The sequence below is a fragment of the Gallinula chloropus genome (assembly GCF_964237585.1).
Source record: "Gallinula chloropus genome assembly, chromosome: 18".
NCBI lineage: Eukaryota > Metazoa > Chordata > Aves > Gruiformes > Rallidae > Gallinula > Gallinula chloropus.
Genome location: NC_140103.1, coordinates 4,361,851 through 4,574,636, shown reverse-complemented (window position 1 = coordinate 4,574,636; position 212,786 = coordinate 4,361,851). Strand labels below are relative to the sequence as shown.

The following is a 212,786-nucleotide window of genomic DNA, read 5'->3' as shown; positions in this document are numbered from 1 at the left end:
GTCTGGGGAGTCCGAGTACCCGGGGGCTGGTGCCTGATGATCACTGGGATGGGGATGTCCGAGCCAGGCAGAAGCTCACTCTGAGTTTTGAATGTGAGGAGTGGAGACTGGGAAATGGCTTTGGACTACGAAGCTGTTCTCCCAGCACAGGGTTCTTGCATTCCTCCTCAGCTGTGCATCTTACATACTGGATGTTAATGGTTTTTCTCACATATAGTGAAAAGGGATGGGTGGCAAAAAGCAGTTTGATTGTGGGATGAGTGGGGTTTTTTATCCTTAGGAGTTTGTTGCAGCTTTTAAAGCAGATCCAATCTTTAAGGCAGACAGCAAGGCCCATGATCCCCGAAGCACGGATGGTTCTCACCTCTTCTAGAGCATCTTCTAGAACTTCCCTGCTCCTGATTCTTCCACGAGGCAAGCGCTGCTGCAGAATCACCCGCAGCCAAGGGGGAGAGAGGGGAAAGGAAACTAATCTGCAGGCAGAAGCACCAACTCTGCTTTTAATAGCTTGGGTTGCACATGTCAGAGCTGCGTTGTCCATAGCACAATGACCTATTAATCCCCCCTAATGCTGCAGGAAAGGTGCGTTGCCTCACCCTGCCTTGGCATCACCCTACTCAGAGCGCGCAGTCCTCCGTTGCATCCCTGATGGGAAGCAATCCCATTTTATTTTCCCATGTGTGAACCCCACCTACTGTGCTCGTGGCGCTTGCAAGTGCTAAAGGTTACAAAATCCATCTTTTTGCTAAGAAAGCAACTTAATTAATGTGAAAGTTTCTCTGGAAGGGAACCCGCAGCAGAGATGCAGTGCGTCTTGCAGCCGTCTCCCCTCTTCCCTCCCAGCACCCCTCCCCAAACCACTTTAATTTCTCTGCCAATATTGGACAAATGTAACAGGCTGACTTTTTAATTTTCTACTCCCAGGTCTCCCTTGTCCCCTCATGCATTTTTCATCACAGCTCGTGGCTCCCTCCCTGCCTGCCCTGTGAACAATATTGATCGACTGATTAAACCATCAAGCCATGGCAAACAACTTTAATTTTCTAACCAGAGCCTTTTAGTTCTCTTCCCTTTCTTGTATATTTGTTACCTCCCTACAAAGTTCTTTACGTCTGCTTGGAAACAAATACATTTTTGGAATTAGTCCCTGGGTTGGTTGGTGTCTACATGCTGCAGAGAGCAATCTGCATTCAAATATTAACGTGAGGAGAGCGTGAGTGGGAAGTGCCAGGCACGGTCCCTGGTTCAAAGCCAGAATCATTCCTGCCCCAGCTTTTGGAGAAGATCCAGGCCTGGAGGTTGGTGGCCCTGCCTGTGGCAGCGGGGTTGGAACTCTTATGATCCTTGGGGTCCCTTCCAACCCAGACCAGTCTATGATTCTATGAAGAGTGAGGGTGTTTCCCTTCTCTCTCCAGTCTCTCCCAGTAGCCGTACTGTAAACTCTACTGAGAGGATGCCCTCCCCAGCAGTGAGCACCCCTGTGCCCCAGGTCATACCTGCCACGCTCTGGGTCCCAGGTTCTGCGGCTGCAAGTTCTCAGACCAGGAATGAAGGTCTTTCTGTGAGTGAACAGGGGAAATGACAGCCTCAGCTGGGTTTCTTCATGTCTGCTGTTTTGCCCATAGTTGTTCACTAGTCAGGAGCTGCTGGGGTATGGATGGAGTTGGCTGGTTTGTGAGCAACAGCCCCAAAACCAAGCTGGCTTGGAGTCACCAGGGTTTGTGTCACCCCTCTTACTTTGAGGGACTCTGATTTCAATATCAGATAATTCTTATAAAGACACCTATGTGTCATAGACTTGTTACGATTTTTGAGGTCGTCTTTTTTCGTTTCCTTCCCTTTTAAAACCAGGTGATCAAAACAAGAGACATCTCCAGATGTGCTCCTGTTAACTCGTGGGGAGCGGGGAGCCCTGTGGGAGGCCAGGGCTTGAATGGCTTTGCAACTACCGGGGGGATTTACCACCCCTACCTGATTTCCAGGTTTGTGTCATAAAAATGAAAGGGGATTAAAGAACATGAAGTACAGTGTAGGAACCTCTAAAGGGTCTTTTATTGTTCTTTGAATTGGGAGAAGCCAAGGGCAGCCGAGCATTCTGCATCTTATTTACTTTTTTATGTTAATAAGGAGGCTAATTTACAATGAAGAGTCCTTGCAGTCGGGAATAGGGGGGTTTGTGCTGAACAAAAAGTTGCTCTGAAAACCAGAGGGATCAAGGACAGAGGCATTTCATTACTGGCAATGCTGGGTGTAAGTGCGTCTGCCCGCATCCTGCTCGGGTCTGTCCGTGGCCAGCACGTCCAACAGGTTTCCTTAAACCAGCTGAGGATCCTTTCCAGAAAACAATGAACACCTGAAAGAATATTCATGGCAAGATAAATCTGAATTTGTGAGAGCAAACTCATGCCTTGAGAACGTGACTGTAAGCGTTACACTGGTGAAGCACCATCGCAGGCCGGGCTTGATGTACCCTGTCACAGCCAACCCACGGGACACACGTTTCAGCTGCTGAGATTTCACATCAAGCTGCTCATCCGGCGGCCAGAGGGGAAGAGTCACCAGCAGGAAACTTCACCGTAGCCTTGGTATAAAAATAAAACTGATGGCAGGGAGAAGCAGCCGGTGCCGGTGCCGCGCTGCCATGCCCTTGTCTCTCACCATCTGCACGCGTTTTGGTTCTATTAAGGTATTTTTAGCCCTTTTCTTTCCTTGGTGCCTGACTACCATTGAAGATCCCTCTTTAAAATGCTGAGGAGAAAGCAGGAGCTGTAGTTTTCTTTTTTTCCTTTTGTTAAAGGTGCTGAAGTCCCACCAGTGTGGGCTCGGGAATGACAATGGGGCCGTGGTGTCCCCTCAGTGCAGGGCAGTCTATAGAGCAGCCACAGGGAGAGGTGACCCGCAGACACTGGTCATTTCTTGCTAGATAAAGGAGTCAGCCGGTCGCCGGTTCCTCGAGCTGAGGAGGCTGGAACCCACCAGGGGACCTGAAGGAAAGTGAAATGTCAGATGAGAATGGCAGCTTGGGACAGCTCTGCTGAGGGGCGGGCACTTGTCTGTGGAATAAAGGGAATAAAGCTGGACACGGCAGGGAGGAACGAGCTGTCCGACCCCTGGGGTCTGGGCGAGCCAGAGGCAGGTGAGGTCCTGAAATCGGAGCAAGAATCACTAAACCAGGACCTCAGCAGAGGGCTTAGCCACGTTTTATTTTCTTTCTTTGAGGTTTTACCCAGCTCTTGTTTAAATCTTGCTCTTGTGATAAATTCCCCCTGAGCCCAGAGGTGACTGTTGGGATGAAATGCTTGCTCGCTTCCAAACCCTTTCTTCCGAATTTCCCAAAGCTGGGTTGTTTGTGCCCCAGCCAAGGGGAGGGAGAGAAACCTCACCAGTCCTTTGCCAAAGGGTCTGTCCCAGTCAGGCACCATGAACCCACCCGAGTCCCGATGCAGATTCCCTCTCTGTTCCTATGGAGAGGGGTGACTGATGCTGACATACAACTTTCTGACGATCTTACCTGGCAATTCAATTCCATTTCCACCCCTGCACATGGTTTGGAGGCAGCAGCCATGGGACATGACAGTCAAATCAGATTTTTTGTATTTAATATTTTTCTCCAGCTGAAAAACACAAGGAAATGACACCCAGAGCATTTAACAAAACACACCAAAAGCAAAGCTGCAAAGCTCTTCAGATTTTGCTTTTACCATGCACCTCACTGTACTCACCTAATTACAGACATCCTTGCAATTAAAACTGCAAATTGCTGATGTAAGAGAAGGGATGAGCTCTGCTGCAGAACGCTAAAGGTTACTGTGATACCATAGATTTCTTTTTTCCTCCATCCTTAAAGGAGCAGTGGGGACAAATGCTGCTCAAGCTCTGCTGACAACTGTGTTAATTGTATTGGGATATCAGAGGCGAGCTCTCGGGGCAGCTGATATGAGAGGAGTTTGGAGGTGTACAGGGGATGCTGCCTTCTGCAAGGAACCAACTCCCACACTTGCTTTAAAACCTCTAATCCTCAGGTCTCAGTCCCACATCGGGCATCTTGGTTTCCAAACCGAGTCATCTGCTGCTGTTAATAATTCTTGTGGTTGATTTTACTGTTAAAGGGCTGTTAGAAAACTCAGCACAAAGGTTCGTGTTTGGTTTTCATCTCAGAACATTTAATTTCTTTAAGGGGTTTTTTGGGGGGGAGATGTAGGAAGGGGGGGTGGTTTCCCCCCTTAAGAAGCAGCCAGGCACAGGCTGTTTCCTAACAGGCTCCAAAGGAGAAAAGAGCTGAGTTCTCTCTTTTTTAACACCAGCCACCTCAGCCCAGGGCAGAGAAATCAATACACCCTCACCCAGGTTATCAGAAGCGCTGAAAATATTTGTCAGTAAGTGGTGGTGATATAAACAAGAAGTAAAAGCCTTCAGCCCTTGGGATGAGAATTGGGCTCACTTCATTCTTTCCCCCCCCCAGGGTGCCCTGCCAGCTCCGTGCGTAAAGCTGCTGGACAGAGACACAGTGTGGGAAACTCAAAGCTTGTAAAGGGAGTTCAGAAAGCAAAGGAAATAAGTGGAGAGGGGAAAAAACACAACCCCACAATGTAAGCCCCAGAAACTAAAGCCCCACCTCTAAGTCTTGGATTTGTAAACTGGTGCTGTCCACCCTCAAAAGCTTCTCCACACAGGAACATGCTCCTGGTCTGGTTTGATGCTGGTTTAGCTCTGTTGGTTTACTGGCTGCAGGTAAAGCTGTTCCTTTTTAGGTTCCTATTCCAAAGAAAGGACTCACACATCCGGATACCTGGCATTTCGTCCTCTTTCTCCAGGATTTCAAGGTAGCTGCAAAAAAACAGGTATATTTGCTGCTCTTTCTCATTGCACTCAAGGCCATTGGTGCTGAAGGGCCTCCTGGTTTGTAGCATTGTCTGACGTGAGCTCAGAAGTGGGTTTTGGCACAAGTCTCTGCTCAGGCTTCAGCAGCTTTCCCCTTGTGCTTGGAGTCTGCAGGACAGGAACAATTTCCTGATTCTCAGACAATGCTGGGTTTTTATTGGCTGTGGAAACTCAGATTTCTTTAAAATGTAAATTTTGGAAATAGTTATGTTTTTATCTTTCATCCCTGAGGCATCACAGGCTTTACAAACCCTTTTTAAATCTTGGATTGATTGATGTCAATGGGAGTTTTCCACTGGCTTCAATAGATCTTGGACCGGTCCCAGGGTGCAGCAATGCAACGATCCCTGGGAGGGAATGCAGCAGCTGTTAAACCTCATGAGGTGATGCTCTAGGACAAGAGGAGATGCTTTATCATGCTGAATAAAATAGAGGTAGCTTGTGAGTAGGCATCTGTGAACCCCTGAAGCAGTACGAGGTCGGAGAAGGGTCTGGGCAAAGAGCCTGGATCCCGCTGCTGGTTTAATAACACCTCTGAGGAATTCATCTGTGGTCTTTCTGAGCATTGGACTTGATGGAGGGGCTCAGCAGAAATGGGGGGTGCCCTGGACCTCTAGGATTGTGCAGGGCATAAGGACACCAGAGAGGTGGTGTGCTCCAAGGAGTGTCCATGGAGTCTGGGATGAGGGGTGCTGGATGAGGAGGGATGAACTCTCTGATGCTTGTCTCACTGTTATGTTGTATGGGAAGAGGAAAGGAAGCCTGGTGTTGCAGGGGATAGAGAGAAGGGCTCCAGACCTTGAGGAGAGGGATGTGGGAGTCACTCCCTGGCTGAAGGTCCTTGTGCAGCACCAGCACAGGGAGGGGTCAGGTCCCTGGTCCAGGCTAGAGGAGCACTGGACTGTCCCCTTTTCCAACCACTGCTGGTAGGAAGGTCTTTCTCCCACCAGGATTTAATTACATCCCATTGAGCATCTCCACCCTGTGTGTGCACAGCTAGTTAAGGAAACGCTGCTGGTGTGTGTGGGGAACATACTGGTATTTGCTTAAGGACTGGATTGTAGGAATCTCCTCATATGTGGGGTGACACAGACATGAATCGCATCGCTTTTTGTGACGTGCTTGGGCAGCCCGTGCTGCGGATCCCCCCGCTCCCCGGTCGTAATGATCTGTCTGTCTGTGGCATGAGATTAATAGGAGCCAGAGGAGAACATCGAGATGATGTTATCTCAAAGAGAGCAAACACAGTGTGAATTAAGGAGCGTAATGGGATTGACATTCCCAGTTACTGTGGGAAAGGGGGACAGACTGCTTGTGCCCCTGGATGAGCCCCCAGTATGCAGGCTGGCATCCACCCCGGCCCACAGCAAAGCGTGGGTGCCTGTGTTTTGCTCAGATTGGGGGGGGTTCAGCCTCAGGGCCAGGATGTCTCCCAAGGGCCCAAACGGTGTCACAACCCCATGAGATGCTGAAGCTTGTCAAGAGCATCACCCGAGTGCTGCTGAACGCTGAGGTGTCAGACGTGTGGGACCAGCGGGCACCTTCCCACGCACAGCCCTGTGTGAAAGGCTGGGGAATTCTCTTTGAAAGATCTGAGAGCCGAGGGGTGAGACCCCAAGAGACGCTTTAAAGCCACCAGCCTCCTCTCAACCCGCTTTCAAGAAGCTCAGCACCAGGAAAAGCCGAACTCGTCGCAACCTCCTCTCCTCAGCCCCCCCTTCGCTTCCCAGCTCTGCTTTGAGGACCTTTGCACAAAGGTAACTCCACAACACAGGGATGTCCTCTACTTGTCCTGCTCTGAACTTTCTAGTTGCAGCTTTTTCTCCCAAGCTCAGTGCTAAAGATACTTTAAAGGTAAACCCTGGGGTGGCTCCTTCCACCCATTTGCTCTCCTCCTGCCTCTTCCTTCCCAGGAAATTTCCCCCCCCACACACACACACACACACACCCTGCAGCTGAGCTGGCTCTTTTATCCCCGTGGAAACTCGGTATTGATCTCACTGCTTTACAGAGGGAGGGGAAACACGGCCCCTTTTCATCTTCTCCTTGCACAGACTGATCCCCTCGTCCCGTTTGCGTTTGACGGTGGGAGGGTTTTAATCCAGAAGGATTGGAAATCTTTACCTGCTCAAAGAATCCCCCAGCATGGTGGGGGCTTCAGACAGGAGCTGCAGCAAGCAGGGGGAGAGGCAGGGAAGCAAAGGGGTGCCTGGCTTGGGAACGGGTCTCGGGTGTTTCTGGGGATGTGATTGTACAGCAAGCTCAGTCGAGCATCGTGTGGCATAAACCCTTGTGTGGGACAGCTCCAGCCAGCTCCTCAAATGAAATCCAAACTTTTGTGTGTTTGTTTTAGCCCCCCCCCCTTCTGCTTCTTCATTAACTCAGTCATTTTTGAGCGCCAACATCCAAGCTGTAAATCTGAGGCCGTTTAGCAGGTGAGGTGAACTGTGAAAAGCAGATTTGCACAATTTGCAGATTGCTTGTTGAGGTGAGAGCTAATGCTGCTGACTCACAAGCTGATCTGATGCTCTTGGCAAATCCCTACCCAGTCTCCAGCTATTTCCATCCAGCCCTTCACCCCTTTCAGGGTTTTGGCAGCGTCGAAAGTTTATTCCAAGAACAGAAGTTTTCTGGATCCAGCAAAGCCACTTGTTCTTTCCTCAAACGGTGCAAACACACCGTTGCCTCTCCCAGCCCCTGGCCCCAACGCTGTGTCTGAGTGGGCTCTGCTCAGATGGGCAATTAGTATTCCAGCAGAGGAGCGGGCTGCCGGCGGGAGCGGGAGGGACGCCTCAGCTCCATCTTTATTCATAATCCAGAAGGCGTGTTTGCTCTCCAGGTTGGGGCTGCTGCAGTGCTGGAGGGAGCCGGCTCTGGATGAGCTGCAGAGGATCCATCAGGCTCTGCTGGTGTTTAGTGCTTTGGGATCCTGTCTGAGCTCAGGCTCCCACCCAGCCCAGGAGGTGCAGGAAGTCCTCCCGGCTCGGGCTCTGCTCACCCAGGTGAAGTGTCTGCTCTGTTTTCTCTCCCCATCACAGCTTCCCCTTGCTGGTCCACATCTACTGACACAAAACTGCCTCCAGGTACGAACTTTGAGGTGGTTTCCATTGATTGCTTTGAATCCATTTTGCCAGTGGGCAGATAGAGGAGAAGGGGTTCCCTGCGCCCCCCCATTGCTCCCACTGACCCTTCGCCTTCCCACACAGGGTAAAACCCCTTGTTCTTCCAACCCAAAGGGCCTTTAGTCTGGATTTTGTGTAGAAATGGGGATTATATTTTTTTAATCCCACTTCTCCCTGGGGTTTTGCATCCTTCTCACGGAGTTTAACAAGCTCGGGAAGTTCAGCAACATCTCCCAGGGAGAAGCCTGCACCCGCTCTGACCAGGGAGGTGGGAGCTGTTGGGAGATGGGGGTGAGGGATGTGCAGAAGGGGGTGAGGGTTGTGATGCTCTTGGGGGGGCCTGTTTAGGCTGGAGACGCCATGGTGCTCTCAGCAGCTGCAGAACAGCTGCCGCAAGACAAACATCTTGCAAGCTCCATCCTCGCACTGCCCGGGGAAAGGCAGTGATAGATTAATCTGAGCAAAGATTAATCAATAATTTATGCTGGTGTTTTCACTCACCTGGGGCTCAGACAGACTTTGATATGATTTGATGGGGTCGGACCCACCTCGCTTTAATTAAACGTGATGCTGAAAATTAAAAGGAAAACCTATTGGCTACTGGAACTGAAATCAATCTGTGATCAGTAACGAGAGACTGATTAAAGAGGTGATGCCCAGGAAGGAAAGGACAGGTTCAGCAGACGCTTTCTGAAGGCCAGATTAGCGGGACATATTGAATGTAAATACCCCTATTGGCGTTTTGTCATGGCGTGGCCTTTAGCGAGCGAGCTGCTTGTTTGTGGTGATAAATGGCTTTGCACAGGGGAAGGTGCTGCGGGGATTCAGGCTGCGCTGGAGCCTCTCCCAGAGCATCGCAGGGCTGGTGGCTGGGGACAGTGTGGAGGGACAGGGAAGGGAGCCAGGGCACCGTAGGGTAGATCCCTGTGTGCCCACCGCCCCTTGCTTGGTGGGGTACAGGCGGCTTGAGGAAGGGGGGAATGGGGTTTGTGCGGGGTTTTGGCAGTGAGCTGCCCACGGGTGGGCTCGTGCAAAGGAAACCTTGTGTAGGACCGTGGGCAGGCTCGGGGCAGGCGCAGGGGGCAGCTGACTCCCGTGGCTCCACTCGCCTTTCCCTCCGGCTGCGGAGCTGCCGTCAGGCTGGGCAGAAGAGGAGCTGCAGCAGCACCGGGAACTCGTCCTGGCTGGGAGCAGGAGGGGGGGTTAACGACGACCCCGGCGCTTTGCAGGGGCTAACGAAGCGGCGTTGCATCCACCCAGGGAAACGGGGATGCTCCAGGAGGAGAGGTGCTGAAGGAAGGGGGTTCAGATCAAAGCTCTGCTAGCACAAGGCTCAGGGTGGGGAAGGGGAGGAGACCAAACCCAGTGCTTTCAGGAGAGGCCTTCCCCTGAGAATGGGGCAGGTCTTGCTGGGGGTCCAAGTGAACTAGGGCTGGTTTGGGGAGCTCACAGGCAAGGGAGTGGTTCTGGGAGCAGATACTGCTCTGGGTTCTTCACTGCTGTCAGTACCAGTGTAAGACGTCCTAAAATTCAGAGATGATGTGGAGGAGGGAGGGATGCTTTCCTCTACCCTATCCCCAAAGTAAGCAGGCAAGGCACTGAGTAGGCACACTGGGGTGTTTTGCTGCAGGGCTGGGCTGTGGGTCACAAGCCACTCAGCCATCCTGGCTGCTGCCCTGGCACCAGCACTGCCTGGCACCTCTCCTGCATGCTTTCCTGAGAGTGCCAGTCTTGGCCTCCACGTGCTGGAAGCATTCCAGGTTGCCATTCAAAGCCTGGAGCATCCCCTTGGGCAGGGCCATTGCCCCCTCTCTTTGCAGGGGGCTGCATTTTACCTCTGAAAAGCAAAGAGCGATTGTAAGTTGAAACGTTTCCTCTCCCTCCACCCCACCCTTGACCCTGTTCTGTACCAGACAGGGTATTTTTGCCCCGTCCTCTGCTCTCCTCCCCGTCCGCAGCTCTGCCAAAGACACGGACAGAGCCCTGAAGTGATGGGGACAGCGGGGACGGGGTTGGTTCCTTCCCTTGGCTGCTGCAATTGCTGTTTTCCCTTCCCTGTTCCTTTGCAGGAGGAATAGCTGGCAGGGAGGCAGGTGCTGGCTGCAGCCAGGGGCATGGGGTTTAAGAGTTTTGGAGGCTGCTGGCAGGAGATCGTGGTCAAAGCAGCATCAGGAATAAAGTGCCCTCGATCACTGCCAGGCAGGGAGGGGGAAATCAGCTGGATTTAGGGATGAGGGGAGCAGCCTCCTTGGGAACAAGGTGGTTTATGTGCCTTAAAATAAGCTTTTGCCATCAATTATTAATACACAGGGTCTTGGCAGGAGCTTGGAAATGGGGAGCATGTGTGGGCTCCATCAGCCTCCCATCAGCACAGGGACCAGAACTGCCCGGGGATGGGGATGGGGATGGGGATGGGGATGGGGATGGGGATGGGGATGGGGATGGGAGGGGGTGAGGTGCAGCACGGAGCCAACGGACCCACCATCCTCTCGAGGCGGGTTGGACGCCGCTTCCTCCCCTGCCTGCCTTGTTGGGGCTTTGATTCCTCCCTGACAGCACGCTGAAGGATTGATCTGAGCAGGGATAAATAATTCATGAGCATTTGATATTTTTTTTTCTTGAGCAGCTGAGAATTTGGAGGCGCGAGCTCTGCACAGCCAGACGCTGTTGGGACTCAAAGAACAGTTTGAGGAGAAAGCTGTATATTTTTGTTGTTGTTGTCTGTTGCCGTTTATAATTTCTAATCGCCTTCTTCTTCTTCTTCTTCTTCTTCTTTATTCCTTGTTTTGTTTTATTTTTTCCCAGCACATGTCATGTTTCTCTGGCTCTCTGCAGGTGACTGTGGCAGAGGCGATGTCCCGCTGTGAGTGGATGGCTCCACCAGCTGAGCTGTGCCAGGACAAGGTCTGATGTCTCAGTGCTGGTCGAAGCCACCCCTCTGCCCAGAGGAAGATGCTTCCCAAGGGCATCGCCCTGCTCTGTGTGCCCGTGGAACACTCCAGACCCACCTCTGATGCCTGGCATCTGCACAGACCATGCTGCTCCAGGCTCTGAGGTTAAAGGGGTTCACTAACACTTGGGTACCTGCCTCTCCTTCCTGGGAAGGGAGGCTGCAGCACAGCTCCTCCACTGCTGTCTGCTCCCATTGGGCAGCACACGGAGCCCCTGGGAAGGGTGGGGTTGGAGTGGCTCTGTGCAGCAACAGGGATGGGAGGAGGGAAGGCTGGGGCTGTTGGCAAGACACGCCTGGGGATGCTCGGTGGGCGCTGAGGACCTTTCCTTGGTGGCAACTGGGCTTGTTGATAGAAGAACCAGGCTGCAAACCCCCTGGGAGCATCCAATTGGGTGCCCAAGGAGGGGACACACACCAGGGGCTCTTGGGCAACAACAGCCTCCTGAACCCCAGCTGCCCAAACCATCTCCTGCAGAAGCCCTGTGGCAGCAGCAGGAGCTGTGACCGGCAGTGAGCGTCTCCCAGGTAATCTCATAGCATCTGTAGCCCTGGCTGGACCTTCCCCAGCTGCTTAAAACAGACCACACAAAGCTGTGAATGTTGTAGGGAGACGAGCTCCAGCTTAACCCTGCTGATCAACCCTCTCCCAGAAGCTGGGGGCTGTAGAATCGCACCCATCGCCCACACACTGACTCCAGGAGAGCCCGGGAAGGGAAAACGTGGTTCAGAGGATTTCATCAGGAAAAACAAGCGTTAAAAACCTTCTGTGGCGAGTCAGCCAGAAGCTGTAGATGTAGATTCCTGTGCTGGTTCACAGCTGGGTTCATGGAGGTGGTGGTGGTGGAGGTAAGTGCTCTGGTGCAGCATCTGAATCTGGGATTCACTAATATCTAATACTAATATCTAATACTAATCTGGGACCCACTAATGTGAGTGCAAAACCAATCCCTGCTGTAGCAAAGCTTATTTGGGGAGATGAGGAGAACAGGCAGCCCCTGTGTTGCTGGGGTGGGTGTAAAGCAACATGAAAGCTCTGGAGGGCAGCAGCTGCTGTCAGCCTGCAGTGCAGAGGAGGAGGAGGAGGAGAGATGGGAGCTTCTTGCCCTCCTGCCCTCCCCCTCCAAAATGACCCTGAGCGCTGCTGTGTGAGCCCGGAGCATCCCTTCCTGGGGAGAGGGGCTTGCAGCTGGGCAAGGCAGAGCTGAGGGCTTCTGTGGCCCTGGGGAGAGAGGAAAGGGAGACTGAAGACTTGTCCATCGCAGCCCCACGTGCTCGGTGCAGCCGTGGTCTTCTCCAGGGTGCAGGGACAGACCCTCTGCCCTGGGAAGGGGCTGGGTTTGGGGCTGGACCCTCAGTGTCTCCCCAGTTTCATAGCTCCAGGCTGGGGATTGTCTCTGTTGCTCCAAACAGCTCTTGTGTGCCAGAACATCAAAACTGGTGCACACTGTTAACTGGGACATTCCCATGTTGCAGGAAAAGGTTCTCAGGGACTTTGGGGGTCACCTTTCCCAGCAAGTCCTACAGGTCCTCAGCTCCCAGGAGCCAATGGGCATCTTGCTGCTGCCTCTTCCAAGCAAGGAGGGGATGACTGCATCGGCACAGGCACTTTGGGCTAAGTCTCATCAGCAAGAAGCAGTTTCAGGCTGATGGGAATTACTCATGAACTTGTACTGAATTAGATGAGGAGCTGATGAATGGGGGGGGTGGGCTTTGTGTCAGAACGTTTCCTCCTAATTCGCTAAAGCAAGGAGTATCTTGACTCTTTGCTTTGAAATTCTCTTAAAACAACTAAATTTGGCCAACACTAATTTCAGGAGGAGGGGGAACACCCGAGCAGTGTGTGGCATTAGGGTTGGCAGCTTAACCTTTTCAGTTGGTTTTTTTTTTTTTTAACTCTCTTGTCTTGACAAGAGAAGGGAAGAGGAAGTTTTGGGGGTAATTCTTGGGGTTTATTGCTTTTTTTTTTACATTCTGAAGGCCAGGGCAGTTTCTCCAGCCTTGCCTTTTGCCAGCAGTGGAAGGGGACAGCGAGACAGCGAAGCAGCTCCTGCTATTTAATTCTTAGTCCTGGTACATAGAGAAGGAAGAGAGTTAAACCACAGTCATTTATCTCCTCTGTGCCAAGCTCACGAGGCCTTTTCTGCCTTCCCCTCTCAAGCACAACGAGCACGTCTGCCATCCCAGCACCATCCTGCAGACCCTGGCAGGAGGACCCTGTGCCCTCGCTGGCAAGTCAAGCAGCGCAGATGCCACCCACGTCGGACCCGCGGATGGTTAATCAGCTAATTAATTCATCAGTCTCTGGGATCCAGCTGCCAGCCCAATTTAGCTGGGTTTCATTTCTCTCTTTGGTGGCTTAATGATGTTCACAGCCACTTTTGCCTTTGGTCCAGGAGATGGACCCGCAGCAGCCAAAAAAAACTTCACGTCAAGAGGTTGATCTGCTCAGTCCCACCCGTCTGCCACGAAGGAGGCTCAGCTGTGCTGAGAGAAGGAGATAAACACTTGAAATGCAGGATGAAGGAGGCTTCAAACATCTCCGCTGCCTGCAAAATAGATTTCTGCTTCCAACTCCCTCTCTGAAAGCCACAGAGATCACAGGGAGACGCTCTGAGCAGGTGGAAATCCGTGGCAAGACATTACTTATTCATAAAATAATGTGTAATCATTCCTGTAAAGCGCTGGGGCTGGAAGGGTCACTGTAATTCAGATGAATCCTACTTGCTCGTTTCCATTTCAGGGGCAGTGGAGCCCGGCGCCGAGCTGGATGAGGCTCCTCTGGCACCTGGGGGGAACGGGGGCACTCGACCTTCTTGCAGTTGGAAAAACACAGGGAAAGATCAGGAAGGTTTTTCTCTTCTTGGAAAAAGCCGCTTGAAACGTGGTCCCTGTTGATCAGGGGAAGAGCTGAACAGCATCCTGCTCCGTCTCGCTGAAGAGAGACACTCGGAGGTGCTTCCTTAGGGCTCAATAGCCCAAAAAGGAGGGGGCTGGGGGCTCTGTCCCACATTTCCTGGGGTGTCTGTAGGAGTGGGGAGATGCTGCAGGGTGTGTGCTGTCCCTGGGTGTGCCTCTCATCCCCCAGCACTACTGCAAGTGCCAGGGTGACCACCCCTGGCTGCTGCATCCATCCCATGAGAAGATGCGGTTCCTGCTCTGGTTCTTCCTCAGTCAAGTGATTCCTCTTCAACAATGGTGGGACACCAGCCAGTGGGAGGGGGAAATCTCTTTCATTAATCGATAGGAAATCAAATGCTCCTCAGCAGAGCACTGCAGTGCAATTACAGTTATGAGATTCGCAGATAGTTAACACATCGCTCCTAATTAATTTGCTGTGTTAGAGGATCCGGCAAAGGGCTGAAGGCAGAGTGCTGGCGAGGAGCCTCCTGTAATCATTCACCTCACACAGAAGATGAACTGTAATGAGAGCTGATGGGCAGCATCCACGTGGAGTTCTTCATCCCATCAGGGGTACCGCCGCATCCGAGGCTGGAGCTGGCAGCTCCACCACAGCAACATTCCCAAGTGGCAGCGAGGGAACCCCTCTTCTGCCAGATCCATGCTGATTGTTTGGGAAAGCAACATTTCTTCCCTGAACAACACCCAGAGGGCTGCTGTCAATCCAACATGGGCACCTCCCTGCAGACAGGAAAGGTGCAGTGTTGGAGGGCAAGGAGCTGTGGGGAACCCCTAAATGATCCTGGTGGTATCCATCCCACACTGGTTCCTGGTGTGGTCACCTCAGATGAGCACGGGGTCTCCATGCCTGACTGTCCCTGTCCCCCTCCTGCGGACAACCGCCCTGCACAAGGTCACTTGCTCGGCGTGTGTGGGTCCTCCAGCATCCCAGCTTCTTGTAGCTTTGCCAGCACATCACCTTTTTAAAACAAAACAAGAAAAGGAGCGAACTGATCCTGGATGTTGAAAGGATGCCTGAGAACAGACTTTCCCAACCATCCCGTTCCTGCATACACAGCCATGACCTCTCCGGGGCTCCTGGACAGCTGCTGGCACTGACTCCTCCTGAACAGCCCTGGACACTTAACCCAGCCTTGGAAAAATGCCCATTCTGCTCCTGCTCAATGCTTGCTGTCAAATATTTGGGCTGGTGTTGCATGTTTGATTGTATTTCTAACACTCCTGCCCTCCCTAGGGCTGGGAATGGCTTCTCCATCTGCAAGTGGAGGATGCAGAAGGGATCCAATGCAAACCAGTCCAGAGAAATGCCCAAAAATTCCAGAAGGGAGCGAGGTGCTTCCAGGGATGGGGTTGGAGCTTGGCTTGGGGTGAATGTCCCCCCAAGCTGTTGGGCAGCAGCTATCCCAGGTCTCTGATGATGATGCTCCTTCCACCCCTTCCCAGAGTCCTTGGTCAGTGATCAAACTGAAATATTTTCTGTCCCCCAGATGCCAGTAGCAGAGCTGTGCTACAGCCCAGGTCCTCAGGACAAACACAGGCTTTCCTGCAAAGCCTGGAGCTGGGAGGGGGTCTCATTCCCACCACCTGTTCGGTACCAGGCTGGGCCAGGCTGTTCCCTGCATGCTGCCTCCTGACCTGGGACAAGCCATGCACGAGGTAGGTCCTGGGGAGCTCCAGGCTGGATGGGACCTTGGGAACACCCCAGGCTCCCATCCCCTTCTTCTGTGTGCAAAGCTTAGGAAGGAAAAAACCCAAACCCCACACCAAAACCCAACCAATCCACCCAACTAGTTCCTCAGCTTTATTTGGACGGAGGCCTAAAACACAGTCTGGCGAGGCGCAGATGGGAACCCTATATGGGGCTACTGACTCACGGCTCTAAAATAAACCCGTTAGTCAGCGCTGGAAGGGCCGGAGCTCCCAAAGAAACCCTCCGTGGTCCCTGTGGGAGATGATCCCCTGGGGACCACACCCCAGGAGCTGCATCCCCCTGCGATGTTCCCTGGGGCTGATGGGTGTCATTACCCTCAGGGGGTAACAAGGTGGATGGTATCGACTGGGGTTTTCACCTCCCCCTCTCCTGTTTACTGATTTTTCCCATCCCTCCTCAGCACACTGGGCTTTTTAATCCATCCTGGTCACGGCCCGTTTGAGCAGGGCCAGCCATGAGGTCAGCACTAACGATATGCTAATGAGGCTGGGGCAATCAATTCCCCCTAATCAGGCAATCAATCCCTACTGCAGGTGTTTCTGATCTTGGGCTGTGCCGGAGCAACATAGGGTTTTAATGTGGAGGGGCTCTTTGAAGCCACTTGTCACAGTGGGATCGGGCTTGGAGGAGACTTATAGGGCTTATAATTTAAAAAATTATTTAAGAAAAATATTTTAAAAGAGAGACTGGAGCATCCTTTTGAATCCAAGTGCTGCTCTCTGGTCTGGTAATGAATAAAAGCTGGTTGGCAGCAGTGGGTGGGGACATAAGGATCTGGTGCAGGTGGAGGGGATGCTACAGCACCCAGACCTCAAGGGAAGACTCCTCCCTGCTTGGCTTCATACCATCAATGAGTTCTTGCAGATGCATTGTTTTGTGCATGCCCACATGCACCCTGGCATCTGCCCCATCTCAGCAGCAGCCTCAGCACCTTTCCAGCAGGAGATGTCCCATGTGCATCTCCATTCCTCCACCACAGCACACATCATCCCTTGGGACATTGGGAAAACAATGCCAGCACTGCCCAAGGAGAGCTTTCTCCAAGGGTGCTAGAAAGGTAAGAGGTCTCTGGGTGTTTCTCTTCTGCTGCTGGTCTGGCAGAGCCTCAAGCATGGAGGTGCTCAGAGGGATGGACACACACTGTCCTGCAGCACCCAGGAGATACACAAGGATAATATTGCTGGGGCAGATCCCAGACCCCATCCTCCACCACTGTTTTTTTTCCTGCAGGAAGAGCAGCATTTGTTTTCCCCTTCCCTCCCCTTTCCTCCATGGATGGTGAAATGGGACCATTTGCTCCCAGCCCTCCCTGCCATGGTGGGACCTTCGCCAGCACGAAGCATTCAGGAGCTCCCACACCGCTGCTGTTGGCACCACCGTGTTTGCAGTGATGGGGAGAGGCTCTTCAGGATGCACTTTTCCACACAGATATGAAGGCAAGTAGCAAAGCCCCTTCTACAATATAATTTCCCCTTATTAATCATGCAGCTTTGGGATGTTTACGTGCGTCTCTGATTTAGTTGAGGCAATTGCTTTTAAGGGCTGATTATTTATGGATCTATAGTACACAGTGCCAGCAGGAATAAATTTCCCCATCTAAATCAGTTATTTTCCCAGCACGATGCACTCACTTTGAAATAGATGCACCCCCCAAACCCCATCACCCAGCCTGAGCGCAGGGCAATGGGCACCCAGCAACATGGCACAGCCCTGGCTGTTCCCACCACTGCTTCCATTCCAGCTGCTCTGCTGCACCAGCTCAGCAGGTAGAGATTTCTTACACTCCTTCACACTGAGATGTGCTGGAGGTGCCTGCCACAAAATAGTGGTTTTCTGGGGGGGGGGTGGGGTGTTAGGTCTCCTGTCTCCCACAGTAGCCATAAGCAGATGCACAAGAGCTAGCAGGGTGTTTGGTTCCCCCATAACATTTTGTGGTTGAGCCCTCTAATAGGTTTTTAATATCAAATGGGTTTGGATCAGGGAATTTCCTGAGCCTGATGTGGTTTGCCCATCTCTCTTTGAGCTCTTCATCCACTCTCTTCTTCAGTCTACATGAGGGTTTTTTTTTTCCATCTGCATCACCCTCAGGCACGGATTTTGGCAGGTGAGCTGATCCCTACATGGGAAGACCCCTTTAACCACCTCTAGCCATTGCAATAGGGAAGCCTCTTGGCCTTGCAAAGGGGAATTAAAATCTACTGTGCTGCTCAAATCCTCCCCTCTGTACCTGGCAAAGGAAGGGGTGATGGGAGGGCAGCTCTGCTGCCTGCAAACTCTACACACACTTGCCATTGTTGGGTTTCTGTGTCTTGCTGCCTCTGGAAAGGCTGGAGTTAAAGTTGCACGTGTGTAATGTCACACAATCCCAGTGAGGGTTTATGGATGTGCATCCACCCAGTCCTCCAGCACATGGCTTCAATGGGAAATGCTCTCACACCGACCCCAAACCGCTCCTCTGTGGCCTCGCAGAGATGCACAGCTCTTGGCGCAGTCCCACTCAGCCCAGCAAAGGAAGGATGGCAGGACTGGACTAGATCCTTGGCCCCAGCCAGGACTGCCTGCATTGCCACCAAGGAGGCTCGTTGGGTTAATTAGAGGTCTTGGGATTTAGACTTTTGCTCTGGGCAAAATCCACTTTGGAAAACAGCCCTGCTCTCTGCAGACCCACACAGATGAGGTAACTGGGGCTCGGACCCGGTATCCTCACTTCACTGTGCCCAGTTACTCCATGGGAAGTAAAATAAGGATCAAAAGAACAAGCAATGCACTTAAAAAATGACCAGCATCTCTGAAGTGACAGCGCCTGGGAGCAGAAGGAGCAAACCAATCTCTGGGAGGGAAAAAGTGCTGGCAGCACCAAAAAGAGATTGGGAGCAGGGGACAGCCGGGGGTCCCACAAACGAGATGATCGAGGAGCCGCTCACTTGAATAACGTGGCCAGTGGCAGAGATGGAGACGGCTCTCAGGGCCCATTAGGAAGTCATCAGTATTGCCCAGAGCGTGGCCGTGCCAGCGCCCGGTGCTCAGGCTCAGCACCGGCATTCACCCCGTGTTTGGGTGGGGGGGGATGTGCACGGGGCAGGGGGTGAATCTTGTTGGACACATTTTCTGGCAGGTCAATTAGTTCTGCGGCCTTTGTTCCCTGGTCATCCTGTCAGTCCCAATAGCATCGTTAATTAGCGTGTATGTCCAGGTCTGTCGTCAGCCACGCTCACGGCAGCACCCAGGGCTGATGTGGTTACATGTGCCGGTGTCCTTCCCAGCACAGCTGGCATCCCGCTGGCATGATGCAGCAGGTCCCACCAGCTCTGTCTCTGTTTAGTCAGCAGGTTCCTCACTCCAGCTGAGTCAGCAAAAAGCACCAGTGCCGGGCTGTGCCCCAGGCAGACTGGGGCTCTCTGAGGGGTTTCCCCCAGGCACCTCCCCAGCCAACAAGGCGGTGGGGACACTATTACACTTCAACCAGCTTGATGCCATCTGCAACCTGACGCTGATGCCAGTGGAATGCCAGTGTGGAGGTGACCAGAGAAGAAGCTGGCCCCAGAGGCAGACAGTAGCAGGTCAGTGATTTGCACAGTGGCACTGCAGGAGCTTTGGTCTCGTAATTGCAGCCCTGGGGCTGGATTTACTTACTGGGCTTCACCAGCCAAAGCCAGTTCCCCAGGTGGGGTGAGGGGTTGCCCAAACACTGGGAGTCACTGCAGCCTTTGAGCTTTCCCAGCCTGCTGGGCTTGCCTGCACAGAGCTGCACCCCTGCCCTGGCCAGAGGGCAATGGGATGTTTTGGATGCTGATCTGGGTACTGTCATCTCCCTTCCAGCAGCCCCTGCACCAACCTTTCCCTGTGTCCATCCCATCCCACTCCCCTCCCAGGACTGGCATGTCCTGGGTCCCAGCTGCAGCCTGTCACTGTCACCACTTACTTACAGCCCAGAGTTGGCATCACCCGTCTCAAGGTCAGGAAGAGCTTTGGGGTTATCTCTGATCTATCCCCAGGCTCTGCTTTCCCACCAGCGCACTCCCTTCATCAGCAAGAAAACTGTCTTTTCTTAACACTTATTAAGCCCTAATTTTCATCTTGTTCATTACTACCAAGTCATTAAGCTGGCGAGGAATTAAATGAGGTGAAATGAAAAGAATTGAAACAAGACCGAAGGGTTTGGGGTGGTTGGGTTATTTTTTAAAAGAGACCAGCAAATAATCTCCCAGGATTAAGCAGGTGAGAGCAACTAAACCTGCGGAAGGGCATGTAAGACTTGGAGACGGGGTTTCTAATTAAGAAGAGGCATCGAAGGACCCTGAGGGGTGTCTGTCTGCTCGTCCCTCCCTGCCCGCTGAGGTGATGGTGAGGACAGCCGGGCTCCGGCAGCTCCCGGATGGTGAAGCGGCTCGTTGTTAACGTCTCTGCTCAAATGAAAGATGCTGCAGTGAGAAAGGAGAGGGGGTTGGGGGGGGGTGTGTGCGTGTCCAGTGGACATTTGTGAGCCTTCCAAAAATAGTCTTTGCTAAAGTTGCTACTGTCAGTGCCAGACTAAGGTCCAAGCTTATACATATATATGTACATGCACACAGGGGGTGTATTTAGGGGTGTTAATATGGTAACTATAAACATACTAAGATATTAACATGTTTAGGGTATATATTTAAATATGTGTCCATGTGTACAAAGCCTTTGCTTTCAGAAACCTGTCTTCAGCCTCTGCAGGGTTATCGACCAGCCCTGGCTGGGTGTTTTCTCCAAGGATGGCTCACTGCCAGCCACGCTGAGTGTGCCTATGGCATTTATGAAATGCTTTGAAATTGAATGTGGTAAGTGTCTGTCTGTCTGTCCATCCCTGCCCTCCTCTCCATGTGTTTGATGTCCCACCACTCGTATACCCCCAGGGCTTCTGGCACAGCTTCTCCCCCAAGGAGATCTGAGCTTCTCCATGGGTGACCTGAGCATCCCCAAACCCAGTGCCTACCCGGGCAAATGGAGGGGGGACCAGCTGCCGTGTGTCTCTGACTTTTATTGTTGTTTCCTCAGACTGAGTTAAACCAGCGGTTATACGGAGCGATGTCAGGCCTGCCAAAGGAATCCCAACTCTCTGGTGACTTCATTAGCACGAGTGCCTCCAGTCAGCAAAGTCACGGGGCTTTATTAGCACACGGTGGGTTTTCTTCTCTCGCCCTGGCGCGTGCAGAACCCTCATTAGTGGGGAAGAGGAGCGCTTACAAGTCCCGTTAAGGTTCCATCCCGACTTGTTTCATCTCCTCCTTTCCTGACACGCTGCCCCGCCACCTCCAGTTTCCCTGGCACAGCGAGCAAGGTCCTGCCGCAGCCTCGGGGATTTGGGGCTCAGCACCCCCCAGCACCGTGGTGTTTGTGTCCTGTGGGGGATGCGGGTCACCCCCTGCTCCCCCCTACCCAGCCACAGGGTCCTCATCAACATCTCTGCCCCACATCAGGGCTGTGCTTGCATCTCTCACCAGCAGACATTCACCGAGCTGGCCAGGCTCCGATGGTGCCATCCCTGCCAGGAACATCCCACTTCTCCAGCAACAGGAGACAGGGAGACCACAAGACCAAGGTTCATGCAGCACCGCTCTCTTCCTGGCTTGAACTGGTGTTACTGCTTTTAAACCCACCTGGGCAGGAAAGCCTGACTTCCCAGAGCCCTGATTTACCCAGCACCCATCAGGCTGGGGTTTGCTTCCACCCCGGTGCTCGCAGCCCTGCTTCACATTCAGCACGTCCCTGGTTGCATTGCGACCCTGCCGATCTCCCGTTCGTTTTGATGCATTCAGGATCGTAAGAGGCTGTTATTTTATGATGGATTAACGATGCTGTATTTGCTTTTAGCCTGTTTTATGGTGCCCCAAGTGCCTTAGCTATAACTCTTCTGTTTATTTGTTTTATTATCCCAACAAACTGCTCAGGGAGATGACTGTGAAAACACCCACTTTCCCCTCCACGTGCTCCCCTGGCCAGACTGCAGGATGATATCCCACCCCAGGTGAGGCAAAGGGCATGACTCAACCCGCCCGTGCCGTGGGAGCGCTGCTGTGATGCTGGGCTCTGCCAGTCAGGTGAGCTGGATGTGAGGGAGGGGGCTCAGGAAGCCAAAATTGCTTTAATTCAGTGTCTTTCCCAATGTACCCACTCGCATTCAGGGCAGGGGCAACGCTGGAGTGAGAGCCAAGGGCTCAGGAGAGGACGTGTGAAGCTGCAGCGGGAGATCACATCCATCTCTCCTCCATCCTCACTGCTGGGACCCTTCCCCATCCTCATGTGTGTCACTAGAACTGTGCTGCTCCTGGGACAAGTTGTGCATGCAGGTAAGGTCTGGCTGGAAGGTGACATGGGCTTGAGGCTCTCCCCACCTTTGGGGTGACCATGAGGTTCTCCTCCCACCTCCCCAGTAGCTCCAGCAGTATCTCACCTCCCCTTTCCTCTCCTTCCCAGGGGTCAGTACACTTGCAGTGAAGTATCCAAGTGCTAATAACTCACATTAGCACCTTCAGCTGACGGATGTCAGCGCCAAGGGCCCGATTCTGTTTCAGCTGAGAGCCCTGGCTGCTCCCTTCCAGCAGCAAAGATCAAGCAGGAGCTTTGGGGATTGGAGCAGTGGGTAGAGGGGAAAACGTGAAATGAAAGAGGAAGATAAACATGAAAGTCACACAAAACAAATAGCTGGCAGTCACTCCATTAAATCAGACGTTTTTAAAAGGAAATATTAAAATATTAACTAGGTAATTAAGTATTTATTCATTAGAAAGGAAGCCAAGCCGCATTAAGCCAAGCAAAGCCCTAATCATGTGCAAATGCTCATTTAGCTCGGCAGCCAGTTCAGCAGACCCTGCATCCCTCTGGCCTCCCAGGGCCTCGGGCTCAGGTCTGCTGAAGGGATGGGGAAGCAGATTCCCCCTGCAGTTAGAAAGAACAATATCCCCTCAGCGTTCCCATCTTCCCTGCCCTCCCAAGGTCAGAGCTGCCCACGTTGACTCTCCCAGTGGCGGCTCCTTGCAGAGCCCCGCAGCTGCCCAGGGAGCTGGGATGGCAGGTTAGGGCAGGAATGACACTTTCCCTGGCTGTGCATCACTGCCATCGCCCCAACTTCTTGGATATCATCAAAGTAGGAGTTTCCCAGTGTGCCAGGACTTGTGTGCCATTGTCCTTCACCTCCGGAACCACGGGACTGGGTGCAGAGGTGAATCACTAAGTCATGGAGCGGGATGTCTTCGCCACTGGTCTGAGGGACACCTCAGAATCCCCTTGCAAGGAAGCAGGTGCCACCAGAGCTGTGACTTGTGTGGTGACACCGGAGCCAGCACTGGGGTCACATTGAGCTCTGCCAGCCCCGTCCCGGGCAGCACGAGCTGTCTGGTGCCTCTGACAAACTCATCTGTCACGGAGCGAGGGCCATCGGCTGCGAGACGCCGCAGAAGAGAGAGAATTAAAAGAGGGAGAGAGAAAGAGCAATCAATACATTATTTAACAGTGGGAATGCAAATGACAAAAAATTAATGAGGCCTTCCCCCCCCACCCCCCCAACTCTGCACCCCTCCCCCAGCCCTCCTTTGCTGTAAGATTGCTGACAAATTCTCTGGAAAATATCAAAACAGCCGGAGGGTGTAACCTGCCAGAGTGATGCACCATTATCTATTATTGATGGAAACCTTGACAAGTTCCCTTTAAAAAAGGAGAGAGAAAGGGAAAGGGGAAGGGAGGGGGGGGGGGAGAGGAATGCATCTAATCTTTGTTTTAAAGCTACAGTGGCTCATCTTCTCTTCCCTGAGGGCGGCCAAGCACAGAAGTTGTGTGACCGTGGTGTGATGCTCCCTGAGCCCCAGCACAGCCCAGTGCCTCCAGGCTGGGCTGGGGCTGGTGGGACTCGCCCGTGGTGGGATGTGCCGGCGTGTGTATGGAGGAAGAATATTTGTTTCTCCCCCTGGTACCCGTGTAAAGAGTCTTTTAAGCATCATTTAAAGATGAAATAGGGCTGAGCTGGCAGAGACAGCGCTGGGAATTTTGTCTGGGGAGGAGAGAAGTTGGGGGCCTGGGGTAGAAGGGAAGGAGCAGATGATCAAAGCAAGCCATGCAGAAAATCCAGGAGGAGAGATCAGCCATGGGACAGGAGGAGCAGGAGGAATTCCTGGTAGAAAAAGTGTGTGTGTGTGTGTGGGGGGGAATATCCAGCGAGTCCCTGAAGCATATCAAAACTGCTCCTGAGTGGCAAAGAGGCGAGAGACCGCGGGAGCCAGCACAGAGCCGCTATCAAACGCGCTGGCGAGTGACACACTGCAGGGATTAATACTTTATAAATGTCACTGGCCTCCTGACAGGCTCCTGTATAATCCTCCTCTTTGGCCTCCCACAGCAAAACCCTCCAAACAAACCAGGTGGAGCAGTTGGTCCCCACTGCTCCTGTTACCCCATTGCCCTGACCTGTCCCCCTCACTTTGCAGGAGGCATCTGAGCAGCTTTGGCTGTGGACCCCACCATCCCTACAGCACCCTGAGGATGCCGCTTCCTTCAGGGCACTGGGACAAGCCAATGCCATAGGAGCCCCCCGGCACACCAGCATCCTTCCCTCCATCCCTGAGCCCTCCTCGAGCAGCCACCTGACCCTGATTTTATAATCTGCTTTTCTCCTTCTGCAGTGCTCATATTTACACCCCACGCTGCCAACTAGGAGTGCAGCTCTGGAGAGGGAAAGCTGTCAGTGCATTGCACGTGCACGCAGGAGCTGGGGGCTCTCAGCTGAGCTACCGTGCCTCAGTTTCTCAAGGAGCCGGTCACAGACACTCACTTTGAGATCCAGGGATGAAGGGCACACCGAGTATTATTATTCACTGTTGCTTTTTTTATAGGTCCTCAAATGTTTTTCTCTCATCTCACGGCCAAGTCCCTCAAGGACGCTTACGGGATCTATTCCAGGCAGATGCTGAAATCCAGCTCCTGTTTCCCCAGCAGCAGCCCTGGGCCTGTCCTCGGGCTATTTAACGTGAGGCTGTTGGAGGTTTAGGAATTACACCCAGAGGTTTGTTTCCCCACCCTGTTGCCCCATCTTCAGCAGAGACCGTGTACCTCAAGGGTACCAAACGTGGACAGGGCAGCTCGTGTCCTACTCTGCTTAACCCTGGTGCTCTGGTTTATGCCCACTGGCATTGCAGATGTTAAACTCCATGTTCCTGCACAAACCTCGTGGCAGTCCTGTGGTTCTGCCTGCTGGCATTCCCTGCTCTTGGTTGGAAAGGTCTTGTCCTCTACTTGCAATGGATGCCTCCATGTCAGTGCCACAGGGGCAAATCTGTGCTCCCAGGCACCTTCCCTACACCAGCCAATGCTTTGTATGCCTCTGCCATTCCCTCCTTATCTTCACCTCTATCCCATCCCCTCTTCTTCTTAAACTAAATAGTCCTAAATCTTTTTAATCCGTTCTCATGGATTATTGATACTATTTGTTGCACTCCTTTGGATCTCTTCCATTTCTGCTCTGTCTTTGCTGAGATGATGGGGTGATGAGAGCAGACTCCCACTGAAGGTGAAGTTTATAAAGTCACAACAACATTTGCAGGTTTGCTGCCTCTCCCTGCATTGCCCAAAGCTGCTGGCTTCAGGGAAGGGGCTGCTTTTGCCCATCACCTTGCACGTTCCTGAACCTGCTCACAGCAATCCCCAGGCTGCTTCCTGAGAGCTTATTTCTCAGCAAGACCCCATCCACCAGCAGTAGGATGGGTTTTTTTTCTCCCTGTTTGCGTTGGAGTTGTCACAGTAGGTGAGATCTGCAGTCGTGTTGCCCAGCCCCTGCTCTTTTTTCAGTTCTCCTTAGCATTGCTCAGCCATTGCTGGGACTCAGCTATTTTTGAGGCTCCTTCAGGTCTTACTGCTGCACGGTCCAGAGCCTCTCTGGACCCTCTGGACACAGAAGTGATGCTGCTGCTCTGCATGGTGCCTTAGCAGCATCCCTGCATGATGGAGAGTGACTGTGTTCCTCTTCCTCAGCTCACTCCTGCCTGGCCTCTGCCAAGCTCCATCTCTATCCCAGCACATCCACAGCTGCTTGAGTTTGCAAACCCACCCTGGGGGGTGCAGGCAGTGCTCAGGCTCCTGTTTAACTGGGGAGGTAGCCCGATTTCTGTGAAATTGTTTGGGCCCTTGGGAGATCTTGTAAGCTGGGGGTGGCAGGCAGCACTCCCACTGCCTATGATGGGGTGTCTCAGGTAGGGGGGACAAGCCCCTTTTGCCAAGGGGTTTCCCCACTAATCATTCTCACCTGGATACTTCATTAGTTATCAATTAATTCTCTAGTTATCAGAAAGTGACTGGCCTAGGACTCCCTGATTTTACCCCTCAAGTGTCTCCTTTTACTTGGGGTTTGGTTTTCACAGCTTCTCCAGCTTTTGTGGGGGGCAGGGCTGATAAAAGGGGTTTTTTCTTCCTGTCACAGCCACAAGGAAATGGGTCTCAATGTTCATCTGAAATGTGCTGTGCACTGGGTTTCCTGCCACCCAGACCGCAGCTCTGTCATCCGTATCAAACACAAGCTAACCATGGGCACCTTTAAGCTGTGAGACCACAGGTTTTGGCCCTGTGGTAATAGTAAGGAGGGCTGGATGATCTGCAGAAGCACAGGGGCTGCTCTTGCTGCAGAGCTCATCTGTGCTGCTTCTTCCACCCATCACCTCCCCACACAGGGCTCCAGCCTGGGAACATGGGCCAGCCTGGAGAGCTGGGAGCCTGGGCTGATTGCAGCTCCCCAGGCAGGACTGGCTGCTCCAAGTTGCTCCAGTAAGCTGTACAGAGATAGATGGGGGGAATTCAGGGCTTGTGAGCTTTGTGCCTCCTCCCTGACACCCTGGAACTTCCTTGGTTAATGGAGACAGGACTCTGACTGAGATATCAACCCCTCCATCTCACCATGCTTTTTTCTTTCTCATTCCTTTATTAAATCCAGCCTCTCCTAACCACCCAGGAAACATACCTCAAATGTCTCAGCCCACAGGGAAACGCTGAAGACCACAAGAAGCCAACTAAGATAACGAAGCTGGTAACAGTAATTGGAGAGGCAGCCACCAAGGTGGGGGCTGCAAAGAATTGAGAGGCTCCAGCTCCTGTGGTGGGACCCCTCAGCCCAGGTAAGCAGGCACAAAGTTAACAATGAAATCAGCTTTTCACTGAGCTGAAGGTCACCCCTGGGCTGGCTGGGAGGGGGGTGGGGACGGACAGAGAGCAGCTGCCACGGTCACCATGGTGCTGGAAATGTCATGTCCAGTCAGAGGGGGAGTTTTGCTTTTTTTTTTTTTCCATTGTCTGTTCTGCTAAAGAAAGCTTTGTGGGCAAATGGACTTCATGGGAAGTTTCTCTCCCTGCTGCTAACTTTGTGCAAAGAAAAATAAAATTTAAAAAAATGAAAGCAATAATAGAAAGAATCCAACTTAAATTCCCAGGCAGAAGCAGGAGGTCAAGTTAAAAAAAAAAAAAAAAGAAAGAAAAAGGAAAGAGGATAAAAACTACACTAAACAACCCATTGGTGCTGGCTTGACGACAAAGAGAAGCGCTCTGGGCTGAGAAATAATGGTTTGAAGTTTGCATCATTATCAGGACTACGTGCCCCACATTTCCAATGCTCCTGAAATGTTGGCAGGCTGGGGCCTGTGGGGCATAGTGGAAGCAGCACAGGGTGGAGGGGTGAGATGTCCCTCCTTCAGGGACAGAGCAGCCCAAATAGAGCCATCGTGGCCCATCACCCTGCACACTTCTGAGAGGCAGCTCAGAGGGCTGGGTGAGAATTGCTGGCTTGTCTTTGTACTGGCTGCTGTGCCCACAGATGAGGTCTGGAGGAGTCTGTGCCTTTCTTGTTGAATTGCAAGGTGAAAAGGCTCTGTTGTAAATGGGGAAACTGAGGCACTGTAAGGCCTGTCTGCCCCAAGCTAGCTTTCTGTGCTGAAGGAGATACCCTTCCATGTGCAAACGTGTCTCCTCTCTCCTGCAGACATCCCATGAGTGGTACACTTGCTGTTCCAAGGGAGCACTGCGTTTCCCCAGCCTTGATCCTTTGCTCTCACGCAATCTTCAGGACTCAGCACATCTCCATCCTCACCTGCCACTGCCTCTTTTATTCAGTCCTGGGCTCCCCAGTCAGCTTTGCCTACACAGCTCGTTCCTGCCCTGCAAGACCTCTGCTATCTCAAACTACGACCCTTTGCATCTCACTCAGCTCCCTCAGGTCTCTCTCCCCCATCCTTCCAGGTTTGTGCATCTGCTGTCAGCTGTATGAACCGTATGGTGCTTCAGAAACATGGGCAGGTGACACTTTGGCTTGGGCACAAGGTCTTCCCACCCGGGATTGGCAGGGAGAGGAAATCAGAGCCTGGCTGTCACGTCCAATTACATTTTTCTCTGGGTGACCTCTGTTTCCATAACACAATTTTTATTATTTGACTTTGGAATATTGATTTTGATTTCCTTTTCTGATTCATTTTGGTTTCACTCTTTCCTGCAGGGAGTGATGTGGGTCACCTTCAACCTCTGCGTGAGGCAGGAAGGGTCACTTGTCCATGGAAATCACCTGGAAGACAATAAACATTTAAAAGTGTTTTCATATAGGCTGGGTTTGCATCTGATACCGGGAATTGGGTCCCTCCATCCCATCCCTCCCAAATGCTCCCAGCCTATGTAGTGACTTGTCTCCCTCTCCAGGAGCTCCTTCATGCAGGTGGACATGAACCACACTGTGATGCAGCAGGACTGGATGTGGAGCTCCTCTGACCTTTGTGGGCAGCAGGACCGGCTTCTGATGGAAAGGGAGGGTTTGCCACTGAGCTCTGTCCCTCACCCAGTATCCCATCTGCAGCAGAGAGCTGTGATGATGCTTCAGATGGAGGAAAAATTCTGATGTACCAGGCAGCCTAAGGTAAATCTCCCACAGACCCAGCACACCCTGTGTCGTGACGCAACAAACTTCCCTCTCTGCTTGCTCAGTGCACAGAGGTTGGTCAAGGTCCATAGGAGCTGGTGGCCACTGGCTGTGGGCAAACACACAGGTGCTGTTTGCAGTGGGTTGAGTTACTTCTCTTTTGGGTTTGCTGCCAGTGGACCACTAAGACACAGGGAAATGCCACCCAGCCCATCCCCTTTGCAACAGCAGCAGCTGGTGGTCTAGGAAAAACTTCCACATTTTATTTCCCTATTTTGTTTTGGGTTAAATTTTGTTTTCATTAAATTCCATAGCTGCAGCTACAGTGCCTACCTGGGACCTCTGTGATGCAGAGTGGCAGAGCTTGTGTGCAGGCACCCTATGGGGATGGACTTGGGACCACCCATGTTGCTGGGAAAAAGATGCCCTCAGAATCTGCAAGAAGGCCCAGGATATATTGTCCCCTGGGCTCTGAAAGCAGAGAGGGATCTTCCCACCTTTCTTGTCCTCCAGAATGAGAAGGTTACCCACAGCACACAGGTCAGGAGAGGCTCCTGAGTCCCTTCCTGGAGCTGCTTTTGTTCTTGAGGTGCAGCAAGGACAGACCCATGATTTGGTCAGTGAAGTCCAGAGCCGAGCCCCAGCCATGCACACAGCAGAGATCTTTATTGAATCACCTGCCACTATCTCAATAAACCCCAAGAAGATGAGTTATTGATGTGAACCTCTGCGCGTGGGGAGGTGAAGGGGCAGCCAGACGTCTGACCACTAAGGAACTGCTGACAGAAACACCTTGGGATACCAGATGGCTTGTTAGCCTCTCCCTTCAGTATCAGCCAGTGTATATTTTGTGGTGATTCACATGCTTATTTTTCCACTGTGAAATACAGTCCCCAGTAGAGGGATAAGATTAAGCCAGAGAAAGAACCTTTATAGCTTTTTCCTCCTTCCACCCTCACCTTCCTAATTACTTTAAACGTACAAGGGACCTGTCAGAAGTTGTTAATCTCTCTCTCTCAGTGTTTCTTTTCAGTAAACCCAGGGCCTGAAGTTCTTCTCAGCCTTCCTCCCCAGGTCCACCTCATCCTCTGCTGGCAGCGCAAGGCCAAAACATCCCTTCCTATTTGCTCCCTTTCACAAAAGGAGCAGAGAAGGTCCATCAAAAAGCCTCACTCAACAGATCCAAAAGCACATTTTTTTAACTTATTTTTGTTTAAGCTACCTAGCCCCAGTGATCTCAGCATCGTTGGGTCTCTGCTCTCCAGCTCGTGTGGCTCGTTGTGTTTAACAGATGAGGATCCCTGAAGCAGTGAGCAACACATCTCAGGCAGCCCAAGGATCTGGTGGCATTGGACTCCTGAAGCCAGCCACGAGCTGTGGGGGCACAGCCTGAGGCTGGGGGCTGCAGCTTGTCCCCGAGGGTTAAGGGATTTGCACTGAGCTTTTCCCTGTTTTTTCACTTTATCTCTTACAGAGACTTGTTTGGGGAACAAGAAACCAAACCAAAAGCATGTGATCGAGCAGGGAAGGGAGCGTGGTGTTTTGGGGGTTGGGATGTCCCACCTGCACCCCACAGTGGAGTCTCCCAGCATGCAGGTCCCCCTTCTCTGTGCTCAGATGCAGGAGGGACTCGGGGGGCGGTGCGGGTCTTTGATGAGCATCCTCACGGCTTCCTCGGGATTTTCGCTTCTCCTTACACAGGAAAGTTTGCAGGGGGGTGCCAACGCCCCCCCCCCCCCCCCCCCCCCCCCGCATCCCCATGTGCCGGCATATGCTGCCCTCTAGAGTCAGCCCCAAAACTTCCCTTTTGTTTTTTCAGGACAAGCATGTGGAGAGCAGGTCCTGTCAATCATGTGTCAGCCTGGCTCAACCAAAGAAAATCTGCCCCCCGGGACCCGGCAGCGTGCGGGTGCAGGGTGAGACCCCCGCGGGGGACCATCCCGAGGTGTGGGGGGAACCACATCTCCGTCTGCCCCACCTGCTGAGATCACCAGCTTTCCCCAACCAAGCCTGTGTCTCACGCCAGCACGCTGGTCACTGGGGGCTGTCCCACAGCTGGGACCACCAGCCAGGTACTGTTAGCTGCTGCACCTAAAAAATCCACAGAAAGCTGAAAGCAGGGGGTGTACCCAAAAACAAGGCCTCTCACTTGTGCTTTTTCGCTCATATGAAGTCTGATGCAGCCTACATTATGTATAGATTTTTCCTGAAGACTGATACAGCATCTCCATCCTTGCCTACTCCAGCTCCCAGCTCCAGCCCTTTCTGCCTCACTCCTCTGAGTCTCTCACCCAGAGCCTGTCGCCCACAATCATGCTCCTTCCCTGAACAATTCCTCTCCTCCCCCATATACTGGCATCTCGCTACTATTTTTTTCTACTACTGAAGACCTCAGAGGAGTTGCATCCACTAACAGGCAGTGAGAATCTTGGCCTTTTTGCTTTAGTTCTTCCACTCTTTTATTTTTATTATTATTATTTTTACACCTCTTCCCAGGTGCAAAGCTTTCCACCCAGAGGGCTGAGCGTGGGTGGTGGCAGGGGCACATCAAGCCACAGTGTATCTGTCACTTGGGGATGCTCGTGCACAGAACCACAGAGTGCTTTGGGTTGGAAAGGACCTCTAAGATCACCTAATTCCACCCCCCTGCCATGGGCAGGGACACCTTCACTAGATCAGGTTGCCCAAAGCCCCATCCAACCTGACCTTGAACACTGCCAGGGATGGAGCTTCCATAGCCTCTCTGGGCAGCTGGTTCCAGCACCTCCCCACCCTCAGAGTAACGAGTTTCTTCCTGGTGTCTAAACTAACCCTGTCCTCCTTCAGCTTGAAGCCATTCCCCTTGTCTTGTCACCGCATCCCTGGTGACCAGCCCCTTTTCCACTTTCCTGTAGTGAGTAAGGGTGTTTTTACAAGGAGCTGGTTGTGTCTCACCAACCTGCAACCCCACTGACCAACATTACCCGAGCTCGTGCTGGGCTGGGAGCCACTGTGCAAGAGGGTAGTTGGCTAAATTGCATTTCCCTATGTGATCCCAGTTATTCCCTTCTACTGAACCCCACCTGGACAGCTGTATTTGGGGGCAAGCAGACACAGTGTCCTGGCATTTCTGCAGGGACAGACCCCGCACCGCCCAGACCCCCGGCCCCATCAGCCCAGGGAAAAGCCGAAGAGCAAAGCCGGGGGTGGGAGGAAGCCGCCGGGAGAGGGAAGGGCACTAGAGGGCAGGAGCGCTCTTCTCTAACCGCACGTCTCCCGGCTCTGCTGGCATCCCTTGCACAATTTCCCCTGTTCAGTGGGTCAGTTGTAAAGCGATGTGACTCACTGCAGGAAATGACCCTGTGGGGCCGCGGTTTATGTCTGCTGGCCTTCCCTAGCTGCTGCCAGCACAGGGGACAAGGCTGAAGCAGACTCGCTTTGCACGCAGAGACCCAACGCTTGCTGAGTGTTGGGGGCAGGTTTGCTGCCTGGTAGTTTTCTTCCTGCAAAGAAATATTTGGGGTAGCAGGCTCCAGCCTCTTGCTGTAAGGTGAACTTTAGCACTGCATTCCCATCTGAGTAAAGCTGGTATCCACATTTGCACCAAGACCCAACATATTCTTCTCCTTTTCCTCCTGATGGAGCATTGGCAGGTGAAAAATCACCTCTTCTTGGGGTGCTTTGGTATTGCTCTCTCCTGAAGCTAACCAGCTACCATCACACCCTTTCCTCTCTTTCCCCAGCTGAGGCAAGAAACATCCCCACAGGCTCTCACACTGCTCTGTAGCAGCATGGAAAGTCACGTCTCTCTTCACAGCTCTCCTCCCTCTCTCCTGATCCAGGCTCTGTCCATACCAGCACATGCACACTGATGCAGTCAGCTCTGGGATGTCTTTTTTTCCCCAGTTGGCTCAATGGGATATTTAGAAGCATCAGGTTTTCCGGCCTTCTGAGTTATATCTTAATGCAGAAAGCACAGGAGACATTCCAGCATCCCCCAAAGGCAATCATGGGCAGAACGGGGCTTTTTATATCAGAGACTATGAAAAGACCTTCCGATTTAGTAGCTGTGCTGTTCATATTGCACATTATTGCACACACTCTGCTTCTTCCTTACCCAGATCTGAAAACGGGGGGGGGGGGGTGGGGGGTGGGGTGTAAGAATAGCAGCTTCTTACTTCATCTGTCTGTGTACTCACAGCCAGCTCTGCTCACATTAGCATCACCCGCTGTGGCTCCTAGTTACTATCGCTCGTTAATACGAGTGAGTCAGCACCGCTCAGCTCAGCGTGGCTCCACGACAGCCACATCCGTGCAAGAGAGAGGATAAGTCCCCAAACCTTCTTGTGTTTGGTTTTGTTTAGATTTTTTTTTTTTTTTTAAGCAAATGCACTGGAGAACTCTCCAAAAATGCTCTCAAAAACCCCCCATGTAATAATTAAGGAATGGAAAAATGCATACCCTTCCTCTTAGACATCTCCTCCTGTAGGCTGTGACCAGCCCCAGGTGTGGGAGATGTTTAAACGAGCTGACCAAGTCGCTTTAGAAGTTGTGTGTAAGGCTTATAAATATAGCGACTTCGTGGCTCTGCCGGAGAGGGAAGCAAACAGCCTCCCGAGGCTCACCAGCCAGGGCACTGCGAGTCACGGGGCTGCCGTGGCGCTTGGCCCTAATTAAGCCTTAGAAACGAGTTAATTTTCAAATAGGCCCATAACCCTTTTCTCTCTGCCTCCCGACATTCCTACCGGCTCCGCTTGTCGCTTCCCGGCCGAGGGAACCCCCCGGCTCTGCCCGGGAGCGGATCAGGCACCGGACACGAAGCGGGGGGGGGGGGGGGGGGGGGGGGCGCGGCAGTCGGGGCTGAGCGCTGCTCGGCGGCTCCCGCGGGGGCTCCCAGCAGCGCCGGGGGTCGCGCAAAGCCCACCCCTCCCCTCGCTCCCCTTTGGGTGACTGTAACGTTGCTGCCGGCTCCTCGGAGAACGATTCTGCCGCAGGCCCAGCCAGGTGCCGGGCGCGTTGGCGGGACGTGCTCCGACCAGCGCGGGTCCCCTCTCCTCCCGGGCTGCGCCTCGTCTCTCTCCCCGGGGCTCCATGTGGAGGCCCGGGCAGAGGAGCAGGGGCTGCAGCAACCCTCTGGCACCCGGCGTCCCCTCCACGCCGCTCGGGGCTCCGCGGCCTCCCGAGTCCCGCTCCTCGCCACGCTGACAGCCCCAGGCGTCTCCGAGAACGCCGCTCGCCGCCGCCAGCACCGGACGCGGCCCCGCCTGTGCCCTGCCAGCGCTCCCGAGGGCGCCGCCCGTCCCCCAGTTCCGCCGTCCCCGAGGCGCCGCTGCTCCCCCGCGCCGGAGGCCGCGGCACGCCCGGCGGTTCGGGGAGAACGCCCGGCCCGCCGCCGGCCCCGCCCGGCGGGCCGAGGCAGCAGTTCCTCGGCGTGGTCGGCAGGCGGCGCTGCGGCCCGGGGCGGCGCGTTGTATGCGCGGCGGGAGCCCCCGGGCCGCCTCTTCCCCTCGCGGCCCGGCGGGGGGGGGGCGGGCGCTGCCTGCGCCGCCGCCGCCGAGCTCCGCAAGGCCGCCGCCGCAGCGCCTGCTCCCGGATCGCGGCCGGCCGGCCGGCAGCAAGCGGGAGGCGGCGGCGGCTGGCAGCCCCGCGCCGCAGCCGCCTGGCCGGCTACCTGCGCGGCCGGGCCTGAGCGCCGAGCCCGGCTCCGACATGTCCGGCAAGATCGAGAAAGCAGGTGAGCGGGCCGGGCGCCGCGGGAGGCCCGGGGGGAGCCCGCCGGGGTGGCCGCGCTGGCTTCCCTCCCCTTAGCGCCGCCCCGCCGCCGCTGCGGCCCGCCGGAGCCACTGGAGCTGCCGGCCGCGGGCCTGGCGCGGCCCGGCGGGGCTGGGGGGGCGGAGGGCGGGCAGGGCCCCCCACTCCGGGTGGGTTTCGGCGTCCCGGACCGGCGGGAGGCTCCTGTCAGGGCGGCCTGGGGCCCGGGGCTGTGGCTAGGCTTGGGGTGGTGGGGGGATGCTCTGCCCGGCGCCCCGCGCTGCCAGAGGCAGGTCCTGGGCTACCTGGGGGCCGTTTGAGTCAGGCTTTTTGTCTCCTCCTCCGCTTCCTCCCCTCCATCCCTCCTTCCTTCCGCCCCCCCTTTTTTATTTTCTCTTTCTACCCTTTTTTCCCCTGTGTTTGCCCTTTTCCCGCACCCCTGCCGTCCTCTCCGTGTAGCAAAGCATCAGCAAAGCCTGGGCGCTGCAACGCTTTGGGGCCTACGTGCAATGATTAATTGCAACTTCTCCAACTTTCCTCTTCTGGCGTTTGTGCAAGATCAGAAAAGACGAGAGTCCGTGGGCAAATGTCAGAGGGAACTTGCTAATTTTTTCCTCTTTTGCAAAGCTCTCCCCTAAGGCTGGGGTGCTCGCCTACAGCCAGAGCCAGGGGAGGCTGCTGAGATCTCTTCTGCTCTCACAAGGAAACACTGGAGCATGGATCATATTGTCTCTCTGTGCTTCTGGAGTCGTGTCTGGTTCTCAGTTGTCACTTTAGATGGTTGAATGCCCCTGTTTTCCTGTGTAGCGGGAGTAGTATGTTTAAAGATTCAATTAGCGTTTTGCAAATCAAGCAGTGAAGTTATTTAGTTTAATTATGTTGCATTTAATTAGCAGAGGAAAAAAAAAAATCAATGCTGTTTTGTATTTTTTATTGTAAGGAATAGCTAGGCAGATTCCTACTGGGGAATGTAAGGTAGCTGTCTGAGTCGGGATGTGCGAAGTGCAGCCTTCAGGCTTTCCAGGGCAGCAGCCTCAGATTTAGGGAAGATTCCTGTTTTTAAAGGAGTAAAGTCGGTAGCAGTGCTTTCAGGGGGTTTTTTGATCCCGGTTCTGGCTTCTGCACTGCACTGTAGGTGAATATGTTCTCCTGCGATACGGTTCTGGAGCGGCCTCACCGGGATGATGAGCAGACTGGCTGCCTGGCAGCCGGCTTTTAAGTGCAGTCCATAGGCATGTTTCCAGCTCTTAGCGCTAAGTTACTGTCTTAACAAGTGTGCATCGCATCACGGGACAAATGTTGCTCCAGAAATACCACCAGGTTAACCATGATGCACGATCCCGTACATAGAATCGCAACGTAACGCTTTGCTTGGGGATTCTGGCTATGTCTGTGCTTACTGGTATATCGCTGCAATTGTTTGTCTGGGAAGCGGGTGACCGAGTGAGGAAGGTGGTGTTAGTGGCATAAATAGACCTGGGGCCAACTCGAAAATGATTGCCACTTGTTTGTGCTAGGGGTGAGTTTGGCTGGGGCTTTTAGTTAACTGCTGATAGCGCTATAGACAGTAATTACAGATGTATAAATAAGTGATCACGTTTTGTTTATTCGCGTGCAGTAAATAACCCTGTGAGAATAGTAAATATAACTCCACACCAGCGAAGCAGCGGGAAGAGTTCAAACGCGGGAAGATGACTCTGTAGACACACACAAACGCAGCGCGGTTCCATAAACAGTAGGACAGAAAGGCCAAAAATACCATACCAAAAAAAAAAAAACCCCATACGCTGCGCAACCTAGAGACCCGACCTTGCGACTCCCATTGAAGAACTCAAGACATCATGCGGGATCCATCCCCAGGTCAGTGCTGTAAATGTACAGTTTTGAAGATGCAATGGGGGAAGCCTTGACGCGGAGGCGTTCTCTCTAGCGGGGTGTGTGTCGTAGTGATGATTTGCTGAACAAGAGAAACTGTAAATCTGGGGAACTGTAACTCTTTCAACTGCTTGTACGTTCGTTTCTTTTAAGAAGGGTATTTAAAGAGAAAAAAAAAATGAAAAATTAAGTCCAGTCCACATATAAACTGGAGGTGAAGAGATGGGAAAGGGGAGGGAAGGAGGGCTGGAAGCCAGCTGTTTTAGCGCAGTACCAGTCTCCATCGCAGTTCCTGAGTGTTTGAACTTCTGATTGACACAAACAGTTCGGTTCATAGCGTCACCAAATAAACAGTCTGCAACACTGCAGCAATTCTGGGATAATATTTGTCGGAAAGTATACAGTAGCAGAACAAAGGATACATAGTCGTGAACCAAACTCTACGAGGTCTAAGGTCTGTGTATTTGTGTATATTTGAATTTGTGTTTTTTCTTATGGGAACGGAAATACACGCAAAACCCATTATGTTGTAAATAGAATAGGCTGTTGTGTGATAACAAGCCATCTTGACAAGCTTTGGAATTGGCTTGGGCTCTGGTTTGACTCTTGTGTTCATCTAGTCAGGCTGCTGGGAAAAGAAGTGTTACCTTACAGGGTTATGTCCCTTGAGATCTTGCATACATCTGCTCCCCGGGTCCTTAAATGAAACACCTTGTCAGCACTTAATAAAAACCAATAAATTATTAGCGATAACAGCTACCATCCTGAAGAAGAGGAGTCCTACCATCCAAGAAGAGCGGACAGGGCTCCCTCTGAAGCCTCTCTGTACTGGTCTTTAATGGGCAGAAGGGTCACTTCATTCAGAGCGCTGCTGTGGAGCGAAGGGGAGCCGTCTGCTCATGCAGAATAAGATGGTATATTTTGTTTCACTCGTATTCGACTGCCTGTTCCGTTGGGCTCCAGCCAAGAGACTTCCAAATACTTTTTGGAAGCAGGACCCCCATTGACTTGAAGATAAGCAAGGGTGTCCAGTGTTGGTTTTCCCTTACTGAAGAATGGTGACTTTCTTCACTTTAAGGAGATATTTGCTGTCTCCCAAGGTACCTTTATAGTTTTGATCTGGAAGCTAAAAGGAGGATGCCAGGAGGGAATGGAGGATGTTGCGGATTCTACTTGGGTGTTCTGTTACCATGGCAATACATGAATTCCTGTATTTATTTACCTGATGGATTTATGTGCTCCAGGGGGCTGAACTATTTTGCATGAATTCAGGGAGAAGGGGGGAGCAGTCAAACACCATCAGGTCTAAACCAAAAGCTCTTCCACGAAGCAGGTCAATTCAAAAATGCCCTCAATTAAAGACAGAGAACATGGGGGTGCCAGGCTGGGAAGGTTAAGTCTCCTTGGTGTTTTAGATCTTAATTTTGTAATTTCTTGCAGGGTTTTCATATCCCATATAAGCTTGCTTTTCCAACAGCTGTCTGCTAAAGGTTGGGTGAAATAACTGTTTCAAGCCGTACCTACCTGGAGTGCAGTCAGTTATCTCTGTTGTCTTCAGCACTCAACTGACATACTTATTCCCAACAGACTGAAAATGCTGTTGTCTTCACCTTCTACTCATAAGCATTTGCCTGATAAGAAAATTCATCTCTGAAGTCTCTCCTCTGTTAGTATTGGTGGTTTAAACATCTGGGGTAATCCCAGGAGAACTCGGTTCTTAATGGCAAAGCAGAAGAAACAATTCAGGAAGCCAGGTTACTCCCATCTTTAGGAACTGAATGTTTTTCTCCATGACCAGTTTGCATGATTCTGAATTGGGCATCTGTGAATGTTTCCCCATTAATGTGAAGTTTCCCAGAGATCTTACTTTTGGGGAGGATATTTTTTGAACTATAATCACCTCTTGGATCATTCTATGGATGTTACCCTGGGTGTTTTCTACACCTGTATGCTCTTCCACAGTTTCTCTTTGTCTCAGGTATGCTGAGGTGAGTTACCTGGCTGAATTCTCTCTGGGTTTGGTTGTGCATTCACCACTGTAGCATGTTCTTCAGTGTAAGTGAGGGCTGGCAAGTCAGAAGGTTTGCACTTGACCAGTGTAAGTGTTGCTCTTCTGGTGGTTTCCAAATGAAGTAAAAATTTTCTGTGAAATGTTCTGTCCTGGAATCTGAAAATTAAACTGTTCTAAAGACTCACTTCACATCCCTAAAGGCAATGCAATTCCAATTCTTCCTTACTGGGGCTTTCAGCACCTGCTGCATTTCCTACTACGTGCTGCACAATAGTGACATCGCATGTCTATTGTAGTGTAACTTGTTTAAAAATCATCAATAACACGGTCTGGTTTTGCATAGAGGCAAAATAGAGGCACAAGATGATCACTATTTAGTGTTTCCTACAAAATGGCACAAATTCTGCTGGTTTTTGGAGTCGGTGTAGGCTTGACAGGTGTTGTGTTGCATAGCTTTAAGATTGGAGTGTAAGAAATGTAGCCTGCGGGATGAACTGCTGCGAGACGGGGATGGTCACAGCAGTTGTAAGAAGGAAGAGGACAAGGAGTGGAGAAAAAAAGACAGCTGAAGTCTGCTGGAATGTGAGGCAGCTGGGCTGAGCCTTAGTGGAAAAGCAGAAACTGGAAGCAATTGCTGAATTTATTTTCAGTGCAAGCAAACGTTTTCCTTAAACCGCAAGACCTAAATATATCTATTGGTGTTAATTATTCATCTATTTATTTCCTTTAATGTGGTGCTCTAACTGGCTCTTGCTAACCTGCTGGCAAGCAGAGATATGAGTGGAAGTTCATTCAAGATCATCACACAAATGTCCCTCACCTAGGTCTTTGCTTCATGTGCAGAGAACGTTCCATGTTTGTAAGGGACCTGAAGGCTGTACTTGCTGCAGTCTGTTGCATGAGTGGAAGAAACCTGTCACTGCTTTTTCAGGTTTTCTTGGGTCTTTATTCATCTTTTTTTTAAGTTTTGAATTGCAGTTGATGCCTCAGCTGATATTCTAATAACTGTATCTGTAGGTGCATCTGTGCTGTATTTGAAAGACGATGGTGAGGGGAAAGGTGCAGGTCTTATCCTTTTTTAAAAGAAAAGATGCATTGAGCCTCTATTCATTTGAAAGCTGAAAGCCTGTGGGCAGAATTGGCAAAATGAGGTTTGCTGTTGACTTACAAATCCTTTGAAAGGACACTATTTGATTTAGAAGTTCACAGCATCTTATCTGCAAGTGGAAGAGCGTGAAGTGTCAACTTTCTAGACCTTATTTTAAAGAAACTAGAGAGATGGTATGCCTGCCTTTGCAGAGGCATTTGATGGCTAATCAGATTTAATTCAAGCACTCGATCATTCTCTGCATTCCAGGAGAAGTCTAGGTAGTTCTCAGTTGGGCTGCTGAGAGGTGACAGCTGGAATTGTTTGTTATCATAGCATCTAATTGGGAAGATCCTTGTAACCCAGCAAAGGTAAGACAATAGAGAATGTCTCCTGTATTTGTGCCAGATAAAACTCCAGAAACTATGTAGTATATTAAAAACAACAAATTACATGTCAGAGCTGCAGGTAAGGTGATTTAATAGCACCTTCCTCTCTCCTGCTCCTCACCACACCCATCATTTTGTGTAGATTGGATACATGTAGTGGATATAACTTGCTTGGTCTTCCAAGACAAATCATCCCAACGTTTTTCTGCTGAAACTAGAGCTCTGGAGTTTTGGGGTTTTTTGTCAGTTTGCAAAGCTGTTGACCTCTATGTACTGTTGCTTAGCAGTGAAATGTATCCTTCCAGTCTGTATTCTTCCTGTGGAAACTTTGTATCTGGAGGAAAACTTGTGCATGGACAGGGAGCCTCCAGCTTCTCAAAATTGTAACAGAATAGATTTGTATCTCTGAAAACAATTGAAAATATGTTGTTCTGTTAGTGCCTGAATATTTGGGCAATTCTGCTTTGGTGTTACATCTGTATTTCTTTGTTAACATTAGCAAACTATAGGATTCAGGCATTGTCATGGCAACAGTATGGACAGAGTATTAAAATCAAGTTGCTATTGCAAAAATATTAGCTTAGTTAATAGTATATTAGTTATTTGTCAGTTTTGTCTAAATAACCAAAACATGGCTTTCATGGTGTGCTGTTGAGAAGTGTTGGGGAACACAGTGTGATGAGGGGATGGTAGTGGAGAGCAGCGTGTCATTCTTGGTGCTTTAGTAGAGATTACAGCAAAAGAGAGAGCTGGTTGGAGAAAAACTAAGTGTATTCACCTTTGCAAGTTTGAATTTGCAGCCCCAGAACTTCAAGGAGGCCAGAGAAGGAAAAAGGGACATCATAAGTGGGGATGTTGATGGAATAGTTGGAAAGACCAGAAAAGGAGCCAGAGGATGCCCAACCCACAGATGTCGGAAGAGAAGGAAGTGGTGGGCTGAGTTGTGTGCGAGTAGAGCAGATAGGGAAAGACAGACGGATGACAAAAAGGGAAAGCAGGCAAGGAGGAGGCTCCCAGCAGCTTTCACAGGAGCCTGTTCCAAGGCAAAGAGACAGAAGATGAATTTCAGCAATCCGGAAAAGCTGCAGGAATCCTGCAGGTTGGGGCGTGCTGCCAAAGGAATGTTCTCAGTTACTGCAGCCTGACAAATCTGCAGCTACGTTACCTAACCCAGAGCATCCACTCTGAAAAATCCCTGATCTCTTCTTGTGGTGTGTGACATTGATCCTGATGGAGGAAACAATTTCATACATGTGAGAGAGGAATGGTGTCCCCATGTGTTACGTGAAGCAGCCTGAGAAAGTTGATGGTCTCCTTGTATCTGCATTGCATACTTCAGCCAGTTAAAGCTCTTCAGCTTTGAAACAGTTTCTTGGTGTTAAATCTGTTTGCTGGTTTAGTCAATACCAGAACTCATCTTCTCTGGAATTGGTAAGGTAACATTTTGATGTTGAGAGCAAGAAAGAAATGAAGAGAAACAAATACATGAAAGAGATGGGTCTGTATCAGAGCCTTCACTTAGCATTGTTGGAGATCTGGTATCGATGGCATTTGGGAGAACTGGTTCTCCTGTACTTGCTTTTCTGTTCATCATATTTAGGAAAGCAATTTAAGAGATTTGAGAATTGACAAGAGCTGTGTGGAGATTCTACACCTTGGCTAGCATTTTGTTTTCACATTTCCTTCATTTTTTTCATTCCCCTTTCATACCCCTGAGGGGGTTTGAATGAGCATGGGTGGCAGCTGATGAAGACTGACCATATTTTGACTTCTTAATTATGGGGCTGAGGCTCTTTGAATTAATCAAACACAAGCTTTGCATCATCTTACTTTACCTGGGTGATGTTCTCTGCTGCTTTGTGTAGAGGTGTTCAGGTGTTGTGGAAGTGCTGTGCATTTTGTGGTTCAAGTTAACATCTCAGAGTGGCCAGCAGTGCCTCTAAGGACATACTGATTCATTGTTCTGCTGAGGGAGAAAGGTTAAAGCCTGCTTGCACTCTCATGCTCTCATTCTTTCTCTTCAAAGGCCTCATGTGGGGATGTCCTTTTCTTGCATACTTAACATACTCACTGAACCAGTCCCATTTATATTCTAAACCAGACCTTTAATTTTATCCCTCACATGTACAAAAATCATGGGTTTTGAAAGAAAATAGATGAGAATTTTCTTTTTAGGCTCCTGGAAAGAAAGTTAAAATCAGTGCAGATTAAAATCAAAGAGGAGTTACCCATAGCTGGTAAAGTTAGAGGAAGGAGATGCTTACCAAGAGACAGACTGTGTAATTCTACATCTGTTAAGCTGTCATTTGCAGGTAGTTTTTAATAATTAAATGGGAGCAAAAGGAGTGTATTCACAATGTACAGTGTGCGTTGATGTATCCCCTTTTTGATGATTTTTATTGTGCATTTCAGTCTGCCAGTCTGTCCTGTCCATACTGCCCAAGAGGTGGTAAAATAGCCTCAGGATTTGATTCCATATTTAGAAAGTTTCCTTTACGAACCAAACATCATGTAATGAAGGGCACCCAGGGAAATCAATATTTTAGTTCTGGTTGTATAGTGCATTCCTACCAACTCAGATAGCAGATCTCAGTGAATCCATCCAAGGGTGGGCTTCAATTAGCAGGACAGCACAGTTTCAAACACAGTTTTCCTTGGGTGATTATTTTATCCTTTCATTCCGTGCTCTCACTATACCAAGTTTGTCAGTTAGAGTATGGGGAGGTAAAGTCCAGGTGGTTCCCATCCACGTTTTGCTTAACAAAGTGACCTTGCATTTCACTGTGGGGAGTGATCTGTCCAAGGAAATCAAATATTTCTATCTGGATTTATTTTTTTTTCATCTTAATTTTTTTAAAGTGTATAATTTCTGCTTTTCTAATAAAAAGAATCTTTTAAATGAATTATATAAAAGAATAATACGCTTGAGGGAGTAGGGGGGTCTACTGACAGGTTTAGTCAGAGCTCATCTATGAATTTGCAGGGTCTTCCAGGAAATGTAGAGCACTGGTTTGTGGAGGACATGGTTTATCTGTACAAATACCCTTGCCAATGTCAGGTGAAACCATAAGCTAAATCTCATGCGAGATTTTTGGTGGCGCATGGTCTAAGAGTGGTACAGGGGTTGAATTTACTCCTTTACAGCTCGGAATTGCACCTTCAGGGAGATGTGTGGGAGAAATTAGCAGTACCCCAAAATGTGCATCTGAGATTCACATGACCTTTTGTAAAGTTTGGGGGTTTTTATGAATCTTTTACCGTTATGAGAATACGTTGGGGAACATAGCTGACAGAGATTGAGGTCAGGGGTTTCTGTGTTTTCAGCTTGGTTCTTCTGTTTGCTCTGTGAATAGCTGTTTGCTCTTCGTCACTGGGAGCAGCGGCACTTCTGTCTCCTGCTCTATCAGGCTGGTCTGTTGTAGTTCATGGGAGAGACGCTTCAGGAAGTTGTAGAGCCACCCTGTTAAAATACCATTTCTTATTTTCATTGGAAGATCTTAAGTGCACTGTTTACAGTGAGTTTACAGCCAGTTTTGTGGTGGTCGGGTGTAGAGCATCCCTTTAAAGAAGAACCCCCAAGTCTTGACCCATAACTTGGCACGTCTGCTCAGAGGAAAGCTTGCTTTTTACATCTCTACCTCTCTACCACTGTAGTGTCTTTTAATGAGGAAATAGCAATGGCTTATCCATCCTCTGTTAGAATTCTTGGACCAATTGGCCAATTTTGGGCAAGCTTTGCAGCAGGATCAATATTACAGTGTTTTAAAAGAATTTCTGCGTGTTTTCTGAAGCAGACAGAGTAAAATGAAGAGACCACAAACAAGAGACCACAAATGAAGAGATCCTTTATGGCAGAAGGGGAGATGTAGCTGTCTCATACTCTGTTTGGCCATCACATCCAGTGGCAACTGGTACACGTGTCATTTCCAAACACTCGTAGTGCTTGTTTAGGGAGTGCCAAGGGAGATGGGAGGGAGCTGGGTTTGACCTTGATGATGCAGTTTGATGATGCTTGATGATTTAACTAAGGTTATGATCTCATGCTCATTCAGTTCTGTAAGCATTTTGTCAGTCTAACTTGTCTCTTATTTATGCTGCACTGTATAATTCATAGGTATGGGGTAAAACTGACTGTATTTTGAATTAAAAAAAAAGCAAATTGTGCAGAGAGGTACTCTAGTTTAACCTCAGCTGGATTTATTGATGCAACTTTGATGTATAGCCAAGGCCTAAGAATGAGTGGATGTGAGTTCTTTATTACTTAGAAGCTTCTCATTTTCTCACCAAACGGCTGGCACCAGCACACTTGTGTTAATTAAAAGCTGACTGTGCCGTTCAAGCTTTTGCTTCTTCATTTATGACAGTATGGTGAATCCATAACAGAGAGGTTTATGGGGATTTGAGAATATCCTGCTCAGAATTAGTCAGTTTTGCAAATCTGGCTTGAAATTGCACCTGCATGGAAATAGATACAAAGTGTAAAACATATTTTTCTTGATGTATAATGTTTGTTTTAATAATTCCTAGTCCCTCGTGGATTCCAGCAGCCATCAGAAGGACCCAACAGTGGTTACACTGGTTTGGAAATGCCCGTCTTTCACCAGAAACCATAGGAGAAGCCTCTGGTGACTGTGACTAGTGTAGACCCTAATGCCTAGCATTTATCCAGCTAAGCTTGAGGGAGATGAAGCCCGTCCCCAGGCAGATTTCTGTCCTGTTGTGAAGGTGTTCAAAGAGATTTTAGGTATTGCTTAATGCTGTAGCTACAGGAAGCTGAATGCATTGATTTAGCCAGCTGGTCAGTGCATCTTTGGTTGAGGCAGAGGTGAGGAAGGCATTTCTTCACTGCCACTGTTGCTTTGGCATGCCTGTTCCTTGCAGCACTAAAGCAAACCTGCTTTTAAAGTTGAATTTCTTCGCTTTCCTTTGTGAGGCTCAGCCTAGGGAGATGCCAGGTACTGCATTCCATGAGCTGATGATTTGGCATCAGGCTGGAAGGTAAAAACACTGATAAAAAAAAATGTTTTTCTTTGCTGCTAGAACAAAGGCTACTTGAATTGTGAACTGGTTGGCCTGGAGTGGAGAATGGCAGGGGAAAGCAAAATCCTTTCGTGTCTTCTGGGGCCAGCTCAGAGGAGCCAGTTGAGGGGAGTGAAGGGTGGGTGAGCTGCTGTCAACAGCCAGAGATCCTGGTAAAAATGGCAGGACAAACAAACCCTTAAAAACCATGCAGAGAGAGAATTTGCTTCTCATTCCTGTCTGTATACTTCCAGATAATCTTGAAGCAAGGATGGTTTTGCTCCTGTCTGTTCTGGGTGAAAGCACCTGTTTAAATTCTGTAAATAGGCATTGGCAGCTCTTACTCACAGGCTTTATCCTGAATTACAGCCTTGTTCATTAGACCTCAAGTCTGAGGTGTACGTTTCACTGTAATGCTTCTAGGGCTCCCTGGAGACATCAGGTACACCGCAAGTGATACTCAGGAGAACTTCTCTAAGCTTCCATTTGGCTGGCAGCCTGGAGAGCAGCAAGGTCCAAGGGATGAAAACCATCGTTTGGGCCAGACCCTGCTGTAACCCACGGTTGTTGCCCGGGGTTGTCAGGATTGTTGTGGCTTTTTAATATGTGCCTAAGGTAAAAAAATGCTTACCTGGCAGCTGACCACAATTACCTGTGTTCAGGATATCCAGCCAAATGTGTATCTCACACTTTTTGTTCTGGCTGAAGTTTACACGATAAAGAAGGGAAAACTAAGGAAAGATCAGAAGGATTATTTCTGACAGCTGGGCAGATCAGTCTGTCTATAAATCCTGAGTGTCTCTGGCAACAAGGTGTGTAATAGTAACAACAAAAACAGTGTGGGAGGGTTGCTAATCACTTATGTTATTGTTTAACTAATTCTTGAGCTTCTTAAATAGTCAGGGCTGGTACCAGTAATTCCGTCTGAGGTTACAGCCATTGGTCATCCAGGCTGCTAGAGCTCCACTGGCAATTTGAAAAAGATAATAAATAATCCCTGCATGAAATGAAAATATAGCTGACTCTGAAATCACTCCCAGTGTGCACGGGTTGTTAACACCAGTGTTGATCAAGGTCCTGATCAGAGTCTGGGCTCCAGAGTTGACACCACCATTATCTGCGGTGTTACCAGTGCTGTGGGGAGAGCTAACAGGCTGTGTGGTGGTGGTGGTATTAGTATTAGGATTCCCCTCCCTCCCTTCCTTCCCTTCCTTCCCTTCCTTCCCTTCCTTCCCTTCCTTCCCTTCCTTCCCTTCCTTCCCTTCCTTCCCTTCCTTCCCTTCCTTCCCTTCCTTCCCTTCCTTCCCTTCCTTCCCTTCCTTCCCTTCCTTCCCTTCCTTCCCTTCCTTCCCTTCCTTCCTTTCCTTCCTTTCCTTCCTTATTTCCTTCCTCTTTGACAACAATACTATGCAAACTATCAGATATCATCGGGGGGGGGGGGGGGGAACCCCATGCTGGCAATATTAGTAGCACACATTTGATGAAATTGTTATTCTAAGCTCTCATATCCAGAAAAATAACCCTGGCCTGTGTTGATGCTGCATGTTGTGATCTTAACCTTTGGGACAACCACAGAGTACAAAACCTGGCTCCTCCTGCAATCCTGTGCCCTTGAAGGAGTCATTTAGTTAAACTCCTTAATACTTCTGCAGCTGTGGTTTATTAACTGATGCTGCCTTGAAGAAGCGCCTGTGTCTGCAGCTGAGTTTTCATTACTCATCTGTCAATACTTTAGAGTAAAACAAATGGATCTGGGTTGAGAGGTTTCTGCTCTTCTGTGTAAATAGTTTCTTCTTCTCCATCCCTGCTATTTTACCCAGGGAGAGGATGCAAAACAGCTTTGATGTGGTACGTGGTGGTGCTGTATTGGATAGGAAGGTCTGGCCTGCTTTGTCTGTCAGGATTATTTTAAGCTATGCTGGTTAGATTTTATTAAATGAATGAGAGGGAATGAAAAACTTCTCTCCCAAAAATATTCTCAGTTGAACAGCTGTAAAATGCCCTTTATCCTGAATCATCCAAGCCAAAGAATGTCCAGAATTCCTCCTGTGCAGTGGGTAAAATATGTCTTTGGCCAGTTCAACAATTTGCTTGTCAGGAGATACTCAGTTGAGTTTTATTTGGGTTTTGTTTCATTTTTACATAGTCTTCAAAATTGAAAATTAGGGAAACCAAAATTACTACGCTGCTGTGTCTATTGATGCAGACTGCAAGTTCTGCAGTACTTGCCTTGGCTTCTGGGTGAGATGCAGGAGGCAGCTTACCTGCCTGGATTTGGAGGGGTGGCATGGTAGCTGCACATGAAGGGCACAGCTTATTTGACAGCCCCTGCAGAAGTGGGGCAAACCACTTCTGCAGAAAACCAGCAGTTGATGCGAAACGCTTTGCAGGAACAGGGCAGGGCTGCAGTAGAAGGGTGAGTGGTATTAAGTAGGGGAGAAGACCTTGCAGAACCCAAACTGTTGACTCACTTGACCACATAACTCCCCGAGTTTCACACTTGGCTATGACAAGTATTGAACAGAACTAGGTTAGTGAGCAGATGTGCGTAGGAGCCAAAAGTCATGTGTATTTTGGGGAAAATACTGGATTCCTTTCCCCCTTTTCCTATTGTACATTCTATTTTGCTTAGGCTTTATCCTCTTTCAAAAATTCATGGTGGGGCAAAACCACGTTGCAGCAGTTCCCTGTGCAGGAGGATGTGAAGGGCCAAAGCCCAGCCCAGCCAAGGAGATTCATAACTTGAAGCCTTGCTTTGTGCCTCTGTATCTTGGCTACTTGAGGTGTTGGCTGGTAAACTGGTGCCAGTTTCCTTAGTGCAGACCTGCCTATGTATTTTAAAACATGTTTTAAAGCCTGCCCTCTGGGAGACTGTTCTGTGTTACTGAGGCCTCTGGTTGAGAGCAGAGGGAACCAAAACCTCTGCCAGGCTGAGCTCTTGACTAGCTGCAAGTGTGAGGCCCCAGCTTGGAGATAAAAACTGATTAGTGGATAATTCCCCCAGAATGAATAATCTCAGCTTTAGAAGATGAATTGCAGATGGCTTCGGATGAGAGGGACACCCGGTTCAAAATGTCATTCTTCTAGTAACCTGAATCTACTGACCTTACGTGGCATCACAGAAACTGTCAGCTGAGTGAGAAGGGAAGAGGAGACTCGCCTGTGGCGTGTGGCCAGTGCTTCCCATGCTGGTCCTACCCCTGAGCCCCCAGCGTTTTATTCACCTCTTGGTTTGAAAGGTCTTTCACTCCACAAGGTCAAGGAAAGCTTCCAAAATACAGAGGAGAGCCATTGTGAACTCCCTGAGTGAGAAGGATTTGTATCTAATATGACTTTTTAAACTGTTTTCAGCTTGCTTACACATCTCTACCCATCTTTCACCTTTGTAAAGGTAACAGTACATGTGTACTTGCCCAGCTTTGACTGGAAAGCTTGCAAAAAACAAGACTGAAACTTAAAACCAAGGTAAGGACTATATGAGTATGCTGTCAGTAAAGACCCCTCATCTTGTGTAGCTGAGCAGTTTATCAAATTACTCCAGCAAGAGTCCTTACAAATGCTTTTGTGTTTTATCATCTGACATCTCAACACTTAGAGTAACATTTCAGTACTCTCTTATAAAGCCTGTGATTGAAACAAGGCTGTTCTTGGGCTGGTTAAACAACAGATGCAATTAACACAATGTTTGTCTTGTCACCCTGGCCCCATTGCTACCAAGGACATCTCTTGTGGTTGAGGTCTCGGCATCTGTGTTCAGTGTCAAGTCAGCATCGAAAGAGTTTCAGACCTCTCCTTAGCTGGCAAGCAGTCTCACTGGTGCTACAAGGCATGCTAACAGGGTAAATCATAAGCTGCAGCCCTTCTAATTTATTTTACACTTTTATAAAACGCTGGGATTCTGTTCTGTTACAGAGCACCATGAGTGTAAAAGGAAAGCTCAGATGGATTTTCTTCATGTGAGAGTCTGGGAAGGTGGTGAGGGAAATACGGTTTGGACTCAGATATTTATTCTTTTAGTAGAACAATGTGGGTCCCAGACCAGTGCTTCTCAGATGTGTGTTTACCCTGGGAACTTGTATAAAATGTCTTCCCTTTCAGCTATTTCAGTTTTAGCTGTATAGAGGGTGTAGCCATTGTTTAAGGGAGTGTCAGTGGCACGTAGCCATATCTAAACCCTGTCGTGAATTGTTTGAGAGTATCATTTTCTGTGCTGAGATATGTAGATGACTCTTTATTCCAAGGCAGGAAGTCCATGCTGGCTCCAGCAGTTGCCAGAGCAGCTGTTCATTATGAGTAAGGCACACGAAAAATCTTGTGGAAAACCTTGATATCGGTAGGAAGCAATGTGAGCTTAAACCATCAGCACCAAAGTGTGGTTAAGCTGCATCAGGAACTGCTTTCATATTTTCACTTGCATGGAGTTTTATATTGGAAAACATTTCTGGTTCTTACAGTATCAAAGTCTGTTGGATAGTTTACAGAGAGGCAGTTAACTTCAGGCTAGTTAATATTTGTAAAGGCTTGTCTGCACACTCCCCAGACTCTTGCCCCAGGGCACACATTTATTTGATTTATCCCTTGTTGAGTTGATGGAGCAGTTTCTGTCTCTCTGCATCGGCATCTCAACTGGCTCCATGGGTTTTAGCATTTCCTAGCACTGCAGCACCAGAGCCACTTAGACTGGGTTTCTCCTGTATTAGGCAGGCCATGGGCTTGAAATGAAGTTTTCTCCCTGTCCCGTGTTTCCTAAGCAGCAGCCTTGGGGCTTTTTTGATATTGGCTTTTAATTACAGAGTTGAGAGTGATGCATGGATTTTCATAGCTTTCCAGCAAAAAGTTTATTCTTATTAAATGAACATTTCACTTCATTTCTGTAGTTGAAATTTCCTGGGAAAAGAAATTATTCTTTTGGTCCCAGACTCCCTGGTTGATGCCAGGTGTGGCACTGGGTTCCAGTGGGTTCTTCCTGGGTATGGGTGGCTGTAGCAGATCTACTGACCTTTGACTATTAAAAAAGGGTAAGCAAGAAGTCCTGTGCCTCAGGCGTGAACCTGTCTGGAAGCTGAATGTGCAAAGATAACCCACACAGGGGGAAAACCCTGTCACATATAGCTGATGCATTTTTCAGGTGAACCCCATGTCGTGGTTTCCTACCTCAGCTTCTAAAGTACTTCCAGCCCAAGCTCAGCACTTCCTTTCACATTTGAGCTCTGTGCTTCAATTGCTTTTTATTTTATATTGTTCCTTATTCTCTTTGATACCAGGATATGATTTCTTCTTTGTCACCTCTCACTGCCCTTGATTCCTCTTAGCTTACAGTTTTTTGAGGCATACATCGATGTTGCTTGTAGCACATCCTGTCTGAGAGCCTGTGTCACAAGGTTTTGATTCAGCAGGGATGTCCTGGAGATGTAGAGGGATGTGCCAGCAAATAGTGGTATGTAATGGCTTAGCAACGGGTCACACATACACATTGTGACCAAACAGTAGAGCTTTTCTTGCTGTTCTCAGGTCCGTGGCTCATGAGGGTGGGAGCAATGGGAAACGTGTGATGTTCTGGCTTATTTTGAGAACCAGATTCAATTTCCCTTGATTGAATAATTTCATGAATCAAAAAGGAAAATGTGTAATGTTAGTGTTTACATACACCTTTGCTTTTGTAGAGCGTTGTACAAGTGTTTACTCTGTGCTTTTGACTTCATAAAGGGTGGTGATGGGAAGTGCTGACTGGTGACGTGAGAAGTACTTTCTGACCTTGTTTTATTTACTGGTATGGTTGAACTTGTTACTTTGATCAGATGATATCAACTTCTTCATAAGCTTCTACGGGCTTCTCAGACTTACTTACCCTGCGAATGGGCTGTTAGTTGGAGTATTTAAGGCAGTTGAGGTCTCAGCGGGTTGTGAGAGTGGAAGACAGTGCTGTGTGGTGGTGGCATCTCTCCTTGTGTGGGAAGCTGCAGGTGATATTGTGTGCACAGAGCATGCCACCTAGAGGAACGGAGCGGGCTGGCTGGTCAATTTGCTGGTGAAATTTAGGTGGCTGTGTGAATTCTGAGACCTTCTCCAAGAGATGCCTTTTGTGACCCTGTCTCCAGTACATTCCCCACGGTAAGTGTGAGAAGGTCCATGGACAGCTAGCTTTCCATCAGCTCTTCTCACCAAATACTTCTCAACGTTTTACATGAGATTACTGTTGGTGATTTAGCCTCCTGGTTATGTTGATCCCGATCACTCACAGAGGCTCAAGAATCTGAAATTAAGTTGGGGATCTCACTTTATATTCTCCAGGAATTAGGGTGAGGTATCTAGTACAACGTGTGATTTGATGGGCTAATGCTCTCCATGCTCTGTGCTTTTTTTGGCTTGTATGTTGCAATTTCTTTTGTGGGAGACCAATAAATTTCCCAGAAGATTATCCTAATTTCCAGAGTCTCAAAGTCTGAGTTGTAATTAAGCACTTAATTTGATGAGGGTTTTTAAATGTGTTGCTAGTCTACTGGCAGCTTGGGGAAACGCTTCCATCTTAAGCCCAGCTTCCCTTGTGTAGGTTCAAGCTCAGAAAGCTGGTATATATTTAGAACTACAGCCTGCCAGACAGGCCTGAGAAAATTGCTTCAAATCTGTGCTTTCTGAGGAGGTTAAAGCCAAATTTCAAAGAAGCCTGGCTTTTTTCAAGAACTTGAAGTTAGGGTGATGTCAATTTTTCATTAACAAATGGGCAGTGGGAAATTTTAGTAACACTTTTTAATGCTTACAGTTGCATTGAGTGCTTCCACTGCCACAAATGTCAGTAATGAGGACATGCAAGAGGGAAGCAATTATTTTATTTCTTGATCATCCAGAGACTCATGATCATCCAGAGAGTCAGGCAGTTGTGTTGTCAGGTAAGCACATGGCCTGACCAGAGGGTATCGCTTCTGTAGGACAGATTTGTTCTAATTAGTGTAGTATGTGGCACAATAAGGTCATACACAAATGACTCATAGTTTTTAACACACAAATGATAATAACCAAGTTGAGTTGTTTTCTCTCACCCTATTTGAGGTCACAGTTTCTACTTGTCTCTGATTAAGTTTGTATTTTCTGCTATAGTTTTTCTCTGCTGATTCAAGTAAAACATCTTTTCACCCCTCTCTCTCTCTCCTGTACTTCTAACTTTTATGCTTAAAACCTCAGGAACAGCCTTAAAGACTTTATTAAAGCCGTGCCTTTGAACTAACCCCCATCTATTTCCATCCAGACATTAGGATGACCTTCCCATTTCCTTCTATTCTCAGTTTAAATCTTCCTGTTATGGGAATACTAAAAAAAAAAATATATTAAAAAATAAAAATTGAATTGCAGTTAGTCATATGTTAAAGCAACCAGACTAAAGCCAGCAGGAAGAGCATCCTCTGTGTCAGGCTGTGTGTTAGCATGCCGCTGAGGCTGCGGCTGGATCTCTGGCGTGTATGGACCACTCATGCCTTTAACAGACGGGTTCTGTGGCTGCCCCGTGTCTCTCTCCTTAACACGAGCCCCTTTTTGCTGATAACTTGCTGGCCTCCAGGCTACTGACAGCTGTTGTCCACTTGCTGCTAATTAAGAAAGCAGCATGAGCGATGGGAATGTGGATGGGAGAGATTGAATCCCCCTCTCTGGAGCAAAGCATTTCAGCCTGATTTAAAAGGGTCTGACTGATGTCTGATCGGCCTCTTTTTTCCTTCAGGTCTGTTGGGCCCCTCTGTAGATAGCCTGTTTGCTATCAAAACTCCCATGGTAGACACGCTCTGGGTCTCTGTATTTTTTTAGATCCTGCAACAAAACGCAATGTCAGAACAGATTTACCATTGAAATAATGGGCACGTGTGAAATTCAAGCCCCTATATAAAGCCACATATTTAACATGCAAAGCATTGTGTGCATCTGTGCTCTTACTCAGAAATTTAAATGTAGGCCATATTTTTTTTTACATAAAACGACACATACTTTGAGGAAAATTCAGAACTAGCTGTAACACTCAAGATCTTTATGAATTAACAAAGTGGATGGACTCGTGATTTCAGAGATTTTCCTTCTTTATTTTAAGGATTTGCCTTGTTTGGTTTCCTTGTTTTGTTTTTCCTTGTTTTGCATCAGGTCCCAGTGGGTGACCTTTCGTATGGTAAGATTTATAGTATGTTTTTTTATGATCCAGGAAGAGAATGAGCCTGAACTCTGGAATTCCTTTTCAGTCCTGCACTTTGTAGAGGTAAAATGATAGACTGAGGTTAAGGTAGTACAAGGTTGGTGTGTTAACATGCAATCACAAGATGTGATTTCAAGTAAGAGTGATGGTAATTTGGTAGAAGCAGCGTCCTCCTGCAACGCTGATGCTCTCTGGTGCTGTTTACCCTCAGGAATATTATGAGACTGTATTTCAGATTAAACCTCCAAAATTCAATCTGAAGCCTTATCTGCAATAAGTGGGCTCTGTATAGCCCCTGGCGTGCTTTCAAAGCGGTCTCGTTCGCTCTCATATCTGGAATATAATTTCTCTTCTTCCTGTTGTGATTTTTCTCATGCTTGGCTGTTACCTTTTACCTTGGAGATGATTGTTTCTTGATACAGTAATTCAGCACAATCAGAGCTATATATACCCAGGAGTCAAATGTTTATATAAAAAAATAAAATCACTGCTAAACTTGGATCCTTGAGCATGTGAAAATCCTTTCTCAAGCCATGTCTACCATGGTGTAGCTGATCAGTGGGAACATGTCTAGACAGAGGAGGACATACCTTTGACTGTCTTTGCTGGTGTTTACCTTGTATGCCCATCGTTTTGCTGCACATTTGCTTTCTGAAGTAAGCCTTGGAGCATTTAACTTAAAGCATTTCAAACAAAGAAGTGGTTCATATTTGTTTGAAGTTGGACAAGAGCTCTACCAGTCAGTGTTACCATATATTCAGCTAAACACTTTCAATAGTAACATGGTAGGAAATGCAAGAAGTAGAGTGCTTGTAACTAACTGAACTAGGCAGCCTTTGGGATATAAGTGGTTCAGGCTGTGAGGTTCTGTTGTGCTCGAGCAGCTCTTTCTTTTCACATGAAGAGAGCAGATGCTGACATGGTGCAAATAGAAGAGAAATCCTATCACTAGATTGGCCCTGAGTCCCCAAGCTGTAATCTCTAAATAAAGTGATTTATGGGTATTATGGATGAAAACTGTATTTTTTTCTTTTTTTTTTTCCCTCCAAGCAAAAACAGATCATCACATTATTGGGCTCTGGTTTGGCTATTAGTTTTATAAAGTAAGCCTGGTAGACTTAATGTTAGAAAATTAATGGGAGGATTACTAGTTCAGGGTTGGAGACTCCAAATCCCTCTCTATCTTGATGTGGTAGGCAATTAACAATATGAGGGAGTGGTTTCTTACTTTGAAAGCGACTGTACACGTTCATCCTGTTACATCTGGAGAGCTTCCTAGGGGTGGTGAGATTGGCTGTGCTGGGTCATTTGCTGTGAATATTAGTAATTTCTTTCACAGTAACCTGATAATTGCTTGGACAGCTTTGCCAGAGTGTTTACTATCTGCTGGCTGGTGACTGGCAGTGCATTTCAAGCCGATTATAGGAATATTGTGTGGCTTCAGGATCACAGTTAGTCCGTTTTGTCCTTTAATGCCACTCACAGTGACATCAAGAATTGAGCTGCCGTCATCCAGGTAGGTCCTCTGCCAATATTGACATGTTTTTGTGTCTGTTGTGCATTAATTTTTCATGTGACTGATGGCAAGTGTCACTTGCTCTGAATCCCCACCTCTTATCCATTTGTGCCATGAATTTCAGGCTGTGTAAAATGAAAACCCATCACACAGACATTTCAGAGGCACAGGGGTGGCAGTTTTGACATTAAAGGGGCAGAAGAAGCATTCTGCATATTCCTGTGTTAAAACTAGAGGCATGTTTGGTGCTAGGTTAGGCTTTGTTTAGACTATTGTCTAAATTTAAGCCTAGAGCTGTGCTGCTGGGTCAAAAGTTGACTTTCCTTCCACTGGGTTCATGAATGACAAAGTGTTTCAGTGGAGCTGGTTCCTTTGTTGGGTTGTTTTGCAAATGCAGACCCCATTCCTAACAGGAGAGCACAAAACAGGAATGCAGTTTGACAGTGGAAAAGTTTGGGGTTATGTTGTTGGAGGACCACGTTTAGTTCCTCTGCTTTCCTGATTCCTTATAGAACCACAGAATTATCCATTAAAGAAAGAAAAATTACAAAACAAAACCACTCCTGTCAACTGGGAAAGATGTGCAAACAATTTTGAGAACAGGCCACTAGATTGTAGGGAGAGTGACTGAGAAAAATCTCCTCTATGGAGGTTTGTCATCCACCTCTGCTCAACAAAGCTGGCTTTTGTCTAAGAAACAGATACATGAGAATTGTCACTAAATATTTCTCTTTATTGCCAATTTGGCTTCTAATCAGCTAAATCTGTTTTACAAGTGGACAGGCTTACTCCAAAGTAAAACCATGTAGGTAGTTAATTGGGAATATTGCGTGTGAGTTTCCATCCTTCACCTTGATTTCAATTAACTTTCCTGTATGGAAAAGCCCTCTTTTATTGTATGTAGCCTGAGCTATAAGGTTCCTGTGGCTTTGAATTTTGCTACATTTTATCATGATAAATTACTGGAATATTATAGTTCCAAGTGATCATCCTGAAAGTATAGATACATAAAGCTGCCAGAACACCAGCTCAGCTCTTCACCCGCTCAGTTCTCTGCCAACAAATGGCAAACTACCTTGACTGTGCTTGAAGTATTGAAGTTTTTTCTATGGATATTTTTAATTCTCTTTTATGTGATTTGTTGAAAATATCTTCCATTATGCATGTTTTGGACCTACGGCTTGTTTGCAGTATCAGGATGATCATGGAAATGCTTCATGTTTAAAGTTATATAGACTGTGGGAACCTTCTGCAGAGGAATTCAGGGCTCTGGATACATTTTAATGAAGTTGGTTTTCCAAAGCCAAATGCGTTTTCCAAGATTTGTTTGAGGCATCTTAAAGTTTTACTCTTATTGTAATAGATCCACAGCTGGTTTTCAGGTTAATGAGGAATGGTGGCATGTTTAGTGTATTCAGACTTCCCTGGGTTGCCAAAAATGAAGCAAGAACAGTATCTTCCATCTGTCAGTCTTCTACAGAAATCAGCAGTAGATGTAGCTGAGAGTTTATTTGGTGAGTTTCAGAGTGGAGTCCATGAGCACACAGGAGGAGAGAAATGTGTATGAGTTTGGGGAGGGGGGCAAATTGGGTTTGTTGTGTAAATTTGGCAAAAGGGTAGAAAGGAAAGGGATGTTTCCCCAAAACATGTGCTAAAATAAATGATTGGATAATTATATGGTTGGAAATCTCCTTGTGAATTCGTGGAGGGCGAGTGCTCCTTGTGGGAAGCAGATGTTTGCAGAGGTCCATCCTGCAGTCAGTGGCTGCAGTGTTCAGCTCCTGACCCCCTCCCACAACACGCAGTTGTTTCTATCCAGCAGCACCCTATCCAACATCTCCTCTTCTTCCTCCTTTTTCTTTCTTCCTCCCCCCATGAGCTTTCAGATAAGAGTGGGGAAAATAAAAAGGTCTGTGGGGCCACCAGTCTGCCCACCCTTTTTGTGGTCTCAGACACATACTCTCCTAGGCATAAGTGGTTTTTTTCTTGTGATATGAGATAGCAATTACAAAGCTGTGGTTTTTAACTAGGCTGCCACAAAGCTTAGCACTACATGCTTCATACACTGTAAAACAATATTAATAATATTAATAAACATGGATCAGATGTACAAAGTCAGTTCTGTGTTAGCAGTGTTAGAGGTGGGGGGTTATTAGTTGAAAGCTGGCTTACAGTGGTTCTTGTTGCTTTACTTGCAGCATAATCTTTTTGAGACATTGGCTGAATCTGAAGATTCAGAATCCAACAAGGATGAAGCTTGTGCAGTGGGGTGGGGTGTGCATTACCAGTTGATAATTAAGCACAGAAGGTCTGGGAGGTATTTATCTGTGTAATAATGGCACCAAAGGTATTCTTATAAACATGTCTTTACATCTTTCTGAACCCAACTGCCATGACATACTAAATCCGCTGCAGAAATCAGTAGGTTATTGAATGGTTTTTGCAGTGAAAGACCATAAAGTTAATCACCCTGAAGCTCTGACAAAGCACTGGGCTTAGCCTGACAGAGCAGGCAGTGCTCCCTGGATGTGATGGAGCGTAGCCTGACCCGACCCACAGCCCTCCCAGGGCTGCCAGACCCCGCACCGCATGTCTTGAGACCTCATGGAGCTGAAGTTTCTCCTTACAGAGGAGTTTCTGTTTTCCAGACAGACTTCCTGAGCTCCCAAAGTATTGCTTAACATACCACAAACTAAAATTACTATTGATTCACCTATCAGGGCTGGATGGCAGGATGGCCACACAGACACACACTGTTTTGCAGAGACTTCAGTAGCTTTTGGCAGTTGTGGTTTTGCTGCTTTGTCAAAACCAAATTAAATATAAATACTGTACCAAATTATTTATAGAACCTTAAGGCCTGGCTGCCACAGAATCTGGGCACAGGGTTTTGAAACATGCTTTTTCCAACTGAGTGGGTTGTGGTCGTTGGATGCATCCCTGTGCCTCCTTGGCAGGTATGGATGGCTCTTGGGCAAGGTTTTGCTTCTGCAAAAGGTGCCATGCTTGGCATGGGATGTGGTACAGTAAGAAAATGGGCTGCTTGTAAAACCTTGCTCACAGTAGCTGTTAATTCACCAAGATTTATTTGCTGATAAACTGAATCATTTCAGCAGAATTATAAAGAGATGCTGAGATAAGTAACTTTTTTCTTTTTTTAAGTAAAATACAGTCTCAGCTTAGCTTCCTTTAGCTATCCTGATGTTAAATTTGTTTGTTCTTGCATTGTAAGCCAGCTCCTTGTATCAATAAACTGGTAGCTCATTAAAAAGCAGAAACTGATTCTTAGTAGTGCTCACTTTTGGTATTTTCCATAAAAATAACAGTAACTGTTTCAATACAGATAGCCAGGGTGATAGAAGAAATAATGTGGTGTGCCAGCAGAGAAACAAGCTCCACAGAAATCAGGCTCAGCTATCCCCTTAAGTGGGTTTCCAAGCTTCTCATTGCATTAGGCTACATAATATTCTGAAATAGCTGGGGAATAGCAGATTTTTCTTCAGGATTACATTAGCAGGTAAAATTTTAGTGACTGTTTCCATGCTCCCAAAGCCTTGAGTCTTCAGTAGGCTCAGCTGTGTTAGCATGGATCTCTTTGGATTACTGCTGTGTTTCTGGCAATGCCTCTACAGATCTGCTAGGGTTTCTTTCTGTAGAAGTTTATTGTCCTATATATATATTTATTTTTTTAAAGACTTTTTTGTTTATTTTAAAGTTAGAATTTGCTGAGAAGATGGCTGTTTGTAGCAGTGTGCCTGCAGGAGCAATGTAACCAGAAGGTTTTAATTCAGGCATGAAGAGACATGATAAAATAGAGAGTTATCACAGATCATTGTTTACTGCTAAAGTAACTTTCAGTGTTTATGTGCAGTGGAGTAAAAGATGTCTCACAGACTCTGTGAACTCCCTGTTTCCTACCATGATGGTATAGCGATGTGCTAATCCTCAGCTAACAAAGACAAGGGCTAGTGTTTCCTCTCCCTCCTGGGTTGTTCAATTCAGTTAACATCTCTGTTTCCCCTTGCTGGAGGCACTGATGTTTCAAATTGTGCTTATGGAAGACTAGAATTTTCTCCTGCCTGTAGGCAGGCAATAAAACTGGTGTTTTGGTTGCAGATCCTACCAGGTATGGAGTAGGGTATGGAACTGAGGATACAGCCTGCAGCTTCTTAACTCTTTAGGTAAGCAGCACAGCAATAATACAACAGCAGGTTCTGCCCCAATTACATCAAACTTGTTGTACCTGCAGTGCTACTGTATCACCACACACGTTTGTCTGTGTATGTGCAGATAGAGACTCGTCCTTTGGGGCAACAGTGTAGTAATACTTCAAAGTTTAGTGATTTGCATAGCCCTCCTGTGATGCCTTGGCTTATTGATTAGGGAAGATTTAGGGACCTTTACGCTGCTATTGCAGTGCCTGTCTAGGAGATGGTACTAGCCTGGTTCCTGAAAGGTATTTTTCTTTCTCTTGCAGAGATGTGAGCCCCCAGCATGGTGCACTGGAGTTGTGCAGACATGTTTAATCTCACCGTACCGACTATCTGCTTTTCAGCATCTGAGCCCCGAGGACACGGCGCTAGTCAGAACAGTGAGAAATGAGGCTTCTTGCAGAGTAGTTAGCTCATCTCTTAACATGCATGGAAAAGAGCTTACATCACACTCTCACCTGGACTGTTGCCCTTAATCTATGGCACTTGCTAAAGAAGGAACTAAAATTGAGCATGTTTAAGCAAATGCTTTCCATGTTTTGATCTAACTTCTTGTGCTAAGCTCGGAGGAGTGTGGGCGGTGGCTTTTGGGCAGGGTATAAGGTTCCTCCCAATCCTACTGGAAAAGAAGGGTTAGCTTTGCAGTTCAGTCTGAATGTGCAAAGAGTCTGTAATCAGAGGTCAGAAATAAAGATGGCTATAATTAGTAATGGCCAAAGCAAATGGAAATTGTGTCAGGCAGATCTGAGCCAGCATCTCTTTTTTTTTTCCATTGCCTAATGAATGAGAGCTGAGGTTACTCTCCGAGGACAAGAGAGGGATGAGTTTTTCCCATTCAAAACTGGTGCTGTGGGGCAGATGCAAAGTCAAGACTCTTCATTTACAACCTTGTTTTTCAGCTGGTGAACCTGTGGGCAGGTTGTGAGCAATTAGGCTTTTCCCTAAAGCATCTGAAATAATGTGTTTCTGCTTGCCGCCCTGCAGAGTGGCAGTGACGACATTCTGTCACCTTGGAGATGGATAAACAGCTTCAGCAACATTGGGTTATAATCTTTCAGGTCTGAGTTGCAGAGCTGACATCCGTGTGACTGAAACCCAAGTCCAGCAAAGGTTTTCTGGTGTGCAAAGAGTCCAAATGCACTCGAGTGAAATGAGGGGAGGGGAGAAAGAGTTTAAGCGGAGCTCAGCGACAAGGCCTTTTGCCTGGCCATGGCAGCAGTGTGAATGAAATGAATTAGCTTTGGCTCACATGCTTCCCACAGCCTGCAGTGACTCAGGTAGTGTGCATGCATACTTGTGCCTGCAGGGCTTTATTTTTAGGTGTCTGATTCACTGTCATGACCATAGCCTCATAAAGCCGTTAGGCAAGTGGGGATGCCCACGGACCCCATATTAAGTCATGTTTGGTGAGCAGAGAACTTCAAGAGATTCCTCTCAACCGTTGCGATTTCTGTGCTCAGAGCTGTTTGCTGAAGTAACACAGAGGCTGTGCCTTGTAGCTGGGTTTTCTTTTTCCATTTAAAATTAAATGTTTAGTTAACAGCCTTGGTGGTTTTTATGTGTAGAGCAGGGTGAGCATGGCCCACAGCAGTCATGTTGATGTTGGAGGCTACTTGACTCTCTTGTTGTTTTAGTGTTGCTGGCACAGGGGGAGTTACGAGTCATGTTACCAGTGTTGTAATCCCATTAGTCCTCTCGGGCTCGCAGGGCTGTACAAAATCAGTACTTAAATGGGAAATTACCAGAGAGAGACTCACCAGATGCTGCACAAAGGTTTGTTAGTGGTTTGGTAAATGGCAACATTTCTGCTTGCGCGTTGACATGGGACCAGTCTGCTGGGGTGGCTTTCCTTCAGATAAAACAGAGCAAAAGCCCTATCTGATGCCTATCAATAAATCACAGTGTGTTCTTCAAAAAGAAGTCTCATAGCCATCTTTGGTGTGCTAGAGGAAACTGAATGTGGGTAGTTATGTTCTGCTCCCTTAAATCCCTTCTTGTTCCCTTAATTGTACCTTCTTCCTCTATTTCCTTTAAATTGGGTAGGTGACATTGCTGCAGTTTTCAGCAGCCAGAGGATTCCTGGTTTATGTGTCTTCATGCAAGGAGATTTCTTTCTTCTGAAATACTGCAGGCTAAAAAGAGGACTAGGAGGGAACATGATCAGCTGCTCTGAACTTGCTGCTTCATCTGGTGCATCTTCACTTCCTTGCAGTCTGAAGATTTGCTTCTGAATCTGAAACTGGAAGGAAGAAGAGCTGCAGTACTAATGCACCATAAAATTAAGGCTGTTGCCTGACCCAATCCTTTTTGCTGCAGTCAGGAGACGTGGCTGAATTGATAAGTTGCCCTCTGTGCCTCCCAAATCCCTCGCAAACACTGTGAGCTCTTTCCAGTGAGGTTGCTGCAGCTGGAGATGCCTCATTCATAGTTGCTTAGAAAGAAAAAAAAAATAAATAAAATAAAAATGTGCTCTCTGACAAATAAAAATGTTTTGCTTCCTCTGGAGGCCCCAGAGGGCGGCATAAAAAATAATGAAGCCTGTGAGTCAGTGAGCATTGCCTGGCCAGCTGAGAGGGAACTGAGCCTCCCTTTTCCATAGAAGTTTGTGTGCTGTCATTGCACATCATTAATGCTCGCTGGTTTATGCTCATTCACTGTAATGTTGCCAAAAGAGAAAAAGGGCAGTTGGTCTTTCCGCTCCCAAATGCTGGCTGCTTCCAAGGTGACGTGATGTTAAAGGAAAAGTTTCTTTGGTGCTCAAGAACGATTGTTTGATTCTCGGGCTGCCCTTCCTCCCAACGTTTTCCTCGCAAACCTGGCGGCTCTCCTAGCAATCAGATTCCCAGGAGAGGGACTTGGAGCAGCTTACAAACAGCTCCACCTAAGGTACAAAGGTTAGGGTGGGCAAACTTCCTGATTGACACCGGACCCTCCCTTTTTTTTTTTCTTTTCCCTTTCTGAATCCCTTACCGGCTCTTTTTTATCTCTAAATAATAATTTAACTTTTTTTCCTTCAACCTCTGGCAGTAGTGGCAAAGTTGAGAAAAGTAAACTTGGGAAGATGAAAGCGGTAGGTCTGATGCTTCTGTAGCACCCATGATGCATTCAGATGTTTAAAAGGGATATTTTAATTCTGCTCTGTCACATTCTGTCTCTTCCGTATTCAGGATCCCAGTTCATCCTTTTGAGAACATACAGCACCACACAAGTGCTGCTTATCAGCGTTTTTAGACTTCTAAACATCCCCAAGACTTCTGGAGAAGGAGGGCGTGAAATGTAGCAGAAGGCTGTTTGCTGAGTAATGTTGGAGCTGAGTTACACATTGCAGGTGTGAAAGGGCCAAGAATGTATCTGGGGTTCTCCTCATCTGTTTCTTCAACCCTCCTTGGGAGCCTCAAGCTTCCTCTCCATCCTCATAGCCACACAGGCAGGCTTTTGTCGCAGAAAAGGGATGCTCTCCACCATAAAATTATTAAAAATGGCTTTTAAAAGTGCCCCCATGGTAGCTTTCTGTTGCCCACAGCCCACTGGCGAGCTACACAGCATTCTCCTGCATGGGTTCTGCCAGCTCTTCTGTGGAGCAACTTGGCTGTTGGGAGAGGCTGTTTGAGTTTCAGGTTAGAGCAACAATTTTGCAAAGCTCCAAGGCTTTGATTTTCTGTCAAACACTGTTATTTTAATGTTTGCATTATAGGAGAGCCCAGAAGCTTTAGCCAGGGCAAAGGGGCCTTGCAGATCTGTGCACTTACAGGTGTGTAGTAGATCCAGCCTTTGGGGTAAGGCGAAGAGAGATGGTGCTGGGGAGATGATTGGGAATTGTCATAATATACATAGAAAACCTGGAAAGCTCTGTGCTTTGCAGCATGTGTTGGAATGATGATGGGAAGCTCGCTCATGTGCCCATCTGTCCATCCTGAATCACTTGTCCTCCGGTGTTTCTGACAGCAGAATTGGGTCTGGAGGAGCCAGAGGTATAGCCCCAGCCCCGTAGCCTCTCGCTGGGTAGCACATCACAGCAGCAGACAGACATCCTCAGCAGAAAAGTCATTTTGAGCTACAGCTCATTAGTTTTTCCTTTTTGCTTCAGAACTCTTAAAGTGCCTGTCAGCTAGGGTTTAGCTGAAGCTTTGCAACTTGCCTTTTGTCTTCCACAAATGATGGAGCTGAGCCCAAGGGAACAAATGCCATTTTAATGGGCATCGTTGTATAACTCATTACATAAGTCACCTCTGCCTTCAAAGGACTCCTGGCATAAATGGCAGGAGCGGCTGATTAAAAATGTGCACAATAGCTTCATTATGACATGGGGAGAGATGTCCGCTGTTATTTTTAATCTGATAGGTTTTAAATATGTGCATCCAGCAGAGACACAAATGGCCTTTAAAAAGGGAACCATTTGTGGGATAAGATTTTTAGATTCCATTTCTTTCTGACGAGCCGCAAGAGTCAGTTCAAGCTGCAGAATGAACTGTAACCCTTTTCTAAGGTTTTGTCTCCTCTAAAGCTGCAGGCTTTTGGTCTGTGAATGCATAGGGAGTGAGAGGAGATGGAGGCTTTAGGTTTTCAGGTGAAGGAAAGAAGTAATTTGCTGGGCTAGGTTGGTAGAATTCACCAGCACGTGTGTGTGTGTGTTTCGCCTTGAACCCAAGGAGAAAGTGACCCTTTGACTATGGCAGCGGTGGACACTGGGCTTTGACTTGCCGGCTTTCTCCTAAGCAGCCTAGTTTCTTCACCCACAAGCACATAAGCTGATTTATCTGCCTTCCCTTGTGCCTCTTAATCCGCTGTCGTTTAAAATCTGCAGTGCTTTCCTCACCAGATTTAGCTTTCTGTCAGCAAACTGGCAGGCAGCAGGGCTTTGCTGGAGCTGGCGGAGCTGCCGCGGGATGAGGTGGCTCCCAGCCCACCGTGGCCTCCCCAGCCCAGGGGGCTCGAGGGGCTCAGTGGGTGCTGAAAAAGCTCTCTGGCAGCAGGGCTGTTTGGAGCAGGCACGTAATGTGAGCTTTCTGGTGTTGTGTGTGTGGTCGGAGCCCAGACGCGTGCCGGCCGGGGAGACGAGCCTGAGAGCTGAGCGAGGCCATGACTCAACAGCTGGAGCGCACTCAAGTGCGACAGTGCGAGAGCCTCATTAATAGGGGGATGGAATTAGCGATGAAATGAGTGACATACAGAAACTTAGTCAGAAATCAAGACACTCGAATCCATAGTAAAGTAATTTTGAAGGGATTTAATTTTTCCCAGTTGTGTGCAGTCTGTATTTCATCCAGACAGATGAAATGCAAGGGGACAGAAAGCCAGCAGTTCCTTTGAAACAGAACAGTTTCAAGTCTTGTCCTTCCCGTTGAAATCACTCCATCCAGTCTATTACCATTTTTCCCATTCATCTTCTAAATGTTTGGACACTGTAGAAGTACAGGGTGCCCTCTTGCGCAGCAGAATGGAGGAGAGGTTCAGAAGGCTGGTGCCGAGTCTCCAGTTACTATGACTCGTTATTCATCAATATGAGGCGATGGTAATGTGATAGAACAAGTTCCAGCGGGCAGAGTACCAAGCTCAGGAACAACCTCAATGCTGCATTAAGGGATTTGGTTACTGTCAGCAGGTAGGAAGGTGCAGAGAGATGCGAGAAGCAGTTTGAGCACTGCCACAGCTCTGGTTTCTGCTTCTCTTGGTCCATTATCAAATTATTTGATCTGTGAAGGCATGCTGTGCTGTTTGGACTTTTAAACTGGACAGACACAGGACATGTTAGATATTTAAATTAGGATATAGCATACAGAAAGTGACTCTTTCAAAGCAAACCAGTGCTATGGTAACCAGCGTAGGAAGTCTTGCGTAGCTGTGCTTTTTGCAGGGGAATTTCAGTCTTCATACACAAAGCTTAGATAACCTGCACCTCTGAGTCAGAATATTTAGGTGCAACTTCTTTTTTAACAGAATTCTGTTTATAATGGTTGAATGATGAATCTGCCTGAAACCGTAAAGCCCATCATGCTGAATAATGTCTATTGGCATTCACTGGAAATAATCACAGTAGCTCCAGTGCTTGACTGGTGAATGTGGGGAGAGGGAGGAGTGCCTGCACGGTGATGGAGATGCTGGAGTCACTGACTCACCTTCTGCTCTGTTGAGGCAGCTTGCTTCATTGTCATGCCTGCTTCCCATCTGCAGAGTAAGGTGAAGGCCTAACTGTTTAAGGATGAGAAAGATACGTTGTAATATGCTTGGAACAAGAAGAGCGCTATTTTAAGTGCTAAGTGTAATTGAGTGTGAGGGAATGTTGGTTTGTGACTCATTTATTTAACTGCAGATGCATCAGAAACTTATGAGCAGATGAGATCTGGAAAATGCTTGTTGTAGATGGGAAGACATGGCAGTAAAGAGCTGCATTAATTTGTGATCTTCTAAGCAGGGCTGTTCAAACAGCGTTTATTATTTTTGCAAGTGTCAGCTGGTTTACTTCGTTAGTACTATTTTAAGAGGTTCCTATTCTGCTCTGGCCACTTGCCACTGTCCTCGCTTTGCAGGACTGTCCATCCTCTGAGTGTAGTTTGCACATGATTCAGTGTTTGATGGGCAGAAGGGTGAGGAGAGCAAAGGGCAATGGTTAGGCTGGTGGTGGCGGCGGTGGTGGCAGTGGTGGTGGTGGCGGTGGTGGTGGTGGCGGTGGCAGTGGTGGTGGCGGTGGTGGTGGTGGCGGTGGTGGTGGTGGTGGTGAAGGGAATCCACTGTCAGCAGCAGAGAAACCTCCACCGACAAGGCATCATCTTTTAGAGATTGATTCAGCTGTTCGTATGCTTGCCTCTTAAAGGTGCATAGAGATGTCTGGTGAGAAGGAGAAAAGGAAATTGTAGTTGTCTGAAATCTTTCTCCCTTCCAAATTTCTTGTCCCTACAAGGCAAAGTTATCACTACAAGCAGCCAAGGGTTCTGTAGGTATTGAACATTTGCTTACTCAGATGAGCAGTTTGGATCTCGCTGTGTGGAGGAGCCAGATGCAATTTGTTGCTGTTACCATTATTTATTTCCCTCTAGGTTGATTATTGTAATTGCTTGCCAGTTCTTGAAAAAAATACATTCAGAGCCATGACTTCTTTTGGCAGGCGTGTGTATGCGTGAGTTAGAGAGATTCTCATATGGTGCATGAAATAAATACAAACTTTTTGGGTGGGATGGGAGTGCAAGGGCATTATCACAACAGCCAGGAGCTGTGTTCAGTGGTGACCTTCAGCACCCTGTGGAGCCAGAGAGGTTTTACAGGTTTGGAGATCCCCTTGTGAATGTGAAGCTGTGACGTAAATTGTTGCTAAGTTAGGGTGACAGCTGCTGTGAGCGATGCTTCAGAGGCCAACTGATACGTCTGGCTTTATCTGCAGTGACCAAGGGTTTTAGTGCCTCCCTCCTCAGGGCATTATAAAGGACTTTGTGATACAAAGAAAACTTGGAAAAACATTTAATCCTGTAAATGGAGAAGAGGTCTGCAGTCAGGCTAGATTATAATGAGTGTTGATGCAGCTTCTGTTAATAGGATGCCTGCAAAATTTTGATCTAGGGGATGTAACTAGCCGGAGTTTTGGCTCTGCTGAAGGTGTTAATAGCAAAGTCTTAACACGCTACGAGAGCACCACGTTGAAAGGGAACTTCTTGGGGTAACAGGCAAAGTCGTTCCTTCACTTGAGTTTTGTGGTTAGGTAATTTCTGAGTATGAAGAGCCATTTTTGCACTGCATGCTGTATTTGGCTTACTGGGTGCTGGTTTTGACTCAGCAGCCTTTGCAGTCTGCATGCTAACAAGGAGGTGCTGCAGTGCTGGTGGATTTGACTCATTACAGCCATTGCAGTCAGCTCCCAAATAACCAAGGAAAATGAAACCTGCAGCAAAACTGCTTGCTTTTCTTGATAATGTACAGATAAGTTCAGTATTTCCTGCTGGATTATCTGGGTCACTAGAGAACAATTCATTTATTAAAGCACTTTTTGCTCAAAATACTTTCGAAATTGCTTTCTACAAGGCAGCTTAGTTTTATTTAGCTGTTTTCTGGTTTGCCAGCATGTAAAACCCATTGTGAATGACAGGGGATGTCATTTTTGTTCACGTTACACATGGAGCCACCTTCAAAGGCCATGCTACAGAGTGGGTAGAGATCAGCAGCCTAGGAAAGGCATCGCATCGGAATGTGTTTTCCTCCCCTGGAGCAGGCCCCAGTGCTGGGTACCAGGCAGAACCCTGCCTACACACCCACGGTGGCTTCTGACCCCCAGCCAAGTCACAAGCAGGACCTCTGCTCAGCCAGAGGTCTGTGAACAGGTCACTTCATCCCCTTGACTCAGTTGCTCCTCTCTCTGCAAAAGAGGGATGCTGATTACCTCCTTTGTAAAGTGCTTTGGGATGTGCTGGAGATAAGTGCTTTTGAGAGAGGTGGTTTTCCCTTTCTCTCCAAGGCACAGAGCAGTCACAATCCCACTGTTCCTGCCTTTGCACTGCAGCATTGCTGGCTCCAAGGGGAAGCAGGAAATGATGGGGCTATTGCAGTTGGAAACATAATAGAGAGCCATGATTATCTTTTTTTATCCTGTTCCACTCAATAAATTTACATGCTTGCAATGTTTTTCATGGGTTGGTCTTCCAGATAATGCTGTAATACAACTTCCCTTGTTTCAACAACTTTACCCTAATCTAGTAATGCATTTCTGTGTCTTTCTAGATTCTGAGCGTTCCCATCTCTCCTCGTTCACTATGAAGTTGAAGGGCAAGTTTCATTCACCAAAAATAAAGAGAACCCCTTCAAAGAAAGGAAAGCAAGTTGACCTGACAGTGAAAACACCAGAGAAGTCAGCAAACAAAGTAAGCAAAGGACATGTTCTGTTAGTTTTGCAGTTTTCTTGCTTGCAGTTACTCAGTTTATCAAAATCCATGGCTCTCCTTTTCGTGCTTGACTTTGTCCTCTGCTGAATGCTCCAGATTTTTCAGTGATTCTCAGGGTTACTTTATGGTGAGTTATAAACTGTGCTGTGTAGGCATGTACTTCCATTTGGAGAGCCTGATGAGACCTCCTTCCATAAGCATTTTAATACCTCATTATGGAATGTAGTGTATGGCCTGACATATCCTCCCCACATGCACACCCTATGGTTATATTTGCAGCTTCCAAGTAACTCGCTGCTTCTGGGGTGTGATCCTTTTAAAAACCCCAAAACTCAAGCGAGAAATCCTTGAAGCTGGTCCAAAGATGTGCTCAATCTCTGACATCAGCAGGGAGAGTCAAACAGATGGGTTCCAGCAGCTGCTGATTCTAGCACACCATTCCTCAGACCCAACAGACTTCAAGTCCTCGATGAGCTGAGGTCACCACTCTTTCCCAGCACAAGCCCATCACCGTGTTATCACCTCTTCTGTTGTGACCTGATTATGTAGACTGGAGACTGTCCCTGTGACAGTGCTGTTGCAAGCAGTTTTCAAGTATAAATCTAAGCCAAAAGTTATGAACAGTTGAGGTTATTTATGATAATCTAAAATCTTTCCCAGTTGTTGTTGAAAGTCTCATCCAATGTGCAGTGCCAGACACGCAAACTTTGCTACATTATCTCTGCTGAGGGTTGTTGTAGTGTCATTAAGAGCAGTCAGCAAGATACAGTTATCTTGTGCTGTGCGATGGGCTTAACACCCAAGAAGGCATAGCATGACCTCCTAGCCCAATTTTGCACCATCAGGTGGAAGGTGGTGAGGGTTTTATTTCCCAGACTGTAGTTGGGGTTTGGTTTTTTCCCCAGGAACCTATGGATGTATTTTCTAGGATATTGCTGACTGCTGCTGAAAAATTAAAATTTAAAAAACCCAGGAGCACTCCTTGAAGGCTTTTATCCAACAATGCTTCAGGGTCGTATATTGAGATAATTTGGAGGCCTTTCTATAAATTCTTGTGTGGCCTCACATTAGAAAATGAAGAGTCCTTTTCAAAAGGCTGTTCCATAGCGAATATATAACAGCGTGTTCATAATAGATCCAGATTTTGCTTTTCTCTCATTCCTTTAAAAAACAATGCTGGAGGATTTACTGATAAGGCTGAGCAGATAAAACCTTTTGTGTAGAGATTGGGAATTTTTTCAGTTGGAAAACAAAAGACTTGCAATAGTTTTTATTACCAAACATGATGATTTGATTTCTGGCTCATTCCTTATCTACTTTGATAGCTACTGTTCAACTAATCAATTAGTTGGATGTAGTCAGCTCATCAGCTTTGTGTGGAGGGTGTGGGGGGAAGGATGTGCCTGGATTGTCACACGGTTCTCTCACTGGAATATAGATGTCAGTTGACAAACAGGATATTTTCTGTCAGAAGACACACTTGATAAAGCAGATATCATCCTTTCCTGCCTCTTAAGTACTTGAGATGCTATTTTTATGCTCTTGAAGTAGATAATCACTGTAGAGCAGAAATAGCAATACCAAAAATTAATGTAAAATCAGTATGTGTAGCCTGAAGGTTATGCTCAACCATGCAGACATTGTCTCCTCTTCCCCTTTATACCTACATGTGGGTAACGTAGGAGGAGGGGTTTTTTGAACTTACATTTGTCCCTTGGACCCTGTCTTTGGTTCTTACTGTAGGGACCGTAGTGTCCTTCAACACTGTATGCAAAGTTACAATGGGTTTTTAACTGCCAAAAGGCAGGGAGAAGAGGGGCTGTTTCCAGCTTTTGTACTCCCTACAGCTTGCTGTAACCCTTTTGGAGCCAGCTGTCTTATACATGATGTGTTCCTAATGATGAACCTTGAAAAACCATGCAGAAACATCTCTGTGGGTCTGCAGGCAGCAGTGGAGGGACGACTCTGTTTTGCCTTAATGCTAAGTTTATCTCATTTCATGCCCAAAGGGTGATGGGTGAATGCTTTAGCAGCTCCTGCAGTTACAGATCTGCTCTCTCCCTGGGGTAAGGTAACTGCTGGGGCAAGTTCATTTCTATTGAGAAATGAAATGAGAGGTTAGTTCAGGTCTGCTCTGCCAGCCCAGGGGGGTACCACCACCAGTTTGCTTTGGCTTTAGGGACACACTGAAATGTTTGGTGGAAAAACTTAGTATGTCTAGTTTTGTGAGATGCAGACACTGGAATATATTAATACTCATCCATCCCACCAGGTTACTACTCCTTTCTGTAGATGTGTTGCTGCTATTCTCAGGCCTGGACGTGAGAAACTTCAGCCTCATAGCAACAACTGAGCTCTGTAGCAGAACCTGTGATGCTGGGTAGGATGTCTAGGCTTTTGTGGTGTGTGTTTGTGTGCTTATAGGTACACACACACAGGATACCTTTGGAGCTCAGGAAGGGATTCCTAAAACGTGCCCTTAGGGAATGTCACCCAAAGAGCTACGAGGGGAGTTGCAAAAAAAGGGCTGAGTCCCAAATAGCGTCGGGTGGCTGGATTTGCATGCCTTGATGTGCTCAGGAGAAGGGTTTGTGGTTCCACTTGTCATTCCCAGCCCTGAACTCTTGAGAGTCAAGCCCATCCTATGTGCCAGGAGAGTGTTTAAGATATTAAGTCGCAAGCCTTCCTGCAGGAAATGGTTGTTGAATGAAATGCGTAAACAGCCAGCGGAGCAGGAACTGCAATCCACATTTTTTCACTTCTGTTCAAAAGCTCTGACCACTGGGCCATAGTCATACTCACTCAGTGAATATCCAGGCTCTCTCATCCCTGAAATGTGTGGTCAATTCAGATGAAGTGCAAAACCTTCTTGGGAGGGGCTGAGCTTCTCCATATCCTGGAATAAACTGTGCAGTGGTGAGGGCACATGCCTGAAAAATGGGAAATGTCATTTTTGACATCAGTGAGTTGCCACAGCGCTTCTCAGCAAGGGAGTTCAGGGTGCTGTGGGCTACGGAGCAGAACCTGAGGTGCCTGGCAAGCAATATTGTCAAAAAGTGGAAGCAGTAGTGGAGTTTGGAAGATGAGATGGAAAATGACAGGGTGGTTTGCAGATCTTGGATTGGGGCTTCTAAAGTTGGAGCTGGATGGGACCTGGGACTCTAATCCTTTTATGCAACTGGCCCCAAATTACTAACCAGTGCCTATAAATTGTTCTTCCTAAAACCTTTTGGGCTGCTGCCCTGATTTTGCAGAAAAGCAGCAATTTAACAGCTGACAGGAGTATGGGGAGCACACAATGCCCATAGGTCATTAATTCTTGAAGCGGAATTTACTGAGGAGATAATGGATGAAACCTGGCTCTGCTAAGCTCTCTGCTCCTTTCCTAGCAGTGTTCAGTAGTTAATTTAAATCTCACTTAGGAACTACTTGTGGTATTAAAAGTCCTCTAGGCATACTCTGGTAAACTTCTTTAAAATCCCCCTGTCCAGAATGCCATTAAGATATCATGTATCACTTCTGTATTTCCCCTCCTAGTGATGGTGGTGGCACGGAAGTTGGTGACCACAACTCAGCTTTATTCCAATGAATTGCTCCCTTCTGCAACATTCATTCACCAATGCCAAAACTTGGCTTCCACAGTCTGTCCCCGTAGAAAGCATGTGAGCTCCCTTCTTCCAGCAGCATCACAAAATGATTTAGGTTGGAGGCTGACCAGAGTGGAGGTTTTTATTTGGGAATGGAGAGACAAGACTGTAGCCCACTTTTCATACAAGTAGGCATGTTGGAGTCAGCAGAATCACTCAGCAGTAAGGGTGAACACCATTGAAACTTATCAGGGATGGGTACAGAAATGGAGGCCTCTTGTTTGGATTGTTCTGGAATTTGGAAGTTTCTGATTGTGCTTTGGTTTTTCCTTTCCCTTTGATCCCACTTCATTTACTGATTGAAAAAACCTTTTTCTTGTGAGATATGCTTAAGGTCAAAGGATTTTGATTGCATCCAAGGGGAAACTCTGTTAAAAACCAGTCAGTAGTTGTTGCTTTTGCTTCTTGTGTTACTATCTGCTCTTGGTGGTATTTTCTTTTCACCCTCCCAGTTTGGCATGTGCATTTCAAAGCAGTGCCCTTCACATCATCATCATCACTGTTAATCCTGGCCTAACACTGATCAAGATTAGATTTCAGTTTGGAGTGCATGTAATTCAGAAAGTTAAAGTGTGGGTGCAAATGTGCACTCAGATGTTCTTCTGAAGGAGTAACTCAGTTTAAGAGAGATTGTGCTAGAAGGGGTTTTCTCCACTCCCTCACTCAGAGTCACTGTACTGCAGGTGAGTTAAAGTAACCTTGCCCTTAAAAATCCTGAGGTTTTAACATTTCTCTCCTTTCTTCCTCCTCTGTAGAATGTATCATGGCTAGAGGAGAAGGAGAAGGAGGTCGTCAGTGCACTGCGCTACTTTAAGACTATTGTGGACAAAATGGTAGTTGATGATAAAAAAGTGTTAGAGATGCTGCCAGGCTCAGCAAGCAAAGTGCTGGAAGCCATCCTGCCCTTGGTGCAAACAGATCCACGCATCCAGCAAAGGTGAGTTTCCTTCTTGGGTTTTGGGACAGACCAGGGGGCTCCAAGCTTCTTCCCTCCTTGTGTCTGAAGAACCACAGCACAGGAGACAGGAAATGCTGCAGTGGCTAATGAAGTGACTGGTATTTCTATTAATTATGTGTTAGTTTTCAAACATAATTTAAAAGATTCCCTGCTGTGCAGAAGCCTGTGCTGTGGAAAGATAAGGCAAATCAGAATGGTTTCAGAGAGGAGGAAGGGCTGATTCTTAGCATAAACTTGGAAATCCATCATTTACTAGCTGGAGATTCTCCTCAGATGCTGTACTGTTTCTGCAGTCCATGTTGATTGCCTAAAAGCAAACAAATCCAGTAGCTTTTACCTGAAAAAGAGTTTATCTTCAGAGTAATCCCTCTTTGTGTTCAGTTTATCCACCCTGACACTAGAGAAGTCAGAGACTTCACTCTTCACTGCCTTTTTTGATTTTACTGGATCAGTCTCCGATCAGGGGTAAGCAGATGGACTTCAGTAGATTAATGAGTTCAGGTTCATTCCTGTGCACCCTCAACATAATATTTGTTTTATGTTTTTACAGATTAGGTGTGTTATGTTCTCACCAGTTAGAGAGTTTGAAGCTAGAAAAGAAATAGAAATTTGCCACAGCAAAGCTCAGCATGGATTAGAGGAACTTGTGGAGGTGCCAAGCAATAGAGCTGCTGTTCATCCCATATATGCTGGAGCAACTGATTTACACAAAAGAAGCAAATATTGTTGAATAATACAGAAAGAAGAAAATTAGCACTGACAGAGAAAAGCACAAAACTAGCCAGACAAACGTAGGTGTTTGGTTCCTGAAACCCTGCCAGCTTTTGTGCTGTTCCTATTTGTTTTCCCATTAAGTATCTCCAAAATTTTATTACAAGATGCTTATTTCAGTTCTGGTGCAAGAAAGGTTTGGAGTGTAATCCAGACAGCAGCAGGGTGTCAAATGTTTTGCAGACAGAGCTGCTTCCCTGTGCTTGGCCCTAATGCATCAGCATGGGTTGTATCTGACAGCACAGAAGGAAGGAGGCAGTGGGTGAGTGTCAGAGCTTTGGCTGGGACAGGGGAGATCCACTTGAGGTTAGATCTGTAGAACTACAGCAGGCAATAGCTGTTAGAATGGGAACATCCATCAGGCTTCTGGATACAGACTCAAAAGTTTCTTTGGTAGCTATCAGGTTTCCTACAGCCATTAAATTCCTGACAAGCACCTGCTTTCACTTAATAAAAGAAAGAGCAAACTTTCCCCTTACACCAGGAGAACATGTAAAATGTCAGCAAATATTTTTAGGATAGAACATGTTATCTTTATAGTCGCTTGCTTTGATTTATGTATCCACTGGGTGATGTTTCCTTCCAAGAATATATTTGGAAATAAATATCAACTAAGTGGTCTTCAGCAGCAGCAGCAGTACTTCAGACACTTTTATTCTTCAGATTCCTTATACCCTCTCTCAGTAGTCAACTAACACAACCTTGATATTTGGGTATCCATATTTACCTATAGGAGCAGAATTTTTGTTGTCAGGAGTTAGTGGAGTCCCTACCCAGTGATAAATCTCCCTTCCTGGAAACAGTATGTGTTACAGCACAGATCCCATACGTGTGTTCTGTCATGTTTAGCCTCACAGAAGAATGAGGACCTGGCATTCTCAAAAAGTGATGTCCTTTCAAGCCTACCTCTGCACTTCATTTCTGTTGAGTAGTGGCAGGATGCAAAGGGGTGGCTCTGATAGCAAACACCCCTCAAGAAAAGTGAACAAGACTTGTGTCAGTGTGCAAGAAAGCCCTACAATTACTGCTGGACTTCTTTTTGCTTTAGGGGAAGTATTTGCATCAAGGAAAAAAGTAATTAAATCTAGCACAAAATGGGCTTTCAATTACTGCCTCCTTAGAAGGAAGCAGGCTGAAGATTAATGGCAAAGAAATCAAAGCCTTAGAAAGAGATGGGGGAGGGCCCTGTTTAGGAAATATCTCCTAGCCAGCTAATTTCATTTGAAATTAGAACAAATGGCAAGCAGCATGCTTGAAAAAAACCCACACAAACAAACAAACAAAAAACCTCAACCAAACACAAACCATACTTGCTATTGTTTGTATCCCCTGGTTGTAACTTGACAATAGTTCTTTCCTCCATCCTGCAAACCTCATTCACCTAAATAATCTTGTTGAAGCTCGTGGGCTTGATTCTCTTCTCACAGATAATGAAATTACTGGAGTTAAGCCAGTGTAAAATGGATACCAATGAGAAACATTGGGAGATTTGGAACACTCCTATCAGTAATGATTGCAAGATTACACCTTCCCTTATCTCCTTACGGTTTTGATGCAGTTGGAAATTGATTTAACTTTACAAAGAATTGTTGAAGCGTTGCCATCAGCAGCACTGTTAACACACCTTGTTTAGTAATGAAGTAAGTGTTTTCAGAATTGCCAGGAAAATGCCTGTGAGCACTGTTGTTACAGTTAACTTTTATTTAGAGTTGTCATCCTTCCAAAATTCTCTTTTTTTTTTCCCCTGCAGAACAATAGCTTCAATTCTGTTTCTCATTAAAAGCAAAACAAAGCAACACCCTTCCTCTTTCAAACCTGAAATTCATTCAGTTCAGTTTCTGTAAAGAAGCAGGTTTTAATTACATGTTTTCAGGCATCATAAACAGTGAGGAAATGATTTGTAAAGTAATAAATACCCTCAACTCTCAATTACCCATGACATTTTTGGGGAGAGTTAATAAGGAAGGAAGGCATAGATAAAACTCAAATAATGGAACTTAGATTAAATACAGGGCCTGAATATTTACCTTTGAAGTTAAGGCATAGGATGGAGCTGTAAATTAAAATGGAAAGCATGTTCATTTTAGCATTGCTGTGTTAATCTGCAGCCCGGATACTCTGTTAACAGAGAACGAGCTGTTGATTGTTTGTACCTTCACACTCATCCCATTTGGTGCTGTAGGACAGCAGAACAACTGGAAGGAAGGAGAAACCTGGGCTTTGGCACCTGCTCAGCCCAAATTCTGAATGTCAGAGAGAAAAGGAAAACAATCAAGTTTTTACCAATGTGAAATACACTTTAAATCAAGCACTTATCTCCTAACATTTGAAAATACCTCCATAGTTTCCTTTTGTTACTTACTTTCTCAACTCTTTCTTGCCCTGCTGTCCAGTTCTGCCATCTCGTCCTGCTATAGCCGTGTGTACCAGAGTCTGGCCAATCTAATCCGCTGGTCTGATCAAGTGATGCTGGAAGGTTTGAATTCAGAAGACAAGGAGATGGTGACAACAGTGAAGGATGTCATAAAAGCTGTTCTGGATGGAGTCAAGGTACACAACACAAATACAGTAAATTATATAAAGTATATAACGATGTATTTTAGAAGAGATTTAGTTGGAAGAGGTTTCTAAGTGCAGATGAAATACAAAGATCTTATTCCTCCCTTTAGTAAACTACCTCTTAAATCCACTGCTTCCTAAGTGAAATGATTCTGCTCAGTGTGCTGCATAAAGACCAGCACAAACCGTTTGGCTATTAGCATGCACTCCTGAAATGCTCACCCTGGCATTCAGATGAATTGGAAGATGCAATAAATCTTTATTGAACACTGTATTAAATTTTCAGCAAGTCATTCCCAGTCTCCCATGCTTATTACGAAATGGAGTTTGCCTATTTTCTAAGCAAAATATAATGGGAATGCTTCCTGTCAGTGCCCACAGAGAATCAAAGGCTCCAGCTCCATCTTTTAACATGAATTTCAATGGATTTGTCAGTGATGCATCGCTGCTTTCAGCAGTGGGATTAGGGTGTGGAACAGGTGATGAGCTAAACTCAGTTTGCTGGAGATTAATTTTACGTAACTAATGGAAACGTTTAACGGAAACCTTTGTATCCTTTGTGAGACCTGCTTATGGCATGCCCTCCCTGCCCCACCCTGGGAAGGCTGTTGGCTTTCCTCCTACCTCCTGGTAAGCTTTTGGTACCCACCATTCTGTTTCCCAGGCTTGTCTCTGGACTGATGGCCGCAGAGGCTCTTCAGGCAGCTGTCCCAGCACTGCACTTCAAAGCTTCCTTGCCCAGGGATCAGGGCACCAGCAGAGAGACCATCCTGTCTCCTGGGAACCTTATCTTGCAAACTTTAGCAAAGGTTAAGCCTTTTGCAGGGCTGAATTTGAAGGAGAATATTTAGATCAAGTACAGAAGGGAAGTTGGGGTAGAGTTTTAAGAACTGCAGCAGGTGTTCCACCTGGATTAGTGTATCAGGAACAGGCATCGTTCGTGGTGCTCAGACTCAGCTTAGTTTTCATTAACTGGAGCTGAATGCAAAAGTGGAGTGGATTCCCCAAGGTTTGGCTAGTACATTTTCAGGAGTCTTGCTGTGGTGTTTGTGTGCTCTGAGTATCTCTTTAATGCTGTTCAAACACCAGTACTGATATCTATCTACTGTTTCTTAGCGAGCCTTTTAAACAGGTATCTTTGAAACATAACATTCCCATCACCTAAGGATGACAGGTTTTCCAGGGTTATTTTGCACAATATGCTCTTTAAGCTCCAGATTTGAAAGTAAAGCTGGTCTTAAATTTGCACAGCATGATACAGAAAAAGAGTTCAGCCTAAAGTCTCAGCTGCTGTTAGTGTTGGACTTCAGCAGCAATTTGCAGTACCTGAAAATCTGTGCGATGGTATCCAAAGTGTAATACCCCATCTGACAGTGAGACACTTTCCTCTGTTATCACTTAATGACTCTGCTCTGGAGAGCCAGGTTATCACCAGCTCTGGGATGGAGATGTGCAGTCTCATTGCCTGCAACTTGGACACCCACTGTGACTTCAAGTGATACTTAAACCCCCGGTACCTGTTGCCTTCCAGCCAGAGCAGCGTGCCTGTGCGGATGGGTGGAAGGGCTCGGATGCCTGCTCTGCCCACGTTGCGAGCCAGTCTGGGCTGGGAGTGATGCAGGCATGTCCATACAGTGCTAAGCCTGAGCTGTTAAGCCCCACTGAGCAGTGTGGCTATATCAGTCTCTACTCTGTTGTTAGATTAAAAGTTATTTTGGCCTTCCAGTTGGAGCTGGCTTATGTCTGGTCAGCTCGGAGCGTGGTTAGAGCAGATGTGTTGCTGTCTGGGTTGATGTGAATGTGTCTGCCCGTCAACAGGTCAGCATTTGGAAGCAGCGTGCACTCATCTACTGCATAGCAAGGAACAAGGTTTATTTTAGAAGGGCCAAGCCAGCTTTCAGATCTGGAAGCAGAACTGAGAAGTTGGTCACTTCTCTGCTGTGGACAGCCTTTTTTGTTTTTTCTGGCAGGTCACACAAAATCCACTTCCACATTTCAGTGCTTACTTCCCCCCTTTATTTTCAGAATTAAGCATAAAGGAGTCACTTGTTCACTTGTGTTACCTTCTCTGTGGATCTCAGGTTTCAGTGCCCTGCTAGGTATATCTAAATAGAAAAAAAAAAAAATCCCTGTTTTCATTACATAACTTCTTAAAAATCCATCTCATTTCAGAATTTCCAGCTTACTGGAATAGCATAAGTTTGTAGAGAGGCTTTAATTATCTCTAATTACTGCTGCAGGAATCTCTTTTCTTGCTGATAAGGAGTAGTATAATGTGCATCTGGCTCAGTTGCATGCTGATTATCTTTGTGTGTACACTAAAGATCTTGGCTTGGGGTTTTTTTTTTCATATGTTAGTTCTCATTTGGGGGTTAGTAGATAGAGTAAGCCAGGATCCAGGCAACCTGGTGGTGTTTGTCAAAATGTAGAGAAGTGATCCCCTCAAGTGTTCAGTCATATGTTGTCTCGGTGTCTCTTGTGGGAGGTGTTTTGGGTACTTTTCCCAGCAGCGATGGTTTGGATCATTCTAAAGATACTCTTGAGCCCACTTCCATTGGTTCTCTGCCCTGTTGTGACACCCACTCCCATATGGTGGACAGACGTGTGTCCATTGCAACTGGCAGAATAGGAGAACCAAGTGCTGCTTCTGCCCCAGGGCTTTTGGGGTTTGGTTTGAATGCCCATCCTTTGGACTTGATGATCTTAAAGGTCTTTTCCAATCTTGTGGTTCTGTGACTTCCCTTATTGTGCCTTTGTGTGGAGTTGCTCTTCTTGCTGGCGAGTACCCGACAGCCCCACAGGGTCTGACGCTGAGCCCATTGAAACTCCTGAGAGGGTCTGGAAGCCCTCTTCAGTGGGGAAGTTTGTCCAGAGGGTGTGGGTAGGTGGCAATTCATTGTGTCACAACTAATTCGTGATGGTGACTCAGATCATGGTGCCAGCTGCAGCCAGAAGAGTCAAATGCTGTCACTGTGTGATTTCCAAATCATCCAGTTTACCCAACAGGCGTGTTTGGGGTCTGTAGGCTCCCAGGCCCTACACTTGCTTTTCCTAGTGATGCTCTGTAAGCTTTGTAGGGGAATTACTAAAGCCTAAAAAAACCCACCACATTTTAAATTAAAGACTATTCACCCTGAAAGAGAAGATAAAACAGAGGAAAGTATATTTTTTTTTAAATATTTTTTGTTGAGTAACTGGGGATACTCAGCAGAGAAATCTGAGGTCAAGTCACTGTAGTTCTGTACTTGAAGGGCCTTAGTTACTCACCGTACTTTACCACAGTGGAGCAGAGAGGTTGTCAAAAATCCCCGCTGGTTTTTGTGTGAAGTATTTCCCCACTGGAGGACGTGGCCCTCCTCAGAGGTGGGAGCTGGCCAGGTTGGTGGGCTGTGGTCAGCTTGGTGCTGTGCTTGTTCTCATCAGGGCACTTCTCAGAACAGGCTGTTCCTCACCAGGGCTCTTGTCTGCCTGTCCCAGACAGGAACATCTTTGTAGCATTAGCCCGCACAGACATCTGTGTGTGCTGTTTGGGCTCTGTCTTCCTTCCCACGTGTGGGATTTTCCAGGACAACTTCTGAAAAGCTGAGTATTTCATCCTGTTTTAGGTTGACAGAGTGTAAATGATTTTTGGAGCTCAAGCTCACACCAAGAATGTAAGTAAAATACTGAGAGCAAAATCAGCTCTGGAGGACACTTGGACTGTGTTTGCTGTCCTTTGCACATCCAGTGTGCTACTGTATTCCTCGTGTTGACCCATGGAAGTTCAGCTTTAAATACAGTGTTACAGAAAAATAGGGGAACTACAGTATTTCCTTTCCGTGGGAGGAGGATGATGACGATATTCTAGTTGGAGCTCTTGCATTGGAAGAGGAGTGACAGTTGTTTCTGAGCTCAACAGACCTGGACACGATGACACTGGAATGATGACCCTGTACTTCAGGCTGCTTTAAAAAAAAAATAATTAAGAAATTGATCCTAGATAGTTTCCTTTGCATAATATTGCTGGGAGGCCAATACTGCCAGGAAGCACTGCCAGTTTTCCTGCCTGCCTGTAAGAGGGCACATGTTTGTGAGTGGTAGATCTATTTGTCAGCCTCAGACATCTATAAAATGTTCTCTCCATCCTTCTGGTGTGAGTGATTGTGGGTTTGACTGCAGGCTGACTTGTAGTTCAGGATTATCCTGAGCCCTTATCTCTTTATCCAGAGCCTTATCTCCCAATAACAGATACACTACAGTAGTTCCTTGAACGATTAAGACATCCATTGCTAGCATGTTAAAGGATGATTTCAGGGAAAGCAGACTTTTTAATGAAGATGTTCACTAGTTAATTTGTTGTTGGACATCTTACAGAAAACTTGTTTTATGAAACAAAGACATACTTGTTTATAAAATATAAAGCAGGTTGGTTTGGTTTGGTTTTTTGCTGGCTAGGTGTAGTCCACTGTGTAAGACTTGACTTAATATTTACATATGTAAAGTCAGATTGTCATTATCTGGCATGTTGTGGGGACTGGAACACACTTGTGATGAGAAAGGAAAGAGGAAGCACAGCAAAGAGACACATGTGGGTTGGTGCAGAATCCCATAGGGATGGGGTTTGTGAGCTTAACTCAAGTATGACTGAGCTACTACTGAGAGCAGGCTGCTCCTCTGTACAGCTCTGTGCCAGGCTTACTCCCAGCCCAGCACTCTCTCTGTCTCTGCCATCGTTAATCCATAACCTGGGTAACCAGGAGTTTGCTGCAAGAGCTTCCCCTTCTGTTTTAGGATGCTTGAGTGCAGCCTTCAGCAAATAATGAGTATTCTTTTTTTCTTCTCTCCATCCATCCAGGAACTGGTCAGACTCACGATTGAAAAGCAGGAGCATCCCTCTCCCACAAGTCCAGTTAAACCCAGTGTACCAGCATGTCCATCTGACAGGTGGGTCACTGGCAAGGATTTCTCCTGTGTGCAGGAATAACATAGAAGGGATAATTTCTTACTACTGATAGCTGAATTAAAGCATCCAGTTATTCTTCAGAGGGCAGTGTAATGTACTGTATGTAGCCTCATTCATTTCAGTGGGACTGCTTAAAAGAGGATGTGATAGGGAAGAGACCAAAGTCTGGCAGTGAGGCATTGGTGGCCATCACACCTGCACAGTGTACATGGAAGTCCATCTGCATGTGTAAATGATGCTTCCTGCTGTAGATGTCTCTCATATTGCATATGATTTAAAATATGCATTGATCTCTCAGCGTGCTGCATTCCAACTGTGTTTTCTGATCTGTAGTCGCTGTTCTGCTTGTTGCAGCCCATCAGAGCTTCCCCTTACAGACCGAGAAATGGAGATCCTCCACAAAACAACTAATATGACTCAATCCAACGAGCTGCTGACTGACTCCATGGATGAAGAAGTTGCACCTCCTAAACCCCCTCTGCCTAGCATTCGTGTGGCAGAAAACAGGTAATGCTGGCCAGCCAGCTGACTGCAAAATACCAGTGGCTCTTACCAGCTTCTTGTTTCTTAAACAATCTTGCAAATTGTGCCCATGAAGAGGGTTAGTGATGCCCCTACTTGAATACTGTACAACAATGTCCTGTGCTGTTCATCTAGCAGCTGTCAGTCTGTCCTGCAGATCCAAGTTGTTCTGAATTGCTTACCAGCTTAACAGTGAAAGGAGCTAAGAGAGCATGAAAATGTCTTCTACTTGGTTATTCTGTTCATGTTCTACCAGTAACCACATGAAGGTTAAAGTTCTATTTTCAGAAGGAAAACCCCCATTTGCAGATCTGTGTGGATGATATTCTTCTGCTCTCGTATTGGTGTAAATGGATGGTGTGAAAACTGCATTGTCGCGTGGTAGTTTGAAAATGCAGCATTGAGGGCTGTGGTTGCAAAAAGAATCATATTTCTATGTATTTTATGAATTTTTATGTTATATATAAAAATTTCCTGGTATGGTCCAGGAACAGAGTATGTGTGCTCATTTGACAATGACCAGATGTATGTGTCATTAGAAGCAAAACCTAAAAATACAGCAGTTAAAGTCTCAATAGTTACTGCTGAAGTGTGTATGAGGCAGTATACATGGTTGAGAGCAACACTCACCATCTTGTTCCCTGGTGTTCACTGGAGAGTAAAAGGGCAGAAAAAGAATTTTTGTGTCTTTTGAAACTTTTGAATGTTTTTCAAACCTGGAAGGTTTGAGGAGGAGAGACTTCTGTGAATGGAAACAATATTTGGGTCAACCAAAATACTTCATTTGGCTTTTCGCCACTATTATTAAGGAATAATTACTGTGCTAATTAGCTCCATGAAAAATGAGCTTGAAAACAGCAGTTGTTTTTGTTTGTTTTCCAACCTTAAAAAAAAATCAGTCCCTGAACAGGACCTTACATGTGAGAGCAGTGTCAGATTGATGTTTGTCAGTGGATGTGCTTTGCTGGGTAGTCGCTGCCAGCTTTCCACAAGACCCTGTGAGCTCTGAGCCTGGCAAGTCACAGCCTTTCTGGAAGACAAGCTTGTGAAGCCTCTAAAAGTCTTTTTGCTGGAAGAGTAATGGAAGCATCAATGCCTGTTGTGTCTTGCAGCCCTCCTCCAGCATTGCCTCCTAAAAAACGGCAGTCGGCACCTTCCCCAACGAGAGTGGCAGTTGTAGCCCCCATGAGTCGAGCCACCAGTGGGTCCAGTTTACCTGTTGGAATCAACAGACAGGTAATGGCATAACCCTTGTGTGAAAGCCAAGGGAAACGTGCTGTGAATTGTAGCAAAAGCTCAGAGAAATGCAGTGACCTGCGGCCATGCAGCTCCCTGCACGCCTCTGCTGGTCCCAGCAGCCTTGTACAGGAGAGCTCTGGAGCAGGAGTTTTAGTGGCAGGAAAATCAGTGTAATAAATAATGTGAACAGCTTCAATTTATTTTTTTTACAGTGTTGTTGGATTTAATTAACAAATTGCTACAAACTTCGTTGCCTTGAGCTGTATCAGAGTGTGACAACGTGAGCAGTTGAGTGTTGCTGTGTTAAACAGATCAGGGTACAGAGTGGCTGGCTGAGCTTCCTGACATCTCACCAAGCTTTGCTTACAAGCCAAGGGAACACGTGGCACCCTGACATCAGATGGCTGTCTTCAGCCGGTCGCAATTCAGAACATCTTTTAACCCAAGCAGTAGTTTGAGCAGTTGCTCTGACTGCTGCTGGGGCTTTGGAGAAAGTTGTACATTTTCTGGTGGAAAAACGTAAAACTTGAGACTCTGTGTGTTAATCATATTCCATCACTTGTCCTAGTCTGGGGTTTATGAGGTTGTAAATTGCTGGGTTGGCTTTACACATTGTAAGTGGCTGGGTTTGCTTTACACAATGTAAGTGGCTAGGTCTGCTTCACACATTCAGAAACTTACTAACTCAGCAGTGAGGATCTGAAATTGTGCTAAATTGCACCAAAATGAAATCCTATCTTCCTCCCCAGAGCCTTAGCTCTGAATTTGGGAGGCTCTTCTGTCATTTGGCTGACCCAGGTGAAGCTGCAGCAGTTCCTCAGTTAGTAGTACTTACACACTTGGGTTGTTTGGCAGGAGTGGGAATATGTGAAGGGTTCACTTGCAGGTTGATAAGCTTGAGCTAATTTCCAAAATAGAAATATAGTGGTAGGCACAGGAAGCTGTACCTCATTGTAGCTCATTTTCTCTGGCTATTTAATGAGAAATCTTGCAGTCTGGTGACCTAGTACCCCATGTCTTGACTAGCAGTCATCAGGCATGTGTAACAGTGAGGAACTTGGTCTATCTTTTCAGCGTCTGTGAAATCCAGAGTGGGTCACAGCACGCCTTGCCTGAAGCAAGAACACACAGAGTTCTTTATTAAAAAGGTCTGCTTTCCCTGAAATCATCCTTTAACATGCTGGCATGGGCTGGTTACTGATTCCAAAGTTTTCCATGGTTCTTGTCTAACTAGAGCAGGCTAGCAGCGCTGATCCCCTTCCCTCCTGGTTTTCTTAATGCAGCTGGGAGGTGTTTGCTCCTCAAGCTTCATCTTGCTCACTAGTGAGCTGCCAAGAATGACAATGATTTGCTTATTAGTTTGGGTTTTTTTTTTTGCTCAAGGATTTTGATGTAGACTGCTATGCCCAGAGAAGGTTGTCAGGTGGAAGCCACTCCTACGGGGGGGAATCTCCTCGCCTCTCGCCGTGCAGTAGCATCGGCAAACTCAGCAAGTCTGATGAGCAGCTCTCGTCTCTGGACCGAGACAGTGGCCAGTGCTCCCGCAACACAAGCTGTGAAACCTTAGGTAAGCTGGGGGTTGTCCAGGGCTGCTGGAGGAGCCCCCTTCACTCTCGTTTGGGAGCTGTCATAGCTGTGATGCAGAAGTAAATGGATTGCGCTTGCAACTGTCATCTTGTAGTCGCTGCAGGCAGTTCTGTGCAGAGTTATATTCTGTTGGATAGGAAAAAGCCCAGGGGAATGTGTTCCCCAAGCTATAGATGATTGTGTTCAAACTCGATTCAGCTCTCAAGTGGAATGTTTTGTGGATTTCAGCCTTTTCTGCAGAAATGGCAGTCCTGGTAGACTAAAGCGATGTTGCTTCCACATCCTAGGAAAGAAAATAAAACCAAATATGAAACACAGACCATCTCTGCAATGATCTACTGTTGATTTTTTTATTATTTGTTTGATAGTGTAAAGAAATAATGATAAGAATTTTGTTAAGGTTGAACATTACAGAAGGTGTAGCAAGATGGTCCTTGCTGCAAGGAAGTGCCACTCTGATGAAATGAACTGATTAACTAACTGATTGAGTAGGAGGGGTCAGAATTGAGAAGAGCTAAACTGTAAAAGAGAGAAACTAATGCATCATTCTCCTGTCCCCTCTGTTATACCAGATCAGTCGGATCACTATGACCCGGACTATGAATTCCTGCAGCAGGACCTCTCCAATGCTGATCAGATACCTCAGCAGGTGCCAGGTATCCTCAGCCCATTGCCAGAATCCTTGGGTGAGTCTGGCTCCCCTTTCCATGGACAGGCTTTCCAGCTCCCACCACAGGGCAGCTCTCCTCCAGTGGAACTCTGCAGCCTCTTGGGAGCAGCGCAGCCAACAGAGACTCCTCCAGCTTTGCCAGAAAAGAAGAGGAGGAGTGCAGGCTCTCAGACTTCAGATAACTGCAGGGTGTCCTATGAGAGGCACCCTTCCCAATATGATAACATCTCTGAGGATGACATGCAGAATGCCACATCTGTCCCGTCAGTACCCTTCCCACCGTTTGCTGCTGTTTTGCCTTTCCAACAAGGAAACTCTTCAGCACCAGTTGAATTCATTGGTGACTTTGCTGCTCCAGATTCTAACAGTGACCCAGAGAAGCCACCACCTCTGCCAGAGAAGAAAAACAAACACAGTAAGCAAGTTCTTGTGTTTGGGTTTTACTTTTACCTTTCCCTTTCCTTGCAGTTGTTGTGCTTCTGATGACCATTATGTAAGGTGACCCCAAGGTAATGCCCTTGCTTTTGTCAAGCCGAGTGTTAAAATCAGTTGGCCAGCGTCAGAGGTGAGGAAGGGAAGTGTCAGTCCTCTGGTGGGCAGGAAGAGACTCTTGGAGCCAGGTATGATCCAGACCCAGGACAGCTGGCATCACACAGGTTCTTCATTTCTATAGTGAGAACATACTTCTGTCTTTACCCAAGTGTGATATTTGAGGTGCTCTGCCTTGCAGATCTTGGTTTACCCTCCCTTTTTAGGTGCATTCCTTCACCTCTGCCCCAAATTTATGAATGCTTTCCCACTGCAGAAATGAATTGAGTACTCTCCAAGAGCTTAGAGAAGGGGCTGCTTTTCTGCCCACAGCCAAGGAAGACCAAGCATTGCCAGAGCAGTTGATTGGCAACAGGAACATAGTCACCCACATAGCTGTGCAAGACAACGCTGTTAACCTACTGTCCAGTACTGCTGTTTTGCTATGGGATCTCGTTTCCTTTGGATGCCTAAGAATTTCCCAGATCATTAAAATGAGCAGCCTCTAAATGCCAAGGGTTGCCATCCCCAGCCAGGCTCCTGGCACACTGGTATTGACTGGGACTCAAGCTCATGACATTAGTCTGATTCCCTAAATGTTCATGGCTGAAAACATGTGAAGCTTCTTGCCCAAAAAGCGGCCATACTGATCTGCCAAGGAAGGCTGTGGACAGCCTAGTGTGATCAGCAGATGTTAGTTTACTAGTTGCTGGCTTGTGTTGCAGTTGTGTGTTGCATGAGGAGGTAGAACATGCAAACTCTGGATCAGCAGTGTTCCCTTGTGTGGCTGGAAGCCCAAGTGAGGAGCTGACTCAGAAGTGCTGAGTTGGCCTGTTGGCTGCAGTTTACTGTCTCTTCACTGAGAAGAAGGTGGACTTGAGATGGGCTCATCATGCGGCAGGGTCAGTATTCTGTCCATTCAGATGGTTGTGTACTGTGCCACTCACTGAAAGCATTTTCCTTATCCCTAAGTGGCCACTGCACATTTGTAACCCACTGGGATTTTACTCAGTGCACAAGGCTTGACTAGCCTGAAAGTGAGGTTAGTCACTTTCAGTGTCCCCATACACAGGAAATCACTTCTGTGCCTCTCTGGTAAGCAAGCAGTTCAAAGATACTGAAGGCAGCTAAAAAGGAGCCAAGATGTTTGTTTATAGGCAGCAGAAAGGAAAGAAATGCTGGCACAGGGCACAGCCAAGGTTATTTGTTATGGCTCGTGCTATTCAGGATACTTGCCTGCAGTACCAGCTGCACGGGGATGCAATACAGAGACTCCTTATGTAGGATTGGGTTCTTGTGGGCTCTCCATCTTCATAAGGCGGGCTGGGTCTGGGTGGTTTCACACCACAGAGACTAGGATGGATGCAGAGAAACACACCTCTGTACATTCAGGCAGCTTTAGGGGGAGACACCCACACCAGTCCTGGGTAAGAGGTGATTTGACAGTTGAAAGAGACCTGGGCTGTTAGCTTTTCCTTTTAAATCTCCTGTCTTTGTTTTCTGTTATCACATGAGATGTCAAGGAGTTACTTAAAGACAGTTTTAAAAGCTATCTTCTCCATTGCCTGCGCACACCTTTAACCTCAAGGCCTTGTGTGTTAATTTTCTTTGATGTTAGAACAGAGTTAATTGTCATCTGCCATTATCACAAGCTCTCAGAGTATTGATCAGATTGCATTGTTAGGAAGGGTAGAAGCTGTTATCTAATGTGTTGACAGCTCTGATGGTTTGATAAAGCATCTTTGGTGCAAAGCTTGTAGTAGTATTTGGGCTGATGCCCCTCTGCTGTGGATTTTTAATTGCATTCAAAGCAGCAAATTTTAGATTGCCTTTACTCCACAGTGTATCATACCACAGATCTATGGTGGTTAGTTTTACTTTTACTTTTATTTCCAGCATTAATAGGGCAGTAAAACATTACTCAGACTGCATGGTAGCATCCAGAAGGTTTTTGCCCGGAGGCTGATGTAGGGAGATACTCTGGTCTGATCCCATAGTGCTGCTTCCACAGCCCCAACAAACTCCTGGGATTTGAGGGAGATGCTGGAGTTTATTACAAAGCTCTAGAGCTCACACAGATGGAACTGGGTTGTAGTCCCTTTGTTGTGGGTCAGCTTTTGGTAGTTGGCAGGAAATGTTGCAGCAGAGGCTTTAATGGTCTTTTTATTGGTAATATACAGCAAATCCTGCTGGAGTTAACTCTGTGTACTGCCATGAGCTGTGTTCAGAGGGACCTCCAAGAGTTGACTCCTGTATAATTTAAACAGGAGTGATAAGCCTTTTAGTCTGGTATGAATTATTGGTCTTTTAGTGGTGTAAGAGTACGTGTTATGAAGGGCAAATTACTAAGGGCAAATTACTCTAGACTTGGGATTGACCACCAGTACTGTGCTCCTGCTGAACAAGACAGACATGGATCTGCTTCTGCCACGAAGACCCCAGAGTCAGAAATAACAAGATCCTTCCCCTAAACAGATTGCACACTAGAAGCAAGGCATTTATTCATGCTTCCCTCCCTGTCAGTGGGAACAAAATGCAGCCTGGTGCCCTGTAAGCAGCTGGTATTTAACTGCAGGAACCATGCTGAGGGCAGTCTGGGCTTAGCCAGCGGATAATGTGAGCTCGTTGAGAAACCGCTCTCCTCCCAGGGGTGACAGCAAAGACTGACTTATTTGACCTTGACTTCTCCAGTGAGTTGGTGTGCAGTACAGCTGAAGGATTACCATTATTTTGGCTCTTGCCCATACACACAGATCTGTTGCTTGTGCAGGGCTGGTTGTAACACGGGCTGCTGACACAGCGCCCAGGGCTGGGCCAGACCTTCAGTGGGTCCTCTGCATCGAATACTGCAATCCTTACCTGTACTGCAGACATGCCTCATTGCTGATAAGCTCCTAGTAGTTCCTTACAGACTCCAACAACCACTGCCTCAAGGGTGTTTTCCTGACAAGAGGCCGCTTGCTGCCTTCTCTCCTCTCCTGCAGCCAAGTGCTGCTTCCAGGGCTGGCGGCTGCTCTCCGGGCTGCACAGCAAGCGATGCCTGTGACTTCTGCCGTGTGGGCAGCTTTAGTTCCTTCAAAAATGACAGCCAAGGCACTGCAGGCAGATTGCTGGGAAGGTGTTCCTAACCTCAGTCAGAGATTTTATGGTGTATCTTTTTAATTTCAAATATTTTCTCTCTGGGTTCAGAACTGACGTAAGCTGGGCATGTGGTGGGAGAGGTTTCTCTCTCACCTCTCCCTTCTCTCCTGGGGCGCTGCCTTGAGACTGTGTTACTCCACCCTGGCTGCTCACAGTGGAGGTTGCAGCCCCCATCCCTCCCTCTGCAGAGTTGCTGCAGGGCGTGCAGCCTGCTCTGAGCTGGTGATGTAATTTCCCATCTGCTTTTTAAATTTCTGCCTTTTTAAAGCCCACAGCAGAAGGGAGAGGGGAGAGAAGACCCTTTGCAAACAGCAGTATCAGGAGTGGTCCTGCTCCATTACTCTCCTATTCAAGATCAGCAAGGTTTTAACAATACCCATTTTAATTTGTGTTCTGTAGTCTCTACTGAGCCAAGTTTGTATTTCACCATCCCAACTGTTTTTCACTTCACGTAAAAGGAGAGTAGATGACAAAGAAGCAGAGACATGCTCACCTGCCCTGGACTAGTTGTAACAAGCAAGGCAAGGGAGCTGCCCTGACGATGGGCTGCATTAGCCTCATAAAAAGCTGAGATAAAAGAGCTCTTCATTATTCCCTTGCAGATTGAGTTAAGGCTCTCAACAGCATTCAGGCTGACTACCTTGAGTTATGGTAATTTAATTTTACACAAGTGTCTAATGTGATACCCTTTTCACCAACACTTCCAGGGTTGTGCTGTCAAGCAGAGGAACTCACAGCTATCGATTCAGAGTGTTGTCTTCAGGTCTGGATATTAAGCACAGTTTTTGTAGGTAACTCCACGTGAAGGGTTGGTCTGAATTTAGCAATGTCAGCTGTATTACACCAGGACTGCCAAGCCTGACTTCTTGGCTTTTGTCCTACTTAGCTGATGAGCTCTCAGAATGTGATCCTTCCCCTCAAGCTCTTGTCCTCTACAGTTCTCCAAGGAGTCTTGATCTACAGTTCATTTTTGCAGCTAGACAAATATATTCTATAAGGCTTCTTTAGATCTTATCCTCTAAAGCTGTTGTGTGACACCAAGGCATTTCAGGACACAGGGATCCATAGGAGCACTTTAGTCAACTGAATCACTGATATTTGGAAAAAGTATTTTAGCAATTCTGTGTTTTGTTACAACACTTCCCTCACCGTGATTTCAAATAGGAGAACACTGCCAGAATACGCTTCTTCTCACTGTTAGGACGTGGGCTGAAAGTCATGGGCCTGAACTTTGACCTTGGGTTTAGCAGGAGTGCCAACACCAACCGATGAGCGGGGCACAAACACACACTAATGCACGTGTGTGTGCAGTTTGAAACCTCTGTCAGGCTCCCTTCAAGAAGGGGAGGTCTGAACCAGCAAAGATGGTGACTTCTATCAATGAAGTGGTGCTGGGGGAGGAAGAGGAGCAAGGCTTGGGTAGCAGGGAGGTGTCGGGGGTCAGGATTTCAGCCGCCTTGGCAGAGCTGTGCAGGTGCTGGCAGCACTGCTGGACATGAACAGGTTGTTCTCTTTCAGAGAGGGGTCACAGGATGGGGACAGCAGGTGTTACCGGTCGGGGTTGAAATCCATCAGCTGAGGTTTCCTGCGTTCCCATTGCCACAACCTTTTTTTTCCCCCTTTTTTCCTTTATTCTAGTTTTTTGAGGAGAGATGTAATTCTGTGGGAAGGGGCAGCTGCGTTAGCTCCATTTTTAAATAGTGGAGGAAATCTGAAAAAAAAAAGGTGCAAAAGACAGGTGCAAAGCAACTCCTTCCTGCCAACACGTTTGCATGGCTGCATCCTGTTTGAAATAGGCTGGCCTGTGTGTCTGTGCTGGCAGGTGAACACAGGGCTCTGCCTTGCAGCCAGCGCTGGAACCAGCTTCGCGATGTGCAGATAACTCCATTGTGGTCGTCGTATTTTTAGCTTTCACTGAACTCACCCATTCGTTTCAGCTGTACAACTGAAATCCCAGCAGAAGCTGAGTAATTGCCACCTAATGACCAGATTTACAAAACCTGGCAAGTGGTTGTTTATCAGGGAGAAGGGAGGAATGATCACAGGAATGATCTGTGCATGACAGCACATTGACAAAAAGGCCTCGGTTGGTCCTTTTTATGTCACTTAAATACATCTGTTGCTCCTGTTCTTGGATATACAGAAGAGAGTTCTTTATTTATTTTACATTTATTAAGTACACTTCTGATCCTTAATGATTCTGGGAGTGTGCAGTCTTTCTGTGACACTGGATGTCATGCTCCCCCTCCAACACTAAAATACCGCAGCAGTAACTAATCCTCTCAGAGCTGCACAGACAGACCTGCGTGGGGGGGAGTTGATAGATTTTGGAAGGATATTGTACCACTGGAAAGGTCCTTTAAATTAGATTTGATCCTATTTAATATTTCCATGGAACCACATCTCAGAAAAGCTTTTGAATGAGTTGGGTTCAGGAATTGGAGATGGTAAGATGCTTTAAAAAGGGGTGGGAGCTTTAAAAAGGCGTGGGTGTAGGAAGGCATGGTCAGTGGCACTTCTAGAAGGTAAATCTCTGGTGCCAGCATTGGCAGTGACATATATATAGCAGAGGGAGAGGTATTCCCAGTCTTGTAGGTCGGTGTTTTCTGGTAACAGTTTTATTAGCTCGCTGGAACAGAGAAAGGCTGCAAGCCTCCTCCTTCTACAGACTTGCTGACTACAGATGTGAGTGCAAGAATTACTATAGATTTATTGTAAAGGTTGCATCTTTCTGTAAAATTATTCATGTCTACTAGAAAGCAGACTGAAGTTACTCTCTTTTTTGGTGACTTTGGGCAGTAGCTGTTGAGGAATATTCTCCAAATTACCATGGGTTAAGTGAGGAATGGATTTGGGCTGAGAATCAGTGAATTGGAGACCTCACTGGTTCGTTAAAAGCTGTTGTCAGATGTGTTTGTGGCCTGTGAGCATGTCCGTTGTGCAGGATGGGATATTCAGATCCTTTCCTGCAAGGTGGATGGCAGCTGACTGTGTGAGCTACCTGTGAACACAGTGCAGATGCTTTGCTGCTCCCAGCCTGTAGCAATCCCCAACCGAGAGTGGCATGGCTTTATTCTTCTTTCAGGAATAAGCACCCTGCTTGCTTCTTGCAGCTGCAGCCCACAGACCAGGAGCGGTGTTAATACCTTTTATTTTTTGGCAGTGATGGCATATATGCAGTTTGTGGAAGACTACTCAGAGCCACAGCCAGCCATGTTCTACCAGACCCCTCAGAACGAGCACATCTACCAGCAGAAGAACAAGCACCTCATGGAGGTCTATGGGTTCAGTGACTCCTTCATCAGCTTAGACTCCTCACAAGAACTGGCACCTCCTCCTGCTCTCCCACCGAAACAGCGGCAGCTGGTGAGTGACATCTGCAGTGTCCTCCTCAGCAGGGCACAACAGCCTCCCAGGAGCAGCTCTGTTCTTTCTCCTCCTGTCTCTAACAGGCTGCAGTGGTGGGAGGACATCTTGGTAGTGTCACACTCCTTGTCATCTTGTTAACGTGTTTGTATGCATTTTGCATTATCTACTTCGGGCTCCTTTCTAACCCCACGTTTAGACTGTTCCCCATAAGTTTTGCAAGTCCTAAAATGCCCTAAAACCGAATCCTTAGCGTTCCACATGGCGTGGCTGAAGCTGTGCCAGACTGCAGGCTCGTGTAACAACTGCTTGGAAGATTTTGACACACTGGGCAACACAATTTTCAAGAGACTGCTGCACTGTTGTTCCCAATGCTGTTTTGAAATCGTTGTCAAGGATGCCACTAATAATAACCATTTAAGCATAATAACTGCTTTTATGGCTCAGGCTTGGCCAGAGCCACAGAACTTGGGTATAGCCATTATTTAACTCGTCCCTGTTTTCTCCACAACCATCCCCTTGTGTGATCCAGGATTTTACCTGGTTTTCCATATTCTGCTGACCCTCACAGACTCCCAACACAAAAGGCACCTCCACATGTGTTGGGTGGGGGGCTTAACAGTACAGCAGGTGCCCTTTTCCACATGGGGAATGAAATTGTGGCCTCAGTGATGGCAGCAGCAGTTTTGTTTCCAACCTCAGTGAAGCTGGGATTTTGTCCTAGTTGGTTTTAAGGGTCTTTCTTTATTTTCTCTCTTTTTTTTTAACTCCAACCTTAGGGAGTCTGTTTATATTAATTACTTGTGTTGGGGTTTTTAATAGAGAAAATCAACTCCCCCCCCCCCAAAAAAAAAACCCAAACAAAGCATCTTTTGTGGTAATGCAGCTAACTTAAATTCTCCATGGCTTAAACAAAACAGGAGAAATGTGGGAACAGAGCCTTGGTCTTACCATCATGACAGACTCTTGCAATATTTCTTCACATTATCTGTGCTAAAGTTTGGTTGTCCCAGGGTGTTGTTTTTAATGAAATGGGAAAAGCAACCGAGAGCTCTAATGTTGGGATATTCATAACTACATCCCTGGGATGCCGGTAGGAGTCCACAAAAGATTAAGTAATGTTTCCAGCTAAGTCAAACTGAGTGTTCTCTATTATTGTTTTGTGGGGCTGAGACCTTAAACACCCATGTCCCTTTGCTCTGTGGGAACGCTAAAGAGTCTGCGGGACTCCTCCCTGAAGGGTCAGGCAGAGTCTGATGGTCCCTTTGTCAGTGTGACCCTTGCACTGTCACTTGTACCTGGTAGTCCCTTGCCCTACCTCCTCCTTCTCAAGGTGGCTTGACTTGGTCTAGTCATGAGAGAGCATGTGTACAGCACAGATTTATGGTAGCTGCTCTGCAGAAGGGAAATTCTGCTCCTTCTCTGAATTTGTCAGCTGAAGCAAACATTGTTGGGCGGGTTTTTTTGCTGCCCTTTAATCTTTATCTGGTAGCCAAGTTGTCAGTGATTTGCCTGCTAGTCCTGCAAGCTGATTCCATCAAGGTGCTGCTTGCCATTCCCCTGAAGCAAAGGTTTCTTCAGGTGCAGCCTCCCACCTTTCCCTTCATCTCTTAGTTGGGAAAGTGGTGCGAGCAGACGATGGCTCATTCAGCAATCGTTGTAAAAGCCACCAGACTCTTGCTCTTCTGTTCCTGCTGCCCTGGGAGTTTCTGAGACACCACATCACATGGGCAGCAGCTGCTCTAGCAGTATGCCAGTTTTGCTGGATGGACTTGTCTATAAAATACTAATTAGAAATTCCTTTCCCGTGAGCTTCAGATCTGATTTGTGAAACGTTTTATGTTGTAATGGACAAGTCAGAGCTGAGAATAGCCTAGATAGACCTTAGCCTCCCTCAGACTCTTCACTACAGTGGAATCCAGGAGAAATCCCTTCATGGTATTTGTAACTTGCACTTGTGCAAACTTGGATTGGACTGAAAAGATGCTGGACATGACTGTTATCCAGTGCAGACAGATACCCACAGATCACACTGGACAGACCAAGCTTCCAGTCCTCAGGTTGCCACAAAAAATAGTAGTCTGCAAGGGTCAGCTGCTTAACAGACAAAAGCAAGAGCCAGTTCCTCCCTTGGGGATCTGCCCCCCATGCAACAGGGCAGACTGGCAGCACAGAGCATCTTGCCTCTCCCAGCACAGCTGCCCATGGGGGAACTGGAAGGGGGGAGGTGGGAGGTGATTTTTAAGGGATTTGTGAAACAAAGAAGATTTGAACTGTGATTTTGCTGTGCCTCTTGAGCTCAAGAAGGGCATATTGGTGTGTCTGGCTCTGATGAGCTGCATGAATAGCTGTTTGTTTAGCAAGCTATTGTATGCATTGTTTTACAGTTAGCATTTCTTATCCTTTATTCACAGCCTTTTCTGTGCTCTCTTTCTGTGTGTCTTCTGTCTCTTGCTTTCTTCCCCCTCTTCAGCAGGCCTCCTATGCTGCCTCCTCTTTCTCTTCTGTCTCCTACTGTGTCCAGCAAACTAAAGTGCCCTTCACCCCCGAGGACAGCGGTGCCACTCAGGGCCTCACTATGTCAGTCTCTAACTCCTTTCTCAACCGGCACAGCTCCTTTCCTGTGCACTCGGTGAGTTGCTCTCTGCACTTTAACACGTGTGTGTGTTTGTGTCGGGGAAACGCTCGTGTGCAAATCCTGTGCTTACGCTCCCAGTTGTGGGTAGAGGTTCTTTTGGGGGCTTTTAAACTTGTGTATTAATTGGCTGGGTGAGAAAAAGCCTGTGTAAGATCCTACTAAATGAAGCACTGGGGTGGTGTGGCTTTCATTATGCCATATACACAGCGGTGTTGACATGAGGGACCGATGAAGACGAGCTGGCCTGTGTGCCCAGGTGTACTCCTCTGACCTACGTGGAGCTGTGAAGCCTCTTTGCTCAGTCTTATGATGTCAGCGATGTGGATGAGTTGATTAAAGGCTGCTGCTGCCACGTGAGTCTGGCCATTGGAGAAATAACACAATGCCATCCCTGAAATACACTGATTTAGTCCAGTAGTGGCTGCAGCCCCCTTAGTTTTTCTTTCTAGAGAATGGCCTCTGCCAGATCTTTCACCACACATTTGCTTGTCTGCTCCCTTTCACGTCTCCATGGTCCCAGACAAGCTCAGTATCATTTGCTGACAGATGAGCAGGGTTTTCTCTCCTACAGCACTTGTGAACAGTCTGAAGAGAGAACGGCATCAGAAGCTGAGAATGATTTAAATCAAAATGAGAATAATCTTAAAACACTGTTTAAATCTGTGATCAGCTGCTTAAATTAAACGGTGGTAATAACAAAGCATTAATGTAATGAAATCAAATCTAACCACGGGATTCCAGCAGCTCATCAGTATGGGGCTCGTTTGCATGTAAAACTATGTGGTTATGCTCTGATTGCCGTGTGATGACAACTGAGAATAGGCTATTTTTTAACAGTGACCTGAATGTTTAGTAAATTAGATGACTTCTGGAGAAGAAATTCTCAGACAAGCCTCGAGAAAATTCAGAAGCATTCAATTAGTTTAATATTAAATATTTGAAAATGGAATCCTCCCACTGTGCCACTGCTATCTTCCCATTTCAACACTTAGTCATTCTCTAAAAATTAGTGATAATCGTGGGGCTGAAGAAGAAGAAAAGTATTCAAGTACTGTACAAGTAGAGCTACTTCAGAAGCAATGAATTAAAGGTTTTGGCTTCCACTTGTTGGAGAGAGAAGTATGGGAGTTGTGCTGCACGGATGAAAAGGCTGAGGTGTGGAAAGGTTACTGCTTGCATAAATTTGTGGTAAACAGCTTTAAAATTTGAAGTGATGCAGAAGTTCTGAGTTGTACAGCCCTTGTTTGATAGCGATCCTTGCAGGCAAAACATGGAACTGTAAGACTGGGTAAAAGCACTTGGCTATTTTGGTTTTAATTGAGACACTATAAATATGATAGTATAAGGTTCTAAAAATACATGGGCACTTTCATTTAAAAAAGCTTCCTGGCTGGATTAAATGGTTGCTACCTTCTTAATTGTTCTGACCTGCTCTCCTCTTGCTTTGGACTACATTGTTCTGGAGATAGTATTCTATGAGATGTTAAAACTTCTTTTAAATGAAGTCCTTACTTGTTTTTGCAAGGATTTGGTGGGGGGGGAAATAAATAGCTGGAGCACAAGGAACAATGAGAACAATTAGTCAGTGCACTGTCAAATGCACAAAGGAAAGAAGCTGAATTTAAAATGGTGATTTTTTTCCATGAATGCCTTTAAATTATGATAATCTCCTAGCTGCTCACGACTCTAGCTGGTCTGTTCTTTCACAGGCAGAAATGAGATTTTTCTCTATGACGGTGTCTCTTTGTCTCTGAGCTTCAAAATAGCAACATCCTTACATGGATCATAGCTGACCCATGTAATATCCTAACCATGGTTTATCCCATTTTCCCTATCCCTAATAAGACCCAGACGTGAACCAGCTGTCAAAGCTTGGATCATTTCCAGGGTGACACCCTGTATTTCAGCACTCAGAAGGACCAGGGTCCCTCCTGTGATCTGGACCAGGGCCCCTCTTGTGATCTGCTCCCGAGCATTGGCAGAAGGACCATGTGGTTTCACACCAGGGATGCCATGACCTGCACCAGTAATGCTCTAAGAACATCCCTCTGCTCCTCTTAATTCTCATGTCTCCATTTTTAACTCTCTTGCCAAAGAAAGGACACTCAAGTGAGCAATACAACTCCTAAAAAAATAAGCAGCAGCTTCCCACCAGCCCCAGCAAGGGAGCTAATGCTAGGAGAGCACGCCCATCGCGTAGCAGCCAGTCAAGGAGTTGCCCTCCTGTGTACCCAAACACCAGTGGTGATTATCAAATCTCTTCAAATGGTATGTCTCCTACATCAATCGTTGTCCATTCCATACAGGAAGCAAAAGCCTCCTTTGGTCAATACCAGGAAGTCAGGGCTGATAAATGAAGTGGCCAATCATTGACCAAACACGAGCAATGGTCACAGGTTTGCCAAGCGTAGCCAATTTACAAAAGTGCCCCATGCTTTTTTTTTTTTCCTTCCCTGGAGACTGGCCTGGGGTAGTGGACAACAGGAGTTGATCCCAGAGGGAAGAGCTGGCCCTGTACCCATCTGTCATGTGCAGACAGTAGGACAGCCGAGCCTACACTGTCTTCTGCGTGTTAGCCCATTAGCTCTGTGCTCCAGGTGAAGGGCTACCCCCTCGCAGCTGATTTAAGGGACTTAAAAGGCCTGTTTTCAGAGAGGGGTTTGAAGCAAAAAAGAGGTGAAGTTGTTCAGAGCATCTTTCCTCTTCTAATTTTTAACGTATGAATTTCTTTTCTAGAACCCTGACTTTTTTTTCTGACCAGTGCTGCAGATGCTGCTGCAGTCCAGCAGCCACCACTGCCCCTCAACCCACTCACTGCGCTTTTCCCTTTGCAGGAAATTGTGTCAGAGGTAATAGCTTTTACTGGATAGAGGCAGATCTTGAGCAACTGGATCAAACCTCATAGGTTTGGCAAGTTGAGCTTGTTTTTTACTGAGTCTGATTCACGTCTGGCCTCTGTGCCAGCCAGGGTCACGTTTGCAGTGTGGGTGATGCTGTAAGCGCCGCAGCATCATGCTCCCCATGCCATGCTCAGCAAATCCCACATCCACAGGACAACTGGATTGTTCTGTCAGTTTAGGGATTCCCATCTCCTTTGTAAATACTTCCTGTTGCTAGATGGTAGGAAAGGAGGTGTGCAATAAGAAACCAGCCTCCTTGGTAATGGTTGGTAGTTTTTTCTCTAGCTGGTGACCTCCCTCCCTTCTTCTTGTGAAGACAGAGGTACTGCCCTTTTCTTCACTAACTCCTTGTGCTGTTCAACTGGAAATGGGTGGTCAGGGATCCAGCCAGCAGGATCAGGTCTCATTACTTCCCAGTCGCTGGGGAACTCTGTGCTGGTAAAGGAAATCAGTCCAGTGACAGGCTAGACTGCAATCCAGCCATGTGTTTTCCACCAAAGAGTGCAGAAGGTCTTGCTCTTGGTGACAGCTAGGAACATTTTCCTCGCTCAAACAAGGAACACGGTTGTTTCTCTGAGGCATGTACATGCCGTTAGGAGAAGTTTGGCTGCATCCTCTGCTATGAAGAAATAGCGTGCCTTTCTCAAAATGATGGGGTTTTTTTTCTGTTTTCTTTTTAATTAAGAAACACTTCCAGTAATTTTCCAGAAACCAGATTGGCTGTTGGATTCCAGCAGAAGGCGCAAGCGATTTCCTTATGAAAGCTCCGGTTCAGCACTTCTGTTCTTACTTGTTCCCACCGTTCCTGAGCAAATTGAGCAAGGGCACAGAAAATTCACAGCAACTGTTCTTCTTTCTTGTGTGTGTGCTAACGTATGTTCAGGAAAAGGGGGGGTCAGAGAAGTGTTTAAAGATGCTCACAATGCAGACATGTGCTTCGCACGTTTTCCCCTCCTCGCCCCTCTTCGTGTAGCTCGGTTCCAGTCTGCAGCACACGCTGTGGCTCTGGCCCAAGCACACACTGAACTGCTTTGGTTCATGTGGTGGTACGATGGTGGGAGCCTTGATCAAACTAGGGCTGGGAAATCATGGTGGGCTGGTTTGTTTCTGTCCTGAGCAGGTTTTACTTCCTTAATTTGGAGCGGAGGGAAGGGGGAGGTAAGAAAGATTTGCATCCATTTACCCAGCTGCTGAGTTCTAGGTATTGTTTCACCTTTCCTGTTTAGTTTTCCTTCTGCATTTGTGTTCATTTCCACTGCCTGTGGCCAGACGGGGTGGTGATATTAATAGTGCTGTTGTATGCTGGCACCACCAAATCCTGCTTCTGAAAACCCTTTCCTCAGCTGGTCTGTACATTTTTCTTGCAGTTGGGGCACTGCAGGGCTCTGTGTAGGTCTCTCTGAACAGTCCCCTCTTGACTTTGTAGGCTACACACACCATGATTTTCCTGAGACTGGTCTTTCAGGAGGCTTGCTTTAGTCTCCAGGCTCTGACTTTCAAAGATCTGCTTGCTAGATACAGTGATATTGCCTACAAGCTGAACAGGAGTTGACAGCGTAGGTGCAATCAGATTGAATTCTCCTGATAGTTTCAAAAGAAAGGTGTGTGATAGCATGGTTAATAAATCTTACAAGTGTTTTCTTCTCCCGTGCCCCCTTATTTGTTCTGTTGCAAAGATGTAAGAGAATCTTTCCCACTTAAGGAGAAATTCAGATTTTGTGTTTTCTTGTGTATAAGCCAGGACACCCTTTCCCAAGGGAACAGCCCCATCCATCCATCTGCTGTGCTTAAAAACAGAGAGGTCAGCTGTGCAGCCAGGTCAGAGGCTTTGCTGAGAAACATCCAGCATGAGGAGTTCCTGCCTTTCCTGTGGCAGTGCTTGAAGCCGTTCTGTTGGCAGCTTCTGCTTCCAGCCATTCATTGTAGGAGCGTTTCCTTCCTCATTAGCAAAAGTACCTGGAAGTCCAGCATTGTGTCATGAGATAGGAAGTCTTTTCCAGTAGTTGTCTATGCAATTATATTCTTAGGGTGTAGTGGCTTTGTGCAACACCCAGTATTTTGTGAACACAGTTCTCTACTCTTAAAATTCAGGCATCCAATTCTGGCACGTTGCCCACATGGTTCGCTTGATAGCATTAGCAGAGAAGATCTACAAGATAGATCCTTTTCTCTGATAACTTCGTGTTTTGGAAGTCTGATGCTCTATCTGATCTGGGAGTGTCTGGCAGGATCACAGATTAATTAGGCAGAAGTCCGTGGGGTAACTGAGCAGGCTGTGCTTAAAAGGTGAGGACTGCCTGCTGATGCCGCAGATGCTCTGTCAGCCATATAATTGAATTCGGCTTTAAATTTAGGATGGAGACTGCTGTAACCCACAACCAGTGACTCCCTGCATATAAACACGCTGTCTCCCTGTTACTGGTGGTCAGCCATGCCTAGTGACTGGAGAGAAGCATCACTCTTGAAATAAGTTTTCTATTAGAGTGCTTATCTCCTGCCATCTAGTCCAAATAAACGGCGGTAATGTCATTGACCTTTGGGACACGCAGGAACGCTGCTGCTCATGATTGAAAACTGTTGTAAAATATTGACTGTCGCAGAAATCAAAGGCAGCAAATTGAAAAGGTTGAAAGATGCTGTCTCTGGGACACCCTGTGTGTGTTACGGTGTGTGGTAAGCATTCGGGTCCAGGCACGTTAGCTTCCTGCTCTTCCCAGGAGACAGGACTGCTCCGAGCTCAAAGCACTCTTTGTGGAAGTACTTACCAAGTGGCAGGTAGGATTCTTAAAAAAATCCATGTTCCTGGTGAGAGGAGAGGGATTTTTCTTGTCTCCCTGTAGGATAGGATCCCTTGAGCTGGGCGAACATCTTCTGGTCCTGTGTTAGGATCCTGGCAGTGTGACCAGTTTGGACAGAGGACAGCATCCTTTCCCAAAGGATCTAATTGTACCCTGATTTCTGGCTTTCCCAGAGATTATTTTGAAGTGCTGCACTTAAAGCAAAACCATGGAGAAGGAGGTTGTGTCAGTGCAGCTGTAACTGAGGCCATACTGACCTTGCAAGAAGCCTCTAAATGGCTTAAAACAAGTGCTGATGTGTTTCCAGGGTAAACAATTGCCTGCGATTCATGGCGGGGAGGACTGGAGAAGAACAGTTCTGTTGAATGGACTGTCCCCTCCCAAAAAAAGTATTTCTTTTAAAGGATGACAGGGCTTCCGAGAGATGTACAACACCCAAACCGCCTGGAAGCCACTGCCAGATTCCTGCTGCAGCTGCTGGCTGGGCTGGGTCACAGTGGGGAGCAGCAGGAATGGGTGCCATATGGACATCATCTCCTCTGCAGCCTGGGTTTTTTCCCCTTTAAAAGTATGCTTCATTCTTGGCTCTTGTCCCAGCACGGCTGCATAGCTGGAATTCCAGAGCTGCTTGCAGGCTCCGGAGGAAGGAGGGGGCCTTTCTACAAGATGCAACTTTACAACAAGATTGGAAGTTGAGAGCAGGCTGGTTAATTAATGCCAGCACACCAAAGGCTTTTCTGCACTGTTCCCTTTGTTAACAGCATGCTGAGAGCATGTCTGCGTCGTTAAATGATTGTTTGCAGATCGCATAATGAAGATTAATGCATTTTCCTGGGAACCTGAGCCTCGTGCTGGCATTTCCAACACATCTCATGCCAAGATACCTTTTGAAAGGTGTATTGATGAGGCCAAGGAGAGACGAATGCGTAGTGATTGTCAGTAGCAACGTAACTGTTCAAACTCTTAAAAATTACGCAATACTATGTTATATTTAGGTCTAAAATCGCCTTTGAGTTGGGATTAATGTCTCTGAAACTATGCAAGGCAGAAGCTATGCACATTTTGCTGCCCCAGAAGCGGTAATTCATCTCCCCCGCGCTGCTCGCTCAGCCTGCGGGCAGCGTACCAGGCGAGCGGCTCAGCTGCCGAGCCCCGCGGCCAGCGTTTGGCCTGAGCTAACCCTGCCAGCACCATCACGCAGCAGGAGAGCTTCGCAGGGTGCTGCCTGTCCCAGAGTGACTTGATGGAGGACAGTAACTTCCTTTCACTCCTGCCCTGCGTGAGCTCCGGCGCTGCTTTGCGAAAGCCTGGCTTTTCCCTTCGGGTTCAGCAGGTCAGAGACAACCCCCCCCCTTGGGACTCCTCAATAGAAGGTGTCCATCAACTGCAAAGTGAGGGACAGCGTATGCCGTCTGTCTTATGTGGGCACAGGAAGCCCAGCTCTAGGGGAGCTGGCATGTAAGTCCTGTTTGAGTGAATTGTTTCCTTCCCATTTGAGTAAAGGATCTTGCTACGGGGCCAGATCATATAATCACAGAATCCCAGGGGTTGGAAGGGACCTCGAGAGATCATGGGGTCCAACCCCCCTGCCAAAGCAGCTCCCCAGCTCATATTGCACAGGTTGGTGTCCAGACGGGTCTTGAATATCTCCAGAGATGGAGACTCCACCCCCCCAGGGCAGCCTGTCCCAGAGCTCCCTCACTCTCACTGTATAGTTCTTCCACATGTTGGTGTGGAACTTCCTGTGCTCCAACTTGCAGCCATTTCCCCTTGTCCTGTTTCCACAGACCACTGAAAAGGGGCTGCCCATTTCCCCCTGCATCCCATACTTACGATATTGATAAACATCAGTAAGGTCCCCCCTTAGTCTTCTTTTCTCCAGGCTGAACAGTCCCAGCTCACTCAGCCTTTCCTCACAGGGGAGATGCTCCAGGCCCTTAATCATCTTTGTAGCCTCCTCTGGACTCTCTCCAGGAGATCCATGTCTTTTTTTATACCAGGGAGCCCAGAACTGGACACAATACTCCAGGTGGGGCCTGACCAGGGCAGAGTAGAGGGGGAAGGATCATCTCCTTTGAGGTGCTGGCCACACTCCGCTTTATGCACCCCAGGATCCCACTGGCTCTCTTAGCCCCCAGGGCACACTGCTGGCTCATGGATGTTTGTTGAGTGCCTTCTCAAGAGCCGCCATTCTTCCTTTGTGTCGTTCCTCTTCTTTTTTGGGGTCTAGCCTGGGACTTGGGGCGATGGATGGCATATCAGTGTCGGTGAGATCATGAAATACCAGGGAGACGGCGGCGCAGGCATAAATGAATCTGCTGAGCCAAGATGATGTCATGAGCCTGGCGTCTTACGAGGGATTTAGTGTTTTGTGCCACGCAAGTGAAAATGAATAAATGTAGAGCATTTATCCAGGCAGAAAGTAAATACAGAGATTAGACTTGTCATTGTTACTGAGGCAGCACCAAGAGCTGACAAGGTCCCTGGAGCCAGGGTTGTTCATCCGGAAAGAAACGGGCAGGAAGAGAGAGGAGCCTGTTCTAGAGCCAGTCTTCTGTTAGCCACGGGCACGTGGTAGTAGGGATTTGCATTTTAATTATTTTTCAGTAGTCTTTTAAGCTCTCTTTCCAAAGCATCTCCCTCTGCTCCTCTGTATTATGGCCTGCAATGTGTTTTGGGCCCTGAGAACACACCCACAGCACTGCCAGATACCACTCATGGCGGAGGGCAACCACTCAAGGATTAAGGTGTTGGAAGGTAAAGTCTATCCATTGTGACCTTTACTTTTCCTTTCCTTTGTAGTGGAAAAGCTTTTTTGCCCAGTGTTCTGTCCTGAGGCTGTTTTCAGTTTAGATTCTTAAGCTCACATCTTTCCTAGGTAAGGAAAGAACTACCTATGCTGAGCGGGATGCTGCTGCCTCAGCTCCGATGCCAGATTGATCTTGGCTTCTTATCCTCTGCCCAGCTCTCTCAAGGAAATGTAGCCTGAATCCTCCAATTCATGCCTTTGTTTCCCCATCTCCTTTTTACATCACAGGGGTGTCACTTTTCAGCCTGGTTTGAGCAAGTTGTGCCTGTGCTGGGAGAGCTCTGTATTACACCACCCCTCGAACGAGCGACCACCACAGCTTCATTGCAGCCTGGGTTTGTTGGATGATGTGATTCTTCCTTTGGTCCATTTGACTACAACATAGATCTCACTAGTGGTTAAGCTCTACAGGTTTTAAAACAAACTCCTCTGCAGCAGGCTTATTGTCTTTCTTTTATCTTCTTTTTTCTTCTCTTTTTTTTTTTTCCTTTTTTTGGTGGGTGTCAGCTTTGTTTTGGACTTACCCTGATGGCAAATCTGACTAGTACCAGATATTTAAAGATAGAGGGTTGCTCTTGCTTTCCTTGGCCCAATATATTCCCTCTGCACCCTGTTTAATATTATCTGCACAGTAATCTGATGATGAGGAGAGATAGTGAAATGAAGCTTTACGCAGATGATCTCCTTTCATCTCTTCAGCTGACTCTTCTAGGCACTGCATTAAAGGATCGGTTTGATAAGGAATTCATCGCTCCTCAGGGCAATTACCATTTTTGCTCCCTGTGTTTCTTAGATGGGAAGGAGAAGCAGTGTGTAATCTCCTTTCTCCTTCACTGTAACTTTGAAGACAGTATCCAGCCACTCCTCCCTGGGAGCTGCCTGCTTCGGAACAGACTTGACACAGTAGCTGTTAAATTACAGGGCTGGAGCAAATGGCATCTTAAATTTGGATCCTGTGGAAAATCCCAGAAAAGCAATAAGCACTTGGAGTACTTCTCTCTATCAAGATATTTCCAGCATGCCTGCAGCCGTTGTTTCTGTATGCCTGGCATCCTTTCACCCACCCAAGGGGTTTTCAGGCTGCGCTTTGTCACTGGCAGTACAGAGGTGCCCAGGCATCCTCCCTCCCCAGCAAAGGCTGGGTACCTGCAGGGAAACACCCTGGTGCCTGTTTTCCCTGAAGAACATACATCTCCATGAAAACACTGGCTGACGTGTCCCAGGTAGCAATTGCTGCTCTAACATGTGGATGGTAAACCAGGGCTGCCTCTGTTTGGGTCGGCCTCTCACCAGAGAGGTGCCTGGGTTAGAAATGCCTTGTGCTGTCGCTGCTACGCTGCTGCCAATCTAATTACTTTTTCTTTTGTCTGTCTCTTTCCTTTCCCCATCTTCCTTGTTTTTTTGTGTTGTGTGTCTGTGCGTCCTGTAGTACAAATCTGTGTTTAGGTCCTACTCCCAGGACTTTGTGCCTCACAACCAAGTCTCCATACCTCCTTTCCTCTCTTCTACCTCCTCCTCCTGCTCCACCCCACCTTTTCCGCCCGTCCATCCATCTCAGAGCTCTGACCTAGCGGTGCCCGCCGCAGCCAGCCAGTCACCCAGCACTGTGGATGTGCCAAACTCCTCTTCTCAGGAGAGCAGCTTTAATGGGAATGCTCCTGTCTGCCTTCCTTCTGAAACCTCTTTCACTGATTCTCTCCAGACGCCTTCGGTGAGACTATCCAAAGAGATAATGCACCTTAACGCAAGGCTGGGTTTGTTTTGTAAAAGAAAATGTCTCTTGTATTAATACATGCTAAATGTGATCTAGTCTGGTTTCCAAATGTGTGTGTGAGTTGCAGAGAGATAATTTCATACCAAAACGGTGGCTAGAAAAGATGAGCATGGCGGAGAAAACATTAGCACTCATGTAGGAAGCATAAAATGTCAAATGCTGGTGAAGGGGAGAGAAGTTGCTGTAGCTTCCTGCAATTGTGCTGCTAAGCTGAGGAAGGTAAAGGAGTGTTTTGTGAGGGTGGCTGTTCCTAAACACAGGCTCCTAGCAGAGCTTCACACCCCGCAGCGGCTGCCATGGCAGGAGCTGGCGATTGCTGCCTTCCTCCCTCCTAAGCCCTGGTGAACCCCTGGTGCAGTGGGTGCAGTCCAGCTCTGTCTCCTGTGCATAAACCTGTCGCTGTCTCCAGGCTCCTGCTCCTTCCATTCCCCAGCAGCCCTGGCTCTGTGCTTGGTGGCCGTGCATGTTGGTGCCAAGCATCACGGGTTGGTGAAGTTAGACTAGTGCCCTTCCCACGCTGACATGGCACTGCTAGTGTAAGGTCCTGGAGCAGTTGTGCGGATCGCTCGGCAGGTTTGTGCATTACAGCTACTTGTGTAAACACCTTGTTTGCAAGGCGGTTCCTCTCCTGCTTGCAGCAGAGCCTTGAGTCGGTGGGATGAGAGCAGTCAGCACAGTGCATGGTAGTGCTGCCTCTTCAGAGTTTAGAAGAGGGACCCTGATTGCAGAGATAGACGATCGGGTTTTCACACTTTGGACCTGGCCTTGCTGTTGCATCTTCCATGCATTGGGCCCATGTTAGAGCCCAGAAGCCCTTGAGTTTGTTTTATCCTGGTGTGATGGCTCCAGTCTGTGCTTGTAGCGTAGTTTGGGAGATACATTTGATACCCTCTGGGCTGTGGGACTGATTGCAGTTAGCAGCAGGACTACAGCACGGGTAGGACCAGCACTGGTGTGTCATGCTCTGCATGCTCAGCATCCGTAACCTTGATATCTGCACGTGCATATTGCACCTTCCCAGCCTCGTGTGGAGCCCGTGGCAGCTCTTGCAAAGCCGTGCCTGCTGCTGTCCTGCTGCACCTCAGGGACCTTCGGGATAGAGAAATGGAGAGTAATTACCCCCAGGGAGGTACAGCCTCGGTGGTGGCCATCTCACTGGTGAGCTGGAGGACGGGCTTCCAGTTAGGAGACAGAGAGCACTTCTCCTCCCAGCCCAGGGGCACAGTCTCTCACCAACACTGAGTTCTGGCGGGGGGCACCATCACAAATTTGCTTTCGTCCTGTCTCCCTTAGAGTGAAAACGCCAGTGAGGAGGCTGGTGAGGGTGAATACGTCAATCTGTATTCCTCTGGCCAGAGCAACGGGGAACTCCCTCGCTCTGAAGGAGTAAGTAACCCGGAGAGGGCCGGGCACCGGGAAGGGGCTGCCTGGTGCATGCTGAGCTCACATTGGGGACGAGACGCTTGGCACCAGCATCCTCCTCACACCGTGGAGCTCCCGTGTCCGTCCTCCTGCCCCGGCTCCCTTGCTGGCAGTCCCTCTGCTTGCCCACTCCTGGCTTGCAGGCTTGGGTGGCCTCCCGGTCTGGGTGGAGAGCAGGTGATGCTTTTGGGGTCATGCTGAGCCCTGGCAGGAGGTAGTGATGGCTTTTCCTGCTGCGCTGTTCCGTTTGTGCTTTGCTGTCTGTTTGCAGCTGCTTGCGTGAGGTCCCCTTCCAGAGAGCTGCACCCTGACCAGCGCTGTCCTGGGGCTGTGTCTCTTCCTGTAACTGCTTTGGCTTCCCTATTTTAATGCACAAAGCCTCTAAACTCTTTTTTCCTTCACAGTTTGTATACAAAAAGTAAGTGATCAGTTTAGCGCTGTAATGGGACGTGGTGTTTTCCTTTACTCAAGTATCTTAGATGCTTCCTAGAGGCAAGAGGGTGTTTCCCATTGCAGGGAGGTTCCGTCTTCCTGTTGGGTCTCAGGAAGCAGCAGCAGAGGTCTGCAGGAGTCTTTTTGCCTTCCCTCATCTTGGAAGGCACTTCTCCTACAGGATGTCTCCGAGACCTTTATCCATGTTGGTGTTAAATATGCCAAGAGATAGAGCTCCCATCGCTTCCTCTCAGGAGACACATTTAGGCAGGCCCATCCCTTCGGACAGCTGCGAGCTGGGTCTCAACTTTGAAGCTAAGGGGCTTTACAGATACGGTCTGGAAAAATTCTGCAGACAGCCAGAAACCTAAGCCCACCAGTGTGTTTTTCCAGGCCAGATGGAGAGCGTGTAGCTCGTTTCAGTCCTGTCTGTCCAGTGGGTTGAATTTCCCAGTTTCACTCTGCGTGATGTTAAATAATTCTGAACTCCAGTGCTGTTGGATTAATATTCCCATTTGCCATTCATGACTATTTATCTTCTTAATAAATGGCTAATTTCACACACCATCTTTGCTTTGAACTGTCTACCTGCTGTTCCATGCCATGGGTTCAGATGGTTCTGCTTTTTAGCCTTATCCTCATTTCCCTGGCAGTGAATTGTGAGTGGAAACCTTGCATCCTTGCATAACCTGTTCTGATGGGAGAGAGGGGAGGTAGGAACAGCAGTGTGCATCCATCCCCTGAGGCAGGCTGGTGTCTAGGGGACTCTGAGCAGGAGGGGAACTGAAACTGGAGAGCTTGGAGCTAGCTGTGTCTGTTTGGATTAAAGCAAGTGTCTTTGCACAGTGAGGACTGGAGGGGAAGAAATAAAAAGTCCTTGAGAGGGTTAAAATCCAAGACAGCCACTGACTTGTGTTGTAACTTTCAGCATCATTTCACAATGTTAAAAGCAAACAGTACTAATTACACTAGTCTCCAGAGATGGTCCCAAATTTCCTGTCTAATTAACTTCTGTGTTTTCCTGGCATTTGGCATTAACTTGCATCAATCTTTAACCGCTCTGTAGGAATTTACAGTAAAGGGCCACTTAGAGGCGGTTGGACTGTAAATGCAGGGCTGGCTGTGCTGTAGGACCCTGTGTAATAGTGAAAATCTTCTTTCTCTCTGCAGGAATCTCCCTCTGTCAAAGACGGCCACTCCAAAGACTCCACTTCAAACAGCAGTGCCATGGGGAAGGAAGGCAAAGATGGTGCTGAAAGGTGAGTCTGATTCTCCTGGTCCTCTTGCTTCCCAGCTGTGAAGGGTATGGAGTCCCACAGCAACATCCTCCTAGCCCTGCCCTCTACCAAACCATCCTTGGGGCTGCCTGTTCCGCCCTCAACCTTCTCCATCTTCTCTAACCTTTAAGCCCACGTTTTTCGTGCAGCCAGTGAGCAGTGGGATCCTGCTGAATGAGGAGGATCTTGAGGAGATGTGATGTCAAGATGTGATGTGTTACTAAACTCTTGTGAGCTTGCAGGGGTTAATGCAGCCTGTTAGCCATCCTAAGTCCACCTAATTGGCAGTCCCTCATTGACACTGGCTTCGCCCTCTTGCTTCCAGGGAGACATGCAAAAAAATCTCTATCACTGCTGGGAAATGGTCTTCTAGAGGGGAATTTCTTCCAAACCTTGCTAGACTGGCTGAGGCCCCGAAGCAGGAGGCTTTATATCCCTTCTAATGCTCTTAGCTATCATTTGTCTATGTAAATGAAGAGGTGCAGGCTGTAACAGATGGGCTTCAGGAGGAGTGGAGTAAGTGCTTCCCTGCTGCTTGAGATTGCTCTTCAATTGCATTTCTAAAGCAAAAATAGAGAACAGCATTGTTTTGTGTGTGACAGTCAGCTTCCCTCCCCCATTTTCCTGCAGTTGATTTGAGGGTTTTAATCCCTGCAGTGAAGGAGACAATGCAAGAGTGCTCTGCAGAGTTCACTGGCTGCTGAAAGTGCTGACTGGTACATGGGATTTTGGCCTGTGCCTAGTGAAAGCTACAGAGTCCATCTGTACTTTTAATTTTTTTAGGAATACAGAGCATGTGTCCAGGCACAAGAGTACCAGCCTTTGGGGGTAGGAATAATAGAGATGTGGATGTACAGCAAAAAAAGTGGACAGAGCAGGGAGCCTGCCTTCTCCCCTTGTAGCAGCAAGGTGGGTTAAGAAGGCATGGAAGTGTGCATTTACATAGGGGTAGTAAAATCCTGTCTGCCAGCAAGACAGGTGTGCAGGTCCTAAAAGTTCATCTTTCTCTTCAAGAGATGCTTAAAGCCACAGAGTGAGAGTTAAGACATTTGGGCTTGTTTACAAAAGACTGACCTCCAGACTGTCTGTGTGCTTACTGTCATTTGATGAAGGTTTGTATGCTGAGAGCTCGAGCAGCCCCAGCATCCCTTCTCCAGGATGGGCAATGACACTGATGTGTATTTTTCCTTTTGGGTTTTTCTTTTTTTCCACAGGCAGCCACAGTCACCAGATGCTTTGGAATCCTCACAGTTGGAGGAAGAGGTAGATGAGCTATCCCTTATTGACCACAGTGAAATTATGGCTAGGTTAACACTGAAACAAGAGGTAGGTGCATTCAGGGCTTGCTTTCATGCTCTTGAAATCTGATTCTCTGTGTGTACAAGCAAGGCATCAGCTTTTATTTGATAGGAAAAGCTAGGTTGTAGCAGAAGTGGTATTCAGGCTTATGTGTGCAGGCTGTTGTGAAAGAATGAGATGCTGGGATGCGCAGGGAGCATCAGTGGTGACTGAGGGTTTACCAAACCTGAGGTATCTCTCTAAAAACCAGTTCATCTCCTGCCCTTTTCCCAATCTTCTCCTTCCCACCTCTTCAGTCTGAAATAAAGCACCCAAGAGCGTGAGTGCAGTACATCCAGGTGTGGGCTTATGGGGTTGGCCTTTCAGTCTGAAGGCTGCTCTGATTTCCCAAGCAGGATGTGACATTACTGATGTGGAAGAGCAGCCAAAGTAACTGTTTCTGTACCTGAGGAATGGCTTTGTTTCGAGCCTTGGGTGCACTCCCAGACAGCTTTGCTCACTGCACGCTTGAACCAAGCTGTCTTTGACGTGCAGCTGGAGGGAAGACACAGGCTTTTGAAGCTTTCAGACTGTCAGGGGGGGCTCGTCTGAAAAACTCAGAGAATCTATCATTTACTGGCACTTTAGGAGTGTTCTCTGGTCAGCCAAGATGCGCAGGAGAGAGCGAGAAGCTATTACCCATTCTTTAAGTAGTATTTCCTGAGTCTTGCCAGAGGGTCACCTGAAAAATTCACATCTTGGGCACAGCAGCTCCTGGCTGTAATCCATGTTTTTTTTCAGTGTTTTGCCTATTGAAATGACAAAGGCAATGCTGAGGGAAGCCAGACATGACTGTCTCCTCTGCAGAAATACTTCCTTGAAAAAACAATTAAAAACCCAGTGATTCCTGAACACTTGGGACTAGAATATCTGTGTCAACCCTTAACTTCTTTTTTTTTTTTTCCTCTTTCTTTTCTTTTCTTTACTGTCTGTGTGTTTGACATGGTACAGAACTGCCACAGCAAGCTGTTTTACTGCCGCGTGGGAACTGCTGCCTGAGCGATAGACTGGTTTTGCATATTTTTAGTTGGGAATTGCAGTGGCTAGAAGAAAGATGTTCTTAGACAGTGGGAAGGCAGGGATCAAGCAGTTAGCAGGGCTGTTTTCTGCTCCTGGTTACTGGATCGCTTCAGGGGACCTCCTGCCAAATACTTCCAGATTAGGGAATTAACTTGCTAGGGTTTGATGTTCCAGGAAGGTGCGGGTTGAATGCATGACCTCTCGCCCCACAGCCGCTGTGGTACGTGATCACACGCTCTGAGACAGTTCACACAGTGTTAGTGCTGTGATAATGGTCTGCTGGGAGCATTTGGGAGTCTGGGATGTTGCTGCTTGTTCTTCTGTGGGTAGAAGGTTCATCTTTCACTGAGCTGCACAGCCTGGGCGTAAAGGAGTTAAAAGACCCCCAGTGAGGATCAGCCCAGATCCTCATCTGGGACACCAAATGCTTCATTCGGATTCAGGATTGGATTCAGGATTAGCCCAGCGCTGAAGCCCATGTCCCAGCTTGCACTGTGAGCAGTGCCAGGAACATTGTGTACTCTGCCAGTTGTTGCTGAGTTTGAACCCCAGAGATGGTAAACCAGGCCAAAGGGAGCTTGGGCCATGCCTAACGTGTCTCTGTTCTCATTGCAGGGAGATGATGGGCCAGATGTTCGTGGTGGATCCGGAGACATTTTGTTAGTGCATGCAACAGAGACCGACAGGAAAGGTACAGTGGGTGCCTGAAATGAGACCTGAGGAGCCTGGCCTGGCCTGGCCTTGTCTTCTGCAGCTCTGTCATGCACGGTCACAGTGTGACTGCAGCTGGGCTGGGGTGCAGAGGACTGATTCAGGGTGCAGAGGACTGATTTGTGATCCTCTGGCTTGCAGAGGAATGTTGTGCTTATCTCTGGTGAAATGGTGGTAAGCTGGATAAGCACCTCTTCTTTCCATTTAGCAGCAGGGATGGTATTAACTCCTCACAGCCCTTGCCCAGACCTGAAAAGCAAGGCACAGCAGTGAAATCAGCGTCTCCACTCCTGCTGCAGTAGCCTATTCCAAGTGCAGGTGTGCCCGGTCCTGTTCTCCAGCTTGCATGCTGGTAGCCACTGAGACCAGTTCTGGGAGGGAATCCACAGTCCAAGAAAGGAGATGTGAGGGAGGAAAAGGGGGTTAGCAACTCTTTAGCTATAGATTTGTTAAAATCCCACTTTATCTCTCCAATCCCAGTCATAGCCCACAGGAAGCAGCTTCTTTCCAAGACCCGTGGCAAAGACAGCTTTTGCAGTGTTTCCAGAGAGTGGTTTTTGAACCTGCCAAACACATTTGTGCTGATGGCCTTGACCAAAATTGATCTTCTCTCCCTGGATGCAAGGCAAAATGCACTAACCCACTGAACCACTCAGCACTCCTATTTGAGAGGTTTGATAGTCAAAGGGGAAATATCTTTCACATGCATTTGTAAATGGCAGGGGTTTTCTTGTAGCATGAGGTGTTCACAGTTACTTACCAGCACCATTAAGGTAGCAAGAAAATCCTTCCCCTGACAACTCTCTTCCCCTGCTTACATAAAATCCAAGCAGAAAGGACTAAAGTGAGTAACATGCTAGAGAGGAGGAGGCAGCAATTGATTGCACCAGGGCTAGATATGTTTATTTAAAAAGAAATAGTCGAGATGGAGGAAATACCCCTTACAAAAATGCTGGAACTGGAACAGGGAAGCTCTGATTTACTCCTGCTGTTCTCCAGAACAAGCACCACGTTGGAAGACCTTCCCTACTGTTCCTGTCAAAAGACAGCTACTCAGTAAAGGGTTGTGTGCTAAACCTCCAGTTCTGAATGGGGAGCTCTGAGGATGCCGCGGGCAGCGAGGCGGAAGCCATGGAGAACCTCTCAAGACTGGGGAAAACTAGAGCAGGATTTTAAATGCACAGTGGCATGGACAGGGAGAGTGTCCGGGTGGAGGGAGGCTGCCTTGGAATAGTCACAGAGCTGAGCCTCAGGCTCTGCCAAGCGCTGAGCTGAATGGAGCACAGAGGAATTTGTGCTATGCTAACCCAGTATTTGGGTGACTGAGAGGGTTAATGAATTAAGCTTACAATGAGAAGAATTCAGGGCTTGTAAATCAATCAGCCAAACGGCACAGAGGGGTATAGTTAAGAGGCTTTCCTTTAAAGATGAATTTCTTGGCAGCTTCGAGTGCCAGAGCAGACCAGCTGTATTACCTCACGTTGCCTTTTGGGCAGATGGGAACCCAGAATAAATGTAACTCCACGCCCTGCTGCATGATGCCTCTTGTCCATTTGAGTTGTTTTCTAAAAGAGCATAATGCAATAAGGGATAAAGACAGACTTGTGGTCTTTAGGAATAAAATCCATGGTCAGTTGAGTGCTGGCAGCCACGTGCCCTTGCTGTGAGAGCAGGATTACAGCTGGACGACGCCAGGGGCTCACCCCTGACATGCCCACCCAGCCTCTGGCTTTAGAGCTTATGTCTGATCATCTTTAACCAAAAGGCAGCAGCAATCTCTGATCTAAGAGCAGGAGAGAAAGCAGCCTGTCTGTGAGGCTCCCAAGAGACACCCCGCAGGTAGCGCGGCACAGCCATCACCACGTGCTCTTCCCCAACCTCCGCCTGTAGCGGATGGATGTGACAGCCCAGGGCTGTGGGGTGATCCCTGTCCTGGCTGAAACAAGCTTTTTACATGTAAAGCCTAGCCTGGGCAGGCACAGCAGAAGCTTTCTCTCCCCATCTGTGCGAGGAAGGCTCTGCCAGCGGTTGCAGCGTGCTGGGGGAGGGCAGCGTGCCATCCCGCCGCTCGTGCTGCCTGCAGTGCTGTGGGCTTTTACACCGCCTCGATTGCTGCTGTCCACAGTGCCCAAGCCTTGCCCAGGACTGCAAATGTACTGCATTTTGACCTGAAATCTTCTTTCCCGTTTGCAGTTCCTGCTTTTTCAAATTCCCTCCTTTGTTCCCATGAGGATGGCCAAAGCCTTGGCAGTTCTGGGCCCTGTAGCACCTACTCCTGGCAGATTAATAACCAGAAGCTGGCTGCAGTGCGCGGCGTCAGCGTTTACGTTGTGGCGCAGTAATGGTCACGATAGCATCAGGCTTTGCAGTGCAATTTGCTCTGCTTTTGGCTGGAAATAATCTTATGTTTGCTCTGTCCCAGGGCAGATTTCCTGGAACATGGCAAGGGCAGAGGGTCTGCATCACCATAGCATCGTGTCGAAACACGTGTGCTCCCGATCGGTCGCTGTTCCTAGGAAAGGGTGACCGTGTCTTTCTGTGGGGCTCTGTGCTGCCTGGCCAGTACCACCTCTCACCCTCAGATCTTCTTTTTTCAAGTATCCCCACAGTCTAAACCACCTTTTCCTCTGGCCCAGTGTTGAAAGTTCCTGTCCCACAAACAGATGTTGCTTACTGACCCCTTTGGTGTGCCCATAAGCCAACAGCAAACCTGAGCACTGTGCTTGGGGCCAGGTGGGTGGACACCAGGCTTTGACTGTAGTTGACTCTTGTGCTGTAGGTTCCATCTGCTGGTAAGGAACAACAGCACAGCATTTTACCAAAACATGTCTGCATCCTCTTCCCAGACGACTGGATTCAACCTTAGGAAAGGTTCTTTCTGAAAGCAGCACTGACGGAGCCTTTGTTGGTTTTCTTTGTAGATCTGGTGCTGTACTGTGAAGCCTTTCTGACCACGTACAGGACATTCATTACCCCTGAAGATCTCATCAAGAAGCTGCAGTACAGATATCCTTTTGCATGAGTGGCAGATCACCCCTACTAGCAGTCGGAGCTCAGCACTCATCCTGGAGGGAGTTGGTGGCTGGTTGTTTGCTCAAAAGCCTGCTGACCACATGGTTGCCCCAGAGCTGTCCCAGGCAGGACTAACTTCACTTCTGCACCCTGTAAATGGGAAATGATGCTGGGCAGGTCCAGGCAGAGTGGAGTACTGGACCTGAGAGCAGTCTTCTGCAAGCCCTGGCAGGGGAGAAGCAGTTCAGACTTCCTGTTATCAGGGAGGACTGGTCATTTGTTTGGGACATCTCATTAGTAGAATGGGGATCAAGCCACATTCTGCCTTCTGGAGAGGCCATGGGAATTGCCTGCTCGGGCACATGTGGTTGAATGTTAGAGGGGACTAAATGGTCAAGACCTTTCTCCCTCTTAGTGCAAGCAGCACTGCACAGCAGATACTGTCCTCCTGGCTTCCCAGCCCTTAGCTGAGCATGTATCTGCTAATGAGGCAAGGGCCCTGCATGGCAGAGTGATGAGTGTTGGCATTTCTGGGAGAGCGGGGAGAAGGCTCCTTGTTGAGCACCCTGCTTACAGTTCCTTCCCCTTGGCCCTGTTCCTGTGACTCCCTTTGCCATCAGCTGAGTGGGTCAGTGTCTGGGTTCAGGCAGTGCAAAGACCTCGTGGACTTTGGTCCTGTACACTCACATCTAAAGGAGCCTGACGTCACCCTGTCCTTCATTGCAGCTCATCACTGCCATCTGCAGCAGAGCCACTGCTCCCTTTGCTCCTCCTGACACCTGCACATCCAAGGACACCACAAATCTCACTGCAGAGTGGTTGTCAGTGAAAATACTGGCTGGGGCATTCCTGCAGGCCCTTGTCAATACTTGACTTACTGATAACCTTCTTCTCTTTCCCTTTGTCCACCTGGCAAAGCTTTTCCAACCTGTGCTGTCTCCCCAGCCACCATTCTCTTTGCAGCAAATTGGGCACTGAGGAAGCTAGAGGTGACATCTGAGATCTGTTGAGACCAGATGTCGCAGACCAGTGGGGGAGATCACAGTAGAGGAGTGCTGTTCATTAAATTCCACCTTAGAGAGAACAGTCTGAGGGTACACCTGCTCTTCTAGTGTCAGTTCTGCACGGCATAAGTACCTCCTCACACCCCTGCTACCCACAGCTGGTAGCTGCTTAATACTGTGTTAATTAGAGCCACATCAGTGCCCCTTATCTCCTGGAAGCTGCACACCAGTCTCAGTCCCAGCAGAGCAGCGTGCTGTTCCGCTGCTCCTCGAGGCAGCTGCTTGTTGCCTGACGCTGCTCTGAGCTCATTAAGTTGATTCTTTAACTTGCATCCAACATATGAGAAGTTTTGCCACTTCCCAGACACGTTTAAGAAGAGAGTCAGTAAGAACACCTTCTTCGTGCTGGTGAGGGTGGTGGATGAGCTGTGGTGAGTTGCCTTCTTCCTTCGGGGGTGGGAGATGCGGGGTCTGTGACACTCCAGAGGTCTGATGGTTATGGAGATGTGTTGTTTAATCCTCATCAGGGATGACAGTCCCCTACTCTGACCAGTGAGACACCTCCAGTGCTGAACCTTCCTGCTCAGCAGATTCTCAGTGTAGCCTGTCTCTGTCCCTGATTAAAAATAACTACTAAAAGGGGAACCTGGAAGGAAGGAAGAGCTGGGAAGGGTGGGGATTTCAGTCACTCAGTTCTGCCTCTGGGAAGGACCAACGATGCTCGGTACAGACACAGAGGGTCGTGGCTCTGATGCCTTCCCTGAGTTTTCCATCTTTCTCTCAGCTTAGTGGAGCTGACAGAGGAAATCCTCAAGCTGCTGATGGACCTGGTCTTCCGACTGGTCTGCAACGGGGAGCTGAGTCTCGCCAGGGTGTTACGCAAGAACATCCTTGATAAAGTGGATCAGAAGAAAAAGCTGAGCTATGCCAATTCCATCAAGCCTCTTGCAGCCCGTGGGGTGGCAGCCAGGTGAGGAAGGATGCATGTACCCATTTCATGGTCCTTTGAGAGACAGGGTGTCCCTTTCTTGTGGACACGAGAGCTTTTTCAGTCAAAAATATAAGAAAGAGATGAAAACAGGTCGTGTTTGCTAAACCTTTACTCTTCCTCCTTGTTTCCTACAGGCCAGGGACCCTGCATGATTTCCACAGTCATGAGATAGCTGAGCAGCTGACCCTCCTAGATGCTGAACTCTTCTATAAAATTGAGGTATGGAGATGAGGATGGGGCAGGGGTGGTGGGAAGGATTTGAACATGTACCCTCTGCAATCTCTGGTATTCCCTGCCAGCTCTCCAAGCACATCTGTTGGGATGTAAGGAGACAGCTGAGCTTGTGTCAGCAAATAGCTGTGACCTCAGACTGCTGCTGGGAATCTTGAGCCAGAAATCCCATTTTAACGTGTGGCATTTTCCCACCCCTCTCCTCTTCTCCTTTGGCAGATCCCAGAAGTTTTGCTGTGGGCAAAAGAGCAAAATGAAGAGAAGAGCCCCAACCTGACACAGTTCACAGAGCACTTTAATAACATGTCCTACTGGTAAGGAGCTCAGAACAACCATGGCACTGAGCTGTGTGTAACCTCCAGCACTCTACAGATACTCAAAATATTCCTTGTGGAGTTGGGTTCTCTTGTTACAAGAGGGATAACATGGTTTTGGCCAGTAAGTAGGTGTGGGGTGTTCATCAAAAACCCCAGAGCACATGGCAAAGTCAGGAGGGCTGTGGAGGGCACTGTAACCCAGAGGAATTATTGTCAATACCATTGAGCCCTTCAAACAGACATTACCTGTGCAAATGAGTGCACTCTGTGAAGGGCTGTTGTGGGCCCCCTTGAAATTATTTGGGGTTTGTAATGAATTAGAGTGCTCCTTTTAAACTGGAGGTATCTTGAACTCTTTAGAATGGTCAATTAGCCATCCTTGTCAATTACTGGCTTTTTAAATGAAAACAAGAAGAAATCTGAGATCTGCTGGGGTGGATTGATCTCTGTATTTTCTCTCTGTTCTTCCAGGGTCCGTTCAATCATTATGCTACAAGAGAAAGCCCAAGACCGAGAGAGGCTGCTCCTTAAATTTATAAAGATTATGAAGGTACCAGCTTGGTTCTTGCTGTGAATCCCACCCACTGCTCCTTAAAGGAGCAAGGGAGTGGGACCTTCTTGTTGGTAGAGCTGTCTGATGCTAGAAGGCTTTTCAGATCTCTGGAGTAACTGGAATGTTCTCCCTCCTCACAGCACTTACGGAAGCTGAATAATTTTAATTCCTATCTGGCCATTCTTTCTGCACTGGATTCTGCGCCCATCCGACGGCTGGAGTGGCAGAAGCAAACCTCAGAGGTGAGGAGCAGTGAGGGCTGTCACCTGCAGGGAAAGGGGTGGCTGTGGTTACGCTGTGAAGCAGCTGGGTGGTTGGAACAGCTCAGCAGCGTCCCAGGGTGGAGGGATGGTGGAGAACTGCTCTATGGTGGGGTTAATGCTGCGGCGCTGGAAGGCTGCAGCCTGGCCGGGCATTGGCAGCACAGTGATGGGTGAGAACAGCCACATCCTCCTCCTCCTCACTGCAAGTGGAGGTTTGATGAGGCTGAAGGTGGCGAGGCTCCGTGTGTACGTATACTCGGAGTAAACCAGCCGGAGGTGCCTGCAGGGTGGTGGTAACTCCCCAGCTGCTTGGCTGGCTGGGGAGAGGTCACAAGGAAATTGGGTTTGCGGCAGCGGTGCCACCGTGGGCTTTGTGTTCTGCCAGGGCCTGGCTGAGTACTGCACACTGATCGACAGCTCCTCGTCCTTCCGCGCCTACCGAGCAGCTCTGGCTGATGTGGAGCCTCCCTGCATACCTTACCTGTGAGTTGGTGGTTCCCTTCCTCTGTCGTTACTTCTGATGGTTCCTCCAAGGATTTCTCAGCAGCTTCTGCTCAGCTCGGCACTTGCCTTTTGCCCTACAGCTAGAATAAGGTGGCAAGAAGCCACATCAACCCACGTGTCCCCTCTGGAGCAATTTGTCCTGCAGCAGAGGAGAGCAGGGTGGCAGGAAGACAGGTTTTCTAATGGATCGTACAGCTTCAAGCTGCTGCTTGCTTTCTTCTCCTGGTCTTGCTTTCTTCTCCTGGTCTTGCTTTCTTCCATGGAGGGAGCTGTGTAGGAGGAGGTTGTGTAGATACATGGCCTCTCAACTGGCAGGGGGCTGCAGTGGGACTGTGCAGACATGTGGCTGAGTAGAGAAGGCAGTGGGAGGAATGAGCACAGACCCCCTTGCTAACAAAACCTCAACATGAGGGAAACCCTCTTGCATGAAACTGGAAGGGAGGTTTAAGCCCTGGCAGGCACTTCCCATTGCAGCCTTCTTCCAGCCAGGTCCTTCTTCCCATGGAGGGTGGAAGAGCAACTCCAGCACCCTTAGCGTGACCACGGGTGCCTGGTCAGAGGTCCCCAGCTGTTCCTGCTGGGTACCTTGCACCTGAGCACCTCTGAATCTGCTGCCAGAGGGATGTTCCCCTCCAGTTCAAAGCTGTGGTGCAGGGGGTGGCAGCAGCAGGGCCATCAGATTGTGCTGGGCTGCCTTTTGGCTGGCGCTGACTTGACTAACCTCTACTCTTGTTTGCCTGTCCCTGGCCTGCTGCCCCTTTCCCTTTTCAGAGGCCTGATTCTGCAGGACCTGACCTTTGTTCATCTGGGAAACCCTGATTACATCGACAGCAAAGTGAACTTCTCCAAACGCTGGCAGCAGTTTAACATCCTGGATAGCATGAGGTGCTTCCAGCAAGCGTAAGTGCAGTGCTGGGGGGTGAGGGCAGAGCTTTGAGGCACCACGGTGGGGCAGGTGGGGTGGTCGTGGCTGGGGTACAGGAGCCCTCATAATAGGGAAAAGGAATCTAAAGTCAAAGCATGGTGATGGAGATGGATGAGGAGACCTGATGGCAGGGCTCTGGTGTGGTCTCCTCTCCTCCCTGGCTTATGTTGTGCAAGTTGTGAAGGACTTTTTCTTGTATTAGTTTGGAGATCAGCACAGTCACGTTTTCCCACTACTCCCTTTCACACAACCGCTTTTCCTCCAAGTTTCCTCCTGGTTCCAGTGTCCTCTGGGTCACAGCGGGTTTCCTGGGCACTGCCTTGCAGCAGAGGCACCAGATCTAAGGGCCTGCCTTCTCCCAGTTCAGCAATGGGCATGATGGTTCTGTTCCCCTTTGCCATGTCACACCACGGTGACGAGTATTGGGCACAGAGCAGAGACCTGGATGTCCCATAGAGCAGGACAGGGGAGGCTCGGATTTGGGGGAGGTCCCCAGGTAGCCCCTTGTTTAACCACAGCCCTCCTCTGGTTTTCCAGACATTACGAGATCAAAAGAAACGACGACATAGTGTCATTCTTCAACGATTTCAGCGACCACCTGGCTGAGGAGGCCTTGTGGGAACTGTCCCTCAAAATCAAACCTCGGAACATTACGAGGCGGAAAACAGACCGAGAAGAGAAAACCTAGGGAGAGGAGTGGTGCGAGCCAGGAGAAGTGCTCTGCAGACGCGCCGAGGGCAGCTACGAGACTGGAGTTCACTGTTTGTACCTGTTACTGGATGATGCTCCCTCCCTCCCAGCTGGCAGCCGTCCCCGGGGCTGTGAACGTGGGGGAGACGTGACCGCGCGTCAGCCGAAGAGCAGAGATCAGCCGGTGCTGCCGCACTCGCCCTCCTTCTCCTCCCGTCCCTCCGTGCCATCGATCAGCTTTAAACCCGGGGAGAGGGCGTTGTGGGAGGAGGGTCCCATGCAGGCGTGTTACTGGTTCCCTGGCAGGTCCCATGCAGGCGTGTTACTGGTTTCCTGGCGGGTCCCATGCAGGTGTGTTACTGGTTTCCTGGCCCGCTGCATCCGGGACTACCCGGGCTTTTGTTCTCACCCCCAGAGGAGGGTCAGCAAGAGCTCGGCACCCACAAACTTGTCTCCGGAGTGGTGGCAGCAGCCGTGGAAGTCAAGGGTTTGAGTCTCCCCCTGGAACGCCACCTCGAAACGTGTTTGTCCCTTGGAGGTGAGGATGGAGGAGCCTCCCGCTGCCTGCCAGAGGAGCTCTGCTTTCGGAGAGCTGCTTGTGTTTACAGGGGTCTTCGGTTTACCCCAGATCTCTCGCGCCTTCTTCACGGGAGGAAGGCACCGGCCGTGGATACGGAAGAGGCACTGAAAATGTGGGCAGGGACCCGCCGTCTCCAGTCAGCGAATCCCCCTCCTCTCAGATCTTGTTATTTAAGCAACAGTCACCCCTCCGACCCCTGGAGACCCCGACTACCCGAGCGCTCGCGCGCCCCGCGAGCCCGACTCCCGTAGCGATGGTACTAGCCTTTGCACAGTCGATGCTGTAGTGTACAGGACTGTACAGAGTAGTGTTTAGAATCCATGGGGGAGTTTTTGATGCATGTCTGAGTACCGATGGGTTTATAGGGAAATGAGAAGAGTGCAGAACAGTGTGTGTAAAATTCAGTGACGATGTTGTTCCACGAAGAAAGGAGGCTGCAGAGTGGGCGCAGGAGCTGGGCCATGGAGCCAGCGGGTCCGTCTCTGGGGTTGGAAATGGGAACTGCAAAGGAGCCCCATGCCGAGCCACCCCCTCCCCTCCACCCTGCTCCTCTCTCCTCTCACTGTTGCCAAATGTTTTTCTGGGGGTCCCCATCTGGCTGACACTTGGTGCTGTGCTCTGTGACCCCAGCAGGTCCCTAGCCCCAGTCCTACCATGCTGAAGCCATGCAGCCCAGTATGGAAGGGCAGGGGGAGGTGCCCCATTTCCCACACATGCAGTGTTGACCCCAATCTGTTCGGTGTGCCTTATTCACCCCTCCATCCCCAATCCGTGTCCCACTCGGGGTGCCCTCCCCAGCGCAGCCCCGGATGGGCCATTTCACATCCCTCCCCTCTGTCCTCATCTGTATAGCGTGGGGCACAGATTTGGGTGTAGAGCGTGGGTCTGAGCGTACGCTGTGGGTGTCAGCAGCCTTGCAAGACCTTGCTCAGCACTGTCTCGTGTGGTCACAGGTTCTTCTAGAAAGTTCCAAGAAAATCCTGCAGTTTTAAGGCAAGGAATCCGGACGGGGTGTTGTGTGGAGCATCCTTACCTTCCTTCCCAACAGTGGCTCCCTGTTTGCTAAAACCTCTGTTTATTTTGGGTGAATCAGAGTTGCCAGCACTTCCTCCTGCAGCCAGATTGCAAAGCCTTAGCCAGCTCCCTTGCAGACAGTGGCTCTGCCTGGCACAGGGGAGCAGCAGCAAAGTTGCCCTGGTCATGGGACTGAACCCAGCTCAATTCTTTGCCTGAGTTTGGCTCGGGGCCTTCACAGCAGCCAAATGCCGAAGTGCAGAGACCCCCCCCTTCTGCTTGCAAGGGCATCCTTTGGGAGAACAGCACAGGACTCCAACACTGGATCCTGTAGCATGGCCCCAGGGAGAGCAGAGTGGGGATCTTGTGGTGAACTGCGGTGTCCGAGCCGAAACGTTTCAAAGCCAGTTTGTTTTTATGGCACTAAGGGCACTGGAGCTGAGTGTGTGTCCTGGTGTCCAGCTGAGGCTTTGCAGTCCCTGCAGGCTTCCCAGCCTGCCTCACAGGAAGTCTTGCTTGGGTTTCCCTTTGTACATAGGATTTTTTTTGAGATCCTGACATGACAAGACTGTGAAAAGGCAAATACACCCGTGTCTGGCACAGGCTTCCCCCAAGCCAGCTCTCAGCACCTCCCTCAGATGGTGGGCTGTGGCCTCAGCTGTTTCAGGGCATGTTGTGGGTACCACTACACCCCCAGCCCCTTGCTCCACCTTCCCCATGCGGGGCCGTGGGGCTGCAGTGGGTCATGGCTGGGGCTCGATGCTGCGGGAGGACAGGATGGTGCACCCCGTCTTCAGCCCTGCGGGGATGCTCGCCTCCTCTCTGCTGAGCCACAGCCCTACACAGGTTCTTCCCAGTACGTGGAACCACAAGCCCTCTTCGTGCCAAAGTGGGGTCTCACTCCCCACCCTCTGCCAGCCACCCCCTTCAGGGGACATGAGGTATGTGCAGCCCAGCACCTCGTCCAGACCCCCCAGCTTTCTCCCCTGTTTCTCCCCTTTGTGGCCATCCCCACCCTCGCTGTGTGTCCCAATCTCGGCTCCTGGCTCACGTCCTGACCTCAGGCCAGGCTCAGAGTGCTAGGGAGACCCTAAAGAAAGATCTCCTGGCCCAGAGCAGCTCCAGAGCTCCCCCTTTGTGGCAGCAGCACCCCTGGGGAGCAGGAGCCCACACTGACAGCCCTTTGCAAGACTGGCCGTGAACGTGTCACGTGTCTCACAGGCAGCATCCTCGAGCTCATCGCCTCTCTTCTCTGTGTGGGGCAGGGAGAGGGAAGAAGCGATGCCCCTGGTCACCAGCCCCCTGCCCCACTCCAAGGCCTCTTCCCCACCCCCAGCTGCCCGGTTGTGTTGTATATTTACCACTAACCCAGTCCAGATGGTGGCATCTCCCTGCAAACATTTCCGACCTGTAACTTTTATATTAAAGACGAATAAACACCAGTACCAAACCTGCCTGACGACCTGGTTACAGTGCATGCAGCAGTCTGTGGATTAAAGTGACAATCGAATCCGCTTCTGGCGCTGGTGTGGCCTCGTGTTTTCTCGTGTGCCCCTCAGGCTTCTCCTCTGCCCTTGGCTCTTTTCCTTTCCCCTCTAAAACTCTTCCTTTCTTCCATCGAGGTGATCTTACCCAATACAAGTCCTACACTGGGGATACCTGCTCCTGGCGCCTTCGGGCGGTGGTGTCCCCTGTGCCGGGGGGTCGGCAGGCGTGTGCCCTGCCGCAGCCGTGTGCTGGGCGGCCGAGGGCTATAAATAACCCCGGGAGGCTGAGCACACCCTGTGCTATTTTGGTCCTGGCTGGGGTTCAAAATTCTGGGAATAATCGGCATCGGCCAGCTCGGGAGGAGGATGCCCAGACACTGACTGAGCACATACCGCCCGCTCCCTCGCCAGGGCTGGGCTGTGCTGCTGCATCCCACCAGCCTGGCAAAGTCTGAGGGGCTGCAGGGTCTGTCGCAGCCCCCAGGGAGGGCAGAGCCTGGGGCTGGCATGGGGCTCACTCCCGCCTGGCTCTTTAGAGCAGCTTTGGAGGAGCTGTCCTCCCTTTGGAGTGGCTTGTCCTTCCTCTCTTGGTTCTGCTTGGGCTGGAGCCCCAGCACCCACCTGCTGTTGGAAGCCACCCTGATCTGTCCCCTTATGGGAAACTCACCCAGTTTTGTGGTGGTCAAAAGCTGAGGCAGGGGGTGGGTCAGTCCTCAGGGTGCACAGAACACACACTCTTTGGCTACACCTGTGTTTTATTTCAATCTGAAGCAGCAAAAAAAAGTGGTGATACTGTGTGTGTGTGTGTGTGTGTGTGTGTGTGTGTGTGTGTGCAGAATTATGTAGAAGCTGAATAAGTGGTTTTATATTGTCTCATGTTATTAATTACTGATGAGAGCTTCTCCCAGGCTGCATGGCTCGGCCTCTCCATTACGCCTTGGCCATTGGCTCCATCTCATTCTGCATCTCCAAGTGACAGTCTGCCCTGACAGGTCCCACATCCCACAGCAGAGCCTGATCCCGTGCGTGGTGCCGCTGCTCCAGCACAGCTCCTTGCCCAGAGCCAGCTCCAGCAGGACACAGCGCCAGCATCGCTCTGGTCTGGTTGATCCTGCCCATGCCATGGTTCCCAGAGCTCAGAGCAGGCAGACAAAGGCACCTGCGGCTTCAGAGCAGCTCCTCACCCCTCCTGGAAGGATGGACACTGCTCCTTAGCCCCAATAATGGCACATGTTCCCCACTGCAGCACTGGCACACGGTGTGTCCTTGGGGCTCGGGGTCCCTGTCATTGGTACAGGGTCACCAGGACATAGATGACCCAGCTGATGGAGGCGAACAACCCGAAGAGGAGGCTGAAGAGGACCAGCGACTGCGCCTTCTTGGATGCCACGTTGGCCTGGGCCATGTCCCCGCGGCTGAGGGCAGTGCGGGTCTGGTGAGGATGAGGAGGGGAAAGGTTATAAGAGACCCTCTGCAACGGCAGCAGGGAACCAAGGCACCGGTGTAAATCAGGGCCACGCTGTCATTACCTCGTGGGAGTAGATGAGGGCAATGAGCCCAGTCAGCAGGCAGCAGAAGACGGTCACCAGCACTGACTCCACCATGTAGTCCTTGGGCAGGCGCTGCCCGTGGCCGGGGGGCAACGGCCCCGGGCTCGGCATCCCCTCATACTGCGGCATTGGGGGGGCGAGGTTAGAGCCCCCCCGTCTCCCCCTGGCCCGTCCCGTCCCCCCCCCCCCCGGGTCATGGTGCTCCAGCATCACTCGAGGCACTGCCCGGATCCCACAAACCCGGGAGGGGGAATACGGAACGCGTCCGGGGGTGGGGAGGGGGAGGGGGGGTGGGATACGTACGGCGGTGTAGGGCAGGGGTGCGGGCGGGATGCTCCCGGGCGGGAAGGGGCCCGGGCCCGGCCCCGGCTGGTAGACGACGGGCGCTTGCTGGGAGAAGCCGGCCGGGAACGGCGGGTAGAGGAGGTGAACGCTTTTGGGGTCCGGCGGCGAGTAGGGTGGTGGATCCCCCTCAAAGGCCGCGTTGGTGACCGCCGTCACCGCCACGGGCCCGTCCCCGCGGCCCGCGGAGGGGTCCCAGCCGGTGCCGGGGCTTGGCAGTCCCCCGGCCGCCCCGCTGCCACCCTCCCGCTCCGCTCCCTCGGCCGCGGAGCCGCAGCCCCGGGGCCCGGCTGGTGCGTCGTCCTCCATCCCGCGGAGAGACCTGCGGGGACGGGGAAGCCGTGGGCTGTCCCGCTGTGCCCCCACCTGCGAGCGACACCAAATGTCCCCCCTCCCCAAAATCCGCTACCCCCCGCCCCCCTCTCGCCTTTACCGCCGCCACCGCGGGAGCCCTGAGCTCCCCCCAGCGCCCCGTCCCCTGCGCACACCCCCCGCTGTCTCCATCCCCGTCCCCACTCACGTCGGTGCCCGCGGGGTCCCCGCTGCCGGACGCTCGGGGCCCGCACCCCCCCCCAACCCCGGTACCGTCCCGCCGCGGCCCCCGCACGGCCCCGCGGCCGGGAGCGCAGCGCCGGCGGGACGGGAGCGGGGCCGGGCGGGTTAATCATTGACCGGCTGTTTGCCCAGCGCCCTGCACGGGCGAGGGCCGCACCCGGCGCGGCCACCCGGGTCCTGCCACCCCCGTGGAGGAAGGGGGCGGGGGGGGGGAGTGAGGGGAGGGGGCAGCCTTTGGGGTGGGCTCGGGCCGGGGGACAACACGCCCCCGGGGCAGCAAACCGGGGCCGATGCGCATCCTCCGTGCGCGCTGCGCCGCTGCCCGCAGGAGCGGTGCGGGACACGGGAGCGCGGCCACCCCGTGTCCACGCTGGGTTTGTCTCTGCTCCACGCCGCCGGGTCCCCGCAGCTGCCGGTGCGAGCGAACACGCGTGTGCCGTGGCTGCACCCACAGGCGTGTACGCGGAGCGCGCCTGTGTCAGACATGCCCGTCCCCCCCCCCCCGTGTCCGTGCGCCCTTAGGTTCGATGCGCTGCGCGCTCATGTCGCTCCGCACAGGCCTGTTGCCGCCGCGGGGTCACCGCCACCCGCCAGCGCGCTGAGGGCTGGGGCTGCGCAAGGACCCAGCGCCACGTCCGCGGCCGCCAGCGCGGCCGAGGCCGGACGCGCTCAGCGCACGTGTGCCCGCGGCCCCGCCCCCCGGACTACATCTCCCGTCGCGCCCCGCGCCGCCCGCTCCGCGCCCCCAGCCCCGCCATGGCCTCCGCCGGCGGCGCCGAGCCCGAGCGGCCGCGCCCGAAGCCCTTCCTCATCGGCGTCAGCGGCGGCACCGCCAGCGGCAAGGTGAGACCCTCGGGGCCGGCCGGGCCAGCCCGCTGCTGGGGGGGGGCAGCCGCCGGCGGGGCGGGCGGGAGCTCCGGCGGGGAGCGCCGCTTCCTTCCCCCGCTCCGGGCCCGGGACGGGGTTGTAGGGGGAGCGGCGCGGGGGGCGGCCCGGGTGCCGGCGGGGAAGGGCTCGGCCGGGCTCCGCGGGCCTCCCGCTCTGGCTGAGCCCCCCTCTCCCCGGCTCAGTCCACAGTCTGCGAGAAGATCATGGAGCTGCTGGGGCAGAACGAGGTGGACCGCCGGCAGCGGAAGGTCCTGATCCTCAGCCAGGACAGCTTCTACAAGGTGCTGACCGCCGAGCAGAAGGCCAAGGCGCTGAAGGGCCAGTACAACTTCGACCATCCCGGTGAGGCCGCCGGCCGGCACCGTGCGGCGGGAGCCCCGCGGCCTTTCCCCCGCCTTGAGCGCGGTCGGGTTGGTGGCTGGAGACGGGCTGGGGTTTGCCGGGAGGGCTGGCAGGAAGCGAGGGGTACTGGGTGACCGAACGGCTCTTTCCCTCGCCGAAAGCTGTGTGTGTTGTGTCTGTTGGGTGTCTGTGCTGCTGTTGCGGACGCCGCACCCGTGGCGGCTGCCGCTTCAACACCGGGCGATGCTGGGGAGCATCGCGGCTGGCTCGGTGCTCTCCTGTAATGATCTTCACTCCCCAAATCCTTGCCTGGTGTATCTTGTCCGCATAGGCAGCTGCTCCCCTTGCTTGGAGCAGCACTGTGGGCTGCAAGCAGGGCAGTGTTCTGCCCTTGGCCGAAGCTGAGAGCCTGCTGTAGGCTCACCAGGGCAGGTAACGCTCTTGAGAAGCATTGGAGAGGCTTAAGGCTTTCTAAGCTACTCTCAGCTAACAGGGTTGCACAAAGTGACACAGCTACCAAGTGGCTCTGTAAAGTTGCACAATTCCCAGCTTCCCCTTTGGGTTCTTGATTTCACTCAACAGCAGTTGCTCCTGAAGAGCAAATTCTCTCTCTGTAGCCAAGTGCCCTGGTTCTTGTTTGGGTGGGGAGTGTTGGTTTGCTGCTGGCTGGGAAAGCTAAAGCCCAAGTTCCTTTTTTCCCTGGTGTAATGTTAGGCAGAGAGCGGTTCCCTCAGGTCTGGAAAATCCAAGTAGAACCTAATACATATGACACAGTAGCAGCTAAAACATCTTTTTCTTTTTCAAACCCTTCCCCTTGCAGACGCTTTTGATAACGATTTGATGCATACGACCCTGAAGAGCATCGTTGAGGGGAAGACAGTTGAGGTACCAACGTACGACTTCGTGACCCACTCTAGGTAGGTTTGAGCTGTGTGTGAAGTCTTGGGCTGTGGATGATGCGGAGGCCCTCAGCTGGGACTGGGGACGGGCAGCTTGCCTCTGTGTGACAGTGTGCTCTGGGGGATTCTTCCTGGCAGGCTGGCAGAGACGACAGTGGTCTATCCTGCTGATGTCGTCCTCTTTGAGGGGATCCTGGTTTTCTACAATCAAGACATCCGGGACATGTTCCACCTCCGGCTCTTTGTCGACACGGATTCTGACGTCCGGCTGTCCCGCAGAGGTATTGCTCGGCTGTCACGGGCAGCGCCAGCCAGCCCCTGGTCCTTATCCCCCCTGTGTCATGTGGGAAGGCTCAATGGTTTTGTCTTCCTGTCCCAGTTCTGCGAGATATGAAACGTGGGAGGGACCTTGAGCAGATCCTCACCCAGTACACCACGTTTGTCAAGCCTGCCTTTGAGGAGTTCTGCTTGCCGGTACTAAATGCTTCACTGATTGGATTTGTGGGGTGGGGGCTTTCTGGGTAAGGGAAGAAGGAGAGGGATCATCCAGGGTTGAGCTGCACTGAGAATGCAGCAGTGGTGGCTTTGGATACTCCTAAGTCACGAGTCACACACTCCCCTCTGCCTCATCTATTTAACTATCGTTACAAGCTGCCATAGTGGGTCCCTGCTGCTTGCAGAGCACCGTGGCAGTCCCTAAGGGATGTGCTCGTTTGCTCACTGCCATGGCTTCAGGTCCCTTTGGCAGAAACGCTCCCACTCTCTGTTTATTCCCAAGTCTCACAGCAAGAAAGCTTGAGAGAGCTTGGTTTCCAGCAGACACTCTGAAAAGGGAACACTGGTGCAAACCTGGGCCAGACTGGTACAGTGTCTGCTGGCTCAGCTGTACCATTTAGGTGCTCACGTAATCAAATTAATTTGTAAAAAAAGAAAAGCCCTTTGAGAACAAAATCCTGTGTGTGGATTAAATAAGATGGAAGGGGCTAGCTCCAGGGCCTCTTGCTCCAGATCAAAGCAGTTCTGGAATTGTAAATGTACTCATTAGAAATGCTAATTTGCCAGCCTTTTTATAAGCATGGGGGGAAAGCAGGGGCTCTGCGGTGGTAAAGATCAATAAAATGTCATCAGAGGCAGGAAGGAATTTCACATGCACGTTGGGTACCTTGGCTCTCAGCAGAGATCTAGCAGCGGCTTGTGAAATGCTGATTAGAGCCAGCTCTGGAGAGCAGACCCCAGCGTGAAGCGGGTGACCCGTTACTCTTAAGTGTAAAGCACGTCCTCCACGCTTCACACACTCTTCTACCTGCTGCCCTGCAAAGGGGCAGCAGGGACAGTCCTGACGTCAATGCAGAGCACGTCAGCCAGTGTGACTGTGCTGTTTGTTGAGGTGTTACCATGACTGAGAGCTTGAGCTTGCAGCCCCAGAGCACAGAACCTCCCTGGCCTTGCCCTCAGCTTTCTGCTGCTCAGTAGCTTCTTCCCAGGGAGAAGGTGGTGTTCCCACTAACCGTCTCCACGGCGGTTGCTGTTTTGCAGACGAAGAAGTACGCAGACGTGATCATCCCCCGAGGAGTGGACAACATGGGTAAGAGGGAGTTCAGTGCTGAGCTCTGATTTCTCTGGGGAGACCACCTTTGGGCTTGGGAAGCGAGCAGGTGGCACACCTCGTTTGCTTGCTTCTCCAGAAAGGTATTTTGCTGGAGGGCTGTTAGAGAGGGAGCTGAGTGGAGCCTGACTGGGATGACCAGCTGCTTGGCCTGTGGAGGGCTGGGAAAAGTGACTGGCGATTGGAGATGCAAAGCAGGACACCAGCAGTAGAGCTGGTGGTGCAGTGCTGGTTGCTGTTGAGGTCTGACCTCACTGCAGAGGGCAGGCAGAGCTTCATTTCAGGGCTGGTTGTTAAAACCTGAGCTGGAAACAGAGCTGGATGCTTCACATTTTCTAGATAGCTCAACCAAGAAAGCCTACAGGTCCTGTATCTCCCGTTCTTCTCCACAGTTGCTATAAACCTCATAGTGCAGCACATCCAGGACATCCTGAATGGAGACATCTGCAAGTGGCAGCGAGGGGCGATGAACGGACACAGTCGGACCTACAAGCGCCCGTTCCCCGAGCAGACAGAGAGCAGCGCTGTGCTGGCGGCCGGCAAACGCTCCCACCTGGAGTCCAGCAGCCGCCCGCACTAACCTGCCAGCATCTGAAGGGTCTGGGACTGGTCCAGACTGACACTGAAGACCACTTTGGGAAAGAACTTCAGCAGAATGGTTGGTGAAGTGCCCTTTAAATCATCCTGGCAGCGGAGGGGATGCTGGCGTGAAACTCCTCCGCAGAAGGGGAGGAGGAGTTGGCCCCTCTCCCCTCCAAAACCCCTCCAAGCCCCTTTTATCCCTGGAGTTAGGATGTTACATGATGAACTGGTTCAAGGCAATGCTACTTGCCTTTTTTTTTTTAATATATTTTCAAAATGGGATCTAATGCCGAAGTCTCCCCTGAAAATTAAGTGCTACTGTATGATCAGCAAGATACCCTATTTCCCTGATAATGATCTTCCTTCACAGGAAACCCAGCTGCCTGTTCTTGGGGTTTTGGGGTGTTTTTTTTCAAAAGACAAGTCAGCCTCTTTATCCCAGACTAGTGCTCACTAACAAGCAGGTGCAGTCCTCAACTCTTTTCCACCTTGCAGGGACCTTGAGTCCTGGCATTGCTCTCCTGGCCCAGCCTCCTTTTTAGCCTGGAGCAGGACTGATCTGCAGAGGAATCTCAGCTAGGAACAGAGACTGACAAATGAGGACTTGCAGTTCATCCTGGGGGGGACAGGCCCAAGACGTTGTGTGATTCTGGTTCCTAAATTATTCTTTTCTCAGCTTGTGAACCTTGCTAGGTGGTTATTTTTTGTACCCAAGTAGTCTCCTTTACCACAGTTACTGAATGAGCTCCAACTGGATTGAGTTGCTCATGGAAACAGAAACCTGACCTTGTCAGTATTAGTGCCGTTAGGGCGTTGCTGTACTGCTGGTTGCAGATTCTGCTGGGTGGAATCCATCCACTTCCAGATGGGGGGGGGGGAAGCTGTGCATTGCAAGGCCCTCCTCCTGATAGCACAGATGGCTCTCTGGACACGCTTCCGCCCTCAAACAGGGGCAGAGCGCTTGCCTTGCGCTCGGGCTGTTTCAGCTCAAGGAGGTCTGGCTTTCTAAAAAGAGCAGATAAAGAGTATAAACAAACAGTGACATCCTAGTTTCTGTAGTTCACCCCCAGATAAGTGATACTGCAGCAACATGAAGTCTCTGGAAAAAGAAAAATCATCTGCAATGAGGTGCCAGTTTGGCCTTTGAAGATGTCCTTGTCGTGTCCTTCTTGAGTCTGGCCTTTGGGTGTAATTTTAAGAATGGGATGGGGGGAATTTTAAGAGGAACTTTTTTGATATTTGCTACTTTTCTAAACCCAGGGTCTGGCTGTGTTGGTCATGGGTGTGTTACTTTGGCTAATAAACAAATGAACAACCAGTGAGCAGCAGTGACCATTTTATGGAACAGGTACTTGGGCTACTTGCTCTGTGCCAGCACAGAGGTGTGGAGAGGAACAGGGCTGGAGAGGCTCTTACCCCCCAGCAGTCTTTTCTCCCCTTAACTCATCATTGTTGGCTTTTGTTCTGTAATGGCTGAAGTTTTAGAGTTAAAAAGTCTGCACTTTTATCCCTGTAGTCTTTTGAACACTGGACATTGGTAAAGGGTCGTTATCTGTTCGTTATCTGTTAGTTCAGTAGTGCTCTGCTGTAGTGCTCAGGAGAAAGCCGTTTGTTTCCTAGCTCTGTTGGGTGCTGTTTAGCTAAAGGTGACAGACCTAGAGTATGAGCTACTGCCCTGAAGCACGGGCTCAGCTGAGCTGACTTATGTAGTAGCGATATAGTCACCAAAACCTACTCTGAATGACTGTGGGGTTTGATCATACCCCCGCTTTGGGGCAGGGAGCTCTAGGCAGCCTTGAACAGCGTTTGTTAGAGCAGGAACTCCACAATAAAGCACCCACATCAGCCCAGGACTGCTGTTCTTGGTCAGTTTTGAGCTGTGCAGCAAGATCCTGCTGCTGCAGCTGCATTAAAAAATAATAAATGCTGTGTAGGTACTATAACCAACCCTTGTTGGGTGTCTGCTAGGAATTCCCTGTGGAGCAATCCCAGTGCTTCACTTGCACCTTCTCCTACCCTGTGAATTCCTTGGGGGGGGTGCAGGCCAGGGCATGGGCTGAGGTACCCTGTTTTAACCCTGAACACGTCTGTACAAGTTAGAGCAGGTTTCCTTGTCAGCATAATCGCTTCTACCTTGCTCAGAGTTCCTGTGGGATGTGAGGTGTAACCCTGCAGCCCAGTAACTACTGCTGGGGGTAGCAACAGGCCACAGGCTTCAAATGAATGCCCTGAGGCTGAAGGATTCCTCTGCCTTTAGCTGGCTTCTTGGCCTGCCTGAAGCTTTCTTTTAGCTTCTTTAGCTGTAACAGCAATTATTTTAATGTCTATTTGTTTTATTTTTTTGCTTAGCTTCATGAAAATTATGCTTATGGCAAATGCTTATATGTAGCTAACAGTAATGAGCCATTCTTCTATGCAGAATGATCTATTTATAAACTTAGCTTAATGCTGCCATGTAATGAAACAGGGAGGACAGCAGAACACTGAAAGTGGGGGCAAACAAGGCATTGTGAAGAGTGCAGTCATGGGATGATGCTGAAGAGTGCAGGGCTGATTATTGATAGTTAATGATGTTTGAACTAACGAGCTGGGAAAAAAATACCCCAGTTTTTAGGAGTAACAAAGAAAAGTATCTGGTATGGTGGAGAGTGTCCATTGATAGTAATGTGTTGTAACATGGGATTGTGGACCAAGGTGCCAGAGAACATATAAAATAGCTCCAAGTGCGTGCAATGTAGTGCAAGAAGAAAGAAACCATCAACGTTGTGCTCTTCAGAAAGAGGGAGAAGCAGTGCCTGTGACATGCCCTTCAGCAGCCTTCAGACCCAGAGGGGCAGTGGAAGGGTGAGCGTAAGGGGCAGGGATTGGGACCTGTGCTCACAACAGCTGTATCGTTGTTCAGACCTTTCTGTAACAGTATTTATTGGCTTTTCCTGTAACAATTAGACCTGGATTACTATCAATTATTTGATCAGACTGTTACAATTGCAGTTATACTAACAATAAATTCTTGGCTTTGCATAAAAGGCGTTTCCTTTTGCCTGTAACAGGACTGTAAGTGTTACTGCTTGCGGAGAAGGATGTTCCAGCTGTCCTTCCAGCGCAGGTCCTTGAGTTCAGTGACAGACAGCGCGGGCTCCCCGTAGGTGACAGGGCTGAATGTGGTATAGACAAGGTAAACTGAAGACAACCAGGCTACCACCAACGCACTGAACATGCTCTTGAGAAGGAGAGATCTGGGATGAAAGAGGGAAAGAGATGATGTGTTTGGCTAGCCTTGAAGTTGGCCTGTCTTTTCTAAAGGCAAATATCTAAGTACAGCCACTGCTGGAAAAATTGCTGCCTTCCCTGCTGCAGCTTGGCAAGGTGACCACCCCAGAGAAGAGAACTGCATCAACCCTCTTGGCAATCAATCAGTCAATCAATCAATCAATCAACCTACCTATCTATTAAAGCCAAATACCTGCAGAGATGATCGCTGAGATGTTGTAATACGATGGGAACCAGGAGAATCTGGAATGTGAGGGCAGGCAGGTAGTGGTACAGGAAAAGTGTTTTCTCCATCAGGAAGAAGGGCAGGTAATTCACAGCCCAGCCACCAACACAGATCCCACCGGCTGACACCCACGGCTGCCAGGCACCTGCAGGAGACAGGAGGTGCCCTCTCAGAACACTGGCTCTGGAAACACTGCAGCCAAAATGAAGCAGCTTCACAGCAGGACAAGAAAATGTAGTGCCAGGAAGGTCAGTGTAAGACTGGCCACACAGAAGAGGTGGTACCTTGACTGGGTCAAACACATCTAAAATTAACTTCTTACATAGCCAGTACTTACTGCTTTTAAGTTGCCACAAAAGGGCTCAGTAGAATCCCAGTCTGATGCCTGGAGATTTCTTATATCCAGGGAATGATTGAAATAAATATTATGCTGGCTACTATACTGTCTCATAAGGTGATGGTCACGTTGTGATGACCATAATCAGTCTCTTCAAGGGCAAGAAATGCTAAATGTTTCTGTGTCTCCAATAGGAATTTAAGAGCTGGGGCCTGAAAAAAATGTAGGCATAACCAAGCACATAGTTGCAAAAAAAAATGTAGCTCTGGGGCCATTAAAGTGTAGTAGGACAACACCTCTCCCTCCCTGCCCCAACTGGAGTCAGACCTTCAGGAATGTCGTAAATCTTTCTTCTCCGTCGTACCAAGTACCACAGGGACAGACACACGTAGAGCAGAGCAGCTAGATTAGCTGAAGCCCAAGTGACAACATTCCCAAGGAGGTGGATCTGGGCCTGAAGGACAAAAGACAGTCTAAGCCAGAGGCAGGAATTTGCTGCAGTTCATTTAGGTAAGTAAGTATTACCTACACAGACTTGCTAAATTAAACTTCAGCATGTGCCTGGCTAGTAACCTGCTCCTTCCTGGTACAAAGCAAGCTGAGACCTTGCTGCTTCAAGACTCTTCTGTAATACAAGGCATTTAAAGGATGATGTTGGAGATGAACACATCTTCTAAAGGGAGTCAACAATGGTAACTATTAAACTTTAGTTTTTCCTTTACAAAAAAAAAATGTGCAAGATGACATGATTAAATTAAAAGCAACTACCTTCAAATCTATATCTCCTGTTCAAAACATCCCCACAACCCTCAGGGAAAATACAGGAAGAGCCCATTCTGGAGCAGCTCCTTGGCTGGAACTGCAGCCCTTGCTCTCACACTCAAGGAGCTCACATCTGAAGTCTGCTTTCTTCACCAGGTTCAAGTTTACCTCTTGTACTTACACCAGAGGTTGGGTGGAGCCAGTAGGCAATATTTGTGTCCATTGTGATCCAGTCAAGAGCAGAGGAGCTGTATTTATGCTCTGTGCCTTCATTTTTTAACGTGAGTATTTTCCACTAGGAAATAAACAGAAAGTTTTCAGAATTGGAACAAGGAGTGGGATAGCAGGCATGGGGAAACAGCTCCAGATGTAAAGCATGGATACTGATCAATGCAATCATTTTGTTCTTATATACTGGACTTCCCTTAGTGAACTTCTACAGTGTTAGTAAGGGGCATCAGCACTACTGGCTGCACATACAACACGTTATGGTTCAGTTTCAGACAGCTTCTGAGTGCCTGACTGATGTCCCCCCTGCCTTTCTTTTTACACAGTCACTTGGGTATTCATTACTGAATAGCACAGGCCTCTAATGCCCTTCTAAGTGTTTTCAGAAATGTTTTCTTTTCTGAGGAAGCCAAATGACTCCATCAGCAAGGAATAAACAGCAAATCCTCTGGCTCAGAGTTTGCAGCAATGCTCAGGTTTCTGCTCTGCAGCAGCAGGAAAGGTGAAGGGAAGAGCAAGATGCTCACCTGCAGCTCCGAGAACTTTGCCATGAAGCTGAGGTTTTTACTTATGTCCACCTGTGTGGGAGAGTGGAGTTCCACTTCCCTCTCTTTTTGCTCTTGGCCTGGAAGAAAACAGCATAGCTCAGGAATAAGCATGTAAACAGGCAGAGAGCTAGAAGGAGACCACCTATGACATACCCCTGGCTCCTCACACTGCCAGGACCCTCTGTGCAATACATAGTTCATCTGCAAGATTGCTCTGAGGGGCTCTGTAAGGATTCTGGCATCATGCTAGAGCCTGCTGAATACACATACACAGAACACCACCTTCCCATCAACATCAAGCATCCCCCAGTCACAGAAATGTGCTCTGAGAACATGGCTGAGACATACTTTTCCCGTATCGGTGCTCTTCCACGTTCCACACCATGCTCTGGTGGTAGCCTTTGGACAGCTTCTCTCCAACCACCTCCAGCTGCCGGTAGCCCCACTCAGGTAAAGATGCTCCACTCAGCTGAAAGATAACCATAAAATTACAGTCCTGCCAATGTAGACTTCAGGCTGGAAGTTCCTAGGCCCTGCCTCAGCAGTGGATGACAGGAAGGGACTGTTAGAAAGTATGTGAGGTGTCCCCATGCAATACTGCCTGAAATGCTACAGCCATAAAGTCAATGAGTCAGGCAAAGAGATCCTTAGCTATTCCAGCTGCTGGCACGTACTACACAGAGACTCAGGATCCGTTTCTGAGGTAGGATCTAAGGCCCAATTGCATCAGTGGTCACAACCTGAGAAGCAGGACAGCTCTGTGTGCTGAAAAGGAATGAAGTATGACTACTGGAAATCGCACTGCTCTTTTAGCACATCGAGCACGTCTATTGGTTCCTTTTATTTATGTATTTGGTTATTTGATTTACTATCTTGGAGCAGAGAGAGCAGTAGTTTATGAGGTGACAAGAACTGCACGGAGCAAAACCTCCAGGCAAATAACTGTAAATCCACTTGCCTTTAGGACTGCAGAAGTGTTGACGTGCACAAACCTCACTTCAGACAGGATTGTCTTCCACACGTCTGTGTCAGACTCCCGATTGACAATTTCCTACAACAGAGAGATGTCTTTTGATCATCATGTTGTCTCAGCTGTTTCTGCTGGAATACGATGAGCTCCTCCCTTCCCTTTGACCACTCACCACTCTCCAGAGGTTCTGTGCTGGCATAGAGATGTTATAATCAATATAGCAGGAAACTTCTTGGGAGTGGGGGCTAAGAGGGGCGGCAACATCATGCCTAGAAGACAAGTAAAGTAAGACTCTCCAACACCATTTGCCAAATTCATATAAAAAACAACCTATAAAGGTATTGAATTGGCACAGACCAGATTCAGTAAAAGCAAAAAGTAACACATTTATACAGACTGCACTGTTTACTCTGAAAGAGAACACTCCCCACTACCACAAGCTGCCAGGAACAGGCTCAGAGGAAGCCAATGCAGATGCCTGCGATGCCAGGCTGAAGAACAAGCACTGATTGTGACAAACAAGAGACACTGTTCACTTGGGTTTCCAATAACAAACAAATTAGGTTTGGAAGAGACACAGCAAAACCCCAAGCTCAGAATGCTCACACACACACACACCCTGCAATCTGAGTGACAGTCAAGTACACGCAGACACCCTCTGGGAAGCAGTCAGGAGGCAGAGGCAGTGTCATACTGCAGTCTGCAAAACAGACAAGAACCTGTGGCAATCCATGGCTGCAGCACACTGACTCCTCCCACACAGCTTCCTAACTTTCGGAGCACATCCTTCATGCAGGAGTATGCCATTGAAGTCAGTGGAGGTTCCTTTAACAAAATACTAAATATCTGCACCTGCCTGGAGCGGAGGCAGCGAAGGGGCAAGGATGAAAACTCACCAAGGGGAGCATAGTGGAATGTGCAGAACTACTGTGAATTGTGAGCATGGGTGAAACCACCACTAGCACCTCTAAAGGCCACCATTAGAGAAGACTAGAAACAGCTGACAGCCACTGAACAGTCTGTGATTAATATCAAATCCCACTGCCAAGTCAACTGCAAAAAATAAGTAAGCATAAAGCATCCTTCCTCTGGGCCACAGGGACAGCTTAGGTAACTGACCACATGAGGTGCCTCCTAGTCCCACCACTTTAATCCATGACTAACAGGCAGTTTATGGCACATCTCAACACCAGAGTCACTGTGCTTCAACCCCCCCCCCCTCAATGGTTATTTGGAGACACAACAGAGCAGGATGAGCCAGCAGAGGCTAAGGGAAGGACTTACGTGTTGAGGTACCGAGTCGTGATGCCATGGACCAGCTGCACGACGTGCCCATGCCTGACAGGACGGGGTGGGTTACTCACCACCAACTGCTGCCTGGTGGAGCGACACCCAAGAGGAAGTGGTTACATTCTTCTTTCTACAGAATGCAAACTTAGTCATGACCAAACTGTTAGGTCGAGAAGCTGAAGGTGGGGGGACAGACATTTAGGCAGTGAGATGAGAAATTCAAGCAATCTCTAGATTGTACCAGGATGGAAACAAAGATCATCAAGGCAAAGGTGAGTTAAGGGCAGAATGACTCAGAGGAGCTGTAATGGGATATCAACACCTCAGCCATTAGGTCAGATCTGAATCCAGGTCAGTCAGGAGGGAGTTCAGATTATCCCAACACACAGCTGTTTGGTGGCTTCTGTGAAATGAGTAAGTGCTTCAGGGAGGTCTGACAGGTGTTCGTACAACTGATGTCACTTTTGGCAGAATTATAAGAGATCAGTGGCTATCATCTCCACCACTCTCATCTTGCTTCTGGAGTGGGCCTATGGCATGTTTTGGCAAGGGGGAAGGCTGCAGTTCACCTAGCTGCTGCCTGTACTTTACTGTTCTATGGAAGGGCTTCACATCCATCAGGGTTTGTGAGTCTTTGAGGATTTTAAGAAGACCCTGTGTTTCTATGGTTCTGGCAGAGTCCCTCTGCACTATGGACAAACTTTCACAATGCAGATAGGATTTTTAGTGGCACACAGTCCTTCCAGACTATACAACTATACAGTTCCCAGAACAATGTAAGAAACCTGCAAAAGCAACTTTTTGATCAGTATGAAATAACACACAAGGGCTTTTACTGGCAAAACTACAAGAACAAAGAGCCCAGCTCCTCACTGACAGTTCTGATGGCAAAACACTTCAGCATGAACCAGTCCCTCAGGCACAGGCACCCACCTGGAATCCCTCCTGATGTGGCAAGATTCTACAGCTCATCCCACACTTTAAATACAAAGTAATACTCGTTCTGCAAAAAGTGATTTCTACTCTCTCCTGAGACCCATTGAAGTTTTGATAAAACTCATCAAGGCACTCTAATGCCATGGCTCACACACTTCAAAAAGCCAAACTTCCCTTTCATGCAAAACACCTGAAGAGTTTCTTGATCTCAGGAGTCTTTAAAGTTCCACTCATGCACAGCACAGCCCACGGTCTGGCAGGAGCAGTTCAGACAGAATTTCTGAGTTCTCAATAACATCTCTACCATACTGAGGTAGACTGTGCAAAGAGCCACCCTTAACAACTCTGCAGCTGAAGTTAAGGGATCACAGGTGGCCACTATGCCCACAGGCAGAGGGTAGTTATTTCCAACCCAATCTATGCCCTGTTTAGGCTTTGGAAGTGTATGGAAGCTATGCTTACAGCAGCTTGGCATTTCAATCTCTTGCATACTCACATTCCAGGATCTTTGACAATCCACCAGTTGTTCACATCCTTGAAGGGATAGCAGGTCACCTGCTGTTGATGGGAACTACCTCTGCCATTCTCATACCTGTACAGAAGGTTAGAAAACCCCAGAGGTGTGTACCAGTACATTCCTGTGCTCAATAGTTACAGCAATACAGACCAGCACCAGCTCATTGGTTCCATTCCTACAGAGGAGACTACCAGGCCCCAAGCAGAGACATCTGGACTGGCTGGTGAAGAACCAGAGCGTACTTTCACCCTAACAACACAGACTCAGCCAGATTCCTCACCTGATGGGATATGTATTCATGTGAGAATGGAGCCAACACTGCATGGGCTTGCCCAACACGTTCCGAAGAGTAATCTGAGAGCCGTAGGCCACCTCTAAGGGCTGACCCTGAGTGATTCGAGCCAGCCCACCCTGAGAAGCATAATGACAGCGTAAGTGGAGAAAAGAAACAACCTCAGAGGCTGCTTAAATTCTATTAAGTGTCACCTGTCACTTTAACAGAGCACAAAGCCTTCTCATTTGGTACTATCTACAGAAATCCAGTCTTGTAGTACCATACTCTGCAGACAGTAAATATACCAACAACCAAAAGAGCCTGAAAGACTTCAGGTCTCAGTGAATATCCCTAAAGCCATGTTGTCCTAAAAGACAGACTAAGCACTACAGCAAATCATACTCTCATCCTGTAGTCTACAACATCATCACTCAAGAGTTCAGTACTGCATCTACTTCTGTGGAGTTTCCTGGAGGAAGGGAAAAACTTTCAGCAGAAGAGTGAACGTACTGTTCTTGTTCCCTGGGAAAAGCTCTTCATCCATTACTAGGATTTCATTCAGTATTGCTTCACCTTAAAGCAGTACTACAGGAGCAAAGTAGTTTAATGACATAAAAGGAACAAATACACGAGAATAAAGGAACAAGATTGCACACCTTTCTTCTTCACCTTTCCCCCGCTTCTCGCCTAATAAATCAGTTTCATGACCATATTTCCTTTACCTCTAAGCTGGCTTGGAAAGCACTTGTCATAATCTGGTCATGAGGCCCAGAACGATACAGCAAAGTCAAGTGAACATAGAAGAAGGCCAGGTACATTGCCACTGGGATGATGATGAGGGCCAGTGCCCTAGCCAGAAAATGGCACACCAAAGAAACCTAGGAAAAACACCAGGAACTCCAGATTATATTAAAAACATTAAATATACCAGTGCATTTCATTTGTTTCATTTGTGTTTTTTAATTTTCCCCAACCATCCTCATTCAGCTCTAACTTTGTGGACAGCTGGGTAACTTCCACTGAGGATTTGAACTGCAGCCAGCAAGAGGTATGTGAAATGGTGTAGGTTTTGAGCCACAATTCCCCAAGACATGGGTAAGAGCAGAAAAGCCAGTCACACACACACATGCTTATTTTAACTTTATCTTCTCTAGCAACTGGGCTGGGAAAGTGTTCTAGGACATGAGGGTCTGCAGACTATGACAAGGTATTTTAGTGCAAAAGCCATCTGCAGACAGCATGGTTATCGGTGGGCTTCAAAGGCTGCCAGCTGGCTCCTGTACTGAAAAGCTACACAGAATATATATTGTATGTTGTTCCACTTACATTTGAGAAGTTCTGGTCTCCTATCATGTGCCAGAAGTGGAGTCCTGCAATGGCCAAGAGGAGCATATAGGTAAACAGGCCCATATATTTCACCCTAAGAAGGAAGTGCAGAAAAAATAAACAGTTAATAACTACACAGGTACCTAACACAAGACATAAACATTCAAACCTTCTCTTGAACAGGATGCATTAAAGTCCAAGGACTTAGATCCATGTCACGTTTGGTACTACATAAATAAGCTTCAAGGCTTTGACACCAAAAGATATCATTTGTTTGCCATTTAAAAAACCAATCTACAATGACAAAGAACCTCCTTGATAACAAGGTGCCAGATCACAAAGCACAGAGTCTCTAACTTCAGATTTACTGAAGCTTGAGGCAACTAGAAGGGAGGGGTGAAATGCTAATTTATAGCATAAAGTCATCTCTGAGAAACACATCTTGTTCTTCCCAGGATAATACCCTCTAATGCCCAATATTGCCCCCTGTGAATTGACATGTCCATGGAGATGTCTGCTCTGAACAGCACCAGGAATTGGTCTTGGAACTCCAAAGCTCCACTGACAGGTCAGAGGGCAGACAGGAAAGTCAGCTTACTAAAGCAGGTATCATCACTTACCCAACTGCACAAGAACACGCTACTCCAGTCAACAGAAGCCAAAACCACCAGCTTCCAGAGAAGGAACTTAAATCAAAGGACAAAAGAAAGGAAGGATGTTATGGTGAGATCTGGGCACCTCTTTAGAATCCTGAATTCAGATAATTTAACTTGGAGAATCCTGGAGTCCACTATTCCCTATTTTACTCAAAGATATGCCATTCTGAACCTGCCACGCCACCTCTCATCCCTACTAAATATACTTTTCTGTATCCAAACTGAAGGGACTTGCCTTCTGATACTACAGATAAATGTATTAAATCACTTGTGGGCTCAGCTTAATGATAATTTTACTTTACAAAAGATTACTTTATCCTCTAGGAGGATCAAAGAACATGTGAAGTCACAAGAAGAGAGACAAAGATCTCTAAATGTAGTGCCTGTGAAGAGTAACCAAAGAGCATTAAGTGACCTGTTACCATCAGTGATTCTGTGCACAGAAGGAAAGTTCCCAATAAAAAATCTGTCTGGGCAAAGAAGTTACCTTGTTACCAGTTAAAATATTCTTTAACACTTTGCAGAAGAGAAAACTTCTGGGGCAGCCATATGAAAGGTCAAAATAGTGGATTTTACAGACAGATGAGGTGAGTTGCAGAATGGTGAAGTGACTTACAGAAAAAAATACCACACAATCTATGACAAAAAAGTCACCAAAAGACTATCCAGAAGGATGGGAAATAACCCAGCTTTACCTGTGCCTTTGCAAATTGGAGAACTTGAGGTAGGACAAAACTGCAAGCAGGATAAAAAAAATCAATATTGATTCCAGGAGCATGAACCTTGACTGAGTGATCAGAGAGTTCTCTGTTGGAAAAGGGAGAAGGACAGAATATTAGAGAAATTCATCTACAGGCAAGTGCTACCTCAGCAAATCACATCATAATCCAACAGAAGGACCTGTCCCTTTAAGGAACACCAATTCATTTGCAATCTGACTGGCTGTAACAGGGAGCTGTTGGGTTTAAAGGGACAAAAAACTTGCATCAGGAGCAAAGTACATGGTCATAACTATCTCCAAGGACAGAGGTGGGCGAGTAGTAAAGTCTGGCAGGAGGCAGATAAAGGTGCTGTGTGTGCCTACAGAGGTAAATAAAATCAATGCTGGGAAATTCAGAGAGTTTCCTTTGAGGGCAATGAGAGTCAAGGCAGCGATCCCAGCAGACAATGGTGACTGAGCTGAAAGGAGCAGCTTTGTGCAGGGTTCCCAGAGCCAGAATCAGAGTGGCCAGGAGCCAGGAGAGGTTTCTCTTATCAGACTGCTAGAGGGCTGTTGAGAGGCTCTTTCCCTTTCAGGCAGATGCCAGTAGAACCTCAGAGAAAAAAAAACCTAATCGAGTTACACACACCAGAGCAGTGTCAAATCCTGGTGCTAAGTACAGGGACTGGTTTGCTGCAGCCTGGAGAAATCTCATGAGTTCTGACTGCAAGAGAAGTTGTCCTGCTGCTAAAACCAGTATGTTGTAGCTCATCCTGTAGACCTCTGAGGAAGGGAGCATGGGCCTCATTGGATGCAAGAAATGTGTCTTCCTGTGAGACAGTTAAAGCTCCCCACTTTGCTTAATAATGGAATTAATTTGTATAAAGCCTCAGCCTAGAATGGCAACCTTCTGCAGAGCTGTAAGGACAGAGGGGAACAGAGAGGCATAGCAAAGGCTGGTACAGGTCAGGGCTGAAACTGTGCTCCAATGTGTTGTTAGTAATCTGTGGGGAGATGCTACTCCAAACTTGTATGTACCCCAAAAATTCACATGGGAAAAAGGGACCTGGGGTCCAGGGGAACAATCCTACCTAAAAGAATCAGAAGAGCAGCTCCAAGTGCAGCACAGTGGGAAAACTGCAGTTCTACCACAATCTGGTATGCTAGAGGCACACAGAGAGCACCAGCCAGGGCTGGCAAGAGTCTCAAGGACCAAACAGGAACATTCATGCTGTATTCTGAAACAGGGAACAACAGTGATGCATACAGTTGGAAACTGTTAATTGCAGAGAAGATGGATCAACACAGAACTCTCTATGATCACAACAAGCTGTTGAATCTAACTCCTGCTCTTAGTAATTTATTGTCTGTCTTGTGCTGCTTCAAGTGTTTTAACTAATTAAGAAAATTAGTGCTGTGGAATCATAGTGGCTGGAACTTCTGTTAAAGAGACTCACAGAAGACTTACTTAAAAGGAGAAGCCGAGGTGTCAGATAAAGCATTATTTCCATCAGTCAGGCAAAAGGAATGTCAGTCACTGAAATGCTGCTTATTTTTTTATAAGAATGAGACACTTAAAAACAGCTCTTACCAGCTCCAATCCTGTTCCATAAGAAGTTTCCATCGAATCCTCCTAAGTAACCTACAACATAAACAACAGTTCAGAATTTCCAGTCTCAAAACAAGTATAAAAAGTGGTGCTAAATTGGTCCTGGAAACATTTCCCAAACACATAGCTTTTCCATGCTTGAAAGCCCTCTTTCCCAAAAGGGTCCTCTTTCGTTCTGTTCTGCCTGCAGCAGTGTTCAATAATGTGCAGAGGCATGAATAATATAAATTGGGAACAACAGATTCTTGGTGACAAAGTTAACATGTATATTTAATCTCTCCTTCCCATACAGATGCTTTTACATTGTGCACATCTCAGTGACAGCAAGGAGCTCACATCTCAAAGTCTGCTTGTTGCCCACTGTTCCTAGTCACTAGCCTTTCACTGAATCACAGAATATTAGGTGTTGGAAGGGACCTCAAAAGCTCATCTAGTCCACTCCCCCTGCCACAGCAGGGTCACACAGACTAAATCACACAGGAACGCATCCAGGCCAGTTTGAGTATCTCCAGAGAAGGAAACTCCACAGCCTCTCTGGGCAGCCTGTCCCAGGGCTCCGTCACCCTCACAGTGAACAAGCTCCTCCTTATATTCACATGGAACTTCCTACACTCCAGCTTGCACCCGCTGCCCCTTGTCCTGTTGCTGTCATCACTGAGGAGAGCCTGACTCTGTCCTCCAGACTCTCGCCCTTTGCATATTTACAAACCCCTCAGTCTCCTCCAAGCTAAAGAGGCCCAGCTCCCTCAGCCTTTCCTCATAAGGAGGGTGTTCCACTCCCTTCATCATCTTGGTGGCCGTGCACTGGACTCTTACAAGGAGTTCCCTGTCCTTCTTGAGCTGAAGGGCCCAGAACTGGACACAATATTCCAGGTGTGGTCTCACAAGGGCAGAGTAGAGAGGGAGGACCTCTCTTGACCACAGCCCTTCTAATACATCCTAGGATGCTGACCTTCTTAGCCATGAGGGAACATTGCTGGCTCATGGTCATCCTGCTATCTCCCAGGACCCACAGATCCCTCTCACCTACACTGCTTTCCAATAGGCCGGTTCCCAACCTGTACTGGTACCTGGGGTTGTTCTTCCCTAGGTGCAATGCCCTAAACTTGCCCTTGTTTCTCATCTTACCTTTCTCTTTTTCTAAAGGACTGGATAACAATGAGGTCACGAATACATGGCTCCATCACCCCCCCAGTACTCATGCAACAGCCCCCTAGCTATACTAAATAAGGGAAATCCTAATTCTCTCTGCATCAGAATCTCTCAGCTGCCTTGTGCTTTTCCCCAGAGATGGGATCTGACAACTCATTTCAAACTAGCACTTCTCTCTTCCACAGCAACTGGCAATAGACACTTCCCAATTTCAGGAGGCACCCTACCTCCCAAAGCTAGCAGCATATTGCCAAAAGGTGGGCCACTGTCATCCACGAAGAAGATCCTCTTCATGTAGAGGGAAACAAATTGGCCATAGTAAACTTCATCAAAACTGAAACACAAGAGGCAGAAACATGTCAAGTCTTAACTGGGAGTATCCTGCAGGCAACAGGGATGCTAGGGATTTGCAGGCTAAGGATACAGTGAAGCACAGGGGCTCTGCCCCTTCCCCTCAGTGGTTTCTATTAGGGAAACACTATCACTGTGTTTAAAGGGGCTGACATCAGGCAAGCTCTGCTCTTCCACTCCTGCATTCTTACTCACAAAGGTTAACAAAACAAAAGCCTGTGTCATTCAAATAGGAAATAAACTATTCTACTCACACTACAGCCCGTGGGTAGGAAAGTCCCCAAAGGCGGCTTATTAATCCCATCAGAGTCAGTGCCAGGAGGTTCAGGTTTATCTCGGCAGTAACCACAACTGGCTTCTTCAGAAATCCCAACATTCTGTCCAAGGTCTGTCCAAACCTCCAAGAGCAAACACAGCACAACAGCAGTCACCCATTTGCTCAAAGCCAGCTGAAGATCACTTGGCAGAAGGCACACACCTCTACTGTCTGTTACTAGTAGCTCACTGTAACTTCCAAAGTTCTCTTGCTTTCCATGTTTACGTGACTTCTGGTGTATCTACAGTAGCAACTCTAAAACTGAAGTTACCATACACACTTAAACCTTCCATCTGCCCTGCTTCCACAAGTGATTGGTTCTCTGTCATCAACAGTAAGCTAGAAACTGCTTATTCTTACACTGGCTCTGCAGAAACAACAGCTTCATTCAAACTTATGTTCCACTTCGTGTTAAGCAACCCCCCCCGGCCCCAACTCTGATGGTAGTGATAGGTAAACCACACGCAGAGGCACTGAAACTAAAAAAAAGCTACTTCCTCGCAAACTGAGCGTATTTCTCGTGAAGGGGCAGAAACCGCAAATTAAAACACTCCTACCAGAGCCAGGGGTGCAGGTGCTGCAGGCCTCTAGCGCAACCTAGGGGGGGAGTGCTGAAGGAGGCAGGGCTGAGCTCCGCTCCTCAAGGCAGAACTGCTAAAAGCTAGGTCAGAAAAGAGTAGGGAATCACTGTTTATCTCCTCACCTCAATACGGCTGAAAGCTACCGGAATAAATCCATCTGCACGGCTTTGATCAGGGGAGAACAAAGCAAGATGCAAGCACATCACCACCATCAAGCGCAGCGCCACCGTCCTCGTTTCTCACTACCTACAAAACACAAGGTGTGTGTGGAACGGGGTCTTTAAGCAGCCCCCTACATAGCTGTGCTCTCCACTGGCACAGGGGACGCCACACCACTGCCCCACCTGCAGGACCCAGGGCAAAGGCAGGCCGCCGCCTCTGCTCTGCCATCGCCTCACGGGACCAGAGACACCAGAGAACACCCTGATGGAGAGGACCTTGCCTCTCCCTGCGGCACAGGCAGGCCCTGACCCCTGGTGCGGGACTGCAGCGTTACCTGCTCCCCCAGACCTCGCACACCTCTTCAAAGCAGCATTAAGCCCTCTACCAGGCTTTGCGTGCCCTCCCGTGAGCCTTGTAAGGGGGGAGGAGGGACACCAAGCCCCCTACGAGGCCTCGTTCCCCCTCTGAGCTCTCTGGGCGTAGCAGGGCCCCTGAGCTCACACCCAGGCCTCACCCCTGAGCCCGAACAGGGTCCTCAGGACCCACCACCCGCCCCGTACCCAGCCCCGCGCCCCCCTCCTTGAGCGCTCCTGAGGAGACCCAGGCCCCGGGCCCGCCGCCAGGCCTCGCGTGCTCCCCGCTGGGCTTGTGCGGGCGGCGAGACCACCACCCCCCTCCCCCAGGCCTCGTACCCCTCCTCGAGCCTCACAGGGGAAAACGGGGGGGCTGCGGCGCCCCTCTCCCCGCCCTCACGGAACCTTACGGAGGTCGGGCGGGGTGGGGTGGGGGGCGCCACGGGACCACCAGCCCCGCCGCGCCCTGCGGGCAGCAGCGGTCGCGACCCGGCCCTGAGGCGATGCCGCCCCCAGCACAGCGCTCTGGCGGGTCAAGCCCGCCTTACGCGCCGCCCTGACGCTACCGGACGTGGCGTCAGACGCACGCAGCGCTGTGAAGCCGAAAGGGAAGCGCCAGGCCGTGTTGCTATGGCAACGTTCACCATGGCAACGCTCGCCATGGCGGCGGCGGCGCCTCCGCCCCCAAGAACCAGGCCAGGCCCTCGAGAAAAGCAGAACCTGCTTTATTTTTTTATCTTTTTTTTTTTTTATTTAAATAAGGAGAATTCTTTCATATGGAAAGAGCTAATACAATCACATATTTGAAAGGAGAAACAATAGGTACTGAAACGAGGAAGAAGGGCAATAAGGAGTGTGCCGCAACTGGCCTGGCGATGCCGTGATTCGAGTGCCGGTCCGAGGAAGAGTTTCCAAAAAATATAAACAGGTTGCACATTACACAATTATCCATCGTCTGCCCTTTCAAATATCTGGTCTACATGAAAAGACAAAGAGAGGAAAGGCCAAAAAAAATTTACTATACAGGTCATGAGGTTAAAAGCTTCGAACAGAGTACAATATCCCCGTGAGAAACGACAAATGCGATTTATACAGAAAGGATTCCAGCTAAGGACGACGCCTCGAGACATGCTAAAGGGTGAGCGAGCGCCTCACTGCTGCTGCGATTCCCAGGGGGATGGGGAAGGTGGGGGCTGGAGACGTCTTGAGGAGCCAGGAGGAGGGCCTTAACGAAAGGAAGGGGAGGGAGGGCTCTAGGGCCACTTGGAAAACCCATGTTTTGGATTAAAAACAAACAACAAAAAAGCAGGCGGCCTGCAGCTGTCTTTTCACAGCCAGCAGATCCACCGCTTCAGCAAAGCGAAGGGCCACAGCTAAGTATCTTGATGCCTGTTGTAAATTCTTAGTCACAAAAACGTGGTTTTCTCACAAAGAAAAGTTGGGCTGCTGGACGTGGAAAGTAACCCGCGTTGGAAGGAATTAACCTGCGCTTAACCAGGCAGAAGCAGAACGGGAGCTTAACGAAATGCAACAGAACAAAACCTTGGCATGCAGTGGTGCTCGCGTGGATGTGGATATAAGTAGCCTGCCAAAACGTCAGACAGAGCAAAAAAAAAAAGCTAGGCTCATTTTTTTTTTTAATATATATCTATAAATACACAGGAACCACAGGGCAGCTGGTAGCTTTGCAGCATTCTTGCAAGGAAACTGTTCAATGGAGTGCCTCTGCATGAACACGAACACGGATGGAGTTCAATGGGCGGCAAACACATTCAGAGTCACTGACCGCCTCGTACCGCTGCCACACGGCAGGGCCGGGAGTGGATTAGGGCAGATCAACCGTAATACCTGCTTCGCTAGTGACTGTGCTGCTTCCACTTGTCATTTAAAAATACACTGGAGCGCTCCCCCCCTTTGTTTTTTCCTTTCCCCAACCTTTTTTTTTTTTGTTTAAAGGAAGAACTAAAAGCAGGCTGAACCAGAGAGGAAAGCAGCACTGAACGCCACTGCTAGGCTATGAATCACTGTGGATAAAAGAACTGGTTACACACATGCTTCAGACCTTCAGCTGAACAAGCAGCAGCAAAGTCAGCCTCTGAATATTTCTGCTTTACCCATCGTTGCTGAAAATGTGGATTCCACCTCTCCCTCCCAACCACACCTTTCCTAGCAGAAGGAGCCTGCAATTTGGTAGCTGACTGCCAGTCAAAGCAAAAGCAACTTGCAAAGGAGCAAGGCATCAAGGTCGGACCCTCAAGCAGTGCAGGCTGCAAGCAGGATTATCCCCCTATAAGCCATACCCACATTCCATAAATCTCCATTCTCCTCTTCCCCAAGCTGAATTTGTTATGATACCAGCACACCTTAGCATTTCTGTACATTGAGGATCAGAGACTTTCCTTTTGACTCAAGAGCACCACAGACCGCACTAGCCTTGCACTACCTTTAAACAAACAAAAATCTATGCCAGAGAAGGATATTGCACCTTAGCAATTTGGGCTCTAAAACTGCTTTCCATCACACAAAACTCCATTATGTAAAGAGAGTCTTGCCAACTGCAGCTGACAGTCACGCAAAAGGTGAGGAATGGAATGAAGCTCACATGCATTTCTTGGCCTTTCCTGCACAGAATAATTCAGACATAATATATAAATAGAGCAGTGAAACAATTACTTTTTCACCTAGACCTACAACATCAAATACGTATAAATAAATTCTAGTGTTTTATTCTGTTGGGGGAAGGAATGGAGGGGTTAAAAGAGAAAAGAAGGGTGACCTTTTTCAACAGGAAGTATTGTAGTTCTGATGGCATTTACACCAGAGGGACTGCAGTAACTCGTATCTAGCAATAACCCAATTTCTCCAACACATCTGACCATTTTTAAGTCATATAGGTGGGAGGAAAGAGGCTAGTGTCTTTGTAAAGCTTAAGTAGTGTGTCTAGGGTAGGAAAGAGATGAGAAGAGGGGGGCTTGGATAAGTCTCTTTAGCCATTAGTTAGATTCTCGGCTGATATTAGCTAGGGCCAGCTGGGCAGAAGGATAATTAAAAAAAAAAAGGAAAAACCAGACAATTCTGTTGTTCATGATATTCCAAGGAAGAAAATAGGAAGGGGTCGGGTGGAAGGACTTACTGGTGGAGCAATCTTTGGAAAATGCTGGGAGCAGGACTAGCAGATGAGGATGCGGGTCTGGGAGATATCTGAAGGCTGGGGAAATGTTTGTCACTAAACCTCAAACCCTGTACTTCTAGGAGGACACTAGAGATGCTGGCACACTCTGCTCTGAAATTAGAAATCCATAAAACATGAGGAATAAAAGAGCTTTTGTTTTTCTTAAAAGTACCATCCTATCCCTTTCCCTTTGGGTTCTCTGCCATGGTCAACGGGGACACCTGTGGAGAGGGGACATTACCATGTCTAAGTTAGTTTGGGTTTCTAAGCTCTGTGAAGCTATTGTATAAAATTCTTATTTATACCTAGCTTAAAACTTCAAATGCATCCTTAGAAAGTCATGAAGGATTTTTCCCAGAAAGTGTGTGTGGGGGAAGCAAACGAAGAAACAAGAATACCTTTCAGATCCCTTCCCAAATACATTCTTTGTTCAAAGTGTCTTCTTTGGAACCACCACCAAATGACGTGCTGCCACCTAGCAGAGGCAGACGGCACAGCCAGTTAGCAAGCTATCCTCTCCTGCAGAAAGGAAGTTTTCTTTCCCTCACTCCAGAGTGACCGGCCTACTTTTCATTTTGAAAAGAGCTAAACAACACAAACCAGGTTAGCTGAAAGTAGCTGAGTTTACTTCGGACTACCTTCAGCTGTAGGACTCCAAGAGCTTGCAGGAAATTGCAAGCCCATCCTAAAAATCTATGTACACACACATAATAAAATCAAAAGCAAAGAACCAAAGAAATAACCTCCCAACCCCCTCCCACTGGGACCTTCCTTACACAGATCATCAGATACTGGTGCGGAAGCCTGAGGTGACACTGAATACACACTGTATGCAACTGCATCAAAGTAAAGAACCCCTTGCTGTTCATCTGGGGAGGGAGAGTAGCAAGGCTGATTCCAAACTGCCTCTGTAACCATGCACTTCCAACACAAAAAAGGAGGTTCCAGGTGTGCTAAAGGGCTGCCTTGCAGAGGGGCTCCCTTACCGATGCGTTTCTATGCCAATTTTACAAAAGGCAAGACCTGGGGAAACAGGAGAAGAGCAAAGCTTAGGAGAGCAGCCCCAAGGGATGAACACAATATAGGACAAATCTCAGGAGACACGAAGAATTAAGAGCGGCCAAGGTAGGGAGCGTAAGAGAGGATTGCAACTACAAAAAGTAGTCCATACAGACCCGTTGGCTCTAGCCAACTCTTCTGACCCATGGTGCAGTGAGGAGATTATTTTTTTTCTTAACAGATTTTACATTTTGTAAATCTATGATTTACATTTTGGTGTGGGCTTAGTCACCAAAAATCCCAAACCCACAAAAAGAAAACCCCCAAAACCTAAATCCAGATGAGCTTGCAACAGAAATTCAGTGGGTATTTTTTTTTTTCCTTAAAACGAAAATGCCACATTTTGTTGTGCACAAGGCACTCCAAAGCTACAATGAAAGTGGTGCAAGTTTCAAGATTAATGCACTGATCTATTATATACCTTTAGTACACATTTACTTCTAACGCAAGCACTGCTTCTAGCTTAAAACAAAAATACTGAAAAATGAATAACTGTCCTGTTTTCTTTAATCTGAAAGGCTAAATCATCTGGGGAAAGATATAACCAAACTCACTCAATTTAGAAGAGTCATGATTCTCAACATAGTACAGAACCATATATAAAACTAAGCAGTTTTGTCAGAATATAATTTTAGCTGAAGGGACATTTTTTTTCTGGAAGGAATGAGGAAAGCAGAAAGAAGTGGGGGGTAAATGAAAGAACATATAAAAGTTCTGCTATAAACAAAGATATAGCTTTTTTGTAAAAACCTCAGCTGCCTTTAAAATGAAAAACCTCAAACTAACCCCTCTCCCCCAGCTGCCACTCTGCTGAGACAGAAGTAGGGAAGGAGAAGGACGGGCTTTGCCAAGTGAGCGATCACAGCTACCTGTGGATGGTGTGTGGGGAGGAAGGAGGGGGGGGGGGGGGAATGGCTCGAGCCACTTAAAAGTCACATGGTTGGTTTGTTTTAAAGCAAGCAGGTCAATGTCATATCCACTGTTTCAAACTGCTTTGTTGGGAGAGGGGTTTAGATGATGTCGCTGTGGTCAGTCAATACGGGGTGGGGAAAAGATCCGGTGAGATTTTCAGGAGATCCAGTGGGGTCCAGTCTAAGCTGCAGTGCCTTTCAGGCAGAAGGACCAGCTGTGCATCAGACACGCTCCTAGGCCTTGCTTTCCTCCACCTTGACTGCCTGAGGTTTGATCGCTCCTGTGCGCACTGGCTTCATCTGGTTTGTGGAGGCTGTTTCTTGCAGCTTTACTGCTCCCAGATTGGCTTTGCTTTCCTCCACCCGCTGCTTTGCCTTTTGACATACAAAAACAAAGCATTAGTCAGCAGAGACCTCTGGGCAGACATAAAACAACCAACCAGTGACCATCACTCATGCACAACAAATTTGCTCCAAAAAAAAGGTGTATCTTCTATGCTAATAGCCCTTAAGAATCAGCAATGAACACCACAAACACTGTGCAACACACAATCCTCTCATCTCTCCTGACATTCAAATCACACAGCATTACTTGTGGACTCAGTGTAACACCCACCCACTCTTCCTGCATGGAAAATAACAGATCCCACATACAGCTTTACTACACAGGCCTTTCTGCCACGCCTGTGAAGCCCAAGCATGACAGCACAGAAGAGCACACACAGTAGTGACATACACTACCTGTTGTACATAGTGTCCTTGCACAGAGCCCATACTAACTGCTGGTCCAGACGGCTTCCCGCTTGGGCTGGCAGAGCTAGGCCTGGAAATCGAAGAGTCGACAATATTCATGGAGTAAATTCTACAATGGAATGAGAACCTTATTCACGTGTGAAAGGAAAAAAAAAAACCAGAAACAAAGACAGCAGAAAGCAGTAGTAGACAAGGGCACAAGTCTGCGCTGTGCAACTCAGTGAGCTCCCCAGCACAAAACAACACCACATGGATTGGCTAGGAGAAAAAGCAACTGCATGTCCCAGAAAGCTCAATGACCTGAATGTTTGGTACATCTAGACATTAGCATCTATCATCTTGAGAGGATCATGCTGGCAACAAAAACGTTCATTCAGCAATCCTCAAGTTTTGCACTTTAACAAGGAACACATAAAAGCACACACCAATTCCAATCTGGCTTTTGGACTCACAACCCTATGCGCTTCCCACAAGCAGCAAGGGCCAAGTCAGATCCAGGCTGGCCCACACCCAAACACCAAAGCCACGATACACATTTTGATACAGGTATTTGCATTACAGTAAGCAGATTCTACACACGAAAGCTCAGTTGTTGTACAGGGATGATGCACGCACCATGCCACTGCAAATGGGGACCACTACTTCCTCATTCTTCCTACAGAGGCTAGTTCTGTCAATGTTTTACCTGTACGTGTGTGGTGATGGTACAGATGCTCCAGAGGACATGTTCGGTTTGCCATCGGAGAAATGAAACCCTTTCATTTCCATCTGGGAGGACTACAGAGGAAAATGAGTGAGAGCACATCACCTTTGCATTCAGAAATCACTCACTGCTGCTTATAAACGCTTAAGCTAAATCTTTGCCCTTCTACCCATTGTGCCCATTACAAGAGAAACATTTTTCAGGTGAAGAAAGTGAAGTTTGTAAGTGAAATAATCTGCTTGTGTTAAATGAACAAGCCAGCAGCACAAGCAAGTAGAGAACCTGGAAGTTAACTGCTGTGCTCTCTCTCCCCTATGATAGACAAACTTATGATACGAATCCATCAAACCAGACATGACATTAATATACCTACTCAAATGGACAAGCTTCATAACAGTGTGAAATATCTGGGCAGTATTCCAACTGTGTCTGGAGCTCACCACCCCTCAAGCACTCTGGGGAAACCTGTGTAAACATGTAATAAAACTGGAGACTCCAAACTGGATCAAGGCAGGATGTGGCTCCCTGGAAACAGAATGACGACCAGCAGCAAAACCTGAACAAACTGCTGGCCTGTGCTTTGGAGATGAGGGGGCAAAGGGTCCTTCATTTTAACACCAATCCTTGGCTTTGATATTTAAGGATCCCAAACAAGCCAGTCTCCCCTTTAAAAGGCAAGATCAAGGAGCTTCAATGCAGGAGGGGTTAGTGAATGCCAAGATAAGCACACAGGAGCAAATTCTTACCTCCCTGCTGGTAGCAAGAACAGAAGGCTGGGATCCAGGAGGGAGGATTCTTCGGGGAGCTCCTACAGGCAGGTTCTGCCCCTGAGGAAGCTGGATGGACTGCGGTAGAATCAGGGGCTGCTGGCCAGAACCATAGCGGGGCAGAGGAAGCTGGGAGCCAGGCACAGGCATTGTTAACTGTGTGATAAGGACATGTAATTAACTTAATGGTGGTAACAGTCTAGTGTTTCTCACACCCTCTCCTGAAAGCACCCGACTGCTAAAAGGAAGCTCGCAAACAGTGAGCAGTCTGGCACAGAACAAACGCCAATCAATGCAGCAGAGGGACATTCACACTGAAGTGTGTGTTCCAGTGACGATGCCAACACCTTATCAGCTGGGCTTTAAAGGTGGCATGGATTTCACATAACCACACTCAGACACTGGGCCTTCCTCCTTGCCTAGAACCTTCAACCAGTTTTTCAGTCTTCCTCACAGACACTGCATGGGTCTATTTTCTCTTGAAATGACGTCAGATGTGTCAGACAGCTCAGTGTCAAGCACTTTGTTTGCAATTTCAACGCCCAAACCAGAATGTCTGCTACACTTTCATGCAAATGCATTTCAAGGGCTGGGTTTCTAGAGAAAGTGATGGTGACCTCAGCTCTAAGCTCTGCAATGAGCCTCACACTGATGATGGTAGTAATTAAGAGTAATTGGAGAAAAAATAAAATAACTCCAGACTCAAGAGCCTCCTGTTCACTTTAATTTATCTGGCAGTTCTCACAATTGCTGGATTTGGAAGGTTTGTGACAGCACTTTGTAATAAATAAGTAATTTAGGGCTGGCAAAAGAGACCAAGCTGCTAGCTTATGATGGATGAAGCATTTCTTCAAATAGTTTGCCAATATTCTCTGTATTTTCATCTAAATTACTTTCACTGTTAACTCTTTATGCCACTCACGACATATAAATCCTATCTTTAAACAATAAACAAACCCTAATATGCTGCATGATATAAACGTAAGGTGAGTTTAATAAAAGTATCAAACTTCTCCAGAGAATCAGAACACAAATCTGCAAACACAGCTATGCTCACAGTAGGATTTGATGTTTATTCTCAACCATTTTTTCCACACAGTGAAATTCTTGTTAAGATGCTGCCAAACAGATGAGCAGAAGCTGTAAATAAGACCTGGATAGCAAGTGAATTAACAAGATAGCTAGGACCTTTTATTAAAAGCTCATCTATCTTGAAAGTCAAGTTAAATCCAGAGATGAGGTTTTGGCTCTCAGAAGAGGTACTTTTAGGACAACTATTGCATCTTGGCCTAGGCACAAAGCACCACCAGGTTTGATCTATATGAAATGTCTGTATTGGAAGCAAGGGCTTCCAAGTTACAAAATGCCATCTCATCAGGGACAGACAAATAATTAGCAAGGATCTCATTAAATAAGGTGCTGCATGTTCGAAACAATGGTTCACAGAACAGTCTCCCTGGGAAATCCTTTGCTTCTTTACAAAGAGCTTAGTTCACACAAGCACATGACTCAGCAGCGCAAATCCTAGTTTCAAAGCTGCCTCAGAAGGAAGCGGCTGGGAAAAAGCCTGTAGAAGGGAGCGGCTTCCAAGCCTGGCTCCTAACCTGTGTAAGCTGAGAGTCCATCATCTGGGAGGCTCCCATACCAGCCGCCTGATTTATCTGGCCTTCGTAAACCAGCGTCTGGCTTCCATTCATAGGCTGATAGGGGGACCCGGACTGGGTTTTCACCACCTCCAAAGGCTGCATGCCTGGGAAGGCGGAATACGGAGGCTTCAGAGCAGTGCCTCCTGTCAGGACCATGGTGCTGGGCTGAGACAGACTGGGGTGCATATACACCTGAGACCTGGAGAAGAAAAACATGCTCAAGTTGTTAGGCAGAAAATCTTTGGAGACTATATCCCACACCATATCAGTCTTGCAACCACCAAGCAGCTCTCAGACTACTAAACTGATAGTGTAGAAATAAGCTATGATGTCACTTTCCATTTCAGTTACAGGGTGTTTTAGTGTTGCAGTAACATTCAACAGAATGAGATCATGTCCTACCCGAAGTTTATGTACTGATACACTGCATAAGCAGCTATGGATTAGTAGTAACACAGGATCCTGGTTACCAGAAAACTGCAGCAGTGTTGCAAATCAGAGAAGAATCAGAAGTTAAGAGATTCAAACAGCCCTAGCAAAAAAAAGGGTTGTTTAAACCTTAGTGTCTATGTTTTTGAGTCCTTAAAGGACTATTCTGATGATTCACTTTCATCTCATGCAGGAAAGGGTTTCTGAGCACGATTCTTCAAGCCAGCACAACTCTGAAGCAGATGTCTCATTCCTTCAATTCTACTGAACAGTTCCTGTTTTCAAGTACTGCTGCTGGCACAGTTGTGTTTGATTTCCTAATCTGAATCTTACAATTTTTTCTCCAACTGCAGGCATTTATTCTGTTCTTGCCTTACAGTTTGTATCTAATAAGAAGAGTTACTATACAGGTGCTCAGCTCTGATCAAACTGTCTTCTCCTCAGTAGTATGTCCAATACGGCCAGCTGTAAGCTCTGGGCTTCTTACTGATAAAGTCTGCTTGCCAGCCCACAAACCTCCTTTTTCTACATCCTTCCCAAGACTTGTCTCCCCCTTTGAAAGGGTGGGCAGTACAACTGAGTAACCTTTCAAAGATGGTCTTTGCCACAACGTGCCACAGAATGCCTTACTTGCCCTGATACCCCTGCCCTTCACCCCAGCAGTGTTATTCAGTGAAGGAAACATGTCTTCTCTTCCCCCTTTGTTGAGTGTGGAGCATCTGATAAGTGTTCAGACCATGAAATGAAAAACTGGAAGCAGTTACCTGAAGGGCTGTATGGAGCTGTACATCTCTTGGGACTGGGAAACAGGCAGACCACCTCTCAGCCCAAGCTGAGCTTGGGCCTGTAAGGATGTGTGGAGCGAAATGGGAATCTGTTGAGCAGCAGCCTGCAGAAGAAATTAAGATGACCAAGACGTACAGGAGGAGCCAGACAGGCTGTTAAAAATCCATCAGTCTTCTCCACGAGTCAATCTGCCATGACAATTACCTATGCTGTGCCTTTACCTAGCCCCTGCATCATTCCACAGAGCAGCAGCCCACTGGCAGGGGAAGATACTGCATAGGCACCCAAGAGGGAAAACTGATGCCAGCATGAGGCATTTGATAAGACCAACGTTCTCCACACACAGAAGAGGCACTGACAATCCCAGCCCCACTCCCCTGCATCCCCTCAATTTCACCCATCAGTAACACCCGCTGGGAAGCAGCACTGAAGGAACTTAGACTCCTTTGGGCTATCAGAGGGATAAATGATTCATTCCTTAAATGCCACCCTGAAGACTCCTTGACAAACCACGAGCTCGTTGCATTTCTCCCTTACCTGTTGGTAGCTTTGCTGCTGAGGTATCGTCTGAGGGACCAAGCGGGGCTGACTTGCAAACACATGACCATCCAGATAGAGGGGTGGAATATGGTTACCTACACATCAGAGAAGGCAGGCTGTAAATTCAGTGTATGGGGGAGATACAGGCACAGTACACTGCAGAGACCCACAGGTCAAGACCATTTCCTGCCTCTCAGCAACCAGATCAGCAAGTCAACACAAAAAAAGTACCCATTCAGATGAGCCCATAAAGGTCAGAAGTCCACACACCAAAGCCAGGAGCCTGCTTTCAGCAGCAGGCTTGCTGAGAATTAATTACACCTTTCCGTAAGAGGCTGAACTTTTAAACCCAGGTTTTCTATTTCCACAAAAAAACTCAAGAGACATTAACAGTTCAGGAATTGGTGAACTGCACTCCAAACTGTTCCTAAATGCCAGAAACCTGCTCTGTGATCACCTCATCTTTGCAGCTAGGAGGGATAGGAAGAGAAAACATGGTGTTTGACTCTGCCATACAAGAGAAGCTAAAAGCCATATTCATCCCAAGAGGCAGCAGTTAGATGCTCACCATGCTCTCCATCTACTTGAAGCAGAGGATGATTCCTAGATACCAACCAGACAATGCAAATACTGCTACCGCAGTTTGCGGGTACCTGGAATTGATGCAGAAGGTGCTACAGATGCCACAGGCATAGGAGGCATAGAAACTCCACCAAAAGAGCTGTAGCTGACACCGTTGGAAGCTCCAACACTGGAAGGAGGCTGGATGCCTGAGCCTGCACCTCCTGGGGAGTTCTGTTCTGGTAAACTAGGAGAGTTTTCCCAAGCTTTACGAGCAGACTCCATCTATGGAAATGAAGGACAATAACTACAGACAGTTCAAATGGGGAGGACAATACCAAAGCCTAGAGTTGCTCACCTATGACCTCTTAGTTTAAGTTCAATCTAGTCTAGTTGTAGTGGAAAGCTGGCAGGTCTCAGTTCAAGAGGTCTTACCAATTTCCAATGGGCAAGCATTCGTCACAAATACTCAATCCCCCTTGGTATTTACTGAGCTTTTTGGGTTTGGGGTGGTGGTGGTTCTTTGGTTGGCTGTATGGTTGGGGGTTTTGGTGGTTTTTTATTTCTTTAAACTGTCAGGCACCTAGGATCCCTGACCAGCCATCCTACCCAGCTACTGAAACAGTAGGAAAGATCTGTTGCACTTGTTCTACAATTACTGAGGACTTCAGCATCCAGGACTGTTGAAACACAAGCCCTTCTGCCCATGCTGAACATCATACACCCACAACTTCTGTAGAAGCTAATTAAAGATTAAACAGCATCTAACAAAACACTCTGGGAAAGATCTCTCCATCCTCCCTACTCTGGCCACAAAGTAACACACATGCCAGCTTGCTTACCTTAAGAGTAAGGTCTGCAGTGGGGAAGGACATTGGGTTCAGGCCAATGCACCGCTGGAGGTGATGATCTCTTCGCAGAATGGGAATGGACTGCGTTAACCCTGCCTGAGAGGAGATGCACAAACGGTGAATACTTCATCAACTCAGAGGAAATTGTCATGAGCTACCAAGGCTCACAGAGCCTCAGTTGGCAGTTCTCATAACTACACCTCAAAGGACTCAATCCTCAGGGGTACTGCAGGAGTTAAGTACTACACTCTACCGTCATCCATTCTCCTGTTGGAATAAAGGAAGCTTCAGTGGTGTGCAGTGACACTCCACGTAGAGTTACACCAGCTTCCACCTAAACATCAATCTGACCTGGTAACTTCATTTGCAGAAGAGTTCCTCTTCCTGTCCCATATTTGCAATCTGCCTAAATTTCAGACAAAATCTGTGTCTGAAAGAGCACTTCTGAAGTGCCCTAAGACAAACCTCCAAGATCAAACAGCCTACAAACTTGAAGACATTTTAAAAGCAGCTTTGTGAGTGTCTCACATTGAAAGCCTAACTTGTAGCTCAGCTGTGACAGCAGTGTGCTCACTCTTCTCACAAAATAATGAAATACACAGATGTCTGGACTAAGATAGCAACCCTCCAAAACCAGCCCAACTAACAAGTTACATTTCTCCTGCCTTGCTGTGGCAGATGAGACCTTCTGAGGAAGCTGGCAGTCCAAGCCTAAAAACACCACTATCTGCACTGTCCATTACCAGCACTCTAGTCTCTCACAGGAGAATGGTGCAATACCTCCTGCTTTACACAGGTCACTGAATGATAATGGAGTTGCTGCCTCTATCCCTTCTGAGCTGGCTCGTTTTATCACAGTACCTTGAAGGCACAGATTTCCATTATAGACTTTAGTCATATGTGCTGCCTAAGACTTAGGTGTGAAGTGAACTGAAGAGAACTAAGGCTGCACTCTTAGGAAGCACCTGAGGTTTAACTAAAGAGCATCTCTGATGAATCAATGCCAAAAGAAAAAAAAGAAATACTTACATTACTGGCCAAGGCATCTTGCAATTTGGTGACAGGGTTAGCTGCAGTGCCAGAGGCAGAACCAGGTGGCAAGCTGAAGTCAGAGTCCTGAAAAACCAAAACACACTAAATTCAAAACCAAACCCAAGGGCTGCTCATCTGCTTCTCATGGTTAATGACTTCAGCCTGAATTATGATACTAGAAACTAAAGACTGCTCTCCAGTAAAGCCCTGCTGGAGGAGAACAAAAAAGACACTTCTCAGCACTCAGCAGCAGGCAATCCCCAGAGGCACACAAAGGCTTAGATGGCTATAATTCTGTCCCTCATCTCTGTTACCACCCCAGCTGGTCCTCGGGCCAATAGCTCCAAGAGGATATTACGTGTTTGCCAAAACATCTTCAGTACCTGGTTTGTGTCAGTAATGAAATCTATGGCAAATTTAAAGCTGGAAGCTTCCTCTAAATAATCCTTTTGCCTCGAACTACCTTTCATATCTCAACAAGCTCAAATCACCAAGAAGATAAAATTAAATTCAATCCTCACTTTAGGATTTACTCCAAATTCAATGGGTGGCACAGGAAGTACAGAATCCACGTGAATTTCCACCCCATTAACAGGGGGAATATTCCCTTCCAGCCGTTCCGTTCCCTCCGAACCCTTTCTGTTTTTCAGGGAGCGTTCGTTGCCGATTGGTCCAGGCTTGTGTTCCTTGTTCTGTCCTGAGCCTTGATCTGAATCCTTAACAGGAAAGCAGAGAGGCTGAGACACAAAGACTGAATAACCCGATCTCAAGCCTTAAAAAATGCTATCAAGAACAACACAACCACTTCACAAGGTCTCTCACTATGCGCTCTGGCTTGGCTGCAAATCCAGATTACCTTTTTATCAGATTGCTTCTGCACTTGCTCCTTCTGGCAGTCAGGCTTTGGGTCCACCAGGCCAGCCCCATTCATCTCCTCTGGTTTGAGGGTGCCATATGGAGAACTGCGCTGAGAGGAGGTAGCGGAGGATTCCCGAGACTCCGCGCTCAAGTCAATGCCACTATCCCCCTGGCTGCCTTTAAAACCCTGCTATGCAAAGCACGAAATGTGTTAAAGCCCCGGACTCCGACCCAGCTCCACAAAGGAGGAAAAAAAAAATAATCCCAGAAAACAGCAAGAGTATGTCCCCTTTTCAAATCATATTCTTGGTTAACTGCAAAGAAGTTGGGCCTGACCTGCAGCTTCCCTTGGCTGCTGCTTCAGCTCTACGCAAGCATGAGACAAGTTAACCAATGCACGAACCGGACCATGGCTTCAGAGTCAGGAAGAAAGTGTCCCACTCAGTAGTAACTAAGATGGGATTGCCAAACTCATTTCACTTGTGACCCAAACCAGATTTGAACCCTGGTCTCCAGAGGTGAAGCATGAAGCATTCAGGAACCTCCTCTGCCCTCCCTGCATTAAGACTACAGCTACACACTGCTCAAAGGCATGAGGCGCACAAACATCACCTACGGGATTCCACCATCCTCAACCACATTCTGTGTCCAGTTAGGAGCATAACCCTGGAATTCCTACCAGATAGTTACTCAGAATTTACACCCACAGGTAACACCAAGCAGCACTTGACCCTTCTCGGGCAAGATCTGAGCAGCATCAAGCTCAAATTAGAACTGCAAAGAGACAGTTTAAAATTGCACAAGCAGAGCTGAGAGTCACTAAGCACAGATGGAGCAATGAGAAGCATAAGCCACCTACGTTAATATTTTATACACACAATACCTGAATGGCACATTGGGTGCCACTTACCTCAGCAGTGCTAGATTCAGTACCATTAAAGGTATTTACAGGCTTGCTCCAGGAATCACTGCCAGGAGACTGAACAGAAAGAGCTGGAAGAGAACAGAGGGCAGGGTTCAGCTGCTTGAAACACCACGCATGCAACACTTAACTTTCCATTTCTAGATGTAAGACAGGGTATTTTCACCACCTCAAAAAGCTAGTGCTGCCTGTTCAGCTGAGACATGACACAGCACAGAGGAGACAGGGTATGGAGAGCAAGGGTAAAGAATAGGGAAGGGATTTCTTAGAGAACACGAAAACAACAGGAAAAAGATCTGAGTTAGAGGCAGGGGAGCTACTAGTCATTTGGGGCTAGAGGATGAGAAAACAGAGGAAGGCAAAGAAAGAAAATGGCTGAAGGAGCTCCAAACCAACAGGGCTACATAGGGTCTTGACATTACAAGACTCAAGAAACAGATTAGGAGACTGACACTGTCAGCTACAGGAGGAGGATGGTTGAACAATACAGCTTTAAAGAGATGCTGCTCCAGATGTCTGCTAGCTCCCCTACTGCTTCCAGCACCAGAAAGGAAAAGGATGTCTCCTCTTACACAGAGACACCTTGTCTTTCCTGCACACACCAGAAGACTCCCCAGCTGCAACAAACTGACCCAAACTTACCTGGGCTGTTGCTCTCCCAGATCTCTGTGCCCAGGCTGCTTCCAGACACCGTTACATCACTTTGCTCCAAGCACAAGCTGTTCTGCTTCTTAGCAAATCGAGGAGGAATGCGAGACTGAAGGACGCGGGCCTTAGCTGGTGCCTGGGAGAGGAAACACACAGGCCAAAGACCCATTACTGCACTGGGCTAACAGTTTGTTCCTGGCAAATCCAAACCCTGGACTCCTAAATGCTGCAATGGGAAAAGCTCCCAACTCCTGCAGCAGAACTGTATAAAGCAGTTCTGATTCCCTCCACCTTCATGTGGTTGGTAGGTTCTTTTTTAAATGGACCCTGTGGCTACTGGGAGGTTCCCCCAGTGTAACAAGGCAGGGAAGAAAGCTGCATTCAGCAGCATGAGATTTTCTCTTTTGTGGAGATGGGGCACAGGATACAAAGCACAGCAAATGCTACAGACAGACTTGCCCTGCCTAATTCCTTTCTTCTACTCCAGCTAAAGCAAGATCAATTAATTTAATAATAAAGAAATGGCTGTTTCACAGAGCCAAGATTTGCATAGAAAGAGAAGCACATCTCTACAGCTACCACAAGACCTTTCCCACTGCACACCCCCATAACATCTCCAGCTTCATTTTAAAGATGCCAAGCAACCAGGCTTTTATAACTCGAGACCCTCTGAACCTACCACAAGCCCTCCTTGTCAGAAAAGATTTCCCAACAATGCTGTACATCTGCATTAAGTCCTCCAATTTTCACTAAGTCTCCTTTCATGTCAAAATATTCTCTTATCCCCCAATGAATTGCCACTCTTCCAGTGCATGCAGACAAATCCCCCCCACCCCTTGCCATGATTTAAGCTATCCACACTGCAGGATTACATCTTTTCTTGTAAATTAACTCCTTCATCCTATTATGAATCAAAATTGTTAGAACCTCTTCCAGTGTGTTTTCTTTCTGGTCAGGTGCCCAGACATGGACAGACAGATACCTCCAGCAAGGAAGCTCCCATATCCTGCTTTTAGCAAAAGCACATGACACAGCAAGAGGCCCTCCACTGCTCACTGCTGCCCAATATCCCACCAACTACAGCCAGCAACTCAGCAAGCCGAGTTGCTTTGGGTAAGGATCACTTGAGAAAACCACACATAACTTAAAAGCAACAATTCCACTAGCAAACATGAGCAGTCAGAAATCTAACTACCCTTTCCAGACTGATGGCCCCCCCTCCCCAAAGCCAAAATGCTTCCTGGGCCTAACACAGGATTTGTCCTACTTTGGCCAGCTGCATGCTTTACTGCTCATCCAAACACTTTTTGGGGCCCCATTTCCCTATGTCCTGGTTTCAGTCAGGATGGAGTTAGCTTCTTTTGTAGCAGTGGCTGGAATGCTGTGTTTGGGTGTTACAATGGAAGCAGTGCTGATAACACCCGGATGTTTTTAGTTGTGGTCAAGCAGTCAAAGACTTTCTCAGTTCTTCATATTTCTCTGTTAATGAGAAAGGAGGGGACGAAGCCAGGACAGGTGACCCAAACTGGCCAAGGAGAGTATTCCATGCCAATGACGTCCTGCTCAGTACAAAGGGGGCTGATGGGAGGAGGAGGGGGCGGCTCCAGGACACACGGTTTTTGGGGGACGGTCGGGTTCCGGGACGGCTCTGGGTGGCACGGCCTGAGCTGTGGGTTCGGTGAGACACTGCATTGTGTATCAACACTTTCATAGATTTTTTGCTCTAAAGTCCTGTCAGCATTGTTATATTTTATCTTTCTGCTGTTCTAGTAAACTACCCTTATCCCAACCCACGGGTTTTTAGTTTCTTGGTTTTGGGTTGTTATTTGTCCCTTCCTTTTCCCTTCCCTTCCCTCAACCCCCCCCACCTTTCTCCCCCTCCTCTTTTCCTTTAAAGAGCAGGCAGCTGCACGGATCTTGGCTCTCAGCTGGGGTAAAACCACGACACCCTACCAGCAGTCTAAACAATTTATCATGTTGAGCTTTTCCTGCCTCCCACTCCTCACCTGAGCAGCCTGTTCCTTCTTCCTTCGCTCCTCTTCCAGTAAACGACGCTGCTTTTTAGTAAGAACCTCAATGAAGCCTTCACCTGCCATTGAACCTACTTCATTCTCTTCTGCTGTGTTCGACACCCGATTATCAATGATGGGACCTGAATAAAGCATATACAGGGAAGAAATTGTGTGCAAATGTATGCACATAAAGCTTTACAAATTAAAACTTCTGAGAGTGCATTCCAAATACGATCCATGTTGCAGGCAAACAAGTTCTGCCAGCAGTACTGCAGCTAAGCTTTGAAAACTAAGCTATGGTAGACTGTTGTCATCTACCAGCAACTAAATCCTGCAGAGCTTTATTCTCCTCTGCCTCAAGATGAAGATGCTCCAGTTGGGAGAGCTTGGGAATGTATGCCATGTGGTAACTTGGGTAACTTAAGGTGTAGCATCAGTGAAAACAAGCCTCATACCTTCCCAAATATTCCATGTTTTCCCCGTCTAGATATACTGAAATTTCCTGTTCATATAAATACACAGAAAGTAATCTAACCTGATATTTAATGTTACAATGGATGGAATCAGCCTGGCTTGAAGTCAGCCAGTGTGTGAGCCCTTTAAAGAAACAAATGGATGAAGACACTCACTTCCATAACTCAGTTCGAACTGTGACAAGGCCTCTCCCTTCTCACTTGCTCTTTGTGCGGTGGTTTTGGGTTCCTTCTCTGGCTTTTTACCTGGTCCCTCAGCACTTTCTGAGTTGGCATGGGAAGCCCTATCCAAGCTGTAAATGGAGTGGCTGCTGCCACCACTGGTGTTACCAAGGCTCCCTCCTTCTTCTGGAGATCTACAAGGAAAGAAAGTAATTAGGTTTGTCACTAGAAGACGAGTAAAAGTAGCAAGAAGAAAATATATGGGCTTTATTTTGCCAGGTTTCTAATCACACCTCATCCTTCCCCAGCTGTTGCTCAACTGAAACAGATGTTAAATTCTGAGCACACAGCCCATTACAAGGATGTTACTAGGGAAGTGGAATGAAAACAGAAAAACACCTGTACTCATGAATCAAGCAACATGCTTCCCCCACAACAAAGCTAATACCTTAAGCTTGTCCTCACGGGATGGTTCTCTGCTTCTGCAGAGTGTCTCCCACCCTCCCATGACACTGCTTTAACAGCTCCCCTGGTCCTCTGTGCAATTAACACATTTCCTGGCAAGCTGTCTTGACTTAACTCAGTTAAGATTTGCAGCACGTGTCATGCCCACAGCAAATTCCATGAACTTGGCTTGCCAGCATGGAAGCAAAGTAAAACAGGTGGTAATGAAACTCTTGGATGTTCTAAGGCTGGATAAATGGTCCTGTAAGTCACGTGTAGTAGCCAGAAACACAGATCCTCACCCACAGTCCATCCCATCTCCATTCCTCTAATATGTGCATATCAAATGACAGGGGTCTGTAACTTTACCTTTTGCTTTTTATCAGTGTCCCGTTCTGCTGGCTCTCGTATCTGGAAGCTGCTCCTACACCAGTCCTGACAGACTGCTCCACAAACCCTGCTGGATCAGCCTTGCGGCTCTGCCTGTCGACGAGGGGTCTCTGGCTTGAGAAGCTCCTCTTCGCCAGCTCCCTCTTCTCCCCCACACCGCCACTCCCGAGGCTACCCTCCAGCTGGCCTTCGCTCTCCGAAACTCCATCACGCCTCTCCCGCCGCTCGCTGAAGTCACTGCTTTCTGATGCAGTCTCCCACTCCTCGTTGGCATGGTCCGATGAGTTCTGGTAGGACAGCTCAGGAGACCTTCTGCCTGACATGCTGCTCTTCTCTCCAGAGGTCAGCTTGGGTCTCCCAGGCCACTGGCTGGGCAGCAGGTTGGGGCCTCCCTCCTCCGGGTTCCACTGTCCGACTGATTCCCTCTCTTGCCTGAGGCGCCTGAATCGTGGGGGCTTGTCTTGGCGGGGGGGACGCCGCCTCCTGAAGGGCCTGTTCTCTATGTTCTCCTGATCTGCTGAGTAATCCTCCTGGAAAAAGTGCCTTTTGTCATCCAGATGACTCTCATCAAAAACCCGGCTGGAGAAGGAATCCACGTGTTTATAAGAATCCTGAATATAGTCCCTGTCAGACTGCTGCCTACTCCCAAAAGTGTCCGATGGAGAGGTGTGGCTGTACTCCTGCCAGCCTGCTCCTCCATTCCTGCCTTGCCACTGGGTGGGCTCCTTCCCCATGAAACCCCTTCGCCCATAGCCAGAGTTGCTCAGTCTCGGTGGCAGTGATCTCCCAAAAGCTCTTGGAGCTCTCATCTTAGGATCCAAACTATTGTGATCATCTGAATAGATTTTGTTGGACCTCCAAGACTCTTTGAAGTCTCCCTTCTTCAAATCACTGTCCTCCCTGTCCAGCACAGACCCTTCGTTGCTGTTTTCTGAGCCCCTCTGCCGGCGACGCTTGGGGAGCTCCTCGTACTCTGACCCTTCACTGTGTGTCTCACTCGCAATCCGGCGCCTTGGCTTGCCCCTGGGGAAGTCCTCTGGCTGGCTGAACTCCCGAAGCCCTCGCCCTCGGCTGCTCCGCTGGTTGTTATAGACTCCCCGGCTGCTCACAACAGTGCCTCGACCTCTGAAAGTGAACTCTCTGAAGCCTCGCCCTCGCCCACGCCCTTGCCCTCTTCCACCAAAGGCTTGTTCCTCATCAATGAAGATCCAGTTGTTTCTTTTCGTTGGAGGGAGATCACCAGACTCTCTGGATAGTTTGTTCTCCCAAGTTCTTTCTGGCTTCTCTTCCTCCTCTTCCTCCTCTTCTTCCTCTTGGGATTTCTCAGCCTCTCTGGCAAGGCTTGCTTGGGAGGAACCTTTGTCATCCAGCAGGTAACGCGTGGAGTTCAGTAAAGCTGCAGAATCATCTGACTCATTTTCTACTTTCTGAACAGCTGCCTTCTCCTTCAGTGGGCGTGAGCTGTCCTCTCCCTCCAGTTTAACCTTCTCCATCTCCTTCTCCTTCTCTTCCACTTTGAGGGCTTTCAACACTGGTTTTTTAATGGGACCCGATCGCCTGGTCCTCCCCATTTGCTCCTGGTGCTGACCATTGGTGTTCCGGTTCTCAGGAGCCCACTCTGTTGTCTCTTCAGTGGCCTGTTTGGTATTAGCTCCTTCTTTCTTCCATGGGTCAGCACTGAATGACTGCTCATCTCTGGGTGCTTCCTCAGCAACTTCTGCAGCAGTCTCTGCCGGTTTCTGATGGTGGTTGATATCCCAACCATTATACTCAGGCTTCTTCTCTGCTTGGATGAAATCAGGCTCCAGGGGTGAACACCTTAAGTTTGCATGGCGGTTGCCAGCAGAACAGGTTTCCTGCACGGTCTCCTGATGCTGAAACAAGAGATCTTGTCCAATCCTTTGAGAGGACAGGCAGCTGTCAAAGTCTGCTTGGGCCTTCTTGTCAAAAGCATTCAAGTACTCCTCCCCTCTCTCCTCAAAGAGATCTCGTTGGGTGCTCAGACTCTCTGGTCTTCCAGGAGAAGCAGAGTAACTGTCATTCCTGAGGAGGAAACAAGCAATATCAAGTTAGCTAATGCAAAGCACAGCACATCTCCAAGGGCCAGGGCTGCACAGAAGAGGTGGAAACAAATAAACAAATTGGCGTTTGTTCTAAATCATGAGGTAATGAGCCCTTGAATACCTGACTGCTGGGCAGATCTGACGTGGCCCCAGGCTATACTGCCTGGTTTGTCAAATCAATGGATGATAAAGCAAGTGGTTCCTATAATGGGCAGCAAACAAAGAAATAAAGGGAGGTTCAGCCTCCAATTTATGTGGGGATCTGAAAACAAGGAACTGGTTTCAGAAAGTCCCAAAGAATTAGGAGACAACTAGTAAGCATCAGAATTTTTTACTGTTTTCTGTACCTATCCACGTAGATGACAAGTACCTCTCTCTCCTACTGAGCAGGCTCCAAGCTGGTCAGCCCTGACTGGCTCAGATGAAAAAAACCCCCTCTGAATAGCTCTGTAAGCACCTCCAGGACACAAACACTCAGCAGTGTCAGGTGCTACCAGATCAGCACCTTGCCTTGTTCATAGGTATCTTCTGGGTCAACTCTGCACCTGCTCTTCAGGAGGTGACCTAGGACAGCACCTCACATCATAGCATGCATGAGGACATGCGAGTTCTGCACTCACCTGGCATGCAGCCCCTCCACGGTCACGCTGTCAGCCTGTTTTTGATGTGACAGGGAGTACCCTTTGCTCTGCAGAGATGTGTAGCTCTCCTGGCCCCACACTGGAACAGGGTCCAAGGGAGCAGTTTTCCTTTCCGCCTGCCCTGCCTGACAGTTCTGATCTTCAGACCGACAGCTGCTCCCACCAATGGAGTCCTGCTGAATCATGGGCTTCATAATTCCTGGACACAAGAGTTCACACCATTAACACAAGGATCTCGTAGCCAAGAAGAATTAACAATCTAGAGCTAGCTTGACTACCCTTCCTTCCAGGGCAGGGGGTAACTGCAGCCATGGAAGCCTTCCTGGTACAGCAGGGACTGCACTTGGTTAATACACAGCTGGGATATACACCTGGAGCGATACAGGTGACAGCTTCCAGAGCCCAGCCTGCACAGAACACTACACAACATCACTAGTTTGGAAGTAGGCAGGTGTGTGAAAACTAACTATATCCTCAAGGGAATGATTTATACATCCTGATGTTTATATTCACACCTTTGAGGATTGGTAACAAGGTAGGAAGGTGCAAGATGCACAGAGCTCAGGAACTACTACAGGATTTATCCATCACATTTCCTGAAGAGGGTCTATTAAGAGTTCACAATTAGAGTAAGCCCCAAGTAGATCAAAAACTTCCGAAGTCTTAGGTCTGAAAAACAGCTGCTGTAAATTTTTAGATATGGACCAACTCAGCTGCCATGATAAAAAGAAACAAGGAGAACACCTTACCTGAAGGGTGAAGGGCTGAAGGGTAGAAATCCACAGGAGTGCGATTCTGAGCCATGCGAGGGTCCATGTAGGAGGGCATCATCATCCAGCGAGGGTCAAAGCCAAGCATCTGGGGGTGCGGGGGGTAGAACGTCCGCTGGGGATGGGAATGGGATGGGGGGGGATAGACTTGCTGCTGCTGCCAGTGCTGCATCTTGTACAGCTGCTCCTGCAGGGAAAGATGGGCAACGGTCATGGTTCCAAACCGACCAGCCAAAGGAAAACACATCCAGCATGAGGCTCAAAACCAGATCAGGTGGGAAGGCAGAGTAGCTAAGGGCAGTTCACCACCAACTGGCAACAGGGCAGTTATTGTTATTCTCCAAATACCCAGAACAGACAGCATTTCAGACCACTCTGTGCCACACTACCTGCCCAAATGCAGGAGATCAGCTTCAAGACTCAAGTTTGCATTTTCTCAACACAAATTTCCTAATTTGAACCAAATACTTTAGAAGATGTTGCTCTTCAGAGGAAATGCAATTGTAAGTTATTTAGTGTATATATATACTGGTTCTACTAATGTTAACACAACAGATTATATAAGAACAACCTAAACTCAATTTAGAAGAGCTATTAATATTTTACAGTATTTCCTGTGCACCCTCCAGAGATGAGCTGACACCTTCAGCTTGTGTCCCATCTCCCACATGGCCAGTCCACCTTCCTTTAGCAGAGGACTGTCATGATGCTTATCTGATCTGACATTTAACTTCTGCTAAAGGTCAAAGAACAGCCTATATTTGAAGGGAGCTTTGTCTACAGAAGAAAGCCTTCTAAGGATAAACAGCTCCAATTAACATGAAATACATCTATTTACCTGTCAAACTTTCCACCAGCTTTTCTTACTAAGCTTATATCAGTATCAGCTACCGTAGCTGTTTATTAAAAAGCCAATCCCTTACTGCAGAGCAAGAGAACCACCTTGAAGTCTGAACCTGACACATCATTACAGCAAGAGAGAAACTCAGATAAATGCAGAGATTATCTCCAAGTTATCTAGTGCTCCAGTACCTTGGAGAAAACATTTCATTAATGGCACAAACCCCAGCTTTTGTTTTTTTCCACAGAACCATCACTACCAGTGCAGCACAAGCCAGACAAAATACCAACTGCCTTATACATACTAACACCACAGAGAATAAGAGAAAACAAAATGAAAGTTTCATGTTCTTCCAGTAGCAATGACCTGTGGTATTATTAGCATGACAGCAAAGACATCCAATTACTTTTAGTCTAAGAGCATCTCTTTGAAAGATTAACATTAGCCACGTTTGCTGCTGTACATTTGAATCACGAAAATGTCAACTGCCCAGTAACAAGCACAGGGGAGCATCCATAAAAGAGCAATTACTGAGCTTCCAAGCAAAAGCCAACTGTGTGCTCTTCACTAAGGTTTGCAGCAGCGTTGATTATATCACATTTCAAGTGGTTATCCTACAAGAATAGCAATTAACTCTGAATTATCTCAAGCTTGGATATCCTGTCCCTCGCCCTAAGGAGACTCACTGCATCTGGAAGAGCTGAGCAATATGTACAGCACAGGCAGCATGGTAAGGCCAGGAAAGATGCAAGACAGAGCAGTTCAGGCTGCTGTCTCAGAGCCCTAGAAGAGACTTTTCAGTGAAACAAACAAAAAAACCCCAACAATTACAACCAGACATATTTATGGTTCAAAGAAAATATCAGTGTGAAAGAACTTCACAGGAGAAAGAAACCTGGGTAGGTAGAAGGTGAGACCAGATGTAGAGAGCCACCTCTCTGCAAAGGCAAGTGTTGGGAGAAGTATGCTGCATCACAACTCTCAGCAGAGTCCAAGCACCTGCCAACCTAAGCAGGTTGCCACAGCAAGCAAACTGCTGCCCACACATCACAGGGTAAGGGCACAGCAAGTGCCAAGTGAAATGAAAGCCACTGGTCCTCACAGGTTTTCCTCTCCCTCAGCCTGTGTATTCAGTAGTGCTGAAGAACAGCAGCTCCCATCTCATGCCAGGGAGTAAGAACAGATGTTAACCAGGTTCAGCTGTCAGCCAAAAGCATCAGAAGCTTCACTGGGTTGGGTCTAGAACAAGTTCCAAGGCAGCCACTGCTGCTCTCCTGGCTTTGGACATGGGAAGTAGAACATCCCCACTTCTACTGCATAGATACGTTTGCAAAACAGAGCTCTGCTTCAAACCACCTACTCCTAAGATTTCACTTTCTCAGGAGACACCCAGACAACCATGCAACAAGTCAACATTTCTGACAGCAGCATCTACTTTTCTCCCAGGCAAGTGGCACACCCAGCCTGCCCACCCCTCACCCCAGAAAGCCCCACCCATAACAGCTCCAGCATCACAGGCTGCACGTACAACTCCTGCAACGTTGAGGAGAGCCCTTTTACCCCTCTCACACACGACACATCTGTGATCCAAAGTGCTGAAAAAGGCCAGGTTAAAACTCCCACTTATCACTTCCCAGCCCAAACACAGTTGGTTACTTGGTTGTGTGACTGTTGAGAATTAAGTAAATGGTTTGGAGGGCATCTAAAGGAAGAGGGGTGGGAGTGTCACACCTATTACCTGCTGCTGTTGCTGCTGCTGCCTCTGGAATCGTGGGGGAAGAGACTTCTGGTATTTGTTGAATTCCTGTGCTGGGGAGGGAGCTTCTCTGAGCTCCTCCTCACTGCTGCTTTGGGCTGCTGTTGCTGCTGCTGCTGCTGGGGCAGGTGTTTCCTCTTCCAGATAGCCAGAGACATCCTGTGTGTGGAACTCAGGTGTTGCTGCAGAGAAGAACATAAGCCTTGAAGAGCCCTCAATCACAGGGCTTGTGAGTGCACCACCACACCACAACATGCCCACACCATGTCCTGACCATGCTACGTGGTTGAACTTCATAATAATCATATATATATATATGTGTGTGTGTGTCACACAATCAATCTCCCTGATTTGCCTTGACAGCTCAAGCAGGCTCTGTCCATCTTATCTTAGTCACAAATTCAGAGTTCCCTCTGCAATCAGCCTTCTGCTATGGCTCTTTGGGAAAACGTCCACTTCCCCTGTTACTCCCAAAACCTTACTGATAACTGATTTTCTGACCTGTGGCCCATGAGCACTTTTGAATATCATCATCCAATCATGAGAGGATCAAGAGGCCCATTCCAACAAGGTCTTTGCTAGCACAGGCTGACTGAGCATTGGTAAAGACAACCAGAGAATGTGGCATTTGTTTTAATGGCTTTTTTCTTCCCTAAGAGCCTTCAAGACCAATCCGAAATACTCTGCAGAATTTTGGAGCAGTTCATCTCCCATGCACAACCCTCTTTTTGCTCCCTTCCAGGGACTCCCCCCCACACTTAAAACATCAGCACAGTAGTGAGAAAACAGTTTTTACACAGTGAAGCAAGCATTGTTTCTGTACCTCTACGGAAAGCAGGGCCATTCTCCTGCACAGCATTCTTCTCTGTGCTTGGGGGTCGCAGATCTTCATTCTCTGGGTGTTTCTGGGTCTCCCCACTCTTCTGAGCCAGTTTGCATTTCTGATCAAGCTGCTTTAGCTTTGCAGCACAGGCTGCCAGACGCTCCTCCCTGGCTCGCCGTTCCTCCTCCTCCCGTCGCCTCCTGGCTCTCTCAACAGCCTCAGAGATCTCAGAGTGCACAAACTTCTGTCTCAACGGCACCTTTTCTTCTTTATCTTCAAGGGACTGCTGTCTGAGAACACTTCCCATGGTAGGCTTCTGCAACAGGAAAAACATTCCTCAATAAGCATGACCCAAACATCTCCATTATCTTGAGCTTCACACCCCACACTGAGAAAATCCCCTCCTAACTCCCTCCCCTCTATGCTCGTGTATACACACCCCCCTTTTGGTTGTGGGAGTTACTGCAATCTGGTTCAACAGCCCCATTTTCCCACTGTCTGACAACCCCACTGCTCCAGACCAACTTCAATTTCATTTCTCTAGTGGGAGTGCTATGCAGATGGATTCCTCTCCAGCTGGATATAAACAAAGAACTGAGAAATTCATCAGCATCCTGTTTTCAATAAAATGTCAAACTGTCCTGTTAAGGACAGCAATGCGTCAGATCCAGCAGCACAAGCCCACTCACATGAGTTCAACCTACCTGGTAGTCAGATGCAGAGCTCCAGCCATTCAGCTTCCTTGGAGGCTGCTGGGAATCCTGCACTTTCCGGACTGACCGGGACAAGCCAACTGAATCGTTCCAGTTCTTTCCTTCCTCCACAGTGTGTTTGACATCTGCACTGTCTGCAGAGCTCAGGGACAATTGCCTCTGCCTTCTGGGATCCCAGTTGTTCCTATCATGTAAACATTCACAACTTGAGTCAAAAAGCACTTGCATTCTTATCAAGTGGCAAAGGCAACTGGCTTACAAAAAGGAAAGACCCCAAAAAATCAACACTGGAATTAGCACTGTGCTTTCTCCTCCTATAGACTAACACCACTATGGTGCAGCAAGATTAAAGGTGAGACACAGAATAGGGAAGAGGAAAAAAGCCTTCCATCCTGGCACGCAGCTTCAATACCTACACACATCTCTGAAGCCCACTCAATGACCACTGGAATCAAATAAATCAGTATGACTCAGGGGGATTCAGCCTTAACATTTAGAGCAAGTTTTCAAAAGGTCATGGTACTGTTATTTTTATTGGAAAAAAAAAGGTAGATGTGAATACAGCTGCTTCTTACCACTTCTGTCGCCCATCTTTAAGAGTTTCTTCCTCTTCCTCATCTTCACTAAACTTGAGTTTCTCAGAGTAATCCACTTCATCATGAATGCCTACAAAAGCAGGATTGGAGAAGGGATATGTGAGGAAGAAACAGGTCCCTTGTCCCGATAAACCTTGCAGCCCTCTCTTGCACTAAACCAAAGACAACACAGGCTTGGCATAAACTACATGGAAAGCTGAATGTCCACCACAGGTACTGGAAATGTGAGTAGTGTGGACACACAGCTGGGCTGGTCCCAGAAGAGGAGCAGCAAGCAGCGTGGGAAGGGGGGCTGTAAATGAGGAGACAGCCACCAAGCTAGACTACCTGTGACTGAATACTGAATGCCATGGCAGAAAAGGGAGGGCTAAGTTCTTCCCAGCAGCCATACTGCTAATTCTTTTGCTGTTTGGTGTTTTCAGTTTTTAGGAGTCTTCAGATCCGTTTCCTTGAGCGTAGTATGATGGAAGGATCAGAAGGATCCATTGTGTCATCATTTACACCAACAGCAATTTTACAACTACAAAGACCGCTCTTTGCTTCCCTCCTCCCTGGAGAAGTGAAGCAGAGCCACCAGAATATGCTGGCTATTTCATGCTTCAAGGAGAAGTAACTATTTGCTTAACCTCCTAAGCTAGAGAATGGAAGCACTTTACCTGCCCATCCATCATCTGCATCGGTGTCTAGTTCATCCAGCCCCTTTAGGTTCTCTGCATTGATGATGGTGGGACGAGGCGCTCTCTCCATTTGCTGCCGAACTGGACGTGTTGGGCGAGACAGGCTGAGCCTGTTCTCTTTTCTACAGGGGAATGCAGTAAATTTGTTAGAAACAGCAAACTGTGAAGAAAAGATTGTAGAGCTGAGTTTGTAACAGTGTATCAGGCCTCTTCTACCATGAGCTGAATAAACACAGGCCCCAAGTTCCTCTCCCGGTCCAGCAGTTTCCTTTGTCTACCTGGTACCCACTTCCCAGGGCTTAACTGATGAGAGCTGCAACCCTTCCAGTCTACTCACATCCACCTGCTCTTCAGACACACAGTGCCTACAGCCCTGCAATGTTCCAGATGCTGCTGTAGTAGGAACAAAGCACTGCTGCTTTGGGTAAAAATCATGTTTCCTCTGTGGCTGCCTGCAGCTTCACTCACACAACTGGATCCTTGGCCCAAATCTTTGCCTCATTTACGGTTCATGTCACACCCTGAAACCTGCCTCTCAAGGGGGGCAGACTTACCCATCCTGGTCATTCATCTGGTATTGTCTGAAAGGTACCCGAGGCTCCAGTCGAAGCTGAGGAAGAGGGAAAGACCCTCGGTCCAGCGGTGCAGGGGTCTCGGAAGGCTGTTGTGGACACATCTGGAACAAGGCAAAGTAGAGTAGTCTGGTTTACTCCTTGCCACAGGAAGTCTTACCCAGATTAGGTTACAATACAAGCAGAGTGGCGGCATCCGTACAAATGGAAACCAAACATTTCATGCCTGGCTGCCTAACAGGCTGGGTGCTAACAGTTACCCTCTGCAGCTCTAGAGGGAAAGCAGAGAATTTTCCTTTGGCTGAGCCAGGCTGGGCTACACTGCTCCCAGCAAGCCCTGGGAACCAACTGAGAGTCCAGAAAGCAGGACTTCCTCACACATAGCCCCCCACCACATTGTAAGCAACAAGGACATCACACAGCCATGGAGAAAGGACAACTTACAAAAGCAGGTAGCATGTCATGGTATGTAGGTGGTTGGTAGACGTTTCCCATGAACTGCGAAGCCCCTTTGCGAACAGGCTGAGCTGGGCGGAGAGACGGCTCCTTCGGATCATTGGCGTTCACTGAGGAGGGGGCTCCGTCTCCTGTGCTAGAGGTCTTACTGCCCAGCTCAGCAGGGGAGGCGGTCAGAGATGTAGCAGAGGTTATGCTCCTCCCACCGCCCTCCCTCCAACTGGTGACATCTGGAAAGGAGGTAATCATTAAGTAAGTACAGACAGTCACTTTGCCAAGGAGTCGCAAACCTCAAATACTCTGGTCAAGCCCTAATTACACTACACACATAGAAAACCATCAGGAACCAAGGAAAACTCCCAAATGTGTTTATTTTCCAAAGACATTGGCAGAATCAGCCATTACTAATTGCTGTGCTAGTAGTGTCCTCATTTATCAATCAGTCTAAATTCCAACCAATTCTGCTCCCCATTTCCACAGTCCTTATCCTGCAGAATTAAGGCCTATTAGATCATGCACAAAAATTCAATAGAAGTCACATTATATCACCCAGTCTTTTCACTGGTGACTCTCCCTTAACTCATGAGGAAGGGGCACTTTTTTATTAAACAGCATAGTAGGTAACTGTCCATTTGTGGCTGCCTGGATTACAGAACTCAGCCAGTGAGCATCAGCACCACACGCAAGTCTGTGGTCTGTGCTAGGCTGCTCGACACACACAAGCTCATAAAAAGAGAAAAGGCAAAGGGTGGAATATCTGCTGCTACTGTGAACTGGTATCCCTTTGCCCAAAACACAGTCTACGAGCTGGGACAAGGCAGGAGGACACAATCATTCACTCACTCTGGGGGCGGAGGCTTGGTCCTGGCCCATACGACGGATCTAAGGCGCCCTTTTCTTTGCCAACCTTGTCCTGCTCGCCAGCTGCTTTCAGCGTCGGAAATTCCTCGGGAGAGAAGGATAACAGTCGGCTTGAGGCCCTTGAACCTGTCAGACAAATAAGTGTGGGACTCAGAGATGATCTTTCCACTCTTTTCAATTCCCTTATGAGATTGGCCTGAAATCAGGTTTCCTTAAAATCTGGGCCAAATTACTATCGTACCAGCACCTCAACTCACATCCAAAACACTCTCAGACACTGTCACTAACACAACAACACGTCCCCACCCAGTACTCCCACACTCTTAACTTGCAATCATTTAAATTCTCATGTTCAACTAAGAGTTAACTTTCTCAGCTTCCAATTATTTCTGTGAAGTATAGAATTCAGACTGAGGCAGAGATATAAATTCTGCACAATCATTTATAGACGATACCCTGCTATCAAGTATTTGACATTTCCATTCAGACTCTTTGTGCTTAGATCTCACTCTACCATGGAAGCCTATTGTTAAGATTTCTGGCAATATACTCAATGAAAGGCCACAGATAAGGAACGAGTGCTGTGTGCTATATACCCCACTTTCCTCCCTGCAGCTGCATTTTTAAGATGCAGACTACTGGCCACATCAGGCCAAGTTTATTTCTTGTCATCAGCACATTGTCTTGCCGAGGCATCGGCCACCCCAGAATGACAGGTTTCTGTCCATCCCAACAACCTGCCAGGGACTGGAAAAAAACATACAGTAATTCTCCTAAATCTGTTGGCAAGATAACACTGCATTGAAATTCTCAGCATTATGGCACTATTAAACTTAAAAAAACCCTCCAAATTGTTTTTTGAGAACTGTTCCTTGGTTTGCTGTTTCTAAAAAGGGCATTTCAGAATTATCACGTTAAATTTTCAAGAATGAGTACTGAAGACCTGACAAAACAGTCTCATCTATCTTTATCCTCTTTGGCCTAAAGAGACAAGGAAGATTGGCTTAAGTCACTTCCCCAGTCTGGAACTTGCACACTGCACAAGACCTCCCATCCAAAGATTTCCAGGGAAGACACTGCAACTGCTGCACATAACATCTTCAAATGCTTTAGAGAAATGAGACTACCCATGAAGAACACTTCTCAAATACACCATGGAACAGCTGCGATGTGCCCAGAGTTTTGGTTTCTACTGCATTACTCTACTGAACTAGAATAGCAATGGGATTACTAACACCACGTAAGTGTCTTTCAGGGAAGGCTTCCACACCCCAGGTAAGGCTGCACAATGTAATGACTGGCAACGTGCAGGCACTAACAATTTACACTCTAAGCAGCATCACACTGATAAGAGATTGGTACTTTTTTTCCCCTCCAAATGCCCCTTATACAGCCATGAAGCAATTCACACTAATTCACCAGACATTTCTTCAGGATATGCCCTAAAAAGAAGATTTTATAGTAGTAATAGCTAAAAGACAGCAAAAAGTAAAAGACATTCCTCTTTGTTGATAATATTAGAAACTGCTCTACTAGCTTAGAGGGGAAAAAGTAGTTGTTCAACGCCACTGGAGAAGAGGTGCAAGGATGGGATGGCCTAAGTCCTTTCAACCAGGTTTCTGATGCTTCTGTGATTCATTTACCTTCTAATTAAGCTGCTCTTAGCCACACATGCAACTCTTCCCTTGGGTTGAGAACTCTATATTGAAATATAAACTGTGACCTAGAATAAGTTTTCAAAAAAATCTTTAGGAACATTGTTAGATATCAGATTTCAATACGACTGTACAGGAGGTCCACACACCAACAGTCTCCAAAAAGCACCAATTAACTAAGACACAGCCTTTACTCTGGCCACCAACCTCTGGCAAGCAGAAGTCACTGCTTTGACATTTAGCCTTTGAGATCATTAAGGGACTCATTTAATTTAGGATAAGCTTGTCCCCTGCATTTCTGCCATCTGCAGCTGTTTCAATTCTTTCAAATCTCTCTGCAACTTTACTCAACAACCGTATGGTACCAGGTCTGTTCACATTAAAACAGTGGAACTGAGCTGTTACTCTCACTAGTTTTAACAGCAGTACTCAGTGCAGCTGGGAACCACCTCCTGTGTGGAAATGGAAGCAACTGAAGACAACTTAACTCCCAATTTATGTTAACACTGCTTCCGGATCCTCAGTCAAGCAGAAGCCATTAGCAGCACAGTTACTCAGGGAGACTTACTAGAAAGGCCTCAGCTGAGCTGTAAGCAAGCATATCCTGTGCCAGCTTCAATGCCTCTTCCACCCACTGACACTGTAATGACACCCATGGACTACAGATGCCAGCTACAGCCTCCTCAAGTGGCATCGTTACAGCCTCACTTTTGACCACCTAATAAGGTGAAGAGCCCCATGCCATTAGCCACGGAGATACCTACATTCTCATTCTTCAGCTTCCTCTTCTTTCTTATCTTAAACCAATCCCTCCCCTCTTCCTTTACACACGCTGCTTTAGGCTGATGGAAGATGCTTGTGAGGGGGCAAATGTTTCCCCTCCTGTCCTTCAAAACCTTCACCTCTGGGAACTCCTTGCTGCTCCCCAGGCACGTGAACCATTCTGGTTCAAGACTGTGATGGAACACATTCCATCCAAGCTGTGTCTGCACTGGCAGACCTGAACACATGCAGTTATATTGGTTCCAGCCAACACACTACAGAGGTTGAAAACAAGTCCTCACTGCACCATAACCAAGAGAGACTTTATGTTCCATTCCACACCAGTGTAGACTGGAAGGGCAGGAACAGAGTCTACCCCATCTCACGCCTGTCTGAGAGAAGCAGACACAGAAATGGAGCTGGGTATTACATCATACTCACCACCTTCTTGTCCTGCTGGCTTTCCATTCAGCTGTGCCCATGACTTTGGTCCACCTGGCACTGAATTTGTACTCTGGAAACAAAACACAAAAAACCCCCAGATGACTGAAGTCTCATGACTGACTGTTTCTCATTTCCTGGCTGGCACCTGCTACAGTTCAGACCTCTAGATCATCCAGATGTCACAGGATACCACAGGTCTCCCTAGCTTCTTACTGGGGCTAAAGGTTGCTGCTCCTCACTCCAGTGTTCTATGCTGCTACAGCCAAAAAAAATAAAATTCCTCTTTTCTGTGCTCTCATTTATTCTCTGCTCATCTTCAACTACTTCCTCAAACCACTCCTCTTGCTTTCTTCCCTCTAATCAAACTTTCTCTTTGTTCTGTTGCATTTTCCCAAATGGTCCCTCTTAATCTTCTAGATTTGTTCCATGCTACACCTCAGCTTGAAGGCCACCCTACTTCCTCATGCATTGACCGCTCCTCCCATCAAACCACAACTCTTGCCCTGATTTCCTTGAACCTCAAGGGCTGGGAAGTTTTTTTAAACTAGAAGTGTGAAATCTGCAGCACAGAGGAGCCAGATCCCTGCACTCCCCATAGAAGCTCTTTTAATTGCTAGTAGCTTTTCCAGGTCCTGACACTGGCTACTTTTCCCCCACGATTAGTCTCTTCTTATCAAGTCTCATCAGGCTGGGATGAAGAACTGGATCTCTTGTCACCAAGAAACACTTGAATCAAATCCAAAGTAAAATAGCTTAGAAGCATTAACCAGCCATCCCACATTCCAGCCATTCTTCCTAGACTGAAACTAGACTTGCTGCACACACTAGAAAGGTACAGAGGTGACGTGCAGAGAATGATACGTTAACTGTACCACAGCACTCCTGGGGCACAGTAACTCGGAGACAAGACAATTCTACAAGAACTGACTACATAGGAGCTGTAAAGTGCAGTCTGCTGATTCTTACTTGTGTGAGGCAACACAGGCAATTAAAACCCTCAAGCTGTCTGGGAACAGGGGAAGCAGGGTGGCAGTCACAGACTGCTTGCACCTACCTCCTGACTGATTGACTGTGTCGGCTTCTGTAAATTGGAGACAGATTTCTGCAAACCCTGCTGCGGCAGCGACTCCTGCAGCTGTGCAGCCGTCGCACTGGAACTGAAGAGAGACAGCAGAGGTGAGATCAAAGGGGAAGGAAGGCAAGAAGACAAACAACTCTGGCTACACAGCAGTTGCTAAAAGATCAAGATACCGCTGACTCTATACTAGCATGCACGACAGAACTGATCACTGTAAGGTCCAACACACAGCACAGCAGCGCTCAACTGCTGCTGCTTGCCTGACAAAGCTTAGCAAAGAGAAGCTCTACCTACCTCTTTTGGTCTGGCTGATCCTGCTTGTTTGCCCATCCTGTACCGTCCTTGGGTACTATAATGATGTTGGGGTCGTTTCCTTTGTTCTCAGACTTCAAGCTAGGCAAGTTCGCAGGAGGTGGCATGCGCCGGGCAGCAGCAACTTTCCCAAGACTCTGTAAGCCATGTCTAGGAATAACTAGTGAGAAAGGAACAACGGCAGCTCAGAGGGGGCTATACCCTGCTAGGTAAGTAACCTTAATTTGCACACTGTGGCTGGGTGCAGTCCCAACAGAACTGTACAAGCAGCAGCATCACTGCTGCTATGTCAACATACAGGTCATTCCCCACAGGACCACGGTGAAGCCGCGGTCTGCTGTGGCAGCTGGCTAACAGGCAGCCTCCTACAGCAGTTGGGAGAGAGAGGAAAATAATTCACCCTCACAGAAAATGCCTACAGTGTCTTTCAGCTACCTGTGCAGATACTCCTCTTGCTTCACTGAGAAGAAGCATCATTGCCCTTTCACAGCTTAGGGATACAGCAATACGAGTCCACCTCTTACAGACAGACTGGTCATCTAACCCAGAAGTCCCATGGTCTTGATTGTTTAGCTCTCCCCAGCAGATCACATCTATTAAGATGGTATTTTAGTTGGTTTTCTACTCCCACACCAAATCCAGAGCCAGTCTAGGCAATGTTTCCATTTTTTTGACCCAACCATACACTTTTGTCACATCTCCTCTGTAAAACTAACTGAGGTTCTTCCCCAGAGACTTTCAGTCCACAACTTTCACCTCACTCTGACTTAACACACTTCAGTCAGCTTAACTGCCCTGTCTTGGTACAGCCCAAGGCCCCAGCAAGTCTTCTTGGCTTACTGTAAGCTACATTCAGGGTTCACAACCCAACAACTCTGCAAGCAAGGGCACAGGCTAAAGGAAAGGGCCAAGAGTGTCCCAGCTGTTCTGCCTTGATTCCTCCATGTCTCTCCACAACGGCAGTACAAAGAACCACAGACATTTTCCTTGAAGTACTAAGGAAACACAGGCTGAGGCAGCAGCACAAACAGCTCTGTGTCCCAGCTGCCTTCCACAGGCCCAAACACCTGGATCAGCTCGACAGCACCACGCTCAGAAGACACAAAAAGGCGCTTTCTGAAGGCATGTCTTACCTGTAGTTCTGATAGCTTCTATTGACTTTCCTTTATACTTATCAAACAGGCTGAGAGTCGAGTACTTGCTTTTCCCATCCTTTCCCTTGGTTATTTGCCCCAAACGATCGGACATTGCGATGAAATGTCATCTAGTAAGGAAATTTCTCTGCGCCGCTCCCGATCTGCCTTTTAATGGAAGGGAACCAGGAAATGCCATCAAATGGATTATTTAGCCACAGACAAGTAAAAAGTACAACACACACAACTCTTCAAACTGCAGGTATTCAGTGAGTAGACACACTAAATCACAAGGTTTTAACCCTCTCCTCTTTGGTCTCAAAAAGCTTGTGGGGTTTAAGAATCACAAACTGAATGGGAAGAACTGCAGGGACACGCTTCTCTCAGCATCTTTTTCTTTTAATGCCACTTCAGTGCTGAAAGAGGTGAGCTTCTTAATGAAAATACAAGAGGGTGGTCAACATAGTCCCTGCTTTCCAAGAATAAATCTAACAATGAAGAGCTAAGGACAAGGATTCTGAAACACAACAGAAAAGCACCGTGTCTTACACCACACTGGAATTCACCATTGGGTTTCCCACTGAAGCACTGGGAGCCAGGTTTGTAATGTTTAAGATTATGGTTCCACACTGGCCACAGTTAATGACTTGTACCAGCAATTAATGCTTCGAAAGCATCACCTGAAGGCAACAGATATTTCTTCAAATTCCCTTTTGCCGTCTGCTGGCACGAGAGCCAAGGAGTCCAAAACAACTGCTCAGATGAAACAGGTTCAGACTCTTGAACCTGTGGGCTGAGCAATTCTACTATGAACCCTGCAAACACTTTATAAAAAAAGATTACATTTCTCTGTTGCTGGCACCTTCAACACCGTTTTTAGCTATGAATATACATTTCACAATGGATGTCATTTGTTAATTTCTCACCCTGATCTTTGCTGGCTCAACACACTGTGATTAACACCCTTCATGCAAGCACTGCCTTTACTTTCACATTTTGGCTCCTGGAGTCTATGACAGGCTGAAACATGGGGAGCTCACACACTGTAGGTCAAGTCCTATGTCAGGAAATAAACTCTGCTTACTTTTAATGGACCTTTCCTTCATTTTTTTCAAGCATAATTGTGTTCTCAGTTTTCTCAAAGCCAGAAGCTTAATCTAAGCTTTTCACACATAATTTGTATTTCCAGAGTTCTTGCTGTAAGCCTCCACTTCAAGCCTAAAACTGCTGGCAGTTTTATTATACCATCTGCTAGGTCCCATCTTAGGGCTGTAACTCTAAGTTGGAGTAACAATCACTATACATAACCAGACCTGCCCACCCTTCACCCTTTCTGAATCTCATCCAGCTGACAGCATGTTTCAAACACTGCCCAGAAATCACTCTTTCTGAAAGAAACTGCATCTGACCAGTGGCTACTTCAATCAGCAATGCCTTATCAAACAAGACTTCCAGGTAAGAGGATTACTCCATCATGCATTATGTTCAAAACAAAGCACAGACCACAAACATGTCTGATACAGCCAGTTTGAGAATGCACCACTATTTGCAACCAATCAAAGCCCATCTAAAGGCTGCTGCCACAGGGCACATTTCTGACCAATAAACCTGGCACCACACAGCATTCATTCCTGAATTGCAGGATTTAAATCTGGCCTGGCAAGAGCAAGAAGTCAGACTCCACACTAGGCAACAAGCAGCACAGTCAGGGACAGAGGAAGAAAAGCGTTTTCCATTGCCCAGTAACAGCATCCACAGGATGCTCAGGAGAAACACCCAGCTCCACAAGAAGCCTCATACAGCCACCTTTGCTGGACCACCACATAGGGCTGGCTGCAGCACAGAGGCTTGAGGAGGCAAGGGGGATGGCCAGCATTCTTGAAGCACCTTTCCCCATAGAGTAGCAAACAGATCTTTGGCTCCAGTCTGGTTTAATCTTTGTTCAGATGTTCACCGCGTGCCAAAGAAAATAAGAGCTCCTCCCTCACCTGCTCATTTCCACTGTTTTATTAGTGGGACAGACATAAAAGAGAAAGGGAGAGGAAAAAAACAAAAAAAGAGAGAGAGATTAGCACAGACTTGGCAAGAAAGTAGAAGCTGGACTGAGAACAATGACCTGTTTGAACTGGCAGAGCTGTGGGAAGCCCCAAACCAGAGCAAACAGCAGAGGATGCTGCACGCCAGCCCTCAGCCGCGCCGATAAGAGCACAGCACCTGCTTCTGCAGGTATACTGAGCTTTGCAGAGGGAACCTGGCCCAGGGTCTATCCTGATCATGTCAATCCTGTACCAACCTCACACACTCCCAAGCAATAAAATCCACTCTGAGGTTTATAGAGCTCAAACCAGACAAAATTAGAGGGCATTAGAGAAAAAAAAACAAGCAAACAACACAACTACCACACATCAGGTTCAGGAGTTAGCCAGTTAACAGAAAAACCCCAAGTTCCTGAAAGTCAGCATGCAAACAGCAGGCAGGGCAATGCTGCCAAAGAGAAGCCCTGACAACAAGTTATGTAACTGGGTCTCAGCTGCCTCTTGATTACATCTTATATCATTAAAAGGATGCAGAAAGAATAAACAAACACTTCAGAGCAGAGGAGCTGGGGACATGTTGGGATAAAGCCCCTTATCAAACTTTCTGGGACAGCCACAACTGCTGTCTGGGTAAGTGAAATGTACTTTGAACCCCATCAGCACTTTGAAGCTGAAAACGTGAAGCACAGGTTTGTTTGTGTGCAATGTGTGCGCTCCAAAGGGGAAAACAAGTCCATGGAGAGGTGAGGCAATTTCCAATACAGTCACTGTGCAATAAGGCTGCCCAGGAGCTGAGCCCTCTCACAGGCAGGATCTCACCACCCACCCTTCCTGACGGCAACCAGCTTCAGATCAAAGCTAGTCCATGGGTGCATTGGTCAGGGCGATCACTTACCACCCATGTCACCTAACAAAAGGCCGCAGAGCCTCCCAAAATTCTCATGACACTGTACTATTTTCCTACCAGTCAAACAGAGAAACCAAACAGATATCAAGCCATTTTTGATTAAAACTAAGCTCATTAAGAAGTGAGCTGCCAGCCTGAATGTTTCTTATTAGGTGAATTAGAAGCAGAAAGTACATGTAAATGCTGACAGCTGAAAAATGACAGTCTCAGCAAAACCTCTGACCTGTGCTCAGGGTCCCCATGTCCAACAGTTGACCCTGAAGAAAACATTATCCTCTGTTACAGAGAAATCAAAATAAAATATATACATGAAATGTCACCAGCATTCCTGCAAGATTTTTTTCTGGGTTTAGAAAGGTCTTTGGAGGAAGGTTTGCTACCAGTTTTAACATGGAGCTTAGCTCTTCCTGTTCTCAGGACTAACAAGGTCTTCCGCAGTATCCAGGGACAGCACCCGAGTGCAAAACACTGAGTGTCTCAGAGGAATCACAAACTACTGCAGTATGTCCAGCTACATCTGAGGCCCCTGGGTACAAGTACCTGTACCAGAATCACTTCCTCTGCAGACAACTTCACTATCCAGGAGTCTTCATGTCCACATCATGTTGCCCTGGATTTATGTGTGGGTACTAACCCCACTGAACTGCCTTTTAAAGGGGTACACTCAAATCCAGAGCGCGCAACATTGAATTTAAGTGCCACAACATGCAAGTCTTGCAGCTACATCAGAGATCTATGGAGTGCAGGGAGCCTGTGCTGCAAAAACAGTCATGTGAAACCCTTGAGTTACTGGCAGTGGTAACAATTGGAAACCCCTGAGCTGAAAATACAGCCAAAGGGAGAGATTCCTGACAAGCGGGATTGTCTGCAAAGCTCTTTGTATATCTATGTATGAAGGAGGCTGGGTTGCTGGTGTTTTATTCACAAGACTTCAATGGAGCTTGAATACCTGGAAGTTAGCCAGCCTTAATTGAGCAGGGCAAACAGATTTATGAAAGGTAACACACACACACTAGAAGGAATCTCTTCAGCTACTTGCACACCACTGAGCTCTACGCCGAGCACAATCACTCAGGCAAAGGACCAGAGACCACTGCAGACCTTTGCTCCTTGCTCACTTCACAGCTGCAGTCACAAACACAAATCAAAGCAACAGGGTGGATGTTAACAGTTGAAAAGGCTTTTCTCCAGAAGCAGGAAGATTCTTGACCTGAAATTTCATACAAATTATTCAGAAATTCACGGGTCCAAAAGCAAACAGAAGAAGCACTTGGAGTAAACCACGTTCTATTGTGGTTTCTAATGTTACTGGCAATGTGAAACCATTTTAGAAAGACAGCAGAGTTTTACAGGAGATCAGCAATGTTCCCACTTCTTTAAATGCACATGGTCGATTTTACTACAGGTAAACATTTATCTGTAAACACAGAGATCCCACTACTTCTGGAACAAGTCCCAAGAATCACCTATTTGCGTAACAGTCACCACCTGCCTCAGCGATGAAAGACACCATGGGCTGCCCTTGGAAGAGCACTGGTACAGCAGTGTGACTGGCTGCCCCAGGGGCTTGGTGTCAGATGCACTCAGATCCTGCAGAAACCCTGTTCGGGCCAGGCAGGGATCACCAGCCTAGCAGGGACAGACTGGATGAGCAAGAAGCTGTCATTCTGTTGCACTGTTTCCAAAGGGAGCTGCTAAGATCTGTTGCTACACCTGAAATAGCCTGTGGAGATCCTGAATGTGGTACCAAGTCGGACAGGGAGAAGTCAGCAGAGATTGACACCCTGCAGCAAAGACAGCTCCTGATTCACAAGGGGGGATCCCCCTCACTTAGCTGAACAGGTCTATTTGGCAGTACCAGTTCTTTTTAATTCTGCACTGTTCCAGCTTTCTCTGCACCTCCCATAAACCTTGTCTTCCTTGTAAAAACAGTGAATGGGAGCCCAGGATCTCATCATCTCCCATGATTTATTGCAGAGGTATGCCACTCGCTGAGTAACACTGCTGGAGGCTGTCTGCCAGAAGACATGCCTGCTGGCCAGCCCCACCACCAGGCCTCTCTTAAGCCAAGCCACCCTGAATTTGAGACACACAGCAGGACCATGAAGAGAAGGGATAGCACCTCCTGGACAATGAATCATTAACTCTGTGGCATGGAGCTGTACAGGCAGAGATAAAACATGACAAGAGGGGGGACAGAAAGGGCACAGCCTGTAAGATGACCTGACCTCATTTTCTCAACTCTGTCTTCATGAGACTCACCTGCTGCTGCCTCTTATAAACGTACCAACAGGTTGGGAATCACAACTACTGGTACTGAACCACTGCACCCTTCTAATACAGAAACCTCACCTCTCTGCTGAACAGCTCAATGCTGGGAAGGCATCAGGGACAGGCAGTCAGAAAGGTGTGGAGATTAACTGGATTTCTAACGTACTGTAAAACAGACAAAGCAACCTGGAGTCTGGAGAAGAACTCAGCTGTATTTACACAAAAACATTAACAGGTTCTGTGGTCCTTTCTGTAAGGCAGACAATGCCACACCCTGAAAAGAAGCCCTGACCTCGAGTAATTGAGGACACAGACAAAGATAAGAAATGCTTCATCTGGAGGTTGCAAGACTGTGACATGCAGGGGAAAAAAAAATCCAGTCAGAAAACTGGCCCACAGAAAGTATGTACAAGACCCTGTGCTCATGAAATTCCCCCTCCTTCTCAAGCAGCAGAAAAACCAAGGTGTGCAGTGAATTCTCTTCTTGAAAGGCATGTCTGTCTACAGCAGCCTTCCAGAGAAATAGAGCCTGTTTTCTGCCTATCTGTCCCATCATGCTCCACAGAAGGAACTGACCTCTTGGTAACAGCCTGTGACAAAGGAATCACTGGATGTCTAAGAGGAAGGAAGCACTGCATGGCTTTCACACCCCTCAATCAGGAATTGATTACTGCAGGGAGGCAGCAAGACACCTTACAAAGCACCAACTACTAACATCATACCTGTTGCCCTCTCATCCAGGCAAATGTATGTGTTAAATGAGACACACCCCAGCTCAAACTGACTCTGATGCTCCTAGCTATAAACCTCCCCAGGCTCAGAAACTGGGACTTCTGTAGGCACTTCTGCAGCAAGAAACAAAAAAATAAATGAGTGTATTTCTTTGCTGTTTGACATTCAGAGGCAAAACCCACAGGGGACAGAGCAGCTCAGCAAAAAACACCTGTGGCTTCAACAAATCCAGACCCCAACTGCTCTAGTACAGAGGAAAGGGAAGCAACCTAGGGATCTGCAGGAGCTGCCTGCATAAAGAAGGGCTCACTCAGACATATACCTTTTCCCTTAAGATTTGTGCTTCCACTCTGGCTCCTTCACAACCAAGGCCCAGAGCTGAAGCATCCTACCTACGGCCTGCAAAGTAATTCTGCCTTTCAGGTTCCTCAGAGAGCTGAATGTCTGGGGGGAATAGAGATACACATCCTGTTCCCTCAACACCAAAGCAAAAGGCTAACCATGAGCAAGCAATTTAAATCCAAATACAAGAAAAAAAATAGCTGGCATAATGCTCTGTTGGCAAAACTCCTTCAGAAAGCTGCTGGTGACATTCAGTTGAACTATAAGGTAAACCTAGCATGTGGGTATCTCAGCAACAACAGACTGAAAATAGCTGGTAGGGATCTCCTGATAGGTAACAGGGCCAGTGCTTTTACTCCTATTTTACAGGCTGGGTAACCAAGGCAGAGAAACAGTTTGCTCAAGTAACACTATAGGCAGTGTCAGAGGCCCCAGAGCTCAGGTTTCTCCCCCAGTCACCCAAAACCGCACTGCAGCGACCCTCAAAGAAAATGCAGCTCTTTAGTCACAAAGGAGCAAGTTACAGAGTCAAACAAGAAGGGAGTGTGCTGCAGCAGCATCTGCCATGTCTAAAATATCCTCTTTCCAGGGGAAGTCACTGTCCACTGCCACAGAATGAAGACCCAACCCTGCCCACTCCTTCAGGGACTCCACAAGCACAAGAGGCACCCACAAAGCCTGAACTCTTATCAGGACATCGCTCCAGGACATCTTAGGACTGACAGCTCAATGCAAAGACACTTCCATCACTATCAACTATACCAAACACCACTGCATTTTAAGGTGGGGAAATTTCCTTAGTCCTGACACTTCTGCCACACAGACTTTTAAAAAATCATCTCAGTGATGATACCCATATAACCGAGGTGAAATACAGCAAGAGGTGTAGGTGAAACACCTGTATGGCCAGCTCCAGAACCCAAATGTGAGCCTTGGAGTCATTATGCAGCTCACCACAGAGCACCACACACAGCCAGGACAAGGACGAGTGAAGGACCAAGCAAAAAGATGCATTCTGAGGAGTAACCACAGAATTCTTCAGTGGTAGCTTTACCTTTACCTAGTCCCAAGCTCAGCAACTTACTCCATCTCTCAGCTGTGAACATATTTTTCTCTTTTATAGCAAACAAGCAGTGAGGAAATCAGAGATGTCGGTTCCAAGAGATTAAATCAGAGCAAAGCTGGCAGGCTTTAGGGTTAACACTTCTTTTTTCAGGAACAGATACAGCTCTCTCCACACAAATGCCATCAGCTGTTGAGTAAGCAGCTCTGTTTTCTCTGCAGTCTCAGGAAGGCTCACACTGGAATGGGAAGGTGGGTGTTCACTTGTGCCACTGAGCTTCAGTACCAGATCTGGGCTTTGGTAACACCTCGGCACACTCTTCAGGGCCTTGGCTCCCGTTCAGGTTACACACAAAAAAGTTACCTCTATGAGGAGTAAGGCTAGAGGTAAAACCCAATGCTAGTAATCAGTAGGCAGTAAATACCAATCCCTCACTGCATGCACAAGGGAGAGGTCCCTGTGCATCCCTGCTGAGCAGATCCCTGTTCCTCCCCAAGGCACTGATGGAAGCTCCTCCAGCAGGAACCTTTACAGGCAGACAGGCCAGCACCAACACAGACACTGCAGGGTACAAAGCTGCCCTGGCAAGAGCTGAATAGATCTTCCTCTATCAGATTTCTCCCAATTTCCTACAGCCACCAAGACTGATGCAGCCAATTCAAACAATTAGTAAGATTACAAGCAGTTCAGGCAAGCCTGCAGCTCACAAACACTGCAGACACTGAAGCTTCCAAGGAAGTATTCCTCCAGGTTCCCCAATTTTGACAACACTAGAGCAATGCAGCATTTCACAGCAACCTTTCTTAGACGAAGCCTATTCATAGGAGCCATTAGCACTACAAATGAATGCCAAGGACTCTAACGGGAATCTGATGGGCAAAGGACAGGGGTACAAAATGGTAAGACACTAAGACAACGCAGTGTTACCTGTGGTATGGTTCAGTACTCTGAAGAAAGGAGCTTTAGATACCCTTAGGTAGCTTTAGCTTTACTGGAGAGCTAAGCAACTGAGACTATGCTTGGGACATCTGGAGCACACCAAGCTGGACAGGAAGTGAAAACGTATCTATGTAAATTAAAGCATCTGTGATATTTGCTGTGCATAACTGACAAGGTGTATAAGCGTCATCACTTCTATTTTCCAGATAGGAAAATGATATCGCAGAACCCTGCAGCTGGGTTGAGTGGCAAAGCAAGAAACAGACCCTTCTGGGGCTGGAAACCACCCTACAAATCACAGTGCCTTCCTGATGTTGTGGGCCAGGAGCAGCATGGAGCCCTGATCCAAAGCAGTTCTGGAGGGGCAGGTCTGCATGCTGAGATAGGGAACACTATGAACATCTCCCAAATGAACCAGCCCATCGCTGCTTTCACTGCAACAGGATCATGGGCATCACTAAAGGCAACATTGTGCTCAGATGCGGAACACTAACACCATAATAACTCTCAGATCTCGTGAATCTGCTCCTAAATGATGGTTCATGAAGCTTCAATTGCTAAGCAGGAGCTTGATTCTTTGGTTATTTCAGAAAAAGATAAACCCATACTTCTTACTATTCCAGCCTCGAAGAAGCATTTCTTGAGCACGTCTCCACCCCCCTTTCTCTGCTTCACATCCCACTCCAAATTCTGAACAAGAGCACTCAAGGCTTTTATAAGGGCTCCCAGCCCACATACAGGTAGGAAGAGCTGAAGAGCTTACCCCACCACAGAACTCTTCCAAAAGAAAAAAAAAAAATTAAAAAAATGACTATATACCCACACAAGAAGTGCCTGGAGGAGGCAGAGTCCCAGAGTGAGCTCTTCAAACCTGACTGTATTCGCTCCTTGCAGTCCCACCCCTACAATCCCTGTCCAGAATGTCTCTACAGCTACTAAGGAAGGATTCCTCCACAAAATGCCTTACAACAGGATGTTAACTCTGCAAATATTATGCAGTTTACAACTCTCAAGTGCTATTCACCTGAAATTGAAAGGCTGCTGAGGATGCACCCAACAGCTAATTGAAGTCCTGTGGACATCTGAAGTAGCAGTAGTCCCGAGTAGTCCTCTTGGCCAGACCCTAGGATGCTGTCAGTATTCCCTCACTTCCTTACAGGTATTTTTCCTGTACTTCTTTGCATTTAAGCCTGGCTCACCTTCACCTGCTCTTTTACTTCTGCAAGTTTCAAATTTGGCCATTACTTCTCCCCTTTCACTCAAGGTATGTTTATTTCCACCTGTCCTCCACAAATGAATACCTGTAGTCTCCTAAAGACATAACAGCAAGCTCTCTTGCTCATTCCAGTTTACCAGCACCTTCCTGAAATTATACCTGTTCAGAACCAAAATACAGGCACTGTATTTTAGCTGTAAGTACAATGACTCCTTGCAGAACGGCACATACACCTTTGAACACCTCAAAGCCACCTTTTGTCCTCACAGGCCCCACAGCACTGCAAGTCAAGCAACTTTACAACCCACCAACGCCACACAAAAGAACCCAGGGCCATTACACCAGCCTCCAGCCCACTTACATTCCATTGTGTTCCTCCAGCTTCAGTTATGTTCCAATGCTTCCAGGAAATATAAAAAATAACTTAAAAAAATACCAGTATTTACAGCTATACATATCCAAACAGGTTTGCTCCAAAATACACTGCTCATAAGCTCAAACTTCTTGGTTATGCCTGTGCAGGAAGCACAAAGAGCATCCTGAATACTAGCACAACTTAGGAACTAAAACCAAGCCTAAGCTATGTTTCAATGAGGTTTAGCATCACAATACAGTGTCCTTAGTCCCATTTTCTTCTCTTCAACCAAACCAGATGGGTTTTGCAGATATGCAAAACCCCCTTCAGATGGTACTTTCCAGGAGCCTGCTGTCCTGACTTCTGTACCATCATAGCTTTCATTAACAAAGTCACTGATTTCAGCAGTTGGAAAAAGATGTTCTGCAAAGGGAAGAGCTGCACCTCCCCAGCCTTTACCTGTTCCCTGTGCTCTCACCTCATTGTCTGATACCTGACAGACTCATAGCTCTATTTCTTCTGTTCCAAATGACAAGCTAGCGATAAGGAGCCGTTAAATTATCGACCTATTAGGAAAATGAGTCAGTGCCACATGAAAAATAAAACCCACTTACAAAGCATGATTAGCTGAAGAGCAAGGCCTGATACTGAGACAGCACCTTCACTGCCAAGTTGCAGAATAAATGAGGAAAAGGAAAAGGGATAACCACAGAGGTCCAGCTCTGGCAATACACCCTCTCTCCCTCCATCCCTCCCCTTAAGTTACTGGCCTGTATTCCATAAATTTCTCCTGTTTATAATGCTTCTGTTCCCACAAGAAGAAACTACACAACTACAAGTGGAAGTGCCACTACAGCAAAATCTCTTTATGCCAACTATGTCCATAAAAGACAGAATAAAATGGATCACTGCTATTTCCAAGGCGGCAGCGCTTAAGAAAGTTAACCCAGCTCCTCTTTAATACTTCCAATAACCCAGGTAAGTACAACAAAGGCCTTGAGCAACCAACACTTCTGAATCTTCAGCTGGCAGGTAACTCTGCAATGGATAATCTAACGGGCTCTGTGCTCTACAGCTCAGGCAAACGGGAAGTGCTACCACACACACCAAAGCCGTGGTCCAAGTATCGCCCAGCTATACCTCAGATGCAACGCGCTGCAGGATGAGGATGCTGCACCCCAGGAATGGGGTGCTGTGCAAAAGCATCAGTGCCACACACACACAGAGGCTGAGGCCTGTCTGCTTTCACACCATTGCTCAGGCAGATACCACAGCACGCTGCGTCAAGCAACAAGGCCAGTCTCTAATGCCATCCCTGCTTTTAGGAGGCTGTTGTTCAAGTAAATTAGCCTTTGAAGTTCGGTTTTATACAAAGCTTTAATAAAGGGCTTTATTAAAATGTAACTATGAAGTTAAATTATATTAATAAAAATTCTTTAGGAACATTACTCATATTTATTAAAACTAAAACACTTTAATACCCTGCATCTCCTTTCCAGCTATCATATAGACTATTTACTTACTTTTCCAGCTTCAGCCAGTTGGCTGAGTTTCACTTTTAAGCTCTCATGCACACACACCAAAAAAAAAAGAAAGAAAAGCCCATGGTTCATCAAAACTCTGCATTGTAAGACAAAATAAACAATTACCCAAATTCAGAAAAAAACAAGGCACTATGCAACAGTAACTTTGGAAACCTGTATAAAACTCATGCTTTCCTACTTTTTTTTTCTTTAAAGGAAAGATATCTGCTCAAGAATATAAGCTTTTATCAGTGAAGAGTGATGAAAGCATCCTACAATGTGTGATGTCTGCTCAAGCTGTGCAGAAGCACAGATCAACAAATAAAAAGAAATATACTCATATTGAATATACATATTAAATTCAGAACAAATTCAAGCTACAGCTAACAGCAGACATACTCATCCTGGCCTGAGGAAACACGTCATTCAAAACATCACAAAACCCCCCTCCAAAACCCCCAGTGCTCCTGATAAAACCCAGGCTCATTTACAGTACTTCAAATTAAGTGAAAAATGCAGGTAGATATTCAACTTTTCCAACAGAAATCATCCTGAAACCATCACTTTCCATCCTCTCTTTAAACTCCACTATAGAAGCAGGTCTCAGCCTCCCTCCTTCTCCCAACCTCTTCCTGGGGTCTTTACTCCCCAGTCGCTGGGCCAGGGCACCAGCTTTCAGGACCCTGGGGTTTAACTACCCCAGTGCCAACTAAACAAGTAAAAGCAGATCCAAAAGTAACATCTTTGCCAGTTAATACCGGAGAAATCTACTCCATCAAGAGCCGTTTCTTCAAACTTCGACTCTCCCAGGCAAGGACCAGCAAGCACATTATCACTCATGAAAGGGCTCATTGCAGCAGAGGCCCCATGTGCATCTGCAAGACAAGGCTGAACACAAACAAAACTTCCACTATAAGCCTTGATTCAGTCCTGGAAGGGGTGGGATGCCTTCCCCTAAGCAGGCCACAGCAGATGATGTAGACACTGCAACGTGCTTGTACTTAATACCCATTCCCAGAAAGAAGCAACATCACTGAAGTCCTAAATATTCACGTTTATGGTACGTTATCGACCCCAACACCAGCAACATCAATATACAAATATCTGATGAGCTGATACTCAAAAGAGTATCTGGCTCTTTGCATACTCAGAGGGCAGAAACAAAACAAAACAACTCGCCTAACAAAACCCACAACTCCCAGCTCATTCAAATCCCTTTCCCCAGCTTTGACTTTGGAGATCAAGAGGGTTTCGTCATCCCCCTAACGAAAAAAAAAAAACCCTCCTAGCTCACAACTAACGCTACTAAACAAACCACCACCCCCCCGCCGCGTGAAGATGCGTCCCAGGACCCGCATCAGGGGTTCCCCGGTTTGCAGCACATCAGCTCCCACACAAGAGATGAAAAACTCCTTCCTGAAGGGGGAAAAAAAATAATAAATTCAAACCTACCTAACAAGCTCGCCCAGCACCGAGGCACACAAACTCCATCCTCACGCCCTCCCCTCCGCCCCCCAGCTCCCTGCTCAGAAGCTGCCCCGCACATCCCGCCCCCCCCGGCCCCAAGCCGCATTTCAGCTTTCGGCCTCGGTAACCCTTTTGTAGGCTCCCGCACAATAACAAACCCAGCGAGCCTTCTGGATGCCGCCACCCCCCCACCCCCCCCCCCGCCTTGTTTTGCTGAGACACACACACACGGCGCGACAAAAATATCTTTGTGTCACACTCCAGACGACGAAGAAAAACAACCTGTCTCTGCAGCGGGGAGCCCCCCAGCCCACCGCACCCCGCCTTCCCTCGGCCCACAGCCCCTGCTGCACCCCCGCCGCAGATCGGGGCTCCGGGGGTGGCTCCGCACACGGGGACACCCGCCCAGAGGGTGCTTCTACCCCCCCCCCTCCCCACACACACCCGCTGGCCCGCAGGCAGGAGCCCGTGCAATGGGCCCCAAACCCAGGCGGCCCTCGCCAGGCCCCCCGGGCCTCACCGGGGACAGGGCCGGGGACGGCCCGGCCAGGCCCCGCGTCTGCCCCTGGCGCCTCCATCCCCGTGGAGGAAGGGGCGGGGGGGTGTTGTCGCACAATAAACAGGCGGCTACAACAGCCCGACGTGTGGGGGGGTCTCTTACAGCAGTCCCGGCCCCCCAACCGCCAGGCCCGGGGTACCCGCCGAGGTTGCGCCGCTTGCCGCCTCCTCCCCACCCGCCAGGCCGGGCCGAGCCGGGAGGCCGCGGGGTGCCGCAGCCGCAGGCAGCCGCTGGCTCCGGCTCCATTTTAGAGCTGCCTCGTCCCACCTTCCCTCCCCTTCCTCCTCCCCCCCGGCCCCACTCACCGCCCCAAATATCCACGGCCGCCGCCGCCGCCGGCGCCCGATACCCACCTGTGGTGGTGGCGGGGAGCCGGGAGTGCCTGGGGAGCCGGATGCGGAGGGGCGATGGGCTCGGGGCGCGGCGGATGGCGGCGGATTGCGCGGCGGCGGGATGCGGGGCGATACGGGTTCTCGCTGCCGCTCCCTCCTCCTCCCCCTCCTCGGCCTGTCAATCCCGCGCGGGAGGCCGCCGCCGCCGCCCTCCGCACAGCGCCGCCTGCAGGGCCCCGCCGGCGCCGCAGGGGCGGCCCGAGAACGGGGAGGAGGTGGGGGGGAGAACGGCGGGAGGCGCTGAGGGGCGAAGGCGGGGTAAAGGGGCCGAGCCGCGGCCGCCGGACCCCGAGCCCTCCATCCGCCTCACAGGCCCGGAGCCGGCGCCCGGCCAGCCCCGCGGTGGAGATCTCCCCTCAGAGCTGTGGCACCTCCTGCTGAGGCAGAGGGCGCTGGCCCGGCTCCTCACGAAGGCACCAGGAGTGGTGGGGGGGCAGCGCAGCCACCATGCGCACCACGATACCTGTCAGTCCCTGAGGTGCCGGAGACCCCGAGGCCCTTGGTGTAATGCTCATCCCCCTGCAGCCAGCCCGCCTCGAACCACAGCGCTAGGGCAGCTACTGCCATGGGGGTACAGGAGGCTTTTCCTTCCTGGCTGCGGTGACCCCGGTTAGGGCCATGGGGATTTCTGCCTGGCCAGAGTGGGGCTGGAAAACAACAGTGAAGTTAAGGCTGGTCCTCCCTGGCTTCATGGGCAGTGGGTTCAAAGGTGACCCAGAGGAGCTGCCCCTTGGATGGGCTCCAGTCCAAAAATACCTTCTAACGTGCTCCCTCATTAATGATGTTGGAAATTAATACCATGGAGCCAGGCAGGCACTCCCATCCCAAAAAACTCTACCAAGCCATAAAACCTGAGTAACCGCACAAGGCGAACACAGTCCCTGCTCAGGACAAAAAGAACATCAGGTCAACACGATGCCAGCAGCATCCTGGGAAGAAATTGGTTCAGAAGTTGCTATGACATGCAGTTCCTCTGCACAGTCTTTTATAGCTTGAGAGATGTGGTCTCCTCACACACAAGGACAGACCGTTCTCCCATTAATTCTCCTTCCCTGTCCTGTAACAAATTCACATGGGTGCATGTGTGTGACATTTGCAAGTACACTCTGGCTTCTCCATGGGTCACCAGCCACGGGCTGTCATCCCGCATGGAGGGAAGGCGGCTTTGGAGGGACTTTGCAGCACACTTCCCTGGTGCAGGGGATGCCTCCGGAGAAATGATCCCCACCTCTCCCCAGGTTACAGGAACATGGTTAAGGCCTGGCACCTGGATCACTGCTCAAGAGAGATGTGTCTGATCTCAAACAGCCATCAAGAGTAATGTAGAGGGAAGAAATGTGTGAACAGCTTTCTGGACCATATGTGATGTTCCTACAGTTGATCTGCGCTGCGATCGAAGTTGCCAGGCACTGAGCTACGAAGAGACGCACCAGCAGTGCTGAAAACCATCATCTGCTTGTCAGATCTCCTCCCCTGGACATCAGAGTATTACACCTCACTCCTGCCTCTCTGTGTCTCATCTTCCCTGCAGTGTGTTTTTCTCTGTCTGGAGACAGCAGGCTGATGCCCTCCTCTCCTTACAGCCTCTCACACAGAGGAGCCCACCCTCCTTCCTGGCATTAGCAAACTCCCACTCACACCGACTCACTGGCCAGCCAGGGCATTAGTCTGGTCTGTTCAGGATTTTTCTGCATAGTTCAGACAAGCACACACACACAAATAACTCTTCTAACTTGCTTCCTGCCTATACAAACCTCACAGTCCTCCATGAAAGAAGCTCCAGGTCAGCCAAACCTCCAAAACACACCTCTGATTTGGGCTGCTCCTGTTCCACATGCAGCCACCCATGTCAGCTGAGGAGGAAGAGGAGAGCAAACTAGACACTGTTGATGCACCATAACAAGCAGCACCCAAGGGCATTAATATTGCCCTTCAGGAGAATGGGGCAGTGTGGCATCCCCTCACTTTTGGTGACTCATGCAGCCACCTACAACCCAAGCCATCAGCAGGTGACTCATGCAGGCTTGTCCAGGTCAGCGTTATGCACACCTGCTGCTGTAATAAGCAGTTCTCTGAAGGTCTCTTGTGCATCTCCAAGGCAACAATCCAAGGCCAAGGGAATAGATGTGCCAATTAGAGGGAAAAAAAACAAACTAATGCAACCGGTTGTGGAGATCAAAAGGCCAGAGTAAACAAATGGAAGATGATTCTACCTTCATTACCAGGTGTGTACACTGCAGCCCCCACAAGCTTATGGCTTTTCCATCTGTGCCCAGCAGTGTGCCAAGGCCAGCTCTACAGAGCTTTGCAAGTCTCATGGCTCAGGACTGCACTGGAGTTGGGCTTCTCTTCCCATTGCTGTTCAAAGCTGGGCACGATCTGAGTAGTGAAAGGACATGGTCTGCCTCTACCACCAAAGGGAGGAACACAGCTCCACTGCATCCTGGTCCATGGGGACACCATTAGATCTTGGCATAAGGTGATGAATTCCCATGCTGCTCTTCAAAAGACCCGTGCCATCCTTCATCTGCCTGTGTATAAACCAAAACAACTGGTGGAAGATGAGAGCTGGTGGGATTAGACCTGCAACAGTCTGTGAGGGAGGAGTGTTGACAGTGAGAAGAGATTTGGGCAGAGACTGATGAGCAGGTTTCACTTGGATGAAGTTCAGTGCCCAGCTCTCTGCAGGATTCATTCTGGAAGGACTGCTCACCCACTCCAATTTTGACCTGCAAATTACTGCCTGGACAAAAGAGTCAAACTCTCTTGCAGCAGGAACAGTCCTGCTTCCTTCTCCCAGGATTAATTACAAGTGAGAGCAGAAACCCCGCTGTGCACTTCATCCTTCCACTAATGAAGAACCCTGTAAAATAGAAAATAGCAATTTCAGAGGGGCTTACAGCCCTAGTGTAGAATTTGCATCTGCAGGAATGCCTTCTGGTCTAAGGCTTCCTAGAAATAATATTATTACATTCTACAGCTTCCACAGAAATTTGCTCTGAATCTATAAATCCCTGACCATGGCTTGAATCATGCAGGGTGATTTACAGCCCAGCAAACTGAAGGCTAAATACTCCTGTGCCATTTCGGTATCGCCTGGCTTGGATGTAAACAGCATCCTGCAGTGCAAGACCAGGGCCTTACTGCCCTCGCAGCCATGCACACAAAATTCCACAATTCTGTTGGAAAAAGCAAAACAATCCTGCTCTCTGCCCCATCCAGAGTCCATTCAGCACACAAAGGATGCATTTTCCTTGCTGGGTCAGTTCACAGTCCTTGTAGTTCTCCATCTATCTGTCTGAGACAGCAGCCAACATCAGCTGCTGCAGAAGAAACATGTGGTGGACAGTTGTGGAGTAACCTGTCCATGGGAGATGATGCTTTCTAATTCCATGAGGTAGGAGCTGGTTTATGCCCTGAAGCATGAAAAAACATTTCAAATTCTAAATCAAGACTGCCTCATGCCTGCACTGACTTCATTAGATCATCTGAGGCAGCTACAGGGAAATCCAAGCCTGCAACTAAGTGAACAGGGCCTCAGGACCCAAAACTCAGTCAGCAAGAACATCAATAGAGTTGAGCTGTCATATATAAGAGGTGGGAGAGAAGACATGAGTAGCTCTGGCAGCTCTGTAATCCCATGCCTGATGCTGTGTTATCCAAATATAAGGAAAGCTTTGAAAGCTAGACCTCAAACAGAACAAAGGGACATTGGATCTCAAATACAAAAAGGTTTTTTATTCCCCCCCCCTTCTTATTTAAGATCAACAGAGGTGTTTTCATAAAGTTGTTTTTAAGAATAAAGAGGTGTTGTGATGAGAGAGGAAGCTGGAGCCCTCTCACCTCTCCAAACCAAAATAGAGCATGAAATACTGGGGAAAGGGTATGAAAACCCAGAATCTTGGCCTTTACTCCAGACTGGGTTGAATGTGATCAGGGAAAGCAAAGACTGAAACTCTACACTCACGCTAACTCACGGCACGGTCCCCTCTGTGCATCTGCTGTAAGTATCCGGTGTCCTGCGATGCAGCGGTGACAGCTCTGCTTTCAGGGTCAGCTCATGGAGGCTCTTCGGTTTTATCTCCCTCAGTTGAATAGCTGACCAGTTCACAGGGTATCGAATCCACCTCCGGCCTTGGGATTGCTGAACCATTATGTGTTCAGGAATTTGCTTTACGGGTGGGTGTGAAAAGTATTTCAGTTAAACCGATCCCATCCTCACTCAACACCAAACCTCACCACTGAGGCAGGGCAGAGCCACCCCCTGACTCCAGTTGCTTCCTACTGCAGAGGAGGCTGGGTATCCCCAGCTGTGGTGTTATTCATTGTTTTTTCCCCTTTCCTCCCCCCCAATTTCCCCAGTGAAAGCGGATTCAAGTAGTTAGTTACTGCTCCTCATAGCTGATGGCTCAAGGTAGAGACTATTCCTTTTATTTATTCCTCTGTGACCCACGAGACTCAGAGGCTCGGTATAAAAATGAGATGCCATTGAAGCATTTCTGTTTGCCAGACTATTGTTTGTCCTTTTAAAGTCTGCAGACACACGCTATTCTTTGTGAGCGAATGCTGTCTGCCTGGAGGACAAACCAAAATGGCTATTTAAGGCACTAAAAAAGGAAATCATTTAAAACAGAGCTGATTAAAAGGAAGAAACTATTCTTCCAGTGAGAAGTGAATTGCTTTCAGCTGCCTTGAGCACTGAGCTTTGCCTGCAATGAGAACCAAATACCCATTGCCTGATACCATAAGTATTTTGGAGGGACTTAATTTTTCCTTGTGTGTAACTGCACAATAAGACTAGTGCTTCACTCATCCTGCCTTGGTGAGTCTCCCTTTGGCTGTGCTGTTCAGAAGGGCAGCTTTTAAAGCCCAAACTCCTTCTTACAACATCCTCTTGGAAGCCCTTGCCCAGCCTTGGTTGCCCAAGTAGCAAGAGGTTCAAGAAATATTCAAGACACACCATGCTGCTTTCTCACAGTGTGACAGGTTGTGTTCTTCAGAAGGCTCCAAAGATTCTTGGGGACATGTTGAATTTTCACCATGCTCGAAAAGGAGGAGAAAACAGGGAGGAGGATGGACAAGGATGGGAGTTTTGCCATGTGAGGACCTGTTTTTTCAATGCAATTTCAAAGAGGTTAGGAAAAAAAACCATCAAGACTAATAAGGAAATGCAATTATTTAACAATGGGCCATAGAAGGTCTATCCTAAAACACAAGGACTATTTCTGAGAAAGGCAATGCCTGTGTTAGATCAACCCATCTGAGTTCTGTGTCAGGTCAGGGGCAGATCACAGCTCCACACAAATACATATCGTTCTTCTTTTGCTCTAAATCTGAAGATCAGCAGTTGTCCCAAACAAGACCAGAGCCAAACCTCTGTGGGGCTGCTCCAGATATTTTAGCAGCAAACCCCACTCTTTTGAAAATGCCATTTCATTCATTCTAGTACATCCAGTCATGCAAACCACAGCCTACTTTGGGGACAAACTCATCCAAATACTTGAGGCTGGAGTCAGCTCCAAGACTTGCACTGACAAAAGGGGGGGGGAACCTCCCCCAAAATGGAAAACAAGGATAGGTGAATGAATCCACGCTTTCCCCAAACATCTCAATGGAGTTTTAAGGTGCTTTGAAGTAATTGATTTTGCAATGCTTAATATTTAGTCCAGATATAAACCAACATATCATTTTCTTTCCTATCTTGAAACCCTCATAATGCCCACAGATGCAGCAGGAATGTAAGCTCACGGACACATTTAGGTTCACGCTTCCAACCTTCAATCACAATCATCTGATTCCTCAGCTCCATGTGTTGTGAGACAGCTGTTGTTTCACAGTTCAAAAATATCTCGCTTCACCCCGCCAAAGGGAACTATCAGCTGCTTCTGAATGTGAGGAAGCTGATGAGAATAAGTGATTTTGGTAGAACTGCAACCCCTGCTGTAAGCAGGCAGGCTCTCGCTGTCACTGACAAGTATTGGCTTTGATCTGTGATGGGATGATCACAGCCTGGTCAGCGTGTGAACCCTGCAGAGACAGAAATCATGGAATCCTAGAATCTCCTGAGGTCGAAGGGACCTGTAAGGATCATGAAGCCCAACTCCTGGCTCTATGCAGGTCCAGTCAAATCAGAGCACGGGACTGAGCGCATCATCCAGATGCTTTTTGACCTCAGCCCAGCTCGGGGCTGCGACCCCTTCTCCAGGGAGCCTGTGCCAGTGCCCGACCCCCCTCTCAGTACAGAACCTCTTCTTGACACCCAGACAAAACCTCCCCTGGCGCAGCTTCATGCCATTCCCTTGGGTTCTATCACTGGTCCCCAAAGAGAGGAGAGAGATTGGTGTCTACCCCTTCACTCCCCCTCATCAGGAGGCCCAAGACCACCATGAGATCTCCCCTCAGCCCCCTCTTCTCCAGGCAAATGGTAACTTGGGATTACCAGGGGCTGCAGAGCTCACGTCTAGAGCCCCCCAGCAAAGACCATTGCTTGGAACACCTCCAGAGTTGCAGCATTCCCCTTTTCCTGCAGAATTTATGAAATAACGCTACATCCCAGTGAACATTGTTTCCTCACAGCGAGATTTGCCCCTTCTGCCCCGTGAGATCACACCGAGTCCCTTTTGAGCCCAGTCTCTTCTTTAATTAACACCACCCCTAAGTATCTCCATGGGCGCTAATTGCCGGGGGAAAGCAGCCTCAGCCCCAAAGGACACAGCCCCCCCCCAAGGCCCTCCCTGCCCCCGCTGCGAGGCGGCCGTGACTTCCCACGGGGCTTTCCCTTGGCGTGGGGTACGATGCGCAGGGCCCTGGTTCCCACGGGCACCGGGCTGCCACACGGCCCGGGGCGTTGCCGGCCGAGGGGCGACAGCTCCGTGGCTCCCGGGGGCTGCTCCGGGTCGCCCTCCCGGGGCCGGGATCCCGGGCGGTGGTGACATCTTCCCGTGTCCCCACTAGAGGGAGCGACAAATCCAGGCTGGGACCCGGCGGCGGGCGGGCTCCTGCCCCAGCATCCCCAGCCCCGCCTCCGGTGCCCGGGGAGCTCCGAGGGCTGCAGCGGGGATCGGGCAGCAGCCAGCCCCGGCCCCTCTCTGTCTCCCCAGGAGCAAAAAGCTGTGTGTGTGGGGACACACACACAGCTCAGCTTACCTGCTGTGCGGTTGTCCCACGCACACCACCCGCGCTCAGACAGGTCAAGGCATCGAGTGGCAGCTCCGCTGCAGGAGAATGGGCTTTTGCCTGGTGCTCTGGGCTGAAGCCCTTCACCCGCTGCAGGGTCAAGGCGTAGGGGGCCAGGAGGTAATGGGAAACAGCGGTGAGAAAGCTGGAGAGGATGGGGAAAAAAGAGGGAAAGCCCTGGGAGAGGAATGAAGGGGATGAAAGAGCAGCAGCAGGGAGAGAAAGAAAGGGGCCACACAGATGGGGTAAATTTGTGTTGCAGAGAATTACCTGTTTCTGCCTACATGGCCCCATGATAGGGCACAGCAGGATGGAAACAACCACATCAGCGATGGTGAGTCCCAGCACCCTGTCTTAGGACACAAAGCAGAGCCAAGGTGCTGGGGCAGCCCAGGATGTAGGTGGGGAAGTCAGTGCTGTCCTCTCCCCTGGCTCCAGTTCCATTACAGAGCTTTGGTCCCCATCAGGGCAGGAACAAGTCTGCACTCTGGAAGAGGGAGGAGACTGGGGTGGGAATAAGCTATGGATGGAGCTGCCAGGGCTTTGGGAGCTTCCCCAGGGCTCAGAAAGAGCTCCAGCTCTGCTGGGGGAGGTCTGAAAAGCTTGGGGCAAAACTCCTAGTGCTAGGGGATTTATGATGGTGAGAGCAAATCCTCAACCTCCTCACTGGGGTGTTGCAGAATGGGCTCCCAGTGAGGATGGCTGCAGCATAGTAGGGGGGTTGGCTGTGAGCCGTGAAGGAAGGACTAGAGCAGGCAGGGAAAGGAGAAGGGTAGGGAACAGGTGCTCCAGCTGTAGCCAGGGCTGCCCCAGGCCTGGAAAGCAGCTCCTGCTTTGCTATTTAAAACCTACCCAGGGTGTGCTAATGAACCTGGCTGATGAGCACCAGCCCTGGTAAACAGCCTGGCTCATCCTCACACTAAATCACCTGGCAGCTTTGCCTAGCCCCCTGCAATGGGGTTGTTTGTACAGTGTGGAGGGGATGTGGGTGTGTGACAGACTAACCTGGGCAGGAGACCTGGGCAGCTCTGGTCTGTGTGCTGCAGGGCTGGCAGTGACACACACACACACACACACACACACACACACACACACACCCCAGTGCTCAGGGACCCCTTGCTGCACAGAGCCCCCCAGAAAGCTACCTGCAGCCTGGAGGGTTCCTGAGGAACCTGTGGCTCCTCTCCCTCATCCTCACAATCCTGAGAAGAGGCATAGCAAAGGCTGTGATCAAAGAAGAGGTTCAGCAGTGACAACTCCTAGAGACCCTGTGGCTGGCAAACCCCATCCTGTCTAAATGGACATGAGGGGCCAAGCACCACCAGGGTCTGCAGCAGCCTGGGCACACTCACTGTGTCCCAGCCCAGGGAAGAGGTGACAGGGATGGTGAATTGGGCTTCCTGGACCACAGCATCAGTACTCCTGCCTGCCTCTTCCCTGGGATGGAAAACACAGGACCTGGGACAAGGGTGCAATGAAGCTCATTTCAGCCTCTCCTGTGCTGGCAGGAGGTGTAGAGGCCTCAGGATTTGTCCAGACCCCTCCCACAACCCTCATGCTATTTCTGCCCAGCCCCATGGCGGTGATGAGGTGTGGGGCTGGTGGGAAGGAGCCCCTGACCTTGCTGGGGTGTGCACCTCGCCTTGCTGCGGAGGAGAGACAAGCGATGCCAGGGCTGGCAGGAGCAGCAGTAGGAGCACAGCCAGGGGGTTATTAATAACCTGCTGAGTCAGGGGGGGCTCTTGGGTTTCAGGATCACAAGACACAGACGCCAAGCGTCTCAGATCCCCCCTATTCCTACTTCTTACATTGACAGGGACAACTGCTAAGCTGGGTGGGGGCTGCAGCCGGAGCCAGGTGCCTTGGCCCATCCTGATGGTCGCTGCACCCAGGGGGGACACAGGGTGGGGACTGGAACTGCAGTCTGCCCAAACTATGAGAACTGCCCTAGAGAAATGAAACAAGGAGCGCTGCAACAGAGACACACAGCATTGACCAGCTATGTCAGGATGTAGTCACTATACCAGCCCTGTTCCCCATTAGAATAACCAAATCACATCGTGGGGAGAAAAATGAGTACCATGGGCTTTGCTCTCAGTCCTGGCTCCCCGCAGGTTCCTCTTTGAAACCCCCCAAAAGGCTGTGACAGGGACTGATGTCCTGCTGCTACCCAAAGGGATGGAGCCAAGGGCCTCGTAAGCTGCAAAGAGAATTTGGAGGATCTTGCAGACACACTCATCACGGTGTCTAAGTGCAAGAGTTTTGCAAGGGATGAAAAGCTGCAGGGGATGGATCAGCTCTAGCTAACGTGGGACTGGATCAGAACTCCCAGAAAGCACCTTGTCCCACCCTGGCTGCTGCAGGGTCACCTGTGTTTCCGTTGAAGCACTCGGCATCGTTGCACGGGCAGGCTGAGGTCTGCTCTGGGATGGCAATTCCTTATGCATCGCTATGGAAGAGCAGTCGGTGATGTGGAACAGATTAACTTTCAGATGCAGCAGCCCATGGTAGCAGCGTGCATTGCCAACGTACAGTTTCTCTAGCAACTACCATGCAAGAGCAGCTGGAGCGGCAAGAGCCATGCCCAAGTCTGAGCCCGGCCCTCGGTGGTGCTGGCAGGGCCAGGGAGGTGCAGAGACCCCTGGCACACACGTGAGCACCCATCGCTCGCTGGTCTGTGCACTGGGATCCACACCGTCACGCCTCAGGCTCTTTAGGGCCATACAAGCCACTGGTGCGGGGTGGTTCCCCTGCAGATTTGCCTGGCCCCACTCCTCTTTCTCCCACCCTAATCCCAGGGTGTGCTGGGACGCAGTTGCTGGCAGGGAGGGAGAACACCCCTGCTTCTGCTGGCAGCGTGCTCCATCCAGGCTGGCACCCAGCACTGCTGTCTATTTTTCCACCCAGGATAGGACCAAAATAAGTGTGTGTCACCCCTCCTGAGCAGCTGTTACAGACATCATCCCAGCCATGCTGGTTTTCCCTGGCCCCTCTGCTGTCACAGCGCTCAAATCCCAGCATCTGCAATTGCTATTGCTGTAGCTGCCACTTGCAGTGGCTGAAATAAGTGAAGTGCTGAAGCTCTGCTCAACTCCAGTGTCCCCAGAGAGGTCTCATTTCACTGTACCAGGCTGCCTGAACAGCCCAGCCCCGTTCATTTCAATTAGCCCGATAGCTCTCAAATCCTATTTACCTTTATGGATGTGTTAGCATCTTACTGCTTCCCACAGCAGATTAAAGGGTGAGGGAGGAATACACGCCACACGATATCACACGCCGACTGTTAACCCTTGCTGTGCCCCTTGTAAGGCTGACCCACAGCACTGTGTTTCCTGCAGTGAGTAAACTGAGACACAGATAAAGCCATATCAGAGGGACCTCATGGAGCTGGGAGCAGCCTGCAGCATGAACCCACAGATTAGTGAGAAACCCAGCCCATGCCTTTTGGTTTTAAACAAACATTTTAGGTTTCAGGAGATGTATCTTTGGGCAGATAAATGACAGAAAAGCCCTGAAGTCCCACAGGTCTGGTTTTTGACTAGGTGCTCCCTCCCAGCGGGACCTGTCCTCAGGTCCATGTACCTCACTTGGATCTTACCAATCATTTACCATCGCAACACATTCCAGCACTTAAATAAGCTCCTTGAGAGGGGGAGATAAGGTATCAGCTTTCCGGTTCATCTTGCCAGTCTGTCTGCAGCAGATAAGCATGTTGGGCAGCAGGAAAAAGGTTATCTAGAAAAGGAAGCTGAGCAACGGTTGCTGTTATTGCAGGAGGCTTTGACAAAAGTGACCCCACCGGGAATCCCACAGCCCATACAAGCCCTTCCCGGCGGGACATGATTGATGGTCGGAATCCAACTGTGCCTTCCTCCCCGGGGTGGGAGGCATCTTCCCATGTGGTGGAGGGGAGAGCTCTTGAAACAGTCCCAGGGAAGGTCACGATCGGAGGCAGGTGCCCAAAAACCTGTTGCTTGCTTTCCCTCTCTCTCTCTCTCTCATCTCTCCTGCCCGGCCCCTGCTCTGAGGAGCTGCAAAAGGAGGGGGTTGGTTTAGTGTCCTTGCTGCCCCTTCAGCATGTTTTGAATGTTTCTGGGATGAGGGTTCTGCAAGAGGGAACTTGCTTTCCCTGGCTTTGATGGGTGGGTTATTTACCTTAAATCCTAAACTTTCTGGGGAACTTTCCCAGGGTCCTGCTGTGCTGGGCTGTGCATGGGGTCCCTGGAAACCAGCACCGATCTCCCACAGATCAGCAAGGACCCAGAGTAGGAAGGAGTTTCTGACAACCCCCCAGTAAGGGAAACGAGCCACACTGATGGGGTTCCATTTCCAGCCCAGTGAAAACGTGCCTTTCCTTCGGGTGGCCGCCTTTTACTTTATCTCTTTACCTTCCGGCCTGGGGTTTGTTTGCTTGTTTGCAGGTGCAGAAACGATGTATGTAATTTCCAGTCAGATACACAGACCCCCTTTCTGTTGCCTTCTGATCACCCAGAGACAAAAGACCCCACATCACAGCAATTCTGGTTCAGGAAATGTCCTGAAACAGGGACCGCAGAACAATAAGTTGAGCAAATCCTGCCAGGAAGCATGCTGAATCTGCTCAGCCTTCTTCTCTCCCCTCTGGACATGCCAGCTCCCTCCTGCCTTCCCTCTCAGGACATCCTCACTGCATACCTCCATGTGCCCTTCTATTTTGCTGATTCCCATTAATCTGTGTTTTATATAACCCCTGGCTTGGGCTGGCCACAGAAGCTATGCATTACCGTGCTATTAATACCCACCTTTAGGTTCAGGATTTAAAGCAAATAACCCACCCCTCAAAGCCAGGGGAAACAAACCATCACAAACCAGTGCTAGCAGCTCCAAGGTACAAATCCCAGTGGGGCAAGGGCATCAGCACCAGGGGCACTACAGCTCCTCGCAGTGGACCTGCACCCAGACGTTGGAGGCTCATTCCTTAAGTGCTACCAGTCCAAGTGTATTTAACTATTGCACAGCTCCCTGGCTCCAGCAAACATCAACGAATGCCCAGAGCACTTTGGTCTCTGGGCAAGTGTTTCATGAACATCCATCACTGTAGGTCTCAGCTTCTCTTCCCATTGCTCTTAATTTAATTAATCTCTGCAGGTCTGACTTTCCAATGCTGATGGTCTTGCACAAGGCTGCTGGTCCTGAGAGAAGGGAGAAAGCTGGAGGGTCCCACAAGCAAGGGTGTTTCAGAGGGATCGGGACTCTGCAAGGACAGGGCAGTTTCTGGGGATGCAAAACGAGCTCCACCTTTGTGAAATCTGTTAGAAAAACTAGAGAGATCCTTGTGCAATGCCCAGATCCCCATCCTCCAGAGAGTGACCACACTGTAAAGGGAAGAGCATCAGGATTTCCAATGGCCCTGAGCCCCAGTGCTGGGGCCAGCAACATTTGCCCTGAGGCTGCTGAGACAGGACAGTGCTCACCAGCTGCCCCAGAGTCACCTGGGTGTTTGAACCAATTTGTTCCAATGCCGCCTTTAGCTGTGAACAAAGCAGCTGTAACATTGCCCAGCTGGAGAGGCCTCTCCTGCTGAGAACCAGGGATTTTCTGGGGCCAGATCTGCTTTGAGGGGGTGGGAGAACCACTGTTGCATCCCCCCAGCCCCTCAGGCTCGGGCACTGCTTGGCCTTGCTCGGGCTGTGAGAGGTTAACAGCTTTCAAGCGACTCCTGCGATTAACTTTTCCTAAATCTCCAATTCTTCCCTGCCTTCTATTTTTATAAAAAGAAAAGGGGGGAGGTGGTATTTACAAGGGATTTCATTCAAATAATGAAATAAATGTGATCAGCCGAGGGACCCTTAATCCGCTTTGACTCCTGTGTCCTGGGGAACGAACGCAGAGATCTTTGCTGCCTCCGAGTCCCAGCGACATGGGGAAAGAAGGGACCCTGGGGCTACTTTCCTGGGGGGCAGAGCCCACAGCACCACCTTAAATCAAACCCTGTATTCCCACAGAGACACATCACCCAGGGACTTTTGTGTCGACACCAGAGAACAACACTTCTTCAGTCCCCTTGCTCCTACCCTGCAGCCAAAGTGTCCATGTCCCTGCCCAGGGGCAAGAACCATCCACATCTCTGTTTTAGATGGCCAAACGTGTCAACAGCCTCAGCTGTGTTCACACACCTTCCACCTGCAGCATCACCCACCCTGACAGCACACACACACGTGTGTGTGCGAAAGGGAGGAGCCTTCCTATCTCTTTAGGCTTTCCTCAATATATCAAACTTCTAGCCTGGAAATGACGTGGTTAATTAGTGCTTTGATACAAAAAATTCATGGAAGTGTGAAAACATCACATGGAAGATTCTTCTTTCCTGGGGAGAAACCTTTGAGCCCCAGAAAGGCATTTGTGGCTGCTGGTGCTGTTGCACATGGTGCTGCTGGGAGCTGGGACGGCTGCACTGAGTTGCTGGGAGCCGGTTAAACCCATGGTTGTGGTCCCTTCAGCCCCAACAGAAACACCCCCAAGTGAATAAAAGGGGTGCATGTGCTCAAGAGAACCCAGCAGAGGGTGAACTAGAGCCCCACCTGTGCTACCGCAGGGAGACCTTGTGTAACAGCCTTCTTAATCCCCCCAAGTCCTCAAATCCATCAACCTGCTCTCCAGGTGCCAGCCAGCTTCCCTCCCCATCACTTGTCTTGTTCTGGGAAGGGGAGGACATCACCAGAGTCACTCTATCCTGGAAGACAGCAGAGAGGACCCCCCAGCAGCCCCATGGCAGGGAGGGCAGCGCAGCCCTGATGCAGGAGGGGATTTGTCCCAACTTCATTTCAACACAACCGCACAAAACGGCTTGTTGGAATAAAACACCAGCTTAAGTTGGGGAGGGGAAAACTAAAACACCCCAGCTGTGATTCCTACATATGCCTGAAGATATAATCCAGATTTGCTGCTTGCCCTGGCACCCTTTAAAAAAAAAAACAAACCAACCACAAACCCAAAGCTAAATTAAAATCTCTTTTTGCTGCTGGGCATAATCAGCATTAGGGTGAGGGGAGGAGGGGCCCGTCACTGCACGCAGCAGCATCACAGTGAAACCACCACCAGCGCTGCCTGGGACTCTCCCAGCCACATGAACCCATGCAGAGCTGGTGGCAGCAGCCCCCAAACCCAAACCTGTGCATTGCCTTTGACTCCTCTGGAGCATCTCTTAACTCATTAGGTAAAGTCAAAGTCAGAAGATGCCCCAGAGCTGCCTGGCTGCAGCCAGGGCTTGTTCATTCCTTCTGGGACAGAGAGATGTCCTGGCTTGGGAGAGACCACTCCTCCCCGAGCCTCATGCTGAGCCTTGCCTGGCTCGGTCCAGGGGTCTGGAGGTTCAGAGAAAACATTCACATTCCTGGGAAATCCTGAAGGAGCTCAAACCATTTGGCTGTTTGCCTCCCCACAGCCATGTGTCCGTGGGCAGCATCTGCACAGAGCAGCCCCAGTGTCCTGCTCCCACTCACCCAGGACAGCCAGGGCTCCACATGAGCATCAGCATGAGCTTCAGGGGTGTGGGGAACGAGGCCCAGAAGTTACTGGCCTCACAAGTAACACGTGCCTGCAAGACCCACTGGTGTCCCTGACAGCCACTGCTAAACACACAGCTCGGTGATGCCTCCAGCACATTGCACAGGAGCCCACGGTCCAGCAGTGGGGCTGAGACCCCACCCCATGCCCCTAGCACCCTCCAAGGGGTGAGAAAACCCTTCTCTGGCTGCAGGGCTTTGAGGACAGTCCTTGCTCCTTACAAGCAGGAGCACAGATGGCATCTGAACAGATCAAAAGCCCAAAGCCCAGGAAGATTGCCTTCTCCCTTGTGCTGCTGTGCCCTCCTTGCCTCTGAGCCAAAACACTCGGGCTGTGGACCTGGATGTCTGTGGGTACAGCATGGGGCATCAAATCCCTCCCCATGCTGACCCCCAGCTCTCCAGCCCTCAGCAGGATGGATGGGTCACCCCGCTGGGGGGTTTCCTGCCTTCCCCTGGAACACATGAGCTAACCCAGCCACAGCCTGTCCTGCATGTTGGGTGACAAGGCTGGGTAGGGACAGGGGATGTGGGACAGGCAGCCCCACAGCGGGTACTGCCATTCCTCTGTGTTGCTATAGAGACAGAAGCTGGTTTCATCGCAGCGATGCTGGTTGTTTCTGAGCGGTACCTTCAGCGTGGCAGGCAGCAGGGAGAGAGGGACAAGCAGTGCTGTGGAGTGCTGTGCCACTTGCCTTGCTGGGAGGGCCAGGCACGGCCAAAGCACAGCTCTGCTGGGCCTTTCCTGATGCCTCCATGCCCAGAGCTGCTCTTACCTTGCAGGGGTATCCCCAAAACCTCCATGCAGTGAGCACTGCAACCTTCCCTGGGCAGGGAAGCATGGGGGGAGCACTGGTGCCAAGGAGGAGGGCTGCCAGGAGAAACCCTGTGTGGGAGCAAGCCCCATCCTGCCAGCCCCAGCTTAGCCCGAGCCCCACAACAGCCTGTTTGAGAGAGACCAGTCGCAGCCAAACCCTGACAAGGAGCAGCCCTGAGCTAATGCTGCTGGTTTTCCACCTGGATGGGTGCCATTCCCCCACCAGACAGCATTTGCCTTACTGGGGTGGGATATTTAAAAGCTACTGAAATGATATCAGTGTGGGGAATGAATGGACTCACTGGCTTCAGTTGGAGCTGGCTGCCCTCCGGCACGATGGGCTGCTGGAAACAGGCCTGGATGCCACCAAAAGGAAGAGGTTCCCAGGGACAGCTGAGCCCTTCTTCTTCCTTCTTCTGCCTTAACTTTGCAACCACACACTGGGATGAGGTCAGTTCAGCTGACGTTACCCACCACGGCAGCTTCTCCAGGCCACGTTCACTTGATCACACCAGCAAAGACCAGGAGTAACTACTCCAAAACCGTCCTGGATGTACCAGGATACAGTGCAAGGAGACCTGGGCCCAGCGACATGTCTGTAGATGCCTCCAGCTTCTTGCAAAGGCTCAATAAAACCTCGAGCTGCAAAGTGTGAGCTCCTCACAGAGCAGTCAGGGCAAAGCCTCTTCAGGTGCCACCACCTCCAGCTCCACGCAGCCGCGTGCCCGTGCCATCAGAGCTGCAGCAACACGTCTCCACTCCATCCTTCCTAGGGGTGATGATAAACTCTGCCAAGCATAATAATGCCTGGAGCAAAGAGAAAGCACCTCAGCTCACTTCTTCATGTAAGTCTTTGCAGGAGAAGGAGGTTGGCAAAGAAAATCCCTGGCAGAGGCCAGGCACAGCAGCACATCTCACATCCCAACCTGCAGCAGCACTCCCCATTTAAACAAGCAGCAGCAGGGGAATGGGTAGCACCAACACACCCCCACCCCCCCCACCCCCACCCCCGGCTGCTCTGTCTGCTCCTGCACCAAACCCCCAGCCTCCGGGGGTACTTGGCACAACCCAGAGCCCTGGGGATACCCGGCACGACCCAGAGCCTGGGTATAACTGGCACGACCCAGGGCTCTGGGGATACCTGTCACGACCCAGAGCTCTGGGGATACGTGGCATGACCAGGAGCCCTGGGGATAACCAGCACAACCCAGAGCTCTCCCCTTTCCTGAGCACACTCCATGACAACCTTTCCCAAGGGATGCACACACAGCCCACCCCTGGAGCTCTGCAGGAGGCTCAGTTTTAAAGGACACAGTAGCTCTCCTTACCACCCTCCTGCTCCAGCCTTGGAGCGGGCAGCGTGGGAAGTGAGCAGCTCCCAGGGCTCTGTGCTGACATCCCAGCTGGAGATGTGTGCCAGGGATAGATTTTCTGTTCAGCTTCTTTTCATATTAATTATCAGAGAGCAACAAATGTTAGCAGCTTGCAACAGTCATTATCGGAATGTCTTCTTCTTACCAGCAGCCCCTGTTGGGCTCCCCAACGTGCAGGGATAGATGAGGGCACAGCAGCCAGCTGGTTGCTCCCTGTCCTTGCAAAACAGGGGCATATTGCTTGCTTGGGATAGACAGGAGGACATAGAGGACAGGATCCCTTCATTCTGCGGGGAAAGTGCTGAGTCTGGTAGTGTCCATCACCTACCAAACATCAAACTCTTTTCTAAATACAGAAAAACCACAAAGAACTGGAAGATTCTGAGCAAAATATGAGATTTTCTTAGACAGTCATGAGGGGTGATCAGCTTCAGAGACACCACGTTGAGCGTGGCCATCACCTGGGTAAAGATCTGCCAGGTTTCAAGGTGGCTGCCTGTCAATAACAGAAAGTAATGGCACCGTGGCTGGGCATCTGACTCTGTATTTGATACTCTCAGACCAGTTCACAGACATTAATTAGCTCATCCTTGCAATCAAGGATGCTCAGGAGGGCTCTCCCCATTTCACGTGTGAGACACAGACATGTTCACAGCCCACCTCTGTCACGAGGCCACAGCCAAGCAAGCAGAGGTGGAGGGACAGGCTGTCCTGCCTCCCTGCCCTCTGGCTCACCCACTGCCGTGTGTCCCAGCAGGCCAGCAGCGCCCTAGGAGACTTACCTTGGAAATTCCCACCGACAGCATCATCTGGCATAATTATATGTCATATAGTCATGGCCGTGAAGAGGTTGAAAAAAGACTCTTTGCTGCGTATCTAGACCCGCTTTGCAACATCACCATGACCTGTTACATTGCCTATTGACTTACTCCCTACATGGGCGACGTGCATCTGTCCTCAACTAGACCAAACCCCCCTCAAACCCTCTCCTCAACCAGTTTTTTTTTGAACAGCAGATGAAAGGTTGGCATCAGCATGTCACCTAACAGCACCCTGAGCACCCACCTAGGCCCACCCCACCCCAAAACAGACCATCTCAGTGATCCTTTGCATCCCCTCAGTCAGCAAGACTTCGGCACCTGCACCAAGCTGAACACGTATCTCAAAGCTACGCTGAGCTGGCTTGTGTCCCTCATGATAAGAACCAACAGGGCAGGATTTTTATGATTATTTATTATCTGTGAACTGCCAGCAGCGTCCTGACTGCACAAGACACAACTGTTGGGCTTACAAAAAGAAAAAGCACTGTGGCCAAAATCATTCAGCCTCAGAAAGAAAAGGTAAGGAACGTGTTCTCAGGAAGCTCTCAGGCACTGCCCATCCTGAGGACCTACCAAGGCGCTGATGTGAACCACCCAAGCCAGGCAGGCATGGAGCTCATTTCTCTCACCCATAAAGCTTAATTTGGTTGCTGTCCAAACACAGTTTGAGAATA

The 212,786-nt window shown here is 48.5% G+C and overlaps 6 protein-coding genes across 9 annotated transcripts in view; 2 read left to right on the top strand and 4 right to left on the bottom strand.

The window, feature by feature from the left end:
* Positions 1–34,175: 34,175 nt before the first annotated feature.
* On the top strand, positions 34,176–119,745 carry RAPGEF1 (Rap guanine nucleotide exchange factor 1; the record flags this gene model as incomplete). The annotated part of the gene is made up of 26 exons (XM_084272519.1): positions 34,176–34,200; positions 67,199–67,338; positions 71,762–71,943; positions 75,129–75,285; positions 80,129–80,217; positions 80,591–80,743; positions 81,871–81,994; positions 83,381–83,564; positions 84,157–84,669; positions 91,087–91,289; positions 93,763–93,921; positions 103,864–104,145; positions 105,502–105,594; positions 107,233–107,321; positions 108,554–108,665; positions 110,313–110,388; positions 113,330–113,421; positions 114,770–114,855; positions 115,209–115,394; positions 115,550–115,634; positions 115,866–115,960; positions 116,435–116,513; positions 116,657–116,758; positions 117,165–117,262; positions 118,055–118,183; positions 118,746–119,745. 26 exons carry the CDS (start codon positions 34,176–34,178, stop codon positions 118,894–118,896), a joined length of 3,684 nt encoding a protein of 1,227 aa, XP_084128645.1. The 3' UTR covers positions 118,897–119,745.
* A 2,971-nt stretch (positions 119,746–122,716) lies between these two features.
* On the bottom strand, positions 122,717–124,449 carry PRRT1B (proline rich transmembrane protein 1B). Its single transcript, XM_084272516.1, has 4 exons — positions 124,392–124,449; positions 123,833–124,193; positions 123,509–123,649; positions 122,717–123,411 (listed from the first exon to the last, which is right to left on the bottom strand). Exons 2-4 carry the CDS (start codon positions 124,178–124,180, stop codon positions 123,265–123,267), a joined length of 636 nt encoding a protein of 211 aa, XP_084128642.1. The 5' UTR covers positions 124,181–124,193; positions 124,392–124,449; the 3' UTR covers positions 122,717–123,264.
* On the top strand, positions 124,254–130,086 carry UCK1 (uridine-cytidine kinase 1; the record flags this gene model as incomplete). Its single annotated transcript, XM_084272725.1, has 9 exons — positions 124,254–124,452; positions 124,755–124,903; positions 124,985–125,269; positions 125,497–125,656; positions 126,477–126,573; positions 126,694–126,836; positions 126,935–127,029; positions 128,092–128,140; positions 128,554–130,086. The coding sequence occupies 9 exons, from the start codon at positions 124,254–124,256 to the stop codon at positions 128,739–128,741; spliced, it is 1,365 nt and encodes a 454-aa protein (XP_084128851.1). The 3' UTR covers positions 128,742–130,086.
* A 738-nt stretch (positions 130,087–130,824) lies between these two features.
* Positions 130,825–144,271, bottom strand: POMT1 (protein O-mannosyltransferase 1; the record flags this gene model as incomplete). 3 transcript variants are annotated; one of them, XM_084272589.1, is made up of 19 exons in its annotated part: positions 130,825–131,979; positions 132,207–132,384; positions 132,904–133,030; positions 133,520–133,633; positions 134,094–134,191; positions 134,463–134,583; positions 135,073–135,165; positions 135,257–135,353; positions 136,369–136,461; positions 137,807–137,902; positions 138,108–138,238; positions 138,824–138,979; positions 139,428–139,521; positions 140,048–140,113; positions 140,779–140,890; positions 141,875–142,021; positions 142,375–142,425; positions 143,772–143,878; positions 144,150–144,271. In XM_084272589.1, 19 exons carry the CDS (start codon positions 144,269–144,271, stop codon positions 131,805–131,807), a joined length of 2,178 nt encoding a protein of 725 aa, XP_084128715.1. In that variant the 3' UTR covers positions 130,825–131,804. The 3 variants fall into 3 exon arrangements, with proteins under 3 accessions (XP_084128715.1, XP_084128716.1, XP_084128717.1); XM_084272590.1 differs by lacking the exon at positions 143,772–143,878 and having other exon boundaries at positions 141,875–142,059; XM_084272591.1 differs by lacking the exons at positions 134,094–134,191; positions 134,463–134,583.
* Positions 144,272–149,699: 5,428 nt separating this feature from the next.
* On the bottom strand, positions 149,700–180,694 carry PRRC2B (proline rich coiled-coil 2B; the record flags this gene model as incomplete). Of its 2 annotated transcripts, none has more annotated exons than XM_084272497.1 (31): positions 149,700–150,824; positions 151,191–151,272; positions 151,888–151,979; positions 152,652–152,828; positions 154,277–154,517; positions 155,512–155,636; positions 156,071–156,168; positions 156,727–156,919; positions 157,477–157,581; positions 158,515–158,601; positions 159,039–159,233; positions 159,374–159,565; positions 160,286–160,368; positions 160,940–161,081; positions 162,952–163,097; positions 163,587–163,786; positions 164,406–166,469; positions 167,110–167,329; positions 167,880–168,087; positions 170,480–170,679; positions 171,321–171,636; positions 172,025–172,217; positions 172,609–172,699; positions 173,286–173,428; positions 173,861–173,982; positions 174,323–174,564; positions 175,178–175,321; positions 178,054–178,126; positions 179,111–179,213; positions 179,429–179,606; positions 180,580–180,694. In XM_084272497.1, the coding sequence occupies 31 exons, from the start codon at positions 180,692–180,694 to the stop codon at positions 150,684–150,686; spliced, it is 6,711 nt and encodes a 2,236-aa protein (XP_084128623.1). In that variant the 3' UTR covers positions 149,700–150,683. The 2 variants fall into 2 exon arrangements, with proteins under 2 accessions (XP_084128623.1, XP_084128622.1); XM_084272496.1 differs by having other exon boundaries at positions 159,374–159,562.
* Positions 180,695–212,512: 31,818 nt separating this feature from the next.
* The window catches only part of PLPP7 (phospholipid phosphatase 7 (inactive)), a 13,469-nt gene continuing 13,195 nt past the window's right edge, over positions 212,513–212,786 (bottom strand). The window contains exon 2 of the mRNA XM_084272578.1: positions 212,513–212,786. This exon is cut by the window's right edge and continues 590 nt beyond it. The gene's annotated coding sequence lies outside the window, so the exon portion shown is untranslated.

Excerpts from the sequence above, each read along its gene's own strand:
- PRRT1B (XM_084272516.1), bottom strand. The coding sequence starts at position 124,180 with ATGGAGGACGACGCACCAGCCGGGCCCCGGGGCTGCGGCTCCGCGGCC. Across the intron at positions 123,650-123,832 it reads CACCCCTGCCCTACACCGCC|TATGAGGGGATGCCGAGCCC; the intron begins GTACGTATCCCA and ends CCAATGCCGCAG. Across the intron at positions 123,412-123,508 it reads CCCTCATCTACTCCCACGAG|ACCCGCACTGCCCTCAGCCG; the intron begins GTAATGACAGCG and ends CATCCTCACCAG.